At 39.6% G+C, this 243,793-nt stretch overlaps 3 protein-coding genes across 7 annotated transcripts; 2 read left to right on the top strand and 1 right to left on the bottom strand.

Annotated features, from left to right (window-relative positions):
* Positions 1 to 8,987: 8,987 nt before the first annotated feature.
* L3MBTL3 (L3MBTL histone methyl-lysine binding protein 3) lies at positions 8,988 to 91,232 on the top strand. Of its 5 annotated transcripts, none has more exons than XM_033056126.1 (22): positions 8,988 to 9,075; positions 18,869 to 18,980; positions 31,183 to 31,294; positions 34,362 to 34,521; positions 35,515 to 35,653; positions 36,736 to 36,820; positions 39,649 to 39,740; positions 42,813 to 42,917; positions 44,214 to 44,349; positions 47,688 to 47,779; positions 48,300 to 48,451; positions 57,264 to 57,340; positions 58,759 to 58,844; positions 61,002 to 61,112; positions 62,725 to 62,839; positions 66,973 to 67,075; positions 75,159 to 75,305; positions 76,699 to 76,863; positions 81,333 to 81,424; positions 85,915 to 86,078; positions 86,839 to 86,901; positions 89,356 to 91,232. In XM_033056126.1, the coding sequence occupies exons 1-22, from the start codon at positions 8,999 to 9,001 to the stop codon at positions 89,497 to 89,499; spliced, it is 2,529 nt and encodes an 842-aa protein (XP_032912017.1). In that variant the 5' UTR covers positions 8,988 to 8,998; the 3' UTR covers positions 89,500 to 91,232. The 5 variants fall into 5 exon arrangements, with proteins under 5 accessions (XP_032912017.1, XP_032912019.1, XP_032912021.1 ...); XM_033056128.1 differs by lacking the exon at positions 8,988 to 9,075 and adding an exon at positions 9,090 to 9,165; XM_033056130.1 differs by lacking the exon at positions 8,988 to 9,075 and adding an exon at positions 9,399 to 9,414.
* A 1,764-nt stretch (positions 91,233 to 92,996) lies between these two features.
* SAMD3 (sterile alpha motif domain containing 3) lies at positions 92,997 to 128,030 on the bottom strand. Its single transcript, XM_033056030.1, has 11 exons — positions 127,987 to 128,030; positions 127,743 to 127,850; positions 126,813 to 127,002; positions 122,226 to 122,336; positions 114,548 to 114,733; positions 114,156 to 114,240; positions 107,911 to 108,078; positions 95,697 to 95,900; positions 95,165 to 95,336; positions 93,653 to 93,735; positions 92,997 to 93,403 (listed from the first exon to the last, which is right to left on the bottom strand). Exons 2-11 carry the CDS (start codon positions 127,819 to 127,821, stop codon positions 93,086 to 93,088), a joined length of 1,596 nt encoding a protein of 531 aa, XP_032911921.1. The 5' UTR covers positions 127,822 to 127,850; positions 127,987 to 128,030; the 3' UTR covers positions 92,997 to 93,085.
* A 40,216-nt stretch (positions 128,031 to 168,246) lies between these two features.
* TMEM200A (transmembrane protein 200A) lies at positions 168,247 to 224,348 on the top strand. Its single transcript, XM_033056361.1, has 2 exons — positions 168,247 to 168,441; positions 221,169 to 224,348. Exon 2 carries the CDS (start codon positions 221,185 to 221,187, stop codon positions 222,658 to 222,660), a length of 1,476 nt encoding a protein of 491 aa, XP_032912252.1. The 5' UTR covers positions 168,247 to 168,441; positions 221,169 to 221,184; the 3' UTR covers positions 222,661 to 224,348.
* Positions 224,349 to 243,793: the final 19,445 nt, after the last annotated feature.

Here is a 243,793-nt window from a genome sequence, read left to right as displayed (position 1 = left end):
GTTCTGCAATAACCATTGCAAGATTATCTTTTGCTCTTGGTTAGTTTTAAGAGAACTGGGTTCTACATCATGGAGAATTCTTGGGTTTGGCTCTTACTAATAGTTAGCTGAAATAAGTTTGAGTCAATACACACTGAAACGAAACTCTCTCAGCTAAGCTCAGGTAGCAACTAAGTTTGCCTCAACTTTTACATTTGTGTTAATGCAGAGAAGCTAAGCAGTGCAAAAAACCCCAGCTTTTGCTCTTTCTATGCTGTACTTGACTGATTAAACTTATGTGTTATTGGTTAAGCAACCAGGTCCAGGCTGTAGAAACATACACACACATCCTTCATATTGTGAACTCTGTATTTCAGCTACAAGGAGGCACATGCAACAAGGTTAGAAATGGTTTTCATTCTAATTCCCTATTTTCAGTGATTCATTTATTAAAGAAGGGTTTTAGGCTGGAATTTTCCATATTTAGCTTCTAACAATATTTATTTTTCACCTATTAGAATAGGGACCAGTTACGAAAGAATAATGGGGAAAATTTGTCTGTTATGAAAGAATTCTTGTGACATTAATAAATAAATGCTATGGACAATAAAATTAAGAATTTTAAATAGAAATTGGCATGGAAATATTCATTACTTTGGAGTACATCATGCTCTTACTGTGAAGAAAACTAATTCTGAGTTAACTAAGCGTTAAAGATCTGTAAGTTGGCTTTGAGCACCAGTAATGGCCAGTTATAGTTAAAGAAAGGTGTTCTTGTACACAGTCTGTTGGTTTAGGAACAGATATTGCTTGATAAAACTAGTCTGTCAGAATCGTAAAGTATTAAATATTCACAAATGTTATGCTTCCTTCTTTTAGCTTTGAAGAGAACTACAACTTAAAATATTTGGAATATACCATGTCAGCTTGTGAATTTGCAAGCTGTGCAAGAGAGGGGTGGCAACAGCAGTTGTAAATACACATTGGTTTGAATTCCAGCCGAGCACCTACCTTGTCTGCCATGCACATATGCATGTGTCTGTTTCTGTAAGCATGTCTTGACATATTAGCTACTACAACAGGAGAAGCAGCATGTGCAGAAAGTTTATATAATGTTTCTTATCCTATTTAAATCTGCAGCTGCTGATTCCCCGATGTGTGCAGAACTGTGCTCAGTAGAACCTTATTCAGATGGGTTGTAGTAACCTAAACAAAACTGTACAGCACTGTGGCCTATTCCAGAATTTTTTTAAAAATCTCTTGATTTTGTATAGTGATTTTTGCATGCAGCTTCTTCTTCTCAGACCATGTCATCTTATATTAATCTTCTGATACTAAAGAAAATCATGACACTCAGGCCTGAATACCCATCTTCACTACAGAACAAAACTGCACCAAAAGAGATACAGTTTATGTTTTGGCTCACATGAATGTAAACCAGCATAAAGGCCAAATATAACATGGATTTCCTTATACAAGTCCATTTATATAGGTGATTTCGGCCTTCAGGAAATGATACAAGAAATAGTATTTTATTATAATATGATGTTATTGTTATAGATGTGGGTCAGTCTATTTTTACGTGTACTTATATAATGTAATTATTTGTTCCCAGTTGAAACTTGTCTTACACTCCACAGAGAAGAGCAACCCTACTAGTCACCAAAAGATTAAGTGGTTTAATATAAATAAGTAAATAAATAAATACATACATATATACACACATACATACATACATATAGAGAGAGCAAGTATATGCTACTGTTGCTCACTAAGATATATCTAGGTGGTATCTCCTTTTCATTGGATTGATGCTTACAACTATCTCATCCAAAACAGGAGAAGTCAGCAAATGGAAAGATAACATCATATTATAGGATACAGTTTTTGACAAAAAATTTCTGAACTGAGAATTGCAAATCAGATGTTCACATAGGCTGTAATGTAAGGTGCATATCTGAATTCACCGTACATTTAATAAAAGCAAAAAACCTTTTCATGTACACATTTGAGTCCCACTCTAAAAGACATTCTTCACTCCACTGGCTTTCTATAAAGCCTTAGCTCCAAACTCAGCACATGAAAGAGGTGCCATAAGTTAGCCATTGATAAAAAGCCCCAGGTGAGATTTGCGCCTAGCAGTACCATCACTGTAATTATTTCTGTAAGGTGAAGGATATGTATGGTGCTTTCAGGATGAACATATATATTTATGAAACTACTACTTACATCCATGCCTCCCTGGATGAGTGATGAGAGGGCAAGAGACTTTCTCTGGAGCCAGAAAGGTCCGTCACCCATTTTTAGCCAGTGATCCTAAAGTCCTTCTGTCTTCTTGGAACTTTTAAATGTTCCCTGGCAACATATCAACACCTCAGATTTGTATACTGCAAATCTAAAAGTCCTTCAGTTTTAACTTCATTTTTCCAGTTTAAATATTTGGAGGTTATGTAAAGAAGGGCAGATATGCTTCCCAGTACAGTACTATAATGATATTAATGATTATACAGTCGATGTTCCCATGTTGCATCATTTTCTTTCTAAAATTTAAGGCACAGAGGATTTTGATTTGCAAGAATTCCCTGGAGAGGGGTAAGAAGCTAGGAGGGCTTGATGTAAAGTGTCACGTGAAGCTTATCTTGGAACATGTGAAAATGAACTAGTTTCAGCAAAAGTGTCTTTTCTGAAGTTCAGTTCCTCTTGAACGCTTAAGAGCATGCATCAGTTCTGTTATCAGTGGATATTGAAATCAAATCATGTTGCGAGAAACTGCAAATGTAAACCAACATGAGCTGGTTCTTCCACAAATAGGCATCAGCCTGCACAGACTACTAACATATACAGTTCTGTGCTCAAAGCAAAAAGAATATCCTGCCTGCTTTGTTGTGGTAGCCAGGAGACCGAGTTCTCCATTGAAATGTGTTTGTTGAACCTTGAATTCTACAGCAAACAGGTACTCCCACCTCTTACTATTGTGTGTAACTATTTTGCTAAGAATATTAGTTCACACTTGTCATTATTTTCTAGATAATAAATGAGATTTTGGCAGATTGATTTCCTAGCATGAGGGGTTAGTACATAGATTAAAAGTTCAGGAAAAAACCTCCCCTTTACAGACTGAAGCTACTCTTTCCATTTACATTTACATATTCACTTACATATATAGACCAATGATAGCACAATGCCCACTATGCCAGCACAGGAAATGTATGAGTTGACTCCACAAAGCCTGATGACTCAGTATCATTGGCAATAGAATATATATTTCTCAGATTCTGAATAATCCATTCGTTGTCAGTTGCAGAAACAGGCCCCATTAATAGTCTCTGTTGCTCGTCAAAGAGGGGAATGCCATTGCTCTGTGTCCATATGACACAACATCACTGGAAAAATGTTATAAAGGACTCACTTCTTGTTGTTCTATGTGGGTTGTTGGACCTAACAGCAAACAGGAAAAGCTTTGTCTGTTGCTTTAACTGCAGTCATGTTTGGCAGGCCTAGTGGATACCTCTTCTGCTGCAATCCTAATTCTGGATTCTCAGGTAAGAAAAACCTCTTATCAGCATCCAAAAATGCTTTGACCAATACTTGTTGCATTGTTGGTTTCCTTCTACTGCCTTTAACTGTTGGCACTGAGGTTTTTGCATTAGCCTCTAAAAGAAGAGATCTATTTGCTCAGAGAAAAACCTCTGTGTTATCCCACATACATCAAGCATGTATTGCCTGATATATACAATCTGAAAAATAAGGAAAAAGAGGGTGTTATTTGCTAGTTTGAACACATTAATAGATAGAAAGATTTGAAAATAAAGAAAGGTCTGCATGCATACTTTGAGTCATTTGCCCTTATGTCTAAAACAAGCAATATCTGGAATTCTTTCCTCTTCATCTACTGCTGGACCAATTTACATTTTACTAGGAATGTCCACATGTGGCTGTGAGTCACTAAGTCTGACACATGTTGCTCTGAAAATTGTTCTATTGCTCTCCAGGGAGAGCAAGTTAAAGCAAGTTCTCACCCTACCATTGTGTTTGAAGGACCTTGGATGGGACTTCCTCCTCTTTTCCCCATGCTGTCAGGCTTTGCTGTCCAAGCAGACCCACAGGATGAGCTATTTATTCACTTCCAGACATTTTTCAGAAGCAGTTATAGATCTAAAAACTCTACAAACAATTATTAAAATAACCCCTGCTTTTGTTGCCTATTTCAACAGAATTGTTTTCCACCTAAGAAGTGAAGACTGCAACCCTTTCTCATTCAGCTTCTGTTCCCGAGAGTGATGTTTATTCTGTGCTGCCTCATCAACTTGCCTTCTTTGTGCATATTAAAAACACAGCCTTAGCTCTCAGAGTGACTACTAGCTTTTGGATTACAGGTCTGGAGTATCCAGCCTGAACAGACTGTCCAATGTAATGCTCTGCTGCAAGGCTGTTATAATCTTATGCACAGTTGGAGTCAAAGCCTTCTACTATGGGAAATGATAATGGCCTTCATATGAAGTGTGCCCACATACCTTAGGAAAGAGCATGCATGAATAGAGTTCTGTGCCAAAAAGAGCTGTGTGGTGGTTACCCTCCTACCCACTCATAACCACGATATTGCTCATTATTTTCCCTTAAAACTACATCTAGGAAACTCCATTTTTAAAGACTGCAAATCTCCTGTTACTTCCAGTTTGCCTGGCACAGGATCCCTCCTTTCTACCTCCTTTCCCTTCTTGACCCATTTACGCTCTACCCCTTTCCATACGACTTGTCCTCCTCTGAGGCGTGTCTCTTTTCCTACTACCCCCTCCTTTCCTCTCCCTCAGGACCTTTATTCTTACCCATTTCTTTTGGCCTGTCATCCACTCCAGACTGCACAATCTCTGCTGTATCTTCAAACCTCTTGTCTCTGGGGCCACCTCCTACTTCCTTCTACTCATTCAAGATCTGTCAGTGCTCCAAACCCTTCCCTAATGTCCAACTCACATGTCCAAGTTTCTAACTTCAGCCTTTTTTCTGGTTCAAGAGTCCTCATCAATACTCCTAGTTTGCATTTGACTCACTCTTACAAATTACTGTTTCTACTCATTATTCTGGTCCGATGCTCCCCAAACTCCTTATATGCAACATGGCTCTGGATTCACTCCTGAACTGACAATCCCATAACTTCCCTATCTGCCTTTGAGTTTCTTTAGGATGAAGACCAACTCTGGAAAACTCTGCAGTCTTGCAACTTCATGAAACCAGGAATTTTCAAAGGCTTCATCATTGTCTCCAGAAACAAGCTCTCCTGGGCTGCACCTACAGTGAATCCTGGGCATGTTGGGCTGAAACCTCTTTGGAAAACACTGCAGTTTCTTTCAAGTACTCAAGCTTAAGTTTCCTTCCCAAGAAAAAAAAGAATATTGCCCACCCAAGTCTCACTCTGGTGGGGAGTGGGATGCAGCCAGGCAGGCACCCACATCTGAAATCTAGGAAGTACTACTGGCTCTTCAGTTTAGCATGATATTTGAATCAACCCTGATAATTATTCCAGGATTAGTGGCAAAACCAATTGATCTATTGTCAGTCATTATTTCTTAAAATCAGTGTGGACATCAAATTCTTGGGACAGGAAGACAGTATTGTTGAGAGGAACTGGAATCACCACGGACTGCAATTTGCTTGCTTCAATTGGTAAATGGCCACATACACCTCTCTTAAAGCTTTCACACTTCCATTTTCCTGGCTTAGAGCTTCACATAAAATATACAATATTTTTTTTCCCCCAATGATTGCCCTCAAACCGTCTTTCCTGTCCTCCAGGTTGGGGAAGAATCACACAACACACTGATGACTGTCACTGGTGAGAAAAGTCACACAATGAGCTGCACAGGTTACTAGAAGTGTGATGAGAAGTTCCATGCAGAGTATTTTTGATTAATAAGGCCATCTTTAAGGCGTGTTCATCTGTATCATAGAAATTAAGATCCCAGAAATGTCAAATTATTTGGTAAAATGCAAATACTAGATCCTCTCAGTTTATTTAGATACTTGCTGAGAAGCCATCAGATCACACAAACCGAATAATATGCAAACTGAATGGATAATGTACACTACTTTGCACTCACCCCCTTAAATGGTACTCAAGATTTGGATTTTGGAAGCCATGTATATGGATGTTCATGCACATGCTCTTAGAAAAATAATCAGTATTTGGCTACAGCACAAACACCTATTCAACGAGTTACAAGAATACTCAGAGAGACACCAAATTTAGCTACTCCAAAATCTGTCATTAAACATACTGCCAAAATCATATTAAATGCCATGCTTACATATAGAAAACAAGTGTTCGAAATTCTCTGCCTTTGGAATACAGATGGAATTCTAGTATTAAATAAAATGGCAACAGAACTAATGTTTGAAGAGCATATGTGAATAATGTTTAATCTATTTTTACTCAATAAATTTTTATTGACAAAATAATGGGTTTATTATACATCACGAGCTGACACACTGTGATTAGGGCAAGGATCGAAGAAGAGACAGAGAATAGAAGGTACCTTTATTAATTTCATAGGTCCTTTTATTTTAATCAAAGAGTTATCTGTTTGATCCAATAAAGCAGTTATCTGCTGTTTCAAAGCCTTGGTTTCAGTTACTACTTCCAATACATATCCTTCAAGGAGCTTTTCCACCCGCGTCATCATTTTCTGTAAGGGGCTACATTCTTATATCATAGTCACACATATGACTATGTTTCCCCTCAAGATTTTCAGAGGAAAGGGACAGAGTCTTTCAAGCATAGATAAAATAATGGCAGATAACTAGTTCAGTTGTACACTTAGAAATGTATTTTCTTAACAGGATATGTTACACCATTCCCCAAAACATCAATATCATCTGGAGAATAATCAGTACAGGTCAAGCATCCTAAAGAGTTTGAAATAACACCAAATTGGACCATTCTTTGAGTATCTTCTGCAGAGCCCAGCTAATTTAATGCTACAATAGAATAATCTAGTTCTTGGGCAACTGTCTGACTTAAAAACATTTCAACAACATTGAACATTGGGAACATTGGGAAATAATTTTCAAAAAAGCGCTGAATGACTTCAGCTACAGTTCATTGTTTCTAACACATAAATTTGCCCAACTAAGTGTTTGCTGGTGGAAAGCAGGAATTTTCTCATCCTTTAATATTTTTTGCATCTGTGTTTTAGAAGAGTTAAAATGTTATCACTAATTATTACAATTAGGTTAATACTGTTTTCTGTAATTAGTTTCTAATGAACATATGTTTATTGATGAAAACTGCAGCCTATATGCAATGCCATTTGAGATGAAGGGGTGTGAGAAGTCTCATCATTGCTCATCACAAAACAACTATAATGTGTTTTGCTTAGGCACCAATCCTGCAAATAATTGTGAGTCCCATTTTACTGCTGCGAAAAAAAATCATTTAAATAGACAGAAACTGTCAGGATAGCATGGTAAAAGCCTGATTGTCTGAACTGTTTGAACACAGGCATAGTTTAAGGGAGCAGAGTTGTCAAGCTTGGTTCTCAAATATTTTAACACACATTCCGAAGTAAATACCCTACTGAACAGAAGCTGAGGCTAGGAAGTCCTATCAGAGATGGACCATCCCTATCCCGTGTCCAGTGCAATGCTGTCCCCATCATGGGGATCATAGGGTAATACAGTATGCATCCATAATATTGAAAAGGTTGTATTTAGTCTTGTAATTTGTATTTATTTCCATTGATATTCAACTGATACTTATTACTGGCTGCCTATTTGTTATTATTTCTGTTCTAGTAATCTGGGCTAAAGTTGGAAGTGTAATTGTAGAAGGGAGCACATACAAAAGTAAGACAAACCTTGGTCATTGACCATTACTGGGATTAACAAAAGACATATTGAGATTTTAGAGTTATTTTAAGAGATATATAATAATATGCAGAGTTATCAAAAATTCAGAATTTGCTTTGTCAGTTTTTGCCTTTAGGACAGAATGACTTTAGGGAGATGCTCTGTGGTCTGAAAAAAATTTAGGATTAGTATAATTGTGTTCTATGCTGTTTATACTTTGCCTCAAACTACATAGATAGATATATATATATATGCAGTTCTAAAAGTATCATATTTGCATCTGATCACAATCCTTCCTCCTTCTTTTCTCGTACACTTAGGCCTCATACTGGTCTATGTTGTGTAATGTTCTTTTGCTAACAGACCTCCTTGCAGGTGAAGTCCATCCTGGGCAATCCCATGAGAAAGGAAGGGCCTTCAGTTTTCACTGTTTTCTGAACCAGGAACAGAAAATAAGTGAAGATGATGTTTCTCTTTAGGAATACAGGGCACCTATGGAGAGTATTCAAGCAGGTGGCACATCTGAGACTAGTTTTATTTTGTGAGCTGCAAGGTTGTAGACGAGACGAGGCCCATCTCAAGGAATGTGTCCATACCGAACTCACCCTGTATTTCGGGAGCACAGGAGGAGCCTGGTTCCTCGCTGCCTGGCTTCAGACCATTTCCTCGGAGATGCCCTCGCCGGCCGCGGCGGAGGGCAGCCGCTCTCCCGCCTGACACGCACTTTCCTTACTGGTGCCCAGCTGTTCTGCCTCTGCCCCAGGTCTGTTCTGCGCAGAAGACGGGGCCAAGAGCCACAGACAGGCTCTCCCCGGTCCCCCGGCGGCCACCACCCAACCTCAGCAGCACCTGGCGGGACCCCCGAGGACCGGACCGCCCCCAGCCCGAAAAGTGCAAGGCGTTATTTTTGAAAGCTCCCAAAATAGCGCGCGGCTGCTGCACAAGTCTCCTTATTATTCCTCCAGCGTCGGCAGTAAATCAGGGGGAGGATGCACCTCCGCCGGAGCCCTTGTCGGCGGCCGCGTAGTCGGCGAGGGCGATGCCCGCCGCCGCTGCCGGGTGCCGGGTGCGGGCTGCGGGCGGCCGGGGCGCAGCGGCAGCGCAGCGAGGGAGGAAGAGGAGCCGCGGCGGCGGCGGCGGCAGTTTCCCCTTTCCCCAGCCCTGGCTCCGCGGGCGCATGCTCACTGTGCCCGCAGCCCTGGACCATATTTGTCAGGACTACTCGAGAGACGGAGAAAGAGAAAATTTGGGGGGGTAAGGAGCGGCGGGTTCCGATCTGATCCGCAAGCCGTTTAGGGAGCCGCGATGGCAAAGGCTGGTGACGGGTTTTAATTTTCCCCCTAGGTGAGGATGAAAGTTAGAGAGAGCGCGAGAGATAAAGGGAGAGACGCACCTCCTCTCCCTCCCTTACGAAACGTATCTGGGGAAGGGGAGGGGGGCTTCTCCCCGACCACCTCGAGCAGAAAGGATGGAAGTTAATGCCGGGTAAAGTGGGCAAGTGACTCTCAAGTGGCTGGGGAGCGGCCGGGGCACCGGGGATCTCACTAAATCATAAGTGTACGAGTGTGAAAGAGGAACAAAAGAAAGAGAGAGGTGCCTGGTATTTCTTTTTCTCTTCCCAAACACATGAAGGGAGTACATGTATATATATATGCTCTGTATATTTATATACATACACAGGCACGCACGCACGTATGTGTATGTACATATATATATACACGGGGGAGGGAGCTGTGGAAATGTGTTTGGGGGGGCCTTTTTTTGGGGGGGAGTGGGTTCCGAAGGGAGGGGGAAGGGAAGGGGAGAGACATTTTGCAGACTTGCCCCACCAATGAGCTTGTCAGTTGGCTCCATTTAATGACACTTACGGGGCACCGCCGTGCTGTTGGGAACAATGTGATGCGGGTGCCGCGGCCGGGCGGCGGGGAGGGAAGGTGGGGGGCACGGGTGTGCGTGTGAGCGCCGGGCGGGGAGGGAGCGGAGCGGAGCGGAGGGAGGGGGCTCGCTGCCACCCGAGCCCCCCCTCCGCAGCCCCGGCTCTTTGTTCGCGCAGGCTGAAGGACGGGGAGAAGTGCGGGCTGCGAGGGGGCAATGCGCAGCGGAGAGGGGTGCGAAAAAGGGTTTTTCAGTCGGAAGCGGCGAGAGGTGGCGGCTGCCGGGATATACCGGTTGAATGTGCCGTGGGTCCCCGTGTGCGAAGGCCTCTACCAGCGCGCAGCGGAGAGTTTGTATTTTCCGTCGCTCCTGCACTTTGTGTGATTGTGTGCGAGAGATATTTAAAATATAATCATCTCCCAATTTCCGCCATTTTGGGGAAAGTTTGCACACACATACACATACAAAAAAAAAAAAAAAAAGCAAGCTTGTAGCAATTTTTTTTTTTAAGAGACGAAAAAAAAAAAAATCTTTTGCTCGAGTGCTCAGTTCCTGCCTCTGTGCGGTGCGTGCGCCGCGCTCGCTGCGGCAGACATGTGAGGCGGCGGGGGAACGGCCCCTGCCCGCTTCGGGCTGCGTGCGGCGGCGGGGGCCGGCGCCTGTCACCGCCGCCGGCTCCGCGGGCCGGCCTCGGGGGGCTGCCGGGGGCCGGCCCCGGGGCGCCGGCGGTGTGTGTGAGCGCACATACACGTGAGTGCGTATTTTGCCGACGACGGGGGCAGGGAGCGGGGGGGGCAGGCAAGGGCAGGGAATAGAACGCGGCTTTTCTGTTAAGTTGCGCGCTCTCGCCTGAAGTGCGGCCGGGGTGGGGGAGCGGCCCCCCGCGCACACGCCCGTCTCTCCCTCCCCGTCTCCGCAGCCGGTGCATATAACAACAGGATATAGGCACACTTGTTCTCGCTAGCGCGTGTGGGGCGGTGTTTTTTCGGTGGGGGGGCGGAAAGCGATTTTTTTTTTTTTTCGGAGGGGGGGAGGGAGCGGCGGCCGACGGGAAGGCGCTCCCGCGGAGCGCCCGCCCGCCCGCGGCCGGGGCTTCGGAAAGGCTGCCGGGGCTGCAGCGCCCGGGGCGGGGGGCGCCGCGTCGGGGCCGCAGCGGCGCTCGCTCCCCACCCTCATGGTTTTCCCCCCTCCCCGTCGGAGCGGGCGCACGCGAGAGCGTGAGAGAAAAAGTTGCAGCGCGGGGCCGGGCGCTGGCGGCTGCGGGGCCGGGCGGGGGCGAGCCCTCCGGGGAGGCGGCGTGTGCCAGCCCCTCCCGCGGGAAGGGGTGACTTCTCCGCCGAGGGATGCCCGGAGATCGGCTGCGAGCGGCCGAGGAGCGAGCCCCCGCAGCCCCCTAGAAAAAAAGAGAGCTCGCCCCCCTCCTCCTCCTCCTTCTCCTCCGCGCTGGGGGAGGGGAGGAGGGAGGAGAAGGTAACATTTTTTAAATTTTTTTTTCCTTTCCACTCTGAGGCAACCTCCTTTTCCCGGATCCCGGTCCCGCGGGGGGGAGGCGAAAGGGGGGGGTGGGAAGGATAAAAAAAAAAAAAAAGCGAGGGACCCGGTAAACAAGCAGAGTCCCTCTCTCGTTGTGCAACTTCCTCAGGAACACTTAACACCCAGTTCCTCTCCCACCCCCGCCCGCACCGCGCTCGCCCCCACCGCCGCCCCCTCGCCGGGGCAGGGGGGCACTCTTCCCCCGCTCTGTTTAATTGCCCGGGGCGGGGGCGAAGGAAAAAAAGGCAAATTCGGGAGGGAAGCGGAGAGACTCGCGAACCGCTTTCCCCGAGCGCTCCTCCCGAGGAGCCGGGCGGGCGCTTTTGTCTCGCTGGTTCTGCCCGAGCCTGGGGAAGACGCGGACCTGAGCCCGGGTTTTCTCCAGAAAGTTTCAAGTGCAGCAAAAACACGCCGCAAAACTGGCCAAGGAGGGACCTCTGCTGGTAGGCCGCGGGCAGCCGGCGCCGGGGAGCGGCGGCCGCGCCCGCCGGGCCTCGCCGCAGCGTTCCGGCCGCGGCCGCGCTCCGCCGCGCCGGGCGCAGGGCAGCGGGCGGGAGCGGCTCCGGGCGGCGCTGCCGGGGCCGCCGCGCCCCGCCGGGGCACGGCCTGCGCGGGAGCGGCGGGGGGCGCGCCCTGCGGCCGTGCCACTTGTCCCACCCGGGAGCGCGGCTGCAGCCCCCGCGGGTTTCGGGCTTGAGGAGCGCTGCGTGCGTTGGGAGGCCCCTGGAGATGCGGCAGCTTCCCCTGGGGCGTGAGGGTCACGGCCTCTTCCGTGCCTTTTAATTACCTGTGCTTTAGCAGCGCGGTGTGAAAGCTTTACAGCGAAAGGCAGCGGGAGTTACGTTCTTAGTTTTGTTCTATTTTCTTTATTTCTTCCGTGTAGTTGAGTGACACTGGACCGATCATTTTTGCTGTTTCTACTCATGAATGGATGCTCAGTCGTGGGTGCTAAAAATCAGGTGGTGAGCATAAATAAAGCTCATGATATAAAAAATTCAGCCTATGTCATTTTAGGAAATAGTCTGTGCTCAGAATTGTAACACAGTTTTTCTTAGTGCTAATCTTAAATCTGTTCAGGAACTAATGCTATTTACCAAGAAAGTTACCATGTTCCCAGAAGTCTCTGTGATGAACATCTGTAAGAGAGAAACTCCCTGAAAGTGGTGACTGAAGGCAGCAGAGCTTTCTACTTTTATCTGGGTGGTGCCTGGTGAGGCTTCAGCAGCTTTGACTGTGGTCCAGTTGATCTCATGAGCTGGTGCTCTAGTGAAGCTGGCTGAAGCAGTGCTCCTGGATGGTGCTTGTTGTCAGTTGGGCAGTTGTGATAAGCTCTGGTTTAGATTGTGGTGTATGTTTCACCTTCAGTTTGCTGAATTTTTTTAGAGTGTTACTCTAAAAGTTTCAATAACTTGTGATTACTTCTCTTCTCCTAACCTGTTGAGTTTTATTTGGCATCACCTGCTCTTTGAGGAGAGATGGTTGAGTTTTTGTGGGCTATTCAATTTACTCTTGTCTGTTTTTTAATACTGCTGGTAAGGAGGATGATGGGTTGTGAGTGATGGCTGTGAGGAATCAGTGATGAGCTGGCATGAGGCTTACTGAAGAAAGTGATAGCATGTGTGTAGTCATAGCTTGTTAGTGCTCCAGTTGTAGGAGCGCTCATCACAATGGGAGATACCAGCAGCTCTTTGTGAATGGGGGAGAAGGGAAAGTCTATAAATGCAGTAACCTGCTGCATGTGTTTAGGAGCTCGAAAAGGTGAACTAATTGTTTATGTACAGCAGGGCTTATGGGAGCTGGCAATAACTGGTAGATGAGGAAGAGGAGGGCATGAGTCAGCCAAAGAGATGCTCAGATGTGTATTGAATTAACTATGGGTAGGAAATAACAATTTGAAACAGGTCAGGTGGTAGGAGGTGTGAAGATTCGATGTAGGCAGTGTCTTCATAGGGGAAGGAAGAAGGAACAAATAAAGAAGTTTTTTGCAGCTTTCTGTGCCTGGTTCAAGCAATTAAGAGAATTTAAGACATAGGATTTCAAAGTTGTTGTATGCAACTCTTACTATCTGAGTAGGTTAAATCTCTACTGTCTGCACAGGCCTTAGTAACAGAAATAAGAGAACTATGAAAGCTTTGCAGAGGAAATACTTTTCTGGTGTGAGGTACAGGCTGTTTATAAACAAGGAAAGGCTGTCAGTGGTAAGTTTTATTAGATGGCAGAATAGCTTTGGTATTGGATAACTATTGTTGTTTTAGTGTCTTGTGGATGTTTGAAAATGAGACAGTAGATGAAGGCTGTGTGTAACTGTTACCCAGTCTCTAGCAATGGTACAGCAAGAACTGTGTTTACCTTGCTGAGAGAGACCAGACTTGGATGAGGACAGCATGAACCTCCTTTAAGCCCTGATGAAGACCTGGGCTTCATATTATTTTTTAATGCTTTCATGGCCAGATTCTTCCTGGAGGGGAAAAAGATTTAAAGCCAAAATATTGGGAAGCAGGAGTGAACATACACAGTAGCTGTGGAGCATCTAGTAGTCAGAACAGTGGCAACAGGTAAAATAAGAGTAAATAATGCTAAGGAGACATCATCAGTAGGAACTCCGGTCCTTTTTCTGTTACAACCTTTGAGTGGCACAGCTGTGGCCCTTTGTGAATACATATAAAAGCTATGTATCTCATCTTTAAAGTACCTTGCTTGTAATAAACTTCATGAGCAACAGGCAAAATAGCAAGCAACTTTTCAGCGCATAGAAACACGGCAGAACTAGTAGTTTCAAAACAATGAAAAATGAGATTTTTTGAGGAAAATGTGTATCTGAAAATGCTTCTTTCCATGAAACATTAAAATAATTAAACCTTCAAACAGGTACAAGAAAAAACACATATTAAAATGTGGTGGGTAGCATCAAAGAATTTTACCATTTCCTGCACTGTTCCTGTTGTGGTTGTTTTTCTGTAAGTGAAGAGTCGGGAGTGCAAAAAGTGCAAAAACATGGAGAGTGAGAAAGAGGCAAGTGTGAGGTGTGCCCAACTCAAAGAGAGGACTGTGAAGAGAGAAGCAGGGCTCACCCCAGTCGGTTTACAGTCAATTGGCTTTGCTTTTACTGTCACAAAGCTCAAACTTACTACTGTTGTCAGATATAGGGAGCTTACACTGCGAGGAATAATTCTGCTTCATGTGGCTTAGGGAGTGTAACAAGTCAGTGCTGGTAATATTCACATTCTTACATGTTAAATAAAACTAACCTGAGTATCCACTTGTCCCTGGTGTCTAGAATTTGGTGTGTTTGCAGCTCTGGTACACTGAGTTGTTCTCTTCAGATCCACTTTGTTTTCCTCATTTACTGGGTACGGGACAATGTGTCCTTCTAGCTCATGGGTGCTACACCCAGGCAGCGTTGGAGATGTCCAAAGTAAATGTATACAATATTAGGACAAAAACACTAACCTGTTGCCTTTGTTTCTGAACATCCATCAATGTTGGTGTCACCTAGTCCAGTGCAGAAGAAGGATCATGGCTTGCCTGCAGAAGGATATTGTCTCTCTTGGGATCTTTTTTTCCCTTGGAATTCACTCTTGATGTCACTTGCTGTGACCTCCCCTGGCTCTGTGTTCCCAGTTTTGGGCCTCCTCATGGGATCTGTCAGCTGGGGAGAGGATCAGTACGGAGCAAATCTGCTCGGCTGTCTTGTTATGGCTACTACAGAAATCCTCAAAAGTACAAATAAAAATACACAGAGATGCATAAAGAAAGGGCAAATTACTGCAGACATGTTATGCCAGTCTAGCAATGACGACTGGTGGCTTTACTGCTGAGCTCTGTCTCTGCTGCCCAGTGGCTAGTAATGAGTTGACCCCGCTGGTTAGAAACCATACAGACATTTCACCATTAGTGTCTTAGATTTTCAAAATGCGAGTAGGGGTCAGGTAGTTTTTAAAGCACTGACTGGAAGAAAGACTCCTATTACTCCTTTCTGATGTATTCACTACATAACCCTATAATTACTTCAAAAACTACTTGTAAGTCTAACTGGCATATTCTGTCCTGCTTCTTTGTGTTGTATCTTTAGACAGTCTCTCACCAGATGAAACTATCTAATTTTTAGTGCTGTTATTCTCAGTAAGTATCTCCTCTGTGAACTACTCATTTATTGTTGAACCTGTTGGTAAAAATGAAGGTTTTTCTAAAGGATGTGTCAATCTAATTTAATATGCTTGTTTATTTTAATGACTTTATTACATATGTCTGAAACAAAGTTAATCTTGAAATATTAATATGCAGTACACTTCTCTTATGACTATGAGGACTGAGATAGTTACATCCCTAAAGGTGGATTTTGAAAGATGACTACTCCAAGTACTTGCTATTATGTCCTTTCCTTCACATCAGATGGCATTTACTGACACGCCTCTTATTCGTCTAGTATTTTTACTTCTTTCCTGGCAGTGCAGTGGCAGAAATGATACCAGAGGAAATCATTGTAGAAGGAGTTATACTAGTTCAAAGAACTACATCAGAGCCTTAAAAACAAAAAATTAAAGGAGTAGATAAGACATTCTTTAGTTTTCTTTGTTCTGAGATTTAGATGTAACTTGCAATGAGTTCTTCCTTTTTTAGTACTTCAGTGCTGTAACAATTTTATTGGTCTGTATCTTGTTTCTTACTATCATTAGTAGAGGGATATAGGCCTATCTTTCATCTGTTCAAACTCAGCAAAGCTGGAAACAGATATTTTGTTAAAAACGATTCCTTTTTGTAAATTAATTTCTATCTGCGTTGCCCTGTGACCTTTTCATTTCCACCAAGAGCACTTCTGAAGTCTGTAGAATGTGAAATGTATACAGATTGTGCCTTTTACGTTGAGTTAATTTCAAAAGGAAAGCAATAATGAATGTCTCTAGACATCTTCAGCATGTATCATTATTGCAGTTTGTTACCTGAGGAAAGTTTCTTATGTGCAATTAAGTCAGAATTTGTGTGTATTCGCGAGACAAGTATGCCCTGAACATTTCTGTTACCAATTTTTCATTACCTTTCATGGTTTACTCCCTGCTTAAGTAGGTTAGACTCTATCAGTTTCCCACTCCCTCCCATGTAATTTTCGTGTCTTTAATGAGAGTGGCACTATGGGAGATGACAGCATCTGATGGAGCAGCTGTGCTGTCCGATGCTCCTTGCTTCGTGGTACAGCAACTGCTGAGAGGAAACATTTCTCCACAGCCTTCCAAGTCTTTCCCTGACTTCTGTCATACCTTATGCAGAAATCATTGGAGCATGTTTTCTGTAATAAACCACAGGAGGGTTGAGTGAAGTGTCCTCTAAATAGAATGATAATTTAAGATTACTTAGAGACTTCAGTTAATGCAGAGCACAGCTTTGTGTGTGCTTAGCCAGGCTAATCCGGGGGAGCTTGTTCCACCAATGTGCTTGAACCAGCATGTTTTGTGTCCTTAAAAATTCACGGGTGCCTGGAGAGATCCCATTTTTCTGCTACTCCTTGGCAGCTTGGCTCTTGTGTTCTTGCGGGAAGGCCTGTACCTCTGCCACTGTGCTGTAGTTCAGTTTGGTCAAGCTTGCTTGAATTGGTTTGCAGTGGTACTTGGTACTCAGATCAAGCAGAGAGATCCCAAGTTGTGTTGCAGGAGCTTGTCCTGAGGAGTGATTTTGAAAGATGGCATCTATGTCTTTGAGGGATTTCTCAGTTTGCACTGAATTTGTTTAGATTTTTTTGATGTTTTTTTAAATGAATCTTTGTACATTGTTGTTATGGTTTTCAATACTTTCTTGCAGAGAATTATTAAAGATGGGGAAGATACATTGAATCATTTGGTTCTTCTTGCTTCAAACTTGTCATGTGAAAAACGTGAAATTTTCTTGAAGAGCTTTCTGTGAACCCTGCCTACCATATGAAATGAAGGGGAATGCAAAAGCTTTTACTCTTAGCAGTGGGTACTGAGGTCCGGCTCCTGTTACCTGGTTGATAACTGTGTAATCACTGTTGTGTAATGAAAGTACTCATGGAGTAAGGTGTTGCTGAGGATTTTAAAGACTTCTGCTAGAAATGGTGAGGAAACCAAGGAGAAATGAAAGGGAGTTCACATTGTGTATCCCAAACCAAACTAGTATGTGTCTATAGTGGTGATGTTACAGTGATTGATACTATTTTTCTGATGAATACAATGTAAATTCGATTGTTTCTCATGCAACTAAGTTAACTAGTTGTTTTTCTCCTCAACCTTTCAATATAAAGCTTCTAGATGACCTGAGTTTTCTGCTTGGTTTGCATCTCTTTCTGTTACCAGAGTGAACAAATAGCACCTTTTGAGTTCTTTGTTTGTTTGTTTGTGAAAAGTCAAGATCTTCAGAGAGTATTTGCAGATTCAGAGTGGAATCTAAGTTAGAAATTAGATTTTAGAAAACAAGGTTAGGCTCTGAGGAAGTTCTCTATCTATTTGAATTGCAATTACTGATGCTTGCAACAAAAGTTTGCAATCTCCAGATGGGGTATGAGGCTTAAAAAGTGTTAGTTTAAAAGTTCAGAGTTTGCATTCTAAAAAGTTCAGAAAGCACAAATTTCAAAAGTGGTGAAATTTTGCTAATAGTTCACAATGACAGCTAATTTTTGCCACAAATTATTTAAACTGCTAGGCATAGTGCGGCCATTCTTCAGAAACGAAATTGGTAAGTTCAGATTCCACATTGAACAAATAGTAAATTAGGTGCCAGGCACAGATTTAAAGATTGCTGGGTTTGTGAGAAGTGGAAAGGAAGAATTTGGTGGCCCTCACAACTGGCTACTAGAAACACTTGCAGTTCAGTGCAACTGATGGGGTGTTTGTGGCAGGGACAAGTGGTAAGCTGGAGCTAGGGGTCAGAGGCAAGTACAATGTACTTCTGTTGCTTGTGAAGTTTTTTTATCACAGAAAGGGATGTCCAGATGCACTGTTTCTTAAGGATAAATATTCTCTCCATTCACTGTTCTGTAACAGAGGGATCCAGTAAAGTCAAATCTTGCAAAGCAGTAGGTTTCTCTGGTGTGTATATACGTGCTTCTTTACATGGAAATAAGTTTTAACAAATGCAATTCAAAAATTAGTGAAACTGTATGGAAACAGATAAAGAATATTCAAGTGTCCTGAGTCAGATCAGTAAACTGATAGTTTCAAATTAATTTTAAAATTTTAACTTGAACTTGGGTAAAGCATTCACATAAGCATGCTATCCAGTATTAAGGAAATGCAGTTCTGTTAATCAGTGCTTAATGTATTTATTAGAGGCATGCGCTCATGTCTTGCCTTTCCTAGAACAGATGTTTTTAAGTGTACTTGACATGTTTTCCTTATGTCAGTTTACCTGCAGTTTGAAACTTTTCTCTCCAGTACAGCCCCATTGCCTCCTAGTGTGTAAAACAGGTATTAATTTCAAAGTTTTAAAAGGATTTCCTGTTAGTTTTATTACATCATGCATATTATCACCCTTGTCATCAATTGTCTACATTGCCAGTGTGCAGAAGGAAGTATTTGGTACAAATCTGTGAAATGCATTAGCAGAAATGTCTGGTGATACAAGCATTAAACCACTTAGAGAATTTTCAGATAACTCTTTTTTTTCCTTTTTTTTTTTTTTTTTTTTTTAGTACATGCATCATGAATGAATCTGCCTCTAGTGGAAATGGTCAGGAGTTTGATGTATTTAGTGCAATGGACTGGAAGGATGGCATAGGTACTTTGCCAGGAAGTGACCTAAAGGTAAGATATGTAATTTTTTCAGTAAGTGAAATAAAAATGTTAAATGACAAAAGAATGCATTTGAAAAGCTGGTGTGTAGGTATCTAGTTTTATGAATAAAACATGAGTCTGCAGTTCTGAGTTAAGAGACTGTAGCCTGTTAGGTTTTTGCTCTGGAGTTTCTTGATTCAGTTTGTGGTGCTGGCACAGACAGCCGACATCCCCGTAGGAAGGCATAAATTAGCACTGCCTCACTATACAGACAGAATTAATCAAATGCACAAAATCCAAAAGAAATCTCGAAAGTGTGAAAATGCAGTCCACTTAGAGCATTATATTACTGTATCACTAAGAATTTTCATACTGTCATTGACTCTCATAGTCTTACATTCTTAGGTCTTTTTATTTCTAAACATAGTTTATTTTTGCTGTGCTTCTGTCATGTGGGTGCCCAGAAAGATGAATAAAGTGAGTGCTTCTGAGCCGCTTGCAATTTAGAAATTTGAATTATATTGGAGTAGTAAATTTGCTTACATTTTTCACACTGGTTGAGTTTCCTGAAGTAAATCATAACTCTTCTGTTTTCAGTTTATTTTTACGTATCTCATACTTTTTATTGTCATCAGAAGGTGTCCTTTGCTGTGCTTGAAATTTTGATATTAGAGGCTCTCTTGTACCCCTTTCCTCTTGAATAAAGTAAATATTTTCATGTAATTCAAGCCAATGTGTTTTGCTCATAGTTTATTTTATGAAAGGAATTTCACAAGAAAACAACTTTTTATCTTTTGGTGCCTTTTCTATTGTTGAAGTAAAAATTAAAATGTTTGAAATTTGGGGCATATGTTATGGATATATTTTTGCATTAGTGTTTAGGTAGGTTGTTTGTGGGTGTGTTTGAGTTTTTGCTTTTAGTTACAGAACAGTAGAATAAATTTGCAGAATAATTTTCTTTTAGAGGACTTCAGGCTACCACACAGACTAAGTACCTAAGACCTCAGGGCGGGTTAGATCAGGTTGCTCAGGATTTGGTTATCTGCAGGGCTGGAGATACCACAGTCTTTCTGGGCTACTCATCCCAGCATTTGTCCATACTCGTGGTAATTTTTTCCTTTTATGGATACTTTGTTGGAACCTCTCCTTTTGTAGCTTATGCCTGCTGCCTCTTGTCTTTCGCCTGTGCGCATCTGAGAAGAACCTGGCTCCATCTCCTCCACATCCTCCCATTAACTGCAGGAAGACAGCAGTAAAATCTCTCCTTCTGTTCTTTAGACTGAGCAAATGGATTTACTCAGCTTCTTACATCTCACCAGTTTCTGGGTTGGTGGACTTGCTGCAGTATATGAGTACCTTTCTCCTGGCAGGCACTGTAGCCTGCATCTGCTCTCATCAGTATTCACTGGAGGACAATGGTGTGTTCCCCTGTCCTGCTGGCTGCCCTCTTGCTCAGGTAGCTTGGGGTGCTCCTGGCCACTTTTGCTACCAGGACACATTGCTGACTCATGTTCAACTCGGAGGTTTTCTGCAAAGCTACTCTCAGCCAGCCCCTGGTCTGAGCTAGTGCACATAGATGCTCTGTTCCAGGTGCAGGGCCTAGCGCTTGCTTTGGACCTTCATAGAATCTTTTTAGCTCCTTTTCTCCAGCTTACTGAGGTCTGTCTGAACAGCAACCCTGCCCTTCAGTTCATCAACCACTCCTTTCAATTTCATAGTTTGGTTTTCCTGGCTGTACTCATAGAGAAACCTTTCTTGTTACTTTTGCTAGTTTATTTTCTGGCTGAGTTTTGGATTTCCTAGTTCCATGACTGTACACTGCAGCAATATCACCATATATCACTTGTCTATGAAGTTTCCTTTTCCATGTTCTGCTTACTTCCTTTTCCTTTTTGAACTAAGTCAGGAGTCCCTGGTTCATTCATGTTGGCCTTCATCCACATTTGCTTAACTTCTTGCGCATTGACATGCTTCATTCTCCTGGTGTGAAGTTCTTATTGAGAGGAATGGATTTCCTGGGCCTCTTTACCCTTTAAAACAGTCTCCTGTATGATCCTGCCAAGTAGATCTCTGAACAAGCCAACATATGTCTCTTCTGAAGTCCAGTGCTGCTGTTCTGTTATTTGTTTCTCTGGCTTCTTTCAGGATTTTGAATTTCGTCATCTCATGGTGATGATGATAGCCAAGGCTGTCATGAGCTTCCATGTCCCTGAACAGTATTACAATACTTGAGCAATACAAATGGGAACAGTGCAGGAAAATAATCTCCTATAAATTACTGGTTTGTGCTTTTTTCAGTTTTGTTTACTCTATGTCAAACAAAACTAAAGCAAAGTTTGAGTCACTAATGAGTAGAGGAATGGGAAAGTTCCCGTGTAATGTGAGGGAAAGGAACTGGAAGGTAGCTCAGGGTAACTTCAAGAAATCACGTAGGAGGTTCTTAATGATGTCCTTTTCAGGAAAGCATGAGCTTCATTTTAAGGCTGCTCTTTTGGTTTTTTAAAATTTATTTATTTTAATTTGGCAACAAACATAGTTGTATTTTGGACAGAGATTCTTTCTTCGGTCCAAACGTTAAGGAGGGTGTATTCAAAGGTGCAAAAGTAGTCTACCCAGAATGGTGAAATATACAGAGTATAGGTAGCTCCTTTTTTGGATTATGATTTGGGGGGGTTGTTTCCTTGTTTGCATTCTTTTAGATACAAAAACAAGGAGATGAAGGGATGAAATTGAAATGTAGCCATTGTAAGACTGACTGAAGGAAGAATGCTTTGTAACAATGCAGAATTAGCCCAAGAAGGTCACTGTACTGCGGGAACATCAAGATTCAGTGAGAGGCTAGGTGTTCACACAGATATCAAAACAATTAGAGCTGTTAAAAAATAAAAACTTAAGCTTATATGGTAGTTGTAAACAACTCATATTTCAGGATTACTTCTAAATAGTGATGATTAAAATGGTAAGTAATCACTTGATATTGTAAATGTGATAATGGAAGATATGTTATGCTCTTTGTGGAATTCTTAGAATAGGGTTAATGAGGATTATTTACCTGAACTCTCCTGATCACAGAGTATTTTACTATTGTGTCCTGAACCTAAAGAATATGACCTTAGCTTGCAGTTACTTATTGTAAGCTTGTGTGTGTCTTTCAAAAATTGTAATAGACTTGTTCCACTGAAGGTATCAAGCCATTGTTGTGTATTTACATTGAAATGTACTTGAAAAATCTGGTGAAAACACTGTAATAGCAAGATACTTAAAAAAAAAAAGTTCTATTGTTACAACTTGGTAATAGATTAGAGCGTCTGAGGCGTTTTAATACAAATAATAAGCGATAGCTAAATTCTCACATTTAGTCTTTCCTCTTCCTAAAATGTTAGGGGAAATTGAACAGTCAGATTTGGAAAACTGAATTATATCAACACATTAACATTAAGTTAAACCTGTACCAAAATATTGATATTTTAATATAGATATTTTAGGAAGTTACCTAAATTAAGTCCTTCCTTTTAGTTGTATAAATCATATAGCATTTGTTTGCCTTTACTGCTTGCATGATGAAGTGTCATGCTTATTTTAACATATGCATCTTTTAAGAAATCTCTTGTGTGCTTTATTAAAATTCAACCCGGGGTTATCAGGCAAGTATGTATGAGCAACCATTCCTTTTAGGACCAAATGTTTTTAAACATTTTAAACATTTTAAAATAACTTTTCTTAATGTTTTCTTTGAATTTCTTAAATCTAAATTTTCTTATGGTACAGAAAAACATCTAAATCAGGACGAGCTACTTGGATTACTTCTTTTTGTTAGGAAGTCCTGTAGGCAGTTTCATGCCTACCTGACTTCAGTGAGATGGGCTGCACCGGGGGGCACTCACTTCCCAGTTTAATCAAAATGAGGGAGCCAAATCAGATACCAAGCTTCCGTTCTCAGCCATGGCACAGTGTCTTATTCCTGCATCTGTTTCTATACCAGTAAAATACTGAAAATGTTCTTTCCTCATGACTTTGGGCATTGTTAATTGTTAGGGTTTTGTCACTTGTAGTTGGAGAAGGCTGTGGAAATACATTCTTATACAGATTTTGTTAAAAAATTCTTCAGCAAAAATAGTTAACACTCTTTGAACACTGCTTTGAGCATGCTGTATGACAGATAAGTAGTGAGTAGTTGTGGAAAATGCCAGAATTTCAAATTACACAGGGAACAGGGAGAATTAAAAATTGTACAGTATGATGCACTGAAGACTGAACAAAAATTTTAGCATTGTATATTAGTTCTTTCAAGATGTTTAAATAAAACAGAAAACTTGAATTCCAGTAGAATTTAAAATAGTTTACAAATTACAGAATGCCTTCATGTGGCAGGCAAAGTAATGTATGCTCATCTGAAAAACATCAGTGCTTACCAGTTACTCTGCATGGTGTGAATGTAAATGTGAAATGCTCCTCTTTTTTCTCTTTTTTTCCCTCTTTTTTTTTTTTTAAATCTCTGTGCTGCATGCACACAGTAACACCATGGCTTCAAGATTTAAATATACTCATTAAATTGGAAAAGCTGTAATAATTTACAGTCACTTCCTACTGCAGTGACAGAAGTTTATGAAGTACTTCTTAATGCATTTTCTAGTGCTGTGTTTGGAAAGTGAGCAGTTAAACAGTATGGACAGAATTTTGGTTATTTCCAGCTTGCAAATTGTGCTTGAATGTAAAGAAAAGAAATTAAAATTTTACGATGAAGAAATTAACCTCCAGGTAAAGTTGGGCAGCAAATACTGTAGGAACCAAATAGAATAGTGGAACTGAATGGTGCAATAATGGCCAGTGGTATTTGGTATTTCCAGCAGTGTTGTAAATAAGGTAAGAGTGATTTGGATTGCTATGTTTCTGAATGCAGGGGTGCAGCAACTCAAGGCAGTAAGGTACATTCCTTTCACCTGCCTGTTCTGACATTGTACTCAAGCTTGCCTGAGATAATTAATGATTTCAGAACAACTTCTTTTCTCACATTCTTATGGAATCATCAGTAGTGTCTCAGGCGATAACTTCATACTGTGCTTTTTTCAGTGCAAAGCTGTTTCTGTTCTCTCATGGCAGCGTGTGCTGCACTTTGGGCCTGGAGAGGCAGGGAGAGTCCATGAGAGTGATGTCCGTGGGAAACGTCAACTACCAGTAACTGGTTAAATCACTGGGAAGGGCTACTCCAGAGAGAAGATGGGTTCCCTTCAGGGAAGGTGGTAAGGAGTAGCACAGGGAACAGAAAGCAAGGTAGATGAGGACTTTCTCTGAACATGTGTGAGCCCCAGCAGATCTACCTAGTGGCCTGGTCCTTTGCAACAGAATAAAGTTAATCTCCTATGGAATCTAATGTAATTAATTAGCTCTTGCCCTACTTCATTGGCATAGTTAAAACTGGTTAAAACATTGCAATGCCGTAAAGTGAGTGGAACGTATGTAAAGAAATAAATTACTGAAAAAAGAAACTTCACTCTTAAAATGATTAAAACTGCGGAGGCAAGAAATGCTGGATTTGGGTTTGCCTTTGGATCTTTATTCCTTCGTGTGTATTCATGGTAGTCCTCCCTTAAGTGATCACATGGTATTTTACCAGAAAATCTCCTGTGCTATTTGCTGTAGATGCTGTTAAACTTGCAAACAACTGGGCAGAGGGTTTCAGGCAGGAAAAGGAATAGTTTTGTGATTATTGCAGGTAAATCCCATACAGGAATGCTTAGGACTGCACTTGTTTCTACTGCAGCCTTACTGTGCAATGCTGAACAACTCGCCGGAACCAAATTTTTGGCAGGTTGCCATTTTTTTATTTGTTTGCTAGCTTGGTCTTCCCATGAGATACTAGTGTTTTGTGTTTAGAAATATTCAGACCAAAATAATTCGGAGCCAGGGTTGCCTTGTAGGTCAACTTCTGGATCAATAAGCGTCATCTTGGCAGGCCTTGACTTCTGGCTCTGTTGCTGATTTATGTGTCACCTTAAGAAAGTCTGTTTAGCTGCAATTTCCTACTCAAGTGGAGATAATAAGGCAGACTGAGTTTGCAGTGTAGAGAAATCAGTGGGAAGCCCTCTGGTACTGAGATAATTCTTGAGCATTTGAAGTGGGATGGGGGGGTTTGTAAGAGCCTGAGGAGTGTCTAAGAATAAAGTAGATAAACATTACTGCAGACAAGGCTGAGGTATTGGTATATACTGGGAAATGTCAGTCTCTTGTGCTAAAGGGATATGCTTTCTGATGGTACCTTAGCTTTCTGTACAGTGATGAGAGAATGCTCCTATTGTTTTTATTTTTGTAAGAATATAATTTAATAGCAATTCCTTCTTGCTTGTGCCTGCCCAGATAGGAAAAAACCCTTTCTTTTTGGATGAAAATTGTTCTCTCTTTTTGTTACTTCAAGATTAGCCTATTGCAGTGTTACTGAAGCATCTTAAAATCAGTCCAAGATTGGTGGAAGTGCTTGACTTCCTTGCTGACAGCATCATTCTGGTGAGAGGCCTTGCCCCTTGGTCATGTTGAGGAATTTAATTTCTCCTGGTTATGATTTAGGGAGCCCTAGATACCCTGTGATCCCACTTAAGTTTTTCTTTTGCCGTGCTTGCAGAGTGGCAGGGTCCTTTCTCATCATTGAAGAAGCAGAATTGGCAGGTGCAGGAGCACATTTCGCCAGTATGCTCTATCCCTAGAAGAGTCAAAATTTTCTAGCAAGGCAAGTGTAAGGAGTCACACGCTTAGTGCTTTAAAATAAGCTGGGAGCAGACTACTCAGTAGGATGAAGAACTACCAAAGAGAGGGTTTTTGGGGGTTTTTTGGTAGGTGGCTGAGAACAGAGATTTTGTTTCAGGAGTTACTTTACACTGCATTGTAACAGCAATTGCTAGAGTGTCTAAAAGCTTTTTTAGATACGCATTCTTTGTTGTACGTTGAGGTTTTTTGAAAAAGAAAATAAACAGGCATTCTGCTTTCAAACCATATAGAGTAAATAAGACTGGCTTTACTGCTTGAAAAAAAGAGTATAAAAATACCAACAGCTGCCTCATTTTTCTGAATGCTATTCAGCCCTTGCCTGGGGCAGGGGTTCTGTGGAAAAAGTAGTATGCGATTGTGCATGCAAAGACACACAGGGAAGAGGGGTCTGGTGGAATGGACAAGCTCTGGCATTTATTCAACTTAAGTAATATGTAAAAAATAGTTTGGCATGTATCAGAATGTGGTTGAACAATTTGGTGGTGACAGATGATTCACTTTAAAAAAACTGTAAAATACCAGAAAAGGTCTGATTTATTTGAGGAGTTCCACTGAAGCCTCTGTGACTAAATGGTGATTAACAGCCAGAATAATGATAACTTTTTGCTAGCTAGAGATCAGAGTGTAGTTCTTGTATCACTGAAGTCCCAGGTGTCAGTCCTCTTGATAAACTGCTGTGGAATTCCGCTGCTTTAAGCTTAGCTACTTCATAGGCACAAAGATTATTGAGTGTTTACTCAATTTTGTTTTGGATATTAAAAGTTTCGCAGATATTTTCTGAGCACCAATCACTGTTGTGGTGTCAAGATATGTTTTGTTGCTGAAGTTACTGTCAAAATGCAGCAACAATTGTCTTTATTGCAATGAACTTTTGTCCTTGTCTTGTCCAGTAGATGGTGGTGTTGGCTGATTTTTCTAATTTATTTTAAAGCTGCGCATTAACATATTGTGAGGGTTTTGTTCTTTTTTTTCCTTTGCACTTCAGTTGTTCTTCCTTTTTTTTTGGTCTGTTCTCCCAAATAATAATTTTACTATATATAAACAATAGCAACTTTTTTTCTGATTTGATACCTGTAGGAACTGATGAGATCTTTTACATTCTTAAGAGGGCACAAGTAACAGCAAACATTGATGGTCCGATCTGTGTTGCTCTGAATTGGACACGTGTAACAGTGGGGACTTAATTTAAACTAGATTGTATGCATTTGTTCCCAACAGGTTTGTGTTTTTAAGAGTTAATCTACAATGTGATAGACATTTTGCATTGGTTGCAATTTTTGTTCTTCTCACATACAGATAAATGCTCAAGAGTACTTTTATGAAATGTGGAAAAGAGAACTGAAAGCCCTTTTAACATTCAATTAGCCCTACATAAAGCTACAGTGTCTTCTAGCCAGCAGGATAAGGCGAAGAGCTTCCATTAGAAACGGAAATTTTCTAAACCCACTGGAGTTGTGCTTGTCATGTTCCCTGGGATTCCCATGGTTCAGCATAGCACATAGTGGGCAAAGAATTGCAGGCTGAACAGGAAGATGGAGAATATTTTCATAAGAACAGAAGGACCTTGTGCTTGGCACAACGAGATTGAGTTTGAGGAGGTGCATAATTCCTTGCTCTATCATATACCAAGAGAGTAAGTGTTAGGGTGCTACAGCTATGTAATCCATAGCGTAATGTGGCTTAAAAACTGACCGTGAATCGCTGGAAAGGAAACTTTTCAAGAAGGAAATTCAGGAATGGACTTTCAGTTCACTGGTAGCAGAAAACCTGTCTGCTTCTGAAACATTTATTAAACACTTTGTGTGATACTATTGCTTGTAAAAGACAAAGACTTCATATCAGTGGGTTATGATACTTGTTTCAGTCCTGTGTAAATTTTTATACAATTTTAATTTTTTGAAAATGTTTCTTGTAAGTGATTTTGGTCCCTGTAGAAAAACTTAGCATGTGAATGGACAGAAATGGTTCAGAAAGTATTGCTAATATTTAATTATTATTTATTTAAGCTTTGACTTCCCTCAGTATGTTCACTATCTGTTGAGTGAATATTAAGATTTTCCTGGGGATAAAATTAACAGTCATAAAAGCTGAAGTTTTAGTATATCAGGGCATCATTTCCCAAGAATGTGGAAATGTATCTCGGCTGTGAGTGGAAGGAATCTCTAATACTGTTTAAATGGAAGCTACTGTTCTTGATCCTTGTGGAAACTGCAGACAAGGCAGCTGAGTAAGTTCTGTGTTGTATATTTACCTGTTAGCAGCTGAGTTCTTCCTGCCAATTCATTTACAATATGTTTGCATTAAAAGAATTGCAGTTACTTGAACATGTGTATTTTTGCCCTTGTTGCTCACCTGTACATGAAACTTTGGAAGTTAAATTTCCTATCCAGATGTTGTATTTATTCCTGTTCATCTTCTCTGTTGCTCTCTGGTCTTTTAAGACCATTGCCTTCATAGCATAGGACAGAGAATAACTTTAACATATTACTTAAAATTTGCCAACAGACATTTGACAAAAGTCAAGTGGATTGAATTTATACCCAACAAGCCTTATAATTTATTTTCTTTAAAACATTGAGGTGACAAAGATCAGTCTTTTTTGTGAGTTTATTTTTTAAGTTCTTGGTTATGGCCTAACTTTATTTCTGTCAAGGGGAGTTTCACTGTTTGGTGTAATGAAGTCAGATTGAAGGGAAATCCCTTTATCCAATGCAAATTTCTGTATTTACTTAAGGAGTTCTGTGACTTGAAGACAAATTTTTATTTCTCAGAAAGCTATGGATCCGTCCTCAGAAGCTGGCCCAATTGCACTGTTTCTATCCCTCTATATCACCTGCTGTGACATTTCAAAATGCCAAGACACCTACGGAAGCGTCTGGGAGGACTGCTCTTACTGTATTTTGACATGGAGGAAATATTGTGATGAAACCTTTACTTTTAGGTTTTCTGTTGCCTAGACTCTACAAATGTGCTGAATTTTTTCATAGGCCCATAAACCACCATTAATCTAGATCCCTTTTTGTAATGCTTCCAGCAGTGTATGCTAGTTGGCATGTTGCTCTGGCAGTTCTTCTCCAGTGATGACTTAGTGCAACATGCTGCTTTGTACATCTATTTATCCTGTTTTTAAGCAGTTAACCTTTGTCACAAGCTGTTCATGTCTTTTCCTCCCCAGCTAAAACCAGAGTATGACTTCCCAGGTCTGTGGTGGTGTTCTGGTTAGCCACAAAGAGCTTGGTGTATACAGTAGTGCTGATGCTGTCCCTGGGGAAATAGGCAGTGAGAGCAGACATGAATTCCAGTTTGCCTCCAAACAGGGACTGGAGGTAAAGGCAAGGTTGCAGGCAAAACCAGGAGTTACAGTGATCATTGAGGCAGTGCCTAGTTGGACCATTAGCCCACACCTGGCTGGTGAGGAGCTTTTCCTCAATGGTTCAGCTCTTGTTACTGTTAATAGCCTTCAGGGAAAGAGTGGCTGGGAGCATCCTTCCCTCCAGTCATCTGTCTTCCATTGTTTGGTGCCTATCAGTCAGCAGTCAGCCCTCTGGAGCCAGAAGGGCTGGCAGGTCATGCATCGCCTGGGGTGATGTCCTTGCATTCCACAGGTAGCCCCTGTGGAGGAGGGGCATGTGTGTAGTGTCAGGGGTGGCCATTGATTGAATCATGCAGAAACATCCCAGGTATTTGGGTATCCCAGACTGTTCAGAAATACCTTTGGTGCATGGATGTTCCAGCTGTGTATAAGGTGTGGGAGAGTGTTTAGAAGAGTTGCTCAGTAACCTCCCTGTACCCAGTCTGGTAGGCTGCAGGCAACCTGCAGGTGTCTTGGCTCATGTTCACAGCTTGCCTGCTGTGAGACAGCTCTTGCAGTGTTGGAGCGCTTGAAAGCAAGGAAGGTTTTCCCTCTGACATCCACCTGTTGTAGAGGGAGCAAAGCACCAATAGCAAAAATGAGCTTAACCAAAATAGGAACAAGACTGAATGTGTAAGTCAGCTGTGAGACTCTTCTGAATAGTAACTCTACTGCTTTTCTTTGGGTGGAACAGCATGAATGTCTCTCCACCAGCTGAAGTATCAGCACGTGGTGTTGAGTGCATTTGGTTGCCTTTCAAAGTTGAACTCATGTTGTTTCAGTCCAGATGGATTTATAAGCAATTTGTCCATGCTTTCATATTTGTTGTGAGCACAACTGACAAGCAAAAATCTTAGCTCCAGACATCATATGATTGTGTGAGGACCCCTTCTTCCTTTCCCTCCCCCCAACTTATTATTTCTTAGCTATTCACATTCCTTAGGACTTGTTGGCTCTTTACAAATGTTAAGGCTGGAAGCACTCTATTAGTGAAAGCACACTGCCCTGGTGTGTGTATGGGGGGGGTCACCTTTGCTTGTAGCCAGCTTATTTTCAGTACTGTAGCATGGTAGGGTCTGAAGTGAGGGGTGTGATGTGTTCAACAGTCTCTGGAGGCACAGAAAGGGTCAGTGTAGTGCCAGGCAATTGTCCCAGTTCTCATTTTCCCAAGGTAAAGTTGCCTGACCAGAGAAACAGAAATAGCTTCATGCTATGGCCTTGAAGGAATATCTTCTCTGGGTGAATGCTGGGGAGCTTTGAAGAACTCTCTCAGATGTAATTTTCCCTGTTGAAAGCTGTTGGTAAGAGCACCACACTGATCAAGACCTGTTCTCTGTAGCAAAGGCACCCCTTCATCTTTCAGAGCAGAGGATCAGGGACAAAACGCTGCCTTGGGCTAAACCCATGTAACCAGCTGGGCCTGCAAACTGTGTAGTGACTGGGGGAAGCAGGAGTGATTTTCATGTGGAAGTGCTGTAATCACTATGGCATTGGGAAGAAACTTTTCTTCTGGCAGCAAGACGGCCATAACTCGCGGTGCTCCAATGTAATCCCAGCATGTGGGGCATTGTTGAGCCTTGCGTCTGGCTGATGGGAATATCGCATTCAGCGTGTAATTAAACACCTCATAAACTGCCTTGAGATGTTTGTTTATGTACACTTTATAGTGGAGAAGTACTGTGTTTTCAGGGGATGCTGAAATTTCTGTACTCTGTGAAGCGTTTGGTGTGTGATGTTTGTTCAGCTCCCTTGTCCTCAGAAAGAATACTCGGTGTCTGGAGTGTGTTATTTTGCTGGCAGTGAAAAACATATGGTTAGGGGATGTTCCCATGAATTTCTGTTACTGATTTTTTTTTTTGTATATGTGTGTAAGTTAGATATTGGTGGCATCTGTATCAGTATCTGTTGCAAATTAATATTTATAGACATCAAAATGAATTCACATTTGGCTTGATAGAAGCAAGAATGACTTGTTTTGAATTCCATGGGGATATGCAGAAGCATATAGAAAATAGGCAATGTGGTGAGGACACCATGTAAAAACTATATTGAATAGAAGATACTTCAAGAGACTTCTAGTAAATTTTTGCTGTGCTCTTTGCCATTTGTTTTATCTTACAGTTTAGAGTCAATGAATTTGGGGCCCTGGAAGTTATTACAGATGAAATGGAGATGGAAAGTGTTAAAAAGGCAACTGCTACCACAACCTGGATGGTTCCAACTGCTCAAGAAGGTCAGTTAAGAAGCACTAAACATTTTCTGTGGTAGACTATAGTTTCTTTAATGTATCAGCTTTCTTTAAAGCTTGCCTCCATCCAAAATTAAAAAAAACAAACTTGCTTGCTTTAATGGACAGAGTATCTCTGATGAAGTAACCCATTTCTTGGGATGTAAATTAGTATGAAAAGAAATTCATTTCTAGTTGAAAGGAAATAATTCCACCGTTAAACATCTGAAGTTCAGTTATAGCCACAATTTTTTTCCTTACAGTAATTTTTTCTAAATTTAGAATTGGCATTTTCCCTTTATTTAATTTTCAAAACAGTAAATTTCTTTTAATTATTGAGAATTTAAAATTTTAAATTATTGAAATTTTTTGTTGAGCTGGTTCTCCAGACTGCCCGCAGACTTTGCTAGCTGTCTAGAGTTCATTTGTGCACTGCAAACTTGGTATGGTCAGCACAGCTGCCACCACCGATGTCAGTGTTAGATGTGCAGTGTTTACCCCATTGCTGCCTTACTCCTGCTGACTATGCTTTCATGCAGCATTAAAAGCAGTGTGTAGTAACAGTTAATGTTTATCTTGAATGGTAAAATTCTAGGAGTTGTAGTATCTCTCTACCAGATAAAGTGTTCTCTGGATTTAAAATAGTGAAGTAAAAAACACCTGTTTTGTTCAAGGAAAGTTGATTTATGTGGTCATAAATTACTGCAATCCTTTTACACTCACTCCAGTAATGATGGAGTAGCGTGAAAGAGAATATCACAACTGGTTTTGTGATTATTTATAACTACCTAATTTTTTTCTTTGTTGGTACTACATTTTATCAATTTTCTTTTAAAATATGCATTCTGTAAGTCCCTTGAAAAGCAGACTTCATAATTTTTGTTTCATAATCATCCCTATAAGCAGGAGAAGTCAATGAGAGCTTTCCTTTGCTGCTCCCTCGCTATAGGATCACAACTGTCATGTGGGACATTAACACTGGTAGGAAAGTAGTTTGGGGGCCCCCAGGGTCTAAAGCTTCAGATCACAGTTTATGTGTTTTTTAGCGCGGCAGTGATAGTTAATTCAAGTTTCAAAGCTGTGATGACAGTAGCAACATTGTGACCATATAGTAGCACAACAGGTTCTCTGCTTAGACTGATCCCCTCCAGTCTAGCAAACCCAAACAAAAAACTGTGTTTCTAGGGAACTGAACTCTGTTTATGGGCATATAAACACATCAAGTAAGCATTCTGCTACTACCTTATGCTGTCCTTGATTAATTTAGTGCTCCCCAAAAGTAAAAGCACTGCTAAAATTTTACATTGTGAGAAGAAATACAGTAATTTCACGATTATAAGCCACACCATTTTGACTAAAACTTTGGTCCGAACTCAAAGTGCGGCTTATAATAAGGTGCGGCTTATATACGGACAAAGAATGAAAAGTTACTATTTTAGTTTGGAGGACAGGTGTCTGCTGAGAAAGGCAGAAATTTCTCTTTGAAATGGAGAATGTAAACCCCCTCCCTCCAAATTATTATAATTTTGAAACCAAGGGGCTTTCAGGCAAAGATATGGGAATTAAGAATAACAGTTCTTTACTAGGGAAATTAAAATAGAAATACAGTACTACAAAGAAACAAACTCCAAACCCTGACAAAGTCAGAGTACAACCTGACACCCCATCAGGCAGGGTGTTGGTAGCAGTCCCATTAAATGGTGACTGCATCCTCCTGCAGTGACAGATGTGATTCAGTTGGAGCAGTGGTCCTGCAGAAGGTGCAGTTTCTCTCCGGAGGTCCAGTGGTGATGTGGAAAAATCCGGTTTTCCTCTAGAGTCCAGTGGAGAAAGGGCTCCCTTAGTGTCCCAAAACTCTGTTTTTATTTTGGTAACAAATGTTGGGCTCTTCCCCATGGCTGGAGCAACTTCCAATGGGATGCAGTAATTTTATCAGTCCCACAGTGGGACTCAATGGGCCATTAGCAGAAAATTACTTGCTGGAGGAAGGATGGGTTGTGAAAAGATAAAGAACAATGCCCCTTCTGGTTTCAATGGATGGCCCGTTAGCAGAATATCTGCCATTGAGATAAGGATCACTGCCCCCACCCTCAACAGATGGTGATAGAATAGATACCTTTTATCACACTCTGTATTGTAACCTGCGGCTTATAATCAGGTGCGGCTTATGTATGGACAAAGAACGAAAAGTTGCTGGCACCCAGAACTGCAACTTATGCTCAGTGTGGCTTATAATCGTGAAATTTCTGTAGTTGTTTTGAGCCACTTATGATGCTGGTGTGCAAATATGGCATACATTATATATTCTTCTGGGGGAGATAGCCTGCATGCAAGAGTTCATTTGACTCTGCTTTCAAAGACAGTACAATGCTTAAGCAGCATACATAGTTTGAGACTTAAAATTTGCTTTTTGGGGAGATACAAAGACAACCACCTGCTCTACAGGCTGGAGTACTTGACATACTACATACTTGCTTGTGAGGGAAAATAGCTGCATTCTCTCCTAGATATAGCCTCTCCTAGGCTCTTTTCCTGTTGTGGGGAAATTGCAGCTTAGGATCAGTGTATTACTTGAAGATTGCTTTGTTACAAATTGAGTGATGTTTCACTTCTGGTGAACCTCAGGCAGGTTGAGCAGTAACTGCTGCTAGAGACTGCAGACTGTAGTCAGCGATTTGCTTCCAGAAACAATTTCACCTAATGAAAGAACACTCTCCCCAACTCTTTTCTCCCAGATTTAGGTATAGGCATATCAGCTAGAGATGAGGTCATGGACTCTGAGCAATGATGACTCTGTGGGCAGTCAGTGCCTGTCACAAAATTCAGTCCTTCCAGAAGCAGCCACATCAAGCTATGACAGAGCCATAGAATAGTGTATTCCTTTCTCCTGTTGCAATGTGAAAGCCCAACTTGCTTGTCAGCAATCTGGACCTCATACAAACACTAACTCCTAGTTCTTCATTCTGACAATGGTGTGGCTGAATTTTTTTCTATTTGCTTGGCAAGGCCTTCTAAGGATGTTTGGGAATGTATCACCTCTGCCTAAGTGAAGTTAACTTTTCTCATTGTGCAGCCTTTTCAGAAAAGACAGGGATCCCTGCAAGGTTGAAGGAAACTGCAAAAGTGGATGGACTTGTTTTCTGTGAAAACTGTTACCGCTATGGTACCATAGAAGAATTTGTTCCTGAAGGGAAATTTTGCAGCCAGAAATGTGCCCAGCAAGTAAAAAACAAGTAGGTGCTATAATAAAGCATAGAAACAAAGAATTTGGCGTAAACGCAACACAAGAGTGAAGTGGTGGGATAAAATGTTCATGGTGGGGCAGAGGGAGGTATTAAGCAGACAAGTTTCAATGTCACCATTGGTTCAGAATGTTCTTTCACTGTTTTTTTGTGTAAATGCCTTAGCGACATTTGGTTTTGTCTAACACTGACATTGAAGGCAGTCTTTTTTACTCAGTGTGCTGTGTTCTGCTGTCAGATGCAAGCAGTAAAACAGTCTATGGGATGCATGAATCAGTGTCAGACTCCCACCCTGTTTCAGTCATTGGAATTAAGATAATCAGTAATGAGATGGTTGGGGTGGTAAGTTAATTATAATTAAGTGCAAGAGCTGTTTTATAGCTGACAGTGAGTGAAAACATGAGCATACTGCAGTTTCTCAGTTCCTTTTTTTCAGCTAGTGCATTTCATCTCATCATAAAAACATGTTTGTGTTAGTGTGTCCATTCTGTATTGCATATTGCTAGATTATGGCAGTTTTAAACATTTATGATTTCCTACATTTTCTTTCATTTTTAGCTAATTGCTTCAAAGTTTTCTATTCTGATTTCTTGTTTAGCAATTTGTGCAGTCACATACCAGCTTTCTCCAACTGGATTTGTCAGACTTAACAATTACCTTTGCCTTCCTCTCTCTAAACTGCCCTGCAGTCCTAAACATTTCACAGTTTGCTTCTCTGGGAGACTTGATGGTACATGAAAAAAGACACTGTTTAAAACATGTAAAACTTGATCAGCACAAGCTGACAGCTTTCCTTTTGCAGTTACTATTGTGTATCTCTCAGATTAATTCTTTTGACAGACTTAATTTTCAGTAATAGTTCTAAGGGTATATTCAGTATAATACTGTGGGACCCACATATTTACTTACTTTTTTTTACTTGTTTCATGAATATGAGAAGTGAAATAATATTGACTTTGTGTCATTGTGTTACTCCTGTGATAGAGAACCAAAGGAGGAAAATCCCAGCATGGAATGCAATGGAGAAGATGATTCTAAAGGCATTCGGAAAAGAAAAGCAAAAGTACCTCTCAAAGAAGAGTCTCGGGATAATGGGGAGAAGAAGGAGAATCCTGATGAAATTGTTAGTATGCATCACAAACCCATTCCTGCGAGTATTTGGGTGGGAGTTTTGCCTTGTATTGCAATGCCAGTAGCTGCATCAGTCCACAAAGAGGAGACGCTTCATCACTCTGTCAGAACCACGATAAGTAGTTGGTTCATTTGCCAATTTAATTATGCCTCAGCAGTAAATTGTAATTATTGACAGTGAATTGATAAAAGCTGGGTTTTGTCTCTTTTCCCTATTTTTTTAAGAACAGAATAAAAAGAATTTAAAGGAAAATTATGCTAACATAGACTTGCCATGTCTTCAGCATGGAAAAACAGGAGTACATATTTCCTAACAACCCTGTTATTTGTCATTCTGGACATGAATAAATAACTATAGACCAATAATTTATTTACAAAGAAAACTACACTACAGTTAAGAAGGGAATACTTTGGGTTTTCTTAGTGTAATTCACTTTTAAAAATAATAACCAAAAATCTGTTTTGCTTTAGTGTTGCATTGTAATTTGCAACTCTCTGTGTAGCAGTATCTTAGGCAAAAGTCAGGGGATACCTTCTTTGTCTCCATGCATCTGCCCTCCCAGATGAGTACTTACTCTACTCAGGTGCTGACAAAACTGTTCATACAAAAGTATTGAAAAAAATTTAAAGGATCAATGCAGTTTTGTATTTAATGAAACAGCTGAGCATTTGAAAAATAAAAACAAAAAAACCCAACAAACCAGAGTAAAGCTATGAGAGGTTTTCCTTCAAATTACTTTGGAAGCATGAACATGCCAAAGGTACTGTTGTTTATCAGTGTCTCAGCAAGGTCTGCTGAAGGATTCAAGATCTGTCTCTGGGTTAGGCACGGCAGGCTGGCCGAGTGCCAAGTGGTGAGAGTCCTTCTGCCTGCCATTTTCACTGTGTTTGCTGTGATTTGTCAGTGATGGCTCACTTTGCTTCTATTAGACATCTGCACATTTGTTTGAGGTGGGAGAGAGCTGGGTCAATAGCCATTTAAATGAAGTCACAGTTTAAACTTCAGTATCTCAACTTTTATCATACTAGACTTCTAAGCTAATGAGGCTACTGTACTTTTTTTTTCTAATTTAGGAGGACAAACCTGAAGGAAGGATCTTGAGAGTCTCGCAGAGAGCCAGGAGAAAAAGAAAAGGGGATGTAACAGTTTTGAAACAAAGTAAGTTAGATTATGAAACAAAAATCTCAATCATCAATTCTTCAGATAATATCCATATCTTATTGTGAATTGCCAGCATTGTTTCACAGAATTTGTATCCCCCATTGAATTTTTTTCTGTGCTGTAAAAAGAGTGACAATGTTATTTACAGCAATCAAATTTTAAAGCAACGTAGGGGAGGATATAGTGAGTGTAAATGTAACTAATATGCATTTTTTAGCTTTTTTTTCTTTTCAGCCCTCTAAATAGAGCCCGTATTAGAGGGAATCAGCTCCATTGAGTTCCCAGATGTTGAAAGACATGTATCAAGCAGAAGTGAAAGTTTACTTTTGTTTCCTTGGGGATCAATTTTGCATCTTCATTATGTGCTGGAAATAGACACATTTATGGAACTGTTTAGGAATAATTGCTATAATCAATCCAAAGGGACATATACTGCTTCAAGCAACATAATAAAACATATTTTAAATGAGTGCTGTTTTTTCAAGCTACTTGTATGATAGATAGTTTTAGGAAGAATTGTAGAATCAGCTGCTATTGTACCTTAGTGGTACACCAACCACAGGACTACATCTTGCCCTCCAGAGTGCTTCTTATGGTAGATGGGAAAATATTAGCAGAGGTTGCCAGGCCACTGATCACCACAGACCTCCACTTAGCTCTGATGTACACCAGGCAGATGAACTACTGGTTGAAGATGCAACAATAAAAGTTATGAAAGATCACCCTCCCAAGACAGAATCAATCCTGAAATGTCTCTACAGTTGCTTCTAAGGCTGAAGAGATAAGTGTGTGAGACACAAGCACAAAGCTGATGCTCTGTGGAAAGCACTGCTGCCAACTGACAGAATGATTTACGAATATCTTCTGTTGGGGTTTTTTTATTTTATTTTGGAAAACATCAGTATAAAAGTATAAACTGATATAAAAGACCAATTTGTATTCAGCACAAATAATTTATTTAATGGAATAGATAAAAATTGAGTAAATCCCAAATAAAATGAATGTGGTCTAATAGTGTTGAGTGATTACTATCACTCTGAAATTTATTATCTTTTGGTTACATCATCAGCTTTCTTCAGGAGAGTTTGGCATCACTATTGTTATGGTTCATGTTTTAATCATAAAAATGCTAAGCCAGACTGTTACTTAAAGGATTTATTTTCCCTGTGAGTAGCCCACAGTCTGGATCAACCCAGAATCACAGTGTGGACTGTAATGAATCCTTCTGACAGTGTAAGCTTATGGTCTGAAATGCTAAGCTGCCTGTGCAGAGGAGGCATTTTAGGTGGAGATCAGTAGAGCCAGAGCAGAGGTGTATGAAAGTAGATACATACGTGGCCAGCCAGCCTCCAGGCCATCTGTTCTTGAAGACACTGGCTATTGCTGGTGCAGGTAGAGCCTTATTTTCAAGGCCTGAAAACTGTGTGACTGTAGCCATTATTAAGATAGACTGTAAGCAATATTACAATTACAGTAATTTCATGAATACAAGCCGCACTGACTATAAGCTGCATCTCTGGGTGTTGGCAAACATTTCGTTCTTTGTCCATAAATAAGCCGCACCTGAATATAAGCCGCTCTGTCGTTCGCAGCGAGGACCCACATGCAACAAATTTGCCGATTAGTAACAGAACCGCAGCAGGGCGGGGGGTTTACTGGCTCAACTAAGGCTGTGCAGGCTCGGCCCGCTCGGGGCTGCCGATGGGGCCAGGTGACCCAACCCGGCGTTGCCGCTCGACCTGGCGCTGCCCCATGGTGGCAGGCAGGGACAGAGCCCCCCGCCTCCTCCCCGGGCCACGGCGATGGCGGCACGGGGCCCCCCCGTCTCTCCCCTGGGCTGTGGCAGAGGAGGGAAGGAGAGAGCTCTCCCGCCTCTCTCCCCGCCCCCCATGCTACCTGCAGGGAACCAGGCTCCTCCCGCGGTGCAACAGAGTAACAATTTGTAACAATTGCGAAATGTCGGCTTTTACTGGCAGGTGCTCGGCTCAGCACCCTGGCTGGCACTTCTGAGATTGTAAATGTCAGAAAATTATTCACATATTAGCCGCTCCTGAGTATTAGCCGCATTTCTGGTTTAGGAGCAAAATTTTAGTCAAAATGGTGCGGCTTGTATTCGTGAAACTACTGTACTATGCAAGCGCTCATACTGTGTGAACAAACCTGAAACTGGAGGTTTCTGTCATATGCTAATGACATCCTGAGGGAAAAAAAGTACTGGTGACAGTTCTGAAGGCTTGCAGAAAATACTGTTAAATCACTGCCTTTCTACCCAAAACCATCAAACTATGAAGTGATGGAGTAGGTGAGAAACATTCTGAATACTGTTAAAGAATAGGGTATTTCAACCATGATTTAAAAAACTGACTATAAGCAGTATCCAGTTGAAAATGCTTTCCACTAATAGAAGGACATGGAGGAAAAAGAAACCCCTTTAAAATAGTGAGTTATTTTGTGATTTGAAGTCATCTTTTTACACATTTGCAAGTTGTATATCATAATGCTTCTTAGGAGCAATAAGGAAAAATGTGTTGGAGCAAGACTTTGTAAGTGTTCTTGTCACCTTAAGGAGCTTTTTCTTGTTACTAATCAAGGTTTGAACTGCTGGAAGTGTTTCTGGACAAATCAGGAACCTTCATGAACCTTCGTGTTCCTGGTGCCTTTCAGCCTACAGAACTTCTCATTTTTCTGAAATAAGTTCTAAATATCACCATGAGTGCATTTCATAAAACATAAAGTTAAGAATATTATAAACTTGTGTTGTGGATTTTTTTCCTTGAGATGTTAACAGTTACAGAATTATTTCACTGTTTTATGCTTCTTTATAGCTGTACCCTCTAAAGGAAGGCAAGCATGGTGTTGGGCATCCTATCTGGAGGAAGAAAGGGCCATTGCAGTACCTACTAAGCTTTTTAAAGAGGTATGACCTTCTGAAATTTAAGTCAGTCAACCACCTAAGACCATGAAATTCCTAGGAAAACAATAAACAAAAATAATTTCAAGATTTTATGCTTTTCTTGGGAAAACCTGCATGATGAAAATAATGCTGTGTCTGTCAACAATTATGAAAGCAATTATCTCTGTTTTTTCAGAGAATTCTGTAATTGTAGATGAATGCCATCAAATCAGATTGCAGAAAGCAGAAGCTCTTCCAAAATCTATGGTTCTTGCCATTCCTTCTAGTCTCTGAAGCAAAAAAATATGATACATACCCACACTTTTTCATGCCATATCATTTTCTTTAAATATGTTTAGAAAGGTGCTACAAAGGTCGTCTTTTGTCTTGTTGCTTTGGTTATATTGCCTGTCTTTTCGTCAGCTTCTGACATTATATTTTGTTACATCAGATACTACTTTGTCTTGTTCTCCTTTTGCCTGTCATCTGATTGGATCATCATTATGTCCTGCTTGTCCTTTGCCTGCTGTGGTGTCCTTTGCCATTTCAGAGCTTTCATTAGTGCCATGTCTCTTTCTTGGAAGAGAGCTCTGTATCCAAATACACAAGATTTCCATGCTGTTATCTTCCCTTGCAAAACCTGGTGGAAAATGTGAACATTTTTCTGCTGTAGTCATGCTATACCTTACAGTAATTTCACGACCATAAGGCACACCGGACTATAAGGCGCACCCCCGGGGAGTCGGCAAAATTCACAACTTTGTAGATCGGATAAGGCGCACCGGACTATAGGGCGCATTTTTTTTTTTGCGGTGAGGCTCTGCCCCCAGCTCCCCCCACGTGGTTGCTGGCCGAGGCCCCGCCTCCACCCGGCAGCCATGGGCCCCCGGGCCCACCCGGAACCGACAGGGGCGGTGCCGCGGGCCCCCGGGCCCACCTGTACCTGGCGGGGCTGGGGCATGCCCACCGCCCCTCCGTGCCGCCTCTTCAGGGCCGGGGGTGCCTGTGGAGAGGCCGTCCTGCCTCCACGGGGCTGGGGTGTGCCCACCGCTACTCTGCCCCGCCTCTACCTGGCAACCGCGGCCCTGCCAGCTCCCCCCGCAGCTCGCAGCTCTCACTTCCGGGTAGGCAAATTTCTGAACTTTGTCCATCATATAAGGCGCACCCGACTATAAGGTGCACTTCCGGGTTCGGGGGAAAATTTTAGTCAAAAGGGTGCGCCTTATAGTAGTGAAATTACTGTACTTTTTTTTGGATAATTCTTACTTGTTCTTACTTGTAGTCTGTTTCTTGTATCCATTTCTTTCTGTATGCTTCATACTTCGGCTATTGAATCTTCTATGCAGGAATGAGCTTATCAGCTTACACATGCATGTTTAGTCGATACTGAGTTAAAAAAGTGAAGAACTGGGATTTAGGTGTACAGAATTCCTAGATTTGTAGGTGCAAGAGCAACAGTCCCTGACTATCTTCAGTTGTGTCCCCCTGTGGTGTATACTGGTTCAAAAATTAGCAAGAAAACAACCAGGATGAAGAGCGTCTAAGTGGGAGGGTAGATTGGTAGGAATCATTCCTCTGTTGGTCAGAAGGTCCATGAAATGTTATAGCAGTACCCAGGCTTTGCAGGGCACTGCACATGGTGCTAGAGTCTGGAGTTACATCATGTTTCCTCCACATTGTACCTTTCTCATCCAGTGCATCTTAATTTAGTATTTTCTTTCAAACTCTTCAGCCCCTGGGTGATGCTTGATTTAGTGCACAGTACTTAAAGCCTGTAGCAGAAAGAGAATTCTTAATAACACTCAGAATTGGCCAGGTAATGTTTCTCCATTTTACAGATGAACAAGCAAGCCACATAAACAGATAGGTTTAAAAAAAAGCCCAAACCAAACATCACCACCAATTATGAATCCTTGATTTCTGTACGCATTTTAAGAATTACTCTTTTTCTTTTCATTTTACCATTCCAGAAGCAGTATTTTTCACTGTGTTGTTTCATACCCTTAGTTAGTTATGGTCAGGATGATGGAGGGTCCTTACCATTTCCTGGTACTTAGACCTTAGAGTGATTTCTAAGCTGTGTCTCACAAGGTTTCCCTTCCTTCCAAGTAGGTGATACCTCTCTGAGTATCTCCCTTGGTACCCTTCTCTTCCCTTTGGCTGCAGAGATGCTGCAGTTGACCTAGGAGCGTACATCTCTTAGACAGGAACAGAAGGAAAATGGGACATTTAAGGTGTTTTTCATGTGGTTTTTTGTTTTTTGTTTTTTTTCTGTAACCATTTGGGACATAAAACTCTGGCTGTGAATTTGCTAACCTGTGGAAAACTGTCTTCAGTTTTAGTTACTTATTTTTCTGATCTTTCCTCCAATTTAACCTTAATATCTGCTACCTTCCTTCCTCTTTAACAGAGGGATGATGATGCCTGCTGGTTGAAAAGATGGTTGATCCATCCCACTTAGGCTCATTTTCACTTTCTGTTTTTTGAAAGATACTCTTCTGGGTTCATTGTAATGTGATGTAAAAGTAGTCCTGTGGTGTAGAAATTCTCCTGGAAGACTGCGTAGTCTGGACTCAGCATATGAAGGACAGCAAATAGGCCACCTCTACATACAAACAATGTTCAGTATTTCTACCTTTCTGTACATCTTTCATGGCCTGAGATGTGGAACTGAAAAGGCAAAACAGAGCCATTGTTGTGATTATTATAGAAATGATGTCCACCAGGAAGGTGTCAGTGTCACTCTACAGGCTGAAAATAATTAAATAATTAAATTGCTGAGATGTTTTATTGACAATGAGTGAAAAATGTTGAAGACAAATGGTATCATCTTCATTCCCTTGACTCTTTTGCTAATTCTTCAAATTTTCTTACATACTCTCAAGTTTCAAGTCATTCTTGTATCAATGTCTTTTTCAAACAATTATCAGTTTCTCTTTTCCTTTCTACATTTTTGAAAACGTGAAACTTAAAGTGATTTATTAGTTCCTTTAGAAACATAAAAAATAAGTAATCCTTGTTCTATTCCTTATAAAGACATTGTGTCTTTCTCTGGTATACTTTCAGAAGTATTGAAACTGTTCTTTTCCATTGCAGTATCAGTCTTTCCCATACAACAAGAATGGATTCAAGGTAGGAATGAAGCTGGAGGGTGTGGATCCTGAGCACCAGTCGATCTACTGTGTTCTCACAGTGGCTGAGGTAAGCAAGCAGCCACAGTGTGGGGTTATAGTGGGTACTGAAATGAAACAGCAAAAGCTGAAAACCCTCACTCTTACCTAACAGGCAGGCATAAACTGTAGGAAGGTGGTTTTTAAATTAATAATGCTGTGTTATTTCTGCCTGATAGACATGTAAAGAATATATCCAGTGTCAATGTAGCAATACATATATTTAACATATACAGCTACAGAAAAGAGATTAGTTGGATGATGTGTGGTTTTATCTGGAATCCTGTAGTTTGTATTTAAAAGAAAAAATAAAGAGAAAAGAAACATGACAACTGATACATAGCAGTTTTATTAGAAGTTTGATAGTATTTGCAGTTGCTCCATTCACTAATACAAATACCAAAAGTTTCTTGTGTTGCTACAACTTTTTTAGGCTGATGGTCACAGAAATTGCCTGTATTGGCAACCTGTGCAAGTTAACATAAAATATAAACTCAGTTTTTCATTTTTCTGATGAACAGCTGTTTTGCTTTCAATAGAGAACCTGCTTCTTAGGCATATTTTTTATATCTTTTAAACACCTTACTTTAATTTTTGCATAGTTTTAATGGATTTTTGGATTTCATTTGTGAATTGAAATGGGGAAACTGGAAGTTATGTCAGAGTACAAATTAAATATAAAATAGGGTTGATGTTGAGATTTTCATTGATGAGTGCAGTAAATTTAGGGCATTTGGCACTCAGGGAGATGTGGAGAACTTCTGTGTAGAGAGAGTATTGTGTCCTGTTTTTCTCCTCATCTCAGTGGTTGACTTATTACTTCATGGAATAATGAAGTTCTGGGGAATACCTCCACTGACTTCTCATCTTTACTTAAACAGTTTTCAGTATCTCTCTGGAGAGCCTTTTGAACATACTTATTGTTCACTGCTCCCTTGCATATCAGTTAATCAGCATAGCTTGAGAACCTCATTATCTGCACTTTGTCCTCGGTTGTATCAAATGTATCCATGCTCTTCTGTAGGGCTTATGTTTTACTCTGATGTTGGGTTGAACCATTTTCAAGTTTTTGAGCACCACTGGCAATAGCCAGCCTTTAGTTAAATTCTTTTCACCAGAAGAGGAGGCAGTCAGACTGAGAATAGCTTTGCCTTTTAATTCTCTCCTTTTTATTAAATGAATTTATTCATCCAGTGCTGGATTTTGCAGAAGTAAAAAACCTGACTGAACACGTACAGTTATTATACATAATATTGAATGGAAGTGATTTTGTGTAGGGCAAAGATGTTAAAACATATTGTTGTATGTTTTCAATTCTTGCTTTTAGGTTTGTGGCTACAGAATAAGACTACATTTTGATGGATACCCAGATTGTTATGATTTCTGGGTGAATGCTGATTCTTCAGATATTCATCCTGTTGGATGGTGTGAAAAAACAGGTCACAAGCTTCATCCACCTAAAGGTATTGTTTAGTTTGAATCTGTATCTTACACATAGTTCTGAGATCAAGAGTACCTGTGTAATACTGTAATATTCTTTTTCTCAGAAATGTTTTAGTTCATTTAGTCAAGAGTATTTGAAAATGGCAAATTAAACACTAAGTCTTACCTAAAATCTCAAGTTCAAAAGCATACCCTTTTTATTCAGTGGAAATTCAGAGAAACCGAGAAAACAAAATGGGCCATAAAAGTCATTCATAAGGCATTGGGGAAAAAAAAAAAACTGAGCAGGAAACGTAGACCCCAGCTTAGTTCAAGGAAGATGGCAGCATACTGGTGACATATATGCTTAAACTGAGGCGGTTGAGGATCCTTTAGTGGAAGGTTAGGACATTTTTGCTACTGCATAGTGATCACTGTTAGTGTACATATGTTGGTACAGACTAATAAAGACTGCTCTTTCCACAAAGATTAAGTCTGAAATAGAGACAAAAAGAGGAATGAACAGATCAATAGGGAGAAAAAAAGGTAAGATTGCAAGCCTGAAGGTGTAATTTGTACATGGATTATGTAAAGGGTGTACATGTTTTGAAATGTGTGTAATTTACTTGGATAATTTATTCCATTTCACATTGTGTAACTTCTTTTGGCAATTGAAAGCCATCTGCACTGAACTGTACCATAAATAAATAGAAAAATAGGTAAATACAGTTCTTGTGGAATATGGAGGAAGTATGTGGGGATGAAGGGAGCAAGTCCTGAATTCTGGAAAGAGAAATAAATGAATGTGCCATTTTGGCATACACAGTGAGGGTAGTATGTGATTTAGAAAATGAGGAGTGCATAGATTCAAGAGGATGTGCTTGCAGAGAATTGTAAAACTCTGGATGTCAGGGCTCAGATGTGGAAAGTGAGAGTAAAGCCACTGAAAGTGTAGGGGCAAGGGGCCTCCCAGTGTGTGAGAGGGTGGCATTTCTTTGGGTGAGCCTTGAGAAGCAAGAGCTGCTCTTCTGAGTGCTCTGCAAGCTCCACTGTGGCCATGGGGCAAGAATGCTCTGTGCTGCCTCTTGCCTTGGGACACAGTTCTGCATAGCTGGCTGTGTAGAAATAGCCATTTCTTGAACATAAATAAGAATTTCTTAGAAAGTCGACCTTCGCTGATGTAATAACTTGTATGTAGCAAATGGGCAGTTCCCAGATACAGTGTTCCTGATGTTATTACAGTGTGCTTATTAAGTTTTGTATCTATAGTGAAGATTTGTCATCTTTTGCATCTTACATGCCTGGTTTAGAAAGCTTTTGGTAACCATGAATGATTGCCCCTGGAAGAACTTTGTGGGGTTCTGCTTTTCCAAAGAGAAGGATAATATGCCAGTTGTAGGTTCTATTTTAATTGGGTTGGTTTATATTTTGTTGTGGTATGACATTTTAATAATGATTTCTGTAGTGCCCATTGCAAATTTTACAGATGTTAAAGCCAATGAGAATTATGGCACAGGACACAGTATTTATGTAAAATAGCACCCCAGAGAAGAACTCAAAGGTTTGCATTAGTAAAATTTTCATGGTAGAAACCTTAGGCAACTTGGAACCTGGTTGTCTGACTTGGGGGAGGGGCAGGGGTGAGGAATGAGGGACATGAGACAGAAAGAATATTATTCCAGATGTTTTCTGAAACCTATTTCTATCCATGTGTATTAAAATGGAAAGAATGGGTAACTCCTAGTGCTGCTGGGCAGGACAGGACTTGTGGTGGGATGTCCCCCACCCCCACAGCAACAGAGGCAACAGGCAACTGCTGCTGGGCTTCCAGCAGGTACAGGAGAGTGAAAAGGCAAAATCAAACTGAGTTTCACAGAAGTTAATTCAGGACAGTGTTCATTTTGTGTAGAGGAGGCCACTTTTTAAATCTCACACAAGCAAAATCTGCAGCAAGAGAATGGATGTACATGTATATGTGTAAAAAATTGCATTGACTGATCTGTGTCTGCAGTGAATAAATCAAATTGACCTTTGGTCTTGTTATGAGAGATGAATTAGGAGCTTAAGATCTCCCTTTTTCACTTCATGACAGGAAGATCCGCACTGCCCTTAAACTGTTCACAGTCTACTAAAACAAGTTTTTTTTCTTGGGCTTTGTCCTAGTCCCAGTAACTGATCCCATCACTCATGAAGTCTGCTGTGAGCTTGGACTTAGGTTTGAATATTCTCTAGAATTACAAAGAGAAAATGAAAAGCCTAAATACTGTATTGCTTTAAAAATGGTTTCAAATGATCTACAGCTGTAGTATATCAAGACAAGTGGCAATTGGAGTATAAGAAACGTATTTTTGTTTGGACTTGTAGATTAATTTATGTTGATTACTATTTAAAATGAAAAATGAGAAAGGCCTGTGTAGAGAAGGTGAAGGTAAAGGGTTTTAAACTTGCAGTTCCTAGGATAATATGAGAATCTGAGGTTAAACAAAGCAGTTGTCTCTGGCATATTTGAGTAATACTTCAAGTAGTTAAGAGGTGACACATTTCAGTAAAGGCAGTCACTGAAATTCATTGTGGTTTTGGTCTTGCTTTACTGGGTTGTAATACTGACTAAAAGAGATGTTTCTACAACTGTTACATAACAGAAAAATGAAGGAGGAAGCTTATTTGCTTCCAACTCCTAGCATTGTTATTTAGATTAGAGCTACAAATGTTTTTTGTATATTATTTTATGCAGTTCAATATATTATGAATTATTTGTATTTTTTCCCCCCTAAGAAACTAAACATTGACATGTACTACCAGATTTCTTTTCTAGTGTTGTATACATGGAATAAAAAATGTATAAAATCAATGCAGGGTACAGTTTACACTGTGAATTGAGAAGGGATCCTGAGGCATTGATTATAAGCAACTGTTTTGATATAACTTAGGGGGATTGTTTTAAAGCTAGTAGTGATGATGCTGTATTAGTGATAGCCTGATGATGTAATATGGTGAAGTCTGGAGGAGGAGGGATTTTTGGTTTTTTATTTGTTTTGACCGACTGACATAGTGGGAAGAGCTTTGGCATCTGTAGAGCGTTTTCTGATTCTGAAGTAGAAGCAACAGACTAAAAAGCAGCTGGAGAACACTTGTTGGCTGTGTGTGTGTGTGTCAGTGAGACCAACAAAGGGAAGTTAGGTGGTACCTGTGAGGCAAACAGGTGGTGGTAAGGTGAGGTTTTCTAGGGGAGAGACAGAGGTGACCTGTAGCCTGTGCTGCTTGGAGTTGTTCATTTTAAGGGAATAAGATAGAAGTATAAAATTGGTCTCTTACTAACACATGCCCCCTGTATCTCATGCCTATCATTTCCTGCCCTTCTTTCACAACCCTCATTTAGGATATAAGGAAGAAGAATTCAGCTGGCCCTCCTACTTAAAGGCATGCAAGGCTCAAGCTGCTCCTAAATCACTGTTTGAAAACCAGAATGCAGTAAGTACTCACTTGTTACTGATTTGTAACAAGTTGTGAGCTCATGTGTGTGGTAGAGACTCATAGCACATTTCAGTGACAGCAGACTTGAGTCCTGAAATTTAAAACAAAAGTGTTTACAGCAAAATGAATAACATTCTAACATTCTTCACTGCAGCTAACCTCTGCAGTTCCAATTCATTAATTTTCTACTTGTGTTTAAACTTCCAATGCATTCTTAAATTAAAGATTTGTTATTTGTACTGTGTCTTACACCATAATCGTATGGAACAAGAATTGTCTTTCAGAGAGAGTATCTAAGACAGCTAAAACTAACACACTTAATTTTAGCAGCATGTTTAGGACTTTATTTCTTTCCTAAACCAGAAGTCTCTGTGTTTGAGCATCTCTCAGGTCAGCCACTCTGTTGGGACGGTTAATTGGGAAACTTGGAAATAAAATGAATATATTGATTGTGGACAATGGGGAGATTTCTGGATTTATAGTATTTATCTTCAGCTAAATGTCTTCCTCTGTGTAGACAGTGATTCCGTCGGGATTTCGAGTGGGGATGAAGCTGGAAGCTGTAGACAAGAAGAACCCGACTTTCATTTGTGTTGCCACGGTAACAGACATGGTGGACAATCGTTTTCTGGTTCATTTTGACAACTGGGATGAGAGTTATGACTACTGGTATGATGTTTTTGTTTTGTATCCTAGTGAAATGTATCAGAAATGTGTTAGCATTAAGTGCTGTTTTCTGTGATACTGTCCAGACTGGTGGTAAAATTACCAAACTAACTTTTGCTAGATTTTTAAGTAGGGCCACCAAAGTAGGTGTCAGTGGCAGACTGGAGGAATTAATTTTCCTATGTCAAGATGCACGTAAAAAATGCTGAGGCTGTGCTAGATTGAGTGTTTGTGTGTGCTGCTACATCTGGAGTTGTGGATTGATTTCAATTACACATTATATCTGAGGCTGATCTCTTCAGCAAAGAATATACACTGTGATAATGAGACTAAATGTACTTGGAATTAGTTTTACTTATAATTGTAAATTGAAGGAAAAGCTCCATGTATTAATAAGGTTCTTGATCCACTTATGTTGAAACCAAACTGTAGTCATGTTCTATAAAGCATCAGGATAGTGGCAAAACCTGATTTTAGTCCTTTATGTTCCACATTCCAGTGGAAAATGAGATCCTACTGTCCTGACCTGTATTAGAGATGACTTTTCTACATGTTGTGTGGTGGAGGGGCTGTGTGTATCTCTAGGAAAGTCAGTGGATGGAGCAGGATGTACTAGGAGCATAAAGATACTGACGGAGATTTATGTTGTTATAGTGCAGGTTTGTATTTGCACTTGGATCTTCATTTGATAGACCATTTGGAGCAATGTGGTTTACCTTAGAGTCTTTGGAGATTAAGTTACTGCAGAACAACTAGAACATTATTATGGATCCCCTTTATGACTGGGATTCAGCAGTGGCGACTTAATTGTATATCCGAGCCTATAAAAATAAATGAAGAAAATTTTCTTTGTCTGTATTTGATGACTACTTTGGCATTACGTCAATGAGAATGTCACAAAACTATAAAAGTGACTTCAAAACTTTGTGAGTCTATCTCTTGAAATAATAATTTTGTGGCCAGCGTGACAAATAAACTGAAGTAGAACTGAATTATTGAAGCAGTAGTGAGCAGTTAGTTGAGTGAAGTCAAGAGATTAATATCAAGATAATAGACCATACAAGTCAAAGACCAGAAAGATTAGCAATTATTTTCACAAAGAAGTGACACAAAACATACGTTTTTCTCTACAAAGCATCAGGAAACTGGGGACTGGGAAAACGTACTCTGAATATCTTGGTATTTGAATGCTTACTAATAATAACTATGACATAATTTAATAATTAAGATGTCAGTTAGGTAAAGATTTTAGGGAAAACACAGGGCAATATAACCTGTAGTTTGTTCAGAGGTTGCACAAGCAGCTTTCTAAAATACTGCACACTGTATAGCAGACATATACTGAATTTCAGACTTAATAATATTCCAATGTCAACAGGAATTTTGTCCACTGATCTTTTCAGAGGAGGGAGAAGCAATTTTCAAGTACATAACCAAGTTTTACATTTATAGTATTAGTCATAGTAACCTGAAGTGGGTTTTCTGAATTTTGTATATGAAATATATGACATAAATTCCTCCTAAAGCATGAAGAGAATTTAAAATGGAAAGCTTCTAGGTTTTCCTGTAGATCTTGAGAAATCATTGGAGCAGTGTTTAAACTGAAGTCAAGCTTAGGTTTTGCACTTTTGGAGAAATTGTGAAATACCTTTCTGGAAGCAGCAAGAAGATGCTCCTGGAAGTACTCTACATGGAAATTAAATTCTGCGTGGTGTGGTGTACCTCTCAGCGTTGCATTGAGAATAGGGAACAGAGAAAGAAGAGAAAAAAAATGGGAGTAAAGAGTGGCAAATGAAAATAGCAGTGGAGTGTCTGACCAAAAGAGAGCCTGAATATGTAACCTGAATGCATCCCACTTACATTTTTAATTTTAGATATCAGGTTTGTAAGGGCCTTAAAATATCTTAGGTGCATACCTTTTATGTCTACCAACTGCTGTCTGTAACTAAAAACAAAAATGTTTTTTGAAATTACCCAGAACTGAACTTTTCAGTTTCCTTGTGACTGCATGCAAGTTTCAGTCTCAGAATTATAATGAAGGCAAAATGACTTACTTTGTGTATATTGGTTATTTTCAAACAAGTGCCTCTTTTCTCTGTATACCTTTTGTGTTTTATTTGGAGTAGACTGAACTTTCTCATTGAGGTTAAAAAAACCTTTCCTATTTCTGGATACCTAAAAGAGAGTTGACTGATATTACTGACTTCAGGCAACAGAAATCCATTACCATCACCTAAGGGTTTCTAGGCTCCAAGCTTTCAGCCTGAAGATACTCTTCCTTACTTTATTTCTGAGCATTAGAAAATGCATTTTTGGTTGAAAGTAAGTACCCTGGTTAGAATTAGTCATTACAGCAGCTCTTTAATGTGTGGTCATGCTACTTTCAGTGTATTATAAATCCTATTAAATTTTCCTTTGATAGTGGCTTTTAGATGGAACAAAAGTGAACAAAATTGTCAAATTCAAGGTTTTACTTAAAGCAGTGAATTTTGACCTATAGAGCATAAGCCTTCAGGTCCTTTCTGTCTCTTCCATGTCATTTGATAAAACATAATACTGCTTTGAAAGCTGAAGGCACTCTTATTCAGTGGAACTTCTCAATTTTCTTACTCTTGTCTGAACCTGGAAATAGTGTTGGGAATCTTTGGATATGTGAGAACTATGAATTAACTACCAGCCCATCCTATATTCCTCCATTCCCTTGCATCAGTTTTGCTTACACCCAGATTGATGTTGTCTCATCATCCTAAATTTTTTGTGACCAAATGGAAACAGAGCCAGAGCTCATGAAAGAGGTGAAGCTGTGCCAGCTTGTTGCTGTTTGCCCACAGGAGGGTTGCTGTTCTGGGCATACTGCATCCCATACTTGCTGCATCAGAGGGCTCTGGGTGCCCTCACTATCCTTGGCTTGGTCTGAGCTTCCCCTGCAGGGAAGGTTGTACAGGCAGCTTTTGGGATCAGCTTACCAGGAGTATATTAAAATATAATGGCCCATGTGTCACTCACTGCTCCATTCCTTTCTGTCTTGCATGGAAAAATGATTTCTGAAGCCCCCTGTGAAAATAAAATTTATATTTTTGAAACCATTTTTTGGTCTGTATTACTTTTGGAACAGACTGGACTTCTTTGTGAGACTGAGTAAGATGCCAGCTCTGTTCTCCATCAGGATTTACTACTTTCCTAGCAGTCAAGTCTTTAAAAAGTTGCACTCTGCTTGTTTCACTTGAGAGATGAAAGTTAATTAACTTTGCTCCACTCTCTCTTTGAAAGGAACCATCATTTTGGAGAGGTTATATTGCATCAAAAAGAAGATAAAACAGTCTTAAAGAACCATGAGTCACAGTGCATGCTTTTAACTATTTAAATGGATAATGAACCATTAACTGACCCTAAATTTAATGTGAATCACCACGCAGCTTTCTTATCAGACTTTAAATAGAAGATCTGGTCGTGTTTTATGGTAATGCTATACCACCTCTGGATGCATGTCATAACATCCTGGATTACATTTTGAGAAGCCCTGACCTGAAATTATACCAGCTTTATACTTGTCAATGATGAAGTATTCTCAATTATGCACTAGATGGGGCTGCAGGATAGTTTGTATGTTTTTCTTGGCTTTTTTTGCTCTGTTGGATGACTGACATGTCACAATCAAGAACTTGTATAAGTAGCATTCTTGAGGGCACATTATTATTTATGGGTGTATGGAGCATGTGTGTGTGAGTAGTTTTTGATAGATAACATTTCTGTTACAGACTGTATCTACACTTATTAAAGTGAATATCAAAATATCAAAAGGTTTGTTTCCCAAAAGGGAAAATCAGAAATAATTTCAAAACAGAAAATCATTATAGCACACTTGGAGTAAAGAGAGTGGTGACTATTTAATTTAAATATCTGTCCAGAGCTTCAGGTAGAGACCTATTTAAGAAAACATTTTCCTGAAATAATTGAGAATTAACTTTTTCAGCAGCAAGCATTATCATTCATCTGTTTTGATCTAGTTAGGAAGAGCTGTGTATGTGACATTTTTGGGAAAAAATATGTGACAGATTTTTGGGAAAAATTAGCAGGACAGGTGAAAGTGATCAGTAGAAGACTATTAAGTTGTCTTCCGTGTGTGAGTCTCCCACTGGGATGTGCCCTCCTGCGGTGAGTTAAGGACTGTTGATCCTTACACGTGTTCCTTTCACAAAAGATGGTGCACACACCAGGGAATCATGTTGCAGCTGCCCTCGGTTTTCCTTATTGCAGAACTATTTCCTGGCCATTTACATCATGTTGCTCTTCCCTGCTTTAATGTTTTTTTCTGTAGTTAAGATGTCCATAACTCAGCAATCTGTCACTTTTTCTGTCCATCTGCATGGCTCTCTTACAGGTTCAGCTGGTGCACTCTGCTGCTTTTGGCTCCACTTCAGCTTTCTGGATTAGCTTCAGTTTCCAGTATGGATATTAGATTTTATGTTTCTGTCTGCGTGTTCTCACACAACAGAAAGAATGATTCACAAGTGACATGAATTGTGTGGACATTGTAATCTTGTTTTATTAGTCAAGTGTGCATTTGTCATGTCTCTGCTGCTTGGCAGAAGGTGGTGTTGGTGCTCTACTGTGGTCCAGGGGTAGGTAGGTTTGGAAGTGCAAAATCCTTCAGCTCCTGCTAGTGTTGGTAACCTTTTTTGGCCTAGGAAGCATCCTCACAATTCATGGCTCACCATGTTTTATGAAGCGTGTGAGCTGGGTGATCTGCCTTCTGTTTTGGAACAAGGGAGATAAAAAGCTGTGGGATGTGGCAAATTGATTGTGAAAGGTCAGCATAGCCTTTAACATTCCAGTTGACAACTCTTGGGCTTAGTCCCATAGCCTATTGTTCTTCCAAACTGGATGTATGTCCATTAAATTACACACATTAAAGCATAATAGTTTTACTTTAAATTGTGTGAGACTTTTACTGATCTCTACTTTCTATTGTTAAATGAACTTTTAGAAGCTAAAAAGGCTGTGTGAAATCAGTAGGTGAAGACGGACTGTGTGATCTGATTTTGCTGGAACAGGGATCTTTCTTTTTCCTTTTTCTTTTTCAGGATATTTTCCTGAGTCCGCCTTGGTTGCAGAAACTGTTTATAGGCTTATCTGTAATGACTGGGTTTTTCTTTGAAAGCAAATTAAAATTTATAGATGTTTCATAGTGCTATTTTGCAATGCTGCTTAATGACAGGTTGGTTTCTGTTCCATGAACACTGCAATGTCAAAGCATCTTCTAGGAACACATCTTCCATTGCAACATTCCTTGGTCATTCACTTCTTATTGAATCTTCAAGGCAAGAAGTGTGTGCAGTGGCATTCACTTTTCAGAGTTTTATTAAAGTGTATGTTCAAACTATGCTTGACAAATCAAACCAAACCAAATGCATTTAGAAGGTTTGTCCTCATAAGTGTTTTTATACATTTGCTTGACTATTGTAAGTAAAATACTGATAATACGATAGTGATCCTGTGCAAGGGACTCGTTACCAAATTTAACTTGGGAGAGTTTTGAAAACATTTTGTGAAATTTACTTCCAAACATTTTAGGAAGTAAGAGGATATGTCTTTTCAGTGCAGAAGTATAGCTCATACATATTCTGGTGTGAGAGGGATCAAAGAGAGGAGTGGTGCCCCATGTACTTGTTAGCTTCTCTTCAGAGTTACTGTAAAGAGAGAAGAGGCCAGAGGAAGCATGAAGCACTGGTTTTTTTATTATTTTTTTGAGGCAAAACATTTCTAGGAGTTGGTGCTGGGTTTTAACAGTGCTGAATTATCACAAAAGGCCTCTTGCTTCCTTTTATTGATGGCAACTTCAGCGATTTAGAGTGTGCCTAGTGTGATACTATAAATGCTAAATACGTTCAGTATAGCTTTATATATTGTAGAAGGCCAAAAGGTTGGTATTCATGAACTGAATTCAATCCTTGGCTATTGTCGGAACCATTAAAGAGTCTGTCTCAGGTAGGTTTTGTCTGCTGGGAATTATCTGATTGGCATCATGACAAAGAAATACTAGCAGAACTGTTTCATACATATAGCCGCAAGATAACGATATTATGTTGGGCAGTATTTTTCATCATTAGTGCTTTGCTCTGTTTAGGCAGAAGGCTAGACAAGTGCTTGTTATGAGACAATGTTCTGAGGCACCCAGCCTGCATTTCTATTGTTGAGCTCCATACTGAGTTTTAGACATCATGTAAAATACTTCTCAGATTTAAAACGAAAAAAAGTTATTCCATGTATTTCAGGTATGATGTGCTCCTTAATTTTTCTTTTATGAAGTGAAGGTTCAAGACTGTAATGTGGCGTAGCTCAGGGTCCAGTCTACCATCTTTTCTGTGCTGTGTTTCCCTTTGCAATCCCTAAAGTATGTTTGTGTTCCAGATCTGCAGACCTGGCATTTTGAATCGTAAGACTAAGGAGTGCCTGCATAATTTAGCTTTAGTTTCTTCTTCTCTCATGCACAGTTTGTTGCATCCTTTTTGAGGTATTGCACATTATCAGCCTATGATACTTTAGAAGTATTTAAATTAATATTGCTAATTAAAGGAACTTAATTAATTTGGGCTTCCAGCATGCTAATATTTTCTGGGTAGATGCAGATAACTGTTATTTTGTAAACACTCACAGAGAGCAACCTCACACTGTTCAGTATTTTGCTTTAGTAACTCAGGCTGAGGGAAAGTAGAGAGAATACCTATTATTCTCCAGTCTAATGGTGGAGGCATTGACTTCAAAGAGGGATTAAATAGAAACTGGATCACGAGTGGTTTGATATTTTGCTCAGTGATTATTATATGAAGTATGTGTCTTCATGGATGGCTGCTCTCTGCTTGTCTTCTCATTAAGTATTTGAGAAGTGTTTGGAAATCACAGAGGGAGACACGGTGTTTGAATCTAGGCTGTTACTTGGCTGCTCAAGATTGATTTCTTGATCTCTCCCTGGAGAACTGGGAATAGGCCTTAGCTACTTCCACTTACTCAGGCTTCACTTGCTGGGTCCTTGGAGTGGGTGGGGCACTGAGCTCATGGCCACTGGAGAGATGGAAATAGTGGTGGGGTTCTCCAGAAGAGAGCAGGGGGAGCATAGATGGAAATATTTAATGTCAGCTACTGAAACACCTTGAGGGATGGGAAATAGTGGAGGAGAGAGGGTGTGCACTGTGATACTGAATTTATAAAACTAAAGAAGAAATTAGATGGGTCAGGCTCCTATGAGAAGCGAGGTCCTTGAGGGCAGATCTACATGGGTAATATGTGGCTATAATACATGAGTTTTCAGCTAAATAGAGGCAAACTGTGTTTGCATGGTGTAGTGCAGTGCCTTGCAGAGTGATGCTGGCTTTTTGTGTCAGCAGCATGTTTCTTAGTCATCCTGACTACATAAATACAATATATTTCATTTAAAAAGTACTGTCAGTTGTTTGGTCAACTCAAAAACCATCAGTAAGAATCAATGCACACAGAAGGATGGTGCATGTTTCACAGTAGAGCCTGATAGCTTTTTACTTTTCCTGTAGATCAGTTGTACTTGTTGCCTTTACTAATAATATAATAATATATTACTATAATATAATACTAATATATACTTTACTAATATAATAATGATAGTATATACATTATGTATTATATACACTTTTATTGTGCAAAATGTGTTATGAAATAATATCCTAATATGTAATAAAGATACATAGTTATATATATAATAATTTAATATTACAGAAGGCTTAAACAGGTTTTCTCTTGTCTGCTTTTAGATCAGTTTTTTCTTAGAGTGTGTCTCTTTTGTTTGTTTTTGTGAGAGGACTCGATAGCCAGCACTCACTTCTGCTTTGGTGTGTGCACAATGTAAGCGACCCAGTGAGCACAGTGAGAGTGACCTCTCCCTGCTCCAGACAAATGCCAGCACACACAGCTCTCCCTGCCTCTGTTAGACTGCTGAGGCTCTTGTGGCAGGCCACAGGCAACAGCAGGAGTGCAAAATAAGGTGCACTTGACAGAAAATATGGGAAGTTGTTAACCCTTTGAGCAAGAGAATTTGATCTGTATTTTAAGAGCAATTTTCAGCCTTGGATCACTAATTCTTTTGTGTGGTTTGAGGCCTAAAATTCTTTGATTTTTTGTCTTTTGGTTTTGATTTGTGTTTTTTGGGGATTTTTTTTTTGTTTTTGTTTTTGTTTGTTTGTTTGGTTGGTTTTTTTTGGGGGGGGTGGTTTTCCACCCCAGAGTTTTTCTCAGACTTACTTTGTTTATGTGCTGCTGGGTTACAGTGACATGTTTACAGCTCCATTTAAACCACTCAGAACGCAGTTTTGAATTTTTGCTTGCCATTGGCAGTGCATTGCAGTTATACAGGATTTTCTCCTCTGCCTCCATTAATCAAGATCTTTAAGCTTTTGGTTTAAAATTTTGTTACTGGCATTGCAAGACTCCATCTGTCTTTGATGGGATTATGATGTTCTTGCAACTAGCCAACATGATTCTACCAAGAGTCTGCTTGTAAATCTTTCAGATCCAACATCATAGCTTCTCAAAAGAGATCTACCACTAATTTAAAGGACTTGATTTTCTTGATCTTCCAGCAAAATTGTAAATAAAGCCTTATGCTTGTATGGGTGGTAACAAGTCTGTGTTAGATGTGTTCATGTGTTCAGGTTATGTTTGCAGTTTAAGTTGAGGGTGTTGTGGGTTGTTTGGAATTTGTCTCTCTTGTAGGTCTTGGTTTGTAAGCATAATAGGATGTCTGAAGAGCTGCATTTTCAGGCCCTTTTTTCTCTCCTTCCTCTAGGTGTGAGGCAGCTAGCCCACATATTCATCCTGTTGGATGGTGTAAAGAACATAAAAGAACTCTCATCACTCCACCAGGTTTGTATGTTTGTTGCGTGTCTTAAAGATTTAAGGTGGCTGTAGTCAGGTAGCATGGTTAAAATACAATCATAAGTTGGCAATAAGCTTTCTGTTACCTCTCCTGATTTTTTTTCTTTCTGTAATCAGGAGTTTGTATTTGCAGAGTTGTAAATTCTTTTACAGGACTTAATATATTGAAAATATAAGTATAATAGATGTTAGGCATTAAGTGTGCAAATACATACTGATTTAGTAAAGAGACATCTACTCATGAAAGCTCTCCCTTGAAATCTGAACAAGTTTGCATTTTTGGCTGAATGAAGGACGAGTAAGACTCACATTCTGAAAATGCTGATAGAGCAAATTCCAGGTGCATGAGATCATTGCATAGAAGAAGCATCTTCATGTGAACTGAGTGTCCAAAGTAATGGATTCATGAGAAAATTGCCCTACATGATCAAGGAATCAAACTTGTAAGGGGTCTTTGAATGAAGGAAAATGCAATGAGAGAGATGATAAAGAAGGAAGGAAGTATATTCCTTAACGTGAAACTTGAGACTGTTTTTCGGGACTGCTATGTATGGCTGATGACCTAAACGCCCTGTTGCAGAAACTGGCATCTGGGGTCTGAGAACATGGAAAGTTTTAATTGGTTAAAACTGACTTTGACTAAATCTCTAATAGCCAGCAATCTTGAAAAGTCATAAACAGTCTGTCTGTCAGGTTAATTGCAGGCTATTATTCAGTGAATCCCTTGTAAAACAAATTAGAATTGGTTTTGTTCTCTTCTAGCTTATGAATACTAATGTTTGAATTTCAAGTTAAACTTCTGGTGCAGAGTGAAGGTGAAGGACAGGCACTGTGTTTTCTCTAACAGCCAAACTGTCTTTGTGTTTCTTCCCTAGAGTGTTTTATTAACATGACATTTTCTGAGAAAGGCAGGATCTTCTTTGATGATGTCCGTTGATTATTCATAAATGTCCAGGGTATTTTCTTAGAAATTTAGTTTAAAATTGCTCAGTAAAAGCGTAACTAGTAGTCAGATGTGCTCAACTGTGGTACAAAGCTATCACTGATTAGATTTTTAACCAGTGAATGACTGTTTGTTACTTGAATTAATTTCCTCAGTTAAGTAGACAGATTTTTCCAGTCCACATTATTTATATTGCAGAGGGAATCACATAATATTCTCGTATCCAAAGCAATTGTGTACGATAGCTACTCAGCAGTGTGTATGAGAGGATTGTTGACACTTTTAACCTGTATAGTGAATTTATCAGAGACGGTTTAGAAGGGCCTTTCTTGCAATTATTTTATAAGTCCAATGTATTAATCAAAACAGTATTATAAAAGTGCTATTCACTCTGTAAATTAGCTATTAACTTCATTATTTTTCACTGCTGTGTTTAATTTTGCTTCTATTTCCTCTGTGCCAGATTATCCACACGCTAAGCATTTTTCTTGGGAAAAGTATTTGGAAGAAACCAGTTCATTACCTGCACCTGCAAGGGCTTTTAAAGTGGTGAGAAAATGCTCAAGTTTTTTTCATGCTTTTAAGTTCATGTAATAAATTTGTTTTAAAGATAATACATATATGGTGTTCCTATGTTTCCAAATGTATCCAATTAATTAATTGCATAATAGGTGGTTTATTTTTATGCAAGTTTTCAGTTCACTGTTAGAAATCAGATTATTATAAATAACTATTACTGTATTTTTAAAATTATTATAAATGGGATTAAATACTACAAATGTATTATTAATCAGTGTAATTTGCTATGGAAAATTACTACCTACTTATTACAAATAATGAGATATCTACTGAGTCATGATAATATATTTTGAAGATTTGTATTTCTGTACATTTTATATGGTGCGATAGATACAGTATAAAAATGAATGTGAGAGGTTAGCCTGTTTGTCCATGTCCCAAGTCCATTGTCTTGGGCTTGTTTTCAATGCCCTTCAGCAGACTTTTTCCTCTGCAAGCTTGAAACAAGGGCACGTGGGCACAATCCACAGGCAGCTCCCCAGCTTAACTATGCTTTTGTGGGCAACATCCTTTTCTTTTATCTTTGTACTTGCTAGTTTCTTTCAGTGATCCATCTTTTTGAGCTCTTAAGATTTCAGTGTTGGTCCCTACTCCAGAAAGGAATCACACAATGGCTTGAGCTGGAAGGGCCCTTAAATACCGTCTAGTTCCACCCCTCCTGCCTTGGGCAGGGAAACCTTTCACTAGACCAGGTTGCTCAGAGCTCCATCCAGTGTGGCTTGGAACACTTCAAGGGGTTGGACATCCACAGCTCTAGGCAACCTGTTCAGGTGCCCCATCATCCTCACAGTAAAGTATTATTTCCTAATATCTAATCTAAGCCTACTCTCTTTTAGTTTGAAATAATTTCCTCTTGTCCTGTCACTACATGTCCTTGTAAAAAGATCCCTCTCCATCTTTCTTGTAGGCTCCCTTCAGGTACTAGGAGGCTGCAATTAGATCACCCCTCTTTTCCAGGCTGAAAAAAAGCAATTCTCTCAGGCTTTCCCTATAGGAGAGGTGCTCCATCCCTCTGATCATCTTGGATTTCTGTTGGGAGCCAGCACTGGGTAGCTGGTAGCTCCCAGCCCTTGTCTCTCAGCATGTTCATCTGAAGCATGTTTGCCTCAGCTTTCCAAATTAGGGACTCTAATCCTCAATTTTGCTAAGAGCTGGATTAACAAAAGGCAAAATGTGTTGTTTATAGCAGTTCCTGGGGTCAGGAGATTACCAGAGGTTATTAATGACCTGCAGTTTATCAACCCAAGGCGTGTTTGTCATAGTACTGTTTATCAATCTTACATTCTCAGCACAAATACCCTGAGCATGGATTAGGAAGTTATTTGGTTATATCTGAGACAGTAAAAGTGTTTGTGTTGTATTATGGGAGAAAATTGAGTTCTTAAGCTGCAGCTGAAGAAAAAACACCATTACTCTGTGAAGTCCTGGAGGGACAGATACATTATTTTCCTAAAAAACTAGAATAAACCTCATAACTTGTCTTCTGAATATGTTCCTTTAAAATGGAAATAACTTTGCTTTAGTTTTCATAACTGCAGATGACAAACACAAAATCTGATACTCCTACCAAAGACGCTAATTTTGTCAAAACAGTATTACAAACCCAGGCATTTGGTCTTGTTTGTTACTGTTATGCTGTGGATTAGTTATGTATTCAGTAGGAGACTGAAAGAGGGTTTGATTCATGAAACAAAAATACATACCAGAAAGCACAAATATGTTTCCTGTAGACAATTTCATAGACGTTTCAGGCAGCTGGTATGTAATGCTTTATTAAATACTGCAATGAAGCTGTTGGCCAAAATCTCTAGGAAATCTTTCCTAGAGAATTTAGGGAAAAAACCAGAACTGATTCAAACTGAAGATATACCCATTTTCATCCTTGGATGGCTTGAATCCAGTCCACTCCAGGAGAACCTGGAATCCCAAAGTAGTTACTTTGTTTCACTATACTGATAACACTAGTTTGAATTACGCTTTTATGCTTAAGTTTCTAGTAGAATGAGGGCAAATTTGAAAAAACAAAGGCAGAAAGTTTTTAATGGATTATATATATTTTAAAGCTGCATCAGATTTTGAGGTTTTGTTGTTTCACAGTGTTGTATTCACAGTATTGTTCTTTTCTAGAAACCTTCTCATGGCTTTCAGAAAAACATGAAACTTGAAGTGGTTGACAAGAGAAATCCAATATTTATCAGAGTAGCAACCATTGTAGATACTGATGACTATAGAATAAAAGTAAGTTTCTCTGTCTTATCCTGCGTAAGTAAATGATGAGAACTTTGTAAAACCAAAATCCTATAGCTGCAAAATTAACCATGGAAAGAAATGGAGGGCATTGCTCTGTCCTGTTAAGCTTTTGCTCTTGCTTTTCACTAATTGATATATGCATAATTCCTTTGGAATGGACTGTTTTATTGTCCTCTTACTCATGCTGAGGTGGATAGATAGAGAGCAGAGTTGAATGTATTGGAAATTTGCATTGGAAATAGCTGATAGGAGACAATTGTCTATTCTATCAAGAAATGTGATTATTTAATATCAAGTGTCAAAGGGCTGCTTTGATATTTGTATTAGGGACCGTAAAATATTTGTTCTAGGTTAATTGAATCAGTCTCTGTAAGTTTCCAAGGGGAAGAGAGAGATAATATGTGAGATATGAAAGAACCCTAATCTCTTGTCCTTTATCAGTGCTTTCTGCAATTCTGAAGTTTCTGTTAATTATGGGCTTTGGATTGGATTAAGCTAAATTAATGTATTTTGGATGTGTTTTGCAAAAGTTGCGTACTTGAATTAATTTTCTTTCATTGCACGAAACCGATTTCTGCTCTGAAGCCCTTAAGTGTTAGAAGTGCTAACATATACCAGATATCCAATTCAAAATGAAGGATGTGTGTTTGAAGTTTGTACAGATTTTCTAGGCATGCCTGTTATTTCAAGCAGGAGATGCAGCTGACATTTCATTTTGAATCATCTGAATTAACTGCTGGTAGGAAGCCAACAGAACTAGTATCTTCACACCTACGCATTTTCAACCTTAAGCTGGACATTGCAAAATAAAAATTAAAAAAACCCCACAATGCCAAAACAAAGAAAAAACTCATTCTCCTATCTATTGTAATAAATTACAGGATTTGCAAGTTCTAGGACAGTAATTTGTCGCTGTAGTGTATGTTGAAAGAGCTCTGTTGGCATGTCTCTGTGTGCACATGCATCCACACCTGTGCATGTGAGAGATCCGAGGAATTTACTGATACAGAGGTCATGCAAAATTTGAAGATATTTAGCTTTCATGTGAAAAAGTGTGTGTATAAGCCATACTGGTGCTGTCCTGCAAAGTCACATGCTTAATTTTCTCTTCAGTTTCAACTCTTTATCCTGTACAGTCTGATTTTTTAAAATTGTTGATTGTATGGTAGGGGAATTGTTTGTTTTTTATAGATAAATTCTATTTTTGTAGTCCTTTCCTTACTACTCTGCTGTTCTTAAATCCAGTTCAAGCAGGAGATTTAAAAACATTTGAATATTTGTGTGGTTTTTTGAGAGACTAAAAAGGTAGAAAAATGCTTGAATTTAAGTATTAATTTGAGAACTAATGTGAGAACTGCATTATTCCTGGGATTTGAGCCTGATAACACAATAAACAATCATATGACATATGGTTGTTTACTCTTTATTTTAGTGAGAGTACACTTGGGTCCAGAATGTAATGTGCATGTACTTTCTGTGTAACTTAAATTGTTCTCTGAAAGTGACTTATGTAATGAACATGTTGTTTCTCAAGATTACTCAGGTAAACTGATTTTATGGAGAATTTTCCTGATCTGAAATGCACCTTTTTGTATTTTAGGTTCATTTTGATGGCTGGGATAGTATTTATGATTATTGGACTGATGTCGACAGCCCTGATATCCATCCTGCAGGCTGGTGTACGAAAACTGGACACCCCCTTCAGCCCCCACTTAGTAAGGGAAACCACACTAATGTAATGGCAGTAAAATACATGTGTGCTGTGCTTTTTTCCCCTGCCAGTGCTATTCAAAGAAGAGAAGCCACTAGGATATGCAAAATAATTGCAAATGTGACATTTAGTGCAAAATCAACAGTCAGTAATTAATCACTTTTTAGTAGATGGCTTTATTGACCCTTTCTGCAATGGAAATACAAGAACCACAGTCAAAACCAGAAGTAATGTAAAGGATCTGTTGTTTAAAATCCTGGCCCTCTCAAAGCCAGTACTGAAACTGCTGTGACACTCAGTAGGGGTAGGGTATCACTCTTAAGATCCTTTGTTCACATCTCTCTTGATGGATACTTTTTGGCTCAAAGGAGTCCAGAGTGCACTAAAAAAGCACTGCTTTCAAAAGCTGTGGCAAATCCTCAAAAACAACTAACTTCCTTTTCTTCTTCAGCAGAGCAAAAAAGGATTAATGGTGCCCACTTTGAAAATAAATCTAACGGAAGCATGGTACCAATAATAACATTGGATTTACCAGCTTGTCCTCTCTGGGGATTTTGTTTTATTTGTTGAAGAAGTGGGAGAGGTTGCAGGGAGAAGAGACTTGTTGGTAAATACTTCCCTGCCTAGGCCACTGTGTTTCTGGATAATGGCAGTGAAATCACTTTAGCCAAACTTTGAACAGATGAGTTTTTAAGTGAGTGCTCTTCTCTGAGACTAGTTTATATAATGACTCTGAGGTAGTTTGCACAAGTGCTGAGTATTCACAGCTGTGACAAGGTCAGAAACAACTGTGCTTGGAAAATAAGAAATGCTGAGCAATGCCAGGTACTCAGAAAATAAAAAAGTAAAATAACTGGGATAAGCCAGTGTGAATGTGTTACCTGTGTGAATGTGTTACCTGAAAATGACAGTACCTCAATTAAATGTCTCTAAATGCCATGAAGAAATGATTCCTATCCACGGTGTGATCAGAATATATTCATTAGTTTCCTGAGCACTCCAGCAGTACAGTGATGACTGCCTGTTAGGAAGTTAATCATTCTGCCTTCAGAATCTGAATAGTGTGCCATAAGTGCCAAAGCACAGAGTGAATAGTGAGGAGAAGACATGATGCTGCATATCTGCTTCTTAATGTGAGATATGCTGTCCAGTGTGCTGAATGAGCAACCCAGTGGGAAAAGTAGCCTGTGGCCATATAAATAAAAATTGTATCATATGGCAGAAGAGCTGAATGAGTTTGAGACGTTTCTATTATATAAGATTGATATATAGATAAAAACCTTAGCCTAGGTGGGAGTATAAAATATGGAAATTCTTGGTTTTGGAGGCATTAAAAGAAATAAGGTACAGGTGCCCATCACATATAACATGTCGTCTCCTCTAGGTGGTGGCTTGGGAGGCACTGCACTGTTCATCCCTTTTAGGATGTGACTGGTAGAAGTAAATTTCTGTTAGGCTGCAAAAACTAAGATGGATGATATGACAGGAGAGGAAGTTGACCATCTACTAAATAGGAAAAAAGTAATAAACTACGCAAATACTTATAAAATAGAATGATTCCTGAATAAAATATGAATCCAACAATATGATTTGTTTTATTGCCATGTAGAATATTATAAAAATGCTAATATTACTTCCAGGTAAATTAAAAGGTATTTCCAGACTTCTGCAAAGGTATCATGAGGAGGGGAAAAAAATATTTTGCAAGACAGTTTCTGCCTCAGTCAGTATGATAAGACTTTCAACGATGATGTCCAGATCCCTGTCTTTCACATTAGAAGCTTTGTGTGAATGCTGTGCAAGGTTAACAATATTAGTCTAGAGCAGTTCCCAGTGTTCATGTATTCATACTGTTTTCAGATGTACAGTAATTTCATGATTATAAGCTGCACCATTTTGACTAAAATTTTGGTCCGAACCCAGAAGTGCGGCTTATAATAAGGTGAGGCTTATATATGGACAAAGAATGAAAAGTTACTGTTTTAGTTTGGAGGACAGGTGTCTGCTAAGAAAGGCAGGAGCTTCTCTTTGAAATGGAGAATGTAAACCCCCTCCCTCCAAATTATTATAATTTTGAAATCAAGGGGCTTTCAGGCAAAGATATGGGAATTAGGAATAACAGTTCTTTTCTAGGGAAATTAAAATAGAAATACAGTACTACAAAGAAACAAACTCCAAACCCTGACAAAGTCGGAGTACAACCTGACACCCCGTCAGGCAGGGTGTTGATAGCAGTCCCATTAAATGGTGGCTGCATCCTCCTGCAGTGACAGATGTGATTCAGTTGGAGCAGTGCTCCTGCAGAAGGTGCAGTTTCCCTCCGGAGGTCCAGTGGTGATGTGGAGAAATCCGGTTTTCCTCTGGAGTCCAGTGGAGAAAGGGGCTCCCTTAGTGTCCCAAAACCTGTTTTTATCTTGGTAAGAAATGCTGGGCTCTTCCCCCCGGCTGGAGCAACTTCCAATGGGATGCAGTAATTTTATCAGTCCCACAGTGGGGCTCAGTGGGCCATTAGCAGAAAATGACTTGCTGGAGGAAGGATGGGTTGTGAAAAGATAGAGAACAATGCCCTGCCTGGTTTCAATTCATGTCTCATTAGCAGAATAACTCCCATGGAGATAAGGATCACTGCCCCCACCCTCAACAGATGGTGATAGAATAGATGCCTTTTACAACACTCTGTATTGTAAGCCAAGATAGTTACCGACACCGGACGTGCGGCTTATAATCAGGTGTGGCTTATATGTGGACAAAGAACGAAAAGTTGCTGGCACCCGAAAGTGCGGCTTATAATTGTGAAATTACTGTAATCAAGTCATCGTTAAGGATCCTGACCTTTCTGATAACAGTTAGGGAATTAAGAGCCAAGTATTGGTGTTGATTTTAATATTGTTCATTGTTTCACGGTGATGCAAACAGGAACTTCTCACATAAACATGGACAACCCCTTGTACCCCTTCTAAATAATGTTTTTAAGGAGTTCAAATTTTTTAAGTGAAGAGAGAACATTTATAGGGAGTTAATTTTTTCAAAATCAGAACATCAGTGAACTGGGACTTCTCTTTACAGAAATATCTCCATTCAGATAACTCTTCCTCTTGAGTCCACTTACTTGCTACTTTATAAGCATGATTTCTGCATAAAGGTAGACAAGGTGAAATTCCGTATTCTCTCATCCATTACAGTCATTAAAGGCTATAGAAGTCTTTGGATTTCAGTGTAGCAATAGTTTTGCACTATTTGCATAGCTGGAGCATTTGGTAAAAAAAGCTTTTAGACTGCCCTAATTATACATAATAATTCTCTGCCTTTCATTATCCATCTGCGAGCAAAAACCTTTCATCTGGAAGAATATTTAAATAGACCTTTTCATGCCTGTATTGTTATCTGTAGGGGGAGAGGCAAGTTCGTGTGCTTTTCAAGAAGAACTGGTACTAGAGGGAGACGGTGCTCGCTAGCGGAGGCACAACAGGTGTTCCCAGTGTCACGTACTGTAGCACGGCTGTCTCTCACTTGCTGTGAAACCGTGGGTTATGTATTGTGTTTGCTTGGGCCTCAGAGCTCCTTTTGGCACGCGCCCTTTAATGTCTGCAGGCATCATTGTTACAGGCTGATGAAAATCAGATGGACACATGAATTTGGAGAAGTGAAAAAGTCAAAAATCTCCTGATGGATTGCTCTTTTTAGTAGTGTTTTCAGCCTTCGTTTTCACATCTTTTTTACTGGAAAACTTCAGTTAAAATATGTCTAAGGACAGTACACATTACAAACACCTCCCAGTCTTCAGGAACAGGGATAGGGTAACTTACTTTTTCTGTGCTCTTGCAAAACAACTAGGTTCCAACTAAAAGTAGATAGCAGAAGAAAATATTTGAGGTCATGCAGGTCCTGAAGATTTGTGTTCTTTGTATAGATGTGGTTCTGTTGTAGAGATTTAATCGCACAGTATAAAATTATTTCTCCAGTGGATTAGGTTGTCTAAATATACATCATGCTTTTACAGAATGTATTATTAAAGTATTTCTGTTTATTTATTTCTTCATCCTTGCTAGAATGCACTGGTATTCATACATATTTATATAGCTTTAAAATATTAGATCAGTTTTTAAAATCTCATTTGTAATTTCACCTGACATGCAGGTCCCTTGGAATTGGTGGAAGCTTTAGAGCATGGAGGGTGTCCCACAGCAGGATGTAAGGGGGTTGGACACATTAAAAGAGCAAGACATATCGGCCATCATAGGTATGTTCTGTAAAGCTGATTTTATTCTTTCAATTGAGGGACGTGTGCAGATGGTTCTTTTAAATTGTTGTTCATAAGAAAACAGATCCAATCTGGAAAAAAATAGGAAATCTTGTAAACCTAAATATGCAGTTATTTCAGTTACCATGGTGAACATGCTGAAATAAACATTAGCAATCTGTAACTTCATTTCACCAGGGTGTGCTGAGGTAAGATTTGTTGTACATTACTTTGTTACAATTGGAGATTCAGTTACTCTGTATTTTGTTCCTTTGGGAATTCCTCAGTTTGCTGTCCAGATTGCAAAAATGTTACAGACATATAAATATATATAAAGCAGTAAGTTTTGAACTTTTTGAAATACGAGGCCACTGATTTTATTATGGTTTGGATGTTTTTTGTCCTGCTTGGTTGATAAGGGTAAGGATTTGCTTGTTGGCTTGGAACGATGCTAGAAAGGAAATTCCAGTTGACATATTCCCGAATGACAATGTGCTGCTTCTATTTAGTGTTTCTAAAGTTGCTTTGTTGAACACCTTCTGAAGTATAATGCAGAAATATGGACATCTCATCCTAGAGAGTAGCTGATATTAGCATGGGAGAATGGAATGGAGGGGACAAAGTGACAATGACCAAGTAAATGGGAAACATTTCCTGAGTTTAAATTTTATTCTTTTATAAATATTTACAGTGTGAGGTGAATCCAGAGTGTTACAGTAAGGAGTGTACAAGTAATATAGTATGTTGAGAATGAAGCACTCTAAATATCATCCTGTTACCTTTTTGCAAATTAGGGCTTCCAAAAGTTGTCATTTTTCCATTACACAGTCATAGAATTCTCAAATGTCATTATCACTTTGTTCTTCCTGCTTTCACATGTGATTAGAGGACTGCTCTTTGGTTATTTATCTATACATTTTTTAAAGTATCTTTTCAAACTACCTTGATCCAAGAGTGAGGTCTGCAATCTTTTCACGTTTTTGAGAGAATTATGTCCTGTTGACTCAAATTATGCTACAAGGTTTTGCTGGTTTATCACCATGTGTTAAGTTCCTGACTAATCCCTATCAAAGACACCTGGCCATCAAAACTTACTGTATTGCTGCATTTTGATATGCAAAAGGCATCTTCTGCTGCTAGTTCTTCCCTGTCTGCAGCAGGAGCACTATTTGTGCTGTTAGGAGCAGAAGAGTTCCTGATGCTAGGACAGGCTTTATCCCCAGGAAGGGACGTAGCTGGGATAGCTCCAGTGACAAAACTTGTTGCAGTATGAACTGTGATGGAGTTGTCATGACAGTAGGCCACACCACTGTCTCTTTTTCTGTCTTATTTTTCTTTTTTTTTTCCTACCTGTATTTCTACCTTTCCTTTTTTACTTTCCCTTTATTTCACTCAACAAGTAGGATAATTCCTTAAACAGTCAAGCCAGTCCTTAAGAGGTTGTCATCTGTTACTGTACTGTAACCTTCTACATTCAGACCACTGCAAATGTAAACTAAACTAGATTTGCCTAAAAAGCTTCCTGACTGCTTATCTAGAACTAATTTAATTTCATATTCTGGTAGACTTGTATGATTTATTTTTGCATCTAATCTGCGAGGCAATAAATTCCAATTCCTTACTAAATGTCATCTCAATTACTTAGAATCAGGTGGACATACCAAGGGTTTCAACCCAAAGTTGAAACTTAAAATAAGAAAAAAAAAAAGTAAGTAAATTTGTCTGAAAAGTTTTTAATTTATGATCTCTCTAAATAAACATTGGTAATAAAAGTTCTCATGCTTTAGATGGGATGAGTAAGAGCTATATTTCTATTTTCTTTGTGTAGCCTTTGCTTTTATAGCTACATTTTCCACGCTGTTTAAAGGTTGTTATACTTACTCATCCTGAATATTAAGAAAAGAAACAAACTCATGGCATTTCACTGTGCTTTTTTATTTTATTGTAGTCTAAGCAATCCTATTATTCGCACATTAACTGATAGTTCTAGGCTATAAAAATATAACCAAGAAGATTATGTTGAACATAAGACAGATATTTGCTGTTTCATAGCAAATATATTTTACCAGTAGTTATCTTATTCACTAGCTGTTTATTTGCCCTCTGTGATGATATTCTAGTTTTGTTCTTGAGTATTTCTGTGGAAAATAATGAGATTTGTTCTCATCTGGAGCCTACAAACTTGAGAGTCCAGGTCTCCACAAAAATTCTAGCATTGTACCACCACTTTTTTCCTGAATTAACAAGGAGATTTTTAAATCTGTAAAATTTTCCACATCAGGTAGCATTCCCATGGCTCTTTTATCTTGGCAACCCTGAAATGTATTTAACCATGCTTATCTTGTTTTTTGTGATGAGGTGCAATGCATAAATGCCTGTGTGCCGAAAAGATGATAATTTAAAATGCTAAGTAGTTCTGAAATAATTTTGAGAGCTTGTTCCTTAGGAATCAGATGAAAGCCTCGGTGATTAATTATATAGCAGTGCTACAGCATTTACTTTTTGGAGAAGTTGATGTTACTAAGGACTTGGTATCTCTCAACCGTTGATCTAGGGTTATGTGTGGCGCAGCTGAAACAGCCTGATGCACAGATTGTTAGCATTATGCAGATCACCCGCATATTTATGACTGTGAATTGTATACCCTGATGTTTAATGCATGCAGTAATTCTCAAGTTCAAGCAGGAGTGCAAAGAGGTCAGTTGTAAGTACAATAATTTCACGACCATAAGGCACACCGGACTATAAGGCGCACCCCCCAGGAGTCGGCAAAATTCGCAACTTTGTAGATCAGATAAGGCGCACCGGACTATAGGGCGCACTTTTTTTTTGCAGCGAGGCTCTGCCCCCAGTTCCCCCTGCACAGTTGCTGGCCAAGGCCCCGCCTCCACCCGGCAGCCATTGGCCCCCTGGCCCGCCTGGACCCAGTAGGGGTGGTGCCACAGGCCGCCAGGCCCGCCTTCACCCGGCAGCCATTGGCCCCCTGGCCCGCCTGGACCCAGTAGGGGTGGTGCCGCGGGCCCCCTGGTCCGCCTTCACCCAGCAGCTGTGGGCCCCCGGGACCGCCTGGACGCGGCTGCCGTGGCACTGCTGGCTCCCCGCATGGCTCACAGCTCACACTTCCGGGGTGGCAAATGTCACAACTTTGTGCATCAGATAAGGCGCACCGGACTATAAGGCGCACGTCCAGGTTCAGGGGAAAATTTTAGTCAAAAGGGCGCGCCTTATAGTCGTGAAATTACTGTAGTTCATTCGAGTTTTGAGTCAATTCTTCATGAGTAAAGATTTTTGCCAGAAACTTCAAATTTCCCATGCATTAAGTGTAAGTTGAAGTGAACTGGAAGTGCTGTGGTAGAGGCTGTGTTGTAAGACAACACATGTTGTGTAAACATAGAAACCTCTACTCAGCAGGAGGTCACACCTTTTAAGTGTCTGTTGAAGTAATTGTCAGCTGGCTTTTGATGCCAGTCTCAAATTTAATTTTATTTTTTATGTAAGGTCATTTGCACCAGTCAAATCCATTCTAAAGTATTCTTGATTCAGGTTTAGACTGTTGAAGAGCTTTCTCCTAAAAAATGAATGCTTTGATGATAAACATGCACTGTAATTTGTGAAAGAGAATAGTTGTATTGCTTGTTTTAAGACTTGTTAAAAATGTTTTCATAAATTCTGAAGTAAAGAGATCACTTAAAATCCATCAGCAAAAAAAAAACCAGCAAGAAAACCCAACAAATAAACAACAAACAAACAAACAAATAAAACCAACAAAAAACCAAACCCAAACACATCCTTCAGATGCTGTGAGGATCTTTTCTCTGAAGGTTTCTTGTTAATTATAGATTCCTACCAACTGATGTGGTCACCTGGACATAGGCTGCTCTAGACAGTCTAATCCATCCATAGCCCAGTCTGGAGCTGTCACACAGCCTCATCCCTTGGCTGTGCTCAGCAGTAACTTGCACCTGAAGGGCACTGAGGAGCTGCTGTTGGTGACATTTCCAGCCAGTACAGCTGAACCAGGAGACATGTCTGTGGCTTGATACAGGGTTGCAAAATATTCCAAATGTTCATAAAGACTAATCGTCTACATTTAAAAGTACTTTGTATGCAAGTTCTTAGACCTAACGGAGTGCTACCTTTTCTTTAGTTTAAGAGAGAATCCTGGCCTGTGTTCCCTTCTGGTATTAGGTGTAGCTGAGAGTATTCCATCTGGACTCTGTGCTTCAGAAAATTTGCATACTGCTATGAGATTGGAGAATCTTCAAATGTCTGGAGAAGACTAAGGTCCATGCCTATCAGCAGCCCAGTTTTATCCTCCTATCCTTGAACTTTGCAGAAAATAGATAGGTATGTAACTGTACCTAGAGGTAGATCTTGAGTGTCATAGAAGAGCAGTTGCAAATAAACACAGGTAGGATATGCTACTCTACACTTCTGTTCCATCAGACAGTTCTGGAAAGGGCTGGTTATGTAAACCCTCTGTTGACTTGAAAATCCCAGGCCTATGATCAGAACAGTATATTGCCTTTTTCTCCCTTCATCTTTCATGATTCAGTAAAAACAGAAACTTATTTTAATGCTCAGTTTTTACTCAGCATATGCAGGACTCTGGAAACAGTGGCTCCCCTTCCTTGGAAAACTGTCATGGACACACATACTGCCAGCCAATCTGCTGCCATTTCAGTAGTGCCCTGCAGACAGCTAATTGCTGTCAGCATTTGGAGATGGCTGATTACTCTCGTGTGCGGGGGTGTGTGTGTGTCAGGTGGCATTAAAGTGAATGTTTGTTTACTGAGGCAGCTCCAATGATAATTGAGATCTGTGTGTTGGACTGGTTTCAAAGCTGTGCAGCAGTGCTGGGGGTGTACAGCCCTGTCAGAAGAATGGCAGAGGTTTCACATTGACTATTTGCTGCTGCTGTTGCTTCCTGCCATTCTTCCTGAGCCTGTGGTAGACCTTGGTACCCCCCCAAGCCAAAGATATCTGATCATTTTGGAAACTAACTTCTGAACTTCTGCTGTTTTCAAAATGGTGTGCTAAAGCAAAACGTAAGCTGGGGCAGAAATCCAGGTTTAAGGTGGCAGAAGAGTAAAAAATCCTTATTAATACTTAATAATCTAAACATCAAGACTTTTGAGCCCTTGAGATGAGTTGTGTTAAAAACTTACAGTCCTATATAAATTGAATACTTCTATTATGTAGGAATAACAAGATTAATTTTTCTCATTCTTTTGTAGTAGACAAGTTAAACTGAACTGAAAGCTGGAGGCATTGATATTCAGGAGGATTTACTGATTGATCCAAAGCCATACACAGGTTCATGAGTTCTTTTTGTTGCCTCAAGTAACAGTAACATCAAAGGACTATCCAGGAGTTTTTAAAAAATGATACAGCAACTTGAATGATTAATTGCAGAGAAAAAGGCATCTAAAGCTTGTGTTCCAAAGCGTTGTAAATATTATAACTGTTGTTGACTGAAACTGTCATTCAAGTTCAGTTTTTCCAGAAAATACTAAAAGGAAAGGGAGTATATAAGCAGGCAAGTTATTTTTGTTTGTTGTTTTTTTATTATTTTTATTTAAAACCTGTTAGTGGTGTTGGTAAACAGAAAAGCTGCTGGAGTCTGACAATCATATTGTCAGATTTCATTGGGAAGTAAGGCTTGCTTAATAATACACAACTGAAGTTAAATACCACATTGGTAGTGTTCAGTGCTTCCTTGTGGCAGCCCTTTAACTGCTTGGAAAGGTTGCTCAAAACACCTCTGTGAGCCTAGGAAGCTGAAAGAAAATTACATGCTTTGCCCTGTAGCAATAGCAGAACTGAGATTAACCAATATATTCATGAATTTCTGAAAACTGTATTTCATCACAGTGGTATGTGTTTGTCACAGCAGGAACTTAAATCACACTGGCATTGGTGCCTTAAAACCTTTTCCTGAGCAGAAGTCTGTATCTTTCATCTTGTATTTCTTTTGAAAGAGAAAAAAGATCGTTGTGATAGATGCAGCAGCATCAGGCATCTGGCAGAGGCTAGTCCTAAAACACACAAAACCAGTAGGCTGAGAAGAAATGTAAGTACGCATATATAAATAGATTTAAATAAAATGCCCAATTCTGCTTAAGAGAAAGTAGAAATAAAAGGTGAATGCTCCAAGTCAATTTTCATTTCTATATTTTACACATCTCTAAAATAATTCATTATCGAAGGCATACCATACTTCAAGTTTAGTGTTTTATAGCCAGTTGGGTGGCTGGACTCTATCTGATTTGGATGTATAAACAAAAAGTTCCTCAGAAGAAGGCAAAAAGATGACTGTTCTGTGTTTCATTGCATCACCTGGGACTATGGCTGCATGTCCCTTTAAAGCACTGTACAGACTGTTATGGAACAACATCTGCTTGGCGTAGCCTTGAACAGGGATCTCATCTCAATGAGAAAAGCAGAAACTATTCTATTTTTTTTCCTTTCTAATTCAAGTTCAGCATAGCTGCTCAAAGATTTTAAAATAATAATATAATATTAAAAAAAATAAAAGGTTGATACTGTCTCTTGTTTTCAAATGAGCCAACTGAAGAAATCAAATGTCAGTATCCTATCTTGCTGGGTTGCAAGAGCTAACTGTCTTGGCCTTAAGGAATTTTCTCCTTTATGCAAATGCTGATAGAAATGCAAATTTCTACCAACTTTTTGTTTATCTTGGTGATGTCAAAATTAGTTCACCTATATTGGTCCAACCCCATTACGGCAGCTGTTACATACTCATTCTGAACCCAGAGCTTTGTTAGTAAAGGAAGAGGAGAGTGTACAGTACATACTTCTTCTTTTTTAATGCTGTGCTTTATAGAAAGAAAACTATAGTGAAAGCTGTTGTTTTTCCATTAATTTTTGAAATTTGGAGGTGGCAGGGCATATGGCTTGTTTATATTAGACCGTTCTCTTTGGAAGTTATGCATGTAAATATCAGTGAAACATAGAAAATATTGCAGTGATTTATGGAAAGATAAGTAGTTATGGTAGCTACTTTCTTGAAAAGAAAATAAGCAAAATTGCAGAACATGGACTTTTTACCTTTTAAAATTTTGGAAGTCATTGTAACAATACAGGTGGATAGGAAAGCATGCTTGCAGAATATAGTTAATGCCATAGCTCACGAGCAACAAAATGGAGCATCATATGTAGTACAGTCTGTCCTGTATCTCACATAGTTTTGAAAATTTGAGTGTGATGCTGTTCACTGTTGTGACATATGTATACTATTCAGAGTTTAGGAAATCATTATTGATGTGTTGATTATGTGGTCTGGCTGACTAATCAGAACACTGCAGAGCATTCTACTAAAGAAAAATCCTAGTTCAACCCCATGTGTTTTGGTTTGTGTTGCTGTTTTTCCCTTTCCTGCTTCTTGTGCAAATACTGGTTTTCTGACTTTGGTAGAACTTTCACATTTCTTAGAGCAGTATTTACAAGTCATTGTATCAATGTTCATTGTCAAATTATTTCCCTAGCAGGAGTGCAGGGAAATAGGAAATGTTAAGAAAGACTGTAGAAATACCACAGTCTCTTTTGGAATATTGCAAAATAGTGTTTGCAGAGATGGGGCACTCAGCTGCAGTAAGGGGATGTACACCATTCCTCATGTTCTGCCCTTGAAAATGCAGCATCTGTGTAGACATTACATAATAGAAATATCCTCCTTCACATAAATAAATAGCCATGGTAATATGACTTTATGTGGAGAGACATGGGTAAAGTCAAAGGCATCCTGTGTTGTATGTATAAATACCATTAAATTTATGAGGGAGCAGGTGAAACATTTATCAAGCAATTTTCCACAATGAATGTTGTAATAGAAATTAATACAATTTATGTTATACAAGTTGCTGTTAAAAGGAAATGCGAAGTTGAGTTTTTTGCTCAGTGGATTTATTAACATTTTAAAGTACGACTACTTACTGCATGTTTTTTTAATCTTCTTTATATTAAGTTATTGCATCTACTTCTAGGAAATTCCAGTGTCATTTTTTTTGAAATCAGTAAAGTGTCTGATAATAAGGAGTAATTTTTCTTCTTCAACTTCTAGTGCAGTCAGCTGTCCATATTCAGAGATGAACTTGAACAAAGAAAGCCTCTTACCTGACCGATTGAGTGGGGAGATGCCTGCAGCCAGTCCTATCCCCAGAAACAGAAAAGTGGAAACAAATGAAAGATCCACCTCTCCTGTAATCAGGTAATTATGATTGAAGAAATATCCATGACTAACAGCAGTATTTTATTTCTGTGTTCTCTAATGTGATTTATAACTGTGCAATGACTGAATGGTTTCAGAAAGGCCTGCCTATTTATCTATGTTTTCATTTACAGGGAAGAAAAATGGTTTTTTCAGTGCTTATCAAAAAGGTCACGGAGTCGTCAAAGACTGATAACTCATTTTACTGTCTATGGTTTGAGTTTTGTTTCTTCTTCAGTGTAACTATCCAGACTAAGTGTTTAATTGGAGTTTAAAATTGAATGTTGACCAGTTGGTTTCACTTTTGAAAATTATTTCTTTGTGTTTATTTTGTTTGCTGTAGTGGCGTTATTGATGGAACTGTAAATTAATGTAGCTCTTTGAAGAACAGCCACTATTCTGTCCTTACAGTGGGAGTGGGGAATCAAATTACTGGGACTGAGTTTTGCAAGAATAATGCTGAAGTCTGTAGCTGAAGCTTTTAAACAGGAGCATTGGGAAAAAACAAAGGAGTGCGATACCAAGATGATTATTTCCAGATGATTATTTTATCTCAGAAATTGTGGATACTGATTCCTGTGCTTTTTTTAGGCTACAGAGGAAAATAGAGAATTTAAGAAGGAAAGGAAAGGAAGAGACACTTTCCCTTCTTTTCAAGGGTTACCTTAATGTAAATGTGAAAATGTGAATGATGTGAAATGTGAAAATGTGAAGATTTCCAGTAATAACTGGATAACCACATATTTTCAGTAAATGGTATTTTAAATTGCCTTCTCGGAGACATTTTTAGCTTTGTGATTTAAAACCCAAAATGTTCTGCTGTCTAAGAGTTCTGCCTGATTGGATTGTTCTTATAAATGTAGGGTTTTAGAAATCTGAAGTGTCTTAATTACTCTCTGGCAGGTAGCCTGCTTACCCTTACAGTGAATCCAGTAGCACTTTGAGCAAAGTCCTCAGTAGCAGAGACTGTGTCAAGTGCTACATTTTTCATTTCCCAATTAAGAGGCTGCATAGAACACTTTAAAGGCTGCACAGTTATATGTTATGAGAGAGAAGGGATAGGAGGAAAATAATACCTCGAAGTGTTCTTGTGTTACAAATATTTGAAGTGGATAGCTTATTATCGAAAGTAATATTAGACAAATTCTGTTCCTGTTGAATTGCCTTATCATTTTACCACTGATTTAATGGAGAAGAGAGTTCTTTATTTTGATCTCTGAAAATGCCAGGTATACAGTTTTTTTAGTGGTAAGTAAAATCTTCTCTGCATTTCTTAAACAAAAAAACCCCACCTTGAGTGTTTTCAGTTGACTTTTTATGCATAGATAAAATAATTTAAACAACACTTTAGCTGTTTCCACTTGTAAACATTTTGTTAATTTGTTTTAAACAGTGACAGAGAATGCCCCAGCCCTGGTCACATAGGTATGAAATCTTCACCTCACAATCGGCCATCTGGGAAAACTGTACCAGAAGCAACCAAGCTGGAAGATACAGAAAATAAATCTCCTTGCAAGAAACCCCTGTTATGCAATGTGAAAGACAAGAAGGCACCTGGGTAACTCTCAGTTCCTTTCAAAGTATTGGGTGTTTGGAGTCAGTTTAGAAAGCATCTTACTAGGCAAAGGAGTCCAGTGATTTGTCTGTGGAATTCTTACAAGCAGTGGGAAGGAGATGGAAGCTCCTCAACTCTCTTTATATTAGAAATATAGGGGAAGGGAGTATCACAGGGTATATAAGAAATAGGAAATACCTGTCAGAGGAGAGGAAAAATACAATACAGTTGTTGGAAATTGAGATTCTTCTTCCTAGATTTGTATCCTAATTATTTTATGTATACAAATATGTACATACATGGAAAAATTAAAAGTAATTCTTTAACTTTCAGCATCTGGCATGCACTTTTGACAGAAAATGACAGGAAAATTTTTTTGTACCATAAATATCATCCTCCAGGGCAAGTTTGGAAACTGTATTTGAAGCTAAAAGTATAAAATCCAGTGTTTTCAGGAGGAAATGTGAGGTAATAGGATTCTGAACATTTTTAATTAGTTGCATTTTGTTGACTATTTTCAAATAGAAAGAGATGACACCCTGGAATAAGATGTGTCATTTGTTATATATTTACATGAGCTACCTTATTTTTTGTTCATAATATATGAACTGTGTTAGCAATAGTAGTGTCTTGAGAGACAGAGACAGGAGAGGTGGTATTATATGGTAAATAACCCACACTAAAGCTGATTATTTAAATGGAACTATTTTGTTAAGAATTGGACTTTGATGATCTTTATTGGGTCCCTTCCAACTCAAGATAATAAACAGCATTCACTAGTCATACTCTAGTGGATTTAAACAGCAAAAAAAGAAAATTACTTTTAGTATAATTTTGAAATAACCTATGTTAAAAAATAGTTGTAATTCACCATGTTAAACATACTAACAGTAAATTCACGGAGTTTTTAGTAATATACAGTAATTTCACGATTATAAGCCGCACCATTTTGACTAAAATTTTGGTCCGAACCCAAAGTGCGGCTTATAATCAGGTGCGGCTTATATATGGACAAAGAACAAAAAGTTGCTGTTTTAGTTTGGAGAACCGGTGTCTGCTGAGAAAGGCAGGAGTTTCTCTTTGAAATAGAGAATGTAAACCCCCTCTCTCCAAATTATTATAATTTTGAAATCAAGGGGCTTTCAGGCAAAAACATGGGAATTAGGAATAACAGTTCTTTTCTAGGGAAATTAAAATAGAAATACAGTACTACAAAGAAACAAACTCCAAACCCTGACAAAGTCAGAGTACAACCTGACACTGTCAGGCAGGGTGTTGGTAGCAGTCCCATTAAATGGTGATTGCAGTCCCCTTGCAGTGACAGATGTGGCTCAGTTGGAGCAGTGTTCCTGCAGAAGGTGCAGTTTCCCTCTGGAGGTCCAGTGGTGATGTGCAGAAATCCGGTTTTCCACTGGAGTCCAGTGGAGAAAGGGGCTCCCTTAGTGTTCCAAAACCTCTGTTTTTATCTTGGTAAGAAATGTTGGGCTCTTCCCCCTGGCTGGAGCAACTTTCAATGGGATGCAGTAATTTTATCAGTCACACAGTGGGACTCAATGGGCCATTAGCAGAAAATGACTCGCTGGAGGAAGGATGGGGTGTGAAAAGATAAAGAACAATGCCCTGCCTGGTTTCAATGGATGGCCCATTAGCAGATTATCTGCCATTGAGATAAGGATCACTGTCCCCACCCTCAACAGATGGTGATAGAACAGATACCTTTGATCACACTCTGTATTGTAACATGCGGCTTATAATCAGGTGCGGCTTATATATGGACAAAAACCAAAAAGTTGCTGAAACCCAGAAGTGCGGCTTATAATCAGTGCGGCTTATAATCGTGAAATTACTGTACTTTGACTTTACAGACTACCTCTTAAGATTAATTGAAGAAAAATTATTTTGTCTTTTATTTTTTTAGAGGGTGTTAGCTTTAGAAGACTTAAGATAACCAATACTTGTGTTATCTGCTCACTGAGTTGAGTCAGTTTAGTTAAGAGAATAAGTCTTGTGCCAGCTTTGAATGACCCAGAGACTTTGCAGCTTGTATTTCAACTGTTTGGATACACTGATGACTGGCTGCATTTCATCATCTAGTTTTCCTCATTCATTATGTATCCAGCAGAGGCATAGAGGACTTCCAGTAGAATAATCTCCCTTTGAAAAAAGCAAGAAAAATAATGTTCACAACATTAGGTATATGTGAACTGCTGGGCTTATAAAATATTGAGCATCTGCTTATTGCAATACCCAGTGGATCTTTTTAGATGTGTATTCAAAGTACACATGCATAATTGAAGACATAGATACACACACTTGTGTGCTCTTTAGTTGCTGAGCTCATAGTGTGGATTTAATTATGTTTGACTTCAGTTCAATTGTGTATACCTTTGTATTCAAAGGTAATCCTTTGCTTCATGGAAGTCCTTCACTGAGAAACCAACCGCAAACAATCCCAGACATGAGTTTTATTTTGTTATGTTAAATCTAAGTGGTACTCAGCTAATCTCTGGTCCCACTTACTCCTTTTCTTTTTTTCTCTCTCTATTTTTCTTTTTTTTTTTTTTTTAGCTCTCTATGCATCAAACAAGTGTACTAGAAAACTTTGGTTTGCAAAAATATAATTATGTACATAAATACTGCAGTGTGTCCCTCTGGAATATTCCTGAGATTAAAAGTCACAATAAAAATTACATACCTACAGCATATTCAATTTTAGAGTATCTTCAGAGTAGCAAAAGAATTTCACTGTAATAGAAATTCTATTCTGGAAATCTTTACAGTGAAGGAAACTGAACACTCAGGCTTCAGATTCAAATTATACTGGGTCTTGAAAAAAAAATCCAGTTTGTCTTCCAGCTTCTTATCCAAAACCTTCAATTCATGATGTGGTCATATTTAACTAATGAGGTAAAATTTCTGTAGGTATGTTGCTATGCAAGTTGCCCTCAAGAAAATAGGGAGGTATTTGTTTCCTCACAGGATTTGGTGATCTCTCTTCCATATGAATTACAACTGACATTACCTTTGGAATTAATTGCACTAGTACTTTAGCGTGTTACTTTAGAAAGTTTTCTGTGTTTGTGGAGTTTGGAAAATTAGTTTTAAGTGAATAAATCTTTCTGAGGACTGTGGAGAAGTCCTTTGTGTTGTCATACAATTATTATTTGTCTCATACCATTATTATTTATACTAAAAAGGCTGGATTTCCTGGTCTTCAGTGTTCATTTTGCACCATTGGTAGTGTGGTAATTATATTTCTATTGAAGTAAGTGAACTTGAAGCTCCTCCTTGATTTAGTCACTGATGTCTTCTTGTATATAATATAAAAATGGTATTTAACAATATAAATGTAAACAGCAGAATTAAACAGGTCTATTTCTTATATGCAGGTCTATTTCTTCTTTGTTTTGAGGTTAGCTAATCTTGATGCCTAGCAAGGTGTTAGGTCTGCATTGGCTTTTTATCTGTGATTTTGACATTTGTTAAGGTATTCTTGACTCCTTCTGTGGTAGGTAGCATCAGTTTATTTAGTGGCAGGATTTCTTGTAGTCCTGACTCTAAGAATCATTCTGTCTGGTGCCTATTTTCAGAAAATGCTTATTCTATACTTGGTATCTGTGAGTGCTCTGTATGTGTGATGGTTTAGTAAGAATTGGCCAAAGGGTTCTGAAATACTCAAAAAGCAGAAGTGGACACATAATGTCAGCAAATTGATATCACTTCAGATCTGTAAGAAACCAGGAAATACATCAGGAAGTACCTTCTGAAGGCAGAGTTTGAAAAGGAACTTTCCAGGGGCTGACTTTAAGATGGAAATGTACACAGCCCCACCTTGAGAAATTCTCTTACTTCCACATATCTTACCCAGTTCACCCAGACATTCCCTCTCTGCAAATTTTTGGGCTGGCAAAGCTTAGGGAGCAGCTGGATAAAGAAGAAGTGCAAAAGCAGATGCAAAGGAATACCGACATTTTCTGTATGGGATCATTAGCAGCTGCACAACAGGGTGTCAGTAACTGTACTGACAAGGAATTGATGCTGGATAGAGATGAATGTTGGGCAGAGGAGAAGGAGTAGGTGTTATTTCAGATAGCTCCTGAAAATGGCCTGCATAAACAACCAGGCTTTGTAGGACATGCAGCTGTGTATGTGGGTTTCCCTCTGCCCATCTTTTGATGTGGACACATCTACTGCCTCAATTTATGTATTTTCCAGATTCAGTTATTAAGTCAAGTGTGTTGGTATGGTTTATATAATCTTAGTTTACACTGTTCTTGGGCCTTCTTTGCAAAATTCATGTCAGTAGTCTTGCCATTCTATGTAAATCAGAATAAGTTCATCTCTTTATTTTATAATGATGCAGCATCCTTTATGTGGGAATCCTGATGTGTTAATAGTATTGCTAGAGATGTTGTCATGCTTAGTGATTTTTATGATGTATTAATAAAAATTGAACATCTTATTTTCCTCAGTGGAGTACTACAAACAAAGGACACCATAAAGCACAAAGAATGTGAAGAGGAGGAGACAGAAAATAAGCTGCTCATTTCGAATGAAATCAAAGGTAAATTGGAAGTACTTAATTTGTTTCAAATTAAGGTCTGCAGAAGTGAAGAAGTGTGATGTCCCTTGAAATTCTTGTGAAACTGTATTACAGCTTATTTTCCACATTCACTGTTTGTGTACAAAAATTTTTTGCAGCAACACTTCTAGCCCTGTGTCCTGGTTTGGGACAAATTTGGAAGGGACCTTCCAAAGGGCAAAATTCAGCGGCCCTTCCCCCTACCTGTTTGGGAGATTATCTTGTAATCCTCAAAGATTTTTCCAAGAACTTTATCACAGTTGTCAGGATGAATAGTAATACAAAAAACTCACTTCAATGATGTTTTCCCACTGACTTTTAAAAATAGCTTATTAAACCAGTCTGAATTGTAAAGGTATAACAGTCACTTATAGCCTTGAAAATTAAAGTGTTTACACATTACAGATATAATGCAAAATTAAGGTGACTTACTTAACCCAGCCTCAGTCTTGTTGAGGGTAATGGCTGGATTGTGGCTCCTCTTTGGTGAGACAGGAAAGTTCTCACATGGTCTCCAAAGATTTCTTCCAACGTGGACTTTTCAGTGATTCTATGTAGTTGTATGTACTGCTGCAGCAAAACTCTTGGCGGTTCACAGGTCGAGTTGGACAGTTAGAAGCAGCTATTCATTAATAACTTTTATCCTCATTGTTTAGAAAGAAAGAGCACATATCCAGAACAGAGTCTTACATTTGCTAATTTTTTCTCATGCGAAACTTAGTGAATCAGGCTTGTTATTAGCCTGAGTCAGTGCATTGTTTCAGTGCAGCTTTTGCTGCAATGATTTTATTAACTGATACAAGGTCAATGCAAGTTAAGTGCCATAATTTCCTAATCTTAATCCCTTGTATTTTTAGATTATTTTCTTCAGCAATTTTTTGTGCAATGACAGTTTGTAAGGCTTTCACCAAAATTGATAGGACTTGAGTAACTCTGTTTCCTTAAGAGTTACATGTCTTATCTTTTAAGTGAGCTCATCTCTGTAAAACCCAGGAAATTCTTTGCAACTAATAGAGCTTGCATAAAGATAAAATTAGGGTAGTGGTTTATTTTTAATTATTAACCTTTCATGCATGTTTTTATCTTAAGGCATAATTTATCTACCAGTACTTTTCAGATAGATCTGAGGCACTCTGGTGAGTGTGTAAAATTTCAGAAATTCCATCTATTGTAGAAAGTTGTGTTAGTGTTTTGAAACATGGTATAGTTCAGAATTCTAGAGAAAATGAAACATTAAAGAAGTAAGTCTCTAATGCAAATAGAAGAAACTTCTTGGTAATTTTAACTATTTTGATATAGCAGGAAGGAAACGTAGTTTTGATGCTAACCTTTGCATTATTTCACACAAAAAAATCAAATAGTTGGGAGCATTTTGTATTGTTCTTTTAATTGTAGGAAAACTGGCCCGATTTTGTGAAGCATTTTGAGTTTGACAGGATTGACTGTTTGGATAAAGTTTCACCAACAAGCTCTGCATACTAGGTTCTTACATAGTTACATTTAGGAAAGTAGAGCATTTTCTTACATTATTGTCTGGAAAAGTTGTCCTTTTAAAATATATAATGTTGTGTTATTGTGCGTTTAAGTAGGATGGCACATTTAAGCTGTAAGATGAAAATGGATCATTAAGGTCTTGCTATCATGGAAATCTCAAGATTATAAAATAACTGTGAATTTGTGAACTGTCACTGTTGGTACCTGTGCTTGTTGCCCTGTTTTTCTGTGTCACTTCCCTTGTTATTCTTCAGCCTACTTTTGCCATACTCACTTGACCAGCTCCCTACTGTTAACTTTATAAAATGTGTACTGCTGTCTTCCCTTTGTTTAGAGAAAGATTATCCACTAAAATCACTGTCCCTTACGAACTTATTTTATGGACACAAATCTCGTGCTTAAAAACCTGATATATGCTAGAGCTGGGCCCATGCAGGAGGCATGTTAATGGTGCAATGTTGATGGTCTCTCATTAATGCCAGAAACTATTTGCCACTTATCTTCTTTGAAATACAAGTTTATATTTTGTTCTGTGGTAACTCACTAAGAAGATAGAGATGAGCTACCAAAGAGCAGGATAGCATAAAGGTAGCATAAAGTAGGAAGAACAATGTCAAGGCAGGTGGGCTGCTAGTGAAGCAAAATGTTAGCAGAGAAGAGCATGTTTTAGGTTTAAAAGTGTGAACTTCCTGCATCTGGCTACTGTCTTGTGGAGCTGGCAAGCAGATTTTGTTTCTTCATTTAGTTGGTTGAAGAAGCTGTTTGTGGCTCTGTGGTGAAACTGGCTAACCTCTGGTGCACCTCGAGTCACTCTTCTCCTAAATGTCCCAACTGAGACATAACCTGGAGTATGTCTCATATTTTCTTTGGTCCAGAAAGACAGACTGCCCTCTTTATGGGAATCAGGGCTTGCAGAGTGAGAAATACTCCAGAGCATGAGGGTGGGGAAAACTTTGAACTGTTTGGTATTAGAGACATAGATTGTAGCCAAGTGGTGTGTTGTGGACTTCCTGTTACAAGGTTACCCACACTAAATCGAAATTTCCCGTTTTTGGTGTTGTGGTTATATCTGCTGCAGGGCTAGGGATTTTGTTTTTAATTTTCTCCATGTAGTTGAGTAAGCTGGCACTTTACATGCTCCATTTGTGCTCTTTGCCTTACCTGTGAGGCAAATGCTACACAAGCTGAGAATGCTGCTCACTGTGCCTGTACCTATGTGCTGTTGTGTGAATACATACACTTAAATGTGTGAATATGGGGTGTGATTTGTGTGGTATTTTCTTCACACAGTATTATAGTCTGCCAATTATTTGGCAGTATCAATATATTGCATGTTTTGTGAATGAAAGGAAAAAAATAGCTGAACTCTTACATTTTCAATTCCTAAGAGACCTTGTCTAGGAGGAAAAGATCAGAGGATAAGGATGAGGAGAGGATTCCAGGAAACAATTGGAAAGATACTGTTCATTAAAATATACTTTACTTTCAGCATAATTGCTGCTGATTCCTTCCTCACTGAGATTTTTATTAGTATTAGAGGCTCTAAGGAGCATTTGTAAAACAAAAGTGTAAAAAGACATTTAGGGAACTCTCTTTGGAGAATGAGAGTATAATGGTAAAATATTAAGGAGTCTATTTTTTAAAAAATTAATGAGTGGGCTGACAGTGCTGACTAAATGGCTTAAGAGTCAACTTCAGAATGATGGGCATTAATATGAAATGAGGATAAACCTTGAAAGTAACAAAAAATTAGGCTAGAGGAGCAGAACAACACAACCAAATGTAATAACATCCTTTGTTAGGTGTATTATAGACCAGCTTCACTGTGCTGGTAAAAATCCATAATGGGAATTTGTGCCCTAGTTGTTGGGCACAAATGTGAGAAAACTAGAACAGTGAGGATTGTGAGAACTTGTGGTTAATAGCAGCTTCTCAAAAATGAAAGTAGAATGGAACTGCAACAGAAATGAGCGATCCAAACAAAAATAGCATAAAGATTTGTGAGTAACTGCTTGAACCATGTCATTAAGGAGTATTAGGCATTAAGAGTGTACTTTGTTGGCTGTTCATTAAGAAATTAATTTCAGCTGTTTTCCACATTTTTAATTGGAAGTTGGGAAGCACTCAGGCCTGAGTTCAGAATAGGAGGCATGTTGCTTTTGCCCTGCTGATGGATCTAAATGAACAGGGATGTCATACGCAGTTTGATATCATTCGAGGCATGACTCTTTGCTCTTTCCTGCTGACCACATCTGCAACTGCTGCTTTTCTCCAGACAACAGTAGTATGTGTCTGAAGACACCCTCCCACAAATAAATTACCTGTGGGGGCAGTGGGATGGGAGATCATTCCTTCCATTATTGAGAGTGAGATAAAAAGCAGCACGAAGGAGTTTAACGTTATTTTCCAAACAAGACATTCAGTTAAAGTGGAAGCAGAGGATTTGCAGACATTTGCGGTTTTTCCTCAGAAGAACTGAAAAACATTTTGTTGTGGATGAGCCATAAATGTTGTGTGGGCTGGAACTGTGTAACTGATTCACTTGGAATTGTGTAGCAGTGCATTTCAGCTTTTGATTTTCTAACAGCACAACCCCAAAATTAAGTTAATTCTTGTATTGCTGTATTACTATTAAATGTGGGTGTGATTCATTGTACCAAAATATTTAAAATGGTTTGACCTATGGTGTGTTATGCTAACAGCTCTGATGGCATGAAATTGTGTTGTGTTGAAAAAACTTCTTCCATGTAAGAATAGTTATATTTATAGAGAGCCAATATAATGATAGTCATGCTAGTGGAAGAACAGTCATAGCACTTCCAAGTCTGGTATGTCATTCGTGGCGTTTTACTATTCAAACAAAACTGTACAGCTTGTGTAGGGAGGCCCATGAACAGAAATGAATGTGCTTTTACTGTGACTGATCTCATCATCGACTGAGGGATTTAATTCTTGTTTCTTGCTTCCTGTTGCTGAAGATGTTGAAGAGCCCAACACACAGAGGCTTCTCTCTCAACCAGTTATCGTGTCCTCTAAGTTGCAAATCCCTGGCCTACCCTTGCGCTGGGAACAGCAGAGCAAGCTCCTTCCAAGTGTAGCTGGGATCCCAGCCAGTAAAGTTTCTAAGTGGAGTACAGATGAGGTAGGTTCTCCCTTTGTCTTCTGTCTTATTACCACTGTCCTAGAAGGTTGATTCAGAGTTTTACATTATCTCATAGATTAAGAATAATACATGAGTACTCAGAGAATTAGACTCAGCCAGACTAATGTAACTGATCCTCAAAATGCTCATTCTGCTGCCATCCAACCCCAGAAGCAGAAATATTAATTACGTATGTATTGATACAGATAAGTACATGTGTATGTATATCTAAAAGCATATTCTTTGGTGTTGTAAAGAGAAGTACTAAACGTGTGACTCAGCATATCAAGTGCTCTCCACTACGAACATCTAGTCCCCACACACACATTCTGGAGGAATGGTGTAGGGGTCTGCATGAAGCAAGAAGCAGTTCCTGGTACATAGTTTGGATGTGGCACATGCTTTGGAGCTTGAGAATATAGTGCAGAGAGGAACTGAATGGATATGGTCGGGCCAATCTTATGTGATTTTAAGATTAGAGCCTCTGTTCAGGTATGTAACAGTGCTTGGACAGACAGAATCTTGTCATTGCTTTACTTTCACAAGTGTCTGTGACTGTTCAGTGCACCTGAGTCAGTTGGACCTCATTTAACTAGAGAAAAAAGAAGCACGACTCTATGCACTTACAAAAGAAGGTGGAACATCTAATATGAGACTTGCAGAAACAATAGCTAAAAGACTTTATTGACTGTCAGCCTTAAAGACTATTTTGAGAAAACATGAGTCTTACTAAATCTTTTGTTGTATACTTTGGTGGCAGGTCTCTGAATTTATACGAAGTTTACCGGGATGTGAAGAACATGGCAAGGTGTTTAAAGATGAGGTGCGTGAATTTTATTTCAAAAAGAGAGACAACAAAGCTTGGTAGAAATACATATAAATTAGTAGGATGAAGTGTATGGAATCATAGAATCATCAGGGTTAGAAGAGATTTTTGAAGATTAGATCTAACCCTCCAACCCAGCACTATCCCTGTAACCTCTAAACCTTATCAACCAGCACCAGATCTAGATGCCTCTTAACCTCTTCCTGGGATGATGACTCCACCACCTCTCTGGGCAACCTATTTCAGTGTCACATTGTTTAAAGTCAGATGCAAATGGAAGATTAGGTTGTTTTTCAGGTCATGAAGTAGGAAGAAAGTAAAGAAAAAAGCAGCCAAGTGTCAGCTAGGTGTTTTTCTAAATTTGTTCCTGCCAATTGAAATTAGTAACCAACTCTGTGATTTACTGCTGTTCTCTCTTGATCTGGTTGGACAAAATTTATAAGCAAGTATGTTATTTTAGTTCTCCAGGATGTTAGTAAGTAAAACAAAGCAGAACAGTGATTCAAGATAACCATCTCTTGAAAGTCTTTGCATCTTGTCTTATCACATTTAGCTATTGATACTCTTCCTCCTGATTTAGCCAATTTATGAACATGATTTAACTGAGTAAGAAGTGAGAAGATCTGAAGGTTCTGATGAGGTTCAAAGGAGCATGTACTCACTTTGTTAACATGCCAGGTGTGCATTTCTGTCATCTGGGAAGGTTGTTTTTACAAAGTTGTCATTAGGAATGGATAGGGTTTTTAGATACGTTAGGCCTTATAAATGAAGTTGTCTTATTATTTTTGTGCTCAGAAGTTTATTATTCCTGCTAATGCTTAGCTTCAAGAAGGAAGTTCAATCACAGATGCACAGTGAATACTTCAGGTGCTTATCCCAGCCAGACGACCTGAATGGGCAGAGTCAGCCAGCCTTTCAAGTGAAGAATAATTGTACTTAGGCTTGAGAAGGCACCTCCTGAGGAAAAAGCATACAGATGGCCCTGCTTATCTCCTGCAACAGAAGTTTTTGGGCTGTGCTGTAGACTGTAATGACTATTACAACTGTATAGCGAAGGACTGACAGGCTTCATCTCTGGACATTTGGCAGTTGCTCAGATGTTGAGCATTTTACTATTCAAGCCTGGATCATCCCCTAAGTCACTTAGGGTGTCTTATCAATGAATTTAGAAATAAAAGTTGGCATATTGCTAATCAAGTCAGGAAACAGCAAGTGCCATGGAGATGCTGAATCCTTAACACTTTCATTCTCAGAGGTGTAAGAAAATATTTCCCTTCTCTAGGATTCAGCCCCTCGGGCTTTGTCTGTGACTAGTAAATTAAACCTCCCTCACTGTGATCATTGAGGCATGACTGGCTGACAGTCAGTAAGTAGAGAAGATGCTGGTTCAAACTTCTGCTATGGAAATGAACCCTCACCATGCTTCTGTTAAGATACTTCATCTTTTTATTTGGGCAGCCCCAAGTTCAGACACTTGACGTTCTGAAGCCACCAGATCTGGCTTTGTGTACAAAATGAGTATAAAGTAATTGTGGGTTACTACATGGTGCTGTTCTGACTGCAGTGTTCTTTAACTTAGAGTGCTGGGATGTCCTTTGCAGCATGTCTGATTCAGAAAACGTGTATCCTAGCCCTACAGAAATTTAGACTGTTTTTATCTCAGATTAGTATCTTTAAGGCTAAACAGTGTTCCTGATTTAACCACAGTTGCATTTTATGTGTAGCTATCCAGTTTACTGAAAGTTTACCTGTAGACACCTAAGTGATCCGAAGGTTAGTAGGAAATGTTGGCCCCATTGAAGCCCCTGGAAGGGAGGACCCTGGGGGCTCTTTGGATTGGGATTTAGCACTCCTGCTGAGAGAGTGATTTGCTCATGAATGTTCATTGTAATGTTTAGCAAAATATCAACCCTGTAAAGAAAAAACATTCTGTGTTTTGAAATGTTCTGTTTGTGTCAAAGAGGCTGTTTTCATCTGGGATCAAATTAATTTCAATTTTATATTTAGTGAGCAGAGAAGTGGTGGCCTGAAGGGGATTCCAGCTCTGTAACTGGGAGTGAAATCCAGTAGCTTTCCCTATGGATGCTTGCACAGAAGGAATAGCTAAGATGTAATAAAAGCATTGCTGTGGTTCAGTATAGTTGAATTGATTTAATTTACCCACTTCACTTTTCAATAGGTTTTACGTTGTCAGTATGAAAATAAGAGCTGTTTAGCTAAAAATTAGCCAGACGGTTTTTTTCAAGCAGGAAAAAGATCATCCTGTTCTCTTGGACTAGCTGATCTGTCTAAAGGTTGAAATCAAAGCTCTCCTGAAAGCATTTTAAAGTGCTTGTATTCAGCCAGTCCTTAACTTTGTCTGAAGTTGCTGGGACTTTTCATGTTTTCTGAAACGTTTATACTGCTGCACTGTCAGACCTATTAATAGCTTTGTGTGTTTTTCTTTTAAAGCAAATTGATGGAGAAGCATTTCTGCTAATGACCCAATCAGACATAGTCAAAATAATGAGCATTAAACTGGGACCAGCCCTAAAAATCTTTAATTCCATTCTGATGTTCAAAGCTGCAGAGAAAAACTCACACAATGAACTTTGAAGAGAATGGAAAATGTGCAGGAACCAGCTTTCTCCACTGGAGCTCATGTTTTATTCAAAGCACAAAGACTCACTAGAAGTGTTGAGTAAGGACTCTCGGAAAGGAAGAAACTTTAAGTTCAGCACTGGTGGACTATTTATATTCTCCTGGAGCCAGTACACATCTGAATCCTTCTGGGAAGTGTTCAAGCTTTTGAGAAGGTACTGTAACAACCGAGTCAGCTGGTCTTATTTACCAAACTAATGGCGCTAATTCTCCATGGATAGTTAGGATCCCTAACTCTCTCTGGACATCAAGGAAACTTTCATTAATTATTTATGCTGTATTATATAAGGGAACGTTAATATTTTCTAAGGATTCTTGAATTGTACTTCATGTACCCATTTTACTTTTCAGAAGCTTTTACTTCATTTTATCAAAATAAAAACTGATCAGCCAAAAATTAGGCTACAGGTAGCCAGATGAGACTGTTATGGCTAATGTGTATTTGTGCCATAGTTTAAAAATGAAACACTTAATGTTACATATGTGACACTTTATGCTACAGCATATTACTTTACAGATAATAAAACTGTCTGTTTGCTTGTAACAAAACAAACCTTGTTGGGGTTGAAATTATAATGCTTTTTTGATAACTGAATGTTTTTACTTTTGCACGATTACAAAAATGTTACGTGAGTTTTGCCACCAGCATCTTAAATGTATTTTATCAAAAGACCAGTACAGAGAAGGCTGCAACTGAAAAATAAAGTTTGACTTCATAGAAGACTTTTTGTTTATGCTGCACCATAGAGTCCCAGCCATTTACACGGAGTCTGCCAGAGTCCTTCAGAACATGGAGGGAAATAGGAGTATTTTGAGGCAAGGAGATTAGCAGAAAAGAAGTTACATTCAATCATGTCTGCACTTCCTAGTCTTCAGCATAGTTACCACAACAATGGAGAAAAACTGTGCTCAGGCTAGGACTACTACCCTGGTTTCATATTCAAGAGGTTTGCTTTCCCAGTGGTGGGAGAATTACTTTACCCATCACTTTCTAGCTGAAAACTCTGATTTGTAAATGAATAAGACGCAGAGGAGAAGGCAAAGCAAGGGAAAAGGATACTTAAATTGCACCAGCACATCTAGGTGTAAAATACATGCAATTCACTAAGTCATTAACAGGCTGCAGATGTCACCAGCAGGTACTGAGGTGAGGCAGCCTCCTTTCTTGGAGGATTATCATAACGATTTGTCAGGGGAAGTCGTTGCACTTGGTATATGTACAAGCAAGATGTAAGCCAGATGCACTTTATATGGGAGAAAACCCAGCCACCTGTATACTGAAAGTAACCAAATGTTACTTTGCAAGAAGAGACAGAAGAGTTTTATCAGGTTTTTTTGGCAGCCCTGTGTTTAGTGCTGCAGTGGGCAGCTGCTCAGCTGTAGAGCTGAGAACAAGCAGAGCATTTACATTGCACAGAGCTGGGAGAATTTTACATCTTCCCACAGACTTTGCTAGGCTTTTCTTTGGCTGGAGTTCTTAAGTTTTCACTCTCTGTGTCCCTTCCAGATCATGTAGGTGACTGGTACCTGCCATAATATGAGGTGAAACAGGGTCAGTATTAAGTTGCATTGCTCTGTTAATTTCCTTCCATAGCATTGCATAAATAATATTTTTACATTTTGTTCAATATGTGTACGTTCAAATTGCACTCTTATTGTACTACAATACAAATAAAACCTGAACTGGAGCCTCTGTTACTTTTGTGTGTGCCCAGGACTCTCAGCTGAGCCCAGCTGCTCCTGATGGGTGTGTTATGGAGTAATTCCCCCCTGTAGCTCAGTGCGGTCAGTAGTTTTAAAAGAGTAACTTAGCTATCTACTGCTGTGTGCCCTCTTCCTTAACACTTACTCCCAAAGCTCACACCCCCTTGGCCATTACAATCAGAATGTCATTTATAACGCTGGACTTTGTCAGCAGCAGCAGCTGAAGTTGCGCAGGTAGATCACTAAAAAGCCAAATTCTTCTGTTTTCTTTCATTCTTTCCTTCCATGTAGTTTATTTTCCTTTACCCTCTGTGTCTGTACTGTGTGCCAGGTCTACAGCCTGCAGTGATAACCAAGGAAGAGATTTGCAGCTTGACAGAGCTTACTTGGGGGTGTTAACACCTCCCTGGATGTTTATACACAACTACTTACAAAGTACTGTGGTGTAAGAAATGGATTCGAATTAATACTGTTTAGAAAATGTAGAATAAACCTCATTTGAGCCCAATTTTTATTCACACAGCTATCACATGCAATAATGAGGACATACATAATCCTTACTTTTGTATGCCATGTGCTGAGATAGCTGAGTGTAGCCACCTCTGTTACAAAAACTACAGCCAACGAATTCACTTGGAAACTAAAACCACTCATCAGACCTACTGAATCTCTGAACTGGCAGATGGCATTGGTTTTTCTGTTGAATTGGTGGTAGCCCAGCCCTCACACTGGTAAAGGTTGTACCCTGCATTCCATGGGAGCCATGTGAAAAATCCTAAGCCTACATATCCTTTCATCCTGAAAGATCTCCTGCTCTAATCACTGCCTTGGAGTCACCCTGCACAGCCAAGCTTTCAGAAAACTTCTCTGATCTTCCAGGCTCTGTGTTTGAGTGTTTAAAGAACCATCATGACCACAAGTGCTGCTTTGCCTACACTGTCATTTTTGGAACTGATGGGAGATTGGTCTCTAATAGAAAGCAGTGTTTTAATAAAAAGCCAGTTTTTATTTCTAATTAATGCAATGGGTCCTGGCTACTGTTCCTATCACCATGGCACCGTAGCTGTGTACTGCCAAGCAGTATCCCCTAGGATTTTCAGACAGGAGTTTAGAGTTTTGGGGAAAAGAGAAAGCTGTGGAAGAAGAGAGGAGAGGGCTTCCACTCTGTGTGGGCAGACAGAGTCACCGTGTGGAGAAAGCTGAATTTGGAAAAAAAATGAGGCATTCCCTCTGCAGCACCAAAGCCAAGGTTACCAATGCACATGGCAGCATCCCAAATAAGTCATTCTTGCTACTTTGAGAGCTCATCTTGGAATCCCTATTTAGTAAATTCAGGATTAATGTTAAAACAAAATGTTTCATGTAAGAAGAAAACAGTAAAAAGTCATCATCCTGCAAATTAAAAATCAGATTCACCATTTTAAACCACAAAAATTATTACATTAGGCTCTCAGAAATCATAATATTATGAAGTAATGGTGATAAGTAAATGTTTAATTTGTGCCATTTCAAAACATTAACTGTATTACCATCTAAAGCACTGAACTGCTGATGTTGGCTCACTTTTTTTTTAAATTCTTACAATCAAAATATCTGAATTTTTCAAGTGCTCCACATAGAAAAATAATGCATAACACATGAAGTAGTCTAGAAAATTTTAATATCTCTAGACTGGTCTAAATCTACATTTAAAAGAATGAAATTGCATGAGGTTTAATTTTATTTTTTGAATTAGCCAGTACAATAAAAAAAGAAGAGAATTACTAAACATAACTTTTAAATATGCATACATTTTCACTAGAAAGAATGGCACAAATGGATTTATTTTGACAAAATATCAAGTGCTCCTGAGAGGAGTGCTGGGTCCACCATCAGTTTCTGGATACCTGGGTGCCTCCAGCCCTGTCTTTACAGGGGTGGGAAGGGATGCTGGGTTCCTCACCTCAAAGACCAGGGACTCCAGGAAGTTCAGTGTCCTGTGGATTCTCTTTGGGCATGGGATATCAAACACATGAAATGCAGCCACCAGCGCCGCCAGAGCCATGGTGCAGTCATCGAGCTGGGTCAACTCTTCCCTTTCTATGTACAGGGCAAACTCACATGAATTCATGTTGAAGGGATTTTTCACTTCCAACACTGGTGTCACTGCCTTTACCTAAATTTAAAAAAAGGATATTTCAAATGATGCCACAGCATTGCTACGATGAACAGGTCAGAGAATGAAGTAAGAGCCTGGTAACAGTGCTTTGAAGTTAGGTAGTATTTCTATGGGTATTTCTACTCAAAAGACAGGCTAATATCACCTCTTCCCAGAATTAAGATGAGCCACCAAAAAGACAGGTGATGTGTGTATGCAGGTGATAAAAGGAAGAAAGACCAAGGCTGCTGCTGTTCTGTCTCCTACCTCCTCATTCACTGCAACAAACAGACTGGAATCATCTCCAAAGACCTCTGGCAGCAGTAAACACGCAGCAGTCATTTTCATATCTGTCAAAGGCAAGAATTTCTACTAAATTGCAAAGGAAAACTTTCTGGCACTGCAGTATCATCCTGGAAAAAGAAACTGCAGCCTATGTAATAGTTAACAGCTCAGTAGTGGAGCTGTTGTTCAGCCCACTTCGAAGAGTAGTTTGTACCGCAGTCAATATTCAGGCCACTCAGCTGGTAAAGGACATTAGAGTCCAAATAATTCATGGGACTCTGCTACTTGGTATTACTATTCAGTTTTTCTCACGATAAGTAAGTTGGCCTTTGGCTTGCTTTTAGTTGAGTTTGTGAGCTGAGTAGTGTTCCTGCCCCCACTGCCCTTCCCCAGACTTCTCTCTCTCCAGTAAACTGGATGTCTAGGACTCTACTTTGAAGGCTGTGGTACCAGCTGGTGCTACAGAACCTCCTGGTACTGCTTTCCCTCTGGCTCAGCTGTTACTCACTACAACATCTTTTTTGCAGGTCAGGCTTCTGGTGTCATGTGTTTCACTGAATGCATTTAATATCTAGGTGCCAGGTCAAGTTGTTTGTGAGAGAAAAACAGAAAAGTAAAGGCATTGGGACTTTACTAAGGTATGAGTCAAAATCTCTGTGGACATGCTCTAACATGCTCTATAAGAGAAGGGGAAATTACTTACTATATCCATAGATTTACTTGGCCAAAACTATGAAAAGAAAGTCCATAAAAGCTTTCTGGATTAGACTATTCCTTGAAGAATTTTAATCTATCATGAGTATTTTTGTTTTTAATCTTAGCAAAGGAAACCCCTAGAATTTTAACCTACACTGCTTGCTTCTTTCAAAGATGACCTGGCAATAAATGGAGTGAAACTGCAATAGGACACACGTGCGTTCATGTTGTGTGGCCTTGGATTGACGTCCTGGCATTGCCTGTTTGACAGAGAATGAGTCTAAGGAGGACTTCTCAGAGAGCTAAGCAGTGTGTATCTGCAGGGATAAGGTGCCTGAAATGGTTAGTGGAACTACTTCTTTAATTTTACTGGGATAAAGATTATAACCATAGAAACCTGATTTTTAAAGGAAATTGTGTCCTTCTTTATGGGGCTATTTCTAAAGCAGAAAATTAGTTTTCAGTGGGTATTTTTAGAAAATCATAAGCTCTCATGTATCTAGAAATACGTACTTCTGCTCATCTAGCAATACTTATTTTAAGGTAATTACTTTCTTTATCAAACCTGCAGTCTTTTATTCTGTGAAAAAAAAAGTTTCAATACTTGAGTGACTTAATTTTCCTACTAATTTTGTAGCTTTTATTCTCAATGCTTCACCATCACTACATATTTTCAAAGAAACCATAACATTTTTGAAATGTGTTTGCAGTACAATTGAAACTAGTTTAGTTACATAAGTAAGAACAATTAACTTCAACAAAACTCTGATATTCAGAGCATAGAAGATTTGTACTGACATTTCAGAACGTGTTCCTCTGTGTGCTGCTTCAGATTTTCTTGCAGCATAATGTTAATTGGATTATTCCTCACCACATACAAGGACAATATGTTTTCTGAATAAATCTCCAATATCTCGGCTGTTTTCTTATGAATGTCCATGTGTGTGAGAAGCTGGAACTCCCTAAAAAGCTGAAAGAAAAACAAGTATTTGGTATTGCAAACCTCAAAACCAAAACTGTAAACAATGCATGCACTTTGAACACAGGATGAAACTAGTTCAGTTAAATAAGATTATAAGATTGAGAGGTTGATTTAATTTTTTTTCAAAGCAGGGAAGGAATACATCAAGTAACACCAAACGGTGACATTGGTGGTATGTGTGCACCTTTAACTGATGAACCTTTCAAAATGGGATTAGCTGCAATAATATGAGTTAAAGAGAACATTGTTGATGGATACTTCAGTGGAAATATCCCGTGAAATACATGGCTACAGATGTATCACATCCATAACACAGAATTCAATGTCATTATCAACAATAGCTGTTACCTGATAAGGGCATCTTAAGAAAGGAAATAGTCTCAGAATATCTTTTAAAGGTGCCTTATCACTGATCATCTTTCTCCGTATTTCTATTGTCACATTCATTCTGTTATCCACTTCTTCCCAGTTCCTCTGAGTTTTCATATATTCTTGATTAAGCCACTTAATATGTAAATCCATTCCACTGCCTTTAAGATGAGCAGGTTCTTCCTATGAAGAAATGCAGAACAGAATTGGAACAAATCAGCCTCTTAATCTGATTATTTAGCTTTTTTAGCTCATGTCATTTGAAGTGACCCCTGTAATTTGAGCATAACCAAGCTCAGCAGAAAGGGTAGTATGGTTTAAGTTCCAGCACTCTGAATTCACCCTCATGTTCTAAGTTAGACTAAGTTCTGTTTTCATATAAAATCATACCAGTCAGCCAAGTCCCCCAAGCTGAAATTGCATATTTGAGGCTATTCATTAAATTCCTGTTCCTGTGTCTGCTTTGTCTCATCTTGGTTTATTGGAAATGAGTAGTCAGTTCTAACGACAACTCAGTATTTAGCAATATTAACTCTGTATTACCAAGAGAAATAGTATTTTCCTCTTACCCATGCAGGTCCTAAAAGCAGGACAACTAGCTTTCACATTTATGCAGATGGAATTTTAACCCCCAAGGAGATCAGTTGAACTATAAAAACTCTTATTGAAAACCATTATCTGAGCAGTTTGACTGCTAGTGTTTTCAAAAAGTATTTTTGTACTTGAGGATAGTTAAGAACCTGCCTCAAAATTATCATTATTGTCCCTGATGTAATTCCAAAGACAGGAATTACTAAGAGGAGGGGTGGCTATCCAAAGCAGTACACCCACAGGAGTAGACTGAGTTTGTGTAGTTTATCCATCAGTGGACACAGTGAATTTCCTCACTGAAACAAGCTGTGGGACATAGACAGGCACAGTTGGTACAGTTCCCATCCTCAGGCTGTACTGCTGCTGGCTTTTCCTGTCTGTATTGTCACTGGTGCAGCTGTGACTACACATATGGGTGGCCTGTGGGTCAATGCCAGAGGGAGTTGAGATGCTTCATAATGTTCCCCAGAACATTTCTTGCACAGAACTGTGAAACACACAACATCCCAAACCACTTTGCAGTGCTCTGCATGTGCAATTAAACTTTCCGTTTTAATTAACATCCATCTTTAAAACTATGAAAGGGATATTCCAAGAATGGTTGCACAAAGTATGCAGTGAAAAACCCGTCTCTCTCCTAGTATACATCTATAGATCCCAACAGCCTTTGATATCACAGAAGAAAACAAGATCTGCATGCAGGACAGATACCTAACGTGACCCCTGCATGACTCCCTGGCCTTGCTAGGGTTCTGTATTAGCACAGCCTGCACTCTTTCTTACAGAGGATTTCAGTCTTCATTGTGTTACAACAGTAATGTTTGTGACCAGCTTGTGTAGGCATTCCTGGCCTCTTCCTCAGTGCACAGGAGCAGAGGTGGGGGGACAACTTAGTACCATACCCTCCCCTACCTGCCTGGGAGGGGTGCTGGGAAAAAGTATAAATGATGAGTGTATGGTGCTACTTCCCATGAGTTCTTTCAAGACTTCACTACACTGGGGTTTGTGGACTCCCAAACTTTATATTTAATAGCCTTCAGTATTTATAGTTACATAGCCTTCAGTAGATTTTTTTCTCCTTCAATTACTTCTCCCAGTCACTTTTCCAACTCTCATAAAATTGTAACTTCCACAAAATCCTGCCTTAAATGTGGCAGTTTAAGTATATGCTGTCAGACAAAATGCATTTATTTGTTTTTCTCCTGCTACTTCTGCCTTCTGATTATCATACTGGATTCAAAATCTATTAACCATCTCCATGCCACTATAGTTTTATAGATATGTCATATTCAGTCCTCAGCCTTCTGTTTTCCAGCCGAGACCATCGCAAGCTATTTAATCATTCCACATATGAAAGCTTGTCTATACTTTCCATTATCCTTGTTACTGTCTTTGCACATTTTCTAATTTTACTGTAGCATTTATGAAACAGGTGCAGTAAAACTTACAGTACTTGTTGAGGCACTGGGACACCACAGGGGCATACAGTGGAATAATGCATTGCCTTTTGTTCCTTTCTTAAATAATTATGTGTAATCAACATATTTTTTTTGACTGCTGCTTAGCATTGTGCCAGATACTCTTTGGCCTAGTATAAAAATAGCACTTTTGAATGGTACTAATAAGCTCAGAGCCCATACTGTAAGTATTGTTAGGACTAGGTTTTCTCCTTGTGCCTTATTTTCCATCTGTCAGAACTGAATTTTATCTACTGGGTTTTTTACCCTGGAATGGGGTCCTTCTGAAATTTCTTTGGTCTTTGTCTTTAGTATCACAAAATGTAATCTGCCAACTAGTTTATTTTTTCTATGACATTTAGAAATATATTGAACTGCTTAAACTAAGCATTCATAATCTTTTCCACCTTAAACCCCAACCATTTCTGCATCGCCTTGTTTGTTCTGTCTTTAATCCATGCAAGGACCTTCCTGTTTATCCCCTCAGATTATATCCTCTAAGAGCCTTTGAAAGGCATGTGCTAAAATCTCTTCTGAATTTAAAGTAAACTATGTAAGATGGATTGCCTGTGTCCTCAGGGTTGTTGAATACTTCAAAGAAGTAATGAATTTGTGAAGAATTATGTCTATTTACTGAAACTTTGTTGATTCCTTCCTAAAGTGTTCATCTCTTGGGTCTGAATTACAGTTCTTGCCAACTTGGCCAGTGAAGATGGAAGGTTTCTTGGTCTGTATGTTCTCTAGCTCTCTCCTGAAACTCTAGAAACTGGCATCAAGTTAGCTACCTCCAATTATCTATTATCATGTTGCATGAGAAATCGTACATCACAATTTAAAAATTACCTGTTTTATCCTTGGACACCGCTGAAAATTTTGCACAAGTTATTGATCCTGGAAATGTGTTACTGCTCATTTTAGTGAATTTATTCTGTCTCCTTTGCCAGTCATGTCAGACAGATGCCCTGATGTTGCCCCTGAAGACTGGTCCCAGTAATGTGATCATCTGAACTCACCTACAGAGAATCCTTGCAAAATCTAACTAGTTTTTCTGGTATGGCTTTATATTCTGCCAGCCATCCTGTACTTAGGGAGTGCACCTTGACCCCTCCTGTACCTTAGCAGCATCAGGCTTCTTTCTTCTCACCCTGGGTGAGAAAGCCTTCACAACCAGTGCAGAAAAGGCAGAAAGCCACACAGAGAATTCTCCATCAGATCACTCAGTCATCAAAGTTTTCTTTTGCTGCCGGTGTGTCATCTCTGCAAGCTTCCTGCATCAGCCTTTGATAGTTTCTAGTATGTAATTTATATTGGTTACTACTATGAATGCCATCCTAGTATTCACATATTCCCAACTGGGCCAGTCAGCTCTTCCTCAACCTGCTAGATTTGCCCTAAGTTGGACAGGCTGTCCCTTGGCTTCACTGTGACCAGTGCACAGAACCAAAGGATGACCCATTCTTGTGAATATATATCCACTCTTTCTCACACAGACCAACTTGGGCAGTTGTTGGGGCTTTTAAAATTACATTTATGGTTTTTTATGCTGTGAAAGAGCTAGCTTGAAGTTTCTGTCTCCAAACAGCTCTTTCACTACTGTTTTCTCCTGTGGGTCTGCTTTCAGGCCTCCTGCCCATAAAGCAGGAACTTCTTCAGCCAGCTGATGTGGAACATGCTGGCTCATTCCCTGAGGGCCTGTCACCTTCAGTGTTTTACTTGCAGAGACAAGAAAGCAAAACAACTGGACCCAGTGTGCTGTAACCACAAACTGACTGACTGGGTTGCTTAGAAACAAACACAGAAGAAGTTGTGACCTTTACGCCAGCTTCTCTCCAGCCCCCTTGTCAAGGCAAACACTCCTTGATTTGATAGACTTTCCCTGTGGTCAGCTCTTTCCTTGAGATCTAGTTTAGCTAATGACATGATTAATTAGCTAAAGGAGACCATTTGACATTTTCATCAGTGGCAGTGGCAAACTACCAATCGAAATATGGCAGCAGTATAGGGAAAAATTGTTGTCATAGCTATTTATTCGAGGGGGGGGGAATTAGCAACTGAAGGCCAAACTTTGTAGTGTAAATCATCTATTACTTGGGAGTAATACAAGCAGAAGCCTTAGAATTGGTTTCCTTGCAGTGTTCATCCTGCTTAAAGCAATCACTCTCTGTAACCTTTCCAACATCTTTGGTTGTGAAGTTGGTTTTTAAGGTAAGTGGAATGGTGAGAGGTGGCTTTGTTTTGGTGGAAATAAGTTATCTCAGCGGGACACTTGTTCAATTGGAGAATGATTCCAAGCATCGTTTTAAATATTTTGTAGCTAACTTTAACATTGCAGGAGGAAGCTGCATTTGGGAAGCTGATTACTGAACTGGTTTATCAGCCCACCGCTTGCTTATTTAGGGAGGACTCTAGATCCTCTCCACTTCAAACATCAAAGCGAGAAAGCCAGTTACAGCACAGCAATATTCCAGTAAAATTTGACCAAAAGGTTAAAGCTTAATTATTTTGATACTGTGCAAAACCAATCCTGTCTAGACCAAATCTAGGATCTCTTGTCTCAATGCCTGAAGAAGCCACAGCTAACAGTTCAGCATGCATGCTGGACAGAACTAAAAAAATAGCCTCATTAAATGAGGAATCCTTACTTCTTTATTGTTTAAAAATAAAGGGTTTATTTTTAAACAATAAAATTTTGACTAAAAAAATATTTCTGGAACAAACAAGAATTTATCTCAGTGTCTTTAAATAACAAACTGTCCTATCATTACTGCATTATCAGAACAGAGAAAAAGGCAAAAGGATGCGGAAAGGAAGTTAGTGAGGTAAGCAGAGAATACCCAGTACCTGTCTGTCAGAGTAATCTAGCCCTAGCCTGCAGGTTGGTCCTTCCAAGGCTCCTACTCATTCACACTCAAACAGTGACAGCAGTAGGGAGCCCATCCCTTAGTGCCCATGCCCACAAAAACTCTCGTGGCATCTCAGGTATCTATGACCGGAGACACCAAGTCTGGGAGCCACACAGGTTGCAAGGCTCTTTGCCTACACTCCAGATGCCTTTCGGCTGTGACTCCCCACCCGATACTCACAGTTCCACTTGGAACCATATACAAGTAGACTGTGTTAAAAGAAAAGTTAAAGCAAGAAAGCATACAAACAAAAAACTACTAGACTCTGAATTCCTAATTCCTCCCATCTCCTGAAGCGAGAGGGTAGTCATTTGATTGGAGGCGGATATCTAAATAAAGGCCCAATTCCTGAATGTCCTTTTGATGGATCTTGATTCTTCCCAAGATACAAGATTGTATTGGCACCTTCTTGTAAAAAAGCCACAGCTAGAAGGGCACTTCTATGAAACAGTGTCACAACCAAGGCAGAGAAACTGCTACACCAGTTTGTGAGGAGGGAGGGAGCAATTCTTATGCATGATGTGATCTCCAAGGTCTAAGCTTTCAGTTTCTATTGAAAGCCAGCATCATAAATTGTAAAGGACATGAATGTCAACCAAAGTAACATGACTGCCTAATCAAAGAGTGATGAAAGTGCCTCTGGTGTGGATGTCAGACACCTCTTTACATGGGTTTACACCAATTCCTGAATGGTAAATGCAGCCTAACTGTTGCTAAGGACAAAGACAGAGATCTCTTTTTTTGAAGAATGCCAACAGGACCTACTGGCACTTCAGTTTGCGAGAGTGAATTCGAATAAGAGCAGTGAAGTTGAAGAGTGTATATGAGAACACTACTGTATGCTGTCAGTCTGCTCACTGCCAACCAGTGATCCAGGTTCCTCACTTGGGATGCTCTGGGAATATTTCTTTGAAGCAACTCCTTCAGATGGAGATTAATCTGCTTGCTGGAGAGCAATGTAAAAACACACGTGATGGCAATGAAAACCATCTCCTGGAACAGCGGTGCTGTGCCGACAGGTTCAGTGACATCAGCACTGAATGGGAAGTCCTTTAACATTATGCATTAAGACTAGGATGCTGATGGGTAGTAGTGTTGGTACAGCCTCTGTCTTTCATTATTATTGCTTTTGTCAGCTCCCAGCAGCTGCTAACAATATTTCCTTTGAAAAACATATTTCAAAGTTTCCTTGCTAGATGCCAATGCATATTCCAGGTCATGTTATTGCTAAGAGCATTGATGCTGCTAAGACTTCTTGATTACTGGGTCTACCTGCATAAGTTAGCATCAAGCTCAAGGTACTTATACAAGAAAGCCTAACAGTAAGTAGTTGACAGTAGTTAGGAGTCTTGTTTGGAATAATCTTTTCCATTGATTGGCTTTTATAACTTCTTCAGGGTGAGAAACAGCTTTCACAGTTACTTAACTGAGCATAATGTCTGTGCTTTGGTTTTTGAATACTGAAAAGTGGGTCTTGTTGTTTTGAAGCACAGACACAAGGCATCATAAAAGCACAGTGTATAGAACAGTTTTTGCTACCACTGTTGTAAGGGACAGCTCTTTTTCTGTGGTCATTGGAATGACATTTGCTATGATGAATATTAGGCTGTTTTATATCAGGAGGAGTGGTCAAAACAGGCAATGACAATTAGAAAGTGAATCTCTACTCAAAAAAACCAAAACCCCAAACACAGGAGAGTGATCTAGAACAAGTGTGAATCTGAAAAGGCAGGCTGTAAACTGAGCACTGCTCAAGGCCCATCTTGTCGTGGATGGTGGGAGAGAATTGAGAGATCAAAACTGTGCCCCACCATTCACATCCAGACACTGAACATAAAGACAGATGAAACAGCATGGACAGGCTGCTTTCAAGCAAAATGAGCATGTAATCACCAGCAGGATCCACACTGACTTGTGCTCCAGTGAGACATTTAATTAAGGTAGGCTTTGTTTTAATTACACATAATTGTCCTTTTGAGCCAATCAGGCAATCGGAGAGCTAGATTTACATGCCAGTGTTAACCAAAAACTTTAAAAGTCACATAAATAAGTCTGTTTCTGACCACAACTGCTTTCTGATTTTGTAAGCTGCAAAATAAGCAAATAAACAAAATGAGAGAAATCTATTTTCCTCTATCAAGGGACAACCTGTGCTTGACAATTTAACTCACAGAACAATGAAGACATGGGCTGACACAAATAAGAAGGTGAAGTGCAAAATGTATGCCAGGGATTTGTGTTTAAAGCTTTTGCTATGACTTAAAAGCATTTTAAAATATTAACTAAGCAACACTACACACTCAAAGTTTGATGCATGTACATCAAAGTTTTAGTGGAAAAATTGCATTAAAACAGTTCGGTACAGCCATTGAATGATCATTTAGATATGCATGCTCACATTCTGGCTGTGCAAACATTCAGATGTAGACCATTAATCTTGGAGGGAAAGGTGCTATCGCCCCTGTTTCATTTGTGCGTGGCATTCTCACTATAGATGGTACCTAATGCTGCCAATAATGCCATAAAATTGACCTAAGGGAATTTCTGCATCTTGTACACAAGCAATTCATCCTCTGAAAATTTTACAAACATTTAGCTCTCTTTTTCCCTTGCTGTTGCCTTATTTTTTCATTTCTCCCTTTTTCTCCAGCCATCATTTTCCAAATCCTATTCTTTCTAGAGTCCTTGAAATCTTGTTTCGAGTTTCTGACTCCTGCAGTGGCATAAGATCATTGACAAATATTATGTTAGTTATCATCTCAAAGAAAGGTATATCCCTAAGAAACATCTACCTTGCCTAATTTATCTAATCTGAGATAAAAGAGACTCCATCTCACAGCATAGACTTCCCTCAGTCCTGATTCCTCCTTTAATCAGAACAGACAATTTCCAGATAAAACCAACAGGGTAAATTTCACCATTCTTGTACTGCATGATACTACCAAAGCAAGCACAAATTATGTTCCTCCTCTGCTTTTCATTTAGTCCTCTTGGCACAGAATTTGCACATTCACCAATTTCAAAATTTCTGCTTATCTTCCCTGTACAGGATTATCAATAGATGTCCAACTTTGTGAGTTTAAGTTTTTCCTTCCACTTCTCCCAGTCAAAGTACTCATCAAAGCATTTCTTGTCTCTATCCCATTGACATAGAAAGAAGATGGTGTGCTGGTGCCCCCTTTACAAATTGTTTTCATTTTGTTATTCCCAGCTCTGCTGGGTGTGGCAAATGCCCCATTTATCTGCAAATATCTACCACTACCTTAGCTGACATCTTGTCAGAGCCTATTTTTCCTTTTCACACCTAACTCCAAATTTATTTGCGTGACAGCTTCAGAGAAACCCTGATGACCTCACAAACAGGCTGTCATAGGATGTAAGAAATCAGAGGCTGTAGAAGAGGGATTGTAGTAGTCTCTCTCTCTATTTTTATTTAATATCAGGAACTACTGCAGTCTTCTAGCCTGTTATATTCCCTTACAAGTCAGATAGTTTAAGATACTTTTGGGTAGTCCCTTTGCTGAGATATTTTTTTATTTAATGTCTGATGGATTGAAGTAGCTTAGTTCAGCTGCATAGATATGGTTACCTAATGGTATTTGAGAAATCATAAGGGTATCCCAGAAAGCTCTGGAAGGTGCAGAATATGATACAGGACCTATGGGAAACACATGCCTTTCTGACTTGGCAGGTGGAGCCATGCAGGATAATCTTTTCTGTATGCAGCTAACTGAATTGATTGTGAAGTTACACATTCCATGAACAGCAGCGATTGAGACTGCCAAGATTTCCAAACTTTAAGTTCTGAAAGGGACAGTTTGTCCTTTGGTCACTGCCCCTGGGAAGACTAAGATAGCGTTTGAGCCATAAGCTCTCAAGGTATGCAAGCCAATCATCAGTACTAACCCCATTTCCTTCTCCATCACCTTTTGCCTTCTGACAATCCTTGGGCCAAGGACCAGGAAGGTCCTATCTTTCTTCTGGCTCCAAGTCTGGGGCCCTTCCTATTACAACTGCCAGAAGATGTTTTTTCTCATAGCCTGAGGGACCATAAACCAAAAAATCCTTAGGGCGGACGAAGGGGGCTTGATGCTAAAAAAGGAATGAGCAGTCAACACAAGCCCCTGAATGGCTGCTTTAGCAGTAATCCTACCCTTGCTGCAGAGGGGACACTGGCTTGCTTTTCTTATGTATTTTCACCTTGTGATCACCCTTCTCATGGAAAGTACCTCCCATTTGCAGAAGATGAAAGTCATTATCATTACAAAACACTCTCCCCTGGATTAGTGCAGCTCCGAGATATTTGCCTGACTGTGGAAAATGACTGAGGAGGATTCTCACAACATAGCCATAAAATTTGTTGTTTATGGAGGCTTTCCTGATAAAATTCTGAATATCCCTCAGATACAGAGGCTCAAATTAATGTCTGCCAGGCACAGTCCAAGCTTCTTTCCCTAGTGGTGCAACCTGATGGATATTTGTCGGGAGCATAATTTAAATAAAAATCTCCTTTAGTGGCAGACACCTCTAGCATGGGTTTATGTGCTTACATACCATCATCCTACTCCCCTGCACTTGCTCATGACCTTTCACGTGATGCAAGTCACTAGAATAAGAGTAGCTACTCTTCAAACTTGTTTAAATATTATGCTCTGTAATGAGGAACACATCAGCAGATGTTTTAAAGAAACTGGAGGAGAAAGACAGATGCTGCACCTGGAAGCAATGCCCTGCATGGGAGGCCAAGTATGCTCAAGCTGCTTTTGAAGGAAGAATGCCTGCTTGGAAGGTAATGGGGCTTGGGCAGACATGATCTGGCTTAAAACATCACAGGAAGCTTGTCCTGGCAAGCAGCTGGATTTTCACATGAAAAAGTAAAAAGATTGGTTAAGGGTTTTATTAATAGTAATAACTTTATTACTTTTATCATATAAAAATAAATGCCAGGTGTAAGAGTGAGACATTTCCTATCAGTAAACAATCTTTTTATCAGTTTCATGCCCTTAACAATCCAAGACTATCCTGACACAAAGCACACATGACAGACTGACAGCTTATGACTGCTCAGAAACTAAAGCTCAGTGTAGAAGTCAGCTGTGTGACTGGTAAATAGGTCATCTGTCGGGAACAGATGTGCTCTCTCATCTGCATAGCTCTGCCAGTCGGCTTTGACCTGTAATGCTCTAAACGTCCTACTCTCCCTACCTAAAGGAGAGTGTGGTGACCCAAAGGGACTAGGAATCCTTCACTGAATATTCTCCAAAGGTCTCCTTACCCTGGAAATAATTTCCCTCCATTTTACCTCAATTAATTTTGATGTGTTGGCTTTTAGTTCACACAAGGCTGATTCATTCTTCCAGTCTTGAAAAAGGGATGAAGACAAGGGCATCTGGCTAATGGTAATTTGAATATAATTTGGGTTTGCCTGTGGTATTGGCTTCTAGATCAAATATTTATTTTTTGAGACTAAGATGCTTCAACAGTTTATATTTTTCATAGAGTAATTAGTGCCAAGGATTGGCAGGAAAGTGCCTTTATGTGTGTTCCTAAAAATATGGAATGAAAATCCCTACTGCTTTTGTTAAAAATAATATTAAACATTTTGTTCAATTCTGCACATATGCAGTGACATAATTTAGGATCTCAGAGTCAGACATCATTGCTTTCATTGCAGAAACACATTTAAAATTATGGAATACATTCTTAATCCTTAATAGGGCCCACAAGTGTTGATTCTTGCATTTTTAATTGTATTACATATACATATATATATATATGTGTGTGTGTGTGTGTGCAGGGAAATACAGGGATACAAGGAAAAGGAGAGAAAGAAAGAAAAGTTGTTTAGGGATGCTAGCGTCGTTTCACTACCTTTAAGATTAGCCCTTAATTTGCTACAACACTCAGGCTAGCAAAAAAGGCCCAGGCCTTTAGAAGACATGTAATATTTGTCTTTAATTTCTAAAGCAAACAAGGGTGACCAGTGATAGCCTTGGGCAACATAGTTAAAGAGAGTGGTGATTCCTGGTCTGCGGAAACACAGCACAGCGCAGTTACACCCTCTCCACAGATAAATGAAGTTCAGCATACAGTCCCCACAGGATCACTCCAAAACCCCTCTCAATGAGCTCACAAGACAGAAATAATCCACATGTGCCATTTCCAAGCTTTAGCAGATAAAGGATGGCCAATTCTTAATGTGCACACAAAATCAGAAGCTTATAATTTCTTCTTTACTGTGCGACTGTTTGTTGTTTTGCACCCAAGTCACAGGTTTCTTGCTTCACGCATGCTGCAAACCCTTCAGCTAAAGCAGGCAAGAGGGCAAGTGTTTATTCCTGAACATATTAACCCAGAAGGAATAAACAGAAATTACTGACATTTCTAAAAACCAATCCAAACATGTATTTGCATTTTGTATGGGAACCTAAAGCTACCGTCAATCACAAGGACAATATATGCAGAAATGTATTCAATAAACCACTCTTGCTCCCTTAAATACAGAGTCTGGTAGATAGCAGGATGAAAATGGAGAAACTCAAGTATCTACTTACATATCTTGTTTATCACGTTTGCACAATTGTTTAAATTTTACCATGTTTTAATTGCAGCATGAAGGGGTGTATGCAGCATTGGTAAAGCATAGCTGGAACCTTAATGTATTTATGAAAGTGTATAAATTAGTATGCTTGAGATAGTTACTGGGCAGTGATAACTTTCTTAATTCTCCAACTACAGGAATACACAACAACTGTATGCATAGATCTGTCAACATCCCTGTGTATATCACACATCAACACAAACAAATTTTATATAACAAAGTGCAGTGTGACAGCAGGATTTTTGATACTAGCTCAAATATCTCTGCATTCTTATTTGTACAGAGTCTTCAGCTAGAAGACACAATTCTCTCTTGTTTTTCACTCTAATTGGAGGCATGTAATCAAAAGCAGAATAGAAATACTGCATTAAAAAAAAAAAGAGAGTATTTTCTGTCCAATTTACAACTGTCAACAATTTAAATGTCAACAAGTGTGCAAGGTGTCCAGTATCAGGTTTAGCTCTGTTGTTGATACCTAGTTTTCCAGAAATGGAAAAAAGTCAATGGTCTGGCAATATGACAAGCTCTATAAAAAATGGATTTAAATGGGATGAGAGCAGTTCTCCCGTTTGCTGGCTGGTGGCCTTACTGTCAACAGAAGAGTTGAAAGACTGAATTCAGTTAAGCAGCAAAAATCTTACCTCTACCTGCCCCTGGACATCATCAGGTTTATTTTCAGCAAATGAATATTTTCTGCTCTGTCCTCTCCTGTGGCCAAACTTGCATTTGTTCCTCAGGACTTGCTCATCATCTTCAATGGGTCTCCGTATGTATTTGAAACGATCTTTAAGGGCCCGTTTCCACAGTAACTACATGGGGAGGGGGGGAAAAATAGCTGTCATTACAAGTATCTGTCAAGAGTTTGCCCCAGCCTAATGCAGCTCACCTTGTTTTACCTGACTCTACAAAAAACTGTTTGCCATTAAGCAGACAAAGGCTCATAGGGCAGCACCACTCTTGGCTTCAGGATGGAAGGAAACCAAAGCACCTGTGGTAAATGGCTCTACGGCAACCAACTACTGGGCTAATGGCACTGCTGTGGCTTGCTGAGGAGAACAGAAATTGAGTCTAAGGGTTAGATCTATCCTAGGCTACCAGTGGAACTGCAGTGCTGTTCCTTCCTCAGCTCCTACTTTGTACTCCATTCATGGCATAGGGCTGTGAAACTAAAGAGTGAAGCAGAACAGCTCACAGATGCCACAGGAACTGTACTCTGGGGTTTGGGGGTGTTTTTTGGTGATTTGTATTTGGGTTTTTTTTTGTTTTTTTTTTTTGTTTTTTTTTTTGTTTAGTGTTTTGTTTTTCCTTTGCCTCTGGCAGAATCTGACTGGTTACTGAGTTGTATGATTACTATGTCTAACCCAAGGGACCGAGAAAGACATAGTGTGGCACTACCTTTTGCTGGGAGCCTATAGCTATACTGGATCATATTTTTAATTCAGCAGTGTTGAATTCAGTTTAAGAGAATAATTTAAGTGTGTGTTTGTAATACATCTCAAGGTATGTAAAGTGCAACTTAAAGGCGTTTCTGTACTGCAAGCAGATGCAGCTCCTGTTTAATGCAGCCATTCATCACTCCTTGGCAGTCAAAGATAGAGCTTACGTGGCCTCAGTGCTTCTGTCATCCTACTGTATTTTTTATTCAGTTATTGCAAGGTCACTGCTGAAAGTTGTGTGGACTTCAACTTCTTCATGCATCCTAAAGGACCAATGGCCATTTGCATGTGGACAAAGCTGGATGTGCCATGGCAGGAACCAGCCATGCCATGCCATTGACACCCCAGGAAGCAATTTTTAAGCAAAGGCTGCTCAACACATCTGCAGGCACAACCTGCAGTTTTGAACAGTTTTGTCACTCCTCAAAATATTGTACTTATTGAGGAGTATTCAAGAGTCAGAGGGGAAAAAAAATCAGTCAGAAAAGTGACTGTAAATGAAAGGATGTGGAGAGATTCAAATATCTGTTACTTCATTTTGTAAAACTGACTCCAATATTATGCTCACTTAATTCTACTATAAAAGCCTGTACCCACTGACATGCTAAAACACAATATAAACAGAAGAACAATTACTCTAAATTTCTTACCAAAATAGTGTCATTTATTGGTCAAGGTCACATGATTTGAAAGGTCAACTTCTGGTGTAAACCAGAATTCAGTAGAAGCAGATTAAGTACAGTATCTCTCTTTGCAGGAAGTCTGACATGCCTGCCTTTCTCACTCACAGGATACAGATGAGAGGGTTTCTTAGGAGATGGTGGTGAAGGCGGCGTGACCTTGCATTTCTCCTGCTGAGCTGATTGTTCCCACCTCCCTAGGTTCTAGCTGACCTAGAGGCCCTCAATCCGAGAAGCAAGACCTCCATCAATGGTGAAAAATTACAGTGGAAGAGCTGAGACTACATTTCCTGTGGTCACTACTTCAGGTCTTCTTAAGCAGCGCTGAGCCTGCCAGGGCAGGAGTGCCCTTCCAAGGGGGACACTCTGCCACCCACCTGTGTGCCCTTCCCAAAGTATCTTTTCACAGCCAGTCACAGCTCAACATCCAAGAACTGGGAAGAAAACAAGTCCATCTGCATTTCTAGTATGCAACCTTCAGGCTTAGGGTTCTGACAGAACAGAAGTCATATCACCACCAACCTAAAGATAATGACTAACTGCTCACCCATCCTTCTCACAAGACAGTCACAGCCTCAAGATGAGTATTACACCTCAGCACCATTTTCAGAAACAGTACAATGACTGCATGCCTTAAAAATCCCACTTGTTCACCTGAACCATTGAGGTCCCAAAATACATTTATAGTTCTGGCCTTACTCATTATGATGCAAAACCCTATCATTATATGCCTAGCAAAATTTATGCCCAGCTTGCTATTTTAAAGCTGCTAAGAAAATCAAACAAAAACCTTAGTTTAATGCTTCTATGAAGTGTTTAACAGATGTTATAATATTTTAAAACATGATCATCCCAGAATATATTAGCAGATGACAATTTAAGCATCCCTGTAGTTGAGCTTCACAGTTTCTTTCTTTTGAAAAATCTTTATTTGGCTAGAAGCATGCTTTTGTTACCCTTTTTGAATCAACAACTGTACTTTCGTATAATTTTCCTGCTCTTCCCAGCTTCCCCCAAACACCACCCCAGGAAGGTTTACTTTCCTGGTAAAGGAGTAGAAGGATTAGCCTGTGTCTATCTGACATAGGAGGGAAAGGATTATACGCAGATTAAAAGCAGTAATTTACTAGCAAATAATCACTTTGTATGCAGCAGTTACATAAATCAGGCATGTCAGCAGTGGCATCCTGGGTTTCACAGGCACCAATGCACTGCTTGGCAGCCACAAGCTCAGGGGAGCTGCTTATGCAAAGCCCACTGGCAAGTGGAGCGGAGGAGAGAGCCCTGTCTCTCCCTTCCTCATGTAATGTTTTCTTGGAAACATATGATATTCAGTAGGTTGGGTGAAATTAAATTGAATAAGGGAAATTATTCTTTCTGAATTGTTGGGTTTGAGCCTTGTAAAATGGACAGAGATAGAGAGAATATCTTGCAAGTCGTCAAGAAGCCAATTTGCTTTTCACTGCTGCTTTTTCTATATAAGTAATTTGTCTGCAACTTACAAGTGTTGTACTGGCTGCAATATACATCACAAATCTAATAAACTATTCCATGATTAATGAAGAATTTTATTTTTTAAAATGTCATGTTAGTTTAGGATAGCACTGTTCTGTAAGTAGAAGGAAATACTATGGAAAGTTTTCTTATGTAGTCACTTTAAAGCACTCTTACCAAAAATTAATCTTGGAATTAATTTCACTCCAGGTACCCCACAGACTTCTTAAATTAGTTTTATTATTAGTAGAAATTTAAAAAAAAAAAAATTAGAATTTTAGTTAATTCTTAATCTCTGCTTCTAGGCTAACCTCATGAATAACATTCTTTAAAAATTCTTAGTACATAAGTGGCTTATTTATGACTTTATTTGTACATGAATTTGTTTAGGGTCATAATCATTGTCCTAACTATTGAATTGGATATCCTTAGAAAAAAGAACTGATGGCAGAGAAACATATTTTTTCCTCACTGCAAAATTAAACAGGAGCATTTTTAACCAAGAAAACAGGATTGTGAATAATCTACTAATAAATATTGAAACCACAAACTTCTAATGACTTCTCATTGCAACAATATGAGATTGAAAATGTTAGACTATAGTTCTACATAAAACACACATTGTTTAAATTATTTGTTTAAAATAATTTGGAGGTGTAAATAAGCATTTTTGGGAAATAAAAGTCCAGTATTTCAGAAACAAATCCCACAAACAAAAAAAATGGAATATTCCAAGTTTTGCAAGTAATTTTTTTCCTGTCGTAAAAATTCTGGAGCAGAAGTAAACTCCAGCACACCAGAGAGAATGCAAAACTTGGTACTCCAAACTGCACTCAGCTCTTTTGGCTTTTTAAATGCATACAATTTATTTTTCCTACAGCTGTGAAAAGAAATTAGAAGTCCAGTAATTGAAAACAGACTTGTTGGTATTCTAAATAGACCCCAACAATTTTATTGCACTAGCACTACTGGAAGCCATTATTCTCAGAGGCCAGCCCAGCTGAATTGCCATGTTTGGTGTGTCCCATTCTTAACCACCCAGCCTTAATCACCTCCCACACCTGGTGTGTCCCAGCCTTAACCACCTCCTTTTCGTGTCTTTTATCTATCAAACATTGGCATCTCTGCACAGCTGGCCACCTGAGGCTGTCTTTCGAGTTCACAGAGAAATAAGAACTTACAGTGCTATTCCCCTCTTCCCAATAAAGACACCAAAACCACATTATAAAAATTGCCTCCCCAGTTTATGAGAAGTCTATATATAAATGCTATTTAACAAGGAATGTAACTAGCATTTTTGCTTAAAATACTACTCTCATGATAGTTTTCCTTTTCTACATTCACTTATCAGTTCCCTTTTCCTCTGAATTTTATCGATGGTCAATTTCTTAAATGCTTTCAATGTTCTATTTTTAAAACTGTAGTAATAACAACAACTAGTTAATTCATATAGATAAACAACTTTAAGGTCGTCAAAACCTCTCAGTAATCACTATTTTACATCTTACATTTAATAGTATTATCAGGAACTTCAAGCAACAATTATAGTCCCTTAAAAGCCAGAGGGAGTTTTACAAGAAAAGCCTACAAAAATTTTGCTTTTTTGACCTACTGAACATTCTTTTGAGTTTAAAAAAAAATAAAGAAATAATGTTTGTTGTCAATTTTTATTTTGCTGTTCATTTACTTCTTAAAGGAATATGGATTCAGTTTTACTGCAAGTCTTGTGATAAGTAGCTATGCATATATTGTAGGGTTTGTTTTAAGCTGTTAGTTGTAACACACAACTGTCTCAGATGAAGAAAAAGTATTTACAGTGTTTGTGATCCAGAATGAAGAACAGAATGTCTAACAGCAGGACAAATAAAAAATAGGAATTCGTTTTTACCCTCTCCTCCAAACTTAAGAATGCAGGCATACACCTTTTGTGCAGTTTTTCCTGTCTCAACACAGCAATGAAGAGGGGCTGGATCAGAAAGTGGCAGACTAGCAGTGCTGCAAACTGCTAATTCCAGCTTCCTTGTTTACTTACTGCAGTTATTGCCCGATATGCTTTCTAGTAAGAATGGGGGAAAGATCAAAAGATAAAGAACAACCATTCTGAAATCTCTACCCCGTCACATTACTGTCAGCACCAATTCTGCCATCCATCTGGCAAGTAATAACCATTTCCCAAACAAGTAGTTTCACTCAGCCCACGGTATTTCTGCAATTAAAGCCCTTTGAAAACCTATTTAAGAATTTGTTATTTAAAACAGTTTTTAAAAGTTAAAGGCTGTCAAATTTCCTTTGGAACAAGCTGAATATCATTCCAGCTCCTCATCATATAGGGAGCCATAGCATATACTCAGGACCTTGCCCATTGGGGTATTGAGAGAGGTGTCCTGACAAGAAATGAGGATAGTCTGTTTCACTCTGCTCCTTTTACTCCCTCTCTTCTCTTTGAGATGTGTTTGTTTTCTTTAGTCCCTTCCCTTCAACAATGCCTGGGCTCAGGGGAGAACTAGAATAGTTACACCTTAAGCTTCAACTTGTTTTTATTCCCAAAATTATTTTGCTTTCTACAGTAATGGCATGTGAGATATGTAGTTATATATATTTAAATCTAACAGTCCCCACTGATGCTCACAAGCTTTTACAAGATGCTATAAAAATATCACATGGCAAAGCAATGATGTGAAGTGAAAAGGTGACCACAGACAGGTATTCTGAATCACAAGTGAAAAAAATTCAGTTCTAATTTAAATCAATTATTTCCACTGCTTTCTGTTACTTCCACCAATGATATTCAGAAACTTATTTTTAAATGTGATTTTTTAAAATTAGACCTAGATTCCTTAAACTACTAGTATTACTGTATGTTGTAGTTTCATATCTAACATACAAACCATATCTAACCATACATTGCAAGAGCATCAGTCACACGCTAGTCCTTATACAGATAATTTTCTAAAGACCTGGCTTCTTTGTTTTTAAAAACAGAAAAAAAAAATCAGATTTAATTTTATCCCTGGGTAGAAATCAGTCCAGAAAGAAAATGTACCCAACAAGCAATCAGGTATTTAATGTACAGGTCTGCACGATCTCATGGCAGCTTTGAGGTACGGTTGTACCTGGATTAATCTTTGACATAATGAAATAAGAACATGATTTGCCAAACACAGCCAAGTGTGTGTGCTCTGAATGAAGCCAGCATATAAGAAATCGATATTGATTTCCTCTGAACTAGATTATTTTCTTGTGATTGATTATGTGGGAATAGCCCACAATACTTACAAAGCCATTCCCATCTTCATCAAGGAATGGGTATGCCTGGAGCAGAGCATTGACAACAATGTTATATTGCTGACTGTTCGGATACCTGTGCAAACAAGATGGAGATGGAAAATAAATATTTGGTTTTCTAGACAGCATTAAACCCTGGAATCTATACTGATCTACATTAAACTATTTCTGACTGTTTCTCAGGCAATCAATTGCCCTCCAAATAACAAAGGGCATAGCTTAAAAGCTTCCATGAAATCTTTCTATTGGTTTCAGTAGGTTTCAGGCCCTTAGCTTCCTTTATTTAGGCAAATATATTAGAGAATAGCTTTACATCCATTTGAAAATTTATGTCTGCAGACAACAGGTAATGAGCCCTAATAAATATACTAGTGCTTACTTACAGTGATCCTTCTAGGTATTTTGTCATGTCTGCTTGCAAAAATTCAATAATCCTTATTCTCATACTGTGATCAGGGCATTTTTTTTCTGCTAATATGCACTTGACATCATAAGGGAAGTCTGGCAAAGCATAAGAACTTGTCCACTGCAATGTCTTATGTCTTGCAAAAAGTGATTTCAGGTTTTTCCTGTAAAAGAAAGGATTTTATCATCACCATCACATCTTTCTTCTATGGAAATACAGGCAGGAAGGAAAGAGAAATACATGGAAAAACACAAGACAAGGGAAAATTATTGCTATAGAAATTCAAGGCCTGCTGTCTTTGTTTCTCCATAAAGAATACCTACAAAAGCAGCAATCAATATATACAGAGTTAAAAATTAGGTGTGAAATGTGGGATGTTATAACCAGCAGACAGTAGGAGATGGTTCCTAACAGAGCACAAAGCAGAGCAGAAGTCCATGGGGGCTTGCTGCTGTTGTAAAACACCTTTATCTGTCTTCATATATAGTGTGTTTCCTCTCTAGCAAGACAAACAGCTTAATTGAATAAAATACTGTATGTGACATTAGTTAAGGCTGTCCTCCCACAGGGGGAGGCAAGGAAGGGAAGAAGGTAGTTATCATCAGCTCAAGTCTGCAAACCAAGCAGACACAGCCCAGTAGCTCCTGTCACAAGAACACCATGACCGCTATTAACAGAAGTCACACCCCAGCTGGGGTGTGCTTGAGGCAGGTTATCACCACTGGCTGCCCAAACCCTCATCCTGCAAGAACACAGGGAAAAGTGGGTCCCAACAGCCAGTTATCATCTCAATATCTTCTTCAGTAGGCTGGCCTGAAACTCTCATCCTTTCTGACCTGGTTATGCTGCTGCACCACCTTGGCATCTTTCAATATATCTTGTGGGCTATCAAAAACCCTACATCCCTGATATAACTGCACCAACTCCAGCCCTACCATGAATAGCAGTGCAGTGCTGATGAAAAAAAATACACAGTTTCAGTACTGTATTCTGCTCCTAACATCATTAGCAGTACTCACAGCACTACCACTTCCCCATGCAAAACAGGCACAAAATGGTCTTTCCAAGCTCATCAGATTTCATGGGACACAGATGATCACCAGTAGATGCAAAATGCTAGTACTGTGCAGTCTCAAAAGAAGACAAAGTTGTGCAGGAAGTGACAACATATCCACATAGACACATTCATGTCCTTTTTTGGAGATAAATTAATACATAAATAGGAAAATAAAACCCAATTTGGATTCTGAAATCACTTGGAAATCCTGCCTACGCAAAGTGCAGATGTTCGATATAGAATCAGTGAGCAGCTCTGCAGCCTTTAAGTTTGCATGCTGTACTTTTCACCAACTTCCCTGATGAAAGTGATATGTCATACAGGCTGAAACTTATTACACAATGTTTTCAGTATGCTACCATTTAAAATAGCTCAAAAGTGGACAAAATTTAAAATTTACAACAGTTTTCATCTAAGCAGCATTGAAATTCCATTTGTTGGTAATACCACTGAAGCTGAAAAGCCATTTCAAAAAATGGCGGAGTTTATGGCAGGTTCCATTTGGGCACACTGAACTACAATCAGTCACCTGAGAAAATAAAATTTTCTTGCAGTTGGGATGGCTAATAATCAGGGAATCATGGCAACTCTTCCATTCACCAGTTCATTCACACTTGCCACAGAAACAAAAAATCCTCCAAATTTCATTTATCCTCATTTATCTTACTTAATAAAAAATAATTCCTTGCTCTCCAAACGAGATCCAAAAATTCCTCTTGTCTCCACAGTGCATGAGATTAAATAATTTACTAGTTTGAGCTGGATTCATCGCTGTTGGGAAGTCATGTTAAACACAAGCTGTAATATTTCACAGTGAAATACAAGCTTGTTTGAAAAGAGACACAATTCCACATAAACTTTATCCTCTGAAATGCTCACATGCAAACTTGTTCAACTAAAGGAACAGTTCAGTTCAGCTGCAATGCTGTTCTCCACAATCTAGGAAGGTCTTGGCTCTATACATAAATCCCAGTGCACGCAGTTTTGAGATTTAGGTAAAAATCTATGCAGCCTGTTTCTAGCCCTGCCTCTTCTAGCCAACCTGAGGCAGAAATTAGATCAATATCTTGAAACTGCAAAAAAATAATCTCAAAAAAAAATCTCAGAATCTCAATTTACATCTTTTCATGTCTCTTAGTTCCTGAGACTTTTGATTCTACAGCTAAATTAATCCAATGGCTAACTCAGGCAAAATTTCAGTGTCCCTCTTTCTCTGCTGTCACATCTGATTTACAGCCCTTTCTTACTGGTACTAGGAATCCTGCAGCAAGTTACAAGGAACTGCAATGACAAACTTCTTAATTAATTCTTTTAGTTTCATTTTCTCACAATTTAAGTCCCCAAAATGGCATCTCAGGAGATGGAACAAATACCAATTCAGATGAAGCAAGCTGGTCTCTCTATGCTTAGCTGCAGTACGGAGCTGCATCCTAAGAAGCAGCTCCTCAGCAAGGAGACGACTATTCACAGAGCTTTTACCACTCAGCTTTTGTAGATTGCCACTTTAATGTGCTCAGTCACAGTCCTGTCTCACACAGCTATTTCCTTCTTTGTCTCCATTGTAACCTTACTCTGCTCACACACAGCGTGTTTACTGAGACACGAAGTTATAAAATAGTGTTATTTTGGGAGGAGCCATTTGTCTCCTTAAGATGGAAAAATACCTCACAACAAACCAAATAACCAAAGAAAAAAAACAAACACCGAAAGTCCTCACAAAGAACCCCCAAAGACCCATCTATTTGAATTATATAACCCCTGGCATCCCTAATCCCAGGGACTACCTCGTTTTACTGCCAAAAAGACAGAGTTACACATTAGCAGTGTCACCCAGATCATTCAGTGATGGCTTTAGATTACGCTGGAGAAGAGTGGGAAGTGAACACAGTATCATCTCTCCAAGATCAGTGCCCCATGCAACATCACACAGACATACAGAGCTACCTGAATTAGCTCTACCAAGTCAGTAAAAATAATCTTGGTGTCAGTACAGACAAACAACTCAATCAACATAGCTGTGTAAAGTGCCATAGAGACAAGATCAAATACTAGATCATAATAAGACTTTATTGTTTTTAAGCTTCTTGAGCTAGTAAGAAGGATCAGTTTCCTGAATCCATTTAGTTCATTTAGGGGAAAATGTGATTTAAAGGCCAACTGAGCACACACATTAACAGGCTGTGTGCCATAAGCTTTTCTTATTGTCTGCTGAAGTCCATGAGCCAGGCACCCATTGCTATATCTTGTATCAGCTCAGATCCCATTCAGTCAGAAGACATAGCAGTTAAGAAGAAATTTGCTGACATCAACAAAGGATTGCTCCCCTTTTTGGCATATCCACATAAAACTCAGCACATGGGTGAAGTCTCAATAGATTCCCATTATTCACAAATGAAGGTCTAACCTTTCATATGTTTACATCACACATCAGCAAGAGACTCTGGTCTGTAGGTTTGTAGTTTGGAAGAAAGTCCATGTCAACAAATCCAAGGAAGAAACAGAGGAGGAAACAAGGAACTTGATGATGTGAAAAAAAGGAAAATCTTCAGCTGTAAAAAAATGTTCCATTTCCCTAACACATGTATAATATACTTTCAATTTTATGACATTTCAGGCTGCAAAGGCTATCATCAAAATGAAGAAAGAAGATGAAATATCAAATAAAACTTTTCTTCCTCTCTATAGTCAGATAAAAAAGGACTCTATTTTTCTATTCACAATTCTGATATCTGTGCCCAGAAGACCCTCATGACATTCTCTTCATTGTAATTTCCAACTTTTGACCACAAATACAAAGTTTTCCAGTTATTCCCTAAAACCTGGGATTTGCAGTCTACCAAGTGCTCGATGATGTCTTATATTTTTCAGTTCCCACTAAACATAAGGGCAGATATCCTTTAGACTGAAAAAAGAAGTTGCCCACAGCAGCATTAACTTCAACAAAGTTGGGATGTGAGATGTGCCAAAGCTGCCCATTTCCCAGAGCAGTTCCCGCTTCAGCTTCCCCTGCACTGCAGTACCCTTTCTACAGAAAACATCATGTTTAGTATGAGCATGAAGCTACAGACAAAATTAATTAAGTTTGCATGATGCAGACAAAACCTTCTTCTAGAAGGAGTCCAGATTTGGACTCCAGGAGTCCAGTCTGAGGAGCTGCATCACATAAAGGAAGGCTTTGCACTTTTTCTTCATGCGAGGGCAGCAGCTGTGGGTTACAGAGAGGAGAAGAAAAAATGCTCCTTAGGGAATCTGACTGACAAAATTTGCCAGCTAAATCAGGTCATTTAAAAGAAACAGGGTCTATTCGTAATCACTCCTGTAAGATGTGTTATACTGTATCCAAAGAATTTTATGGGGTTTTGGAATTTCTGTTGTGTTGCTGTTATAACTTTGCTAGACCTTAACAAGGCAATGAAATTGGTGTTTTCTGCAAGTATTTTGTAAGACTTGCTCATTTCTGGTGTGGAAAGGTTGTAGCAATGTATTTCTTTTTTCTTGCAAACTTCTGCAGAAGACTCGCAGCACCCTGTCAATAAATTCAGCTCCTGACCTGAAGTTCTCCAAAACCACGAGTCCAGTTGTCTTGACTTTCAAAGCATTGAGGGAAAAAGCACAGACAATAGCTATTTTCATGACTCTTGTAGCTCTTTTAGGTTAATACCCTTAGGTATCCTGCAGCAATAACAGAGACATGAAATGCTGACTTAAAAAAAAAAAAAAAAAAGTGGCAGAAATTCTTGATCCACATAAATTAAAAACCTAAATTTAAAATATCTCCCAATCCCTGAATAGACCAAGCCAAAACTCACAGATAAGACAAGACTTGTAAAGATGGAATAACAATTGAAATGAAATTTTCAGAAATCATGAAAATGAAATTGTTTTTCTGGTATGTTATACCAAAGGAATAATGAAACAAAGCATATGACAACTGTCCTTCTGAACAAAATAGACAGGCAGTACTTTGCTGCTGCTATTGACCACTGTCAAAGATTTAACATTTTTTTTAAATCTGCTTTTCATATCCTTATGAGCTAAATGAAAAATAGGTCATCACATATACCAGAAATAATTCTGATATCGAGAATAAGGTCTTTGCTTAGAAACTAAGAAACTCTTAAGCTATACATTAAAAAGCACAGTCCTGATAAGTTTTCAATGTAGGATTATAGCTGCATTTGTGTACATATGTATGTACATAAAAGTAATATTTGCCCTCTTGTGTAAATGGAGCAAAATCATTGAGGGGACAATTCTTCAGGCCAGCTGCTCTTTTTCTCTTTTCCTTTTAAAATTTTCTATCTTTTTTTTTTTTTTAAGTACAAACAGAAGTGTGTTTCTGATAAAACATGTCAAACAGACCAACAATACTAATGTATAAATTATAGGGGAAGCAAAGGAAGGAGTACTCTAAAGATCATTAGCAGAATGCCATATCATAATTAAAGACACTTCAGCTGCAGCTACCCAGCAGTCAGGGCAGTTGCTGCAGCCTGACCAAAAAAGATGTGGGTCTGACCTAGTTAAAGACGTTTCCTCCACTGAGAAAATGAATGACCTATGCAGGCCCACGTTTAGCTGAGCACTGACCACATCTTCCAGACTCACAGTAAATAGGGAAATTCAAAGCTGTTGAGGCTGTCTGGAAGATCTGTTATCCTCCTTGTGCTCTGAGCAAATTACTCTAAGGCATTTGGACAGTAAATCTGTTACACAGTACTCAAGAGCTACAGAACATGTTTTTATAGAAAAAATAAATGTACAAATAAACATGTACTAGGCTATCACTCTTGAGGGAAAACAGCTGGACCGTCATAGTGGAAGCAGTGGAAAAGGGATACATTAGGGATGTCATTTTGCTAAGCAAATATGTTGAGGAAAGGCAGACAGAACATATAAACCAACCAATACAAGGATGGTTTTCCACAGCAATATCAGGTATTTACAAATAATAAAAGCCTGTCATAGCAACAAGATAAACCCCAGGCTGTCAGGAGCCATAAAACTGCTAGTACTCCAGCACATAAAAGCAGGAATATGGGAAATGTATTTATTAAATTGTCCTCTCTGTCTATCTTACTGTCTTCACAGACAGGCACTGCTTCAACATTAATCTTCTTGGGAGATTAACAAAAAGATTGTCTGTTTTTGCTTCTATCGTTGTTAGCAAAGCATTATTCCATTGGAGCAACCTGCAAACCTCATCTGTTTTATGCATACTCAATTTCAATACAAGAAAAAAAAATATTCAGTTGTTTCATCCACTTATTCTTTAATTTTTGTGTTCAAACAATCTTCTTTGATATTTTGGTAATATTTAATAATATAGAAGAGAGTATTTAACAGAGTTGTTAGGACTACCTACACAGGAAACACAGAGAAACTTGGAGCCAATTCACCAGCATTAATAATCCATAAAGGCATCCACTAATTCACTTCCAGCAAAATCATACAGTTGTTGAAGCTGTGGCTCCATGAATCTTCTGGGAAAACAAAACCAAACCCAGAAACAAACCGCAAAACCACACATAAATTAAAACAAACAAACACAAAAACAAACAGAAAAACCCAAAACTAAACAAAAAAAAAATCAACCCACAAATTTTAAATTTTTCAGATTGGATGAAATGAACTAAGAGACAGAGGCTACAGGTATAATCCCAGCCATATACCAATAATTTAAACTGTACATTGTGTAATGGTTACTCTGATTCACACAACCCATTTAAAACTCTTTATACAGCACAAGGCAAATTAATTAAAAATAAGCATCCTTTAGGCTAAAAATTGCAAGATGGTATTAGTGGTTTAGTCCAAGGGTTCAAGTGATTTGGATTTGTTTCTTTGATAACAATGCTGAAAGGATCTTTGGAGTTTTTGCAATGTTCTTTTAAAAAATGAAGTACCAGGACTTCTAAAAGCATTAAATCATCTCTACAGGGCAGAATGGCAGGGGGAGAAGTTGTAGCAGGTGGAAATAAAGGCAAATGATGATAAGCAGACAAGGCTTTACAAACAAGAAAATAATTGCCTTGAAAGAGGAACAGGATTCTCTTTCAACACTGACTGCCCATCTCAAGAAGAAAATCACGGGTAGGAAAAAAAAATTAAAAAACCCATCATATTGTCTCACCAGTTTCTAGGCAGGTTTATTTAGATAACCAAGGAAAATGAGTGTGTAAATGGAATCAGCATGCCTACCTTCCCAAGTGCTATATTTAAGATGCCTCAAGCACCAATTTATTGAATAGTCATGTTCCACTCTGTAATGACAAATTTGTCAAATTCCTGTTGAAAACTCATCTGTAAAATATGATTTTTAAAAAACACATAAATAAATACAAACCTTTATCTTGCCCTCTGCATGAAGTAACATGAAACAGTGAGCAAGGACTGAGAATGGAATCACACCACCAGGTTTTCATTCAGTCAAATCCTAATAAATTTCTGTTCTTGTTGTTTTCTAAATACACCTGGATATACCTGAACCTGACCTATGGTAATTAGGATCACTTTTTGTAAAGTATAAATGGAACACGAAGCGTTTATGCAATTTTCAAAAGGTAAGGAAAATTTAATGAATATGTTATAAACTCACTTTTGCTTTAGCACTCTATGATCAATTAGTCCTTTTTCATTTTTAGCTGAACACAGACATTTCTTCTGCTCCACAGGACTAGAAGAACTTAACATCTGCCTGTCAGTAGCCCTGAAAGAAAAAGAGAAAAAAAAAAAAAAAAAAAAAAAATCACTCTCAGGTCTTGTGCAGCTTATGTAAAAATGGAAGTTTAAGGCTCCAAAATACCAGTGTCAGAAACAGAAAGGAAGAAAAATTATCGTATTGAATATGTCATGATTTTTTATGCTATACCTCTTAATCAACCTCTCAGTTCAATTATCAAATTCTGACAAATTATGCTTATATTCTAATTACTACACAGTTACAAATCGCAAGAAAATCAGCCTTCTCACACTAGCAGGGTAACTTCTACCTTCATAACCTGGCATCTCCTAATTTCTGGGAAAAACTTACCATTACAACATATAAGGGGTGGGTTGAAAGAGCTAATTACACATTTCAAGAGCTAATTTCAATACATTTCTATTTAACTAGAATCTTCAAAAGTTATTTTTTCTGGAGGTAAAGTCAAAAGCTTCAATTCAGCTTTGCATTACTCCAGCCACTTTAGATCTCCAAATGCTTCCTGGTCTTACAGTCCACTGTTCCTGGATATTTGCTCCAGCTCAAGCTCATCACTAGCAACAAAAACTCTAGATTCCCACTTTGCTACGAGCCAGTCCAAATCACTGCTTTCTATTTAACCTTTGTGTTCACTTCTCTCTCTCTTCATGCTCCTGTTATTTCTTGTTTTGGTAAATGTTTTGGTGGAAGCTAACATGGGCAGTTTTACCCATACTGGGGGAAGGGCAGAGCTAAGATAAGGGTTACTGTTATGCTGCCAAGAATACATGGCAATCACAAAACACTTCTTTTCGCCCTAAACCTCATATCTTCAGAACTCTAAAGATGCTCTAGAAACTGTTCCAGTCTCAGCTGCACTCAATGTACAAAAAGTTGTTACTGGAAATGACAATAAAGTTTGCCATATTTGTAAGGTGAGCTCTCCCTTTCCATGAATAAATATATTTCAGCCATGCAGTTAAATGAAACAAAGAAAACCCTTAGTATATCTCTGTGTGGCTCTTAGGAACAATTGATTGTGAAAATGAAAGTGAAAAGCATCTTAATATTTACCTGGTAAGGTCTGTGTGTGAGCACCTCACACACACGAGCCAAGTTTCTACTGTGTGACTGATAACACTTCCACTGAACCAGTGACAGACACATGATGCTAAATCCAAACTGCTGGACATGTAAGCCACATTTGGCGTCCTTTCACAAATCTATTACTTCCAAACAGAAAGTGTTCACCTCTCACACTATAAATTCCATGTCCAGCCAAGGACTTTGTTTCTGTCAGGGGGGAGAGGTCAGCACAACTCACACAGAGTCAGAGGATGAGCCAAGGACACCAGGATAACGACATGGCAGCCAGGAGTGCACCCATAAGCACTGGGGATAGCATTTATACAAGAAATACAACAGGGAAAGAGCTCTGGGAAGTTTCATAGTGACTTCAGCTGACCCAGAAAGAAACTGTGATGATGATGCTTTCTTCCCTGCCCTGAGCAATGCCCTCTCCACCCTGTCACTGGTCCTTGCAGGGTGAGCAAGCTCTGGGAACTGGCTGACTGAAAAGCACAATAATTTCCCGCGCCTGATTATAAGCCGCATCTCCGGGTATCAGCAACCTTTAGCTCCTTGTCCATACATAAGCCACACCTGATTATAAGCCGCTCTGTCCTTCGCAGTGAGGACCTGCGTGCAACAAAGTTGCCAAATAGTAACAGAATCGTGGGATCAGGGGGGTTTACTGGCTTGGCTCGAGCCATGTGGGCTCGGCCCGCTCGAGGATGCTGACGGGGCCAGGTGGCCCAGTTTGGCGCTGTCACTCAGCGGGGCCGCTTGGGGCTGGCTGCCGCTGCCACTGGGCTCTCTCGCCCTGGCCCAGCGCTGCCCTGCGGCAGCAGGCGGGCACGGGGCCCCCCGCCCGCTCCTGCTCCCACAGCGCTGGTGGGAGCAGGCACGGATCCCCTCCGCCTCCCTCCCCGGGCCGCGGGGCCAGGAGGAGGGAGCCCCTGCCTCCCCCCCCGTGCTGCTGGCACGGAGCCCGCCTCCACCCGCCGTGCAACACAGTAACCAATTTGTAACAATTGCTCAATCCCAGGTTTTACTGGCAGCTGCTCGGCTCGGCACCCTGGCTGGCACTTCCGGGTTTGGAAATTTCAGAAATTTTTTCACATATTAGCCGTTCCTGAGTGTAAGCTGCATTTCTGGGGTGGGATCAAAATTTTAGTCAAAATGGTGTGGCTTATAATCGTGAAATTCTGCAAAACAGAAAAGATGGCTAGTTTTCACCTGGGCTCAAGCACTGCATGACAGGGGCTAGGAACATGCTAACTCAGTTTTCAGCATTGTTCCCTGGCACCACAGGGACCACACAACCAGCTGTGGATGGTACCAACTGCAAATCTTATCACAGTTCCTCTACTTACTGCAATTCAGCCTAATGTCACTGAGCAATGAAGGAAATGTGAATTCACAAACATTTTGTGAACTATCAAAACAATGAATTTTACATTTGTTTGAAACAGTGCTTCATGACACTTTAGTCATGAGTTCTTGAACTAGATCAAAAGAAATTATTCTTACAGGATTTTGTTCAAGATGTACTGAACAGAAGAAAATAATTTTGAACTATATCACTAAGAAAAGCACTGCAGCGTTAAGAAAAGAGTCACAGCTATCTGCTTATAAGGATACAACTTTTAGTTTTGTAACAAAATATTCTTTTCACTATAGGTGCTTTTCCATAGTTTTATACCCCAAAATGCACAGAATATATCGACTTTTTACTCATCCTAAAATACATTACTGAATTAATCTTAAACTTGCTTGGATTTTATTCGGTTGTTCTTGCTGACACAAAAAATATTTCAGGAACAGCAGCTTCCCTGTAAATAGGATACCAACACCTTATTTTCCAGGAAGGAGACTTGGTAAGGAAAGACTTTAATGTAAATTATATTCACTAACTTTTGATATTTTAAGCATTTCAAATTTTTTTGAGTCTACAGAACTTCACAGCAACTTCAGTGTTGCACTCATGCTACTGTAACTGCACGCTCTTTTGGGACAGCATGGCTTGACTTGCAAGAGCTGAGAAGCACATGAGAAACAGTCACACTGAGATACAGTCTATTCAAATAACCTCTTACAAAGTCAAGCATGACACCTAAATATCCAAAACAACATTCTAACTACCCTAAACATAAGGACATGTTTGCTTCTGAATCCCCTGCTGAAATCATGGTATATCCACCACACTTTGGATGAAGTACAGGACCTATACATCTCTACCCCTAAAGAAGGAGCTTCCTGTAAATCAAATAGGCAGGCCCTTGGTGCAGAGAACTGAGACTGGCTGTGATAAATCTTACATGCAGTGACTTGGTCTTCTTCCTGCAAATCTCCTTTTCTCCAATAGTGCAGAAGCATTTACCTAAGGAGTTTCACAAATACTTCCACAAGGACAAGAGGATGTAGCTCCCCATGCAGTTTATTCTGCTCATGAGCTTAAGTTGTTTGGAGGTAACACAATTATCACTGTTTAACACTCTTTTGTTTGGGCTATTGATCACCTCAGAGTGCACAACCTGGACTCCTTTTGGATGAAGGCAAATGCTCTGCAGTTCTAATCCTCTGGGATTAATCCTACTGTGACTAATGCAGCCTTAGTGCTAGTCCTTTCCTTTGAGAAAAATACATTTTGCGTCCATGGCAAGCCATTCTCTATGGCCAGGATTCTTGGATTTAAAAGGGACCACTTAGAGGTCAGGATTTCTCTCCTCAGGTAAGGCTTCAGAAAAATATGACCCTGCAACATTTAAAATAGATCAGAGTGGAAGGAAAGGATGGTAGAATCAACAAAGCCCTTACCCAAATACCGCCAGTGAAAACCCCACAAATTCTTCCCCCTCCTCCCTCCCATAAGAAACCCCAAACAAATAAAGAAAACCTGCTCAACCAAGAGTCAGAACACAATCACTGAGGACAACCTCCCAAGAATCTGTTTTCTAAAAATCTACCTAGTTTCATAATAAATTCCAATAATCTCACTGTGGGATTATTGAATGCTTACATCTGGACCAAGAGTTTCCTTTCCAAACTGACTTTCAATACATCTGTGACGCAAGTATTATCTCTGGCTAAATCATTATTTTATTCCAAGGCTTGCAAGCATTTAAAAATAAGTTCTTCAAAAGGTTAATATTGCAAACAACAGAAGATCTTAGCTATAATGAAAGTTTGACAATACTTCATCCAAATGAAAACCAGGTCCTAGAACTGGTTATGAAGGAAGTTGAAATTAATTAATGGCTTGGTCCAGGAATGTTGATGCCCTGTTTAAAAAATCCAATTTTACATTTCACATTTGTTACAGATACTCAAAATATAGAATGCACGTACAGCTAAAGAGCTAGTAAATGTCAGTTTTATAATTCCATGAAAAGAACACAGCTATACCCAGACTTGTATTTGCTGTGCCATGAACAAACTCACCCACTGAATACTTCTGGAAATTTCTGAGAAGCTGTTTCACAACAGTATGTGAGGGATTCCAGCCCACTCTTCTGTTGCTGGTATTTTTTAATCAGGTCCATCAGCACAGCCTGGTGCCCAATCTTCTTCACCAGCTGCTGCACCATACGATCATTAAGAGCCAGAAGAGCTGCTCCGCTTACTTCTTCTTCTGCAGATTGATGGAGATAAAATAATTACTGTAAAACAGCTTTATAGTTAAAAGTTACATTCTATATGCCTAAAAACATGATGATGGAAGATGTGTCAAAGGGAAGGATGCTTTGTACTGCTGACAGACATCTTCAGCTGCCACCATCCATCCCCAAGCAGTGCCAGGAGTCCTGATCACTGGCCAGATATCTTTCCTGACAAAAAGCCAAGTCTGAAACACACTGAAGCAGTGAGTGGAGTATTTTAATGCTTTAAATCAGGCCATGCTTGAACCACAGGAGACTGTTACTTGCTGAAGAAGGAAATCAAGCTTTGTAACAGAGAACACAAGAAATAGGCTGTTCACATAACAGTTTCTTGTGCACTCTTCTGTAGAGTGTTTCTATACTCAGACATAAAACATTTACACACTACATTTGCATTATTTCAAAAGATTTATGCAACATAAAATAGGCCCTGTCAAGACTTTTAAACTGCCAGCTCTGATTTGAGGTGTCTCTATTTATACACAGGCTTAAACTTATCCCCAGGACTTCTCCAATTTTGTAACAAATCTGTACACTTATGTCGATTTATCAGATCTATGTCAGTTCTCACACTTATAAATTTTTATAAAAATCTGAGGTTAGCATATACACACATGCCTCAAACCAAAACAAGGTAGGCAGTGCCAATTAAATGCACGGCAAGAAATATTAAACAAACACCACCACCCCCCCAAACAACAAAAATGCTTACCACGGAACTTAGGAACTAGTTCTCCTAAATTTCTCTGTTTCAACCAGCTGCAGACTTGCTCAACTGACCAACTTTCCATCTTCAGTTGCTGCAATGCTAAATTTCCCTCTGAAATGAAAAGAGGGCATTATTTTTGTGCTGAACTCTAAGCCAAACTCCAACATTTCATAAAAAAAAATGCACTTAGTAAATAATATATCTCCATGATCTGAATAAAAATACTACAATATAATCCAGCTAATACCTGTTGTAAGTGGCAATTTCTTTGGATCACTTTCCTCACCTCCTCTCCCGTCACTGGTTTCCCTCTGTTCTGAGGCAGCCTCATTCCTTATAAAACACGACCTGCTCCAGTACCATTAACACCCAGGTTTCCACACAGAGAAGAAAAAAGGTGTGAAATTCACCACCACCATCAGGCTCATCAGGAAATGGCTGACATTTTACAGAAAGAAAAAAAAACCAAACCACCCCACCATCAGATTAGAGTCTGTCACATCCATGCTTACAGTCAATCAAGCACCTTAACCCTTTCTGCACCACCTCGCAGGGCAGGTACCCAGAACACACTTAACCCTGAATTACAAACAGCTGGGGACAACAAAGGAGAAAGGGAGGTGACTGCTCCTGCTGTTATGTGCTGGTCCCTTTGTCCAGGCTTCAGTGGTACCTGGGAGGATGCAGTGGGCACCCTGGGAAGGCAGAGTCTCTGGACCAGCTGGAATAGTTACATCCACTCTCTGGATGAATCCTGCACATACGGTGGGCCCCCTGCCTGAAGGACTCACTCGGTTGATGAGGGGGTGCTGCACATCCCAAAACCACCAGAGACCTCCCCAGAGGAAGATTACTTACAAAGACAAAGCTTGTTTTACACTGCAAACTTCTCAGCAGCAGAAAACTCTCTCTGAGGGGAATTTTTTTTATTGATGTGTTTTAGCTTTACTACCTAAAGGAGCACCAAGTGCTCCGTGACCATGCCAGCAATCCAAAGCAAAACGACATTATTGGAGCCAGTTTTTCAGACAAGTAGAGAGTGTCTGGCATTGCTGGTCAAACATTTCCTTCCATACCCTGAGCCTACAGCAAAACTCCAGGATAACATGAGGATTCACCCTCACAAACCTCATCAGCATTTGTGCTCAAAAGAAAATAAAAACAAAAAGAAAAAACTCCTTGAATAAAAACATTTTCATCCTTCAACAGCAAAGACCTTCCAAAAGACATACACTTCAGCCTACACTCTTATGCCTGTCGACTTCAGCAGCTTAGAAGGGTTAAGTTTAAGAAGAATGCCTTTCTGAATTACATGAGTGGGTTTAATTTGATATGACAACAGTAGCCATACAACTCCTCCTCCAGGCTAAGCAACAAGAACAGGGTGTGAAAAGTCATTATTTGTTGAGAACTTTGGCGTAAATTAAAAATCACACCTTTCTGTCACACTTCTTACTTCCTTGCAAAGAGTAGAGCAGAAAAAAAAGTCTCCATAAACTTGGAAGATAAAACTGAGTGCAAAGCAGAGAGATACTTCCCTTATCAACCAGGCAGTGTAAAAGGAGAGAGATACATTAAAGTGTTGGATAGGTCACTTCTTCATCCTGTAAGAAGACTATCACTCTAGAACAATCTCTTTAAAGCAGACAGGCAGATAACAACACTTCAAAAAATGTCAAGCAAATTCTAGCCATGCACAACAATATGCACATTTAGCCCTGGGTGGCTAATTCTACAGCAAAATGGCCACTTGCACATGGAAATGCAGGCTGTACACCTTATAAAGGGAAGTGATGAAAGCCGAGAGCCTGGTTTTATAAAAAAAATAAGATTACATACACAAAGGGTCATGAAACATAAATACTTTGAAACGCTTCAAAAGTGATTTCAGTTACTTGCCCATGCTTTAGATAAAGCAACCAGAAAAAGAGCACACCACTTTTCCAGTAGTGTTATGGAGACAAGGACTGAGCATGAATGTTGATATTTGTCTTCATTAATGATTCTATTTATTACAGTAGCATCAAAAGACTACCCAGCAAAGGATTGACTGTGTTTAGTGCAGTGAAACCTGGGAACATTTATATGCCTTGATCAAGTCTTATAAGTCAGAGCAACAAAAACCCAATAACAGTAACATTTTAGAGACAACAGTTTATAGTGTAACTTCAGGTCAAATTCAGAACAGTTTTAAGTGTGAGTGATCTCTGTTAGTAATGTAGCCAGTCACTGGGACCCATTTCTTCATACACCTGGGTTCAATAACTATAATTAGGATTTAACTAGCCCTGGTTAATGAAATTAAGTAATGAAATTAATGAAAATTACTTTTCACAAGAATATGACAGGACAACATTTCTATTTACTATAAAATTCTTCAAAACAGAAGGATAAAAATCTCAGGTTTTAATCAGATCAGGCTAAAGACCTGGTACAGATTTCAGCTCATATAGTTGGTTATACACTAGCAAGAGATGGGGTTCCTGACCAGCATGCCTGTGCTGGCAGATGGATACTGCACATGCACCAAATTACCCCACAGCTTGTCCACAGCTGCCTTGAAGTGACACTTCTAAATGAATAAGCCAATATATCAAAACACTTGAAACAATGAGTGAGTTATTATATTTACTTCCCTTGTTGACCTATGAGAGAGCCTATGGCACCATAAACTACAAAGAACACAGCTTTTGACAAGCCTCTATGAGATTTTCACTGAAGTCAGAGCTATGGCTAATTTTCGCACATTTTAGTACTAAAGGAATGTGTAAGGCATGTGATGTGTGCACATCTATACATCACAGCTGTGTGGCACATTTTGTACAGGGCAGGTCTCAAAGTTACAAGTGTGATGAGTGGTGCATACTAAAGATATAAGCAAAGTATCCCGTGGGCAATTTTATGCTCTCTTAATTTGGCTTCATCTTCAAATGCATTACAGACATTTAATAATTTTCTTTCACTAACTACCAATCTATTTTTAAAAATTAAAAACATATTCAAACAAATGTATTGAAGATAGAACATGTAATCTCAGATCCAGTGTCGAATTATCATGAGAACATAAGTTGTCCACAAATCTTTTCAATAACATATAGGGAAAAACCCTGAGGCAGCACTTCTGTCACCTTCCCCATCCCTTGAAGAAAATGCCAACAACATATTGCTGTCATTAATCAGGCATTTATGCTAGCATGAACCATAGTGCAGAGATGCCTGAAAGAAAAGGAAAAAATTTCCAATACCAGTGAAGGAGCAAATCTTAAAGTCAACATGCTGCTGAAGAGGAAGACGTGCAGCTGCAAGACAGGAGAGATGTAAACACACAGCAGATGCAAGAGAAAACCTGTATCACCTAGCAGAAAGGCTATATAAGATCTAGGCAGAAAACATGCACATCCATTAGTCAGCTGTGGATACAGGGAAACAAGCCAGACAAATCTTTTAAAATTTGATCAGGGCTGAGGGAAGTTTCAAGGGTTCTGAACATGCCCATTCATTGAACTTACCAAGTAGACAAATCCCTCTGCTGCAAGAATTAACTCTTAAGAATATTATAAAAAATCATCTCTTTCCTTAATTCACATGCTTCTGATTAAATATGCCATTTCTAATATTCAAGTTTTTGCTATATGAGCTTCAAAAATATTTTCATTTGTACTATCTGCTGTACTACTGGAAAAATGAGTTGTCCCACTTCAACAAGATTCAACACAAGAACCAAATTCTCTCTATTACAGGTGGGCAAATTATTTGGAAATTTGAAAGAAAGAAAGTTAATTTAACTGTGATTCAATAGTAATGCTATCACTGGCAACAGTGCACAAGGGATGAAATAACACACTTAGCTGTTTTTTTGGTTTTTTTGGGTTTTTTTTGGGAAAACCTTATGGAAATGAAGGGCCTGTAAAATCAAAGCTTTTTGTGTTATCCTTTTGACATGGCTTGACACTGGCCCAGGCACCCACAAGAGTCATTCTCACCCCCCCATGCCACGGCTGGGCAGAGAAGATTAAAAAGAGTTAAGGAAGACTTCATGAGTTGAGATAAGGATCAGGAGAAAAAAAACACTTCAAAGGCAAAACAGGCTCAATTTAGGTTGCAAAGTGAATTTATTACTAACAGAATCAGAGGAAGAAAATGAGAAGTAAAATAAGCCCTTGAAACATTTTTTTCCCCCAGCTCCTCCCTTCTTCCCACTGACAGTGCAGGGAGACAGGGCATGAGGGTTTGGTCAGCTCATCACCAAAATTTCCTTCCACTGCTCCGGGAGAGAAGTCCCTCCCACAATGAGGCTGTGGTATCTCTCCCATGGGAGATAGTTCTCTGTGAACTTCTCCTGTGGGTCCACTTCCCATGGGTAGCAGCCAAACCACACCTGCTGCAGCATGAATTCCTCCCACGGGCACACAGTCCTCCCAAAACTGCTGTGGCATGGGGTTCTTCCCACAGGGTGCAGTCCTCCAAGGACAGGCTGCTCCAACCTCGAAGCAGGGCCCTCTCTCTCCCCTGGGTCTCCCACTGGATCACAGCCTCCTCCAGGCATCCACCTGTTCCAGCATGGGGCTCCTCCATGGGTTGTGGGTGGATCTCTGCATCCCCCATGGATCCCCATGGGCTGTGGGTGGATCTCTGCATCCCCCATGGATCCCCATGGGCTGTGGGTGGATCTCTGCATCCCCCATGGATCCCCATGGGCTGTGGGTGGATCTTTGCATCCCCCATGGATCCCCATGGGCTGTGGGTGGATCTCTGCATCCCCCATGGATCCCCAGGGGCTTCAGGGCACAGCTGCTTCACCATGGTCTCACCACAGCCTGCAGGTAATTTCAGCTCTGGTGCCTGGAGCACCCCCTGCCCTTCCCTCTGCACTGACCTTGGTGTCCCCATGTTGTTTCCCTCACATGTTCTCACTTCCTCCTCTTCCCGACTAGCAGAAACACCTTGGACTTTGTTTTGATTTCCTTCTTAAATACGTCATAATCAGAGGCACTACCAACCTCTCTCATTGGGCCAGTTTTGGCCAGCAGAGTGTCCATCTTCAGAGCCATCAAGGACTGGTTCTTCTGGACATGGTGGAAGCTTCCAGCAGCTTCCCACAGGAGCCATCTTTGGGGCTCTCCTGCTTCCAAAGACCAGATCATGTAAAACCAATACACCTTTAAGAAAAGTGTATCAAATAAAAATGCAATGTTACTGGACAGTGAGAAGCAGGAAAAAAAATCAAGTAAAGGTTAAAAATTTATGAATCACAAAAATGAAATTTAACATACCAAAAAGAAAGCAATCAGAATGAAGATGTTCAGTATGACACGGACACTGCTCCAGAAGACTAAAGAAAAAATTATTTAATCTTGTAAGTGATATCACGCCAACATTTCTTTTCTCCCCGAAGCACATATTTCTCACCAGGGCCATGAATACTTTGTTGATCATGTCGCTGCTTGCTGGCGTACCAGCTCTTGTCACTGGGTAATACAGAGACCTCGGGCACTGTAGCCCCACACTGCAATTCCCCTCTAGGCCAAATTTGCAGTCATAATCCAGCTCTCTTCTCTGCAACCATTCATGTGGTCATGCAATCAGCAGTGCAGGCTAACTGAAGACATCAAGTTCTGATGGATTTTAAATGGAGCAGTGTCTTTAACCAACTCTGACCAACTGTGTGAAAATAGATGGTGGAATCATATCTGTAGATTTATCATGGTATATACTGATCTTTGTTTCAGTGCATTGGAATAGAGAAGATTTCTATCATAATCAACCATTGCCAAGTTAGGCCAGAAACCCAAACTGTGAGCAGTAACTAGTCCATCTCCAAAAAAAATTAAGACATGTACCTATCTCCTTTCCCTCAAATAGTTTTGTTTGAATTATACTAGCTCGGCTTCTTGAAAGATTACTCTTTGAGCTTTTCTAGTAAGACTAGTAAGATGTGGAATACTCAAAAAACTGAGACTGACCCACTAATTGCTGAGGAGGATGGATACAAGGTTCTATTATTTGCTTGCTCCACTCTTGATTTAAAACCACCAACCAGAGAGCTGAACCAGCAGTCAGTAGTAGTGACCTTACAAAAAAATGTTTAATGCTAACTGAAAATAACAACTTACCAAGTCTATTCTGATGGAAAATGCTTGGTGACATTTTGTAAGTGGTTCAGCTGGCGGATCCTCAAAGGTGCTAATGTTTGACAAAGCTGCTTTCTGTTGCTCCCAAGGGATGGATACAGAAACCTTTTAGGCCTGGGCAGCATCTAAAAAGTGATGCATATCCTTATATGAGTCTGTATAGCTGAACTATGACATAAGTTGGGACTCCCATGTGGATACATGGCATTTACATGTTTTTCCCATGAATAAGTGTTCTACACAGCTCTTACACCTTCAGTAGGCAAAAGGTAAAATAAAATATCACTTGCATTTTGTTCACACACTTTAATTGCTCATTATATATTGTAATGTGTACTCACTGTTAGATTTTTCAGCCATGTTTTGTCAATGCAAGATTATGTCATGCCCAAAGTCAGGGCTGTACCTCTTGCTGAGAAGGGTCTTAGCCCTTCTGAGAAATACGCCATCATCACGTACAGCCATATGTCTGAGACAGATCAACCTCAAAATGAGCTACAATCCATATCCAGAAATGTTCATCAGGAAGCAAGGAAACAAGAACCTCAACAAAATTTTTGAATCCCCCTGACATCGAATCAGTAGGATGAATCAGCTAGGCAGAGGAGTGAGATTTACTAGGATGACACACAAGCAAATCCTGAAACAAACTGCCCTTGTTGGCAAACACAGGTGCCTATGTACAATCAGTTTTGGCCCAGAGACCACTTTTCAGACGGCCACAGTGAGACTGGGAAAACTGGAGCTTGCTGCACCTTGTGAATAGACAGTAGACTGCTGGCAGCTCATCAGCATTTCAAAAGATTAAAGCAAGAGAGTGTGCACGAAGAACAGCAACGATGTCTAACCTGCTCAAGCAAACACAGCTCTGGGTTTTGTTTGGCTTGTGCTGGAGACAAACAGCTGTGGGCAGACTGGGGACACAGCTGTCTCTCCTACACTTGCCCTTCCCTCCTCCTGCAGTGAACTGGGCAAGACACCCTTGAGCCATGCACCTCCGAGTAAGAGATACTGAATTCTTTTAGGAATCAGAGTTGTGGAGTGGAGCACCACTGCTAAGCAGTGCCTGCTCTCGCCCAGCACTTCTGGATTGCTGTTTAGCAGATTGAGAATTGCTGAATCATATGTTACTAACCACCGACAGCACTCCTCCAGTTTATTCATCACATAAGTATGAATATAATGATGAATAAGTTTTAACACATTTCACAATGCACAGTTTTTGGTTTGTACTGTTCATTAAATAATGACAGCTCCAGTCAGTCACAGATTTCTGTGTTAAGGAATTATGTTGGCGTATGAAGCCAGGTGAGGTGGGTGTAATTGAGCTAGATGGTAAAACCAAAACAGGCTGTCTCAGAGGCCTGTTTTATATGCTACAAGCAACAGTTTAACTAATTTGGCATCCATTGGTTCATACTCCTTTTGTTCAAGGTGTTTTGCTCAAGGATGAAGTATGTAATGCAGTATTAATTAAAAAAAGGTGTGCCCACATGGTAAATGCATTTATTTAGTTCATTGATATTTAGGCCATGCACAGCCCATTTCTTACAACATTACCACACTAAACCAGTCATTTCTGCCCGCTGCCTGAGTGCTGCTGTCTCCTCATCATATCCAGATGAAAAGGTTATGTAACCAGTCCACATTTGATACAGAATGTTAGTTGAAACCTTGAATGGAAAGATAATTAATAATGTCTACCTACACAATGCAGATAGGAAATTGGAAAATTTGAATATTTGTAAATTCCTATTTTGTTGGGATAATATCTAATCATGACATAAGTAAAAGGATTCACAAGCCCACTTCAGAGGACTGCTTCCTCCTGCTTTTTGCCTCTATTCCAGCTATGCAAATTTATGATGCCATAGAGAAAACCCCACTCCAAAGGACCTGTCCATTTGTTCTGGTGATAAGGGTGTAAGTTTTCTGGGCTACAGATCTAGCAAGATTGTGTCCTTAAACAGGGTATCAGTTAGTGGTCTACATTCTTGTTGACGGCTGTAATTGGTGCTTTTCAGGACTTCTGAATTATTTATGTGGGGAGGAACCTCCCAGTTTCACTGTGGGTCACCTCAGAGCCTCTTGGCTAGCACACAGGGCACATGAAATTGCTTTTGAATCCCTGCTTCAGATTAGGCAGAGCAGGGATTTGGGGGTATACCTTAAGCCTTCAGACTGCCACCCATCACAAAATGGAGTGGGATTGTTGTTTGGAGGGGAGCACATATCAGTAGTGATATGTCAGAAAAGGAGTGATCTCAGCTTTAACACCTTCTCCAGGAGAGGGGTCAGAGTGAGGATCTCAAGGGCAAGTAAACATCTTTCTACAGGTTGAAGATACTGTGTATCAAAGCAGCCGCATCATGGTTGTGCTATGCTTCTATAGTGCATTAATGAAGTTGAACTTCTTTTCCAGAAGTACTAAAATAAATCAGCTTTGTGATTCAGTCTAGGCAGTTACAATATATGTGGGAAAAATTAAGAGTTTGCCAATTTAGCTTTGTTTCACTCATTCTGTGGCTCCAAAACCTACACATTTTATAAACAAATATTTTCTGACTGTAGGTCTTGTTTACATTGCAGGCAGTCAGACTGAAGCAATACAACATCAAAAGAGCTGAGAAATTCTTCTGCATGTCTAAAGTAGAGTGCTATCACTTCACTGTTAAAAGGCCAATAATTTAAGCGAATGTATGCCTCAAACAGCCATACCCATTGTATATTATTTGTATTTATTTATGCACTGGGTGAACATGAGAACACATACTTTAGTATACATGGTTCATCAGCCAGGATGTGGCAGAGTTACAGAGACAAGACTCAGTGAGGCATGAGAAGTATGACACTGATTATGTGGAAGATTATGATAAGATTTATTGCTCCTACAGTAGCTAAATATTGTCAATGCAGTACATAATACAAACAAGACTAAAGTGCTGTTACAGAAACAGGCTCAGCTGGAAACACATAGGTTTAAGGCTTTGGCCTTACAGGATGCACAACTGCAAAGCTCACTTGGGAAGAACATGTCTTAAAATATCTGTTGGACTAGTTAAAATATCTCTGTTGGACCAACAACTTAAACAAGGATGTAGACAAACAGCCATTTTGTAAAGAGCTGCCCTGATGTGAAGCTTGATTTCCAGGTATTTACTGTTTCTCAGCTGGAAAGGCACTGAGAAACTGTGCCTGAGGCAAACCTCAGCTGTTTGGGTACTCCTGTAGACCAGTTCAGCCACAGAGGAGGCAATCATGGGCACCACAGGCAGGATACCTTCAATCACCATGGCTGTTTTTCACAATGAGCCTGACTGAAACTTCAGATGCTGAGTGAATGAGTCTTTGCCAGTTAGAGATGAACTGACGTCTGTATTTGCAGCAGTTCTAACAAATCATACTTGTAGGAATGTCTGGTAAGGGCTGAAGGAGGAAAAGTAGGTTTTCCTGCAGGTTAGACTTGCCTTTGGGATTTTCCAGGTATTTAATTTAATTCATGTTTTATTGATCCCGGAGTCCTGGGCAATGGCTAAAACTGTGGTTTCTCTGTTCTTCTGAGGGTGATATGGCTGCTGCTGTTCACTCATGCTCAGTGTTCTTAAAACTGGGTGTTCATTGTATCCATATTCAGTGCAGAAGAGATTCAGTCTGTAGGCTTGGTATGAGTTTCATGTGGCTCCACTTACATGTTGAGCATGGTTGGGGCAGTCACTTAGGTACTCAGTGCTTCAGCCATATCTTGCTGCTGCTTGGCAGCTTGCTACTCCTGGTCTCAAACAGTCAGTGGAAGAGAATGTATTCATGGCCACTTTAATATGAAGTCAGGGCAGAAATTCTCCTACAGCATTTACCTTAAGTTGTTGGACTCGAGTGAGCAGACAGGTTTCATTATCATTTTGATGTGCAGTCAGATGCTTACTTTTCATACCTTCTTACCTAAGTGTAGTTGGGAGTTTAGAATCTCTAATAACACCCTCAAAATCTCTAGTCATCCTCCTGTCACAGCATGAGGTCTGGGCCTCTGCAGTGCTGGAGATCAGATGTCCCATCAGCACTCATGCCAGTCCAGTACCATGCAAGGCAGTTTCTAGAGCGCAGTACAGGAAAAGTTTGGGGGTTTTTCCACTGAAAAATCTGACCACCTCAGGATTGCTTTCACCTTCATGTTGCCCTGTCCTACATCAACTAAGGGTTGTTTGTGATCTTAATTGCGAGAGATACACAGATACTAAGAATAGATGGCTGAATGTATCTTTAGTCTTAAAGGTTTATGAAGTATATCTAAAACTCAGCTGTATCTTAAAGCGCAAAAAATAATCAATGTGGATTGTTATTACTTGTATCATTAAAAATTTAATCAAGGCAATCAAAGTGTGACAGTGACTACTACACGAAGTTTCAAATGCTACCATACAACAATACTCCTAGCCCTCTTATTCTATAATTTTAAGAAATGTTTGTGGAGATATATATTATGAACTATATTGCCAATTTTGCTTCACAAAGCTGTCTACAAATCTAATTTGACTGAGAGGAAATGATGAGCAATATTTCCAGTTATGACTCTTGACATTAAAGTCTTGTCACCAAACTGCTCCAAAGAGATTAACAGCTTTTCACCAATACCTCAATAATGCATGTCCATGCTAGCATAGAGAATTAGGAAAGAAGCCACAGCTAATTATGCATTACTTTAGAATACTGATCTATGAACTGAGTTAGTTTAAGAACTGTTTCACAACCACCTCATCCTTTTTTGCTGTACTGACAGCAAATTTCGGAAAAAAGACCCCTGAATATACCTCCAGCTGCCTGTGTTTGTGTGTGTGTACAATGTTGCTATATCTTCTTATTTACAGTAGGAGTTTTTGGCTGTTGTTCCCCTGTGGAAGGATGAAGTAAAAAGAATTGTATTGTTGGTTTTGATTAAATCAAAGAGTGACTAAACTTTATAGAATTTTGGCACAGTACAAAGTATCATAGAACACTGTTGGAGCTAACAGCCTTATTCGATATAAGCAAGTGTAACAAACCAGGGATTTTACTGCAGTTTTTATTGACAATGAATTCTTCCTAGTTATTTTCCTCCAGTTCTGATATTGTATAGTTGAAGAGCGCCCTTTTATCTTTTGAAAGAGTAAACAATAATAAACTATTGGATTTCATGGACTTCCAAGAGAAAAAAATAAACTATGTTCTTGTGCTTGTCTGCTGCATCCTCTGCTGCAGAAAACCAGGCCTTATTTTAAAAATATTGTTCAAAATACAATATGTAATTGTTCTGCTAACATTTCCCATGTCACTGACTCTGACAATTAGCAAAAATATTTCATATTCAGCTCTTGTTGAAGCAAGGGAGCAAAGACCTGGAAGCACCTTCCTAGCCCCTGTACTGCGTGCAATTGATGGCTTGTACTTAATGAAGCGCTTCAATCAGAAGCTACTTGGGATTACACCTGAGACTTTGGACTCTAGTGTGGCAACACTAAAGTAAACCTGTGTAGTCTCCATGGCTCAGATAAAAACTTTGTCTATGTTGCTGTATTCAGCAAATCCCTGTGACTGCCAGTTCAGTGTGGAACACCCTCAAGAGGTGGTGAATTGATTAATCTTGGTGAAAAATCATGACGGTTGATAGCAACATTTCAGTGGGGGTAGATTTTTTCCCTTACTTTTGTTGAAAAGTTCCACCCACACTAAAACAGTCTGCATCAGAACAAATCAAATATTTCAGTGATATTAACAGTATCTGATGCCCTGATAACTACAGTACTGGTCAAGTAAAGAAAGCGAGATCTAACTTCTCAAGTACAGATGCTTTAAATATTCCCAGAGCAGATCTTTCTTTTAAGTTGCGCTTCTCCAATAAAAAGAACACAAGCTGTTGCTTGAAAGAATGGCAGTAAGTTCTATAGTTTTATTAGAGGTGTCAGCTAAAAGTATAATTTTACTTACACTTATTCTTGACATATATGGGGGTCACTGAAACTGGTGCAGTAGACTGGTAGAAGTAAATGTTAACTAAGCCATGTGTTAACAGCTAAAGCTCTGATGCAGGACACTTGCCAGCTATTCTTTAAATGACTGGCATTTTCCTAATTGCATTCAAAATGATGCATTAATTGGTTTTGCTATAATCTCAGTGGGCTCTCTTATTAATTAATTTATTTATATACATACTAAGCCATTAACTGCAGTCAAAACAATTTATTTTTAGCACAGGCTTCCTCATGCTCCTGGGGTTTTGAAGCTTCAAGTTACTAGTTTTATCAGAAAACATGATTCATCTCTAGTCCAAGGATTTCATATTTAATTAACTTTGCACAAAACTTTTCCAGTAATTCTAAGTCTGGAAAAAATATACACATATGATGTCTACCCCCAAATATTCTGTATGTTTAAGTCAGCAGTGGGATTATATTTATTCCAGGTTAAAAAGAAAAAAAAACCAAAAAAACCCAACTTTGCAAAATCCTGAAATCTATTTTAAAAAGTAGACTTGGATCATAGAATCACAGAACTGGGTTGGAAGGGACACACGAGGGTTATCAAGTCCAAATACTGACTCCAAACAGGGCAACCTAAATGTTAAACCAGTGCTGTACATATGGGTTTTGGAGACCAAAAGCTTGAGGCCAAAATAATCTCCCTAGCCGCTTGTTTTAGTGCTCAAAAAGAAGATATTAAAATAAGATTATCTGAAATTTGACAGTGTGGTAGTCTTAGTATTTAAGACCAGACTTTTCTATCTCAATAATAAAATGCCTTAAAAGTTATAAACTGCCTAAACTGTTTCTTAAAAGAATATTAATTTAGAATTCATTTGGAATTAATTACTACATCTAAAGGAAAAATAACTAGGTGGTAAGTTGTTTTAAGCCTTAACATTTCGGTTTGCATGTAGTGTACTTTTTCAATCCAAACACAGCAGATATTTACCTACTTCAAGGATAGGTAAATGAAAAGCATCTACCTCCTCTCCTTTATCTTTGTAAAACACTTTATTTTCCTGGTGGCAACCATAACTATGTACCTTTTACATCACTTGATTACAAAGAGGTTTCTGAATTTACCTCTAATCTTCTAAGCTCAGTTTAAGTGGATCCGGAAATCTCCTTGCTTGCACCAAGTGCTGATTCTGCTCATGTGTATGACCTACTTCTGATCACCTGGCAAGAAAGCACAAACCTTTGTGAGCTTTGTCTGAAGGAATGCTAACTCCACAGCCCATGAAGCTCAAACACACTCATGGTCATTTGCATTGCCTGCTGTTTTGGCAGGCTGGCACCCTGACATTACTGGCTGGGTAGCTCACTCATGCAGCCTCTGCACTTCTGGGCTCAACTACATACCATCGCCTGATGGAAGGTATTCTCTGCAGTTGAAAGCACTCTAAATTTAATAGAATCACAAAATCATAGAATGATTTGGGTTGAAAGAGACTTTAAAGATCATCTAGTTTCAAGTCCCTGACATTTGCAGGGACACCCTCTAGCAGGCCAGGCTGCATACCCCCAAAATGTGTTTTACACAGAGCAATAAGCCACTTGCATCCTTGTCTTTTGGGAAGAGGCGAGGATTTGTTCTTTTGAAAAATCTTCATAGCAATGGTCTTTTCAAAGCTCTCAAAACAGTGTTTGCCTTGCAAAGTCATGTCTGCCCTGCAGTGTGAGACCACTCAAAAAATCTAGCACAGTGTCTCAAGAATGAAAAGAGAAAAGGTAGTATCTAGCTTTTTATTTATTATGGGGGGGCTGGAAAAGGATTTATTTGTGTGACACTCCTGCCTGTGGTTTGGAAAAGGGTACTGAGATACTGGCAGTATGGAGATGATCCCAGGATCAAAATGGAGCCTGGTAACAGTCACCTGAAAACCAGTCTATAAAGGCTCTGTAAGAGGAATACAGACAAGACTTCTGTCAGATTTCTGCATGATACTCCTGTTTTGGATGGGAATCTGGTCAGATTTGGGTTTTGTTATAAATATTTTGTTTAACTTGCTCAATAGAGAAAGAGTCTTTTCTGCTCTGATTTAGAATATTGCTTATGTTGATGCCTAGAAAGGCTGACCTGGAACAGAGATTAAACAGAGTTAAATGAACAAAATAGGTATTTATTGAAAGGAGGGATTAGTCATGCCCATGCATTTTAAGACTTTCTGACCTAACCAGGCCACTAGACAGAATCCATCTCCTCGTTCTGCACTAAGTCTTGTTTATAGGGAGCTGGATGTATGGTTGCTCCGCATTCACAAGAGTGGCCTCTCTTTCCTGTCTGCTCTGTGCAGACTTTAAATTATGATCATTATTATATTCAGAAAAAAATAAAAACTTGGTCGATGCTCTTTTAAAAGTGCATAGAAATTTATAGAGTATCTTGTAAAGCTCTGTGGAGTAGTTATGGTGAGGGGCTCTTTGGGTTTCATAGCACAAAATCTTTGTGTTTCAGCAGGACAACTGGATGTCTTTCTGAATGTGTGTATGTATGTGGGGGGGTGTCTCTCATACAAAACCCAGCCATTCCAGCTGGTGTTCTGCTTATTGAATGCCTAAGAATGCACAAATAACAAGGCACTGAGAAGGTGACAGGCTTAGGTCACCATACCTTCAAATTTTAGAAGTGATTGTAACTCTGTTCATGTCGATGTAAATTTTGTGCATGTCTGCAGGGGGTACAAAATGCAACTTTTGCACATGAAAGCACTCTGTTGTAGTTTTCAGCTTCACAATCACTATGTTTTTCATTTCAGAATCGGTAGTTCTGGCCTTTCAAACAATTCAAAGAATGCAAAATGGGAGCATTTTAGTGAATGATGTCAGTGCTACCTTGCTGTGTTCCATTTAGAACTTTTGAAATAGGCATTCGTTCATCAGTGATGTTTCTTCTCACAAAAGGTATAAAACTGGCTGCCAAATGCTTCTCCCATCTCAATGCCTCCCTTTTGTGATAATAACAACCCTTATTGGACATTCAGTATCTGGCAAATAGCAGGAGCAGAGTGTAAAAAGAGGAAAATGTAGTGAACTACAAAAAGATTGCATAGCACAGAAGTATCTGTGGATTCTCAAGTTTGAGGAGAGCATCAGGACCATGTTGCTGGCAGTCCACAATGTTCAAGGAGACTGGATAGAAAAGTTCACAGCTAAAGAATGAAGAAATGTGATGTTGTGGTAAGCGTGAATAGTCTGAGAACATTCTGGAAAGCATATAATGTTCCCCCATCCTTTTCCTCTGAAACTGCTCCCCTGCCTTATGTGGCTTCATCTGATGCGGCACTAAACATCTCTTACTCATATAAGTTTTGGCAACCACAGATCCTCCTAACCAGAATTTTCACTTAGATAATGCCACATTCTCAGCTGCTGCACCAACAGATTTCTGCTATGTCTTTCAATCTCTTAAGTGTAATCAGGGGAAAACTTGCAATAACCCCTCCCTGAACTGTATGGGTCAAAGACCTTCTCCATCTTTTCCTCTCAGAATAGTAGCATTGGACTGTATTATCAGGAAGCCCTGGCAAAGGCAGTTTTTAGGGATCTTGGCAGATCTAGTAGTAATAGTAACAGTAACAGTAACAGTGACAGTAACAGTAACAGTAACAGTAATAGTAATAGTAATAGTAATAGTAATAGTAATAGTAATAGTAATAGTAATAGTAATAGTTATATGACTTGGATTCAGATTACAGTAATTTAACGATTACAAGCTGCACTGACTATAAACTGCATCTCCGGGTGTCAGCAACATTTCGTTCTTTGTCCATACATAAGCCACACCCAATTATAAGCCACTCTGTCCTTCGCAGCGAGGACCCGTGTGCAACAAAGTTGTCAAATAGTAACAGAATCGTGGGATCGCGGGGTTTACTGGCTCGGCTCAGGCCGTGCGGGCTCGACCCGCTCGGGACTGCCAACGGGGCCAGGTGGCCCAGATCGGCACTGCTGCTCAGCGGGGCCGCTTGGGGCCGGCCGCCGCTGCCGCCGGGCTTGCTTGCCCCGGCCCAGCGCTGCCCCATGGCGGCAGGCAGGGATGGAGCACTCCCGCCGGCTCCCGTGGCGCTGGTGGGAGGCAGGCACGGAGTCCCCCCACCTCCCCCCGAGCCGCGGGGCCAGCAGGAGGGAGCCCCCTGCCTCCTTCCCCCGCGCTGCCTGCCGGCACAGAGCCCGCCTCCACCCGCAGTGCAACAGAGTAACAAATTTGCAACAATCGTGCAATCCCAGGTTTTACTGGCAGGTGCTTGGCTCGGCACCTCAGCTGCACTTCTGGGGTTGGAAATTTCAGAAATTTTTTCACATATTAGCTGCTCCTGAGTGTAAGCTGCATTTCCGGGATGGGAGCAAAATTTTAGTCAAAATGGTGCGGCTTTAGCCTTCTCTCTGCCTCAATCTGCCTGACCTTCAGCCTCCTCTGCACATTTTCAGTTTAGAACTGACTCTGTGAGGTCTGACTGGTTCTGTGGTCTCACATGATGGGCCATCCTATCTTCCCATTTCTTTAGAGAAATCTGGAGAAATATAACCTGAATTCAACGAATTGGTAATTATAGGACTGGCATCTTCAGGATGACAAGCATATCACTGCACTGCACAAGAATCTCCACACAATCCTCACTGAAGCTTTAGCACTGCCAGTGCAAACATCTCACCCAGGAAAGACTCAGACATCCCACTGAGACAAGAATCAACTTCTGCTGTTGGACTGACAAATGTTGCCCAAATGTTGTTGTTGATTCTGGAAGTGCTCTTGATCCTATTTTTGGAAGGCTAGAAATGGCACCAGCTGTATGCAGCAGTGTGGCCAGATACTGGTAGAACCAAATCAATATATATAACACTGTTTTTCAAGGAAACAGTAGTAATGTGGCCAAGTCCACACCATCCTTAGGAGATAAGCACCTCCAGAACTGACACTCAGGAATAATATCTGTGTAAGACATTAGTGTTAATAACATTACCATGGATGTATTATGAAGTAAATAATAGTCAGCTGAGATATTGGTGAATGTTGCATATCTTGCTTGGCTACTGCTGCTAATTAGTAGCTTTTGAAAATGAAGAAATAAAAAGTAGTTATAAAGTCTCTCTCTAAAGTGAGAAATTAATGTCATACTGCATGAAATTATTATAAACCATGTCTTAGGTTCACAGGATATCACATAATCTTGCATTTGGCATTACATCCTGCATTCTGTACTGATTTACCAGAAATAAAAGCAGATAATTGCCTATTGGAAAGTGACAGATCTAGAAGAGCTAAAACTAGAAGAACATTATGTACTGAAGGTTCCTAAGTGTTGGACAAACTACATAAGAATTTTGCACTCTCCTATTTCTATTTTTAGCTATTTTGAATAAAAAAGAGTAGCCTTTGCTCACAAGAGCTTTCTTTAATATTTCTTAATAGCACAGACTTTTTAATGAGGATAAGATGAAAAATAACTGTGTATGTGTACATGTGAGGGTGTGCATGTGCTGTGGGGCTGTTTGTTTAAGGGGATGCCAGGTGCCAGCAGCTGGGGAGACTGAGAATCCAAGGCCATGTCCCAGGTGGACTGTGTTTAAGTCCAGAAAATTGTATATATCCCACTGCATATATACATACATATTTCCCACTAGCAGAACTACATAGAGATAAGCCAGAGAGAGGAACAGGCTGTGGGTGCTGTGGTTTCTGTGTTGTTCTGTGTGACCAGCAGTGTGTGTGTCTATCTGTGTTGTGTATGTGTGTGCTCACCTACCGGGGCATATGTGACTACTGTGGACATGTTCTCCTGGTCAGCCCTGGGGATATGGAGCAGTAGCAGCCTTGCTGCTGTCAGGCTGCTGGATTTGGATACTGTGAACATGTGCTTTCGCTGCTGCTGACACTTTTCACTGAGCTGCACAGCTGCTAAGATCAACCCAAAGCCAGGCTGACCATTTAGGTTAATTCCTGCTATGAATGCTGCTGGCCAAATATTCCAGAAACTTCAACACTCAAAATAGATTTTAGTCCCTAAAATCTAAAGAAAGTTTTAAGCACTCAGAGTTGGGTCCACTAGGGCTACCTGTATACACTGCAGCCCTAAGACTAAACAAACTTCTCTGATTGGATAGAAGCATGTACATTAGTATGAAGATAACTTACTTAGGAAATAAAACACAAGGGTTGAAAAGGGTTCAGCTTCTCTCAATCTAAATTTCACATGAACTCCAATCCTACTAAAGATTCAGACTGTTAAATCTCATGCTGGCTTACATTCCTTGGTTCCTAAATGCTAACTTACTGTAGACAAGTTCAAAATCAGCCTTAAAATACTAACAGATGATAAATTTATCTCCAATATGAAACGGTTTTTATTGTGAGGCACAGATGTGTCTGTACTGATGCACACTCTAATGAAACTTGGTCTGGGGAGCCACAGAAGTATGATATATATATATATTTATATCCCCCATACAGTACAGGATTATGAAATGAATTGATGATATCCAAATTTGGATTGACCTTTTAGCATTCTAAAATGTTAAAACTCCCAGCATTCTGACTCTGCTCATATAAGCAGATTCCTTCAATAAGCCTATTCCTTCATTATTCTGATTGTCCTTTATTGACTGAAAACCACAGACTGACAGTGAGCAATGACTCATCTAGGAAAGAGATTACTTGGATTTAAACCATCTTTAACCTGAGGGTGGTGGGACTACCCCTACCTCAGGCAGAACAGCCTAATGAGAGCCTCTTCCAGCACACATAACCTCCAGCTTCAGCAGCCAGAGAAGACTCCCCTTTGAAAAAGTAAAACAAAATTTTATGGAGACAAAGAACAAACAAGAGGCAACCCTAACTACAGGCTGCAAACAAGAAAATTTATCCTGAAATAAATATGTATTATACAGTGTTATGATCAACTGTCTTTATTTTTCTAGGCTCATTTTTATATATTATAGGGATAATAAGTGTATAGGATGAGGATTTTCAGGACATATTTCTAGGATTTGAATAGAGCATTAAGATTGCACAGACATTATATAATCATTCACTTATATGAAAAGACTCTAAATGTTAGATGACAAGGTTTATGTCATGGTTGTTCTTACAGAATGCTAACTGCTCTTAGCAAAAAATTTATTTACAGTAATTTCACGACTATAAGGCACAGCCTTTTGACTAAAATTTTCCCCTGAACCTGGAAGTGCGCCTTATAGTCCTGTGCGCCTTAGCTGATGGACAAAGTTCAGAAATTTGCCTACCCGGAAGTGAGAGCTGCGAGCTGTGGGGGGAGCCGGCAGGGTTGCGGCTGCCAGGCGGAGGCGGGGCGGAGTGGCGGCAGGCATGCCCCGGCCCCGTGGAGGTGGGACCGCCCCTCCACAGGCACCCCCGGCCCCATGCAGGCGGGACCGTCCCTCCACAGGCACACCCCGGCCCTGTGCAGGCGGGGCGGCCCTTCTACAGGCACGCCCCAGCCCTGGAGAGGCGGCACGGAGCAGCGGTGGGCATGCCCCGGCCCCGCCAGGTACAGGCGGGCCCGGGGGCCAATGACTGCCGGGTTGAGGCGGGGCCTCGGTCAGCAACCACACGGGGGGAGCTGGGGGTGGAGCCTCGCTGCAAAAAAAAGGTGCATCCTATAGTCCAGTGCGCCTTATATTATCTACAAAGTTGCGAATTTTGCCAACCCCCCGGGGGTGCGCCTTATAGTCCGGTGTGTCTTATGGTCGTGAAATTACTGTAATTGTGGATCATCTCTCATTGTTTCCCAGAAATAATAATTTTTCTCAACATTTTCCCACACTAAGATGACAAAGGTGCAAAACAGACAAAAAAAATAAAATCGAGCCCACTGAGTTTGTGATTTTCTTAGATGAAATCCAAGCAGTCTTTCTTTCTTTCTTAAAAGAGGGAATGATGCGCTGTTTGTGCAGGTGATTTTTAGATAAAACAGTTTGGCAAACATGATTCAGTCTTGCAGCTACAGTACAACCCATGTTGATTAAGGTAAATGGCAAGTGCCTTGATTTTATTTGAGAAGGAACAAACCCAGAATGGCTGGTAAAATGGTGATGGTGATGTTTTAACCATTAGAGAGAGCACAAAGATTAGAAACAGATACTTACATGTACAGTGACCTTATGATTATGATTTTTTTTAAATTTCTGTAGGACAATCCTACAGAAAAAAGGTATTTAATGGTTAACTATAGTGCCCAAGCTCAATGCACTAGAATTTTACATTAGCTGTATCTGGCTATTTCAAACCAAATTTTAAACTAGATTGTACAGAATTTTATACATTTCTAGCCTGTTATTTTATTGAAAAGATTCTTTTTTTAAAAAAAAGATATTTCTGCCTTCAAGAAAAAGGAGCTAAATCTCTTCATGAACTAAAGTATTATCAGAGATGTTACAGATTCACTAGGTGGCAGCATAGCTAGCAATTTTCAAAAATACCTGTCTCATATTCCACGTATGCTTTAGATGTTTTTTTGGCCAAGCTGGATATAAAAACGGATAGAAAATAGACTATTAAGAATCCATTATTAATAAAATGAACTTATTATAATAAGTCATTATTTCAGAACATTTATTAATTTAAGGTTATGCTGTGTATCTGATAAACGATGGGCATATACTATGGTGTGGTAAAAATGGAGAACAAAACAGGAAAAAAAGAAATTCATATAAAAGGGTTCAATCATATCTTTAGTCAAGTCTATAGCCGATTAACTATGAATTGTAGCTTCAGAATGCTTAAAAGAAAAAAAAAAGTAATATGCAGCTGATTAAAGGTATTAGAAGTAATTTGAGTAATTTTCACCTAAGCAAAGGTGAAATTTAGTAAAAAATTGCAGAGGTATAATCACGGTATAAGGACTGCCCTTAACCTCCAGAACCAATAGGTATAGGGCAAACAGTGTGGTGCTAAATGGGAGAACAAAGTTAGCAGAGAAACAAAATTACTTCTGTGTCTGAGCATTTTCCAAGCTATAATGATGCTGTGGACTCACAAACAAAGTCTCCTGGTTTTGTATGAGATCAAAAATGGATCTTACCAGTTTGCCAGATTCTTTCTGATTTCATGGTTAGGTTGTCGATGACAGCTTTTTTCCACTTCTCTTTAGAGGAAAAAGTGGCTTAAAACATTTTCAGAAGGGAAAATGGATATGAAAATACATTTTTAATTGGACTGAAATAATTCAGTCTTCTCAACTTCAAGGATTCAGATGAACCAATTGATCCTTCTCACCTCTGTACACACCTTCAAATTCATTAATTCATAAAATCAGAATGGATAATGATGATTTACTAAAATATCTGTAAGGAAGCTCTTTCCTGATACAGATCAACATAATTATCCAATAATCTTGGTTCTTCAATGCTGTTCTCAGTCACTTATGCTTAACATATGACTGTGGTGCCACTGCTGCTATTAACTCATGGACAAGTCAGCCATACAGTGTTTACTCAGGAAACTTTTTCTTTGTCTAATTTCCCCTCATTAATGACTGTGAGATTGCTTACTTTATACCCCAACCTTTAGGACTAATCCCTGCCCTGCTAAGTCAAGCATCTTTTCTTACCAGCTTCTCCAAAGTACCTTTGCAGTGTAGTTTGAGGTTGTTTCTTGTGCCTTTTACAATTTACTTTCTCCTAGAGAAGACTGGTGGATGACAGATAGTGACAGAGTCTTGAGCTAAATCCCAGTTCTGGTATTTAATCAAAAGGATTGGCTGCCATTCACAAACTGCTTGAGCTGTGCACTTGTGGTTTAGAATCCCAGCATCATCCCCTGATGAAATTGCAGTTGTGGTCAATCTGGACTGAAGCATGCTTTTAGACTGGCAAGCAGAAGACCTATATCTATGAAATTACACATAATATGTTGGAGATATGTTGGAGATGTTGTTCATGATTAAATGGAATGGATTTTGCTTTTTTATAGTGTTTGCATATATCTTAGAGAAAAAGAATAACAGAAAAAAAGTGTATTTAGTAAAACTCTGTAATTTTAATTCAAATTAAGCATAACATAGCCAATTGACTAAAATCATTATTTCTGAAGACCAAAGATAAAATAAAACACTTAAATATGTTTATTTATTTTTAGAAACTGTACGTATTGGTGTATACAATATAAACCTCTCTTTACTTGCTCAAATCCATTTTGTCAAGGAAAATTGATACTATCTTCAACCTTTTTTTTCCTGAGCATGGTCTAGAGGACCAGCTGTCAAAATTTCAAGCCTTGAGATAATCGAACTGAAGAGCGTTAAAATCTTGCTGCTGCTGCACTAGCCTGACGTTTCTCCAGTTTCTTTGAGTTTCTTCGCAGTCATCAGGACTTAGACATGGCCTTGCCTTTTTCATCTCACAAGCTGTTGGCTTGATCTTGGCTTTGGGGAAGGGAGAGGCAAGGAAACATCATTCCTCTACCAGTTGTGAAAGCAGATAAACCCCACCTTGCAAAAGGCTTGCAAAAGGAACAGCTCTAAAGGTGTATAAACAATTTTGATTAAGCAACGTTAAACACATTCCCACCTGCTCTTAGGTTCTGAATCTATAGCTCTGAAAAATGTCATCCTTTTGAAGAAAAGCAGATCTTCTCTTTCAGTAAACATCTGTTTGGAAACTTATTTTTGTGCTCTTAACTTTCCTGTTGGCTTTACTCATTTATTGCCCTGTTATTTGAAATATACCTCATTGATTAGCACTGGAAAACAGCCAGTTATTCCCTTCCCTTCCTTGCCTTCTCTTGTTGGCCTATAAGCTTAAGGTTTTTCAAATAATTCTACATACAATCACTCAGCTTTAAAATCCAAACAAACTGGAAATCAGGAACAATCTGCTTCCAAGTATTGAAAGCTGGAATATGTATTATTCTGTTTTACTGTTAAATGCATGAAACTTTGAGTTTCATTAGGAAGCAGTCAAACTCAAAACGTGAATGACAGAAAAATCCTTGTTTAAATTACTTACATGATTTAGACACCAATGAAAAACAATCACTGAAAAGAGTACTTGAAATGAGATTTAATTTTACAAGATATTCAATTACACGTAAAGTATTGCAGGCTTGATTTGAATCAATCTGTAATTTAAAAGTCCTGAAGATTAGGAAAACAGAGTAATGAATTCAGACATTCAGGTGAGGAAACTATCAGGTGTATCTTTAGAAAACAAAGAGCAGGGTAGAAAATCAATGAGCCATTTAACCATATAAACACATGTTAATATTTGATGTGCACTTCAAACACAGCATTGTGATCCTGGCAACATGTCCCAATTCCAGTAATATTTCTGAAGTCAAGGGAATTGCCTGCATAAATAAAGGTACTTGCTCATGTGTAAGGTTCTCTATTATATGCAAAGCCGTTGGGATTGTGTGCTGTATTTAAATCTTTAAAAGTATATTTAAATGAATGTAGAATTTTCCTGAAGAAGTTTCTGCAAAAATCATCAGTGGTGTGGAAGGCACTGAACAGTATTTCAGTAAGCCTGGCTACCACACAGTGGTACCATCATAGTGAAAGTGGTGTATGGGTTTTGAAAGAAGCTGAGAAAACAATAAGGGTAGAGATAATAGGAATATGATATTTAAGTTTAAAACCCAATGGAAAAGCAAATGGGTGTATTAATAAGGTGGCTGCAGCTGCATTGTTGTAATTGCATTATATATTGATAAAGATATATCAATATTTCACTCAGGGAACATAGTGAATCCATGCTGAGCAGTTGCAATTAACTTCAATTGGTATAAAACTGTGTGTTTGAGAACAGATCAAGATTATATTCAAGTTACCATCACTGTTTTTTTGTAGTTATTGCAAAGGATAGACCCTGGCTTGCTAACTTGAGATGAAAGGTGTTAGTTAATATCTAAGAAAAGCATCAGACTTATTATGTAATGTGGACAAAATTCAATTCTATCCTCCTTCATCTGATAAATCTGCCTGGAATGAGTAAACTTAAATTTTCTAAAAGTCATAGCTGTAGAGTCACAGAATATTTGAGGTTTGAAGCGACCTCCAGAGATCATTTTACCTTGCTCAAGTAGGGCTACCTGAAGCCATTTGTCCAAGGCAATGGCTTTTGAGCTTCTCCAAGGATGGAGACTCCACAACCTCCCTGGGCAACCTGTACCAGTACTCACAGTTTTTCCTGATGTCCAGAGGGACTCTACTGGGTTTCACTTTGTGCCCATTGCCTCCTTTTCTGTCGCTGAGTACCACTGACCTCAATATATGGCACATTGTTAGTAAGTGATAGAATCAGTAAGGGATACTGCAATCAATAAATATTTTGCAGTAACTCTACATGTTGACACAGTCTAGTGAAGTCAGAATATCCTTCAGAAGAGGACTAAGCTGAATGCTACAGAGGACCTAAATTCAAATGTGGAGACTATGCAAAACAGCAAATGAAGTTTAAATTTATGGCCTACCTTGCCTCACAAGAGCATTTCTATGCACATTTGACCTGAGACTGTGTTCTTGGTGATGCTTTCATGTTATGGAGATAAGATTTCAGACTTCTCCACAGGTCAGCAAACTAGAGCCATTTGAATGGAGTCCAGAGTTTTAAAAGTATTCCTGAATGTTTTTCACTGCAAGGCTTTCCTATTTCAGAATTCACATATCTGTAGACTTCGTAGGCATCATCACAAGGCTAAAGGTAGGTACTTTGCCAGTATTTCTAACATCCCCTTTTGACTCATCATGACCTGAAAAAGCCATCTGTAAGGAATAGTTTTGTCATTTTCTCTACATTTTTTGGTCAGAAACATGCTATAAGAGCAGGGTCAAATCAGAATGGCAGAGGTGTTAGAGAATAAGGCTGAGGGTCGGGGTACATCAAACTTCTGTTGCCTGTAACATATGAATATTTTTATTCCAGATATTATGTATGAAGAACTTACACTTGGACTAATAAACTCACACACTTTGATAATGAAAGTTCATTTCTCCTCATGGTCCTGAGCCAGCATTCTTAAACCTTTCCTCTGTCATGAGTCTGCATATGCTAATGTAGGGAAACAAAGGCTCTGGCAAAAAAACATGAAAGTATGCTCATGAAATCATATTTTATCGTGCTTTTCCATCCATGACAATCCCTGACTCCAGAGGGAAAAACACTGTAGTAGGAAAAATATGAGACCTACCTAGTCAGCATGCCTGGCATTAATCTCAGCTTGTCAAGGGCTTTTAAAGGCACCAACATCACAGACAAATCACAGGATTTTAGCTGAATTAAACTGGTTAGTGGCAAAATTCAAATAAGACATTCTTTTAGATGTATTGCAAATCAGAAATATTTTTCCCCCCTTAAGATATAGAGTAAAGATTCCTTCTATGGGAATATTAAGATGCTTCAGGTCTCATGGTAAATTAACAGTGGAGTTGAAACACAGCTGATGACTAAATGAAAAATGGAAGCTCTTATGTTTCAGTCAGTCAGTGAATAGACATGCTATCTAATAGCTCTGGTGAGAACAGGAGTGCTGTGACAATTGGAAACTGTAGAGGGAAATTTACTTTAAAAGAAAAAAAAAAGATAAATATTCACACTAGAATATAACTGGAAGACTAAAGTTGACATCATTACCCTGTCATCCACATGACGGCTTTCATTAACAGATAAAATGGTAGTAAAAATTAGGTAATACCTTCCTCTACCATATCCAGGTCACTAATTTCACATTCAAGTCAATGACATTTTGAGAGCAGATGGTACATAACAAACTGTCTGCATATGTATAAATAACTGTAACAGAGCTGCTCTCCTGAGGAAGACATTATCCAGCTTTGGTCAAGCTGTGAAGAAAAAAGATATTTTCAGAAGAGACAGTAAAATAAACAAACTAGACTGACAAAATTCCATGTGCTTAATTTCAACACAAAGAATGAATTGATGTTTTGTAAAACTTCATTAACTGAGGCTCCAGCCAGCCTGCTATGTGCTCATCAGCAGATGTGCTAAAACAATTAGCAATATGCTCAGGTAGTCAAGTAAAGCTTTTGTTCCAGAGTGTCTTCTTTTAATTAAATACAATTGGAAAATTACTTAAAAATATCTTAAAAACAAAGTTCTTCTGTTATCAGGTTAATATGTTTTGACATGATACCTTTCCATCTTCTGCACTTCAGTGGAGGTATCAATATTTCTCTGAAGAGAATAGTGCTGTACTTGGGATTTTGATAAAATAAATCCTGGGAGATGTATGAAAATAATGAAAAACAGACTTCCCCTTCTCAAGCTCCTCTGTTAATTACCATTTAAACAGATCTAATTTTTACAAATAACTACTCAGTTATAACCCATTCATAAATGAGATTTGAGACCATATTGTGATAAAACAGGCTGAATGTTAGATTGATATGATTGTCACAGAATTATTAATAATGGAAATTTAACACATTAATGAATGGCTCCACTGTTAATTTTCTTGCTCTCTTAAGCATTTTATATCAATAATTCACTGGAAATAGGCAGCAGATTACATGTTCATATCTAAATCATCCCTTACAGTCATCCAGAATCCTTTAAGCAGTACAGAGAATATTAAAAACATAAATAAAAGCCTTCAATGGTATCTTTGTACATTGGTTTTCCCTATCCCCCAATTTTTGCTTTTACATTCTAACGTAGTAGCTACCTCACAATTTCCTGACATAAAATATGCTGAGAATCTCCAGTATTCTGGGTTACTGGTTCATAAATGAAAATGTTGTTTACAGATTTCTAACTCAGGTCTACATAAAAGACAGGCAGCAGAATGCCCTTTTAAACTGGGCTAAAAATGTCAAAGATTTCTTGCAGGTTTTTTTCGCTTTTTGTAGCTGGGACATCTCTTTCAGTTTGATTACTTAGCATACAATCCTCTAAAAGCAATGTACCTTGCAGTATGTCTTGCTTGATTCTTGTGGGAACACTTAAATCCCTGTGCCATGCAATATTTCTGAGGAAGGAGGGAAATATATATTTTTTCAAGAGGTAATTACAGTATTTTTGTATGTATGTATGTATGTGTCACAGTCCGCACAACCTGAGCAGGGGTCGTGATGGTTTGTTCGACCACAGGGTGCAAAAGACAACAGCAAGAGACTAAGGTTTTGTTCAGCAGCAAGCAGTAAAGCAGTTTATTGAGGGCAAACAATTCAGTTTGGGGGTAATGGTGAGAGGGAGAGAGATTAAGATGACAAAGTAGAGAGAGAGAGAGAGAGAGAGAGAGATAGAGAGAGACAGACAGACTGACACAGAGAGAGACAGACACAGAGAGAGAGAGAGAGACACAGAAAGAGAGAGACAGACACAGAGAGACAGAGACACAGAGAAAGAGAGAGAGAGAATAAGGGGAATAGCTACCAACAGATGGGACATCCTTGGATCATCTGGTGATGCCTTCCATCCGTGGGGAGAAAGAAGTCTCAAAAGTCTCTTCAGAACGTAGTAATTTTATAGTCCGTTTCAAGGCGAGTGGCCGCTGGCCAAAAGGTGGGGAGATTTATGGACTATTGTGTGTGAGGCCTGTTGCTCAGGCGCAGAAAGTACAGTTCCTTCAGCCTGTACCTGCCTGAACGCAGTGCAGCGTGACAGTACAGCATACACCCAACACAGTCCATTGGCAAGCATCCACCTTAGCCAGGCCCAGCAGCTCCTGCCCAAAGTGAGAGGTGGGATCCAGGGTTCTGAAGGGTCTCAGGTTCTCAGAGTCTCAGTCTCTGATGATGATTGTGAGGCAGATCAGGTAATCTTCGGACCGACCCTTACACCACCCCATGACTCACGATCATTGTCAGGAGCGTTTCTTCGTGGTGTTGTTCCAAAGTCTTCAGGACTTGTCCAAGTTGGTAGCATATCCCGGAAAAAACAGAGACAGGAAGGTGAACAGAATAGAAAAGTAGGAAAAAGATAAGGGAAAGAAAAAAGTGAAAAAGGAAACAAACAAATAATCAATTTTCAATTATTCAATTGTTTTTCATTACATAGAAACAATTAATTTCTGATTACAAAGAAAATATTCAATTTCAATAAAAAATACAATGCAACAAAAGTAATAAATTTTAATTAATATTCAAAATATAATACGACTAAACTAAGCAATTTTAAATTAATATTAAAAATATAAGACAATCAAGAATAATCAGTTTTAATTAATATTCAAAAATGCAGCACAAACAAAAAATAAGTAATAAGTTCTACAAAAGCCAAACCACACCTTGCAATTTTAGTAAAGTTACAGACACAAAGATTTGAATAATTTTCTGTCCTCACTGCTAAAACAAGAAAAACAAAGAGCAAAAAACTATTACAAGCAGTTTTTAAGCATGCACACCTATTGCCTAAATACATATACCAGTACCCTTTCAAGGAATTTCATTTGGATGATTTTCAAAGTTGCAATCATTCTCTTCTGTGTCTAAGCAAATATCTTGAGCTCTGATTGCATTACTTTCACAGATAAACTCTCGTTGTTCCCGGACAATGCAAGTTTCCAAATTAACAGTTTGCCACTTCCCACCAATTTAACGGGCCCATTCTCTATGCTGAAAGGATAGAGAACAGCTCCGTTGCAATGACAGGGAATATTGAATGCACTGAAGCATTGCATATCTTCAGTACAAAGGCTGTGGCTGTGTTTGTGCTGGGGTTGTAGGTAAAATTTAGCAGGTTCCACTAGGACTGGAATTCTCTTTCAAAGTTAGTGGCACTATCCCAGATTATTCTCCAAATTTCAGTAGGAAAAGGGTTTTCCTTGCCTCCTCTTATAATTGAGGCAGCAACTGATTGCATCCACAATTGAGCCTGGACACAACTAAGAGCTAAAGAAATGTTAGAGCCAATTTATCCATCAGTATTTCTGAATCAATGCTATTCAAAATTCCCAATCCTGTTCCCACAACACCGGTTATATCTCTTATTATTCATTACTTAAAAGAATTATTGATAATTTGCCTTGTTTGAAAAACTATGCCAAATTAAGCATTATTGTTGTTGCCCGGTTTTTCTAATTACCTACGGTCCAATTTCAAAAATTTTCAGGTTCAGTATAACCGGTGGTTGGGTGTTAGGTGTTACAACATTAACATCAAGTTATCCCCAGTATTTTTTATTATTTTACCGCACATGACTTTATGGGGAAAACTGTACAACAGTTAAGTTTAACTAACAACTCTGATTTTGGATTTCACAATATAAAACATGGCTGTGAGATCCTGTGCCATAACTGTATACAGGTTCGATGAGGGATTCAGCAATTCATGTCCTGTGGTGTTCTTCTGTGAAAAGTAAACACAACAGAATCTGCCACAAAGAGGCAGGGGGTTAAAATGATGGAATTATTTGGTGTGTAACATGGACTGGAATTCTGTTGACTGGAAGCCACTCTGTACCTCCTTTAAACACAGCACAAGAGTCAGTGTAAATGCAAACAAGAGAGGCAATCTGTACCTCAGGTTGGAAAACACCCCAAAGAGCTATCAGCACACTCCAAACTACTATTAGCTCCCCATCTCTTATCATTCTTTTCTTAAACCAAGAATTTGCTGTTTGTTTGGGGGAAAAAGGAAAGGCTACTGTGATTACCGAGGCAGGTTTGTTTAGGCTACTAGCCAAGCTCTCAGTTTCTTGACTTGTCAGAATTTTTACAGTTCCTTCTGTCACTGAGAAGGTGTTACAGTAATTCTCTATCTGGTCATACCACTTCCTAACTGAGGAGCTCTGGGCCACCCCGTCAGGGGGGAGGGTCCCAATGGTGGTTTTCTTCAACGCCTTCAGTTTCTGAGAAGGCTTTTGAATTTTCTCTGGGGTAATTTGCAAATTAAGGCTTTCCAAATGGGAGATTATTTTTTGTTCAGTATCCCCCACTACTTCTATTTTGCTTCCTCCTACAAAAAAACTATTCATAAATTGATAAACAGACACATTTTCAGGTTTGGGTTTTTGCACTGGCCATATAGGAGAGTTGAAAGAAGAATTAGTATTTGTTAATGCTAAATTTGGGCTCCAGTGTCAACTACAAAAGTAATAAGTGCCCACGTAGGACTGACTCTTGATGTTATTAATTAATAAATCTTCATTTTCAGGATTTCAGGTGAGCGATCTCAGAAGCAACCAATCACCCCCTCCCCCCGCCGCCCACCTAAGAGAGATGGGGAATTTAGTTTCCCTGGTTCTGGAGTTGTTTTGGCTCCAGTCCCACAAGTTGAGATGAAGAATGTTTTGGCTCAGCACCCAGAACCTGTGGAGAACAATGCTTTGGCTTAATGGCAAAATACTGAAAAATTGGAGGAGCGCTAGGCTGGAGAGTAGGATTTGATACAGTGGACATTGGGCATTGCCAATTTAAAACTATTTTTATCAGCTTTTCTAGTGGTAAACCATTCATGACTTCTTTGGGGACCCGTTTCTTTATCCCCATACTCCACCAATATTTTCTGGGAAGGATTTGTTTCACCTTTTCTGATGTGATGTAGGTGGGAGAGAAGTATCTGACACTCTTTATTTTTTCTACTTTTTCCTCTGTTTCTTTTGGTGAGTCAGTGGGTTTTAATGTTTGTGTATGTTCTTGTCTTAGGGAGGCTTTTAAAAAATTATTTTCATCTCTCAAAACATGAATCTTATTCCTTTCTTCATCTAATTGTTTTTGCAAAATTTCCACTAAATTTTGCAGAGAGTCAATAATTGTTTTTTCCTCACTTCTTTGCCTAGAGCGACTTTCTATAGCTGCCGTAAGGCAAGCTCCTAAAACTGAACAGAGAGTGGTCTTATTTTGGTTAAATCTGAATTTTGTTTCATGTTGCAAAGAACATATTCTATCAATCACATTATCTAGATTAAACCAGTTATTTTGTGCCCACTCTTCCTCTCCTTGAGGGGGTCTGGCATTATATTTAGATAACAGAGTGTAAAATGCAGCTTTATCTTTTGTACTATGATTTTCAGTCATTTTACGAGGAGGAATGTAAACCACCCAGGGAGGTCAACACTTAGTTACACAACAACAACCTTTGTTGCATTCAGCCCCCTCTCTTCCCTGAGTAGGTGAAGAGACCGCTCTGCTTGGGAGGTACTACCTTATTTACAACAACAGTGTGTCTCTTCACGGCCCCAAGCAGTCAAACTACAACAACAGCAACAACAATAACAACAACAACAATAACGACAACAACAACGACAACAAAACTTGCACAGTCACCCCCCACCCTGAGAGGAATACCAACGTCTGTGCAGCGCCCTTCCTAACTTCAAGGAAGGTCAAAATAACACACAAACAAGAGTAAAGAATGAGAACAGCACGACTGTGCCTTTTGCACCAAGAGGTCTTTTATGAATTTCTGAAGACGAACTATGAAACAAGTATAGAGATGCTTTTTCACCTAGGCATGTCTTACAGACTGCATACAACCAGCAAGCCTTCGGTCTGTCAGAAAACCTGTCCGACTACGCCAATTAATGTCACGGTCCGCACAACCTGAGTGGGGGTCGTGATGGTTTGTTCGACCACAGGGTGCAAAAGACAACAGCAAGAGACTAAGGTTTTGTTCAGCAGTAAGCAGTAAAACAGTTTATTGAGGGCAAACAATTCAGTTTTGGGGTAATGGTGAGAGGGAGAGAGATTAAGATGACAAAGTAGAGAGAGAGAGAGAGAGAGATAGAGAGAGAGAGAGACACAGATAGAGAGACAGACACAAAGAGAGAGAGACAGACACAGAAAGAGAGAGAATAAGGGGAATAGCTACCAACAGATGGGACGTCCTTGGATCATCTGGTGATGCCTTCCATCCGTGGGGAGAAAGAAGTCTCAAAAGTCTCTTCAGAATGCAGTAATTTTATAGTCCGTTTCAAGGCGAGTGGCCGCTGGCCAAAAGGTGGGGAGATTTATGGACTATTGTGTGTGAGGCCTGTCGCTCAGGCGCAGAAAGTACGGTTCCTTCAGCCTGTACCTGCCCGAACGCAGTGCAGCGTGACAGTACAGCATACACCCAACACAGTCCATTGGCAAGCATCCACCTTAGCCAGGCCCAGCAGCTCCTGCCCAAAGTGAGAGGTGGGGTCCAGGGTTCTGAAGGGTCTCAGGTTCTCAGAGTCTCAGTCTCTGATGATGATTGTGAGGCAGATCAGGCAATCTTCGGACTGATCCTTACAGTATGTCAATATGTGTGTATTAAAAATCCACTGTTTGTAAGCATAAGTTGCATGCCAGAAAAAAATACCCAAAATATTTTCTAAAATCATAGGAAAAAATGTAAGTTATTGCAATGTATTACCATGCATATGTTGATGGGGCATATGACTACAGAAACAGCTCTCATGCAGACCCAAATCAAAAAGCAAGAAGTCATGTCTGTCTTCTTTCCTTCAGGGCTTAGAACATTTCTCCACTGTTTCAGAATACCTCCTGAGGAGGACAAGCAGAGTATTTGAAGACCTTACTGCTGGGCTAAACTGCACTCTGAAAACTACAAAATAATAAGTTTTATTGAATACACATATTTTAGAAAAACCCTAATAAGGATTAAGACTCCAATCTCATTATTTTTATAACACAAGTCATCAATGAGTCCGTTTAGCACTCAGAACACTGTCCAAACCCACAGGGTTTTCAGTTGTTTAAACATGTTTATTCATGTTTTAAGTTAAGTATGTCTTGAAATGTTTATTTTATGGTGTCTGCATCTTGACAAGGCTCAAGTCACACTTCATCAAGGGAAATATTTTGTGTACTGAATTTAAAGGAACTTAAAGGAATTTAAAGGAATTTAAAGGCATTTAAAGGCATTTAAAGTAATTTGTCAACAAAAATTGAATGCTTCCCTTAATTCTACTGTATTTATTCCTAGTTTTACTCTATTCCCTCAGTTTAAGTCAGACAGCACTGCTCTCTGAGTCCATACTCTAGCTTTTAACACCTGTGGAAAAAAAAATTGGTGGCTAAAACCAGATGCTGAGAAGACTGGTGAGAAAAAATTTACAGGGACTAAACTTTTACACAGGGTAAAGTCCTTGAAATATAAAGTAACAGACTATAGATTTGTGTTTTGTTGGAACCAAAATGTTAGCTTGGGCATAAACATAATTTTAATAATTATCCTTACAGGAAATGTTAATTTCCTGATGTTGTTAAGTAGTCTGCTTTAATTGCCATATTTGGTTGTCTTTGTTACAGAATTACTCAGCATTTGTCTCTTAGAAATAAGCATAAAAAGTAACAGAACAACAATCTACAGTCTCTTTTTCATAAAGCTTGGAAATTATGACTGATATTTCACAGTGCATTTCCAAGAAGACCTGATGCTTAGGTTTGAGCACCTTCTCAAACTTTTAAAATAAAAGCCAAAAGTCTAGACTCTCATTGGGACTCATTTTTTTGGAGAGACTTGCATAATCACATCACATGGGAACACCCTCACAGCAGAAAGCTTTCAATACCTTCATGCTTTCTTAACAAAGCAAGCTGTTTTTTAGTTCCAGTTTCCACTTTGTCTAGAAGTAATAATATTTAGGAACCGTACTGGTAGCAGTTGTAGGTAATTTCCGCATTTTACATAATAAGACTGACTTTATTACATAGATATGGCTTCTTCTCTATGGAAGTATGTAACAGAGGAATAATTGGTACTTCCCTTAATGATGCATTTTGGTAGGGATATATGTTTTCAAGTGAGAGTTATCTATTCATTTCTCCTAGTGCTTCATAGTTTACTCCACCCCTACAAGCTGACAAAAATTTGGGATGGCATGGAATGGCATGAAGACTGAACTCACTATCACCACAACTGAAATAATCCCAAAATAATTACTATATGACATAAAATACTTCAGTTACACTTCAGAATTGTGAAGCAATTATGCTTTCTCTGCTATTTAGATTTTCATTCAGAAGAGCAACAATACTTTCTTCAAAGATGGTCCTGCTTCACTTGTTTCTAACTTCCTCTAAGTCCCCAGGGGAATTTTATCTGGAGATACTATGACTGATGCTTATCACAGCACTTCCAAGGGTAGTTTTTTATGAAATTAGTAAGTTAAGTCACACAGTATGTTGCTTTTTATCTTCCCAGAAACAAATGATTAAAAGATGGCAATCCTGTAAGCCATCTTCAATTTTGCTGGCACTACTTCTGGCATTTCAAATGCAAAGAAAATGCTTATGTCAACAAAGGAATACTCTACTGGCTGTCCCAGCATCCCACCTTCTTGCCTTGACTTGGAAGCTCATACAAAAGAACTGTGTTTTTTGATTCAGTATCAGGACACTTTATATGCAGAGAATAAGTGTCTGCTTTAAACAATTCAGTAATCTGAGAAAAGACTGTATTTTCTGTATATTTGTTCTTTTTAAAAAAAATTATTCCACTAGTACTTTATTTATCAAGTGCTTCTGGTATGATGGACATAAAAGCTTTATGTTACTTTCCAACTTTCTTTCAAGATGGTGCTGCTGTTTAAGGATGCCAACCAGAGAAAATCTCCCAGACATAGGCCAAAGTTCTTAAGCTACACAGACTTTAATAATAAACTGAAAAGAAAGAAACACCTTTTGGGAAAAAAATTTTTTCCTCAGTCTCCTATGCAGATATTCACAGATATTTTGCTTCCTTTATTCTGTGTATTGTTCAGAGCCTGTTCACCTACATGTGCATAGTAAATAATGGTTCTATTTCTGTGATTTTTATTGGATGCCAACATTATGCATTCTAACATATCCAGGTATTCATAATAGATAATAATGCATTCTTCAGATGAACTTTTCAAATACAGCCAAGATAAATTTTTCTTATGCCAGTGGAACATGTTAAAAAAGATCTGATTTCTTAAACCACTTTAAGACAGATTAAAACCCACTCAATTAAAGTAATCTTTCATACTTCAGCTGTTAATTAAGAGAATAGATATTCTAGAAAATTCTTTTTTATACACAAAAAGCCATACATACTCTCAATGCTAGCAGAGAAAACCTTGATTTTCTACTTAAAGAAATTACCAACATGATATCCAAAGCTTTATTTTTTATATATATAGGCTTTCATCTTACTCAGAGTGCTGAGTCTCTGCCCTTTTTCAAAAAGTTAGATTGCAGCAAAGTATGAAAGGATTAAGTTAAATCAGCATTCTAAGTGCTGTTGACGGTTCACAAATCATTTGGAAGCAGACATTTCTGTCTGTATTCTCACTAGTTTCAGAAACTGGTTGAGGTAAAGCTCGAGCCAATAAATGGGAAATTACATAGTACTGCATGCTGTGTAACTATTGTTAAGATAAATAGTGACACACGCCAAGATTCTCTGTATGATTCTGACATTTTCTTGGCCCTGTGTTTCTTGGTTTTCTTTGCTGTTACCAAATATCTGCACCATACTTCTGCTAAACAGGATCTCGCTGATTCGCCTCACTGGCATACAGCTGTGAACAGAGGAGATGCTACCTGCCATGAAAAGCTTCCAGCTGAGTAAAAACAGTGTGCAGCAGACAAGGACCAGGAACTGAACTGGTCAGCTTGAGAATCGGTGGTGTCAGCGTTGCAGCAGCTCAGTTGTTTTCAAGACTTTTCTAGGCCATATAGAAATGAGTTTCACACTGATGGTACACAGACACCAGTGAAGTAGCTCTGGTAGTATTGATGATGAACTCCTGGTAGGCCTAGTGGAACTAGAAAAGGCAAAAAATAAAATTAATTACCTGTTAACCATCTTGTTGGTTGGTAATAGTTTCTGGCCTAAGAGGCAAGGAGTGAACCTGCCAGTATAGCATGTATAAACCAGTATATAGCAGGTATATGGCCAGTATAGCATAGGATAAGAAAAAGCAATAAAGAGACCTATTCTAGACTTCTGATGGTGAGGAAAGGTGGGTTTTGTTTGAAGAGACAGTGGGATTATTCAGATCATTTATGACTGAATTTTGGCTACTAGTTTTTATGTCCTGAGTACATGGAACAGGCTTGATATGTAATATTTAGACACTATTTCAGTCTTTGATTGCTTAAGCATTTTCTCATGTACAGATTAAAGAGCTTAGATTTTGTACTTTAAGCGGCAGAAATCAGTCATTAAGGTGGAGTTGTGTTTGCAGTTATATGTTTATTATTTATTGACTAACAAATAATTTATCACCAAGAAATTCTTGACATTCATCCACTTCTTACAGAGACCATATTCTTGCCAATTACAGTGTAAAAAAATTTAGTATTAACAAATCCATTAGAACAAATGATGGTTTAAAGATTTCTTTTATGTCTTAATCAGAATTAAAGGGATAACAGATGTAGTCTATTTTTTATTTTATATTATGGAAAATATTTTATATAAATATATTTATATATTTATATTTATATATTATTTATATAATATGGAAATATATTTTATATTATGGAAAATAAGGTATGTAAGATAACAGTATCACAGTACAATTCCCAGTAAGACTTAGCAAAAATAAAAACTTACGGTGTCATTTATTCTCACTGTAATGGTCTGGACCTGACTTCACCTCTTTACTGCTAGTGGGAATCCTTTCAATCTCCCATTTCATTCATGTTCCCAATTCAGGATATTTCACATTTACCTCACTATTACACAGGACAGTCAAGTGCCACAATTTTTAGCAAAATTCAAAGTAGAAATGGATCTGGATCTTAGAAAAATTCCCTGTCCAAAGCTAAAAGAATGTCAGCTCTCTCTTTAATTGGATTAAATTTACAGAAGACACATAGCTTAATCCACCCACTGCCTTGCTCATTACAGTAAATGAATGGCTTTTCATAGCATGAACTAAAAGGTGTAGGTTGGAAAGGAAATTATTATAATACTGTTAACATCCCAACTTTCAAATAAAAATATTCCATGCCTTTCAAAGGGAGAATCTCACTCATGAGGCTAAAATTACTGATTCTTGCTATAATCTCAGAAGTAACCACTTTCATAATTAATGTACTAAAATGTTTGTTTTACTGAGTGTTAGCAATATTAGTGTTGACATTTAATGCCTGACATATTGGTCTTAACATTGTTTGACTCTCCAGAGATGTGCAGATGACTGAGATCTGAAGAGCCCCAGGGCCTTTTTCTTTCCTTTCTGCTGCAGATCAGGAGCAAATTCCTTAAATCAATGGCTCTAAGGTCAGTATAAAACTGGTGCATTTAGGAGAAGGAGCAAACACTATCCATCTGTAAGAAAGCAGAACATTAGAACATTTTAGAAGGCTCCAGGCAACACAGGCAAGCAGCAAAACGAAACTTCATCCGCTTGCAAAACACATCTTCCAAATGTCTGTCACTAGGGCAGGAAGCTCTTGCACTATAACCCACAGAAATCTCCCGCAAAATGTGTTGCCCATGCTAATATAAATTACCACATTTTTCTACATAAAACTTATGGATCATGTAAAAAACCAACAATTATGTGATTCACTGTCAGTGGGTTTTGCACATACAGCAAATGCAAGGGCAAGTCTACCCTAGAGATGCTTCTCACCTACTAACAGCACTGAAATTAGCCCTCCAACCCATTCACTGTCCCCAAAACCACACTGGTTCTTTCTGTCATTTGACTAGGGTTTTTTTCTTTTAGGATGGGCACTGTTTGAGACCATAAGTCATCCGAGGATTTATGAGGATGGTTTTGTTCATAGCAGCTAGTATAGGGACAGCTGTTGGGAATTGTGCTGTTGATAAGATGGGGATGCATTAATTATGGCCAAGCAGTGTTTATCTAAGAGCCAAGACCTTTTTTTCCAATCACCAATGAGGGAGGTTGGAGGTGCACAAGGAGCTGGGAGGGGACTGTAAAAGCTGGGATATCTGACCCCAGCTGACCACATGGGTATTTCATAGTGTATGGTATCATGGCCCAGCATAGAGAGCTGGAGGAAGGAGGAAGAGGGGCATGCTCAGAAGGGTGGCACTTGTCTTCCCAAGTCACTGCTATGGGTGATGGAGCCCTGTTCTCCTGGAGATGGCTGAACACCTGCCTGCCCATGGGAAGCGGTAAATGAATTCCTTGTTTTGCCTTGCTTGCTTATGTGGCTTTTGCTTTACCTATTAAATGTCTATTTCAGCCCATGAGTTTTCTCATTTTTGCTCTTCGGATTCTCTCTACCATCCCCTAGGGGGAAGAAAGTGAGTGGCTGTGTTGTGTTTAGTTGCCAGCTGGGGTTAAACCACAAGAAAAAAGTATGGTGATATTCTACCAAGTCCACTGTTGAAAGGAAAAAAAGGTCAGGAGCAAGAAGTGATTAACTTTTTTTGCCTTTTAGATTTAAAAGCCCCAGCCCTTCCACAGACAGTACAAGAGCAATACTGCACCCAGCAGTGGTTTGCGTCACATCCCTGGTCAACACTTCATCATCTACTGACAGCACAGGAGTGTGAAGTTTCCTTATCTCTTCCACATCAGCATTTTCCATAAATTCTAAAGCAAATTTCCTGGTTTTTACTAGTAGAGATGTTACATCTACCTGGGATTTGGTGGGCATGTATCATCCTTTCATCCACTGCCTCTGTGATACACAGCTGGGTCCTTCAAAATTTGACATCTCTGAAGTACACAGGTGCCTGCAGACCTGTCCTCTCACTAGCTGACATGAAGTACATGTTACAACACACATAAACCAAATTACAGATCCAGCAGTAGCTGAATGAACAGATAGAAATCTGACACTTGAAAGTGATTCTTCCCTGCTTGAAACATAACATGCCGAATGGCTGGAAATGCAATGTTTCAAACTCCTGAGGAATAGTACCCGTATTTTTGCTAGTCTGGAATCGCTGGCATGTGTGTCTCCTTGCTACAATAAGGTCATAACGGAGGATGTATTTAATGCAGAAGCCACTGTTGCCGCCAGGATTACAATGTTTATAAAGCATAGACTGAGAAGTGACAACACACTGTCCAACCACAAAGCAACTGTAGGCACTTATGATTGGAAGTATTGCAGCATGGACGGCAGCTCCTAAGTCACTGTCTTGAGGAAAGCACTTCCTGAGGAAAAATTAGACATGTTTATACCAAGTTCAGTATTTTTCTTTTTTGGGTGATGGATTAGGTAGAATTGTTGTAAACTGGATAAAAGGAACCAGCCACACTTGGGTCCAATCAACTCTAAAAAATGAAATAAAACCTGCTATCAATGCAAACCAAGTGCAGAGCTGTTTTTATTTCCCCCCACCCCAAGGACATATTTGACTTATCAATGTGGAGAGCTCCCATGCAGGCTGGAGTTATCCCTCTCCCAAACCCATCTGCTAGATTACCTCGCCCGACTGGAAGGTTGCAAGCACCAGGTAGATCACCTTTGCCATCCCTGGTTGGGCACCAAGGGTGGGAGGGCGGCCTCAGAAGAAACTCCCAAAATATGCGTAAAAATGAAAAGCTGAATCATAACATCTAATTTCATCTGAGGTAAAAAGCCCCCACACCGCGGTGAATCACTCTGCGCTCCCACGGCTTCCGTCCGGCTCTCACAGGGGTCAGCGAGGGCGAGCACCCAGCCCCACACCCGAGGGCCCCCGGTCCCCTCGGCACCGTCAGGAAACACCGACCCCCGCTGGGAAAGGCGCAATTCCCACCGCACGACCCCAGGCGCGCCCGCAACGCCGTGACCGGCACCCCGCGCTCCCCGGCCGGTGGCTCCTCCCGGCGGAGCCCAGCGGGGCGGAACCGGGCGCGCTACAAAAGCGCCGCTCCGGCGGGGCTGCGGGCACGGCGGCGCGGGGAGATCCCGCAGAGGAGGCGCTCCGCCCGGCTGGTCCCGGCGGGAGCGGGGCGCTCCGGCCCGCGCTCTCCCTCGGCGAGCCGGCAAACCTCCCTCAGGGAGCCGGCAAACTTCCCCGGGCGCGGGAGGTAGAGAAGGAGCTGCGTCCCGATCCCGCGGCTCAGCCTGCCTCTTTCCCCGGCTGCCGTCCCGTCCCGGCCGCCTCGGGGTCTGCCCGCCTCCGCCTCGTCCCGTGGGGAGCGGAGGGAAGCCAGAGGGTCGTTTCCACAGAAATGGGGCCGCAGCCGCGAGGTTTCGGAGTGAAACTTTGCTGCGGGCGGGCGGCGAGGACCGAGCCCCGGCGGCGCTGAGCGGAGCGGTCGGGCCGGCGGTGCGAGCGGGGTCCGTCTCCTCCCGCCTCCCCCGCAGCGCTGCCGGGGGCGACCGCCGCCCGGGCACCCCGCAGAGGGGCCGGGAAAGTTTTGCGCCGCGGAGCCGCCGCCCGCCCACGCCCCCCTGGGCGGCTGCTCGGCGGCCGCTCCCCCGCGGCGGCTCCCGCGGAGCGCTGCTATGGCACCCGCCCGTCGCCGCGGGGCGAGCAGGGGGAGGCCGCCTCCGGCTGGCCGTGCGCTGCCGGCGGCGGGGGGGCGCGCAGCCCCCGGGCGGCGGGCGTCCTCCTCCGGCCGGCAGTGACCGCCCCGGCCCCGCTCCTGCCTGCTCGCCATGCCTGCCCCCGCCCGCCTCTCGCCGAGCGCGGTGCCGGGGAAGGGCGAGGGGAGCCGCCGCCCTGTCACTCCCTGAGCCAGCCGCCGCCTCGCCGGAGGAGCCCCGTGTCTGACGGGCACCGCGCAGCTCCGCCGCTCGCTGCGCCGGGAGCGCTGCGGGCACCGCGCACCTCCCCACAGGTAAGCGGCGAGGCGAGAGGGGGTGAATGTGTCGGGGTCTGCCCCTCGCCCCCGAACTTCAGCCCGCCCGCAGCCGTCAGCTCTCCTCGGGAGCGGAGGGGCTGCGCCCTGCGCGTTCTGCCGGCGGTGCCTGGGGGCACCCTGACGCGCCCCTGCCCTCTGCGTCCAGGGGCAGGGAGGGAGCGGCACGGTGGGTGGGTTTTTCCCTGCCAGAAATGGACTTTCTGCCTCCCGAGCGGAGCGGGCTGGCGTGCCGGCGGCTGCCGCGCTCCGCGCAGCTGCTACACACCCCACACCCTCTTTTGTCTGCGCTTGGTCCGAAATACTTCAGTGCTGCCGTCGCCTGCCCGCCACTCGGGATCCCGGCTCAACCCTGCCCCGCCGGGACTGCCCCCGGGCTGCGCCCCCCGTGCCACTCCCGACCCGGAGAGTTGCCCCGTTGCCTTTATTTTCACGGGAGCTGGGCTTTCCTTAACCTTTGTTTGCGGGGAAAATGGTGGTGTGCTGGTTATCTGGAAGGATGAGAGACAGATAGGGATGACAAGGGGGTTGCCTTATTCCCTTGCGTGCGAACGGAACTCAGTGCTAAATAAATCGCTCACCGGGTACCTTACTGGTGAGGCAGACTTTGAAACAAAAGTGCTGCGAGCCGCTCGGGTGCCTGGCAGATACTCCGATACCCTACTAACGTGAACATTGTTAGTGTTTGCTCTTGAATTCTTGAATTGAATACATGTGCAGCTGTTGTGCCGATCTGGAATTGCAATAGCTGTATCTCCTTGACACTTAATAGTCTTTTGTATGCAGTAGTTATGAAAAATAAAGCGTGTTTTATTGTTCAAAGGCAAAAGTACCCGGACAAAAGTATTCCTTTACTGTAGCGTTCTGTGTAACATGCACTACAATATAACCTGTAGCGATGTGGTGGACTTGCTCTTCATAGTGCTCTTAGGACATGAGGACTGTATTGCTCAATAAAATTCTGTCAGCAAAGGTTTCCCTGGCTTACCTTGATGCTAGATCAATACACTAGCAACTTACTCTGTTATTTTTCTCTAAGTAGATGGAGCATACAATCCATGTGATGGAAACCAAGTGTCCACATAGGAAGAAGTAGTGTTTTTTTCCCCTGTGTTTTCCTTCTTTTCTTTTTTTTTTTTGTAGTTTTGGTGCTGCTTTGTGGAAAGGGTGAAACCACCCCCCACCCAACGTTTAAACTAGAAAATTATATTTCTATTGTATGTAACTGAAGTTCCTTAATGATGAAACTAAAGGGTAATTCACGTTTGGAATGGTTTAGTGTACTTTTGTTGCCAGGAAATGTACTTCTAGCTAAATACTTGTTAGAAGATAATTGCAAGATGATTTTTAGTAATTCAAAACATGAGATGCAATTAGATATTTTGTCCAGAAAATAGAAAAACACTCTCATGGATGAAGATTTGAGGTACATACCTAGTAATTTGGAAATAAAATAATATATAATTTATATTTTGTTGGCATAGAAACATTTTATTTGTTGCTCCTTGGTTGAATTGCAACAATGATCCAAATGAAAGTTGGACTGGACTGCTGATGCAATCATTCAGCACGCTAGAATTATTTTATTCTATGTACAGAAATAGTTTTGCCTTTCTGGAATAACCTCGCTGGCATTCATTTTTATTGAAGCTGTGTAAGCAGATTATAAAAAAGTGGGCTGTTTGAATCTAATCCTGTGAAGTATGGACTAAGCAAGCCCTGCTCTGATAAAGGACTGGAAAGTTTGCTCACTCTCAAGCAGGTATGCAGTTCAGCTTCCATCCCAGATGACTACCCAAGATCTGAGTTTACTGCACATTGCAGTAGGTCCTTGTAACTTCAGCGAAACTCTTCATTGTTTTAGCTGCACTACTGGACCTTCCCTGGACCAAGCCCTCTCTGTGTTCTGCCTCTATTTCCCTGAATGCTGAATATGATACAAAATACCTGTACTGTGAGCAGGTGCTCCCCTTAGTGACTTCTCATGGGTTGTATATTCTCTGTTGGCTCTTGCCTCTCAGGGGTGAAAGTGAAAATTGGTTAAGGAGTAAAGTACATCAGTGCAACAGTAGGAGGAGACTGCTACTTCTTGTGTTTTGTTCAGTGTATTTTAGGAGCCAGAAATCTGAAATGCTGAAAATCAGTGAAAACTCCCCCAAAAATAACTAAAACCAGACAAAGTTATGATATAAAATATATGAAACCTGTTGTTATGAATAGTTTATCATTTTTTAAAATTAACAGTAGAATCCTGTCAGACTTGTCTGTAATAGTGATGGAGAATATAGTAGAAGGGGAACTTTGTGTCCTAGCTAGTTATGATGACTCAATTTAATTTGGTGCCATTGTGCTTTATAAACAGATCAGTTTCTTGTAATCTGCATGTTTGGTCTCATGATACTGGAACAAAGGGGCAGATGCAAATAATTTTCTAATGTGCAAGACAGGAGAGTAATGTAGGAAGATGTGTGAAACATAAAGGCACAGGTGTCTCATGCCAGTTTAGACATCTGTATGAGGCTGGTAAACAAAGTCTAAGGAGAACACTTCTGGAAAGGGAGCTGAAAACCGGATAGAATGCTATTGTTTGTATTACAGTTCTATGTAAAAGCCTTTAAGAAGACCAATCTATTCTCTGAAACCTTGTTAAAATTTCTGATGGTGCATTATGATGGATATGGGAAGAAATCCCTTACTGTCAGAATTTAGGGAGGTCCGTTCTCAGTGCCCATTTATCAGCAGAATCTTTGTATTGCTTCATGTGCTGCTAACTGCCTTTGAGTAACTCAAAGGTACTAATAAATAGTGGAGGAGTTAAAAATCTTTTTAGAGAAGTTGCATATGCTCTCCAAACCTATTGGGAGTAAATGGAAATTGCAAGCAGTGCTTGAGTTTAGTGCTCTAGTTTTAGTTAGCACATTAGTTGTACGATAAAAATATTGTAAGGAAAAGTTTTTGATTCTCTTCTTTCCTGAGTAAAACATAAGAGCCTACTTACCCAGACATTGTGTGGGTTAAGTGGACTGTTGATTGCATGGAAGGGTGAAATGCTGACAGCTTAATCGAATTAAACTACTGAACAGATGTTTTACACTGTGGGCTGTTGCTCTGCCCACTAGTTTTACTAGTTCCATTTGTGGAACTAGTGTGTGAGAATAAGCACTGCTCTAAACTTCCATGCTGAGGCTTCAGTCTAGCTCTAAAGCAAGATATTGTTACCCTATTCCATCATTAACTATTTCCACATCAGACAGTTCATTTCAGGTGCATGTATATATGTAACGGCTCTTCAGACAGCTGAATCTTGCCAGAGGCAACCCAAGTGACCTGATGATGGAACTGAAGTACTGACATTATTTTGATCTCTTAGTGTAAATGAAATTATATTTTCCTTCTTAAACATTCTTACATGGTCAGTGATTTTAAACTGTGTGATTCATAGATACCTTTTAAAAGTCAAGTTTTTTTGTTGTTGTTTTTGGTTTTTTTTTTTTTTTCCCCACAGCTAGCCAAATGGGATGGATAACCTGTAATGCAGAGCTACTTGAAGGCTTTTGTCTGCAGCAGTAGCAGAACATGTTTGTGGTGGTTTAGAAGTGATTCTTTGTCCAGAAGACCTGAGAAAGAAGGATGTTTATCCTCAGTCATTTCCTTTATCCATCAGTGTTTCTAGTTGGGGAAAGTTGTTATTCCTTTTTCTGCATGTTTTAGTACGTAAAAAAGTGTGACAGGGTGGTGCATAGCCACCTAAACAAAACTAGATATCTGAGGAGCATTGCAAATAAGATGTAATGGTACACCAGAGATTTTCAGAAAAAACGTACTTGTGGAAAATAAAGCAACAAACTACCTTTTTGTATATAAAGATTCTGAAAAGTCTCACGTGAAATGAAGTGGTTTTCACTTTACTGTCTTGTCTGTCTATATCAACATCTTGTTATCATTTATATACCACTGGAATTGTTCCTCTTCTTGGAAGTGTGACCATTTTCCTCTGATTGAAATAAGTAGAAAAAAAGGAGATATTTCTCTAAATTGTCTTTCAATTTTTCCTCACTTATTGAATCAGGAAGAATGGGCTTTTTGTCACTTCAATGAAGAATGCTTTAGATACCCTCAATAATAAATTGCGTTTTAAAAATCTCAAGAGATGTGAAATACACCATAGGTTACTTTTCATAGGAACTAGTTTAAAGACAAAGAAGCAGAAGGAAAGAGGAAAAAAATCCTTTTTATATGAATTTGTATTTTCTAGTTGCTGTTTCACAGATGCAGTTGGGCTGAGCATCCCATTGTTACCGTTTTAAAACCCATTGATAAAAAGTGCTGAAATTTAAATCAGTTGAAAAGACATTCATTCTGACTGTCACATGGGAAGGACATTCTGTCACATGGGAAGGACATTTTCGACAAAGCATTGATACAGTTGTGTGCTAATAGCCTATCAGTTCTGATAGGGTTAGTTTCACTAAATTCTTTAAGTAGTAGAGGTTTGTGCTTCAATACCTGTAAATCTGTAGCATTAGCTCAGAGTGAACTATCAAACCAAGTTTTTTAGAGCTTTACAACAGTAGTCATAATTCTTTTTTCTAATAAAGGGGAAATTCCAAAAGTAATTCTAATTTCTGTTGATTTAAACTGCCATAAAAGCACATTAATTAGAAGCCTGTTATAAATGTCACCTATTATGTTGAACTTGGTATCATAGTGGTAACAGTAATGTGGGTTTTTTTCTTCACATTCACCATCTGAATGTGTCTGAATAAATCATTCTCCTTATCTGTAATCAGTTGTACATTGTTGAAGAATGAGTTTGTATCTAGTTAATTTTATCACTTCCATTTTTCTGTGTATTAAATGAGGAAAAGTGCTATTATTTGTCCATCCATCTGGTGTAAAATTGTTGCTCAAAATCCTGGAGTTTTTCCTTTGGGTAAGTCGAAGTAGCAAAGGCATATCACGTATATGATGTACATGTGACATGTACAGCTTTATTCCTTCATACAGAGGGCGAAAGCAGCCTTCTGGGGCAGCATTTTACTGCAGCAAAGAAATTTTCCCAAGGGCCGTTCCTTGGAGCACACAGGGTGTACATAACAGCTGCTCTAACTGCTGTCTTTTGTGTGATCTTGTGCTAGCCAAACTTGGTGCATAAGGTGTGAGGCAGCCCTCTGCTTGGAAAAAGGATGTGCTTGTGCTTTCTAGACATGGATGTCATGGTTGGGTCAGCTGAATAAATCTGATACAGTTTGAGATTGGGCAGAGGTGTGCTCCTTGCTATAAATTACTGTGTATTTAACAGTTGGCTTGTTTCACCTGGGGCATGCTATTATTTTCACAGGAAGAAGTTAGATGAGAGACAACAGATTTAAAAAAAAAACAAAAACAAAAAAAACTCAAGGAAGAAAGCAGGAGATGGAAAAGGGAAAGGGGAACAAAGAGCAGAACACAAAATAGAAGTACTGAAGATAGAAAAAATATGAAGGCAGAAAAAGGATGAGATGCAGTAAGTTGCATTTCTAAAGAGAAATTATGCTATATCCAATGTTATAAATGGAAAGAAACTTGAATAATGGCGATAAGAATAAAAGATTAAAAGATGCGGTGGTTTTTCTTTTTTGAAGCATCTCATGCAAAAGCAGACTGGAAAATGAAGAGATTAATTCTTGTCTCACTGAGATGCATTTTAAATGAACTGTCTTTGTTGTGTAGTGAGTAAAATGTTCTGCAAAAATGATGTTAAACACTTCTTCCAGAAGATACACTGTAAGTAAATCAGTTCAGACAGACATAAGAAAGGAAAGGGAGCTATGAAGGATAGTTTGCTTACAATGATAGAAACTGCATTTTGAAGTACTTGAAAGTTAGGTGAACTGTTGTTTTCATTTTCAAGCAGACTAATACTCTAAACTCAAAAGTAATCATCATGTTGATCTATGTAATTTGTCATTGTCTCAGAGAAGACCAGTGAGCACAGTAAGCACAATGAGAACATCCTTCAAATACTGTATAATTAACGGGTATTTATTGTGAATAGTTAGCTATCCTACTTGCACAGATTTTTCTTTCTGATGTGTTTTTGCTGTATCTGTGTAAAGAAACTAATGAAGCCAAGACATATTTTCTGGCTGTGAGGTCAGCCAGCATGGTCTGACTCTATGTGGGTATTAAACTGTCTTTCAGATGGTCATATCCAAACTAACTATTTAGAAAGAGCTTCTGGACTGAACCGGCTAAGTGCCTGAGAGGGTGCTAGCTGATCTTGACCACAAATGTCCCTGGCATCCTTGTGGTAGTGTGAAAGGGACATGGTGGGTCCCACCACCTGAGCCTGTGCCTAGGGACACCAGCCAGTACTGAGCATGAGATCTATGACTTGTTAGAATGCTTTTCAGTCTTAGCCAAAACTATTTTACTACAATGATCCTTATATACACAGATTTTAAATAGAAGTAGTATGCTAAAAGCTATATTTGGAAGACATTGTCTGCTCTAATTGTATTAAAAGAAATCTGATGTCGGTTTACTGTCACTCTGGTAACTTCAGTAATATGGAAAATGGAATTTGGAACACTGTTTGGATTCACAGAATTTGTGGGCTTGGTGGAACAACATACTGGGACACCAAGAGAGCGGCCACGTCATGGCAAAGAAGGCCAAAAGAGTCCTGGGGTGCATTAGGAAGAGCATTGCCAGCAGGACAGGGGAAGTGATCCTGCCTCTCTACTCAGCCCTTGTGAGAGTGAGACCTTGTGGAGTGCTGTGTCCAGTTCTGGGCTCCTCAGTACCGGAGAGACATGGAGCCCCTGGAACAGGTCCAGCAGAGGGCTATGAGGATGACTGGGGGACTGGAACATCTCTCTTACAAGGAAAGGCTGAGGGGGCTGGGCCTGTTCAGCCTTGGGAAGAGATGACTGGGAGGGGACTTCATCAATGTGTAAAAATATCTAAATAGTGGTGCCAAGAGAGGATGGAAGCAGGCTCTGCTTGGTGGTGCAAACCACTAGGATGAGGCAATGGACACAAACTGATACATAGGAAGTTCCACCTGAAAACGAGGAAGAATTTCTTTGCTCTGTGATGACTGTGTGGTGGAACAGATTGCCCAGAGAGGCTGTGGAGTTTCCCTCACTGGAGATATTGAAGAACTGTCTAGACACAAACCTGTGCCACATTGTTCTGCTTGAGAAAGGAGGCAGGACCAGATGACCTACTGTGGTCACTTCCAACTTCACTGATACTGTGCCCATACCCCCAAATGGATTACAAGAGATTTACCAAACAAGCACAAAACTTACACATGAAATAAATGTCTAGCTGACAGTTTCTTAATGTCACATATATTTGCCTGGTGATAACAGCCTGTACAAAAGTGGCTAGCAGATATTAATAATAAGCATCCAGAGGCCTAACAGAGTCTTCTTGGGAAGTCCTGTCTTGCCTGTTAATACAGTTTGTAGACTTTAGAGCAGTAGAATCACTTTGCATTAATTCAGTGCCAAACTACTTTCCCCAAACCCTTTCTATGACCCCTACTAAGTGTTTGCTTTGCTCTTTGCCAGGAAGATATTTCTTCTCAAATTACTTTGCAGATGCCTATTCTGAATTTATTGCCATTCTTTTGCTAATTCAATATTATTCTCCTAGGACGTGGCCTCATTAACTGGTGCCCGTGGTGGAATATCTGCATACATTGCTGGAACATAGTTCAGTAGACTGTATTATATTAGAAAGACACGGGTCCAATCCAAGCCTGCAACCAATATGCACACCAATTAAATTGCACACAGAAGCGTTTACTGATTGAGGACAAGCAATGCTGTGTTTTGCAGAATGCCGGTTTGTAATTTTTTTATTGTCCTACTGGCTGTACAATTGAAACAGCAATGTAAAGAGGTTATAACTGAAACTGTAGCTCTTTTTTATTTAAGTTCTTAACCTTGTGAACTTTTAAATTCTGTTAGATTGATGTTTGGTAGGTTTTTCCCAGTGAAATTTGGAGATTATGATTAGATCGAATTATATATTATATAATTCCTGTAAAAAATGTAAGATTATCACAGGATCAGATTTAGACTATGAAAGGCTGGGGCCTGATGAAGTAGTATAGCTTTCTGTTAATGTCTTGTGCAGCTTTTATAGCATGCAAGTGTGTGATTATAGTTTAGGAAAAAATTCTCCATTGAAAGGGTTGTCAAGCACTGTAACAGGCTGCCAAGGGAGGTGGTTGAGTCACCATCTCTGGAGGTGCTTAAAAAGCATGTCAATGTGGCATGTAGAGACATGGTTTAGTGGTGGACTTGGAAATCAGTACTAAGGTAACGGTTGGAATCGTTATCTCTGCAGTCTTTTCCAATCTAAATGATTCTATGACTTCATGATATGGTGACCATCGTGATTTTTCCTAATTTCTCTAAAGAATTTTGAGAGTACCTAATCTTTGCTTTTACAACCATTTTTATTAGTGTGTGTCCTACCAAGTATTTGAACTGTGTTAAGGAAGGCAAACTCCAATGGAAGAATGTGTAGCTGGAAGTAATTTGTGTGAGCCTTCGTCTCTGCAGTCCTTCCTTCCAGAGTTTAGACCTAGACTCAGGGAAAGCTCTGTGTCTTCTATAGAATATTCTAATTGGTTCTGGGCAAAATTTGATTCTGAGTAAGGTTTGTCGTCTTGGTTTTTGGGTTTGTGCTTAGGAGGCAATTTTCAGCTGAGAATATTGAGTGCTTGAGAAATATACCTAACACATTGCTTAAAACTCCTTAAAAAGCCAAGATCAGCATCACCCTGTGGATATGGCTTTGTTAGACCTTGTGACTGAAGAGATGGGCTTCAGAATTCAATTTGGAGCTTTTTTCCTAATCTAGCTATTCTCACAGTTGAAGAAGGCAAATGGGGAAATGGGGAGGAAAAAGAAAAAGGAAAATATGAAAGGTTTGCTACAGCGGTCTATGAATTCAGATGGGGAAAGTGAGAGAGAATAGTTAAACCAGTCTGAAATTGAGAAGGCCCTTGGAGAGGTTGCTGATGTTATGGAAATTTGGATTGGAAGAGTTTTCTGATGAGTCATGTGCTCTGGAATTAGTTGAGAATGTTGCCCTTCCAACAGTAAGACTGTGCTTGGGAATACCCATATTTCCAAAAGTATGTGGCTGAAATTCTTCTAGGACTCGGAGGCTTGTGGCTTCTCAGATTAGACCTGAAGTTTGGAGGTCTGGGTAATGTTTATTATGTGGGTTCTTTTGATTGCTTTATATTAGTAGTCTCGTTGTGCTTAATCACCTGCATTTGATTCAGTTACAGGCATTCAGTAGCTGTGTGCTGAAGCAGAACACTCACAAAAACTGACACAGTTTATTATACTTCGGTGAAAAATTGTAGGTAAACAACTGTAGGCAAATCCCCATTCCTTGACAGTTCATGGCTGTGAATATAATGGTATTATGAGGGCAGAATGTAGATAAATGTATAGGTCAGTCGTACAGCAACAACCACAAACATCAATTATTCTACAGCAACAAGACTATAACTTTTGCAGATAATACCTTAGGTAGTAGGGAGGATCTTAGCTGTGTGACTGGAGGAAGTGGGTCTTACATGATGTGGCTAGAAGTATGTGTGGCATTAATGTCATAACACTGATTTCATGTCTTTCAGAAAATCCACAAGGAATGATGAGGCCAGGTGTTCGCATTTGCCAAGGTTAGCAATTTAGAAGAAAAAAAACATGGTAGGAGTAACACTGAGGTCTTCAGCAGTGACAGCAGAGGCTTTGACAGAGCACATAAGGGCCTTAGAAAGGGGTCTGGTCTGTTGTGCCTGTTGTTCTCCAGAGAGAGAACGCTTTGTAGCTTTAGAACGCTTTGCAAACACTCAAAAGCTTCTCTTCAACAACTGCATTGCTGTGAAAGATTGTCCTTAGCGTGGTCATATGCATGTTTGTACTGCTTCTTGTCTTCCTTTTCACCACATTTCTGCCTTTTACACTGTGATATACTGTGGGTGGTGTATCCTGGGTGGGGGAGTGTTCCAGCCACGCTCCAGCCCACATACACTGATTCACAATATGGAAGGTGGATAGAGGGTCTGCAGGAGCGGATATTCACAGAGGTTGCTAAGATAAGCATGAGGTTCATGCTTTCAAGATTTTTTTATCTCAATCTTGAGGCAGTTTGTTTTTTCAAAAGCTGAGATTTTGAGCAGGTAATCACATGGACCATGAAGTTACAGTGGTGGGCAGGTTTCTACAATTCCTGTGCCTAAAATCTAATCTTGATAGGAAATTACTGTCTCAGCAACATCAATGAGAGGATGAGACAGAAAATGTCTCCAGATCCTACTTTATACATTTCTTACTGTTTTAGGTGCAGTGAGGTTATAGTAATTGTTGAAGAAGTGTTTAAAATCACTTTCACATATGTCACATGTAAAACCATGTGGCTGTGATTAAACAAGCTCATTGTGTGCAAAAGCTAGGGGATGACTGTTGCTGAGCGTAACTTGCTTTAAACAGGTTTTTCTGAAGGATTATCATTCATCATTATCAGACTATAAAAATGGAAAATATGAGCCGCAACAGAGGTCTGAAAAACAGACAGAGAAATGATCCTGGATTCCATCAAAACCCAAAAGATTATACAACTTCATGTTACAGCATTGGGAGAATGATAAAATTGCAGTTGATGAATGGTTTCTGTTAATAATTTTATATTTGGCTTTTGTTTGAGTTTTCAGGATACTTTATTGTAAAACTTTTTCATTGGTTATTCTTGATATGGATTTTGTTTGTTTTTACAGAGACAAACTGCATATTTATAGTGCAGCAAGTCTCCAAGTTCTGTCTGGATAGCTCTTGAAGAAGGAGTATGGAAAAAGCATGGCTATGTAGACAAGCTAGTATTTCATTATTTGAATGTTCATCTGAATCTAATGTGGCTCTTCTGAGTGTGTATGTTTCTCTCTCTCTCTCTCTCTCTCTCTCTCTCTCTCTATCTGTCCATCTTGGGACAAGACTGGGAAATTTGTGCAGCTATTGCTTCTCTCTTCATTAAAAGAAAAAACAACAAGCAGTGGATTTGCTTCATATGGAGGCTTGTAGGCCCTACTTTTTTTGTTTGCTTCGAAGAATAACTGCAGAAGTACCTTAATGCTGTAGCCCTACTTTATGATGTGAACCCAAACCATTCCTGTATTGTATAGATGTAGACAAGATACCAGAGTGTAGTGAAGCATGCAGCAATCTCACAGGCATGGTGTTACATGCAAGGTGTGATAATTGCTGAACTACCTTGTTCCTCTGTGAAATAGTCCTTTTAAACCTTCAGGTTTTTTGGGTCCATGCAATACTCTCTCCTCTCTTTCTAGTGTTGTAGATCCATCCTAGCCTCTTTTGCTTTACATCTCCTGTTTTGCTTTTTCCTACATCAGAGCAGCAGATGCTTCAAGAATCAAATGGTAATTCAGCTGTGCTTATATCTAGGGTGCACACAGCTAGGAGCTGCATACTGGACCACTGAATGACTCCTTCAAAGCTAATTTTTAGAGTTGTATAAATTAAACAGGTAGCAAAGACATAAGAATTTGGATTCTCTGCTGTTGTTACATTTTGCATCAGTATAAATCCTCAATTTTAATAGAACTTCTAATATATGTCACAAAACTGGTGGAGGGTTAAATATTAGAAATTGAGTATTGGATGATGACAGTCAAAACTTGTCTTTTACTGCTGTGAGCTCAAGAACACTGTAAAAAGATTGAATTATTCTTATTTGATTACTATTGCTGTGGTAGTGTCTTGAGATCCTGGCTATATGAAGTCACAGGCAGATTTCTTTTGTATTTCAACAAGGTTAGGATGTCATTCAGTATGTTAGGTTGTCGTGGACTTAGTGCTGGTTCCTACATGGCCCAGAAATGTCAAAAATGCTTTCTGTGAATTATGCCTTTATTACACAAGCGAGCCAAAACAGCTCTCAGCAGCTAGAAGTGTTTTAGTTCAAAGCCATGACAATCAGTTTCTGCTAATAAGCTGCCATCCTAGGAAACCCCCAAAGCATTCTGAATGTGCTTTCTGCAAAGATGACACCCTAGTTTATCTGAGCCGTGTTGAGGTGGTGTTTTTTTGTAGTTATTATCTTAATGTCCCTGAACTTTTATCAGCTGGATTTTAAAATGTCTGTGTTCTAAATTTCTAAATGATGAGTAAGATGCCTGAAGTAGAATGAGCTTTGGAAGTTCAGATTTGGAAGGAGAGATTTTTTCCATCTAATTTCTTTTATTATAATAGACTATTATTAACCATATGATAGATCTATTAAGTTAATCAAGATATTAAGACGATATGTAGTTTTCTTATTAATGATATATTCAAACTCTTAATGGCAACATAATGGGGATGATGTCTCTTCTAGTTCCGGAGAAACACTTCTTAGAGAACTTTCAGAAATGTGTTAACACAGGTACTGAATACTTTCTGTGACCAGTAAATTTCAGGAGGTGATATGTTCATTCTGAAAAAAGCAAAAAGAACTTTTCATGAAAGCCCATATATCTAATTTCAAAAATAGTAGTAAAATTTCATTAACCTTTAAATCCCTCTGTGCTTGAGCAGCTAAGACTGAAGTTATAGGAAATGTTATATAGATGTGTTGAGAACTTGCTTTCTTCCTTAGGGTTCTGCAACCCCATTTCCTGGGATTGGAAGTGCTAATTTTCTGTGATCCAACCTGCTGCTTTATACGACATAAGGCTGTAAGAGATCTATGCCTAATAAAGCTCCTCTCAGAATACACTCTGATAGCTATTGGCTGCATTTTGGAGAAAACCTATTAAGTTCTTTCATCTACTCAGCAGTATTCATTGATCCAGGAAAAAAACCTTCCTCCCAGATTCAGATATGAAAAGAACCAACTTAGTGTGCACGTTTGCATTGACACACAGTCACTGGGGTCTGAACTGCCAGGTTGAGGTCTTCATTTTCTCTGCCACAGGTCAGAGTTTCAGCAGCTGCCAAGGTAAATTTGGGCTTGCTGTGAATGTTGGTGTTTGGGATTCATTAGGCTTAAAGTATCTTGTATGAAAAGGGGTAAGAGCAACCAGTTGCTAAAGTGGTGTAAAATCTGTTGTATTCCTGTGCTGGACAGTTTGCCGTAATTGAAATATCAGTATTAAATCTGTAGTGTATTTCTGAGCTGTTTCAAATGCAGAGTTGTACAGCTGAAATTTATTCAGCAGTATCTACAGATAATATATTCAGATTGCAGTTGTCTTGTTGTGAAAGCACAGGCATAAGAATCTTGTCAATGAGGGGTTTGTTCCTGGCTTTGCTGGCTGGCCTGTGACTGGACAGTTTGTCTGACCCTGCCTTCCCAGAAATGCATGGAAACCTTGTTCCCATGTTATTTTCATCCCTTTGGAGAATATGATCTGTAGTGTCTTTTACTTCAGTTTGCCTGGCTGCAAAATGGGGAAATTTCTGTAGGAAGTTTGCCATTCTTACACACCCATGAGGATTTTTTGAGACATTTGAATGATGGGTGCTATGCAAAGTCAAATCAGTATTATATATCAAGAATGGAAGAGCCCTGTGAATGCTGGTACCTGAGCAGAGTCATCAGTCCTAGAAGACGTCATGCACCAAAATGTAATGGAAATCAAAATATTGAAACTGCAAATAAAATAACAATTGAAATTGGAAATATTTCTAACAGTGAAAAGAATCAATTTAAGTATCTTCTAAGAGCTGAGTTGTCTCTATTAAAATCAAGACTATCTTCCTGAAGTAAGTAATTAGTGGAGGTGTTATAGACTTGATACAGAAATCAGAACTGAATTCCCTTGCTTATGTATGCAGAAGGAAATGATCTTTTCTGGCCTAAAATGTCCATGCATATACATATTTTTTTTGGCTGAACAGTCAGTCGTAAGTTTGTGGCTAAACAGTGCTTTTCTCTAGAGGGATTTAAATTCCATCAAACATATTATTTTGAACTGTTTAATGTAAGCTTGTTATGTAGACAAACATAATGGCCCAGCTGTTTACTTTAGGCAGCTCTCTCCAACTGTATGGATAAACACATGTTGGAGATTCTGTGGTTCTCCAGCATGTACCTCCTTGGATAAAGTTTATATTGCACATACTCAATGTAGTGATTGAAACAAATGTGTCTAAGTAGAAGCAAAATTCTGCAGACACTTCATGCCTCTAATGCATTGTTTGTGTTTGGCAGAAGGAGGATTGGTGTTGGTAAGCCTGTCAAACAAAATTCAGTATCTTTGGTGATGCCTGAGCTAATATGACACACTTTATTTGATGTGTGCTTCAGATATTTCCATGTAGGATGGGATAGTTGACAAACCCTGTAAGTACAGGGGCAGCTGTCATGCCATAAATTGTAAGGAGCAAGGTTTATTTTACAATGTGGCATACAAGCAGTTTGGTAATATTTTTCATAATTTGAACAAAGATTTGAATTGTGTGTCCTACATGACGTACATGGCTAAATCATTTCATCATTTTCAGAGTTGTTTCTCAGTTGAAATAACAGTCTTTCTTTTGTCTTCCTCTGCAATTTATAGGAAAATCAATGTGAATATGTGATCTACCTTGGAAGCTAGTGGTGAGGTTTTTCCAGCCTACATTATTCCATTATTCCATAGTTTTGTGAATATCTGATTTTGGTTTATATGCATATAGAGATGAGTCTGAAACCTTTGGTGACTGGGTAGTTGAACAGGGATAGATAGATAGATAGATAGATAGATAGATAGATAGATAGATAGATAGATAGATAGATAGAAAGAATTTGAGCCATTCTAGATGTGAAGCAGTCTGTAGACACCTGTACTGACTGTGGAGATGAGGTTCATTGTCTGTCTAACACTTCTGTGAAGGTTGTGACTTCTGCCCTGTTAAATTCCCTGTGTGAATTCCTGGTTGTGCATTGGCTTAGCAGTTCATCAGGAAAGCCTGAGCGTTACTTCTGGGAATTGAAGGAAAAATAGCTGAAAGTTTGAAATTCCTTTTTTTTTGGTCTTAAAATGTCTTGTATGTGGAATATATATGTATTTTTTCATTTCCAGTATTGCCTGATATTGCAAGAAGTTCATCAGGGCTGCCTTTCCAGTAGGTTTTTGACAGATGAAGCATCATGTGTGACCTTGATATTAATTCTATGTCCTGGCTTGACTTCTGACTATCTGGAGACATCTGCCAGAAGCAATAATTGTTTTGTTCTTGGTGAGGTGTTGGACTGCCCCACTGGTAGGCCTGAGAGAAGGAAGGTTAGACATGCTAGTTTTTCCGAAACAGAAGCAAAATAGATGACAATGTGTTCTGGCTAACTATGAATGAAATATGATTTTTAAACCTACTTAATCCCTCTAGTATCTCATGCAAATGCTATCTCAAATAAACAGTGTAAGGAGGAATCCATATTTCAGAAGCAAAATAATGCTTTGGCTATTTTAACAAAGAAGGTGAAAATTACCAAACACACTGTTGGTGAAGAAATTAGTTTGACTTGTTTGTGGGATAACGAACAAGTTGAAAAAGTTTGCAGTAGCACCTACTGAGGATACTACAGAGAATTACTGTGTTGCTTGTGTGTTTGCAAGGTTAGACCAAAATGTGGGTAAGATTTCTCACTTTGTTCACATGTCAAAGCAACCCATGGTGTGGTGATCTCGAAGAATCGTTGGGAGTTTGACTGTTAGTGTCAGTGGAACCAGAATTTCATATGCATAATTTAATAACATACTTATCTTGTTTGCCCAAAAATGCTCATTTACTACCCAAAACTCTTGAGTAAACTCTTAAACAAATCCTTTGTATTTGCAGAGTCTAGAATTGGGCTCAAAGTCTGATATTCATGAGTAAACTTTGTTATTGCCCAGATTCATAACTTTATATGATTGTGCAGTTCTTTCTGACTTACTGTTTTTCACAAGAAAAATCTTTTATATGAGAAATATGACGGAATATTATGCAAAACATTCAGAATTATCCCCATTCTTAAGTATGGTGTCTTGATTAATAATGGAGAACTGAGGTGTTAGTCTGCAAAAGCTGTGTTGCATAAAGAAAGGTTTTGTGATACATTTTTCTTTAAACGGTATTTTACAATTTTGCACAGAGTAGACCATTATTCTTTGTGTGTATCCTGTTCTTTAATGTTACTGTTGAGCCTGAACAGATCACAGAACTCGTGTCTCAGTTATACCAATAATCAGCCTAGAATTTATATGTATGTAAGAAGTTTCAGCTTTTAAAAATAAGCAGTTAAAATAAGAGTGTCACTGTTGCTATATATTTTCCCCCAACCTCATTGAACAGTCAAGCAACCAGTTTTTGGTGAAGTTTTCACTAGAACATCAGATGCAGTTTCGTAAAACCCTAAGCTATTAAATTCTGGCAAAATTACAAAGAAGAATTTACAAACAAAATAACCAAGTAACTGGTTAACTTGGCATTTTAAATGGACTTTGGAAAAGGAAACTATTTCCTTGCAATGAGGCAGAATACAATGTATCACAGGAAGGAAGAGAGGCAGGGCCCTTTAGAATAGTCATTTTATAAATTCTTGTGATAGGTGGTAGAATCAACTGGAATTGCTGGACCAGGTTTTGTCAAGCCATCATGATTCATTCTTGTATGCAGTTTTATGCATTGTAAATTGCAGACTCAGGTAATCTTTTAAAGCAAAATATTTGGAAATAATTTAGATTTACAGCTATCTGGTTAGTTCTAAATTCCATCTTGTCTGCAAACCAAAGGTGTCAGTGCAGAGTGAGGTGCAAGGAAAATACTGAAGAAGATCAGTATCTTTGGTGGATAATCTTGAAAAATATCAGTGGGGAAAATACAGGAGTTACCGAAGAGTGACAGATTTTCATGACCATTTCTTCATTACAATGCTTACGGAAAGAGAGGTGAGTCATACTCTGGATCTATTTTTTTTCAGTGAACTATGGGAGATTTCATTATGCTCAGTTTGACTTGCAAAAAGCCCTTCATCTGGAGTATGTGTGACTGTAGTGTTCATTAGCAATGAGTACATTTTAAATTGAGATGCTGATGACAAAGGAAGTGGGAGATTTTATGGAAAGGACATCAAGCAGCCTTAATATGCAGACATACAAGTTTTTCATAGTGATTGAAAATACACATTCATAATCTAGTTTTATGCAGGTTTCCTGAAAATCTAAGGATTCATATTATAGCACATGATTTAAATATTTTGACAGTTGTATACATACTCTAGTCCATCATTTGTCTATTAGTGAATGACAAGTCTTTGCAGTCAGAAATATTTTGGCTCAGTACACTTCCCCAAAATCTAATGGAAATGATTTGTTGTCAAATCATTACAAGATAGTTAAGTGGTCTGCAGTGGACTTTTCATAAAGATCTTCCCCTAGAACTGTGCATCTCATGTTCCAATTAATCATGTGTGTTCATTAGAAATTGGGCTCTGTCAGCCACACACACAGAGTTATGCTAAATGATAACTCTGTTTGGATGAATGTGGAGAGAAAGAAGCACTGGCTCTCAAAATGCAAGGACAGACATGAGGAGTAATTTTCTCTTGTACTGTCCCTAGGATGCTACTTCCTCAGACAAATGGTGCCAGTGCCTAAAGGGCAGGGCTATTAGTTTTCATGAGAGTCCTTCAGCTAGTAACAAGCTGTTCAACACGAAGTTGATTGTATCTGTACATTGCAGTGTCAGAGATTTTGTTACCTGCTTAACCAGCACTCTGCCATCTGGGGAAAACAGCACCTCTGCAAAAAGAAATAGAAAAGTGATGTTGCATTCAAGGCAGCAGGATGTGCTTCTCTGCTTTTACAGCTCAAGCAAGCACCATTTCACGGTGCTTTGTTTTGGGTTTTGTTGTCTGTAGCTCAGAGTTCAGTTTACTGCCCTTGTTTGCATGGTGTTAGTGTGCCCAGTGGCTGCAATTCTGGCTGATCATAAAAGGAGAACAGACTCTTTATGGTCCGCACAAAAAATCCTGAGTGTCTGTTCAAAGGCTGGAAAACAAAGAATATCCAATGATGGTTGTTAAAGTGCTGTTAGTGTTGTAAAAGCAAATACTTATTAATACATGCTGGATTTATCTGTAAATTCCCTTGTTTTATCTGAAAGTAATAATTTAGTCACTTTTTATTTGCTGAAAGCTCCATGTGCACTGAATATTAGTACATATGTATTATTAGACAGGTACACTACCCATTAGTACATGTATAGTGAACAAAAAATACATTTTATTTCTGTCTACTGTAAAACTGATACACTGTGCACTTACACCATACATTAATGAACTTAAAAAGAAGTGCAACTTCTTGATGATTTAAGGCTACTAATAATTATGATTTATCATTACCAAAAATTTGTTCAGTGCTGTGCTAAGTAAAACTCCTAAGGTCTTGGGACAAATGAGTGACTTATGAAATAAAAGATGAAGAGAAGTATAGAGAGCTAAGGAAATCGTAAGAATCTAAAGTGAGTTAGTATTTTCATAGAATCCTTATACTCCCTTATTTTTTTTCATGCAGTCTGCTTTATACTAAACACACAGAGTAGACTTCAGTCCTTATTTTGTCATAAAGTTGCTATGGATAAAGCCTTTAATGTCACTCTGAAACAGTTTTTGTGGAAGATGAGGCAATGGTAGGCATTATCTGTAAATGTCAGAATATCATTCTGACAGTCAACATCTTAGAGTGACTTTGATAAAACATTTTTCCTGGTTCCTCTGAGGAAGTGAGGAAGTAACCAACCCTGTTTCTTGGATGTGAACACGTATGGTAACATACTGACCAGTCATCTCCCACAGAGAGACCAGGCTTTGTTTCAACAGAACTGGGAACAAGCAAAAATAAGGCTTTTAGTATACAGAAGCATATGACAGGCCTAGCTTAAAAAGATACTCAGAGAAAATGTTTTTCTCTGTGGTCATACCATACTTAACTGCAGTCAGCTTGCTGAGCATGAAAATACACTGCTGAATGCACCTTTCAATTAATTTTAATATGAACAACTCCTCAGGATAATTGATGCACCGTAATAGAAAATTAAAATCTGGGGGAAGTTCAGGGGAGTGAAGGTAATACTACATTTGCTGGAAGCATATACACAGATGTGCCTGCAGAAAAGAAGAGGCTTGTTCTTTACAGTCATCAGTTAGGTGAGGCAAAGACAATTTTTTAATTGAATTTACTAGAAAATCAAGAAGTATACACAGGCAAGGAAAATTAGTACACTGAAGGTGTAACAGGGGGAGTACTGATCTCTTTGATGCCTAGTGACAGGACCTGAGGGAATGGCCTGAAGCTGTGTCAGGGGAGGTTTAGGTTGGACATCAGGAAAAGATTCTTCACCCAGAGGTTGACTGGGGATGATAACAGGCTGCCCAGGGAAGTGGTAACAGCACCAAGCCTGACAGAGTTCAAGAAGTGTTTGGACAATGCTCTCAGGTGCATGGTGTGACTTTTGGGGATGGTGCTGTGCAGGGCCAAGAGTTGAACTCCATGATCCTGATGGGTCCCTTCCAGCTCAGAGTATTCTGTGATTCTGTGGTTCTCTTTTGAGATATGGATTACTATGTTTTATTTTTATAGTCTGTGATGCTGAAAGGAACTCATAGGTGCTGTTTTTACTGTGTATGTTATTGCTGCTTAAAGCTTAAGAGCTGAATTATTTTCATAAACTAAAAATGAAAGAAATTTTACACAGCAGGACTACTTATAAAAATAATTTTTCCACTTTTTGGCCATGTGTCTCCTACTAATTCATTATGGTTAGTTGAAGTCAATCCTACAAATAAACTAAAATACAAACTTAGAGAATCATACAGGTTACATGTTTATTTGATAAGCAAAAGCATATGAAATTACGCGTATGATTAGATCTGCCAGTTTCTGTGGAATGATAATTTTTTCCTACCTGCCAAGCAGGAAAATTAAAAGCTATGGTACTCTGGCCTTAACTCTTCAATTTTTTGTCAGTTCTAGCAGCCATTTGTTACATGAAAAATCACACTGATTTTAATGAAGAGAATTGCAGTATCTAGGTACATTAAAAGCATTTTATTTCAAAACAAATTCTTTATCCAGCTTGTAAGATTATGATGTTATTTTACATACAAGATGCAATAACTGATGAATTTGCGTGAAGTTGTTGTGATTCTAAAATTAAGAAGAAAGTGCAGATAGGCAGATGTTTATAAATCAGGCTGTCTGCAGAAGTTTATGCTAAATTTATAAACAAAAAGCATACTTCTATCACTATAGAAATAACAATTTAAGTTCACATAATTCCTGTGGGTAAATTTAAATTTTTCTTTTTAAGGTTATAAAAAGATCAGTGTTTTCAACTTCCACAATAATGATGGTCATATTGTTTAATAAGCCAATTTAATGCTGAAGCATGAATGTTTAAGAATGAAAAACAAGATGTGATCTCTTTAGATTTGAAAACACCTCCAAAGACTCCTAAGCAGATAAATAATAAACCATAACAGCAATCATCTTGAAAAGAAGCAAGGCACGCATCAAGAATTACTGAGAATAAAAAAATATAGTTCTGAATTGCATATAACATTCTGATCCCATTTGATGGCAACCTCCTGTTGCTTGAACTTAAGATTTAACCTTTTGTCTTGTTGGATGCTTTCAAAGCACATACAGGCATTCAGATGTCTAATTGATAGGACAAATGACTTGAGAATTATGCAGACCGTGGGGAAACGGAGGTGAAGCCTAGACAGAATACCTGGAGAATAAAGTTAACACTAGAATTTGGTGGCTTCCATACCTCTTCCTTTCCAACCTTTTTTCTCAACTAAAGATTAGTTCATGTGACACTCCTATAACTAGGTAATTAAACAAAGTATGGGTGTATCTTTGTTTTTATGTCATGCTTTTACTTACCACTCTCATTCTGCTGGGAGAGATAAGATGGATTGATTTTTTATTTTATTCCAAAAGCCTCAGCAGTCTTCCACAGGAGCAGTGAGCTAAGACTGTGAATGTGAATTAAATTTTTTCTTAATGAGAAGCTGGTAGTATGGGCCATGTAAACAAGGGCTGTTACTTAAGAAATGTTTATTTGACTGTAGTATTGCAGGCCATCTATACATCAACTTTTAGCAAACTGTTAAGGGATGTTATGAGCAGCTGTTCCATCCAGCACCTCCAGAGCCTGACAGTTTTTCCTGGCTGCTGGAGCCCAGCCTGAGACCTAGAGGTCTGCTTCCCAGATGATGGACATGGCAGCTGCTTTCCTATTTAGTGGTTTGACCAGTAGCAAGGCTAAACTGGTACCCCAGACACACACATACAGGCACACGCACAGAGACGACGTGGCTACTCAGGCTGCCAGAGACAGGGTACTGTCTTCAACAGCATCCACATGCAGTGCTTTCAGGAGTGATGTCACAGCCAGGTTCTCTTCCTCCTCTTTGACTGGTAAAGATTGACATATAGTAGTGAAAGTACTTGCACTTTTGTGGATCTCCCAAGCATTGGTGTGGCCCCCTCTGCCCACCCAACACTCTTGCCTGGATCCCCTTATCCACCCCATGGTTCGCCAGCTGGACCAGCTAGTGAGACTTGCAAACAGTCCCACAGGTACTCTACACCTGTAGATCCCCAGAATTACCAACGTGGACTCTGCTCACCTCAGACCCCTGCGAGGTCGCAGAGCCACTCACTGCCCAGTTCAGCTTGAGAACTGTGAGTGAATGCACCAGCATATCTCATATCTCATGCATACCCCTCAGTTTCTTAATGGCCCATCAGTTAGTATCTGGAGGTTTTTGGCATTGTCTCTGTTTATTCCTTGTCTAAAGGCTTGTGTCCCTGTGTTTTTATCACTTCCCCTCTCAGATTACTTTCCCCTTGAAGAGGTCCTTGGTTGGATAAAGTTAATGAAGTTGATACTTTCCACATGCCCTACACAAACAGGCTGTGGTGTTGGTGACAGTGACAGCTTGAGCTCTGTAATCTGTTCTCAACCTACCCAAAGACTGGGCAGGCATCTGGCTAGTTAGACAGTGTTCCTGGTCTCTTACCCAGTTCAGTGGCAGGTTTTGCAGTGGTGATGTAAGATGTTAGTTCCGCAGCTGTCCATCCCCATGCTTGCCAAGGGCATCCCTCAATGTCAGAGCAGCAGGTGTGAGCACGTGACAACTCCTCGGTTGCTACAGGTCATATTTTAGCAATAAGCATAAATCACTAATGAAGATTTACAAAGTGTTTGTGTGTTCCATTGCAACTTGCAGTAACTTTGGTCCAGGCACATCTAATTCTGCTGTTCCAAAAGGCACTGCAAGACTGAACTGAGAAGTTTTTATGTTTCTTAATTTTCATTAGCATTGTATCTTGCTAAATTTTGGCGTGTTTTTTTAAAAATACTTTTGTTCCGTTTCCCGGATTTTCAGTTGCCTATTGTACAGAGTTCAGTGTGAGAAACATTGCACTAAATTGAAGAGCTGGTTGGTGCCAGCTCCTAGAATTTTTGGCATAACAGATCTCTATCTCAGATCTTAAAATCCTCCCAGTAAAACTGAAATCCAGAATTGTTTCCTAAATAGGAAAAAAGTGAGAAAGATTGAGGAAAGTGTATGAAGAAAGCATGTAGTGCTGCTGGATGCAGAAGAGCTAGAGGCACAAAGACCCAAGTGCAGCAATAGTTAGTGGACTTGCAGTAGTGTATGACTTGTTCTCAAACCTCCTCAAGGATTTTATAATCTGCAGTGTCCTATGTGTCAGAAGTAGCATTTTTTTAAAGAGATGGCATCACTAAGACCCAACTCTTTCATGTATACCAACAGTAAATAAAATCTTACTCAAATGAGTAGCTCCAGTCTGTTCCACTTGAACTGTTTCTAGCAGAACTAATGCATCTTGGCATCTGTAAGTGCCCCAGAACAATTTCTTTGAGCTACTGTAATACTCCTACATTGAACAGACTGTAGTTCACAGCAGGATTTCTCCTGCAGCGTGGTGATATCCCAGATGAGTCACAGCAACAGCATCTAGTCCAACCAGCAAAGTACTGATTATATGGCAAGAATGGCTGCAACTACAGGCAGTAAATTTCTGTCCTGTGTTCAAGAACATGGCTACATTTCAGCTCGAGGGTGATGCCATGTCTGTCTTAATTCCTTTATTACAGGGGGAAGATTTTTTAGCCTGTCTTCCTTTGTTGGGCTGGGGTTCATTTTCCCCACCTCAGCAGATATCCCAAGAGAATGTAGACCACAGGTCTGTAATGCAGCTATGAATTTTTATGACAGCATGGCAGCAGATGTTCAGCATTTGAATTCATTTTCAGATGCTACTATTTTGATAAACAGCATTCAGGGACTTTTTACTTTGTGGCCTAAGTGTTTTCCAATTTGGCATTATGGAGTGGAATGTTGAATTCTGAGACTGGAGAAAATGATAACTTAGGATGGCTTTATCACCAAGACAGATGAATTGAATGAGTTAACAATATGAAAATTTGTGCAAAAGTAGCTGTATATTTCAAAAATTCAGTGGGCACCAGGAAAACGAATATTTTCAGAGACAGACATCTCATTCATTTCTAGGTTTTAGGGCTAATCCAAGGTTATTCTATGAATGCTTTCTTCCTATGAGTAAAAGCTTAATACTGAGCTTTTTGTTTCTTCTGATTTCTTCTAATTTCTTATTTTATTTTTTTCTGATCAGGTATACTTACTCTTACACTGCAGAGATGTTGCTTAATTTCTCATAGCACTTCCTACAGTTACATGTGAATGAAAAGGCTTTTGGGTGAAGGAAATCAGCTATCTTGGGAACTACCAAAGGTTTCCTAGCAGGGAGTTGGGGAGAGCAGGATTCAGTCAAAGTCACCATGCAGGACCTGGATCCATCTGCGGAAGATCTGCTTCGTAGCTCAAGTGTGCCTGTTTAAGACATCTGGCTGTTAAAATAACAGTTAGACATGGAGACTCAAGGAGTTACTTGATGGAGACATGATGGTGTTTGGAGAGAGATTTGATTACTGCCAGTTCTGCTGTCTGCAGCTGACATGAGACCGGCCATTGACTTTCAGCAGCAATTCATTACGACCACAAGAGATTTGGAGATCTGACCTTACTGTGGGATAAGGACAGTTGGGTCTGGCCCTGAAAAGTTAAGAAGTTTGCTGCAGTGTCTGAACACCTCTATGAAATCATTTGGATGTGTAGTAAAGAAATTCAAAATATGTGTTTTTTTATTTTGGTTTCTTTCTCCACCCCGGCCTTAATTTTTTCTCACAAATTTGTCTTCTAAAACTAATTATTTTCAGCTTTAAAAGATGGTTCATTTGGCTGCTGAATTTCTAATTGTGGCTTTTGGCATGCTATCTTTGGAATTAATGGAAAGTTAATGGGGCTGGGTCTGTGAACGACTAAGACACTTATGGAAGAGAGGAAAAACTCTAAAAATAAGGAATAAACTCTACAGGAGGTTGCATTGAAAGTTTTTAGGTGTCTTCAAACATCAGAAGTTTGAAAATCCCTGATGTAGGATATGAATATTTTATTAGGTGAACTATGGCTGCTAAGGCTTGCCCTCTTCTTTGCTTTTAGTCTCTCCTAGGCATTTTGACTGGAAACTGGAATTTAGTATTTGCCTTTCAGCAGGTGACATCATGCAGTAATCATGAAGTCTTTTCCCAGGAGACATAAGCATTTTATTTTTTATTGTCAATTTTAAGGCTGGCTGTTAGGACAGTGCAAATAGTTCTGAAGTGCTTTTAGCTTTAATATGAATTGTTTGTGTATTAAAGAGTAGTAAGGGGGACCATGTACAGTAGAAATCAGTGCCTAATGTGAGTTTCAAATGCTAGACTTGTGAGTGCTCCTGAATATGTTAACACATCTATCTCTATTTTCCATATTGCTGTATAATAAACCTCTTACAAATAACAGTCTAAATGACCGCATTAAAAACAGAACATGCCGTGCAAAAATATTGACAGATACAACAAGTTAAGAAAAATGGTGTCCTTTTGCTGGTTGCTCTCAGTTGTTCCTGCAACAAGTAAAACAAGGAGTAAAAAATACTTGGAAGTTTGGTTTTATTTAAATCAGCTATGTTTAAATTCTAAACATGGATTCAAAGCTTCATCAAGGTGTTGGCCTTGCTGTGAGTTGGAAGATTCACGTGTAGGCCTGAGGATGCAGGGTAACCAACTTCCTCTCCTGATGATGTATTTGTAACAATATGTGAGGTGGGGGGACTGAGGGAAACATGGGAGTTGTGGGATGGTGAATTTAGCCACGGCCTTTCACCTGTGATGAGCAATGGCATCTGTTGCCACCATCTGTTCTGTTTCTCTGCTTATCCTCCCATGTGTGATACCAGGCAGGGAGCCCCAAAAGGGGACAAAGGGGTCACTTCAATGAAAGTAAAATGAATGCTGCTCAGAAGTCCCCAGGCAGCAGTTGGAAGGATATGTGTGGTCTTTTGCCTGGCAGAGACGAAGATGCAACAGGATACTAAAAATCGTGCAAGGAACTTTTGCTGGCTGAGCTTCTATCCGGGATAAGTACTATGTTGTCTGACAAAATACTGTAGTGGAAAGAAAGTTCATAAACTCCATCACCCTTAGAGAATATCTGTTTGGTGGAGCTTCCTGATTTAAAATAGCTTTGCAGCTACTGTTTAAAAATCCATTCTTCATAAAACTCAGCAAGCAGGAATATGTAAAAATTTTGGCAACCAAAAGTACTTTTCAGTGAGAGAACAATGGGATACATAAAGGAAAATAACTGGTCGCTGCAATAAACATCTTCAGCTTTTCTAATAAATCTACTCTATTTGGGCAGCAGCTTTTTAGCTCTTGGCAAGCTTGTAGGATGTTTTGTAGCAAAGACAAGAATTTGGAAAACCTCAGGGGGCAAGCCTGGCTGCAGTCTGTGACAGGTGGTAATGTATGAATCTAAAAATGGTGTGAGTATTGTTTAAAAGTTTCTTACGAGCAGCATAATTTGTGGAGATCAGAACCACATTTTATAAACTGATATTTTTTTAATCAGATGAATTTCAGTTCTGTATGAAGTGTGTCTTTCTTTTGACAGAAGTTGTGTGATTTATGACTTGTTCTGTACCTGAAATATTTTGGTTAAAGAAATCACATTTACATATGAAACATTTCATTCTCATATTATGGACAATAATATGGAAGAAGAGTTGCTGTAAAGTTTCTCTACATCATGTATTTATTTAATCTTTGTTATAAATTCAAAATAGAACAGAGCTAAAATTGAGGATATTCTACATGTATATCAAAACATCAGTTTTGCTAATTAAATCTGTTTGCAGAAGATGCAATAGAGATTAAAAAACTCATGATCCCTGTATGGGCATCCATACCACATTCAACACACAGGTTTCACTAAAGTACAATAATGTCACGCGTATAAGGCGCACCCTTTTGACTAAAATTTTAGTCCAAACCCGGAACTGCACCTTAAACTCCTTATATAGGGACAAAGTTTGGAAATTTACCAACTCGGAAGTGCGAGCTGTGAGCCGAACCACGTGGGCCACGGGGCACAGCAGGGCTCGGCACGTGTCCCGGTTTGGAGGACAAGTGTCTGCTAAGAAAGGCAAGAGCCTCTCTTTGAAATGGAGAATGTAAACCCCCTCCCTCCAAATTATTATAATTTTGAAATTAAGGGGCTCTCAGGCAAAGATATGGGAATTAGGAATAACAGTTCTTTACTAGGAAAGTTAAGATAGAAGTACAGTACTACAAAGAAACAAACCCCAAACACTGGCGAAGTGTCATGGGTTGCAATACAGAATGTGATCAAAGTTTCTATTCTATCACTATCTGTTGTGACCAGGTGGGGCAGTGATCCTTATCTCTGTGGGAGATACTCTGCTAATGGGCCAGCCATTGAAACCAGTAGGGCATTGTTCTTTATCTTTGCACCCCCATCCTTTCTCCAGGGAGTTATCTTCTGCAAATGGCCCACTGAGTCCCACTGTGTAACTGATAAAATTACTGCATCCCATTGAGAGTTGCTCCAGCCAGGGGGGAGAGCCAAGCCTTTCTTACCAAGATAAAAACTGAAATTCTAGGACACTGAGTAGCCCTTTCTCTACTGGACTCTAGAAAAAAACAAGTTTTCTCCACATCACTACTAGACCTCTGGAAGGAAACTGCACCTTCTACAAGACCACTGCTTCAACTAAACCACATATGTCACTGCAAGAAGACCGCAGCCACTATTTAATCAAACTGCTACCAACACCCTGCCTGATGGGGTGTCAGATTGTACTCTGGCTTTGTCAGGGCTTGGGGTTTGTTTCTTTGTAGTACTGTATTTCTATTTTAATTTCCCTAGAAAAGAACTGTTATTCCTGGTTCCCATATCTTTGCCTGAGAGCCCCTTGATTTCAAAATTCTAATAATTTGGAGGGAGGGGGTTTACATTCTACATTTTAAAGAGAGGCTCCTGCCTTTCTTAGCAGATACCTGTCCTCCAAACTAAGACACAAAGTCAGAGTACAGCCTGACACCCCATCAGGGTGACACCCGTCAGGCAGGGTGTTGGTAGCAGTCCCATTAAATGGTGGCTCCTGCAGTGATAGATGTGATTCAGATGAAGCAGTGGTCTTGTAGAAGGGTGCAGCCTCCCTCCGGAGGTCCAGTGATGGTATGGAAAAAAAAGTCCGGTTTTCCTCTGGAGTCCAGGGAAAAGAGAGCGTCTTGGTGTCCCAGAATTTCAGTTTTTATCTAGGTAGGAAAGGCTGGGCTCTCCCCCCTGGCTGGAGCAACTCTCAATGAGATAAAGTAATTTTATCAGTCACACAGTGGGACTCAGTGGGCCATTAGCAGAAGATAACTCCCTGGAGAAAGGATGGGGGGGTGCAAAGATAAAGAACAATGCCCTACTGGTTTCAATGGCTGGCCCATTAGCAGAGTATCTCCCACAGAGATAAGGATCACTGTCCCACCTAGTCACAACAGATGGTGATAGACTAGAAACTTTGATCATATCCTGTATTGTAACCCAAGACAGCAGGGCTGGCATGATTGTTACTAATTGGTTGCTTTGTTGCGCATGGATGCTCGCAGGGAAAAAAAAAAGTGTGCCTTATACTCTGGTGCACGTTATACTCGTGAAATTACTGTAATAAAAATTGAAAACAAAAGCTGAAAAAAACAGAATGTTTTTTGAGTGTTTAGAAACTTTTTTTCTCCCCCTCACAAACGGAGCATTTAAATAAAATTTCTTCTGAAAAGTAATTTTTTAAACTGGCAATGACACACAGAAAAAAAGTTGTTTGACCTAGAACTAGTTTTGCTTGCTTAAGATTTTGCTAAGATAAAAGCTATTTATATTCACATCTTAACAATTCTCCATATTGTTCCACTTTTACAACCACTCCTGGGGTACCAGGCCTGGGCAACTAAAAATTCAGAATGCTGAGTTGGTGCATGGGTTGCTGGATATCCACTAGAAATAATAATATTTTATTTTGGAAAGCTAGCACCGTTAGAAAAATTTTCTTCTTGCATGCATCATTTTCTCATTTTCTGTATGGTGTTCCTCACATTTGTGTAGCTTCCAAAATATGGTGGCAAAAGGAGTGTGTCAGAATATCCACCCAGTAGTCTTATTTGACCAGTGAAGGTCTGTCCTTGTATAAGCCAGTGCAAATTTTGCAATTCATGTTAGTAATTAGAATTTCATGCAGTGGTGTCACAGCCATCTTGATTTTTGTGACTCAGCCATCATACCTGATGTATTTTTTTTCAGTCATGTATCAGAATTTGAGATTATATTCCATAACTGTGGAACAGAAAAATATTTTGGCAATGATGTGAGAAGTCTTGGAAAGCTGAAACAATTAGAAATTGAATGAAGAGACCTACTTTTGCTCCATACTGAGAGGAGAAATCTGTGAATCTGTGTTCTCAAAATTCGAGATCTCCTCATGGGTGTAGTTATTTGGCATTCGTAGTACTGTTTCTTGTGGGAGGAGCAACTTAGTACCACAGATCCACAAATTCATAGGGTAAGTTGGAAGGGAGCCACAAGGATTATCGAGTCAAACTCTTAAATAAATGGCCCATATCCTTTGATATGATTTTGTATTCCTTCCACATCTAAAACTTCCATAGAAGCCAAGCATAGTTTCATATTAAGTTTAAAAAAGTAGGACCAGAACTATAAATGTAGGTGATTTCTTTTCTAATTTAGTTTAAATAAATTACACTAAATGTAAACCCAACAGACATTTCTAGAATGAATTTTACTTGCCTTACAAACGCAAAGTTTTTGTTGAGAATTGGGCACCAATCAGAGTAGCATTTGCTTAGCTGTAAATCTTTGAAAAATCTTCTGAAACACAGCAGGTAATTTCAGAGATAAAGAAAAGAAAAAAGGAGAGAGAAAAATTGTATCTATTTCTCCGCCTTCTATTTGGAGATAATTAAGTTCAGGGGTTCTGAAGGAACATTGACTGTGTTCCAGGATGGCCTCCACACCAGAAAATGGAATTAATCAGTCATTGCTCTATTAAGTGAAAATGAATTAGTTGCAGACAAAACACTGTACTTTCATTAGTCATGTCAGGATGCAAATGTGAAGATATATATCTTTGCATAAATGTTCACAGATAAACAGTATAATTAAATTCACTACCGAAACAAACTAATTAAATTCACTGCTGTTATGCAACAGATATTTTCTTAAGTGTATGATATTTGTCTTGCAAGAGTAAGCAGTAGGTTCTTTATCTATGTTTTGTCTATGATGCTAGGAGAATTTAATTTTTGTTAATCTAGGGTACCTGGATTCAGGCAGTGACTCAGGAAGACATCTGTGTTTATGCTTAGCACAAACAGTCCATCTAAATCTCACTGGCTGCGAGTTTTTCTTTTGTTTTAATAATGTTCCCTCGAGGAGTACAGTATGCAGTCTGATCTCACAGTTTTGGAACTGTCCTTCAAGATGATTCCAATAAGACTACTTTTGTGCAATGACTAGGACTGAAATAAAAGTTTTGCTTTACATATTTTCAAGGAATTTAACTAATTAGTGTCAAAGTAACCTTCACTGAGCATTTGCATTATTTTTCTGAAATGTATCTAGTAACAGAAAACACTTTAAAAATTATCTGTTAACTAAAAACTATTTAGAATTGAGAATTATTTAATTGAGAGAATGCAAATTAGGTGAGTGGTAGTGATGTACACAACCTGTTGGGCAAGAGTTGTTAACTCCTGCACAGCTTGGAAAAGAACAGTGGATCACAGTCAGCATGTCTGCCCTATAGAGAGCAGAGTGTAACAGACATCTTCAGATACCCTTCAGTCATAAAATTGTTTAGGTTGGAAAAGACCTTTAAGATCACCCGACCAAGAGTCCAGCTATTAACCTAAGTCTGCCAAGTCCACCACTAAGCCATGTCCCTGAGTGCCATCTTCACATCTTTTAAATAACCTCCAGAGTTGGTCACTCAGACACTTCCCTGAGTAGTCTTGTTCCAATGTTTGACAACCCTCGTGGTGAAGAAGTTTTTCCTAATATCCAATGTAAACCTTTCCTGGTGCAACTTGAGGTGTTTTCCTCTCATTGCTCCACTTGTTACCTGGGAGAAGAGGCCCATCCCAGCACACTACAGCCTCCTTTCAGATAGCTGTAGAGAATGATAAGGTCACCCCTGACCCTCCTTTTCTCCAGGCTACAATCCCCAACTCCCTAAACTGCTCCACATAAGACTGACTTGTGCTCTTCAGGACTCCATTTATGCTGCTTGAACAGCAGCTGGGGGTAGAAGGCTCTGAGAATGGCAGTAAGAGAATTTCATAAGAATGGGATTAATCCCTAGATTTTGGACTGGCTTTAAGAACAGCATTAAAGAGAGAGTATTTAAAAAATACTCAAACATTTTCACTCAGTTAGGGAAGCCTTATGAGGAGTGGTGGAGGTTACTGTCTTTGTTCAGCCTGGAGGAGAGACTGAGGAGAGACCTCATTGTAGGCTTCAAAATCCTCATATAAGGGGAAATAAAGGATCAGGCGCCAATCTCTTCACTCTCATCACCAGTGACAGGACCCGAGGGAATTGACTGAAGTTGTGCCAGAGGAGATTTAGGTTGGGTATTAGGAAAAGATTAGTCACTCAGAGGATGGTTGGGCACTGGAACAGGCTCCCCAGGAAGTGATCACAGTGCCAAGCCTGACAGAGCTCACATAGTTTGGACAATGCTCTCAGACACATGGTGTGACTCTTGGGATGTCCTGTGCAGGGCCAGGAGCTGGACTCAGTGATTCTTGTCAGTGATTCTTGGGTCTCTTCCAACTCAGGACATGCTATGGTTCTCTATTTGTAGAAGTTATTCTGAATGTTCACATGATACAAAGCATAGGTTTTTTTATATTTTTTATAGAGAAAGAGCAAAATGTTTTCTGAGGAACTGAATATGAAATGTAGTATGTGAAGTGATTCCTATGAGAGGACTGTGTTGAGGGGCCAGCCTCAGTGTTTCAGGAAGGCAGACTGTTTAGGGGAAAAAAAAATCTTATATAATTTATTTACACTATTAGTATGGTTATTTTCTGTTTGTATAAGCAAATCAGTCTTGAATGCATGGTATATTCAGTAATGTAGCACTTGTGTAATCATTTGATGATCATTTGATGTTAAGTCCACAAATTACGTACACCGCTGACAAGAGAGAGCTTTTGAGTTAACTATTGCTGCTGCCTATATATGATAGTAATATTTTATAATAAATATTGTTTTCTGTGTAGATTTATGATATATTATTCTTTTTCCCCCTTCACTGTAATTTTCTACAGAAGGCTCTTCAGAAGTTCACAGGTTGGCTGTGAAATACAAGGAAGCATTTTTTCAAAGACCAAAATTGAAAGACTTTGTAATTAGATCCTTTCAGCAAAAGACTGGTAAATCTTTGATAATAATTTTGCTAATAGGCTTGGTTTGTTTACCCACAAACACACCTCCTTGCCTTATAAAATCTACTTTAATTTAAAGGAGGAACTACTGAATTTATGCATCATTTAACATATTTTAAATCTGCTTTTTATGTGCAACTCAAGACCCCCAAGCAGACTGGACTGTTGAAGAGTGAAAAATGCAAAGATTTTGTCCCAAAATAATGCCAGGGCGATTCCTAGAAACACATTAGGGAAGTGAACAGTATGACATCGGTACTCTTGTTTGATATGGTTTTTCTTCTTTTTGCATCAATAAAGACAGTAAAGGCCTCTAGATCTACAGACAGCAAAGGTGGGAATTCATCAGTTAAAAGCTTGTCTGCAAATCTGAAATCCAGTTCTTTAGAAGGCTGACATATGGAGAGAATAAGGCAGAAACAAGGAAGGAGCAACTGCCCTAGGGAAACAGTTATAACTTAATTTCTTGGTGACTACTAAATAGGAATTTGAAGACTGTGTTGTAGGATCAGAGAAAAAGATCCATGGCCTAGTTAACAGATTGAATCTGGTAAGATCTAATTCTCAGATGCTTAGAGAGGAACCTTTTTGTAATTGTAGGTTCAAACCCTCAAAAACTCATAAGTAATTTGGGAACTCAGTTTCCATTTTGAATGAAGATTCCCAGGTAATTTCTGAAAAAGGTTCTGAATCACTTCTCAAGATTTTGCCCTCAGCTTTTTTGTGCATTAATTGTTCCAAATAGAGGAATTTAGGAATTGGTTAAATTTAGGAAGGGGTTAAATTCTACTGGTGATAATCTGATGTATGATGTAATTTTATAGCTATATTCCTGAACATGACTTCATTGTGACATTGACTAAGAGTAGGTTTTGGTGTGGTGGGGATCTGATTATGATTTTACAATAAGAAGAGGAGTCAGTACTTTTTTGCTCAGAATAGCATCTCTCTCTTACCCCTTCCACGAGCCAGTAGAGTTGGCACTGGATGGATTTAATCTACTTACTTTATGGATGAAATAAAGGTTCTTAACAACTGAGCTGTAATGCAACCACATGTGCTGTCAAGAGAAAGGGATAAGAATAAAGATGTGAAGACTATATGCCTTTTGCAGCCTATACAAATCTAAATCTGTAAATCCTTTCTCAAAGCACAGGTTGAGTTCCTGCCTGCCCTCCCTTTGCCTTGTTCTTACTGCCCCTGTTCCTTTTACAGCAACAGGTTTCTGTGATAACAGTTTCAGTGAAGTACACAAAGCTGATGTGGGGCATATGGTTAATCAGTGGTAAATCAGGGATGCAAATTGTGAACAGCACTCATTGTGAGGGAATGGGAATGGATAAACGTATCGTGCATGCAGAAAATCAGAACAGGATTGGATTAATCAGCACAGCATGTATTAGGAGGAGGCCAGGGCAACCCCTATTCATTTGAATTTCAGCATGTCACAGCTCTCCAAGCCAGAGTGTCAGTAATTAAATCAAAAAATCAATGTTAATACTCAGCTGGGTCACACAGCTCAAAATCAGAAGATAATCAGGAAGTGCTGGAAAATTAAAGGTTTCATACAAATATTCTGTGCTCTGTGCTGTGCTTCACCAGTGCTCTTCAGTACTGTTTTTTCAGAACAAGTTTTACATGGTGGTGTGATGCAATTAGAGCTTTTTGACACTTACCAAGGACAGGTGTCACTATGCTTATTCATGAGTGTAACAACAGGAAGAGAAGAGAAAAGAAAGAGGAGAGGAGAGGAGAGGAGAGGAGAGGAGAGGAGAGGAGAGGAGAGGAGAGGAGAGGAGAGGAGAGGAGAGGAGAGGAGAGGAGAGGAGAGGAGAGGAGAGGGAGAAGGAGTATGGTGCTATAGCATGCATGAATTGTTGCATCATGCATGGATTGCAAGTTCTCAGGCTAGAAAAAGATGGTTCATTGGTATCTCAATTTCTGGCCAACTCTCAGAGCTTGCAGGACTTGTGGCTTTTAGAGTGCCATGTATGTCCCAGCACCTCTGAAAACAATTTATGTGACTCCATGGTCCTGCTTTAGAAGTTGCATGACCTATATCATACTTCAGATACAAAGAAAATTAGAATCTTTTTACAGATGCTGATCCTCTGTGAGCAGGATCACATGGGGTATTTATGACACCAGGGGATGATGATGGTGATGTCATTAACATCTGTTAATGATTAATGACCTGTTGGAATGAGTCCAGAGGAGGCTGCAAAGATGGTCAGAGGGTTGGAGCACCTCTGCAATAAATGCAGGCTGAGAGAAGAGATGGCTCTGGGGAGCCTTCAGTACCTAAATGGGGCCTTCAGGAGAGCAGGAGAGGGTCTTTTTACAAGGGCATGTAGTAGTAAGGCAAGGGGAAATTGCATTAAACCGAAAGAAGATTAGGTTTAGATTAGATACAAGGAATAAATCATATACTTATGAGGATGGTGAGGCTCTGGAACTGGTTGTTCAGAGAAACTGTAGATTTACCATCCCTGGAAGTGTTCACAACCAGGTTGGATGGGGCTTTGAGCACCCTAACCTACTGGGAGGTGTCCCTGTCCACAGCAGCGTGGTTGGAACTAGATTTTTAAGGTCACTTCAACCCAAACTGTTCTCTGAATCTTTAATGATAACAATAATGTACTTTACTCACTTTCTATAATGATTTCACTGTAAGTGAGAATATTTTATCAAGAAAGATTCTACATGCAGGGGAGTCTTCTTTGGGAAGACCTATGAGTGGAGAAGCAGTAATTTCTTCCAGGCTAGTTTAGAGATCTGTCTCACTAGTCCCAAAGCAGGCAGATGCATCTGGGTTTGTATTCTGAGGTCCTGGCTCCATATAATGTGCACACACAAACTTCTTGTAAAATGGGTACATTATTTTGCTTCTCAGATGGGGATTTTTCAGGCTTGATTTCTGGATCTACATGTCAATTATGAGCTGAAAAGCTAGGAAAAGTACATAGCAGTTGTGTTTGTCTTTGGAGGTTTAAGTAATCTTAATGCAGTTCCTGGTATTGCTTCCCTTCTTTCAACATGTCTGGCAGTGATGAGCTGAATGTTGTGCTCCTGTTAGGGCAAAGGCATGTAGCCAGTGGGAAACTATCAGGGTCAATGTTGTCACTAACTATTCCTAGGATGGGGAAGGCTCCTTCTGTCTGAATGGCACAAGGTTGCTACATGTTATCAGTAAGAAGAGGTCTACTATACAAGCATCTTTCCATAGCTTGAAAAATGTGACTTGGAACTGTATGGGGTGGACTGTCCACATAAAAAATCTAGACACAGCTTTTGAGTCAATCCAAAGTGCTCAGAGTGTTCATGGTTGCAATTTGTTGCAGGAGCCTTCAAGGATCCTGAATAAAACATTGCAACAAATAGATATTTGCCAGTATTAACAACAAAAATACCGAATGGTCTATCCTGTTTTCAGATAGTACAGAAATTATATTTCAAATTATGTTGTAGGCAACTTCTGAATTTAGCTTTCAGTGGCTGCAGCAGAAATGTTGTGAGTGCCCTCTGCTCTGACCCATTCTTTCACCCACTCATCAACTCGGTTGTGAAAAATTGCCAAAGGCTTGTGTTGAACCTTTTCTCAAATTCAGAGTTATTTGAAAGGCAGAAGCATCAGAGTTGGCAGGAACCTGGAATGCTCTCAGTTGGGATGTGTGTCTCTTAAAACCACACTCTGGGATATCAAGGCAGCCTGAGAGGCCACCTGCATATGTTTCAGGGCAACCTGGTGGTGTAAGTGTCTGAGGGGCTTATGACCCACTCTGATGGTGGCTGTGCTTGTTGGCTGTACTGAACAAGCATAGAGCAGTCCATGACTTCTGAAAGGACTGCAGCAAGCCTTCTTGCTTCTTGCTGGTGTCTTACTGATGCCCTAGGATAAGGAAAATGAAAGAGTAAATGAGGAGCCTAAATGAGAAGTCTAAATAAAGCCACCACTTCACCAGTGAAGTGATTATTTTGGCCTCTGGGCAGGTGATGGTACATCCTTTCTATAGATGAAGAACAGTGATGTGATGTGAAAGGAAAAGGAGAATCTTGTTCTCTAAAATCTTGTCCTCCAGCTGAACCTGGAGGATGTGATCAGCTGCCAAATCTGCCAGAAGCTGAAAGTGTATCTGACTAGTTAACTCCCACAGACCTTACATATTTCCTACAAAGCAAACAGTTCTCATAACCAGATGCTTTTTTTTAACTTTCCCTTTTGATTTTATTATCATCTGTCATGCTTTTTCATTGCTTGCATAGGTATCTTTGTTGGTTTGATTTTTTCTCTTGCTTTTGAGCATGTTTGCTTTTGTTATCTTAATTTTTTTGGCATTTGCCTTGGTTAAATTGCATTCTATCTCTGACATTCCAGGCTGTTTGTGCATAGTTGCATGATCTGGTTCATCCTTCTGCAGGCTTCTCTACTTCTTATTCATTTTGTGTGGTCCTCAATGTTTGCAGCTCTATCAGCCACTATTTCAAATGTCAAACTGAGTTCTATCAGCTCGGTTGTACAGAACTTTTTCCTTTTGATATTTGCTCTGCTAATTCTTGGGCACAGTTTTAGAAAAAAAAAACAACAAACAGTTGTCCTTTTGCTTTATCAGGTATCTGGCTTACTGTATTATTACTGCACTTCTTTCATTGCTGTTAAAGTAGTAATTACTTTATTCACATTTTAGTCACATAATGAACTTGAACTCTTGTATAAATATATACATATGCACTCTAATCTAGCTGTCTAACCCATTTACTTTACCCATGGTTTTCTAGGAAGTGCCTTTTCTGCAGAATCAAAGCCCTTGAGGTTTTCATAAGGAAGTGAAAGAGATTAGTACCTGTGTTCAGAATCGTCACATTATGACAGTATCTCACAAAAGTGGAGAGTACACTTCAGGCATGCTCTGCTTGTACTAATCTGGACAGTCCCAACTGTTCCATAATGTCTGTTATATTTAAAAGTTGCCTCTTATTCCATACTTACATTAGCATTGCTGCTGTATTTCCTCTAGGAGGAACATGCTTTGAATTGTGACCTTTGAACACAACTATGAGAAAAGAGGAATCATACATAAAGATTTGTTAAAAAGTGTTCTCTGTATTTTCTGTGAATTTTAGTGAATGCCTTCAAATGTGCATAGATAATTTTAGTGTTGCTTTTTCTTGTTTCTTTAACTGCCTAAAAAAATCTATTTGAAGTAATCTGACAATGTGTTGCTAGCCTTCTACTGAAAAAGTAATTAACCGATGTCATTGTATTTCACTCTTTCCCCTACAGTCTGAACTGAAACCTTTATGGTGAACTGCTGACAGATTCCTGTAGCTACACTTTCAGCTTAATCTCCCTCTCCTCATTTTTTCGTCCTGTTTTTTACACGGAGTTGGCAGTTTTGCAGTAGTTTCTTAAAAAAGAGTAACCCATACTGTATCTGTTGTCATTCAGTAGTCTGCTAAGTTTTACTGACCCTTACTTTCTTTTCTCCTCAGCAATGTGTTCAGAAATTTGTCTCAACGTTTAGACATACCAGACTGTCTGATAGCTACAAATGCTCTGTGATTATCTGAGAAGATTCCAAAGCCAGAAATGTAAATTTTACACTTGAGAAACTTGACTGTGTTTTCTGTCTTTTGGACTTTTAACTTCTTGTTGGAATCATCTCTTAATTGTTTATGTGTCTATATTTGTATCACAGATCAACAGTTTTTAACAAGGTGCCTCAAATAATCATGATTATGCATTTATTTTAGTTTAAATGTACCTAATTTGTAAGTGATTGGTTCTGAACATTACACAGGCTTTGTGTAAGTCGGGAGAATATTCATTAAACTGATATTTATCTCTTTAATTATCAATGACTATATCCAGGCTAAAGCAAAGTAGGTAAAATATTAATGGCATGAGATGACGTAACAATAAAGTAAATGAGGACCTCAAGGAGCGAAAAAATTACTGCAAGTCTTTGTGAAGAAATTGCAGCCTGTAATGCACATTAATAATAGTTTGCTTTTCCTCCTGAATTAAAATGTTACCTAGCATCAGTCAGTGTTGACATCTGTCATGATCACATGAGTCAACTGAGATCATGTTTTAAATTACATGGGCAATTACAGGGCAGGTCAAATATGTTAAAACACAGATATATAGGCTTTACAAATGGAGGGCGCTGAAAATGCACAGCACACCAGATAAGCCAGCATGCTATCAGCAATGCATCCATTAATAGGTCTTTAACTAGGGCACCACGCCTTAGGTAGCACTACTGTTTATCATTCCTCATGTGCTAGAAATATTCTGACTTTCCTAAGGCCTGGTAGCCTGCTGTTCCACAAGTTCTCTACTAGGAACTCAGTCTGACTAGAAAAACTGGAGGGAGGTGGTTTTCTGCAAAATAGCAGGACAGGCATATGCTGATCCTTAGAGGTAAAATGAAGTAAGAGCAGTTCAGCCATATTTCAGAGGACTTGGTCCCATGGGTGAGCTGTGTATGTTTAAAATGTAGGGCAGCAGTATGGAGTGTAGGTGACTGAGGTGAGGGAGGCAGACCTTCTAAGGGTCACAAGTTATGTGCTGCATGTGAGGTCCCCTATGTGAACAACACTTGGACATTCTGGAAGCAAGTAGAAGTGAGGAGGGTAGCAGTTATTGTGTTCTGTTTAGCTGGCCTTCAGGTACTGCCAAGGGATTGTTTGGCTTTAACTCCCAATAATGTTCACAGATTTTTTGATGGTAAAAGAAAAGTTGTGCATCATGCAAGTCGTATAAATTAATTCTGCTACCAAAACTTAAGATTCAGTTCCATAAATTGGGCCCAGAGTGTTTCAGCATGTCTTTCTCTTAGTGTCTCACTGCTCCTGGGTTACTTTGCTCCCAGTGGGTTCCTCCTGTTCACAAAACCCATAGTTTTGGCTACTACAAAGAGAGTGGTTATTATAATCCAAGTGATAATGGAGCTGATTACAATTACAGAAGAAATTCTTTGTGATGGATAATTTGCAGAATAGAAGTGGCTTCATATTGACATTTCTGTTGTTTTACACATGTAAAATATTAATCTGTGTATTGAAACTGCTGCTCTTGTGTGTACTTAGTAACTTGTGCTTACCCATAGGCAGGCTGAGTAGAAGTGTGGATGCTTGCAGGTTCTACTGATGCCCCCATGTGGATGTCTGGCCGGATCATTCTAGTCTGCAGTTGACTACATAATTGAGTTTTACTGTTAATTTAATAATAATTTATTTCTCTGTCATCCATAAATGGACAAAAAAGTTTGACTGTGTGGTATACCAGGAGTATTTTTGAGCTATGCTTTCCATTCTCTATGAAATAGTGCTTGACTATCCCTTTTTTGTGCCTAGCATTTGAAACGATTCTTGACATACTGGAAATAGCATCGTACTGACCAGTTTGCTTATTTTTTTGGGATTCTTGAGACCCAAGAAGATTTTCACTCCATTATTAATGTACTAATAATAGCTGTGGTATAATGATAGCCTTATTGATTTGCTAACATAGAATAACCTAAACCTCTTACACTGATTTTTCTGCCCCTGTGAACAAATATAATGGTATTGTAATTGAGAGTCCACCTGTACCTCTGAATAAGCAAAAATTAGTGTTGAGATGCTGGAACTGTCTTTAAATGTGACAGCTCAGGTACTGTGACCTTGCTAGCTACAACAACAGAGACCTTAGGAGGGGCCTGATTTGTGTTGCTGCTTGGCAGAGTAGATTAACTTGCATGAAGCCTTCAGTGTAAAAGACATCCTAACACTGACCCGTGTTTTCAGAAGAGATTTCGGAAGGAAATGACAGACAAGGTGAGTGTAATGATAGCTTAGGGCCACAGTTGTGCCATGGTGAATGTTTCTCTTGGCCATATAAACACTCACACCTTGTGGCCGGGGTGCTCAGGGACCCCAAATTTCAGTTCTCCTTGTAAAGACCCCTTGCATGGGCTTTACTAATGACATGAAAAAAAGTCTCCTGCTGGTGGAGAGGCTTGGCACTCAGGACACCTCCATTCCCAGACAAGTATCTGGGCTACAAATTTAAAATGACGTTGTCTGGCTTAATGGACAAGTAGCAGGGCTAGGTCTGTGGCTTTTGCAGCTGTTTTTTGATCCAAGGTCCTTAAGTTCTGTTGAGCAGCACTTTATGTAATTTTTGTACCTCTATCATGCACTGAGATCTTCTAATACAGCTACACATTATAGATAACTAAGTACTCTTGAGAGTTAGACTCTTGCATTATTTATGTTTAAAAAATTGGTGCTAGGTGTTTTGACAGTAAACACAGCATGCTAACTCTTGCTGCTTTGAGTTTGCATGTTTTACAGAACAGGAAGTGTTTTCTAGGTCAGGGCAAAAGTGTTGCTCGAACATCTCAGCTGTGGAGCAAATAGATTTGATTTCATATCTAACATGGGTATTACTTAAGCCTTCTGCGAAATGCCTACTCCATTTTGTTCTTGGTACTATTTGGTCTTACTGTCATTGGACTTGTATGCAGTGGGAAATTACAGTTGTTAGAACCTGCCAATTAACTTGATTAACTGAGCATTTGGTGCAGATAAGGACATTTGTTTGGTGTTTGGTCTTGAGATCTGCTCACTTCCTACATTAGGTATGTGTTCAGGCTGGTGATTTTGCCTCTCAGCATTGCTGTGCTTTTACCTCCACAAAAAGTGTCAGTCATTATTCAAAATTTTATGTGTAAGAATTGAAGAACCAGCAATCCTAGTGCTTGAAAATTAAGGTATTTCCAACCTTGTTTCATGCTTGTTTTTTATTAGGAAACTGAGTTTTTCTGGCGTGCTGAATCCTGGAGTGTTTAGTCATGCTTTTCCTTTGCAGTAGATGACAGAGAACATATCTTTTACTCTGCTTTTACACATTCAGTCTTTCAGAAAAATCTAGAGACCTCTAAAATTTATTTCATGACTTGTGGTTGATAACTGGTCTCTGATCTGCATTGTGTGAACTTGCTTCAGAATTTAGATTAGTTTTGTGCATTTTGGATTTCAGTCGTAGGGGTGGTAGGGTATAGTATTACCTCAAAATGTTCACTTTCTTCTAAAAGAAGCTCATTTTTTTTTCTTGGTGATGTCTAAAAGATTAAAAAAAACCAAATTAAAACAAATGCATAAATATCTGCATGCTTTTTTACATGTTTTTAATTTGTGCTTATTATGTAATTATTTTCAACAAAATGATTTACTTTCTGTTGATACTGAAAGCGACAGATTGCATGGCATAAAAGGTTTTAAATAGTCTACTTCTCTCACCTATAGACATATATAAACCAAGATTTTTATTTACTGAATATGAACACTAATAAGCTGAGTGGACAGAAGTATCTAAAATAATTATGAATATGTGGCTAAATAGCCAATATCTGCTTCCATTTGTAGTACTGATTTTCACTAGAAAATGGATTTACACAAACTAAAGTGCTAAAATAGCTGGGAAACAGATTTTGTCACTTCAGTCATAAAGGGCAGTTATCACCTTGCTCAGTTTAGGCTAAAAAAATCCTAGCGGTTTTTCAGTAAAAAAACTGACAAACTGGATAATGAAAGCAAATGAAAGCAACTGTAAAACCTTGTTACCCAGTTTTTATTTTTCTGTGTGCATATTCTGAGGATTTTTTTTTCTAGAAAGAAAATTGAAAAACTTAATTAATCACATTTTAAGCAACTTTTCTTCAAATGTTATAAAGCTACTTGCCATTTTTGTTTTCCCAGTCTTTTTTTAGATCCTTGCTTTTTGCTGTAGTTCTGTAAGAGATTTTGGAACAAGATATGTATCTGTGCATAGGAAGTGGAAATTTTTATGCATAAGTAAAGAAGTTATAGGTGCACACTTCCAAAAACAAGTTACAGCTCTGAATTTACTGATAATTTAATACAGTGGATACAGAGGTTATGTAAGCACTCCACAAATAAGTACATGCAGTGCCTGAGACCCCGTGTTTCTTTAGTTCATCATCTAGGACTTCAACTAAAATGGTTCAGATAGAGAGAGACAGACAGCTGGGAATTCAGGACATTACACATGACAGTGGTGGGACAGGTGGGTTTATGCTGTGTGAGACAGCTGTTTTGGGACCTGAGAACATGTTTGGTTCACTGTATAATTGCTGGGAAGCCGTTCTAGACATAGGAGACCTCATGTTTTGTGAGTTTTACATTGGTAAAATCCACAACTTGTCAGACTCACACCTGATTACTGCACTGTGCCAGTAGACATAGTTGCAGATAGAACACATTTCAAAGTGAGTTCAACTGGGCCAGGCAAAAGCTGGCAGACCAAATCTAGGCCAAGTCATAGAGCAGCATCTTGAAAACAAAATATAGAAACTCAGGTTCCTTCTTTCCCTCTTTGATGTGTGTTCTGTGCTTTTGTGAGTAGCTAACGAGCTCTGTGTAATGCTGCCAATATTGAATGTTGCTGATTTTGCACAGAATTACAATATATGACCCACTGAAAGGATCAGGCTGAAGGAGAAATAATAGCAAAGAGGATAAGCAGCTCAGGCATTCATCTTTATGCAGTACAGCTGGGTATTCACCTTACATTTGATCTTGGCATAATAGTTGGAATAATTAATGTATGTGGCAGATACAGTAAGTGATGAAATAATTCAAAAGGGGTTTTTTTTGCTGTGATTTAAAGTATGGAGTCACAGCAGTCTCCAAATCTGAGTAACAGGCACTCTCATCCTGCAGTTGTATTTATCAGCATTTCTAAGTTTGAAATTTTTAGTTCAAATTCCCTAGTTATTGCTTTATTATTTCACATTAGTTTTGAGCCAAATAAAAGCCCGGGTGGTTTCAAAAAAAGGAGTTTCATGTTAATAAAGGGTGAAGAAAGATGTTTGCAGACTGCAGGGAGGCCAGGGCCTGAAGCTGTCTCTTGAAACAGGCTGAGCTGAGAGGGAGCAGATTCAGCTCTGGAGAAGAGGCAACTCGGGGAGGGCAAAGCATCACCCCCAGTACCTACAGCCAGAACCAAGCAGATGGTCTTGGGCATGAGACAGCTGCACACACAAGAGGTGCAAACTGGATAAAGGAAGGAACTTTCTCCTCCCGAGGCAGAGAAAAATATTTCTAAAGGAAAGAGAGGGTTGTATTACTGCCAGCAGAAACTGAGTCATGGAGACTTGGGTATTGGTCAGTTGTATCTCTGTGAGAAAGGTCTGGTCCCTGTCTAGCTGAGAGACTTATTTGATAGTACTTAAGTATAACTTTACTAGACTAGTTTGGTGGTTTGGTATGAGTTTCATCCCCCCCACCTCCAAATAATAGTGGGTGGTCAAGGCTTTCTAATTGTAATTGCTGTGATTTGGTGTAATTTTATAAGCTTTCCACTGAGTTGTTATGCAGACACTTAGTGTAAGAGCTTGAGGAAGGCTAGGTTAGGAAGTGAGGTTACTCACAGGCATACTTGTACTTTCCTTGCTGTGCTTTAGTACAAGGCAGTGGACTGTCATAATGATCATGACTGGGAGTGCTGTGGTCCAGGTTTACTGATGAAATAGAATGAATTTGACTGCAAATCAATATTTGATATATCCACTGTGGATTCAATGTGTCTCCTTCAAATACCTGCCACAACTGAAATTTGCATTTAAGTCACTTTGATAGAAAGGAACTGTGACCCTTTGTACAATGCAAAGGTACCTCTTTGCATGTGCTTCAAAATGACACAGCATAGTTATAAAAATAAAAATGAGATCTCATAACTCTCATTAAAGCCTGGACTTTTGTTTTAAAGATTCGTTTTCCCTTCTTAGTTTGAGTTCTCAAATTTGTACAGTAGGACAATGAAAAAGTTCTAATGTGCCATGCCTAGTTGTCTTTCATAAATTCTGCTGGGCCCCCATGGTCTTGCTTCTACCAGTACAGTGCAGATTTGAAAACCACTGCCAGATCTAGATTTTTAAAATAACTGAATCACTGTCAGACTTCAAAGTTAACATCAGACATGTCCTTAATAGCAAGCTTTTATTTTTCATTTATGATTGCAAAGATTTGACTGTTTGACGTGGTTCTATTGTAAAGCAAATACAGACTTGTTTGATGCAGCTGCATGGTCTACCAACATCTAGGGAGCTTCATCTTTTAATGTCTGCAGTGGACTTTCTGCCTTACTGCTGCCACTTGGACACCCTGGTGCTCTTGCCTTGCCTGACCTAGGGGCAGCTTGCCTTTCCTTTTTTGTGCTGTCAAACTGCTTGCACAATTTGGCCTGCTTCCATAAACTGATTGGCAACCAGGAGGTTAAAAGAGCATGATTAGTCCCTAAGCTTATCCCTTTACAGCCTAGAAGAGACACCATTAAAGGGAATTTAAACCCAAATGGATTGGATTCACCTGGAAATTTCAAAGCATTAATGTTTTAAATGTCTCATCCTTGGCTTTTGCTAGCATGACTTTGAAACACAAGCTGAAGCCACAAAGATTTTTCGTACCACAATCCACTTGCTTTCTTCTCACCTACTATCAATTAAAGTGCACTTAAAATACCCCATAGTCATGAATGCAAAAGATGGTTTTTGCTTTGCTGCTTTGTTTTTTAATCTGTTCAGCCAGGTCCTGTTTTGATTAATGGATAGGAGAAGGGAGGTGCATAGTAAGTAACACCTGTTGGTGTACTGGGCTGCTTGTTAAGCTCTGCTAAATAAAAAACTGCTGCTACATAAAATTGTAATTTGAGATGGTTTTCTTTGCTTCTTGTGGAACTACTCTCTGTTTGGCTGTTGCTGTATTGTCTCTACCAGAATTATTAATCCCTTTGGGCCTATAAAGTTGGATGTTTTTACCCTTGGAACAGAACAGATTGAACCTGCTATGCGCAGATAGGATATTGATATGTATACATTGTTCATCAAGAGAAAGTATAGTTGTATTACATACAGTTTAATATTAATTAGTTTACTCAGTTATGTCTTAATTTCTCTTACAATTTTGTCATTTGCATTCTTGATTATGAGAAACATTTTATGAGTAAACAGTCTGTCACTTCCTTAATTTCTGGGACTCCATGTTTATCAAATGTGAAAGAAGCTTTCCCTGATATTAAAATTTGTGTTCTTGTTAAAAGTCAAAATTTAGTAACTTAAATGATAACAAATCAAATACTGTTGGGAAATAAATTTCCTAATAAGCTGAAATAGTCAGATAGGAAATGCTACAGTAATAGAAATCTGATTCTGTCACATGCTGCTTCTTACTGCAGTAATGTTAATTTTTTGCTGATACACAAAACTGAACTTTTCGGAAAGCTTAGCGTCAAGTTAAACTACAGGGAAATAGCATATGCAGTTCTGAAAGTTCACATAATTTTCAGTCATTTTTTAAAAAATAAATGAGAAAAAATATTTTTATAAGCAAGATTATCATGCAAAAATTTTCAATAGTAAGGGGCACTGAAATAAAACATAATATTAAAGAAAAAATATATTGATAATCTTTGGTTTGCTTCCCATCTTTTCTGGGAAGAATTTAAAATTAGGCTAAATGTAGAGGTAAACATGGGCCACTGCTTCTTTCAGGACTAAATCCGTAAGCTGTCCAGGGCTTTGGAGCTGATACCCTCACTGAAGATGAAACAAACTGAGCAGAAACAAAGTTAGACAGTTGCTCAACACTTATTTTTCATAAGGAACTTGGCAGCTCTGGTACTTTTGTATCACAAGATAGTTATGTTTTATAAAATGAATTACAGGCCTGTCCCTTTCTTTTTGTTTTGTATTCCACATCTATTTTACCATTACTTGCTTCCTTGCAGAGTCAACATGTATCATTCACAGTGCCATCAAAGAGGTGCTGTCTGAGCTGTTTATTTACTTCTGAGTAAAAGTCTTCTAAGTATTTGCTTGTTTAGAAGTTTGAATTCAGACTTTAGGGTAAAACTCAAAATAAAAATCACTGTACTGAGTTAAATAAGAGAATCACAGAGTCACAAGGCTGGAAGAGACCTTCAAGATCATCAAGTCCAGCCTGTGCCCCAACACCTCAACTAAACCATGGCATTGGGTGCCACATCCAATCTTTTTTTAAACACATCCAGAGATGGTGACTCCACCACCTCCCCAGGCAGACCATTCCAGTACTTGATCACTCCTTCCATAAAAACTTTTTCCTAATATCCAACCTCTATTTCCCTTGGCACAGCTTAAGGCTGTGTCCTCTCATTCTGTCAGTCACTGCCTGGAGAAAGAGACCAACCCCATCTGACCACAAACACCTTTCAGGGAGCTGTAGGGAGTGGTAAGGTCACCCCTGAGTTTCCTTTTCTCCAGGCTAAACAGCCCCAGCTCCCTCAGCCGTTCCTCACAGGGTTTGTCTTCCAAGCCCTTCACCAGCCTCGTTGCCTCCTCTGGACACGCTCAATGTCCACCCTGAAGTGAGGGGCCAGAACTGGGTACAGCACTCGAGGTGTGGCCTCACCAGTGCTGAGCAGAGGGGAAGAATGACCTCCCTGCTCCTGCTGGCCACACTGTTCCTGATCCAGGCCAGGATGCCATTGGCCTTCTTGACCACCAGGTCACTCTGCTGGCTCATGTTCAGTCAGCTGCTAACCAGTATCCCCAGGTCCCTTCTGCTTGGGCACTGTCCAGCCACACCATCCCCAGCCTGTAGCACTGCAGGGGTTTATTGTGGCCAAAATGCAGGACTCAGCACCTGGGCTTATTAAACCTCATCCCATTGGACTCTGCCCACCCATCCAACCATTCCAGGTCTCTCTGCAGAGCCCTCCTCCCTTCCAGTGGATCGACACATGCTCCCAGCTCAGTGTCATCTGCAAATTTACCAATGAAGGACTCAATACCCTCATCCAGGTCATCAATGACAATATTGAACAGGACTGGCCCCAGCACAGACCTCTGATGGGCACCACTGGTGACTGATGCCCAGATGGATGCAGCACTCTCTGGGCCCAGCCATCCAGCCAGTCCTTAACCCAGCACAGAGTGCTCCTGTCCAAACCACGGGCTGCAGCTTTTCCAGGGAATGCTGTGGGAGACAGTGCCAAAGGCCTTGCTGAAATCCGGGTGCACAACATCCACAGTCTTTCCTACATCCACCAGGTGGGTCACTTGATCATAAAAGGAGACCAGGTTGGTCAAACACAACCTTCCCCTCCTAAGCCGTGCTGACTGGGTCTGATCCCCTGGCCATCCTGTGAATGCTGTGTGATGATATGATGACACTAAGTATGACCTGTTCCATAACCTTACTTGATACTGAGGTCAGGCTAACTGGCCTATAGTTACCAGGATCCTCCTTCCCACCCTTTTTGTGAATGGGTGTCACATTGGCCAGCTTCCAGTCATCTGGAACCTCCCCAGTGAGCCAGGACTGGTGGTAAGTGATGGAGAGCATCTCACAAGCTCATCTGCCAGCTCCCTTGTCACTCTGGGGTGAATCCCATTTGGTCTCATACATTTATGAATATCCAAGCAACTCAGCAGTTCCCTGACTGCCTTCTCCTGGATAGCAGGGGGACCATTCTGCTCCCTGACACCATCTTCCAACCCAGAAGGACAGTTGTCCTGAGGACCAGCTGTCTTCCTACTAAAGACTGAGGCAAAGAAGGCATTAAGCACCACTTCCACCTTTCCCTCATCCACAGTTATTAAGTTCTCTCCCACATCCAATAGAGATCAAAGATTGGTCTTATGCTTCCTTTTCCATCAATATATTTGTACAAACATTTTTTATTATCCTTTACAAAAGTTACCAAATTAAGTTTGAACTGAGCTTTGGCCTCCATAATTTTTTCCTTCATTTTTTTTCTTACATTTTTTTTCATAAATACTTCCTGAGAGACCTGACTCTCCTTCCAAAAATGATGCATCCTTTTTTTATTCCTAAGTTTCTTTGAAAACCTCATTGCCCATCCAGGCTGGATGTTTGCCTCATCAGCTCGTCTTTCGGCACACGGGGACCGTCTGTTCTTGTACCCTCAAGATCTCTGTTTGGAAGCACACCCACCTTTCCTGGACTCCTTTGTTTTAAGGGCTGCTTCCCAAGGAACTCTCTGAATAATTCTCCTAAATAGGCCAAAGTCTACCCTTCAGAAGTTCACTGTAAGAGTGTTATTGATGTTCCTCCTCATTTCACCAAATATTGAGACCTGTATAATTTCATGATCACCATGCCCCAAGCAGCTCCCACCACCACATCTCCTACCAGTCCATCTCTACTTGCAAACAAGAGGTCTAACATAGTCCTTCCCCTGGTGGGCTTACCCACCAGCTGCGATACAAAGTTGTCCTCCACACACTCTAGGAACTTTGGGCTGCCACTTTTCAGCTGTATTAAGTTCCCAGCAGATGTCTGGCGGATTAAAGTCACCTATAAGAACAAGGGCTGGTGATCCTGAAACATTCTCCAGCTGCTTATAGAATTAATTTGTCCACCTCTTCTTCCTGGCTGGGTGGACAATAACGGACTCTCAGTAGGATGTCAGCTTTGTTGGCCTTCCCCTTAATTCTTGCCCATAGGCATTCAACTCCTTTAGTTTCCATACCCATGGCATCAAAAGCCTCCCTAACATAAAAGGCCGCCCTTCCACCTCTTCTCCCTTTGCTGTCTCTTCTGAAGAGCTTGTAGCTATCCAGCTGTGTGAGCCCCACCACGTTTCCGTGATGGTGACTACATCATAACTCTGCTGTTGCACCATGGCCTCCAGCTCTTCTTGTTTGTTACCCATGCTGTGTGCATTGGTATACATACACCTCAGCTGGGCTACTGATTTCACCCCTAGCTCAGGCTTACCACCCTTGGGCCTGTTTCTAGACAGCCCAGCTCATTCCCTTCCCCCTTCAACCCTAGTTTAAAGCCCTCTCAATCAGTTCTACCAATTCATAAGCTAAAATCCTTCTGCCTTTAACAGAGAGATGGAACCCACGCAGTTCCAGCAGGTGAAGTGCCAAAAAAGTTGTCCCATGATCAAAGAACCCAAAATTCTGCTGATGACACCAACCCTTGAACCTCTTGTTGATAATGTGTGCTCTCCCATTCCTTTCACCATTTTTCTCTACCATCAAAGGGACTGAGCAGAACACTGCCTGCACTCCTGTCCTATCAAGCACTTGACCCAGTGCCCTAAAGTCCCTCTTAATTGCCTTGACACTTCTTTTTTCAGTCTTATCACTGCCAGCCTGTTGTATCAGCAATGGGTAATAATCAGAGGGCTGGACCAGCCCAGTGATGTCCCTTACCTTGGCCCCAGGGAGCCAGCAGACCTCCCTGTGGGATGGGTCTGGTCGACATATGGAGCCCTCTGTTCCCCTCAGAAGGGAGTCATGCACCACAACTACCCTTCTTTTCTTTGTGATGTTAGAGGTGGTGATCCATCTGACAGATGAAGCTCAATTGGCAGGCTCACCGGGCTGATAATTTTCTTCTATGCTATCTGGCTGACTCTCTAGATCCAGGGCCTCATACCTATTCTGAAGTGGCACCTGGGTAGGTGACAAGGGTCAGGAGGAATTTTTATTATTGCCTTCCCTAATAGGGACCCATTTCCTCTCCCCTTCATCAATCAGGTATCCTCCAATTTCCTGACAGTGGGAGGCATGGGAGTCCTCCGACTCCCTCAGGGATGGAGGGCCTCCTTCAAGGGTGGAAGGGCAGAACTCCACCACAGAAATATTTCTATTTTAAGCAGCATTTAATGAGCAGCACTCATATTATGCCTGCTGTATGACAAAACTAAACAGATTTGCAGAATAAGTCATATGTATCTGCAACATCTATTATAAATACAATATTTTCTAAAATATGGTTTTCATCTTAATGAGCTTCATTGTAATTGGTTTAGTAAAGCTGTCAGCATGAAGTGAAACTATGTCATGCCTTTATGTATTTCAACATTATTGACTTTATTAGATGCAAAGAGATCAAAATCGGCTTATTACAAATTATTATTTACAAACCTGATTGTGATTTTTTCTGTGAAAGAATGCACAATAATATTGTGAACTCAAGAAATAGGAAAGAGACCCTTCTTATGTACAAAATAATCTCGTATCTTTTGGAAGCCAGACTTGTTTCTCCCCTGAGCCCGACTTCTGATGCAGTTAAAAGGAACAGAGGAATGTGTTCCCCTTAAATCACTGAATCATAGAATGGTTTGGAACCCAGCTGTGTGCCTTGAGAGATCTTGCTTTCTCTCTCACTTTCAGAAATCTCAATTTCTGCCCTTCAAGTAATAGGGAGTAATGAAATTGAGATATGGCTTCCCAGTTTCTGCAAAATTTCCAAATGAGAACTTTCTACAGAAAGATACCCAAGATGTAATTCTTAAGCATGTTTTTATTTGCTCTACCTTTTGGAGTTAGAGGGGAGGTATGTTTAAAATATTAACAAGTAAGCTTATTCTGTTCACCCTTTAGTGCAATTCAGGTGGCTGTGATAAGCACTGATCAGTACACAAAATAACAAATCCTGCCAATAGGCTCAGTGTGAATTTAGCACTAAACTGCTGTACCTGGGCACTTTCTTGGCAGCCCTGGGAAGGAACAGAATGGGTTCATGTGTGCCTGTGAAATACTACATGAATATGGAAACTCCTTGTTCGCCACAAAGGTCTGGCAATCGTAAAAGATTAATGGAACAAACTAGATTATAGCTAAATAATTTTATATTTCAGTAAAGATGTGCTGTAATTATCTTAATTTATTTCATGGAGAAAACTAATTACGTTTAATTGAGTCATAACAAAACATGACATTTTTTGTGATGACTAAGTCCTCTGTATTTCTGTCCAGACATTCAAAACATTGTTTTACAGAATAATGAACTTTTGTTTAGGCAGAAACCCATAAACATAAGCACATGAGAAAGTTTGAAAGACTATCAGTGTCAAATAACTTTCCTTGGGGTATTTTAAAATTGCTATCTTAAACAAAAAAAAAAAAATATCTTTTTATGAAGCATTGCATTCAAAACATTAATTTGTCCAAAAGTATTGAAATTGTCCAGGTAGCATCAAAAAGGAAATTTATTACGAAGTCTGAAAATTCCCCGAGAAATTATGAACCTGAGACTACAAGTGAAATTTCTGAGATTTTTGGAATAATGTTATGATTTCTCTTGAAAAAATTCAGAAAATGCAGTATACTTAGCAGCCTGGACCTTTACAAGTCTTTCCTTCATAAAGAAAAGGTTTCCCAGAAAGAGAGGAAGCCCTTTGTGCTTTAATAGTGAGGGTGCAAGGAGGGAGTTCAGGTTGTTAGTCTTTCTGTCATCTGAATTGCTGTTTCCAATTTTCTTCCTCTTGGCTACCTATTTCAAATGCTTTATTAATTTCATAATCCAGTTCATATTTGGTGGGTGGGGCCGATTGCTGTTTGTAGATGTGCTTATGTGACACCTGCTTGCAATGTTGGAAATCTCTGACAGTGTCATATCATAACAGAGTCTGTCTGTTTCACCTAACACAAGAGATCTAATTCTTTTTTCCCAGAGGAGCACTGCTAAAATTTAAAACAAAATGACAGGTTTGAGAGACCTGATGAAAATCACTGCCTGTAGATCGCAAGCAGTCACCAATTCGTTTTACATTTGCTTTTCAGCACTTCTCTTTGTTCACCAGTTGCACTTTGGCTTTGCTTTTTTAACCACCCCTAGCTTTGACACAGAGCTTTTTCCTCTGCAACAGGCTGTCAGCCTTTCTTTATCTCTGAGCATAATAATGCTACCAAAGATGACATAATTTTTTGGTACCTAACTTATATTATCTTAATTTTACTCTATAATACCATCTCTCATTAATTCTAATACTAGTTAATTAAGCACAGCAACCATTTTTTTAGTCAGAAATGCCTTTTAAAATAGAGTTATCCTGAACTATGTTTCATTTGTTTCTTTTGCTCAAAAAAAACTATCAAATATGACTTTCTCTTTTAAACCCTTGCTGGTTAATGTTCCTCTTGTAATAGGCAACCAGGTACCAAAGTAAGTCTAAAATGAAATAAAATTTCCTCATAAAACTAAGAAAACTTGAAATTATTAACTTGAAATTTATGAAAAATTGTTGTCTGATAAAACTTAACAGAGGTTTTGTACTCCAAGAGCAACAAACAAGGGGGAAAAATATCTAGATATGTGAAGATCAGCATTATTAAGAAAGGCAAAAATTATTCTTCAGCTGAGACTCAAGCGATCCAAATAGACTTAATAAAAGCTTATTTAAATACTATAATAAACATGTATGAATATATGTTTAAATCTACCAGGAAAGATCTCTTAAGGGGGAAATGTAGAATGAACTGTATTCACAGTCATTGTGTCTCAGAAGTTTTAAAAATAACTAGTAGCTAAAGTGCTGAAATTGCCAACAAGGTAATAACATATTATTTACTTTCCTGCAGACCAGTCCAGAGATAAATTATCTGTTAAGACTTCTGGATATCGTATCTTTAGTCCTGATATATAACCCCTAAGAGCACTAGCTTTACTGTCTGTATCACTGATGGAAGCATTATTATCTATATTTACAGTGAAAAAGGACTTCTGGAAAATCTTTTTTTCTTTTTTTTAATATCATGTGAATCTCAAAATTTCGACTATGTCACAATTGGAGCTATAGTTGGTCGCTTTTTTATAGTTCAGGAGTGTTTCAATTATCAAGAAATATTTGCATATTAACGAAAATCTGTTTATATTTGTAGAGACAACTTTTGCTTGCCTCAACATTTCTGCTTTTTCTTCTTTTTTTTTCTCCAGGGCACAGTGTAGGACTATGATAGCAACAGGAGGAGTCATAACAGGACTGGCTGCCTTAAAAAGGCAAGACTCTGCCAGATCTCAGCAACATGTAAATCTTGCTGGAGTGCCAGTTCCTGAGGAGAAGAAACCAGTTAGGCGGCGGCCCAGGACAGATGTAGTAATTGTCAGGGGCAAAATCCGTCTGTATTCTCCATCAGGATTCTTTCTTGTTTTGGGAGTGCTTATCGCATTCTTTGGAATTGCAATGGCCATCCTTGGATACTGGCCCCAGAAGGAACAGCTGTTAGGATCTGAAGATAATCCATCTGTAAATGAAACCCGGACCCCGAGTAGCCAAGGCAGCATTTTACTCCGCTTCTTTGAACAGCACGTGCACTCGGATAAGATGAAAATGCTGGGCCCTTTCACTATGGGCATTGGAATCTTCATTTTTATTTGTGCAAATGCCATTCTGCATGAAAACCGTGACAAGGAAACAAAAATAATACACATGAGAGACATATACTCCACTGTAATAGACATCCACACCCTGAGGATCAGGGAACAAAAGCAGCTGAGTGGTGCCTTCACTGGCTTGTTGGGGGAAGGAGAGCTCCGGCACAGCGGGAGCTCATGTGCATCACGGCTTGCTGCGAACACGGTTGCACCTTTCTCTGGCTTCAAGAGTAATCTTAGAATGGATAGTTCTGCTGAAGAAGATGAGATTACCCTAAATGAAGATAGGACCACAAGTAGCCTGCTGCCACCTCTGCTGGCTGAGCAGTCTGGTTCCGTCTTTGGACTTTACCCTCACTCCACCAAGGCTTCAGATGACAAAAACACTAACTCTATAAAGTGCGAAACAAAATCCATTGTATCTTCTTCCATTAGTGCTTTCACACTGCCAGTAATTAAACTGAATAACTGTGTTATCGATGAACCCAGTATAGACAACATAACTGAGGACTCAGAGATCACCAGGAGTCAGTCTAGAAATCTGTCCATGGATTCTCTGGCCATTCCACTAACTGATACCAATGAATCCTACAGACCGGCCGCTTCCATGCTGCCACGACACAATTCATTTGTGGACACTCCGTCTGATCCCTTCAAATCTCCTATGACTCATGGACCAAGCACAGGAAAGCTTTTATCTCCTGGTGCTGCCAGGAAGCAGTTTGGTTCCAACACATCTTTGCATCTTCTGTCTTCACATTCTAAGTCCCTGGACTTGGACCGGGGTCCGTCCACGCTTACTGTCCAAGCTGAACAAAGGAAACACCCCAGCTGGCCCAGACTGGATCGGAGCAACAGTAAAGGCTATATGAAACTAGAAAACAAGGAGGACCCAATGGATAGGTTACTTGTGCCACAAGCAGCAGTCAAGAAAGACTTTACTAATAAGGAAAAGCTACTTATGATATCAAGATCTCATAATAATTTGAGTTTTGAACATGATGAGTTTTTGAGTAACAACCTGAAGCGAGGAACTTCTGAAACAAGATTTTAATATTTAAATTGCAATTTAGAAGATGCCATACGGTATTTTTTAAAAAAAGCATTTTGACAAGTGTTTCCTTTTCAGTGAGACTGTACAAGCCTGTTCTTAACCAAATGCTTAATAGCCCATTAAAATTGGCTTGTGCGAACAGAGATCTACATCTTTGTAATACAAGACTTTCTTGTCTTAGTAACATTCAGCTGCGGTACTGTGCATTATCATTGCTCGGACAGTTTTGTTACAGCTGATTCCAATTATTCCCAAGCCAGTATCTCTTTTGTTCTATATACGCATGTTACTTTTCACCAATTTGACTCCAGAAGACTGCACTAGGAAATAGCTCGATTGACCTGTAAGTTCTCTTGATTTAAAGACTGCAAGAGATTGGAAGCAGTGGTCTTGAGGTCTAGAATGGGAAGTGAGCAGGAGCATGCACTGGAATTGTCAAATCCAGGCCTTTATTCCTAGGTGTTGTCTTTCACATGCAGTACATCTCAGTAACTGCAGTCTTGCCATTGTCATTGTGAGAAACTTGTTTACATACTGGGGTGGGTGGATACAGAAGAGTGGATATAATAAAACCATTTTTGTGAATTCACTGTAATTGATCAAGCTGAATACCAGTGTTGTGAATTACTAACTATGCTTTGTACAATTATCTTTCTACATCCATTATAATTTAATCCTGTAATTCTGGAAAAGCATATATAAAGTAAGAAATCTGAATTTTTTTCTGGGATTAAGTCTCTAAAACCACTTTGATTGGCAGTAGTTTTAAAATCAAAATAGAAAGATTTAATTAAAATCTTAGCAAGATGATGGATGCCAACAGGATTTTAGAAACATGGTGTATAATAAGATTATATTGTAACTTGTACCTGAAGACAATAACGGAGAATGAATATATTGCCTCTCATTACAATAATAAGATGTTAAATAACTAGATCTCTACGTTCAAAGTACTGATACAAAGCATACAATTCAATATGTATACTAACAAAGTATGAAAACCCCTTGCCTAAATTTTGATTAATATATTTCACATAATTATTGGTGTGATGGTTTACCAAAGGCTTAGTTGTGTCAATTTGCATTACAAGATTTTGCAAAAGGAATTGACATTTAAAAGCATGTTTGTCTCAGCAAAGCAAGCTTCAGAGTTGACAGTTGTAGGCTATTGCTAAAGAAAAGGAGAATTGTAATGTGCGTATCAGAAGGTTTTCATGTGTTTCATTGCTGTTTAGGCCATGATCCTGCCATTACAGCCACGCTGGAGGATGTCCCTTCAAAGCTGCAAGGCTCACCCAACAGGATGTTGGTCTTAATTGGTCGGATTTTATATATTCACTTACCCTAAATACTCAGGAATTATTTTTAATGGCTTTTCCCAAAAAGAATGAAGCTTGTTAAAATGTTGTAATTTCTCAATTACTTAGATTATGAAAGATTGAGGATAAAATACCCTCTCTTTTTTTTTTTTTTTTAATATTCAGCTCCGTATTTCAGCTGCACGATGTTTTATGTACCAGGAGCATTACTTGCTCAGTGAGTTGAGGCATAGTGTTAACTGTTAGAACCTCAAGCCTATATATTGTAACAGAGTTGGCTAAATATTTTGCTATGAAGCTTTTAATAACTCACTGGTTTGTGTTCTTAAGACATTTGCTATTTTTTGCAATAAAATGTCTCTCTACACATACCTGTTTCAAGACCTGTTTTTTGCTCTATGATCTCCAGACTTACATCAAAATATAATTGTGTATAACACTGTACACAACATTCTGCCTAATTATTAGCCTGCCACAAGATATTTCTTCATGACTAATTGATTTCAGTGACATATCTACATGTGGAAAGGTTGACTGCGTTTTTTACCCATGAAATGTGAAATGTATTCCAAGTGGTTTTGCTACAAGAAACTTTGTATAAAAAGAACATCCTGCTCTTTTTAGTTTGGCAGTAAGTATTGTTATACAAATGGAAAACACTATTAAAGATGTGAGTGATGTAAACTTTTTATTTCCTTAATAGCTACATTAAATCACAGCTTAAAAGACTTTTCATATACTATCACATCTGGGAATGATAGTTCCTTTTTAAGCATAGTAGGGGATGAGCTTTTAACACAGATAATAGGTACTGAGAAATGTACTCACTTGGGAAAAAATTACCAAGGTAAAGCTTCAAAATAGCACCATATAAAGAAAATTAATAGTTGAGAGACCTACTACAAAAATATTCCCATACTAACATAAAATGAAGTATTTCATTCAGATACTCACAGGATTGGTGGTTGAAAGGGATCTGTGGAGGTCATCTTGTCTACCCCCCCTTCCTGCTCAAGCAGGGCTGTCTCACAGTGTAGAGCTGGTTTCCCAGAACTGTGTCAAGATGGTTTTTTACATAACTGCAAGGAGAGAGACCTGACAACCTCCCTTTGTGACCTGTGCCAGTGCTTGGTCACCCTCACAGTAAAAGAGGTTATGTAATGGTCATAGGCACCCTCCTGGGTTTCACTTTGTGCCCATTGTCCCTTGTCGTGACCCTTTCCAGAGCCTGGCTCCTTTTTTGTACCTCCTTTAGGTATTTATACACAATGACTCAATCCTCTTGAGCCCTCTCTAGGCAAAACAGTCCCAGCTGGTTCAGCCATTCCTCATGGGTCCATTCATCGTCTTTCACACATCTGGCTGCAGTGTGTCCATGTGTTTCTGGTTCTGAGGAGACCAGAACTGGACCCAGTGCTCCAGATGTGGCCTCACCAGTGCTGTGTAGAGGGGAAGGATCACCTCCCTTCAGGGTTCATGTAGGACATTGTGTAATTTCATATTCCTTAGGTAGTTCCAACTCAAGCTCAGGTTGGGAAAATTTGTAGATGTTCAAGAGGCCTGAAGTCAGAAACTGCAGTAGGGCAAAGATGTCTGGACCCTTTGCAATACATGGGGTGTACAGGAGCCTTACAGTGGCCAAAATGGGAGCCATGTGCTGTTGGCAAGTAAGGAGTAAAGACAAAAGCTTGTCTTGTATCTTTAGGCCATAAATATCATACTCAGTTTCTGATACAGTTTTCGAAATTTGATTTCCATTATTGATGTGCAGCCCATAATGAGTTTCTCAGGTACATTACAGGGTGGAAAAAGAAGCCGAAGTCAGGACAGTTTTGTCATCAGAGAAAACAATTGTAGAGCTACACCACAAACATTTCCCCAGAATCGGGAGCTAAACCTTACATCTATTCAGAGGACATGTCACAATTCCTCATCCTTTATATCTAGTAACTGAAAAAAAAAATTCATTTAGATCATACAAACAATGAGTTTTCTCCTTCCTCTGCCTAAGACTATTAAAAAATGTACTTTCTACTTCTTAGGTTTGTTTCTTAATCACTGCCTATGGATCAGACTGATGGTTAGGTCTGTCCCTCCTGAGCAAAGTGCATTTTTTGGGCAAGTTTCATCAGAAAATAAAGAGCACAACTCTGCAGTGATAGGGTTACAATGCTGGGTTACAATCTCTTCCAGAGTTGCTTCTGTATTTTACATGATGGTTGCTGGATAAAATCCTTGAAACAGGGCTTGGGTTCTTGACAAGTTGATACTTTAACTACTCCCTGGTGATTCCAATTTACTCTCCCTGGGAGGCAGTGAACCAAATCCTTCCTGGCAGAGCAGTGCCGAGTTCAGCAGGAGGGATTGATAAATGCTTTCAGCTGCTCAATTGTACATGGCTTAATGGATGAGAAAGTGTGAGTTTTCTCAGCAGCAGAAGGATTTTGGCACAGTGTTACTCATCCTGATGGCTGTTCTAAGGCTAGAGCTGTGTAAAGGATGGAGAGGTGAGCTGGCATCCTCAGTATGGTTTTGGAAGAAAGTTGAATTTGATGTTTTTAACTGAGCAGAATACTTGAGGCTACCAGGTTTGGAGGTAGACATCTGTAACTATCCTGCCTCTTACATTACCTAAACGTTTTTTTTTTCTGCAACCATATCGTAGTGCCTTTTTCAGATTCCAAGCTGATTTTGCTCATTCTTAAAATGCAGCGTTGCTGGTCCTGTAGTTTCTTCTGAGAGAAATTTGGGGAATAGGATTAACCTGCAGCAGCAGCTTCTCTCTGAAAAGTTTCATGATGCTTATGGAATTCCTGGATTGCTTTAGTCTTATACTCTTAAATTATTTCCTTCTATGAACTTTTTTCCTAATCCTCTCCAGGAAATTCTGCCTTCATCTTCCTAGCACTTTTTTTTTTTTTTTTTTTTTTTTTTTTTTTTTTTTTTTTTGTTTTTGGGTGGGGTTGGTTGATGAGCAAGTATAAATCTTTAGCAAGACTGTGCATGTGTGTATGAGAGTGCAAATTGAATAAATTGTCTATTACAATGTAGGAGTGTTTCAATTAGTATGATTTAGCTACTCAAGGGCAAGTTCATGCCCTTTGTCTAAATCTTTTCAAATTAAACTCAGGAACAAGTTGATTGCAGTTACCACAGCTGTTCTGTTTAACTTTCAAGTGACAATTAATTCCTCCATCCATATTCTGTGTATGGCCATATTGGCTTGTAGTTTAGGATTCAGTGTCTGAAATAAACCTCAAGTATTTTACATGTTCAGTAAAGCCCCTTTCTTAATAGTATTACTTGTCTGAGTAACAGTTGGCAGAATTACAACCCTAAGTCTCATTAGGAATGGAAATGGATAGCTGGAATACTTTTATTTTAGAATAACATGGCCAGCAAGTCAAGGGAGAGGATTCTACCCCTCTGCTCTGGTGAGACCCCACCTGCAGTGCTGTATCCAGCTCTGGGATCCCTAGCACAGGAGGACATGGACCTGCTGGAGTGAGTCCAGAGGTGGGGCACCTCTCCTAAGAGGAAAGGCTGAGAGAATTGGGAATATTCAGCCTGGAGCAGAGAAGACTTCAGGGTGACCTAATTGTGGCTTTCCAGTACTGGAAGGGAGCATACAATAAAGATGTGGCAAGAATCTTTACAAGAGCACACAGTGACAGGACAACAGACATGTTCAAATTGAAAGTGAGTAGGCTTAAATTAGATATTAGGAAAAAATGTTTACTGTGTGGGGGGTGAGGCACTGGAATGGGTTGCCAGGAGAAGTGGTGGATGCCTTATTCCTGGAGGTGTTCAAGGCCTGGTTGAATGGGGCTCTGAGCAACCTGGTGAATTGAAGGTTTGCATGTTTTGTCCAGAAAATTTTTGTTTCAAAAGAGATACCAGTTTAGTGTGGCACATCTACTCTGCATCTTACCCCCCCTTCCTATTTTCTTTCTTGTCTTTAGTGCCTTGATTTTTTTATTTTTCTGAAGCCTTCCGTATGACCTGTATCTGACAGGTCTGCAAGTGGATGAATAATTTCTGCTTCTTTCTGCAATTTCATAAATAAATAAATGCAAAGGTTCACTAATTTTGCCTTACCTCTGTCAGGTCAGTTGACTTACTGAAATCCCTTGCTGCAATGTGTTTCATGTGCTGGTTTCTTCTGTCTACCATATTGGAGATTATGTGCCTTCACACTGTGAGAGCATTCAGGGCTTGAATTTAGCTTTCTCATAGGTGAGGAGTTTCATAGCTTCCATTTTCACAGTTTCTTTCTTCCATTTTCCACGCTTTTCTATCTCCCATTTCCATATTTTTTTCCTACTGGTGACCTTTTCTTTGCCATTTCTAATACAGCTACCCTAGTTGAAAAAACATGAGGCAGAGTAATCACTTAGCCACATAGGCTTAATCTGGAACAAACCTATCACTTTTAGTGGTTTCGAGGCAGGGGCTGTTTAATTTTAAAATGAGTTGAAGGGTGGCCGAACATGGCACTTCAGGCTTTGCACTGTGTTCCCTCACTCACTGCTCTGTAACGTGCATTTCCCCACTGTGTTTCCTCACACGAGGTGCCGGTGGTTTTGTAAAATTTCATTTTGGTGACGCTGTCATTAATCCATCTGGATCTACAGTTATTTCCAGGAGCTTTGTACAGCTGAGATTCACAGAGTACATTTCTGTTAGACTGTCTTAATAAAAGGTCTGTCTTACCTGAGACCCAAATCACCAGCCTGGCTGACTTCAATAGCTACTTTTCTTCTGAAACTGTCAGAAATTTTTCAAAAGAGAACAGTTAACTTGAAGACCCACTGTAATTTACTCTTTTTGTTTGAAGTTAATTGGATCAGCTCATAAGCATTTGAGTTTCTGGGAGCATCTTGTCTGCAGCACACACAGTGCTTAACAAGAGCCGGTTGGCATTTGCTACAGTGATTGTTTGTGGTAGAGATCTTTTGGCTCTTGTACTTGGGGATATCTCTGCTCAGTTGTCACAACTACCATTTATGACAGTCTTTTTTACTGAGAAGTTAAGTCTTATACTAAGGGAAGGTAAAAATTCTAGGTAAAGACAATATTTTACTTGGTTAGCAATGATCTGCTTTTTAATTCAGTCACCAGAGGAAAAAAATATTCCTGTGCTTCTACCTACTTATCTTGGTTGTCTGGAGGTTTGAAATATTTGTCCAAGGTAATTCTGAGAACAGTGAGCCAGAACTGTTATCCAAGAGTATAATTTTACTATGGGGACTCAATAGAATGTAATATTTTCAGTAATAACCTGTATAGTTTCCATATCATAGTCACAAAATTTTTGAGTCTGTTTTTGTCTATCACACAGAGGGTACAATATATTTAAACTCATCTAGCACCTGTAGAGAATTCATTATCATTTTAACATCAGGAAGCACTCTGATGAATGATGTGAGCGTATTGTGTTACCTCCAGCAAACAAGTGTTCTTTATTATCTCTTTATGAGGACTAGGAAGAGAATTAGATTTATAACTTTATTACATGGCAGCGCTCTTTGATTCTTATGTAGAGGAGTCAGATGAACACAGTAGATTAGGAGGGGTTAGGAATTAATTAAATGGACATTAGATTCTCATTATATTATACTTTTTAAATCCATATGCCTTATAAGTAGCACTAAAATGGAGGGCTCTTACTTATTGTCACAGAAAACAGTCCTGATGATTCCATTAATGAAGAAACCACACCTGTTTTTTTTCCACTGAATTTTTGAATGAATGCCTTTATTCTTATGGCATTGTTGCCTATTGCACTGTTATCTAAGACTGGCAGGTTTTTTTGGAAGGTTTTTCATGCTTTATCTTAATAGCTCATTTTAGCCTGCATTTTCCTTTTGCAGGTAGGATAGGTTAGGGCATTTCTGGGAGTCATTGCAACTCTCTGGTATTTGCAGTTTCATGTATATCCCAGACTGCCAGGGGACAGATGGGCCTCAGTTGGTTGTGCAACTCACCCTCTCTTTGTAATATCACAGTGACTCAGATGAATTGTCGTTTTGGACAGCATTAATAGACTAATGGTTTTTAGGAACATAACAGGCTGTAGCTTCTAATATCCATTCTGATAATGAAGCCCTGTGAATCTATGGAATACCCCTCTGTGATTTTGTCTGTATTTACTCTTGTCATCTTCCAAGCATCCAGTGTCTTGGTGATTGTCTGTGAATGAGCACACAATTAGCAGAAATCAAAATCTCTTCCCAAAAAGAGAAGAGAGCAGAAAGTTTTCTTGATATGTATTGGTAAGTCATTTATTCAGTTTCTATTCTGTTGCTAAAGGTAAGCTTAGGTGCTTTTTAATGACTGTGTTTCTAGTAGTCAGTTACTTTCTCCTCAGAGATCTGCAGTTCTTAATTAGTTCCTGTTACGAGCAGCTTTCCAGACCTAAAGCAGATGGAAAAAATGTATCCCTGAACCCTTCTATGTCTTACTGACTTCCAGAACATATTAAAAGGCTTATTTTTGTAAATAAAATTATTTATTTAAAGTCATGTGCTAGATCATATATGCATTTGAATTTACAGACATAGTCATATATACATATACTCATGACGTTTGTTATTAGATCTGAAAGATGATCCAATTCAGAATATTCTGTTTTTGTTGCTCACCAGAGAAAAGCAGCAGGGTGCAAAGGGAGTGGGAAGAGGAAGATATGCGTGTTCAAAATGATGGGCTGCCTTTATTTGTTCCTGCCTTGGTGGAAGTAAGCGCAATATAAATCATTAAAGCAGAAACTCATAAAGTGTGACATTTATTAATGAGATTAAAGAACCATAGGATGCTAGAATCCTTCTAAGTCCAAGTCTGGGACTGTGCAGCCTAAAATATTACTTGAAGAATTCAGGCTACTATGTTATTAAATTCTGTGACTTATAAAAACAAGGTGATATCTCTGATTTTATCATTTTTTGAGAACCCCAGAAAAATTAAAGGGTTAGTGCATTGAATCAAGAAAAGATCTGTTGCTGGCAATAGATTTGGAAAGTTCATTGCAAATATATTTCTGTTCTTATCACACAGTGTTGCTGATGGAGTGAAGCCCTTTCCTCATGTGGGGGTGTATGTAAGTGGAGGAAATAGGTAAGTAGCAATAATTTATTGATACAAACCAGTGATTTAACTAAGTTTGATAGTAAAGAAAAAATCCGATGGTAAAGTACATTTCATTATTTGCTGCAGAGAAAGGGCTAGGAAAACTATCAGGGGGACCCTCCTGATGAGTTCAAAAAGGGTCCCTTTGTGTTCTAAACTCCTTCTCAAAGGGGAGTTAAGGTACAACTAGATCCAGAATTGGTCAACAGTTTATGTCTGAAGGTTGATATGTACACAACCAGTTCTTTTGTATCACCATAGATAGTAGTTCAAAGAAGATTGGCCTCTCTTACCAAGAGTCTGTTTTGGCAGAGAATCTCTGAAGCTCAAGAAGTAACCTGTAGAGGCATCCCTACTCACAGGAATAGCTTGGTGTGCAGCCACGCAGGAGAGCTCAACAGGCCCTGGGATGTCCTCTATTCATGGAGTTAGATGATTGACTTCCAGTCATATTTGCATGCCAGCAAGACATCTGGGTCACTGTCCCAGAGAGTCCCTGTCTACTGTGTTGCCATCCCTCCCTGAAATCCAGAGTAAGCTGGATGCAACCATCACAACCCTCACTGGTGGTTATGGCATAAGCAGGGGAGGAGCAAACCATCACACATATTATTATCAAAAAGCAAAAAAGCCCTATGAAGATGTGACCTCCTTAATATGTGGTGTAAAATATCATTAAGATACATGATTCTAAATTCTCCATGTGACAAGAAATCACTCTTTCCTTTTGACATCCTGGAACTCAAACATGTGTAGTGGCTGGAAAGGGAAAAGGCCACTGGACTTCCCAACACAGTTTTGCAGCCTCTTTGAGTCAGATCTCTGGGAAGATTAGTGGCTGATACTCCTTACGGAGTGAACATTTATCAACAACAGCAGTAAACTCCATGCAAGCACACTAGTTTGCCTTCTTCCCTTCCTTGACATCAGGAACGCATATCACAGTAAAGAAACACTCTAACTTTTCAGATGTGTTGATACCTGTCTTTGCAAGCATATGTGGGTGTTGGCAGATTGAAAAGCATTTAAATGCATTGTAAGAAAATAATGCTTTGCAAAATAAAAACTACAATTTATTTAAAAGATAGCCATATAAGCTTCAAGCATAGTCCTTGCTTTTCAAATGCAGATGAAAAGTATCTGGTAGGGATAAGGTATAAGCTTCACCAGAGACAGGACAAGTATGAGGCTTGCAAAGCTTCATGATAGGGTACGCTAGCCTGGATCATGATTATAGACTTGGATTGGGAAAAAGACTGCTTTTCACTGAACCAAAAAAATAATTAATTACCATAGATAACCTTATTTTCAAGGATATTTTTCATGTTTGCTTCCGATACTATCAACACTTAAAAGTATTTCCACCCAGGTGCCAGGATAAGCAACATGGGAGTACTCCTGGCAAACACATACAGAGATCATGTAGTCCAGCTGACATTAATTTTCCATTTAGTACAGAACAGAAAATCTGCCTTGCATTCACATTACATTTCTTTGTTATCTATCTAATAAAACCTTCTTTATTTAATAAAATATAGATTCAGGATGAAGCAACACGCAGTAGGAGACAGAGAGGATTTATGTTACTTAAAACCTGAGTACAGTGAGATGTGAACACTGGCTTCCTTGAAGGGGAAAATTCAATTTGTTGAAGTTGATAGGTTCTCTGTAGATACTTAAGATTGCTCAGGCCGAGTACTATGACAAGGAGGGTGGATCATTTCTAGATGTTCAGAAAGCTCAGCCATAACCTGCAAAAATATTTACTTGAATGTCTTCCTAAGGAGCCCAGGGTCTGGTTTAGTGAAGTGCTTTGCTTTTATTGCCTACAGATTACTTTTTTTCTGAATGAGTGTCTGCTAGGATAAAGATGTAAGTTATAAGTCACTCTAAATCTGCAGACATTTGGAGGACAAAAATGGTCGTGTTGTCATTGCCTTTCCTTATTTTTCCCATTTAAGATAGTGTAGTCTTTTGTCTTGCATTTTCAAGGTTGTAGAAGTAAATGATGCCAAGAAGCAAACTTTTACTCCAAGAAGAGTAGAAGTTATTTAACTTTTAAAACTGGCTTCTCTGTGATGAAACTCTGCCACAGAACTTACAGAAACTGAATGAAAATGGTTTTGAAAACCTCCTACTTCCTGTCAAAAACCACACTGTTGAATGAATTCTGTGTAAGTTGGGTATAGTGGAAACACAGAAATATCACCATCTGACAGAACTAACTGCATTGCAATTTTGGACAATGGATAAATCACATGGACAAGGATTTTTCTCACTTTTCTGTTTATAGAAAAGAATTTGCTGCAGAAACGTGTCCTGGCCCCCTCCTTCCTGTGTACAAGTGCTTGAAGCATGTTTCTTTTTAAAATTTTGGAGCTGGCCAGAAGAGGTAAAATGGCAGTATCTCTTCATAAAGATGTTGGCTTCTCCATATCTGTTCATTATTTAGCATCTTCTCTATTTAAAAGAAAGCATTCCCAGAATACAAATCCAGCTGGAGTGACCTTTAATGTGTTTTAATGCCTCTCTAATAGTAGGAAAAAGCTTAATACAGTAATTTCACGATTATAAGCTGCACCGTTTTGACTAAAATTTTGGTCTGAACCCAAAGTGTGGCTTATACTCAGGTGCGGCTTATATACAAACAAAGAACAAAAAGTTGCTGTTTTAGTTTGGAGGACAGGTGTCTGCTGAGAAAGGCAGGAACTTCTCTTTGAAATGGAGAATGTAAACCCCCTCCCTCCAAATTATTATTATTTTGAAATCAAGGGGCTTTCAGGCAAAGATATGGGAATCAGGAATAACAGTTCTCTACTAGGGAAATTAAAATAGAAATACAGTACTACAAAGAAACAAACTCCAAACCCTGACAGAGTACAACCTGACACCCCGTCAGGCAGGGTGTTGGTAGCAGTCCCATTAAATGGTGGCTGTATCCTCCTGCAGTGACAGATGTGATTCAGTTGAAGCAGTGCTCCTGTAGAAGGTGCAGTTTTCCTCCGGAGGTCCGGTGATGATGTGGAGAAATCCGGTTTTCCTCTAGAGTCCAGTGGAGAAAGGGGCTCCTTGGTGTCCCAAAACCTCTGTTTTTATCTTGGTAACAAATGTTGGGCTCTTCCCCCTGGCTGGAGCAACTTCCAATGGGATGCAGTAATTTTATCAGTCCCACAGTGGGACTCAATGGGCCATTAGCAGAAAATGACTCTCTGGAGGAAGAATGGGTTGTGAAAAGATAAAGAACAATGCCCCACCTGGTTTCAATGGAACGCCCATTAGCAGAATATCTGCCGTTGAGATAAGGATCACTGCCCCCATCCTCAACAGATGGTGATAGAACAAAAACCTTTTATCACACTCTGTATTGTAACGTGTGGCTTATAATCAGGTGCGGCTTATGTATGGACAAAGAATGAAAAGTTACTGGCACCTGGAAGTGCGGCTTATACTCAGTGCGGCTTATAATCATGAAATTACTGTAACTAAAGTTAGTGGTAGTATGAGTGTGATAAGCAAGAGTCTAAAACAGATTTGAAGACCCTTTAGTTATGTCATATATGCTGCTAAGTTGTAAGGGGCAATGTTTTATTATCCTAGGAACATTGGGTATTTTGGGAACTTTAAAAAGGTGAAAGAAAACTTCAGTATCTGTGTTTTGTATAATAAGGTTTACATCAGTATTGGTACAGGTCTTCATGTAGTCAGCTGTATCTCCTGCAAATTCAGTAGCTGATACTACAACTGATTCATCTACCTTAAAATGACATTTAGTTTCCAGTAGAATTGCAGAAAATGTCAGTTTCTGGACTTCTGCCTAATAACATGGGAAAAGCTGAACAGTATCAGAAAAGGCAATATCAACAGGAGTAGCAGGATGCCGACCCTGAAATTATCATAAAATTTCTACTCAGTCTTGGTTCTCTGAATCAGCATAGTTCAATTTGCAGTAAATTCCTTCAGGATTCTTTTATTACTCAAGACTGTGGGTATCATCCTAAAGCTCAGAATGTAGTACATGCCTTTTTCAGTGTGAAGGAACCATCTGTTTTTTCTCCTACTCAAGTAATACTGACAAAGGACATATATAACTGCTGCAATGTTATCTCAAAGGAAAACAACATTTGCTTTCTCCAAGGAACATAAATAACATATTGAAAAGTATATGAACATCCATAGCATATATGTGGTTGGATATAGCAGAATTTAATTAGTTAACAAAGTTTCAGTGTTCTATTGGTCCAAATTGAGGTTTAGATTTCTTTTTCTCCTAGCCCTGTCACCTTTCTGTGTTTCCCATCACAGTGAAAAGTTGGCTTTAACAGATGAGAAAATGGGAGGGAAACATTTGCCCAGCAGATTGTCTGAATCCTTCCTGTTTCAGACACTTGCTATTCCAATTTGTGTGCTTAAATTAACTGTCTTTTCCTTCTGACTCTGTCCATCATTTCCAAACTGTGGACATTTTCAGTAGGAGCAGCAGCATCGTTAGTTGCTCATGGGGAAGGAAAGATTTAACTGGTACTTAAGGCAATGCAACAGTATCAGGGGCATGGCATAAACTCAGAGCCGTGTATCTGGCACACTCCTTCTTGCAGTAAAGCCTTTCCATTGCAAGAATGGCTGAGTTAATTTATTTTCCATGTCATTCTACCTCTGTTCCAAAATCTCTGCTTATCCTTCATAGCCTGCACCTTACAATAGATACTTCAAGCCTCAGGCTACAGATATTCTTGTAAAAGTGCCACCAAATACAATGCATGCTTTAAAACATGCTAGTTCCCGTTAAAGAACTCTTTGTAGAATCCCAAATATAAGTACTTTTTGCCTTTGGAGGAATAAGCATAGGGAGAAATTTGGCTTTGTAGCTCTTCTAGAAAGTTAAACTAGGGTTCATAGAATCATATTACTATGAGCACTCATAAACTTAAGAGCTAATGCTATTGGCAATATTTCTAAAGCAATGCCACCCCCAGCCCCAAAACATCTTATGTTTAAATGACAGGGTGCTGCTCACATTTCATATTAAAAGGACAGAAGTCTCTTCAGTCAATTTTCTTCTGTTTTGCTTGGTTTAAATGTCTTATGTGGGATGGGAAATGATCTGATTAGTGTTTAGACCCCTTACAGATACCTCCTTGATGCTGTCTGATTTCCTGAAAGAAAATCCCAACTCACAACTTGATAATAATTGTGAGGAAGGTGGCCACAGAACAGTTTCTCTCTGCCACGGAAAACCTTGGCAGTGCAGGGTAGGGTCTGGATCTGACTTCAATTTCACCATCAAGACTTACAGTAATTTCACGAATACAAGCCGCACCAATTTGACCAAAAGTTTGGTGGAAACCCGGAAGTGCAGCCAATATTCGAGGGCGGCTAATACATGAACAATATTCTAAAAGCTGCCAACACGGAAGTGAGAGCCCGCGGCAGCCCCAAGCCAAGCTGGAGCCCGGCCGGCCCTGGCTGAGGTGGGAAAGCCTGGCAGAGGCGGGGCCAGCAGTGTGGGGGGCAGGCAGCTGAGCTTGAGCCAGCAGGGCGGGGGAGCCCGGGAGAACTGGGGCTAGCAGTGCAGGGGAGCATGGCAGAAGCAGGAAGCCGGGCGGGTGAGGCTGCCTGGCAGCGGGGGAAGCCCAGCAGAATCGGGGCCAGCAGCGTGGGGGAGCCCAGCAGTGCGGGGGCCTGCAGTGCCGGCCAGGGCGAGCAAACGCGGCGGCGGTGCAGACGGGAGGGGGCGGCCGGCGAGCCTGGCGGCGGCGGCTGGCACGCCAGCAGGGCGAGTAAACGCAGCAGCGGGGCGGTGCTGACGGGAGAGGGGGGCCAGCGAGCCCGGCGGCGGCGGCAGCCCTCCGGCCGGGCGAGCAAACGCGGCAGCAGGGTGGCCGGCGTGTCTGGCACCGGCGGCGGCGGCCAGCCCGCCGGCAGGGCGAGTAAACGCAGCAACGGGGCGGTGCTGACGGGAGAGGGGGGCCAGTGAGCCTGGCGGTGGCTGCAGCACCACCCGGCCGGCCCCGTCGGCAACCATGAGCGGGCCGAGCCTTCCTGGCCCCGCCCCGAGCCAGTAAAGCCCGCTATGCCGCGATCCTGTTACTAATTGGCCAATTTGTGAAAGCTGCGCACGGATTCTTGCTACGAACGAAAGTGCGGCTAATATTCGGGGTGCGGCTTATCTATTGACAAAGACAGCAAATTGTCGAGGCACCGGAAGTGCGGCTTATACTCCGTGCGGCTTGTATTCGTGAAACTACTGTAATTATAAGTATAAAAGAGATTGAACAGTAAAAAAAAAAAAAAGGGTTGTTTGCAGTGTGGCCACAGGTCTAGATAGACATCAGGATACAGAAGGAGGCTGATCCCTTCAGTAGTGGGCTTCCTGTTTGGTAGAATCATCCTTGCTTCCTCTTAATAATTACACAATATATTTATTTTCCTTCACTCCTTTGAAGAAAATAAAACAGTATTAAAATATTACATAAGAGTGAAAGTAGGAGAAATAAGTGATAAAATATCAAAGTGGAGTAACTGGAAAGTAGAAGTTTTTGTGAAGTGCTTATTTTGAAAGAAAAAAAATGGAGCTGAATTTCTGGTTTTGATTCCATGTGAAGATTTTAAATAAAGGAATCCATAGCACTTTTTTGCTTTTCTTTTTTTTTTTTTTTTTAACCTGGGCATGGAAGCTGCACTCCTCTGGTCCTCTCACATTTTCTTCATTCAGCCAGGTTCAATACACATTTTTCTATAAATGCCACAGCAGGTAACAAATGGAGCTGGGCGTGAAGTTCTGCAGCAGCCAGCCAAGGAGAGAGATGCTTGTTGTATGGGGAGACTGCCAGAGAAAATGGAGGGGAAATTGGCAGACAGGATCAGAAGTATATGGAAAAATGAACAGACTGACCAATTGCAAAAAAAAAAAAAAAAGAGTCCATTTTTTTTCCCCTTAAAGTTAAGCAGCATTCCTCAAGAGGAAAAGCAGACAACTGAGACAAAAAGGAAGGTAGGATAGTCCTCCTCCTAGTCCTTGGAACCCAGAAGCTTGGTGACAAACATCAGGGATAACTACTCTGTTAATAACTGCATCTCTCCCACCCAGCAAGCCTGGCAAATCAGCAAAGATACCACTGCCTACTGCAGAAGCTTAGCCTGAAAAAAAACCTCAGCATCAGGAGATGATTTCAAGTCTAGAGATAGCAGAAGTGCCTGAGGTCTTGGCTGCGCTAGATTATGAACCAGGTAGGAGTCTGGTGACAAGAAACTGGGCAGGTTGCTGAGCAAGCAGGAAAGCTGTCAGAGGAGTGACTCCACAGGAGGGGTACAAGCTGGCCCAGAACAGAGCTGAAGGGGCTCTGTCAAAGACAGTGACCCAGCAGAGAGTTGGAAATTGTGTATTTTGGGAAGTGGGGGGTTGAGGACTGCTGGAAAGAGTCCTGGAAAGCAGTAGGCACCAAAGAGCTGCCTGCTGTAACCATATTGCCAATTGTCATGGTTTGATTGTAGATCTTGCACTATTTGGAGACTAGTTTTCTTGCTCTTTGTGGTAGTAAATATTCCCGCTGGAGGGGAAAACAAACCTTAGAAAATCCCTTTGTTCTTTGCCTTCTGTCCTGCCAAAACTCCTGCAAATGTTGCTTGAGCATATTCTGCATGCTCTCAAGAGAGAGAAAATGATGAGAAAAAGCTTAGAGTTTTAAATTTAAGAAGTTGTTTATAAAATATCTGGGGTTTTTTGAAGGGAAACTCTTGATTTTTTTTTTTTTAAACTTAATTTTGATGACCTGGGCCTGGAGACAATTAGCTGGGGTAGCTATAAAAGGTCATGGGAGGTTAGCTCCTTGTGGAAACAAGGAGTGCCCTATAGAGCCATGTGCACTCAAAAAAAACCATACATGTTCATCTGATATTGAATGGATTACAGGTATCCCAGCAGTGAGTCTGAATCTGTCTTGTGGCTGCATATAGAGCTGGTAAGTGGGTGAATGAATCTATGCCATGTTAATTGACATGATTGTAGGTGTATCTGGATAGATTCCTACTATAATAACTTATTTTTGTGCTGTTTTTCTTCACTCTTCTTACAAGAGAACATGTAAGAGCAGAAAATAAGAGAAATTTAATTTCAAAGTGTAGTTTCTGTAGTTTCTGTGTAGAGATGGGGAGAAAAAATGTGATGTTTGTTTCAGAATGATCTGCTTCCTTTCTCAGAAGTGACTGATGGCAGGCTTTGGCAGGAATGGAGACCTGTAGTAAGAACCATTTAATTCAGTGGGTGTCAGATCAAAACACAGAGCAGAAGAACAGAAAAGGGTGAAAGGAGAAAATTTCCTAGATGTGTAAAGTATTCTCTTTTCTTTCTTTGTCTTCTTGATCTCTAATTTATTAAACCTGTTTTTACAACAAAACGTCAAAAGGGTGTATTTTTCTTGTGAGATAGGAAAAGGGAAAAACCTTTTGCTCCCAGGTGTAAGGATTGTTTACACAACTCAAATGATTAGCAGAAACATTAAGTAGCTACAGACCCTTTACTCACCAGGGTTTCAAATAAGACATCTCAATATTTGATTTAACACTGCCTGGTATGCAGGAACCTGCAGGAACCCTATGGACTCATATGCCTATGACATTTTATGGGATATATTCTGATTGGGACCAACTGTGTGACCCTTGGAGGCTGCTATAATGCATTCTTGATGCACACACCAGCCATATACAAGCATATAGCTATTGCAGCTTTGCCAGCCTGCAAAGGGCCCCATTCTGAGGAAACCAGAGGGTCTGTTCTGTTTCTCTCGTTCACAAGTCGAATGATGAACACATTAGCTGCTGCTGGTGGCTGGGGCAAATGAAGTAAGAACTCCTAAACAGGTGCCTTCATTGGGGTTTTTGTCTACACTGCCCTGAAATCTGGCTGTCCTTTACACATGAGAGATAGGAAGGCTATTAAGCAACTACTGCTTGATGGCTAAGTATACATTTTTACCCACAGAGATTGCCATCCCCCCCTTGCAGGCTGGTGCAGAGCCTTTAAACCCCCTGTGGACAGAGGAAACAACACCACACAGAGATATCATATAGATTATATAAATAGTTGAGAGATCCTGGGGCAGAGAGGATAATGTACATGCTGGCTTTTGGGACAGCCATCACTGGAAAGAATGGTTCTTATGTAAGAAGATATAGGACAAGTACTCTTGTGTTTTGATTTTCCCTGCAAATATAAAACACAAGAAAGCACCATTTACAGAAAGAATCTACTCTCATCATTTAGGGAGTGTAACAGCAAACACAGCCCAAAGTGAGGCAAGAATGGAGGCTGCTTTCCTCTTTGGCAGACCCCTGTGGGGCTCACAGGCTCTTGCAGGACCCAGAGACAGCACACCCACCTCAGGGTGGTGTTCCCTGCAATCGCTACTTGGGGCTGATTCTCCTACAGGTTGCAGAACAAAAGCTGTAAGAAAGAGAGCAAAGCCTAATTATTATTTGTAAATGAATGGAAGATTGAAAGATCAGAAGGAAGAATGCTTACAACAATTAAAAAGGACAGTTGTTCTGTCAACCTTTGACATCTTATTCTCATGACTAAGGCAAGTGAGCAATTCTGGTAAGATCCTAAAATCCTCAGGGGAGAAGCTAGCTTCAGCCTCTCAGTTAAGGCAGAATTCTGTTTAAAAGACCATATTAGCCATCTGGGTGAGGAGCAATACAAATAGCTGACTGGATAGCACATTGGTCAACCATTCCCATGGCAAATTGCCTTTCTGTCTTTTAGGAATGGAGCCACTGGGTTTTTTTCTCAAAGACTTCCTCTCACTGCTGTTCTTCAGCTTGTATGGACTTCTCAAGTAGTCACCCTATAGGTTAACTGGATGTGCACACTGATGTGCTATGTAATTGCTGACCCTCTTTGCCAATTTTCCTAACTCTGACTAGGCAGCATCCGTTGCACTCCAACCGCTGAGCTCAAGCAACAAGAAAAAATGTTTTATTGCTCTATTGCTCTCTGTTTTCTCAAACAAATGGATATTTTGTACTACTTCTGTGATCTCTTTGAACACGAGGTTTTAAGTGACTCAGACACTAAGATTTATGTTGATAAGACAAAGACTTAGGGCTATACTTTTGTTATTCACAGCAGAGGCCAGAGATCTGTTCTTAACCCATGGAAGGGTGTTTGATGTACAAGCGCTATAGCAGAACTGCAATGGCATATTTTCCATTTTATCAGCACTTTTTATCAGAAGCTTTTCTACATTATTGAGCCTCTGGGAACACAGCTGGAATTTAGAGACATACAACTGGAAATGTGCTTACAGAACTGATGTAATTGAAGCAAAATTGCCTGTATGTGGGTGAAGCCAAATTTACAGGGTTCACTGTTTTTTTTTAAGGCAACAAGAAGAGACAGAAACCTAATCTAATAACTAAATACCCTTAAAATGTAGGTCTTGGTTAAATTTTACTGTTTAAGCTGTGCTCTGGCATTTGAACATAAACTCTGCAAGATCACATGCAAAGATTTTCTCTGAGTCTTTAGCCAGGGTACCTGTGAATAGTAAAGGCAGAATTAGTGGCATTTCTATTCTTGTGGAAGAATATTTTAGGTCCATTTCTGACCAATGTTACAGGCTGGTGCAGCCATCAAAGCAAGAATATGGTCTTATGTTTTAATGCTCACAAAAGAAGTAGCATGAACTTGGTGCAGTTCACATACATTCAAACACTGTGCGTGAAGAACAAAAAATTGTCACACACACACTGGTTGCTACAGAGTCTATTGTGCTGGGAAAACATGTTTGTTTCCTGGTCAGCTCTATGAAATTTCCAAAAGCCAGAAAACTCCTTTATTTTGTGCTGAGAAAAGTTTGCTTTCTCTTTTCGTCTTTTATACATATGAATTAAAAGATTCTTTTATGTCTGATTAAAGAAACATAGAAAGTGGAGAAAACACTGGGTTACAATGCTGTTTACCAATGTTTTTCTTTCCTGTAGGTCTATATTTTTTCTTCAGGTAATTAGAGGAGGCAAAATTCAATGCAGAGAAGAAAGCATCATGAGACACCTCCCCTGCTCTCCCTCCTGCCCATACAGCGCCAGCTATCCCTTTTTAGGGCATCTTGGTTTTGTATTATGTGTATTTGTTTAATTTTGCTCCATTCCTCTTTCTTTCTTCTGGGGGAAAAATTGTACTTTGGTGAGTAACCCTATATAGTATTTGACTGTGAGCAGTGTCAGCTGCCAGTGGCATCTCAGTCTGTAAGATCCACAAATAGTAATAAAGTGATATGGAACTGAGAGAGTGAGGTAAAGGCACTTTTTAATTGAACATACTAGGGCAGAAAAAGTATAAAGAGGCAAAAAAAATTAATACACTAAAGGTATAACAGAGGAAGTACTGATTTCTTCTCTCTGGTGACCAGTAAGAAGACTCAAAGAAACAGCATGAAGCTCAGCCAGGGGAGGTTTAGGTTAGATATCAGAAAAAGGTTTTTAAGAGGGTGGTTAAGCACTGGAACAGACTCTCCAGGGCAGTTGTGACAGCATCAAGCCTGGCACAGTTCAAGAAGTGTCTGGACAAAGCTCTCAGGCACATGGTGTGACTCTTGGAGTGTCCTGTGCAGGACCTGGAGTTGGACTTAATGATCCTGATGGATCCCCTTCAACTCAGCATATTCTATTGGTTCTATGATTCTATGGCAAGAGGAAATAGTTTCAAACTGTGTCAGGGGAAGTTTAGATTAAATATTAAGAAAAATTTCTTCACTGAAAGGCTTGTCAAGAATTGGAACAGGCTACCCAGGGAACTGGTGGAGTCACCAGTCTTGAAGGAATTTAAAATACATATAGATGTTGCATTTGGGAGCTCTGTTTAGGGATGGAATTGGCAGTGCTGATTTAATGGTTTGACTTGATGAGCTCAGAAGCCTTTCCCAGCCTAAATGATTCTATGAGTCTGTGTGGTGGTATAAAGAACACTGGAATTTGCTGGCTTGCAGCTGAGGCTCCCTATTGCTTCTGATATTAGTTTATTCTTGATAACATACTTATTAAAAAATGAAAAGCACCATGCTGAGGCAGAATTTTAGAGAAAGCTGGAAGGATCGTAAAGGGCTGGATGGGTTTTGCCACTGAAGCTACATGTGGGTTACAGTAGACAGTGGGTAGCATGCAGCAATGGGCTTTTCACATTCACATACATGAATACTGTACCAGAATGTTGATTGGTGGGAGCACTATCCCCATTAAGCAGTAGGAACAGCTTCTTGCTGGTTTTGGGCAAAAAGGTTTTATGTAATTAGAGTTCAAATTAGAAATGCCAGACCTAATGTTCTACTGCCTACTTTGGTTTGAGTGCTATAGGAAAATATTAACTTCTGACAGAAATTTGCGCCCACCAATTACTTGTGAAAAAATTTGGATGGAAACCAGAGCCTCAATCTTTCAGTAAAACGAAAAGCAATTAAAAGAAAAAGCAAACCATTATGCTATTAATTTCTCTCAATGATCTGTGCCATTACTGCATTGTTATCACTGACAACATTCCCTTATTAGCAGTATTCAGCCTGACATTTATTTATTCTGTCATCCCTGAACATAGCTCTGTCATAAGAATGCTGAAATATTCAGCATATTATAATGATTATATATGTCATATTATAATGAATAAGTCATATTATAATGATAAATGTAAGACTTAG

The sequence above is a fragment of the Catharus ustulatus genome, chromosome 3, assembly GCF_009819885.2.
Source record: "Catharus ustulatus isolate bCatUst1 chromosome 3, bCatUst1.pri.v2, whole genome shotgun sequence".
Lineage (NCBI taxonomy): Eukaryota > Metazoa > Chordata > Aves > Passeriformes > Turdidae > Catharus > Catharus ustulatus.
Note: the sequence above shows the minus strand (reverse complement) of the source record. Positions and strands in the feature narration are given on the sequence as shown.

Excerpts from the sequence above, each read along its gene's own strand:
- L3MBTL3 (XM_033056126.1), top strand. The coding sequence starts at position 8,999 with ATGCTCACTGTGCCCGCAGCCCTGGACCATATTTGTCAGGACTACTCG. Across the intron at positions 36,821-39,648 it reads TGTAACAGTTTTGAAACAAA|CTGTACCCTCTAAAGGAAGG; the intron begins GTAAGTTAGATT and ends GCTTCTTTATAG. Across the intron at positions 42,918-44,213 it reads GTGTTCTCACAGTGGCTGAG|GTTTGTGGCTACAGAATAAG; the intron begins GTAAGCAAGCAG and ends TCTTGCTTTTAG.
- SAMD3 (XM_033056030.1), bottom strand. The coding sequence starts at position 127,821 with ATGGAAAGTTGGTCAGTTGAGCAAGTCTGCAGCTGGTTGAAACAGAGA. Across the intron at positions 127,003-127,742 it reads ACTAGTTCCTAAGTTCCGTG|AAGAAGAAGTAAGCGGAGCA; the intron begins GTAAGCATTTTT and ends ATCAATCTGCAG. Across the intron at positions 114,241-114,547 it reads AAATACCTAGAAGGATCACT|GTATCCGAACAGTCAGCAAT; the intron begins GTAAGTAAGCAC and ends TTGTTTGCACAG.
- TMEM200A (XM_033056361.1), top strand. The coding sequence starts at position 221,185 with ATGATAGCAACAGGAGGAGTCATAACAGGACTGGCTGCCTTAAAAAGG.